General features: G+C 37.1%; 1 protein-coding gene across 1 annotated transcript; it reads right to left on the bottom strand.

Moving 5' to 3' along the window:
• Positions 1-76,580: 76,580 nt before the first annotated feature.
• Positions 76,581-274,120, bottom strand: TUSC3 (tumor suppressor candidate 3). The gene is made up of 10 exons (XM_079726857.1): positions 273,968-274,120; positions 196,275-196,444; positions 181,069-181,186; positions 177,079-177,219; positions 174,823-174,963; positions 153,471-153,560; positions 105,202-105,265; positions 94,246-94,320; positions 90,347-90,437; positions 76,581-77,043 (listed from the first exon to the last, which is right to left on the bottom strand). The coding sequence occupies exons 1-10, from the start codon at positions 274,103-274,105 to the stop codon at positions 77,028-77,030; spliced, it is 1,044 nt and encodes a 347-aa protein (XP_079582983.1). The 5' UTR covers positions 274,106-274,120; the 3' UTR covers positions 76,581-77,027.
• Between the last annotated feature and the right edge of the window lie 14,238 nt (positions 274,121-288,358).

Raw genomic sequence — 288,358 nt, 5'->3', positions numbered from 1 at the left:
CCTGTGCATCAGCTTGAGAGCAAATTCAGAATCTCACATACATGTCTATCTTTCTTCTGTGCATGTGAGGACAGGCTGTGACTTGACCCCCTAATAACCTATGGCATCTGTTTGTCAAATGATGGCCAGGTGAGAGGGCAGAGAGAAGTCAGCTAAAGCATGGGGGAGACATCTCTCCATCAAATCCAATAAGCACCAGCATGGGTCACTGAAGGTCTGTGGTATTTAAAGTTGTTTAATGGGAGAGAAGACTTTGACTTTATTTTTCATAAACTTGTTTGGACCCCAAAGGGCATTTTCTGTAGATGTCTTGTGACATAACAAAAATATTTGGCCCATGAATTTCCTGAAATAAATTTCTAGACAAAAAGTACTAGAAACTCCACCTATCACAGATAAAACATGGAGTGAGGTTTTTTGTTTGTTTGTTTTTAACGGAAGTGGAGCTCTGTTCCCCCAGGCATAATGGTGACTCCCATGGCCTGAGGTGAGGACTCTGATGGGGGGAGGGTATGGGATGGATCCCTCAGAGGATCAAAGAGTGAGAAGTTGTAGAAACACCTGGGAACGTTGCTTGTCCTAGACAGCCTTTTTCTCATAATTCCAGGGATGGACTTGTCTTCCTCCCTTTTTTCTGGTGATTGTAGCATGGAGAGCCATAGCACAGAGGACCAGGGTACTGGCTTTGGGCCAGATTGTCTGAGGTTTTATCGTGTTGTTTAATATGTATGTAATATGAGGCAAGTTTCTTAATCCCTCTATGCCTCAGTTTCTGCATCTATAAAAAAGGAATAATAATAACACCTACTTCAGCAGGTTATTGCAATGATTGAGTTAATACCTATAAATGCTTAGAACATTGTCATATTGTTAGCACTCAGTAAGTGTTATCACCTTCCCATCTTGCCACCTCAATCGATACCAGAAACAAATGTTTACTTCTCTTTGCTTTTTAAAACGGTAGATAAAATCAAGGTCATACGTGGATTTTTAAAAACAATTTCACTGTCCTCTTAGCTATGTCTGTATGCTCTTCTCCCACAAGGCAAGAAAATGAGACTTGGGCTAGAGTACTGGCAGGTTTGGTGCAGTGAATCAGATTTGAGTCAAGCCCGGGATCAGGAGAAGGAGGGAGAGTAGATAGGATGGGTCTGGGGATCATGACAGGAAGTAAAGAAGCAGTGACAGAGTTGCAGGGTAAGCACAGCTTCTTCGGACCAGTGCTAGGGTGAGATGAGAAGTAGGAAAATCAGGTGGTGAGATCCAAGACAAAGTAAGGCAGGGAGCAAGGGGAGGCATAGAGTGTCACTTTTTTTTTTTTTCCTTTGCGGTACGCAGGCCTCTCACTGTTGTGGCCTCTCCGGTTGCGGAGCACAGGCTCCGGACACGCAGGCTCACGGGCCCAGCCGCTCCGCGGCATGTGGGATCTTCCCGGACCGGGGCACGAACCTGTGTCCCCTGCATCAGCAGGCGGACTCTCAACCACTGTGCCACCAGGGAAGCCCAAAGTGTCACATATTTTTTTAAAAAAATGATAGTATAGCGATAAGAAGAGAGTCACTATTCAGAGGCCAAGAAATTTGAAGAGTGTGGTAAAGGGCAAAGAGGACGATGCTATAGCTATCCACTATTCAGGTTGGCCTTTTATTCAGGAGCATCATACCTAAGTCTGGCTTATAAAATTTTGGAACTTATTGCTCCTAAAATGATATCTTACAAATAAGTCACCATGTAAAATGAGTTATGTAATAAACTTTGAGCTGAGAGAGACTGTCAAAGTTAAAGTGAACCAAGATGGTTAAAGTGTTTGTGGAGCAATGGTGCTTAAACTAGGTTTTAAACAAAAGAATTCTATATGTGTGAACCAGACTCAAGAGCTAGGATTTTCGTGTTGTATTTGGGAGAACTGAGAATGGTAAATATTGAGTGGAAATTCCGAATATGGTGAAGATAAGATAGGAAAAATAGACGCAGGTGACATTGAAAAGAACTTTGAACTGCAAGATGAAAGTTTCAAAAGACAATCCGTATACATGGAAAGCTGCTGAAATCTGAAGAAATCATAATCATAAATTAGCAACTGTTCAAATTAGCACTGCCATAGGATATTACTTTCAATGCAATGGGGAGGTTAGATCAGAGGCAGAAGATGCTAGAAATACGTGTATTGAAGGAGCAATCAGGAAGCTAATATTGAAATGCTAACTGTAAAAATGGAGAGCAAGGGTCAACCCAAGGGGTCAGAGAAACATAGAAATGAAGAAGTCAGTTAACCTTGAACTGAGAGGTGGTGAAGAACTATATTTATAGCTCCAGGATTTGAGGTTAGAGTGATCAAGGTTCAATCCTTGGTCAGGCTGCTCACCTGTCCTTTGTCCGTAGAAAATTACTTAAACTTCTCTGAGCGCAGTTTCTTTATCTGTAAAATGAGTCTAGCAACATGCACCTCACAGTTGTTTGTGTGTGTGTGTGTTTGTGTATAAAAGTAATATGTAGAATTAATTCACTATGATCCCTGATTACAGTAAATTGCTCAACAAATATTTATCATCACGTCACTGTAATGTCCACAAAATAATGACCTGTGGTATATTGTCTTTTTTCTCTAGAATGTAAGAGCCACAAGTGCAGGGATTTTTGTCATCAATGCACAAAGCACCCAGCACCTAGAATAGTGTCAAGCACAAAGCAGATACTAAATAAATAATGAGTTGAATGAATTACCTTTATGATATGACGTTGGGAATTGGAAAAATAACAGGACTTTGGTCAAAATAGAGAAGTCGAAAGAGGAAACTACTTTGGAGGTCAGACGATGAAACATATTTTTAGATAATTAATTTTGAGCTGTTGTGAAAGCATTACCTTCCAGTAAGCACCATCCATTGCCTTATAAATGTTACATCTGTTTACCAGGAACAATCAGGGAACCTTCCAGTGTCACCAGAATGTGGGAAAGAATGTGCTTGCCATCTCTCAGAAAGGGCAGAGCTTCCTCAGTGTATGCAGGATTTGATAACAGTGAGAACACAGAACAGGAATTCGAGGGTTTCAGTTCACAGGAGCTAGTTTCATAGAAATAAAGCTGACCTCCTTCTGAAGAGTATCTGCCCCTTTCTGTCACTTACAATTTTTTTTTTGTTTCAATATTATCTCAAGATGTTTGTTTAAAAAATTTTTTTACCATAACCTTTTCAAGTTAGTTGGTTATCACTCCCTCATTTCTTCCTGAATTGCTTCATTCCATTCTTTTAATTAAGGTTGGTTGACAATTCAGGTCAGACAAATAGAATTTTTTAAAAGCCAATAATAATTCGTGGCTATTTAATTGAAATAGTGGGAAAGATTTGATAAGCCTGAACCTTTTCATATAGTGATAAGGCTGAAAACAATATATGAGAAATGAGCAAATCAAAATAATATTTAAGCAATGAGTATGCTAATAGAAAAATATCACTAGTGAGTGAAATAAGTAGGAAATAATTACATAAATATCAGCAAGTAACGTGTGTTATACATTGAATAATATAACTAAACTGAAACAGCCACTTACATAATCAACCGGGGGAGAACAAACCCAAAATGGAGAGATTTACTGAGAACAAATATTCACTTTGAGGTTAAAGGCACTGCGTCAACATTTCTGAGTGAAATAATACATTTTGGATGGATACTAACATTATATTAACAAATTGATTTACTATTTAATTTCATAGTTTCAGAGCACCATAAACCTTACTGAAAGAGGCAGGTTAATTTGGACATTTCAGGGATGGAATGTTTGAAAAACAAGCTATGGCCAAGGATAAACAAGATCTAACAGATGGATAAATCACTGTCACCGCTCCAATAGGACAAAGATAGAAGATGTAGAAGTAGAGGCCCCAAGGAGACAGGGGACACTGAAGATGAATGGTATCAAATGTTACCTTTAATGGAAAACAACCTGGACGGAATGCTTTAAGCACTCTGGTTGCTTTATTGCAACTTCCTTGAAACCCTTGTCTTGCTCTCCTTCACCACTTTCAGACCGATGCACCAGTCTGTACCCCACCGCTCTGGAGCTCAACACGGAGGGAAGCCACACAAAGTCTATTTTCCAAGGTGTTTTGCTTTCTGTTTGAAGGCTTCGACCAAGAGAAGGCTATGGAACAGTTCATTGTTTCAAGGCAGAGGGCAGAGTCACTCAGCTGATGGACACCACGCTGGGCTCTGCAAAGCCCCGTTCATTACAACCCTCTTTGTCCTCATCCTCCGGGCTCTCCAACAGCGTTTGCAAGTGTGACAAGGAGACTCAAAGATGCAGAAGACCCTAGTCAAGGATGCCCAGTTGTAATCACACTTTGTTGCAGGGGAGATTGTACCTCCTCATGGATTTCTGAGGCGTTATATTTTTTATTTTATTGTACTTTATCTCCTACAAACTTAACACAGTTCCTTTTCCCAGAGCCAAGCACATTGAATTGTCAGGTTCACCATGCAGAAACTTTCTTGTTTGGAAACTAACAGACCTTTCAAAGAAAGGTGTATGTCTTTCATAAAATGAATTCCAAGGTGATAAAGTTTATGCTTGTACAAGTCCCCTCTGTGAAACAAATGTTATTCTCAATGTATGATTTTAGAGATAAAATGATATATGCAATATAATCAACCCCAAATATTTTGCTAGAAGTAGAATAAGTTATATTACAGTTTCTAAAATGTCCCAAACTGAATGTTTGATTCTTGACCAAATGGAATATCTTTGATTTTTAAGCCCTGGAGGCTGTTACACAAATCTGAAATATTCTGTATTCCTATTGCTAACTAAAGAATAAAGATTTGACCTGTTACTTCATTAAAGAGTGTTCTGGGCATGGGAGGGATATAGAAATACCTGTCATCATCTCTGCTTATAAGAAGCTTTCCATTTAGGTAAAGAAGTAAGACTTGATATAAAAGAAAATACTATGTGGTACTCTGTGAGGTTAAGTGCTAGGTAAGTTCTAGAATTTAAAACAGGAAGTACCTTAGAGACCAAATATTTCAACCTCCTTGTTTTATGGAATATAAATTTCGTCCCAGAGAAATCGTCTCCGCATGGACATGGAAACCTATTCAAACCGATTTGTCCTAACTCCAGGGTGAGAGCTCCTGACCCCAGCCTTGCTCGATATGTTGGCATCCTCTGGTTCACCAGAGACAGAGAACTTGCACTTCCTTCACTTGTAGAGTAGCTGAGGATGACCTTACAACAGGCCAGTGTCGGCAAGGAAAGTAAGAGGTGTGCTCCCAGCAGCCACCTGCACTGAGTCCTAGAAAGGGAAAGGAAGGAAAAAGCCAGTTTACAAGTATTATCTGTGCTCTGTGACCCACCGTACTCATCCATGGTTTATACTGCAGCCATTACTATTTGCTGAATGAAAGAATCAATGATCTCATGTATTTCTCACAACAATCCTGCGAAGTGTGTTCATTCCTAGCTTCAGTACGGACGTTGAGGCCATTTGCTCAGTCAGCAGCGTTTGCTCGTAGTCTCCGGAGTACCAGAGCTTGTGTGAAACACAGTGGTACAGAGAGACCGAACCACCACCTCAATCCCTACTTGATGAGAAAGCAGACATATTGGAGAGTGAACTTCAAGAGTTGTGTGTACACTCTGCTTCGGAGCTTTATTCTGACAAACTCAGAGAAGTTATGTAACATTTTCAAGGTCACAGAGCTTAAAAGTGGAAGTTAGCTTTCCAAATCAGAGCTTTAACAAAATACTTTAAAATTCCTGCTCCTTCTGTTACTACTCAGAGCGTGCCCTGTGAAAGTGCAGCAGATAGAATCAGTTTGTGTTAGAAAATGCAGTTGAGAAGAACAGAAGTCAGTGGGGACAGGAGCACAGAGGACAGGAAGAAGTAGCCTGTATACATACTGTGTCCAGGACAAGGACATAGGGACAGCTGTTTAAAAGGACTCAGACCTGAGCACCTTCAGTGAGACATCTGTACCCAAAGAGAGAAGGTTGGAAAATGAGAAGCGGCTGGGCGAGCAATGGATACTATTTCTAGCAGCCCCAAAATAAGAGAAGTGAAGCAAGCATACCCAAGGCAACTTTTTCTTTGCTGCAAAATTGATATAAAAACACACTCTCTTCTCCCCTGTCTCATACATATATGCCAGAACCCGGCGATTCACAGTTCTTCCTGTTTCTCCGTCCTACCTTCAATGCCTGGCAAACCTGTCTAGAAATCTCTTTGAAATGCATGGGATAGAATGAGATATGAGGATATACGGACTTTCAAAAATCATGGGCCTTATTCTGCGCTTGGTCTACACTGGGGCTTACACTGGGGAACCCCAGCAGTTCCTCTTAGGGGTCAGGGCCTTCTCCTGTCAGTCTGAGAATTAAGCAGGTCTGTGGACTGTGGAGGAAAAAAGCACATATTACATCATTCCCACCCCCCCAGCCCAGCTTAAATTTGTGAGTGCACAGGCTGTCTGCTGATGTTTCCTATGCTTAGGTGAGGCACTCTTTTTAAAAGCTGAGGCTTGTGAACTTGTGTCGGATGTCAATGCAAGGGTTTCAACTGTTGTGTCTATAAGAACCACCATGAAAAAGGAGTCTTGTCCTGAAGGCAGTTGTGTAACTCTCTCAGATGAGAACTGAAACACTGGCCTATAATGTTCAAATATATGCATTCGTGTAGAGAAAGAAGGAAAATGGAAAAGAGTAGAGGGTTAATGGCTACTGTGTCCACTTTTCCAGACTCCTAGAGCAGAACAAAATACTGCTTCCCACTAAACAATGACAAGTCAAGACTTCAAATGGATCAGTTATTTCAAGGGATCCAGTTTACTCCAAACACGTCCTGTGCCCTGAGAAAATGTGACTAAAATATGAAACTGTAAAAATCACAGAAGCTTCAAGCAGTTTAGACAGAAAGGCAGATTTAGAGATTATCTGCTGCAGTGGTTATTAACCTTGCAGGGGAAGAAGAGAATCTGATAAAAATTGGGAACTCCCTGAGGGAAAAAAAACCCCACAAATGCACATTCATTCAGTTTGCATGCAATTTCGGGGAGCTCAGGGATTTCTTTAGCCCTTGTTACCAGAGGCAGAATTCCTGAGCTAGTGGAACCCTCAGTTAACTTAGAACCCCTCACTTTTCAGAGCTCAAGTGCCTTTCCCAGGGTTACCAGGTAACTGGTGCTGGAGGAGGACAAGGGCAGGGTAACCTAATACTTAGCGCACATCTAATTAGAGCTACCACGCAGATGACGGGAAGGCAGTGTCTGAGGGATGTAAAATTGTCTCATAAATTAACCATCAGACTTTTTCTTCTTCTTGTAATTCAAGACTATGCCCTACTGGCACCATTTTAACCTTCTAGACGAGTTCAAATTTCAAGAGAGTTTTAATTAGTTGCACTGATTTCCATTTTCTAAGTTAGATATTCTGATCTGCTGTTTGCCTTGTATTTTTTATTTTATTTTATTTTTGGTTATTTTGAAATGTCAAGATAATATATCTCCTTAAGGTAATATATCTCTTTAAGACCACTCATGATCACTCCAGGGATAGTTCTCAGGGTTTTCGGTATTCATACTGCTCTGTTATTGCTTTAAAGTAAAATGAGATTCTAGAATAAATAGGCTTCAAACTATCTGAGCTGATATCACTTCTATTGAAATTCATAGGATGCTGATCTAAAGTTGATGTTGTCAGGTTTTCTGATGAGGCAGGTGTGCTTATCTTAACAGACAGAGTTAAGGAATGACTCTCCTAGGACCAGTAGACAACTGGAGGCTATAAAGTTAGAAATCATTTAAATAATGGAGATTATCAATATAATAATATGTAGCCATAATCTCTGCTAGTTTAGCAGCATCAATGAGCAGGAAAAAGAGATAGAGTTCTGAGTTATGGACATGTGGTCTGCCTTCCTCCAACTTCCTTCCTCTCTCATGCTCTTTGTCGGACAACAGCTGGGTTCATCGCACCTCCCCTGTTTTATCCCGATCATGGAGGATTCTGCTAAGTTGGGAAAAAGAAAAAGAAAAAAAAAAAAAAGAGAGAGCATTGCTCCTTTAGAAATAGAATACATTGGGAAGATGAAACATTTACAGATTCCTTGAAATTGATTAGGACATTTGAGAAGATATACTAGAAATTAGATGTCCCTTCTACCCCCCCAATAAAACAAAGAAATTTATTTACTAAACACAAACGACATAAGTAGTGCTTAAGAGAGGATTATCCTGAGACTTTACGCAGTGTTTATGGGAGATTTGAGTAACAGTTTAAGACAGATCTTACGAGTACCTCAGATATTCAAAGGTAAAGCAGTCTCTCATAAGACATTTTGGTATCCTCAATGTTCAGTGTGAAGTCTGGCACCTAATAGGTGAGATATATATATATATAGATAGATAGATATAGATAGATAGATATAGATAGATATAGATAGATAGATATAGTTAGATAGATATATATGTATGTGTATATGGTGTTGAGTTGGTGTTTACCTATGTCAGGTGATTTTGGAGGGGTGCTGAGAAGGCCCTATCTCTTCTACGCAACTGCCCCTCAGAATCTGAGACTCCACTGCTATTCGTTCATTCTTATAAGTTTTGCTTCTTGCACTCATAATGTTTTTTTAATAATTAGTTAAAAAAATAATCCTGAAAAACTTAGCACGTGTAGCATGGTTTTGTCTCGTGACTGTCTAAGAGTGAAGATATGTGCCTTAGCTTTCTCCAGGTTTATTTGACCCAGAATCATTTTTCAAGAAACTTATTTATTTGACTAGTTTGTACAGAATCCCCCTTGGTCATGGATACTATGAACTAATTCACTCTAACGTTTTATGGTTTTATGTCTGTAACAAGGTTGGGACAGGAGAGTGCCTAGTATGTAGAGAAACCACATAATGATGTACTTGAAATAGTGAAAGGAAAGGAAAGGAAAGAAAAATATCATGAGGATAAATGCCATCATTTTGCCGAGGATGGATCATTTCTCCTAAGCCCTCTCTCCTGGGACATATACCAATGTCCCTATGCTGCAGTGACTGCTAATAATGTTAACAAGAATAGCCATTAGAGCTTATGAACAGTGTCAAAAAACAGTATGAATCTTTTCTTGTTTCTGCTTGGTCAGGGCCTTCTGATCACACGTTGCTGGCAACCTGGCTAAAGGGACAAGTAAATGACAAAAGCCCTGAAAATTCAAGACAGTTAAGTCCCCTAGGGAGAGGTACAGGTTTATCTCTCTTGGAGCCATTTGTTTACATTGCAAAGGGTTGTAATCTCTTAAGGACTTTCCCTCTTTTCTTCCTAGAGGGGGTCTGTTTACTTTCTAGAGCACAGGTTTTCTCCGTCTCTTAGGAGGGCATCTAGTTCCTACATAAATTCTGAGATTGATCATTTCGGGGCTTCTCTCCTGTGTGCAAATCCTGCTTTTGCACACACAATATCTGCCCTCATCATGTTGACCTATGGAAGACTGGAGCACAGGAAACCAATGCTAGGATTACCAATAAGTAAATAATCAGCCTGCCTCTGATCCAGGAAGCTTGTGGTTACTGTCAAGATAAAGTAAGTAAATATAGATAATAAAAGGTATCAAACCTTTATTATGTCACAGTACTGGGCTAAGTGATCTATGTATACAATATTGTATTTAATCTTCACAGTAACCATATGAGGTAAGTATTAGGAATGATTTACAGATGAAAAGATTGAGGATCAGAACTAATAAGTAATCAGCCTAAGGTCACTCTGCTCTTAATTAATTGGGATGAACTTAAGTCACACTGACGCTTAATCACTCTGTTAGGATGTAGCTTCTTGAGAGCAGGAGTTTTATCTGTTTTGTTCATACATGTATTGCCAATGCCTAGAAGAGTGCTAGGCACTCAGTGCATACTCAAGAAACATCTGTTGAATGATTGCTCCATTGCTGTCAGGAGTTAGGAATGGGGGTAACATTCTTGAAAAGCGAAATTTCAGGTGGCAATTCGCTTACAGCCATCCTACGGGATAATGATTTAATTTAACTATGCACACTCTTTTACAGTTTTCTAAGAAAAGATTAGGAAAATGTTTAAGACCTTAAAATAAGCCACAGGTAGAAAACACTTAGATTTGGTGTACATGGCTTATGTGTAAACAGAATTCATTCCAAATGGAGTAAAGAAAAAGCATTTGCATTACACACCAAAGAACAATGTTGTCTCATAACAGAGTAAAGATTAATTTCTTTTCATCATAATCAGTATAACAGTTTTCTAAAAGTAATAAAATTTAGTTCAGTTTGGCTGATTATATTAGAATAAAACTTACATGAACAGAATTTACATACAAATAGAATTAAAGGGAGGATTTGGACCTTGGGTAGTAAATTTATTTACTGCATATTTCCATGTAAATCCATTAATTACTACAATGAATTGTGTTAAAATGTGTAATCCAATCCCCAGTCTAGTCAACCTATAGAATCCTGAGTTTGGAACCATATCTCTGGACATATAGAAACTGAAACAAATGGATTTTAAAATTTTTTGAATAATAAGGTATAGCTCCATGCAATTTTAAGATTTACAGCAGCTGAAGAGCAGATGAACAATAAAGTGGGACACTGGCTACATGGCTGTGATAATTAAACTAGGGAACAACTGCAGCTAATGAAAAATATAAACAGAGGTTTTAATTGTACTAAAGGGACTCCTAGCGCTGTTAGTAATGGATCTTGAAACACACAAAATAAATGTCTTCTAGCAACCACTTTCAATAAAACAGTAGACCAAAAAGAATTTTTTTCTTCAACCTAATCCATATATGCCCACTGTATTTGCATTAGTAAACTTACTTCTTGTTAATTACATCCTTAACCAAGCTCAGGGACCTACATACATTTTTAATGATCACTTTAGCATTGGCATCCAGTTGTATGTATGATTAATTTAGAAAGACAGAGCCATTATTGCTTCTTTCAAATAGTGAAAATCATGGGCATGATGGGATTTTCTCTGGATAAACATTCTAAAATTATTATCACATTTATTCTGATTCTATTTGAGCTGGATCTGTTTCTTAATTCCAGATTGTAATTCAATCCAGATTGTAAAGCTATTGAGTGTTAACTAAAAATAACCTTACGAGACTTTAAAAATTAGAAACCTCTTCTACCTTTCTCCTCTTCTGTGCCTTGTTACAATCTTCTGCTTTCACTGTAATTACATTTTTCAATAATTCTGTGTATCAAATTTCTATGCTCGGGCTTCTCTGGTGGCGCAGTGGTTGAGAGTCCGCCTGCCGACGCAGGGGACACGGGCTCGTGCCCCGGTCCGGGAAGGTCCCACATGCCGCGGAGCGGCTGGGCCCGTGAGCCATGGCCGCTGAGCCTGCGCGTCCGGAGCCTGTGCTCCGCAACGGGAGAGGCCACAGCAGTGAGAGGCCCACGTACTGCAAAAAAAAAAAAAAAAAAAAATTCTATGCTCTTTACTACTGAACTTAGAGCTTATCTCTTACCAAATCTCTAACATTTTTCATTCTTTGCTTCTGCTCTCCTGAATTTTGTTTTTAAGTAAAGGTTCCCATTGAACGACATGTCAACTTCCTGAAGCTGTAAATGGGTCAAAATTTGGGTCTGAATGTGGAGGTGACTTTATCACTCAAAAATCTGAAGAGAGGTGATAGAAGGAAGTTGTTCATGGTCATTATATACAGCTGAGTCTGGAAACTGAACTATCTTGGCATTATAATTGTGGCTTTGATTAACATAGAAATCATCTAAAATTCTGAACCACGAAATATCTGAGATGGCTTCAGGTGCTGATAATCTAAATGGGGTTATATGATCAAAGAGAGGACACACTGGTTGTATGTACCTACAAATGCATGAAAGTGTATAAGTCTCAGAGGTAAGTAATGCACTCTGAGGTGCTAAACCAAATTCTTTGTTTATAATAATAGACAAGAGTGCAAAGGCCAACAAAATATTTTCAGAGCACAAACAATGGGTTTTTTTAGACAATCCACATTTGCAGGAGGTAGTCTGTTGATGAGGCAAGAGACAGAGGTAGAGACTTTTCATCATGAACAACTATAGAATTGACTAAATCTATCCACTGGCAAAGAAGTAACACATAAAAGAATAGCAGGTCATGATTAAAATTCCCACTAGTCTGGAACACAACCCTAGACTCTTCTTTTATACAAACTTCTGATAAAGATTTGGCTAAAGAAACACTGATTTTATTCAAAGATGAACAATAAAATGAACCCCAAATAAGATAGCAACCAAGATACTACAGAAAAAGAAGAGGGTTGAAAAAGCAAAAACAAACGGCAGGCAAAGAACACTCACAAAAAAATGGTTTTTACTGAGCAGATAAAAATTGCAATAAAATGTTTCTCATGAATTTAAAAACAATATCTCTGATGCAAAAGTACCAAGTAAAAACAGTAATTCAAGTAAATGATAACAGGACACCAGAAAAAGATTAAATGTAGGCTGGGCTGGCAGATCTCAGAAAAGAAGTAGAAAAGGAAAAAAAAATCACAGAACTAAGGGAGAAATTGGAAGCAACCAAAGGATAATTGACACTGCTGAACACAGTAAGGAGCATGAAGGGAAAAAGGAGAGAATCAGCAAAATTAAGTAGAATTTAATAAAGAATTTAAGAGGGTAAAAGAAAATGATAGATTTGGAAGATAGGCAAATGAAATACAATGTATATATAATTGATCTGATAAAAAGAAATAAGGACAATAATAAAGACTATATATTTAAATATGTAGTACAATAAAACTCTCCAAAAAAAGAAAAAAAGAAGAAGGCTTAAATTTACAGTTTGGAAAAGCCTATTATGCCCTAAGGAAAAAGTGAATGAGAAAAATGACTTCAATAAATATCATAATAAGTTACTTAATTAACAAAAGATATAATCCTTTTTCAAATCTCAGTTAAAATCAAAGTTACTAACAATAAAAAATTGTATTGCCATCCTCAGACTTATCCATCACAGCATTCAATGCTAGAAGGCAAGAGAACAATAGCTCCTAAGTATTTCTCAAGAAAATTCCTCATAGACTCAGAGAAACAATGATAAATGAATGAAAAAAATAAGACCTAAGTTATTGAACATAGAAAAAAAGTTGTTTCTGTGTACCCTTCTTTCTCCCAGAATCAAGAAATGGATGGAGAAACTATGACAAAAGCTAATTGTTAATATTAAATAAATTCAGTTCTAAGATTCGAATAAATGTAGATTACAGTTACATAACAGAATGCATATCTTATAAACTTGTTTGATCTAGAAGTGGTGTAGATAAAAAATGGGGTGGGGAAGAGAGAGAAAGTGAGAGTCAATATAAATATACAAATTTATTAATCTTTTACAACTGGAATGAAAAATAGATTATTTACAGTTAGTAAATCAAGTAATAAAGGTGGAAGTAAATGTGACAATAAAAATGTAAATACTTGGGACTATAAAATGAAATAAAATGTGATTATTTAAATGGTGGAAGGAGAATATAAGTAAATATATTAATATGCCATAAGAAGTCAACTAAAAGAGTTTTAAAACCTTAAAACTTTAATATGCCCTGCAAAGTCAAGCAAAAGAGTCTTCAAAGTTTTCAAGAGGAAATCTGGATTAGTGGTAGTGGGAAAGAGTGGGACAGGACAAGACAGAATAAGTGACAAGTGAGTGGGCCAAGCTTTCTGCCTCTGGTATCACAGTTGAACTGAAAAGTCAGATATCAGATAGTATCTTATGCTTTGTTTTCCTAAATTTTTCTAAGGAAAATATTTCTTGTTTGCTAACGTCTTATTCTTTTTTTGATCCCAAAGCAATGGTAAATGCATGCCTGTGTAATTTAGGTTCTCTAGGAAATAAGTAAAAATATACAGTTCTCATTTGTTCACTATTTAATAAAATGAAAGCTTGGTAGCATAATTCAGCAATTGGAAAAGTTGCAAGAGCAGCATTTGGGGGAAAAAAAAATCTAGTCAGCAGCTCAGGGTCAAATAGCATTCTGTGAAATGGTAAAGGAAACCAGGACTTTAACTAAAAGGTTTAAGAGTCTATGGGCACCTACTGATTTTGAATTGTAGATCCAAAAATGGTATCAAAATCTGTATTCGTTTCCAGGAGGGCTACTCTAACAAAAGATCACAAACTAGGTGGCTTAGGACAACAGAACTTCTGGGGACCAGAAGTCAAATTGACAGCCGGGACCTGCTCCCTCTGAGGCACCAGGGAAGGATCTGCTCCAGGCTTCTTGTCTGGTTTCTAGTAGCCTCGGGTGCTCCTTAACTTGTAGGTGGCTGTCTTCTCCCTGTGTCTCTTCACATCATCCTTCCTGGAGTACCTGTCTGCCTCTGTGTCCAAATTTCCTCCTTTTCTGTAAGGACAACAGTCACACTGGATGAGAGCCTACCCTAAAGACCTCATTTAAACTTGATTAATTCTCTAAAGACCCGGTTTCCAAATTAAGTCTCATTCTGAGGTACTGGGTTCTAGGACTTAACTATATATTTTGGGGGATACCATTCAATCTCTAATAGTCTACCCACCCCACCCCCAAAATTCATGTCCTTCCCATGTGCAAAATACATTTACTCAACTCCAGCATCCTGAAAGTCTCCATCATTCCAGCATCAACTCATATCTAAACTTTATCAACATCATCAGCTCAAAGTCCCAAATTTCATCATCTATATTATCCAAATCAGGTATGGGTGAGAATCAGGGTGTGACTGATCCTGAGGCAAATGATTAAGTTTACTAATAAAACTTATGAAGGACAGTCTGGCTTAGAGAAGAACTAAACCTAAAACCAAATGTACAAATTAGCAAAATCTGGGGGTAAAAAAATATGTTTTAAGTGCTGCAGTGGTGAAGCCATAGCAACAATTTCAAGCCTAAGCTCTTTTCATCAAGATGAAACCTATCATGTTCTAGTTTTCAGAGGCCATTTTTTTACTCATATTAACCTAGAAACAAGGTTTTATCTGTATACTAATCAATGAGATCAATGAGAAAAATGTCATCTGTCTTAGTATCACACAGCAAAACCCACCTTCAACTCTTAGCAATATTCACTGAGCCCCTCTCAATCCACCCCATCCAGGCTGTTTCAAACTTGCACTCAGTGGTCTTCAAGCTTTCTTGTAGAGGAAATTCCCTTCTCCTTTTTAAAAATAGAATATCCGTGAATATCAGGTATCACATTAGAGTTTGGTGGAATATAATTTGATAAATATTTTTCTAATCTGTCTTAAGTAAACACTGTTCTTCCATAAACAGTATTTTTTTTAGTCTTACATAAGTGAGAATTAAAGAATTCAGTATTACACACAAGATCTCATGCTCATTTTACAAATGTTCACCCTAAAGCCCAGTGGTATTCCCTCAGTTATGATCGTACAGAGGGGTGTATTCAGGGTGCCTCATTTGCCTTTGTATCAGGAAGAGACAAGAGACAGTAGCATGCTAGTGTCAGAAGTGTGGGGAGAAATTAAAAGGGAGAGACTGAATAGACAAATGGACGACGGCCAGACCAGGCCATAATAACAACAGGACTCGGACCACAAGCCCTGCAGCTGTCAGCCCAGAATGGTCAGGACCTGATCAAAGACTTGGACTTTTCTATTTTTCACCACTACTTCCTACTCAGGACCAACTAGAGAAAGCCAAGTAGTTCCTCAACCAATCACGTAAGATGTGCCCTTTCTAGTTAGCCCATGTCCAACTTCCCCAGGCCAACAGCTTTCAGTCACAGGGTACCCAAAGCCTTCCCTCTTTTCACCACAAAGCTTTTTCACTGCTCTGCCTGCCTTTGAATCTCTGCCGAATGCAAGTGGTTGACTTCTGTGCTGTGGCAATCTCTGAATACATAGCCCCTGCCTGTTTTCATTTGAGTGGTCTTCACTTATTTCCACAGAACACTTCACCTTATAAGCAGGGGAAAATGGCTCAGATAAAAATCCAGACCTGGGATCCTTTACTCTTGAGAGCAGCAGGACACACCTCCCCTCCCCACACAAATGAGCAGTGTTCTCTAAGCAGCGCCATTATATTTATGTCTTGTGCACAATTACAAAACTAAAAGATCCTTATTTTGTTGTTTGCTTTTTCAGGAAAGAACATACTGAAAAAGCAATGAGAATATTTTAGAAGTATTCACTTGTCACGTATTTACTATTTGGAAGCTGAAGAATGACTGTGGTTGAAGTGTGACGGGTCAAATCCTATTTGTGCTCAAAAAAATCCCAGTGATCTGGAGTGACTCCATAAATTCCAAATGCCCACTGCTGCCAAAAATGTAATCTTACAGAACTACATGCTTAAGTGATCCCTAAAACTTTTCAAAAAGGTACATGAACTCTGTTTAAATTAATCAGAGTCATGCATCATGTTTATGCACTGTAGACTCTGAGCTCCATTCACAAGCCAACGTACCTGGACCTAGAAATACACTGTGAAGTGGAAAACATCACACTGATGACATTTCCTTAGCAGCTAAAACTGGGTCACATTTTCATTTTAATGTGTTCAAGTTTGTAAGTGAATTTTCCCAGGCAAAGAATTCTTTAAATCTGTTCAATCTTTTCTGAAGAGTTAAAAATAAAAACTATTAAATGATTGAGTAATTGATCACTATGAATCATTTCATCAGAATCATTATACATTAAAGACAGTGAGCTTAAGGTAAAATAGCTAGGGTTTTACCAATAAAACAGTTGGGCAAATGATACATAAGAGGTTCTTTCTGCCTTGTAAACTTGATGTGTGTGTATCTCACAGAATCTGTAATACTTCAAGGCACATATCTGTATGCATGTCTTCCTTTTTCTAGTGGACCTTAATTTCCTTAAGAATAAAGACCGTGTCTTATGAGTGCTTGAGTATCCCAGCAATTGGCTGCCAGACTAAACATAGTAGGTTCTTAATAAATGTGGAATGAAAGAGTGAGTGAATGAATGAATGAAATGGTCATTGTCTTTACTCCCCTCCCTTGGTACTGACTATAATTTCTGGCAGTAGATACAAGGGGTGCCTGAGAGAACATAATAGCATGGCTATTTGTTTGGTAAAAGCTGAGTTCCCAGTCCAGTGACTATTAGCCTTGAAACTTTAAGTGAATAAACTGCAAAGAGGTTGAGTTGTGTTTCAAGTTTTTAGTTCATATAGTGAGAGTCAAACTTGTAGTTGAGCGCGGCAGAAATGGCAATCTAAGTGCATTTCACCAACAGGTACTAAAATTTTTCATTTCCATTTAAGAGAGGCAGGAAATGCTACACCTTGGGAGAATTAAGAGATTGGCTTAAAATTGTGTTGGAAATCTTATGATAATTACATAGGAAAGATATAAATAAATAAATAAAATCAGTGAACATCTCCGTAGATTTTTAAAGTGCCCCAGAGCAAAGATTATACCTATGAAGCCTTTTAGTTTACCCTCATGCCTTGTTGACGGATTTACCTTCTTTAGGAAAACATTGCTGCGAGTTAAGTATGTTCGCTTGCACTCACTGTATGAACAGACGTATGGAAAGTACTTTACTCGGGAGACTGTGGGGTGATTCATGTAACAGATAATAGTTGAACACTAATAATAACTAGATATCATTTGCTCCTGTGGTTTATTTAGTTCTATGAGACAACAGATCAATTCTCAATTTCGCTCTGCCATGAGTTAGGGCCACCATGTACTATTGAACCCCATTCTCCCCCTTCTAAAACACAGGGTAACACTAGTTGATTGCAAAAACCTTTTCTTGCTCTATAATTTTAAATTCTTTGAGAACCAAAACTTTATAACTTTAGAAAACATTGCTTCTTACATCTACTTTTTCTTAATCCTGAGTCAGTATGAGAAGGGCACCATATTCAGTTCTAGATTATACTCTCCCTTAATGGAAACCACAATAATAAATAACACGGTACAGAAAAGATTTGTAATAGAAAGATTCTGGTTATTTACTGCTCATATACCAATAACGTGGGGTGGCTTATTCTTTAATGAGCTGAACTTTCCAGTTTCAGTTGGATTTGGCTGTAGGATTAGAAACCTGATTTCTGCACTGTTATTTCAGATCTGATTGTTAATTCTCTCTAAATAATAGAAGTGTTTACATAGAAGTTATTATTCTCTCTAAATAATAGAAGCGTTCCAAGCAGTTTACATTGGAAAAGTCTTCTTTTGTACTCTAGATATATGCCTAAGAATTTTGTAAATTCAGATTTTTATAAAGCATATACTTCAAACACATCATGGTATCTTTTATCTGGAAGAATCTACAATAATAAGTAAGACTTACCCAAAATTCTGACTACAGTACATACAGTGTATGACTCTGCTCATATTATGTGTTTGCTAAATGTATCATATTGTTATCTTTGAGTGTGTACATTTCAAGACTTCGTTTCTTTGTTCTCTGGTTGTGTGGAAACCAAAGTGCTAATGCTGTGGAGAAAGTAGGTGAGCCAGTCACCCAATACCGTGAACAACCTAAATCCTGTTTAATGTTTTCACAGTTGTGCTTATTCCACTACCTCATGCTTCCAAAAAACAAACAGAGAAAAGCCTGACTGAGTTTTTAAAAGAGATAGTCTGCAGCGACTGAGGGTTCCTTTCAGTTAATAACAAGATTATATGGAAATTATAAAACAGTTCCAAATTACTAATTAGTAACTTCAGTTTCTGGTCTTCACCTCTTAGATTTTATTCTCCAGCAAAATAAATGAGAAGAACATTTTGGAGCAACAAAAACAGAAACAAAAAATTTAATTTTTCCTTTTCATATATAACATCAGAGAGCTGGTGCTGCTAGGTACTGTAAATCTCCAGTTCTGCTGGAAGCACAAACTTAGTCTAAACTACGGTTCTAAGTTCCTTATATATCATTCGAATGGCATGGAATTACACACTGAGCATCAAAACATGCAGCTACTCTGTGAGGGCTTTTAGTTAGTGGGAATTGCAAGTGTGTGAATAAGTATGTCATTTTCCAGGCATGAGGGGTTAAAATGCAGATAAAATCCTTCACTTAAAAGAGTTGTACGAGTGAACTGTTTGGGGAAAATCACCCTTGGGATAGAAGAGTCAGCCCTTCCAGTGCTCATTGCCAGTAGCTAGCTATGCCGGGGTGCTCCCCAGATCTATCTTGTCCTATCATATCTCCCTTCTGAATTTATTATCTGAATATTCACTGTGAGAATTATAAGTTATCAGATGACATAAATTGAGGATTTGTTCTCAGGAGAATAGTTAAAATAAAATGTATTGCTATCTTTTCCATGATATTCTCATTATTCGAGTATTCCCAGCCTGTCCTTGAGTGATGGTTGGCCCATATCAAGGATTGAAACTTTCCATTATGCCTCTTAAAACTCATCTTCAATCCTCTCCATGATCTAAATCTGTTGAGATAATTTTGGAATCTGACTCATGAACTAGACAAGTTTATGGAAGCTCTCACAGACCTCCCTCCAGGTTATATTTATCCAAAGATGGCGGCTAACTGGGGAAATGCAGTCATTCTTCCTAACTGCCATTCACGTTGTAAGCTCACCAGATACACTGGGTGAATTGCCTCACTGAAATTTGGGTTCAGTATATCTAGTCCCTCTTTCTCTTTATTGTGACAACTTTGCCAGAAGAGGCAATGAGGTTTGTCCCATGACTTGATATTTATGGGCCAGTGTTGGCACTTAAAGAGCACTTCTTCCACATTAAACACTCTATAAGACCATTTATTCTGGAGTTTTCCCTGTAAACAATGCCAAATTTGCTATTCTATAATTTGTAGTGCTCACCTTTAAAAAACATTTAGCGATACTGTCTGCAAGTTCTTTAATAAGGGGCTGAGATGCAATTTATCTGAACCAAGGGATTTGAACTGTTGTTCAAAGGACAGGGAAAAGAAAGGCAGAATGCCAAAAGAAGTGGGCTTCACTGAACATTAGAAAGATAACTCTAAGGTTTGCTTCGGGGATAGTTACAGATTAACCTGCAGAGATGGCTGACAGATACTGGTTCTACTTGCTCTTCCTATGGCCTTCCTTTTCCCTGCTTGAATTTCTCCTATATTTTGCTATTGGCTTAAGCTTCAAACACAAGTTTTTTAAACTATTGTTCCATTCAAAAGTTTATAATAGTCCCTAATGGTCTACTGTGCTCAGGGAAAGCACACCTACCTCTTTTAAGGCTCTCTGGAATCTGATTCAATCTTTCCTATTAAATATTATTTCTTATTAGTCCCTCCAGAAACTCCATTTGATTCAGGATGCTGACTTTTTTACCATCCCTTCCCCTTCACCTCCAGGAACCCTCCATGATTATGTCTCTGGATTTGGTCCTGCTCTTCCCTTCCCCCATGCGAATTCTCTCTACTATCTCTCGAGTTATTAATATTCTATCCATCCTTCAGATCCACCTCCTGCATGATATCTTGCTTGAAGTTTCACAATCACTTTCCTCCTGAGATTTTTATGTACAAAGCATTTATTGACAGTTTATTATTCAATTAACACTATTTTAGTATACCACATTGTCTCATTATTTATAGCAATAGTTCTTTAATTGTAGCAGCATTTAATTTGTGTTTTTATATACCATTTGTTTCATGATGTACTTTTTTATCAACTAAATGATAATTTGTGGGTAACCAATATGTCTTATATCTCTCTCCTACTCAGTAATCCTTAGCACAGAGCTAACTTTACTGTTATCATTAAGTTTATAGTAAATACGCAATATATATTCAAATTCTGGGCCATTGGGTTTTCAGCACATCTCTAGGTATTCATGAATATTTTTGTGCAATCACTTCTCTGACAAAATTTCCCATTCTTTGTATTTAACACTGTTGAAATTCTAAGTCCAAAGGTCATCTAGAATTGTGGCTTTGCTCAGGGAAAAATTGACTAAGGCAACTCTTCAGATAACTGAAACTAACAGAAAAGACAAATTATGTGGGTGTTCATGTGTAAAATTTTCATTCAGCTTCTGGGCAAATGGATATTTGTGGACTTGAATAAATTCAATCACTTAAAGTCCATCAGCATCAAAATCCCCTGAAAATCGACTAACTTTTGCCTTAAAAAGTATATTTATTAATGATGCATTGCATGGGGGTGGTTAAAAATGAGGCATTGGTATCAACATCTTAGTTGATTGAAAACTGCATCTTATCACTTCTCCAATTTGCTACTCATGTTCAAATGTGAATTTGTTCCTGCAGAGGGTCAGGTAACACAAAAACATTTATTCTGGTGGACTTGTGTCTAAAAGAAAGATGCTTTTATCATGAAACTCAAAAATACCACACACGTACTCTGTCACAGAAAAACTAAACATAACCACAGGTCAGTCAAAAAGTAAATTGAGTTCTTAATCTCAATTCTGGCAAGAGAAACCAACTAATGCTATATTAAACTAAATAAAATTGAAGAGTAAATTCTTTAAAAGAAGTACCAAAGGTACAGATACTATGCACATAGTTTCCTAATATAGGACTAAAATAAAACAAAGGCATCTATGTCCAGGCACTGTTCTAAGTACTTCACGGAAATGACAGCAGTCACAAATCTACCTATTGCTAGCTCTGAGTCTATTTCTTTAACAAAAAATAGATATATTAGAATAAAAAACTATTTTATAAAATTGTGCCACTAGTAGTTATGTCAATGTGTACATTCTCATTTCTTTCAGATTTTGATTTCTATAGACATCGTAAAACAGACATTAAAAAGTCTTCTGAATGTTGCTACTTTCTACAACACCCTCTAAGTGCTTTTGCTGTTTGTGACTCCTTGGAAACTTTTCTTCTATAATCCTCTAGCTGAAGGAACTCAGATAATTTACACTGAGTACTTATTTGTTTATAAGATTTATATTCATGGCAGCAAATACATTTCAACTTAAGATACACTTTAATGCCTGCTGACAATACAATTAAAACTTCTCATCTAAGTTGGATGTCCCCAAAACCTTGACAAGAAAACCAATAAAAGTAGTCTTGCATCTTATGTCCTATTTCTTTGGAGAATAAAAGGAATGCAAATTAAGTCAATGAGAAACCATGGGCAAAATATTTTAATGGATCATCATCAAAGAGAACATAAAATCCTTTGTTCTTCAAATACCTATTGCTGTTTTTTCTCTTTTTATTTTTAATCTTGCTGAAATCAGTAACTGGAGAACAGGTTTGGCCATTTTATGAAGGCTTTTGCTAGACATATGTGACATCCCTCAATGAAACTTGAAAACATAGTTTACCCCAGATAGTTCTTTTAACAACCTTTACAAGATCATCGAAGAACTATATGCTTAAAAAAAAAAAGTTCATTGAGCTGTGTGTTCACTTCCTCCACCCCCCACCTTGTCACTTGCTTTCTTTTCATGCTTAAATTCAAAGGTCAATAATGATATTCACCTGGTGGCTCACACCCTCTACTTCCTTGCCTCACTTACTTTCTTGGGCTTCTCTGCAAACCCCAAGTATTGGTCAAATCCAGCTCTTTGCACATTCTTCACACCATGCAGCTGAATGAATGTATCTGGAGAGAAACACACAACTATGCTGTCTGGTATCACTCTAAATCCATGTCTACAGCCAACACTTTATGTGTTCACCAGATCACAGTTTCCTTTTTCTTTTTCTCCCGGGCACATAGCTTGACCACATCTCCTAATCTCCTTTGCAGCTAGCAGAAGATTTGGGGGTGATTTCTAGCTGGTGGAATGTGAGCACATGTTATGTAAACCACTTACAGGTCTGACTCCTAAAAACCTAGGAATTGCCCAGGTCCTCTTTCTTCTCTCCTCTGCCAGATACATGAAGAAATTTTAGTGAAGGACTTCGAAGTTGGAAGTGGGTTGGGGAGGGGGAGTGGTTGAAGACACAAGCTAGAAAGATCCATAAAACAAAGCACCTCTTTTCCCCCACCCCGCCCCCTGCTCTTTGACCTCTCTGGAATGTGATAAGATAGAGGAAAACAAAAGGCTTTTATTTAGTTCTTAGATTAGGGAGCTGTTTGTTAGAGCCATCTGCTTACCCTTAATACCATTACCACAAACAACAGGTCCTTAATGGCTCAAGACAACCAAGCTACTCTTCCCAGACTGCCTACACTTCCAGTCTTCGAAATGATTCTTTTATACCTTTTCCTCTTTCCTCAAATCTCCAGTACGCCTCTCCCTTCATTCTCTGCTGATGATCTTGCTTCCCATTTGTCTGAGAAAGTAGGAGCGATCAAAGGAGAATTAAGCTCACCCTATCACACTGACCTGCTTACCAGCATCTGTATTCAGCTGCTTTCCCTAGAGTCCGTGCTCACATTTGAGATCTCCCTCCAGTGTGCACTGGCCCCAGTGCCCTGTCACCTGCCCAAGGAGGTGAGAGTCTCCCATCTCTCTCGCAAAATCAATTTCTTTCTATTAGTTTTTTCTTAACCATATAACATGCTATTCTTTCTCTCATATTGACGGGAAAACTCCTAAATGTAGGTACTTATGCTTTCAACGTCCAATTCTTCTTCTTTCAGATTTTCTCAAAGTTTCTCCAGTCACTGTTTTTTCCCCTCTGCTTCACTGAAGCTGCTCTTCTCTGATCCCCACGTTGTAACCTGTGGTTAGTTCTCTCCACTTAACTGGAAAAGGAGCAGCATGTGACATGGTTGGTTGGTTCCTCCTCTTGGCTTCCAGGCCCCTGCAATTTCGTGGTTTTCTCTCTACCTTACTGCCTTCCTTCCTAGATCTGCCTCATCACTCCGATTTCTTATTGTGGGTCACTTGGGGGCACAGTCTTTGATCCTTATCTCTGTCTACACTCACACGCTTGGAAGTCCAATACAGCCATAACTTTACTGACACATCCCAAGTTTACATGCCATCTAGACTTCTATCCTGAACTCTTTTTATCCAACTCCCTACTTGCCATGTTTACTTGAATGCTTTGTAAACATCTTAAACTGAGTACGTGCAAACTGAACTTCATATCTTCCATACCATTAACCTCCTCCACACACAGCCTTTCTCCTCAGTTGATGACACTTCCATCTTTTCCACTCATTCAAGGCAAATTTTGTAGTCATTCTTTTTTTTTTTTTTTTTTGCGGTATGCGGGCCTCTCACTGTTGTGGCCTCTCCCCTTGTGGAGCACAGGCTCCGGATGCGCAGGCTCAGCGGCCATGGCTCACGGGCCCAGCCGCTCCGTGGCATGTGGGATCTTCCCGGACCGGGGCACGAACCCATGTCCCCTGCATCGGCAAGCAGACTCTCAACCACTGCGCCACCAGGGAAGCCCTGTAGCCATTCTTGATGCCTCTCTTTTTCTATTACCTCATGTTCAGTCTCTCAGGAAATCCTGTTGGTTCTTCTTTCTCTGAATTCATTCTGCTTCTCACCCTCCACCTATAACCCTCTGATACCAGTAAGGATCACATCTGCCTGGATTATTTTAATACCCTTAGAGCAGGTTTCCCTACTTTCATCCTTACCTCCCAACCATCTATTCCCCAAATAAGAGCCAGAGTGACCATTTTAATATATAAATAAAATTACCAAATTCTCTTCATTGAACCCTTCATTGTAGGGTTCAAAACTCTAAGATGGCTCTCCATCTCTCTCAGAGTGAGAGGCTGAATATATAAGAGGACAATGGGTAGACCATGTATGATGATGGAACTCTGACCTGAAAACTCTGTAGCAACTGCCCAGGGAGCCCAAACCACAGGCTCTGCAGTAACCCATCCAAGAAGCCATACCACAGCCTCTGTAGCAATTGGATCAGAATAGTCAGGACTTGGTCAAGGACGGAGAAGTTCCCTATTTGTCACCCACCTGCTTCTAACTCAGGACCAACCATATATATGCCATTATATACATAAATTATGTAATATATATTCTATTGTAATTTATGTATTTTATGTCTACCCCCTCTACAATATGATGGTCATGAGGCATTTTTGTCTTTTGGTTACTATCATACCCTAGTGGATGGAAAAACACTTCTTGTGTTCTCTGAATACTCCATTGCTTAGGTACCTTACACAGTTGACTTGAAAAACACAGGTTTGAACTGCGTGGGTCCACTTACACATGGATTTTTTTCAATAGTAAATATTACAGTGCTACACAATCTGCACCGGATTGAATCCAAGGATGCAAAACCACAGATACAGAGGGCTGACTATAAGTCATATGCAGATTTTCTACTGCGCAGAGGGTTGGTGCCTCTAATCCCCGTGTTGTTCAAGGGTCAACTGTACAACCTGTTTGTGTTGAGTGAGATATTCCAGAACATAATGATCTGTTTTCATGACATTGGAGCATAGCTAAATATTCATGTATCAATTCTCCAAGGAGAAAATGAAGATTGCATATTGCTTTTTCATAAACTTATTTATTTGTTTGTTTTTATTTTTGCCTTGTTGGGTCTTTGTTGCTGTGCACAGGCTTTCTCTAGTTGCGGCAAGCAGGGGCTACCCTTCATTGTGGAGCGCGGGCTTCTCATTGTCGGGGCTTCTCCTGCTGGGGAGCACGGGCTCTAGGCACGCGGGCTTCAGTAGCTGTGGCATGTGGGCTCAGTAGTTGTGGCGCACAGGCTTAGTTGCTCCGCAGCATGTGGGATCTTCCTGGATCAGGGATGGAACCCGTGTCCCCTGCACTGGCAGGTGGATTCTTAACCACTGTGCCACCAGGGAAGCCCTGCAGATTACTTTTATCTATTCCACATGGTAGCTTAGTGGTTGAATATGAGGTGTATTTTGGTTTCATGCTCTGCAAAGTAAGTTTTTGCCATGATATTCAACATCTTCTATATAATGACTTGGTATGGGAGAAATATTTCAAAAGATAATACTGTAAGCCAGAGGCCCTCAAACCATAGTGTGCATCAGAATCATCTGGAGAACCTATTAAAACACAGGTTTCTGGGCCCCCTTCCCAGAATTTCTGATTCAGTAGTTCTGAGACCTGACCTGAAAATTTGCATTTCTAACAGGTTCTCAGGTGATGCTACTGCTGCTGGTCCAGGGATCACACCTTGAGAATACTGTTCTAAGGCTTGCTACTAAAAATGTGATCCATGAACCAGCAGTATAGGCATCACCTGGGAGCACGTTAGAAATTCAGAAGCCCGGCCTGTATCCCAGTACCATTTAATAAGGATTTGCATTTTAACTAGATGACTTTAACAAGGTGCATTCTCCAGATGATCCTTATTCATATTAGAGTTTAGAAAAACATTAAAGTTCTAAAGAATAGGAGGGGCATAGGGTTGAATGTTTTCCCGAAGGCTGGGCAAAGTCCAGCACTGCCAGTTGTAAAGAAACCTGAATGGTGCAAATCTCTAAGTTTTATACACACACACATTTTTTTTGTAGTCTACAAAAACATCATTTAAAAAGACAATGTGCTGCAGGTGGGAGGAGCTTCAGCGTCCATGAAAGCACAATCAGCAACCCCTGCGACAGGCAAACCAGAAACAAGGAAGAGATCCTAGGGGCAGTAGCCAGCCAACACCAACACCCACATGCCTAGAAGGTGTTACAAATGAGAAGCTCTGGCAAACTTCCATCTCCATCTCTGGCATTCTATCTCTTGGGGGATTTAAAAGACTTCTGCATGGACTGCTTCTGTTTTCCATGTTCTTAGTTGCATGAAAGAAGTAATAATGGCATGTCTGAAAATGATAAGTTAAAGAATATTTCTCAACAATCTGAACTCAGGCTGGGGGAAGAAATGACCAAGGAAAGGTCTATATAGAAAGATGTTTTCTATCCCTTTGATTTTTCTTTGTCCAATGTCAAAAACTCTTATTTATAGGAATAAACCATAAAAGACTATCAAGAAAGCCTTAAATATCTGAATAAATGTATCCATTTTATCCCCTGCTGCTCATGATACAGCATTTTTTCAAAATGATTATGTTCTTTTTATGATTAATATTTAAAGATAAAATTCAGTATTAAAATGATAATGGGACAAAATTTGTGACAAGAATCCTGTGCAAAGCTATTAAGTTCCTTAGGGGGCATGGTTTACTAGGTAGAGGAAGTTTACACTAAAGATAGTAGATAATTGTTATGTGCTCGCTTCTTTTCTAATGCAGGTCAGAAAATAAAGCATCCTTAATCTCTACAATGAAATATGGGCTAGTACTGTAATAGTATGTGGGTAAGCTAGTGTATGTAGGAGGCTTTAACATGATACTACTCTAAACATTTTTTAAACTTATCTATTTTTTTGTGCTACTGAAATTTCCTGCCAATTTTTATTTCGGTTTTTATTATTTGCTTATATTTAAGCTGCTGGGTTTAATTTTTTTTTAGCATTTGGAAAAGAAATGTACAGTAGCTTGAACACTCAGTCTTTGCCAGCCTCCACTGAGATCAAAGATTTCATTATAAATAAAGGAAAATATATTGTATTGTCATATTTAATTCTTCAGTCCTCATGGCTGAATGTGACCTTTCTTTAATTAGAAATGTTTTACTTGATTTCAGAAGTTACAATGTATGTTGAAAGAAGTCACAGATTTTTACAGTCGTATATAGGCTTATAAAGTTATTTAATAGCCTAGTAACAATAACAGATTTCATAGTCTTTTAAACTGCCTTGTATGTGCCTATATATTAGATACTAATATTCAGTTTACTAAGACATAAATCATTTCAATGAAATATTTCTTATTAGGCTTTACTTCTCTTTCCTGGAAAAGAATGATTAAAAATAGCCACAAAAAGTGCATAGCCTGAAAGAGAAATCTTATTTTTAAAAACGAAGCACTTTTTGCACAATTTGAAAATGACTAATCCCTCATTGTTCACTTGCTGCCATGTTTATGAGGATCTAATGAGCGTAAATTTTGGAAGAAAGGAGTGAACATCAACAGTGACCTTGATCTTTTATTTAATTTTTCTCTGTCTTTTCCCAGCCAATATTTCCATGAGTTGTTTTTAAGGGTCACCTATTTACCTAAAGATAAAGTGAATATTGTTTTTAATCCAGCAATTACTTACAGGTGACATAGTACACACATAATACTTACTTGCGCTTATTAATTTTTTAAAAAAAAAATAATGCTGAATGACTACTGAGCATGACTGTGATTAGCAATTTTCTGCAACGTTTAGCCAAATCCTGGTTATGTGGTTATACAAATAGCTTTTCTTTGGAGAAGCTATGCTTCATTTGAGTTACCTAAGAAGTATATCTGCTATCTGATTAGTGTTTCTCAGACTGACGACAGGGTGGATTATCTGACCAGTGGAGATATATTTCTGGATCAAAAAAAAAAGTGATTAACCCTGTGTTTATTCAATAGATGCAATCATAGCCATGCTTCAAATGAGGAAAAACAGGATTTTCCACATAGGCCTCCAAATAGAGGGAACACCATTTACAAGAATGTCCCATCACTCTCTTCTCATCCAGGGAACCACATGGACTTCAATCTACATGGTGCAGGAAAACCAGCATGTTTCCTGCTGCAGGGCCATGATCTTCCCTTCTTCCCCTCCTCAGCATCTCTAGATGTCCAACTCAGCTTGGGGCTTCTGCTCTATAAAAGTTCACTATTCCTTTAAACAATTCCATTCAAGGAGAGGCCATGTGAGGACACAGCAAGAAGGTGGCCGTCTACAAGTGAGGACGAGAGCTCTCACCAGACCCCATGCATGCTGACTCCCTGGTCTCAGCCTTGCAGCCTCCAGAACAATGAGAAAAAAAATGTCTCTTGTTTAAGGCCCCCTTTCTATGGTATTTTGTTATGGCAGCCCAAGCAGACTAAGACACCATCCAATCCCAACTCTCTTAACAAATTTGAAGTTCAGTGAAGATTCCTAATTCTAAACACTTTCTTTTAACCTCGTTCAAAGCATGAGGGATTAGTTCCTCTTTATAGTCTAACAGAGATAGTAAGTATTCAATAAACAAGTATAATTTCTGGGGAAGGAAAATGTTTTATAGTAATTTCACATTATTCATATTGTTTTCCATATTACAATATGTATAATTCATCTATGAGAAGGGGCACCTGAATCTTAGTGGAATTGGCTTGAGAACCACAGACAAGAAAGAAGAAACGTGTTAAATGCCTGGTGATTTCTGGGGCTCTTCATGAGTAGAGTATGGGGCTTTACCCAGTGTCTCCCATAATTGCATGCCTCTTTCTATTGCAGATTTAAATACGTTTAATGAATGTTGTGCTTAAAATTAAACTGAGGTCGCAGGCATTCCTCATTCTACTCCTATGTGATGTGTCTTCAAAAAACTATGTGGATAGGGCTTTCCTGGTGTCACAGTGGTTGAGAGTCCGCCTGCCGATGCAGGGGACACGGGTTCGTGCCCCGGTCCGGGAAGATCCCACATGCCACGGAGCGGCTGGGCCCGTGAGCCATGGCCGCTGAGCCTGCGCGTCCAGAGCCTGTGCTCCGCAATGGGGGGCCACAACAGTGAGAGGCCCGCGTACCGCAAAAAAACACAAAAAAACAAAAACTATGTGGATGGGTGAGAATCACATTTAATAGCACTGTAGTTTTCAGGCTCTCATACCTTCTCATGCAGACATTATTCAAGATTTTTCCCCAGGGAGAACATTTGATCAGAGCTGAAGGCTTAGGGGACAGATGGGAATTGCTAAGAGACTAAAAGCAAATGTACCTTCAGTTGGCCATGTCTTTCCAGGCTCCTCATGGAGCCACCCCCCTTTTCACCTGGAGGTTCTCTTGTAGCTCTTGACCACTGTGAGGCAGGAAGAGCGTTCACCCTTCACGGACCACTGCACCCAGCCTTCCACACCTCTCTCGGGGCCCTCGTTGTCGTTTTAAGTACTTGACTTTCTCTGGGTTTGTGACCAAGTGGCCTGCCTCCAATTTACCCTGCCATCTACACCTCCCGAGCTGTCATATTTATTAAAAGCTACAAGATCCCAAAATGGACGGGTCATTTTGTTTGGTCTCCTGATGAAGGCGAGTTAAAAGGACTTAACAAGAAATCATAGCAGAGCTCAACAATTCCTACAATAAAACTTGTGAAGCTGTTTCATCACACAACTATTATTTCTTCAGTAAATACGCTTTTGGCCACCACATGCTTTGTGGCATTTTTCTTTAAACTGTTTCTCTCACTCCCCCAAACTCCCTACCACCAGGATTTAGAGCATAAACAACATAGTAAAAGTGTATCCCTGAAAAGTTAAGAAACACCACAGGTATCAGACTCACTGAAGGGTTTAATGGACAGATGGACCTGCTGTCTTCACTAAATGCCTCTTTGCAGCAATGGGGGAGTCTACCACAGCTTTGTGAACCATCAGGAATAACCGTAACTACAATTTTATTAGTAGCTGGGGGTTAGAGCTATATATCCCCCACCTTCATTTTCAGGCAACTTTGCTGTGGACTTTTCTGCATCTTAATCTAGGAAATGAGCTCAGAGCACACATTTGCCATCCTGCACTAATGGTACACACTAGTCTGTTAGGCATTATTTAAGGAAATGCTTCATTCTTGCTCTGTGCTTTCAGGATCTTACCAGCCAGACTTAACAGACTTTTTTTTTAAATTAATTTATTTGTTTTATTTAGAGCAGTGTTGGGTCTTCGTTTCTGTGCGAGGGCTTTCTCTAGTTGTGGCAAGCGGGGGCCACTCTTCATCGCGGTGCGCGGGCCTCTCACTATCGCGGCCTCTCTTGTTATGGAGCACAGGCTCCAGACGCGCAGGCTCAGTAGTTGTGGCTCACGGGCCTAGTTGCTCCGCGGCATGTGGGATCTTCCTGGACCGGGGCACGAACCCGTGTCCCCTGCATTAGCAGGCAGATTCTCAACCACTGCGCCACCAGGGAAGCCCTTAACAGACCTTTTTTAGCCATACCCTTCAATGCAAATATTTACATTTATTTAAGTTTTTTATTCCCTTCATCCAGGAGACGTAACTTGAAAAGACAGAAACATTCTTACTTAGAACGAACACCCGCAAACACCCGCAAAGCTGTGCATTTCAAATTTGTGAATTTGGCAAGTGTGTCTTTGTTGCCATTAACTTCCTCTGTCTTCCTCTTTCCTTACCTGCGAGTCTTCCTCCTTCATCCTGGAGCCTCCAGGTTAGATGGTGAGCATGGGAACGGCATACCTTAAACATCTCTCAAGCACCGGGATTTTTATTTTTATTTTATTTTATTTTATTTTATTTTTTACATCTTTATTGGAGTATAATTGTTTAACAATGGTGTGTTAGTTTCTACTTTATAACAAAATGAATCAGTTATACATACACATATGTTCCCATATCCCCTCCCTCTTGCGTCTCCCTCCCACCCTCCCTATCCCACCCCTCCAGGCGGTCACAAAGCACCGAGCTGATCTCCCTGTGCTATGCGGCTGCTTCCCACTACCTATCTACCTTACGTTTGGTAGTGTATATATGTCCATGCCTCTCTCGCTTTGTCACAGCTTAGCACCGGGATTTTTAAAAGACACCGAAGCCTCATGTGGGAATGGAAGTAAATTTTTAATGTGGGAATGGTGTTTCCTGGCAGAGCAGAAGCAAACTATGTCTTTTCTGTGACACGTAAATGCAACCCCATCTTTATTATCGGGACAACCTGACTGTGAATCAGTACTGAAATCAAACTAGTTGTATATTAGAAGGATGAGATATACCAGACTTAGAGGCTTCTAAAAATAAGCTGTGGCTTAAGTCGAACTTGTTATTGACATTAGTATTTTGGAAGGACTCAAAATTGTTCAAAACAAGATAACAGGCCCAAAATGGAGTCTGCTAAGCCCCATGTCACCAAACGGAGACTTAATTACAGTCTCAGATCTCCGGGAAATGGAATCTTATACCAATCAGGACTGATCTATGCTGATTACCTGATCCGTTCTAGTGAGGCCACCTGCCGGAGAGACCCCTGCCATGTCCTGGAAGGAAAGTAACCTTGCAATAACCGACCTGCTTTTTTGCCTGCTGCTCTCTCCCTATAAAATCTCTTGCCCTGTGTAGCTCTTCGGAGCTCCTTTCTCACTGCTAGGTTGAAGGCTGCTCAATTCATGAATCGTTGAACAAAGCCAATACAATCTTTAAAACTTACTCAAGTTGAATTTTGTTTTTTTAAAAAAGTGTAGCGTTTCAAGCCATAGATTTGAAAGAGAGAGAGCTGGTTGCACAGGTACGACACAGGGTGAGTGGTTTCCCCTTTTCTCCGTGTCGTTTTGGTGGTTGTTTATCTGTTAAATGGAAATGGCAGTACACATGTCCACCTCTCAGGCCTTTGTGGGAATTGAGTTGATGAAAGATGCAGAGTGCTTAGCACCGGCTCACACTGGGGATGGTTTTCCCTGACCCAGGAAAAGGCAGCAGGGTGAGTGCTCCCTTCAAGAGAGGTTGAATTCAGTCTGAGAAGGCCATTAGCATTACTGAGGGGGTAATGGAGCGGGAATTATTTATTCCCAGCAAGGAAGAAACTAAATATTAATACATCAAAACCTGCAGCGCACGGCTTGTTTTCTTTCTCATCTTAGCCCAAGGTCCTGCTGGACTGCTCCCTCAGGCCTTCCCTTGCCTCCCAACATTCTAGATTCCATGGTCCTTTAAAAACATACCCTGAGGGCTTCCCTGGTGGTACAGTGGTTGAGAGTCCGCCTGCCGATGCAGGGGACACGGGTTCGTGCCCCGGTCCGGGAAGATCTCATGTGCCGCGGAGCAGCTGGGCCCGTGAGCCATGGCCGCTGAGCCTGCGCGTCCGGAGCCTGTGCTCCGCAACGGGAGAGGCCACAACAGTGAGAGGCCCGCGTACCGCAAAAAAAAAAAAAAACATACTCTGAAATACACCAAATCAAACCCCCCAATTAGAAATTCTTTGCTTATTCTACTGCACCCTCGCAGCTGGAGTTGGCTGAGCAGACATACACGAGGCCATTCTGAGTGGCATCGATCCAGTTTGTCACCTGCACACTCAGTTGTGCCCACAGCCTATTTGCCTCTTCCCACGATTGTTCCACCCCCCAGGTGACTATTTCACATCTTCTCTTTTCGCCTCTAACCTTCAGCCTTCTCCTTCTGTCCTGTCTCACTCCCTATCTCATGAAGGAAAGCATATCAGTCAGAAGAGAATGCCCCCCACCAGCACCCACCACTAAACATCGTCCCATTTTCACCGCCTTTCCTCATGGGAGGACTGTTCCTCTCTGCTTCTCCCCCAGGCCCACCTCTCCACTCGATCCTGTGCTCTCACCTACGCAGGACATTGTCCCACAATTCTACCTCTCCTGCCTCATCAGTGCCCGAGATATCTCTTGTATCATTCTTTTAAATTAACTAAACTACAGACTTTATTCCAGTTTCACCATGTTCTCCATTAATGTCCTTTTTCTCTTGTACCATTTTTAACATCCACCAAAAATATAATAGAGCACATGCTCTTCTAGGCACCACCTGTTTCTTTGTACAGAAAAAAATGCTCAAGAGTTTAACAGAAAACATGCTCAAGGGTTGTCCAATATCACTGTTTCCAAATACTCTTGCATTGTCTCTGGAACTGATTTCAGTCAAGGTTTCATCCAAGCCACTTGACTGAACTTGCTCTTGTCGAGGTGACCAAGAACCCTCACGTTGGCAAATCCAGTGAGAAGCTCTGAGTCCTTGTCTTCTGGACAAGAGCAGCCTTTGATTCAGCTTATGACTCTCTCCTTTTTGAAACTTTTCTTCCATGTGGCTTGCAGAACACCATCTCTTTGGTTCTCCTGCTTCATCACCCAGCCCCATTCTCAGTCTGCATGGCTGATGGATGATTCCTCGTCTCCTGAAGACTCGGGGTTGAATGCCCTTGGGAGTCTCTGCAAACATCTACACACCTTTACTAGGTGATCTCTTCCATTTTCATGGCTTTTGATACATATGTAAACTGACAGCTCCCAAATTTACATCTCTAGCAGATTTTACCACCCTGAAATATGCCATTTGGGCATATTGATTATTTTGAATTAAAGGTGCTTGAGAAACAGCTGGTGCAAGAAGGACCTTCTGACTCACCCTTTTCTCCCTGAAAGCAGGAGATAAATCTCCCATGTGAAGATACCCTCCTTGTACCAGGAGGGTAGAAGGCATCCTTATCTCCAGAGACAGGGCATCTGGGGCTGGGAAGGCTAGATAAACATACCTTGTTACTTCTTCACCATTTTTTTCTCCTATGAATATGTCTTATGCCAATTTAATTATTAGTCAAAGAACCTAGAAGGGAACAAGTAAAGAGTTTTCTGGCCCGATAACATCTCCTCTGATCTCCAGATTCACACACTCACTGCCTAACGGATGTCCCACTTGAATACCAACTAGGAAAGTTAAAATCAGCATGCCTAAAACCAAGGTCGTGATTCCTCACCCACCCCATCCCACCTGCTTCCAGTTCCGGCAGTCACCCCCAGCTCAGTATATGAAAACTCTTTCCATGCAGTTTATCAGGGGAAATAAAAACCCTCTGCAGTTACCCATGATATCCTCTTCGTCTCTTATCCAAGCCTCAGCAAACCGTCTACCTCTGCACGTCCAGGGCCTCCTTCCCGTTCAAGCCACCATCACCTCCCCGCTAGTTCCATGAAATGCTCTTCACTGGATTCTCTGCTTCTATCCCTCTTATTTCTCCCGTCACCTGCTTAGTCTGTCCCCTTACTCGTTTAAAATATGCCTGATCATGTCAGGATCAAAACCCTCTGTTGACTTTTCTTTTCACTCAGAAGAAAATTCAAAGGCCTTGACAGTGGCTTTCAGGACTGGCTTCTCTGCTCTCCCGCTTCCTCTCAGACTGCACTTCCTACCACTCATCCCACTTCTCATTCTGCTCCCGCCACACTCATCTATCTATTGTGGCTCAAGAACACCAAGCAAGCTCAGGTCCTAAGGTCCTTCACTCCCTGCCTTCCTCTGCCTGGATCACTGTGGGTTACTTTCGGTCTGCACTCAAGCATCACCTCACCCTAGACAGCCGTCCTGACCATCATGTGAAATAGCACCACCACTCCAAGTCAGCACCTCCTGTTTCCCTTATCTTGTCTTATTTTTTTGGTTAGTCCTACGCTTACTTGTTTACTTGTTTATTTGAACCTTTCCCCCCATAGAATATACGCTCCATGAGGGTAAAAGTTTTGCTGGTTTTCATGTTCATCCTCAATGTCTAGACCAGTGCTAGGCATCTAGTAGGAGCTCAATAAATGTTATCTGGATGATTGAATGACAGGGACAGTCCCTGGCCAGATTGTTTGCAGGCTTTAGACCAGGCGTGCAGGAACCCTTGGATGTGGAGGGAGACCAACAGCAGCTAAGGAAAACCGTATCAAATTAAGAACAAGATTTTACATGTTTCTTGTGTTTGAAAAGAATGGTATTACTACTGTGCATGAGCATCATTACTAGCTGTGCATGAATTCTGAGTGCCCATGAATTACCGAGAAGGCACCTTTCCAATTTCTACCTTCTATAGAGCAGGCTGGCAAGGGAGCAGGTAGCACAGGCTGGGGATAAGTAGTCATAAAAGCAGCATTGCTCTGAAGTAGCCTCATCCCCAGGAGAAAGCATTTGTTGTGCAGTTTCCAAGTGGTGTTGTCAGGGAAAAGCTACAAAGCTACAAAGAGCTAATGTGCCATGACTCTTGCATTTCTGTAAGTCTTGTGAGCAAGGCACGGATTGTTTTGTACCATCTATTCAAGGAACAGCCTTAGAGATAGAGGTAGGGTCTGTCTGCAGCAAAGGACGTTTGCTTACAACCTTGGCAGGTAGTGGAGTCTGTCCCTTGGAGCCAAGGGCAGACATGCTTACTGCCCGTTATACAGAATTCGGGTTTGGGGGTCCTCTCCTGTAGTACAACCCACAGCACTTGGAGTGTCATCTGACCCTCTTTGTGTTGCCCTGTGGGAACTGGAAGGGAACTGGCATGAAAATGTAGAGTCTGGCTACAGCTGTTGCTTTGCATAATACATTGTCTTTCATCTCTGGCTGAGAGTTTCAGGGCAACCACCAACCTCTATGACACTGTGGCTGGCTAACTTGTTAACTTGCAAGTAGGGTAACATTTCAGACCCTTCACAGTCCTCGACAGTTCTGGTGATGAGGGGGGGATGCTGAGAAATAGATGCCTTTCTAGCAGATAAAGAGTGAGGACCTCACGGGCTGATTAACAAGATTCAACGGGGGTCTGTGGGAATTGGTAGTGAGATTGTTGACCAAATCTTATGAGTAACTGGACAATAAATGGCCCTTCCCCCATTGTTTATTAATGAGAGATGGTCACAGGATGAGTACCAGAAAGCAGCTTTAACAAGCGCTGGCCGAGGGCTTCCCTGGTGGCGCAGCGGTTGAGAGTCCACCTGCCGACGCAGGGGACACAGGTTCGTGCCCCGTTCCGGGAAGATCCCACATGCCGCAGAGCGGCTGGGCCCGTGAGCCATGGCCGCTGAGCCTGCGCGTCCGGAGCCTGTGCTCCGCAACGGGAGAGGCCACAACAGTGAGAGGCCCGCGTACCACAAACAAACAAAAAAAAACCGCTGCCCGAGTGGTATGTCGTTTTGTAGTTAACTTTCCTGCAGACAGAGGAACTTCCTTGAGAATCTGGTGGTCGGCTTAGGCCCACTGCATTGTAACAAGGGCAGCTAGGAGTCATCCTGGCAGGCCGAGTTTCCTGACCCTTTCGTAAAATAGTTACAGAGGAGTATGACTACGCTGAGTGTGAAAGGAGAGATTTAAGACTACTCGAGAGACTGCTAACTGCTAAAACCTGAGCCGCTTCCCGTGGAACCTGACGGGGTGGAGCTCGTTAAGGCAGAAAGGCAGCAGCTGGGCCTCTTAAAGCTCAATCACCTCTGAAACCCTTCAGGGCAACCGCAGGTCTGCTTGAGCACAACCGTGCGAGGACTCAGAGGTTTGCTTTTTGTCTTTTTGCCGCGGATTCTCGCTGAGATGAGGAAATGTTAGCCACCCCCACCCCGGGCAGATTTCTCTGAGACAATGAAACTTCCTGGGGAAACCGTACAAGCGACGCTGACTAGGATTCTGGATCTTACTGCCCTGGATTGGCTTTCTGATACTGATAAATGAGCCCCGCTGGAGAATGAGAAACTGACCCCAGGAAATTTAGGAAAATTCTTGCGGTCATCTCACCACCAAGGAAAACTTGCCCTTACTTTGAAATGAGGCAAGAGGCCGAGATGTTCGCGTAGCAGCGGGGCCGCAGGTGCCTCGTGTTAAAGCTGGAGCCCTTAAAGGCCGCCGCGGCGGGAAGCAAGCGCGCAGACCGGCGGTCCCGGCTGGAAGGCAGGTTGCCGGCCAGGCTGCGTCCGGGGGTCTCGCCCCCCGATACAGGGCACCGGGCCGGCCGAGGACACCCGAGGTTCACGGTGTCGAAGCAGAGCGGCGGCTGCACTGCTGGGACCTGAAGGTGAGTACGAGGCCTCGAGTAATGGCTCGGGGCCTCTTTCTCTGCTCGCCGTTCCGCCCTGACCTCAGTTCCTTTAAGCAGAAAGAAGGTTAGACGTAGACGTAGACTTGAGGGTCTCCCTGCCCCCAAGGGGGAAGCAAAGACTCTGCCCACCTGAGTGTGCTTGGGGGTGTTGAAAGGGGAGGAATTCAAACTTTTACTAGGTTTTGGATAAAGGTGCCTCAGGTACTGTTCTCCCCAGACCCATGGAAGGAAAAGGTGCTTAGAGTTGGCACATCAGGTCCGGGAAGAGTTCAGGGTGGGAAAGGGAAGCTACTGTGAACTTGCCAGCCTGTTCTGTGCTGTGGATGGTTCTGCGTCTGAATGTCTAGTCACTCATGGGTGAGCACTGTACTTCCTGTCCCGCAGGGCTGGGGGCAAAATGCGCTTGACTGGCAGCTTCACAGGTAGAGGACTGAAAGTGCAACCTAAAAACTGACCCCAGCCTTCATCCTTGTCCTCCCCGGCTCTAGGAGACATAGGATGGCATTTCAGAAAGACAAAGGAAAATCGTAGGCTTGACCCAGGACTTAAAAGCAAACAAGGGTAGAGAGAGATGCAATGGCTCCATACAAGAGCCTTACACTGTCTGCAGAAAGCGAGACAATAATTGGCCAATGATCACCCATTGAATTCAGCTGTTCCTCCTCTAGGCTGGGCAGTTGCTGGCTTTGGGAGAGTAGTTGAATCCTTTACACAGATTGGTAGCTCTTGGTGCATCCTGTCCACTAAATGTCTAGGCCTGGTTTACTGATGGTTTTGCTGAGCTGAAACCCATTAGTATAACTAGGCTGCTGCGGCTGTTTAATCTCAGTAACAATTATGCAGAAAATGGGTGTGGCCACTGTGGTCAGTGGGCATAACTTAAGGCCGTTCTTAGAGCTCTGGCTGCTCTAATACTTAGTGAACTTTGTTATATTTTTACTGACTCTTAGGCTGTTGCCAATGACATAGCCGTTGGGTATGCCACTTGGAAAACTATAGACTAGTAGATTAAAGATAGCCCTTTTGAGCTCAAGAACTGAGGAAATAATTCATAGCTGCTGCTCATCAGACCTTCTGGGTCACTCATACAGAAACACAGTACAGCTTGTTCTCTAATGAGACCAACAGCAATCAAGCACCAGATTGTCACCCTTGCTTCCTAGATCCGTTATGATACCAGGCATGATAACACAGCCATCAGTGTAGACTGGGTATCAGGGAAAGAACACTTTTCTGATGCAGAGGCAAGTAATAGGAGCCAGACTCATGACTTCCAGAACTTAAACAGTTTGTCTCGAGGGAGGTCACATTTTTTTTTTTTTTTTTTTTTTTGCGGTATGTGGGCCTCTCACTATTGTGGCCTCTCCCGCTGCGGAGCACAGGCTCCGGACACGCAGGCTCAGTGGCCACGGCTCACGGGCCCAGCCACTCCGCGGCATGTGGGATCTTCCCGGACTGGGGCACGAACCCACGTCCCCTGCATCGGCAGGCGGACTCCCAACCACTGCGCCACCAGGGAAGCCCGGGAGGTCACATTTTTGGTGTGTTGCTCCAATCCACTCCTGAAAGACTGACTACACTGAACTCTGGACCTCTTGGGACTATGGGTGGTGCTTCAGTACTGCTGATACATTTTCAGGTTGCATTGTTGCTGTTGCAGTCTGTTCTTCTAACCCTGTAGGGTAGAAAGGTGCCACTCAGTTGGTGGTATAAACCTAAGGGACAGGTTTGTTACCTGAAAAAAAAATGCACAACCTAAAAGGTGAGAATTATGTTTTATTTGGTGGACAAAACTGAGGACTTAAGCCGGCGACACAGTTTTTCAGATGGCTCTGAGGGGCTGATCTGAAGAGGTGGGGGGAGCAGGATATATAGGAGTTTTGGCAACGAAGATCAGGTAGTCAGAACTTCAAAGATTACTGGTAAAGAAAACCCGACATCAAGTTAATGAATTTAGTGCTTTTCTATGTATGGGAACATGCAAAAGTCTGGGCTCATTGAAATCATTCCTTTGATAGGCACCTCAGCTCTCTGGGGGCCAGGATCGTGTGTTTTCTCATCCTGAGTGTCCTCAGGGTGCAACGTGTGTGTGCGGGGGGAAGGGGATGCCTGCAGTGGCTGATGGCTTGGTGGGCATCCTGTTTCTATCCTGAGTTCCATCAGGCCTCACAGTTGGGATGGCTGTAATGTGATGGCTTGATGGCTGCAACATCCTTTGTTTATTGATATGGCAGGCAACATTTTTTCACTCAACAGGTTGAACTCACTGTTAAACCCAAGTTCATGTGTCTGACGCATAGTGAGGCCCAACACACCAATACGTCAGAGTTTGGACTAGAGAAAGGTTTATTAATTGAGAGGGCATCGGACCGAGAAGATGGGACACGTAGGTTTGTCTCAGATCCATCTTACAGGCTGGCTGGGGTGTAAGGTTTGTAAAGGCAAAAGGAGTAAAAGGGAGGGGGGGCTTGGGGTGCATGATCAGCTTGTGCACAGTTCTGATTGATGCATGTTTTGGGAGTCACCATCATCAACCTGGTTCCAACCAGACTGGGGTCTAGTGCTTGTGGTCAGCATATAGCCACCATCCGCCATGTGGGTCAAGGTCTTAGTTCCTGCAGAACTCAAAGACTGCCACGTGTATCCCTTGAAGAGGAGCTAGGACTGTGTTTTATAGCCAAACTATGGTTCTTGACTGCTTTTCCTTTCTTCCCACATTCCCTCACTTCCCTAATTAGTAACTGCTTAAATCTGCCCTTTGGAACTCAGGGAAGGTCTAGAAGCCTAAAGGCTTTTTCTACAAACTAGAAATGGAGGACACAGAAAGGCTTTTGTACCCAGGAGGGCCCGCAGGGTCCCACTTGGTTTCATGACCTCAAGCAGTCCCTCCAAAACAAGGATGGTTTGGAAACCCTAGTGTCCACCAGCCAGCTGGGCGTCCCCATTGCGGACCCTGGTAACCTTTGCCCCCAAACTGGAGTCGGTACCACTCAGCAACATTCCGAGTAATGTAACACACTTCCCTTCTAGAGGTACCGTGTCCTCCCAGGTCTATGCTTCTTGGGTGAAGACAAGAATTTCTTACCTCCTTCCTGAAGACACACCTTAGAGGTGGACTCACACCTTAAAAGTGGACATGAGACCTCTCATATGACCTCAGGTCTTGTCAAAATTAGGCTTCTCTTGGTTAATCCAAGGAGCTTCCTGGAGGGGTAACTGACACATTATTTATATGCAACCTGCAGGGAGTTAACTGTACATTGGGGATCTTCCATTTAGTAATAGGAGAATTTGTCTCTGATTTTAGCTGAAGTGACCAGTTTTGCAAACTTGACCCTGGAAGACCCTACGTCAGTTTCAGCTCACTGGCCTGGGTTGTTACAAAAGACCAAATTGCCCTGTACTTTTCTGTTCATAGATCAAAGCAGAGTTTGTGCCAATTCTAATGCAACTCATTGTACTTGGCTTAATGTCTTGGACCAAGTGGAAAGGTCAATACAGAAACTTAGAAAGCTACCTGATGTTCTAATGTAAACCCTGATGGCCTGTGGGATTTGTTCAGATGGTTGGGTCTGGGATTCTGGGGGCCATGGTCAAGGTCATGACTGTCACTTAGAGTTCTGTTGCTAATAGTCTCAGTTAAATGCTGCCTAAGATGCATGAAAGGGGTTGTCCCAGCCTGTCAGTCACATAGCAGAGTGGCTATCAGAGAGGCATATGGAAAATTCATCAGAAGCCAGGGTGGTATAGAAATGAGGGGCAGGTATTGTTGGGAGAGAACTCCTCATCGGTCTGTCTCATTTCTGCACATCTTGTGACTCAGGCACTGACCTCCTTTCATTCTGGATTCTTTAAAGGGTGTTTGTACAGAAAGCAGCTATGGAAGATACAGTTTGTCTCTCTGGAGCAAAGGGCGGGCATATTTCCTGACCAGTATAATAAAGGTGATGATCCCATTTGCAGCAAAGGGCAAACGTGCTTACTGCTTTTTTTTTTTAAAACTGGGTTCCAAAGTTTAGAGTTCTTCTCCTGTAATTTAACCCACTGCATGTACAGGCATCCTCTGGCCATCTTTGTGTTGCTTTCTGGGAATTGAAGCTCAGGAAACCAGCAGCAAAATCCAGCTCTTCTGGCTACTGCTATTGCTTTGATTAATAAACTATCCTTTATCTATGTTGAGGCATCTGACGTCTTCTTCTACATCCCTGACACTGTGGCAGGCTAACTTGTTAGCTTGCAGGCAGGCTAAAATTCCAAATCCTTCACAATTCTTTTTTTTTTTTAAACATCTTTATTGGAGTATAATTGCTTTACAATGATGTGTTAGTTTCTGCTTTATAACAAAGTGAATCAGCTATACATATATCCCCATATCTTCACAGTTCTTAACAGTACATTCCAGTGAACTCAGATTATGTGTTAGACCTATTCCTTTATTTGAGAGGAATCATCAATTTTATATAATAAAAATGTAACCGGATTTTCCAGTTAGAGAGGAAAAATGGAAGACCCAATAGTTAACTCTCTAGAACAGAGTTTGTTAGAAGAAACAAAACTTTTATACTGGCAGTGTTGTTAAATAGAAAAAATTTACTCTCAACAAAAAGGCTGGGTCCTCAGAAAAATGTGATGGGCCAAGATGGGGGGGAAAAAGACCAGAACAAAGGAGAGTGTGATTCTAAAGGACCAAGCCAGTGTTGAGGTGCCACACAGAGTCTGTAAGAGCCTTTATGCAGCAGAAAGAAGAGTGTTTCAGAAGAGCTGCAGTGGAAACACACTGTTCATTGAGTATCTAGCAGAGGGAGAGAAGCATCTGGATATGGCAGGCATCACTCAGGGGCTGGGAAAGACCATTGTCCCTTCTCTGACTCTTACTTCCTCAGGAGGAAGTATCCTGGACCATCCTCCCCCTCCCCCTCGGCTCTAGCCACGCTGGTCTTCTCTGGTTTCCTCTAACACACCAAGCATTTCTTCTTTAGAGGGGCCTTTGTACGAACTATTCCTTCTGCCTGGAATATTCCTTCCCATGACCTTTGTAAAACTAGCTCCTTCTTGCCTGCATTCCGTTCATTCAACCAACATTTAGTGACACTCTGTATGTGCCAGTTTTTTCCCTACATTGTGATGATATAGCAATAATAAAGCCAAACCAAACAGAAAACAGGAAACTGTTTAAAACGGTTCTGTCCTTGTGGAAGTTGTATTCTAGTGGAGTGTGTAAGGGCAGACTATATACTATATAAATAAATGAAATATTTGGTGTTTCAAATGACAAATTTGAAATGAGAAAAATGAAAGTTGCAAGGGAGGTGGTGGGTGACAGAGTTCTAAATAGGGTGTAGGGAACATCTCACAAGAAACATTGGGACAGAGAACTTGGGAAGTGAGAGAGTGAGTCACATAGAGATCTGGAGAAAGCTAGGTCAAGGCAGAAAAAAAAAAGAAGTGCAAAGACCTGGAGGTGGAAGTGTGCTGTGCCGGGTTCAAAGAACAGCAAAGAGGCCGTTGTGGCTGGAGCAGCACGAGAGGGGGATGGAGGAGAAAGAAAGTCATAAAAGTGCCACAGCCAGATCTTGGTGGGCTTTACAGTCAGCGTGAGGACATGGGCTGTTCCTCTGTATGGTGTGAAGCAGCGTTTCCACATGTGGCAGATTGGGATGATGACTGATCAGGGAGAGAAGGAAATGTGGCAGATGGAGCAGAGATGGGGTGGGCTGAAGGCACGTCTTAGGGTAAAGTTGAGGGCAACAGATCTCCTACGGGGGGGTGGAGTAGCCTTACATAGGAGCCCAGAAGTTTCATCCAGAGCAACAGGAGAAAGGACAGCCTGAATGGGTGGACACAGAAGCTGGGGGCCTAGGGAATATCTCTTGTGATAGTTTCTAATTTCTCAGTGAATAAGCAGCAGGGGCCTCAGCAGAGAGTAAGAAAAGGACGTATTGGGGATTTGAAGACACAGTAGGTATGAAATGGAATAGGGAAAGGTCATACGATTGCAGTAATATAAGGGCCCCATAGAGGGCTGTGATCATGAATTTCAAATGAGATGCCTACACATGGTCCTGTCTTGCTCCAGGCTAAATTAAGCTGTAGGTACAGATGTGAAGTAGTCTAGTCATAGTTTTAACCTCAACTTCAATGTTACTTCCTCAGAGAAGTCTCTCTTCCCCACTCGATATTGTCCACTCAGTGATGTCAGCCTATTTGAATTCTCTGCATAGCATGTGCCACTGTGTCTTTTTCTTGTTGATTTAGTTGCTTGGGTGTTACCTATTTCTCATAGGAAAATGTGAAAGCAGACTTATTTTCTTCCTCATTCACTGCCAAGTATTAAACATTACTTGGTATATATCGTGTTCAATAAATATTGAATAAACGGCCACTTGCTTTAAAGGTGTGCATGTGTGTGCGTTAGAGGTTGGCTAATAGCAGATCCACTTGTTTTCTGAATCATAAGTCCAAGCTGGAACGTAGACATCTAGTCCATGACCCACAACTCTCCTCATCCAAACAGGATTGATAACACAAATGGAAAACCTCTATAGCTTTCAAGAAAGGAAAGTCTTGGACAACACAATTCAGTATTTAATATTTTCATTCAGTAGGTGAGTTTTCATACTAGTAAACAAGAGGTTATGAAGGTTGGCCACATAGGTGATGTCATAGAACCAGATTTGTTGTTTAAAGTAGTTTATAGAGTGGTAGAACAGGGTGGATGGATCTTACTTACGGTGAAGGTAAGAAAAAAACATAGCTAAAGAAGACCCATGACTTTATCAAGAGGTCAAACTAGTAAATTTGTTAGACTGTGAATGGTGGGGCTTAAATGAGCTTCCTTGATTTAGTACCTTCATTTTTTTTTTCCTATGTGTAGGACAAGAGGAAAGGGAATGGTGGTATATTTTAGCATTAGCAATGGTGTGAAAGTTATTGGGATAAAATTAGGCCTAATATAAAGGGGAAAGAATTTCTAACAGCTGGTCAACAACGGAACGGTATTTCTCAAAATACTGGGCTTCCCGGTCCTGTTATCCAAACACGAACCAGATGAGGTGATCTTGTCCAGGTTTACAGTTAAATCCTTGCCAGGTATTCAGGTGGGCAGATCTGTATATATATTAATGTAAAAACAACTCAAAAGGTATGTTCTACTACTTTATACATAAATGATAGGATTACCACTACTCACCATTACATATAATCATACATTTAAAGGCAAGTTTGTGTGTGTATGTACATGTGTGTAACAGAGAAAGGGCTAGTTACCCAGTTTGCATGTTTTTATCATTAAATTAGCATCTATACTAGCAAATGGACAAAGAAAAGGGCAAATGGATTTGGTGAAGGTAGTTCTTTTTTTTGTGTGTGTGAAGGTAGTTCTGCTGTTGATTCTCATAAAGTACTGGGTTGGGGGAAGGTTGTGGATCTTTTTTCTAAGATAAACGCACTGTTCTTTGCACCCCCGCTTCCATCACCTTGATTTTAGTTCATATTTTTGCCTTGAGTATTGTAGCTTCCATCATGCCTGCCCCAACCTGATCGATTCTCCACATGGTAGTTAAAGAACTGTTTCTAAAATACACATCTAACTGTGCTACTCTCCTGCTTAAGAACCTCCAGTGATGTGCCAACAGACTCGGTATCAAGTCCTTCCGAAAGGCTTTCAGACTCCCTCATGATATGAACACTACAGATGTCTCCACTCACATCCCTGGCCCCTCCTCTTCTCACCCATGAGATCTCCTCTATGTTCAACTAATTTCATATCCTCAAGTATACCTTGATTCTCCTCAGGTTTGGGTTTCTTCCAGGAGTTCTCATTTATGCCTGGAAAACTCCCACCATCCTTCAGGAATCACAAGGCATTTCACCAGCACCTCTGTCCTTCTACATGCTGGGTGTCCTTCTCATGTACTCACGTAGGCCTATAATTTTCTTTTTCATTGCCATCTGCTTTTCTTTTTCCTTGTCATTTTTAAGCTCATCAAGAGCAGGGACTGTATTTGTCACGTTCCTTATTGTAGCCTCAGTGTCTGTCATAGCAGAGGCTCACGGTAAATGCGCAGTGTACCTTTGTTGAATGAATGCATTTTTGCTCATGGTAATAGATTTGAAATTGATTATGTTTTAATTATATATCTGCATATCTAATATATGATACTGTCACAGGTGATCTTTATTTTCGTTTTGTTAGGATGATTTGCATTTTCAGAATGTTTTTAATTCATAAAATTTCATGGCTTCATTATGTTAATGGCCTTAATTAGGCATCTGCATGAGATTCTCTATCAGCAAACTTGTGAGCTGTCTCTTAAGACTGGCTGATAAATCAAATGAGTCTAGAATTAAAAGGCAAACATAACGTCACCAAAGTGGATAGGTTTAGACAATAGGAAACACTGTGCGTGGAAGTGGTATTTTCTGTTACTTCCTTGTGCAGAGACCTAAGGCTTGGCTGTTCTTGGTCATGTGATCATATAGGGTACCAGGTCCATTTTACAGTGTGCTAAATACTGAAGACAACCCCTGAGACACAGGTACTTTCCTTCTCTGAGCCAGTGACACGAGGCACCTCAGTGAAATCCATGGTGGCAGGTATGAGTGACACATGAAACACAAAGAGGTTTTTGCCGAACACTCTGGGAAGATGGAGGTGATGCTATTCATAGTTCCCGGAGTGCCTGAATGACACCGATTCTGTTTCCTTGAAATGGCAGGAGCTTTATTAGACAAGCATATGTGAAGCTAAGCCTGAGGGTAGGAATTCCTGGCAGCTGAAGAAAAGAGGAGGCTTGGTTTGCCAATGCCATCTACTTAATTTTCCTAATAATCTAACACCTGCCAGTAAGACTCATCTCGTCTCCCCAAATAGCTGAAAATTGTAGAAACACCCAACAACAACTTCTTTCAGGCCTCTCACTCTCTTGTAGGAGACTGACTTTCTAACTTACTTATTTGCTTTAAAATGAGGATGCCTATATCTCAGCGTTTCCTGGGTGCCTACAGCATTCTTGGCACACTCTGAAATCAATTTAATTAAACAACAGGCATCTGAGAGAAATGAACCTTTGACCTGGTAGAAACGTCAGTGAAGATTACTATCCGTTTCCAGATAGGCGGCCTGGGTAAGAGCTGATTTGCTTTTAACCAGCTTTAAAATTTAACTCCTAGGTAAGCATTTGCCTCCCCACGAGAGTGGAAGGAGGCCTGATGTAAAGTCATCATGATTTAGGTTAGCGTCTAGTTTATACGGATTTAGTGGAGTTAGTTTAGACTAAGTTATTTCAAATCAGAATTTTCTCCCACGTATTCTCGGCGGGTTTTCAAAGGTCCCTGCAGCCATGGTCTGTTCAAGTCCTGATCATCCTGTGAAGGCAGGTACTGGGTAGGGCAGAAGGGGACAGGTCAGAGGGTTCAGGGGAGTTTGGAAGCGTTCTCCCGGAAGGTACGTACCCCTCCTGAGTTACGCTTTATAAAAGAGAGAAAAGGAACATTCGAGGAACAGTGATTTACCTGTTGTGACTATATAGCTCCATTCATCTCTCTGAATGGTAAATGGTGACCTTCCTTAACAAATGCTAGGGCTTATGAGTAAAATTCAACCTAGCAAGCATTAATTCTTGGAAGAATGAGAAGGAATTATATGAACTGTGTTTTTAGTATTAAACCTGGGAAGTGGGTTCTATTTTCAGACACTCTCAGTCTGGGATAAAGGGGAATGACCAGTCTAGAGAGTGACATTTTTAGGTCAGATTGATTTTTGTTGTGTGTTAAGATCCAATTCAGGAAGCAGCTCTTACGAGGTGAAAGCATCAAATTCTAATATTTTGGAAAGACATATTACAGGAGAAAGAAGTGATTGGTTATAGAGAGAAAAATACACAGCAGTCACTGATACTGGTCTCATTATTCTAAGAAAGGTTTTCATTGGCAGTATAAAATCCTTTAATGTCTTTTCTCGACAGTTTTTACAAGACTTTGACCCCAATACAACAGGAAGTATAATCAATGATAAATATATAATCTGGCAGGATTTCACACAGAACCAAATCACCATCTACTTTGCCCATTGCCTTTCATATTTCTTGCCTAGCTTCATTGTCAAGGATTGGTTCTAATCCATTATTGACCAGTGCACTGATGTTTCATTATTCTATAATTAGTGTGTATGATGCTGATAATGCAAACTTGCTTATCTTACTTTTAAAACCATGTTGAAAAAATATCTCAGAATTTAACATTACCTGAATTAAAACAATAATTTCTAAGGTAATTTATTTTTCTGAGACATAACTGATAGCCTAATTTTACCTCAGGAAAATAATAAATTAAGCCACAGAAGAATGAAATAAAAATTACATGAAATCTGAAATATCTGGAGAATGCCAAAGTTCTAAATCTTGAGATGCAGTGTGGTGGGGTGACTGGATAAAAAGACAAGCAGAACATAAGAATGCAGCAAATAACAAGAGACCAAAGTCCATTAAGCTTCGTGACTCCTCTTCCACCTTCTTTGAATTCCATAGCATATCATTCTACCCTAGTCTAATCTCTAACTGGTTTCTAGTATATTTTGAGTGTATTTATATGTGTTTGTGTGTGTGAAGACTAGTCTATTCATGATATATATAGAAATATATCATGCTTTTTTCTCTATTTATAAATCAACAAAAGAAAGAAGAAATTGTTACTCTTGGAAATCCTTGTGATGAAACAGGAATCACCTATTTTCTTATCATCCTTCTGAATATCTTCCATCCATGTTTAACTTCTACATTCTATTATCTTTCATCTTAAAGACATTAAAATATTTTTCCCTAAAAGTGGTCTGCACAGGGACATAGTATGCCTTTAAGATAAATGTTTCCAATTCATAAACATTTTGGGGGTAACATTTAGTAACTTACTCTTTCATTAAGATAGTGTCGTAAGGTCTGAGTAAGTTTTGTTTCCAAAGATAGTTCACTTTTATCAGGGCCTACATTGGCTCTTGATAAAACCTGGATCAAAAATATGATATGCATGAAGAAACATTTCAGACATGGTATGAAGACAGAGATGTTTTCAATTTAGGATATAAATGAGATGTTATAAATAGTATGAGAATAACTTGAAGTACCAGATAAATGTGCTGGGTAAATACCAGTCAGGAATTTAAAAATAGAACAGTATCATTTTTCCAAAAAAGTTTCAGGAGTCCAGCAGAGCTAGACTGTGTGCTGTCTTCTCATTCCATTTAATAATGCATTAAAATTTTTTGGAAGCTTATTCTGAATCATATGAGGAAGCAAGTTTAGAGCTAGAATGGACCTTCACTATTACCCAATGAAATCTTTCCTTTTACAGATTAGATCAATGGCTTCTCAAATGTCTATCTGATTTTTTTTCCCAAGGTCACATGTGTCTGGTTATGGTAGAAATATGATTAAAGTGTTTTAACCTCTAGTCTAGAGTTGAATTGGTGGTGGTGGATCTTCTTATTATTACTATTCTAAAGACACTGTCCAGTAAAACACACTTAGCATTTTGGAATTATCTTTATAGGTTCTCTTTGCATAGACGCTTTGTTATTTCTGTTTACTTGGTTGTAATAATTATGCACATATAATTTTTTACTTTAATCCTTTTTCATCTAGCAGAGCTATTGAACATATTTCACATCTTTATATCTTTATGAGGTTTTCTCTTGTTTAATGAAAATCTATTTCTATAAGCATTGTAAAAGTAATATGAATGTACATTCAAAAAAAATCAGGTAGGATACCCACCAAACTATCAACAAGGGTTACCTAGTGAAGGCGAGTAGTAAGCGGGAGAGGATTTCACTCCTCGCTACAAGTTGCTCTGCATTGACGGGACTCTACATGAGAATTTAGTACATTTGCAAATAGAAAGATAGCTAGGTAAACACACAAAAATTATTCTCCTTGTAACAATTTCAGTCAATTCAAAAATGGACGCAACTAACCATTATCAACTACCTGGTAGGTATACACCTTCCCAAACCTTTGAAAAATATATTTAGGTGTAATATTTCACTTATTACTTTAGAGTAGCAAAAGAATTTGGCAAAAACCCATTCAGACAATGAATAGTATTAAAAAATGTAAAATTTCTCCTCCTCTCCTTCCCCTGTCAACCTTCACCCTGTGTCCCAAGTATCATTCCCATTAAATCCTTTAATTATTGCCTGTTGAATTTTTTTTTCCCTGATTACCACCATGTTTCTAAACAAGTTTATTTTTCAGTTACTGATTGGTCATCTTGAGGTAGTATCAAGAGAAAAGCTCCCCCACTTCTGAACTGTCTCTGCTCTTGTTAATCTAGTAAGATCCTGACAACTTTCTGTCTTACTGAAATCAATTTTTAAATATTTCTCTACTGTTGGTGACATCATTTCTGGTTATCAAGCCTGTTTCAGATTTATTTTTTTCTGCATGTAATGAAGTTTCAGGGGTCTTTTGAGAGGTGTGAAAGGCATGTGCTTAGTCCACCATCATAAACTGGAGTACAATATTAATTTTTTAAACTATAACCATTTTATTGTATAAAAAGCTTATTAGTGCTGGTGGCCAGTGTAATTACAGAAATAATTAATACAGAAATAATTATGTGTTAATTAAAATACATATATTAATTTTTTAAAAGCTCAGGAATATGTAAAGAATTAACACTTAATTACCACTGAAATTAGATTGTAATTCATGTAGTAACATTAAATATTTTAGCTACTGGCGTTGGAAATCAGATCTTTACTAGATTAACACAACATTATCGCTTTTTTGGAATGGTATAAACTAGTGCTAATTTGGTGTGAGGTAGTAAAATGAAGAGAATTCAAGGAACGTTGAGGGTTTGGGGTCCCTCCCCCCACCCCAGGGGCAGATGGTGGTGGTGGTAGTTGTTGTTATTGTTGTCTTTAGAAAATCCAAATTTACCCTCTAAAAATAATGTTCCTTAGTTGTTCCATGTTCTCTCCTTAGAAGGTAGAAACTATGCTCTTTATAATGTTAATCACAACAAACATTCACTAAAATTGAAATATTGTAACTCTTTACATTTTTCTATGGAAATAGTACCAGATAAGTTTATTAGTCAGAATTTTCTTTCATCTTGGTTATGCCACTTGAGAATGCAGCTTTCTTTGATAGTAGGATAAAAATGAGTATAATTAAAGGGAAATTCCATAAAATGGTAATTATAATTAAACACTTCTGCTTGTGCAATATTTGGGGTAGAGGAATGGTTGAAGTTCACAGTAAAAATGCCAAGCAGCATTAGTGTCATAAGCAAAATTTTATATTTGAATTAGAAAAATTCCTTATAAAAATTCAGATCCTCATATTTTAGTATCAACTTTTCACCTGTTCTTTTATTCTAATACTAGAATGCCAAAAAAAGATGTAGACAATAAAATTGAACAACCTGAATTCTAGGAGTTGTAATTAATTTAGTCATTAAATGTTGAAGTACCTACTGTATGCCAGGCACATGAGATTTACTGGGTATATACTACAATGATAAATAAAAATATCTGTAGAGAGAGTTAGGGATGGACAATAGTATATAGATTAGGGAGCCATTTATCAGGGACTAGGTGACTGACTGGATGTGGCCGACCCGTCTGCTTTTATACCTGGCAAATGGTGATATTTAGTGAGATATAATCACAAGGGCTCACAGATTAATATATATATTTTAAATACTTCAAGGTATATTATATTTAATATATACAATATTTATATTAACACATATCCTTTTATTTAGAAGAGAATCATTCTAAACTGTGTCAGGATGTTTACTTTCTTGTTAAGCCATGGAGATTATTTTGGGTTTTACATTAAATTTTTGCCATATACTAATTTTGAAGTCAATAATTTAGGTGCCTTTTAGAAACAGCATCTACTAGATCTATTGAAGCACCTTAAAACAGAGGAATTACTACTCTGTAGATCAATGACTATAACAGAACTTTGTTTAAAGAGTTTCTGTAATAAAATGTCTTACTCAGTTGCAACAACAAACCCAGGATCTAAAAGTCACTGTGTCTTTATTTCTTATCCTTCATAGTCATGGCTTTGCTTCTTTCCAAACACATGATCTCTTCCTTGACTGCATTCTCATTTATTCTATTTGCCTCTCTGAGGCATTGTTAAAATCCGCTTTGGGTATGTTGCCTTGCACTCATATGACAGTTGAAGCCTGTGTGGATGAGATGCAGAAGAACACGGTCTTTTCCTTTCAGTAAAACTCAGTGTCATTGGGTCTTCACCAGAGTACTGCTTGCTTTAGCTCTATGTGTCTGTGGCCTTTGACACTTGGCTCTTTTAGTCCCCAGTACATCTGAGCCAAAATAATTCAAGGGCTGATTTTGAGAGACTGTGGTCTAAAAAGTTGTTCTATAAAAATTGGTATTTTGGGGGCTTCCCTGGTGGCACAGTGGTTGAGAGTCTGCCTGCCAATGCAGGGGACACGGGTTCGTGCCCCGGTCTGGGAAGATCCCACATGCCGTGGAGTGGCTGGGCCCGTGAGCCATGGCCGCTGAGCCTGCGTGTCCGGAACCTGTGCTCCGCAATGGGAGAGGCCCCAACAGTGAGAGGCCCGTGTACCGCAAAAAAAAAAATTGGTATTTTGTGGTATGATTGAAGTAATCCTTTTATCATTAAATAGTATTGTGACCTTGAGCATCTTAAAAAAAAAACTAAGTAAAAAATGTATAATAAAAGAGAACAAAAAATCATCCTAATTCCATTACTCTGTGACAATTATTTAACATTTTCATCTATTTCCTTTTTTTGCATATATGCATATGGACAACTCTCTTGTTAAATGCTTTAAAGAAATTCTTAAATATTAATCGAAGTGAATGTTCTATTATCCTTTATATTAAAAATAATCTAATTATAATTTTAGTTGGAATTAGGAATAACTGACTTCTCTATATTGCCTACTCTTCCTAGCCAGGAACAAGGGCTCTCCATTTATTCTCCTATAATTTCTCCTTACAAAGGACCCACATAATTCTGTTTAGGATCAAGTCCAAGTGTTCTTTTAAATTTTAATTTGGCATGGATAAATTTCTTTTATTGAAGTATGGTTGATGTACAATATTATGTAAGTTACAGGTATACAATTTAGTGATTCACAATTTTTAAAGTCTGTACTCCATTTATAGGTATTATAAAATATTGGCTATTTACCCTGTATTGTACAGTATATCCTTGCAGGTTATTTTTTTTTGAATTTTATTTTATTTTTTTATACAGCAGGTTCTTAATAGTCATCAATTTTATACACATCAGTGTATACACGTCAATCCCAATCTCCCAATTCATCACCCCCCCACACGGCTTTTCCCCCCCTTGGTGTCCATACGTTCTCTACATCTGTGTCTCTATTTGTGCCCTGCAAACCAGTTCATCTGTACCATTTTTCTAGGTCCAACGTACATGTGTTAATATATAATATTTGTTTTTCTCTTTCTGACTTACTTCCCTCTGTATGACAGTCTCTAGATCCATCCACATCTCAACAAATGACCGAATTTCATTCCTTTTTATGGCTGAGTAATACTCCATTGCATATATGTACCACCACTTCTTTATCCATTCGTCTGTCGATTGACATTTAGGTTGCTTCCATGACCTGGCTATTGTAAATAGTGCTGCAATGAACATTGGGGTGCATGTGTCTTTTTGAATTATGGTTTTCTCAGGGTATATGCCCAGTAGTGGAATTGCTGGGTTATGTGGTAGTATTTTTAGTTTTTTAAGGAACCTCCATACTGTTCTCCATAGTGGCTGTATCAATTTGCATTCCCACCAACAGTGCAAGGGTGTTCCCTTTTCTCTACACCCTCTCCAGCATTTGTTGTTTGTAGATTTTCTGATGATGCCCATTCTAACTGGTGTGAGGTGATACCTCATTGTAGTTTTGATTTGCATTTCTCTAATAATTAGTGATGTTGAGCAGCTTTTCATGTGCTTCTTGGCCATCTGTATCTCTTTTGTGGAGAAATGTCTATTTAGGTCTTCTGCCCAGTTTTGGATTTGGTTCTTTGTTTTTTTAATATTGAGATGCATGAGCTGTTTATATATTTTGGAGATTAATCCTTTGTCCATTGATTGGTTTGCAAATATTTTCTCCCATTCTGAGGGTTGTCTTTTCGTCTTGTTTGAGGTTTCCGTTGCTTTGCAAAAGCTTTTAAGTTTCATTAGGTCCCATTTGTTTATTTTTGGTTTTATTTCCATTACTCTAGGAGGTGAATCAAAAACGATCTTGCTGTGATTTATGTCAAAGAGTGTTCTTCCTATGTTTCCTCTAAGAGTTTTATAGTGTCCAGTTTTATATTTAGTTCTCTAATCCATTTTGAGTTTATTTTCGGTATAGTGTTAGGGAGTATTCTAATTTCATTCTTTTACATGTGGCTGTCCAGTTTTCCCAGCATCACTTATTGAAGAGACTGTCTTTTCTCCATTGTATATCCTTGCCTCTTTTGCCATAGATTAGTTGACCATAGGTGGGTGGGTTTATCTCTGGGCTTTCTATTCTATTCCATTGATCTATATTTCTGTTTTTGTGCCAGTACCATATTGTCTCGATTACTGTAGCTTTGTAGTATAGTCTGAAGTCAAGGAGTCTGATTTCTCCAGCTTCATTTTTGTCCCTCAAGACTGCTTTGGCTCTTCAGGGTCTTTTGTGTCTCCATACAGATTTTAAGATTTTGTTCTAGTTCTGTAAAAAAAATGCCATTGGTAACTTGATAAGTATTGCATTGAATCTGTATATTGCTTTGGGTAGTATAGTCATTTTCACAATATTGATTCTTCCAATCCAAGAACATGGTATATCTCTCCATCTGTTGGTATCATCTTTAATTTCTTTCATTAGTGTCTTATAATTTTCTGCATACAGGTCTTTTGTTTCCTTAGGCAGGTTTATTCCTAGGTATTTTATTCTTTTTGTTGCAGTGGTAAATGGAAGTGTTTCCTTAATTTCTCTTTCAGATTTTTCATCATTAGTGTATAGGAATGCAAGAGATTTCTGTGCATTAATTTTGAATCCTGCAACTTTACCAAATTCATTGATTAGCTCTAGTAGTTTTCTGATAGCATCTTTAGGATTCTCTGCAAACAGTGAGAATTTTACTTTTTCTTTTCCAATTTGTATTCCTTTTATTTCTTTTTTCTTCTCTGATTGCCATGGCTAGGACTTCCAAAACTATGTTGAATAATAGTGGTGAGAGTGGACATCCTTGTTTTCTTCCTGACGTTAGAGGAAATGCTTTCAGTTTTTCACCATTGAGAATGATGTTTGTTGTGGATTTGTTGATATGGCCTTTATTATGTTGAGGTAGGTTCCCTTTATGCCCACTTTCTGGAGAGTTTTTATCATAAATGGGTGTTGAATTTTGTCAAAAGCTTTTTCTGCATCTCTTGAGATGATCATATGGTTTTTATTCTTCAGTTTGTTAATATGGTGTATCACATTGATTGACTTGTATATACTGAAGAATCCTTGCATCCCTGGGATAAATCCCACTTGATTGTGGTGTATGATCCTTTTAATGTGTTGTTGGATTCTGTTTGCTAGTATTTTGTTGAGGATTTTTGCATTTATATTCATCAGTGATATTGGTCTGTAATTTTCTTCTTTTGTAATATCTTTGTCTGGTTTTGGTATCAGGGTGATGGTGTCCTTATAGAATGAGTTTGGGAGTGTTCCTTCCTCTGCAGTTTTTTGGAAGAGTTTGAGAAGGATGGGTGTTAGCTCTTCTCTAAATGTTTGATAGAATTCACCTGTGAAGCCATCTGGTCCTGGGCTTTTGTTTGTTGGAAGATTTTTAATCACAGTTTCAATTTCATTACTTGTGGTTGGTCTGTTCATATTTTCTGTTTCTTCCTGGTTCAGTATTGGAAGGTTATACCTTTCTAAGAATTTGTCCATTTCTTCCAGGTTGACCATTTTATTGGCATAGAGTTGCTTGTAGTAGTCTCTTAGGATGCTTTGTATTTCTGTGGTGTCTGTTGTTACTTCTCCTTTTTCGTTTTTAATTTTATTACTTTGAGTCCTCTCCTTCTTTTTCTTGATGAGTCTGGCTAATGGTTTATCAATTTTTTGTATCTTTTCGATGAACCAGCTTTTAGTTTTATTTATCTTTGCTATTGTTTTCTTTGTTTCTATTTCATTTATTTCTGCTCTGATCTTTATGATTTCTTTTCTTCTACTAACTTTGGGTTTTGTTTGTTCTTCTTTCTCTACTTCCTTTAGGTATAAGATTAGATTGTTTATTTGAGATTTTTCTTGTTTCTTGAGGTAGGCTTGTATTGCTATAAACTTCCCCGTTAGGATTGCTTTTGCTGCATCTCATAGGTTTTGGATCGTCATGTTTTTTTTTTTTGTCATTTGTCTCTAGGTATTTTTTATATTTTATTTTTTAAAATTTATTTATTTTTGGCTGTGGTGGGTCTTTCTTGCTGCGCATGGGCTTTCTCTAGTTGTGGTGAGTGGGGACTCCTCTTTGTTTTGGTGTGCAGGCTTCTCATTTCTGTGGCTTCTCTTGTTGCAGAGCATGGGCTCTCAGTGCGTGGGCTTTAGTAGGTGTGGCACGTGGGCTCAGAAGTTGTGGCTTACAGGCTCTAGAGCACAGGCTCTGTAGTTGTGGCGCATGGGCTTAGTTGCTGTGCGGCTTGTGGGATCTTCCTGGACCAGGGATCGAACCCATGTCCCTTGCATTGGAAGGCAGATTCTTAACCACTGTGCCACCAGGGAAGTCCTCTAGGTATTTTTAAATTTCCTCTTCGATTTCTTCAGTGATCTCTTGGTTATTTAGTAACATATTGTTTAGCCTCCATGTGTTTGTGTTTTTTACGTTTTTTTTCTGTGTAATTTCTAATCTCATAGCATTTTGGTCAGAAAAGATGCTTGACAGGATTTCTGTTTTCTTAAATTTACTGAGGCTTGATTTGTGACCCACGATGCGATCTGTCCTGGAGAATGTTCCATGTGCACTTGAGGAGAAAGTGTAATCTGCTGTTTTTGGATACAGTGTCCTATAAATATCAATTAAATCTATCTGGTCTATTGTGTCATTTAAAGCTTGTGTTTCCTTATTAATTTTCTGTTTGGATGATCTGTCCATTGGTGTAAATGAGTTGTTAAAGTCCTCCACTATTATTGTGTTACTGTCGATTTCCTCTTTTAGAGCCATTAGCAGTTGCCTTATGTATTGAGGTGCTCCTATGTTGGGTGCGTATATATTTATAAGTGTTATATCATCTTCTTGGATTGATCCCTTGATCATTATATAGTGTCGTTCCTTGTTTCTTGTAACATTCTTTATTTCAAAGTCTATTTTGTCTGATATGAGTATTGCTACTCCAGCTTTCTTTTGATTTCCATTTGCATGGAATATCTTTTTCCATCCCCTCACTTTCAGTCTCTATGTGTCCCTAGGTCTGAAGTGGGTCTCTTTAGACAGCATACATATGGGTGTTGTTTTTGTATCCATTCAGTGAACCTGTGTCTTTTGGTTGGAGTATTTAAACCATTCACGTTTAAGGTAATTATTGATATGTATGTTCCTATTAGTATTTTCTTAATTGCTATGGTTTTGTTTTTGTAGGCCTTTTCTTCTCTTGTGTTTCCCACTTAGAGAAGTTCTTTTAGCATTTGTTGTAGAGCTGGTTTGGTGGTGCTGAATTCTCTTAGCTTTTGCTTGTGTGTAAATGTTTTAATTTCTCCATTGAATCTGAATGAGATATTTGCCAGGTAGAGTAATCTTGGTTGTAGATTCCTCCCTTTCATCAGTTTAACTATATCATGCCACTCCCTTCTGGCTTGCAGAGTTTCTGCTTAAAGATCAACTGTTAACCTTATGGGAGTTCCCTTGTATATTATTGGTCATTTTTCCCTTGCTGCTTTCAATAATTTTTCGTTGTCTTTAATTTTTGCCAATTTGATTACTATGTGTCTTGGCATGTTTCTCCTTGGGTTTATCCTGCCTGGGACTCTCTGTGCTTCCTGCGCTTGGATGGCTATTTCCTTTCCCATGTTAGGGACTTTTTCATCTGTAATCTCTTCTAATATTTTCTCAGGTCCTTTCTCTCTCTCTTCTCCTTCTGGGACCCATATAATGTGAATGTTGTTGTGTTTAATGTTATCCCAGAGGTCTCTTATGCTGTCTTCATTTCTTTTCATTCTTTTCATTCTTTTTTCTTTATTCTGTTCCACAGCAGTGAATTCCACCATCCTGTCTTCCAGGTCACTTACCCGTTCTTCTGCCTCAGTTATTCTGCTATTGATTCCTTCTAGTGTAGTTTTCATTTCAGTTATTGTATTGTTCTAGCCATAGGGGCTAGAACCGGAACCTGTTGCAAGTCAGGGCTTCTGCTTTGATATCATGGTGATCATTGCCCTATTGGGGGTAGTGACAAGGCAACAATCAGGATCTAGCTAGTGTCAGAGTGTAATCTACAACAATATCATGAAAGTTTTTACTACCACTCTTAAATTACAGAAGATCCATCAGCATGTCACTGAAATAATGCATCCCCTATTCAAGAATCTGCACCACTACTTCCATTCTTTATGCCTCTAATCTGTCTCACAATCTGTCTAGGGGATGCTGAGATTCCAGGTTCAGAGTAGTTTATACCTGTTGGTGTACCAAGAAGAGTGGCAAAAGGCCAAGATTGGTGGAAATATATGGAAGGCAAAGATACTTCTTCTGTCTCTTGAAACTCTTCCAGAAATGTTCCTTCCCAACACCTGAGAGAAATTCTTGGACCCATAGAGACTGTGAATTCCAAAGCAAAGATGGTGCTCACTAGACACTTGCATTCAAGTATAAATAGGAATAGGAGACAAAAGACAGAGCATTCTTAACAATTTTTAGCATCTGGAAAGCAAACTTTATTAAGGAAAATTGATTGCACATGGATAAGAAAAGGCTGGAAGGGAATATAATAATTAGAAAGAAATGATTTATTCTCCCTTGCCTTTGAGAACAAGGGTAAATGAAATTGGCTTAGGGAATAAAATGTTTTGTTTAAATATTGCAACATACTTTTTTATGTGTGGCTTTTATTACATCTTTCAAATATAAAAGTGACTCTTCTGAATAACTTTAAAAATAGATGATAGTTGTATGTGTTTGGAATTGCTTATCTAAAGGTGAGTAGTAATACTTTATATAAACTACTACTCCCAGTGTTTCAATATAGCCTTTTCGCTTTTTTGTGATAGTATACTTCTTAATGGACGGTTTTTCCTTGTAAATTTGATGTAATAGTTCTTTCTATGTAACAGAAACTATTCATAGGCTCCATATTATTAAATATTATTAAATTTCTACTGATTTAATAATAGAAATCAAGGTTCTTTATTGGCAGTACATTTTCTAATTAAAGGGTTTTGCTAGGATTGCTACCCTATTCTTCTTCATCCTTTTCACACTCCAAGGATATAGCCTTTATTCAAGGTCCTGGTTTCTCACACTGGAGATATATGGGTTTTTTTTCCTTGATCCCATGGATCATGGTATTTCTTTATGGAAAATCTCAAATAGTATATACCATTACTCTTTTTCTACAAGTATTATGGAAAAAAGATAATGCTAAGGGTGGACTACTCCTAGTAACTTCCCAGGATGCATATGAGCATAACTGAAACAGAATATCCCAACCCCAGCCCTAATCCTGAAACATTATTAAAGGTAGCTTTTTGGAGAGGTAATATTCTAGAGCCCTGGGGTTTTAATATTCAAATAGAAGTAATGTAAACTTAGAAAGACAAAACTTTTAAATGCCTCACTCTGTATTCATTGTTTGATATCTAACAACCCAAAGCAGAATAGCATGCATAAAAAGTTTCTTGCTGTAACTTGCATTCCCAGATAATCACCTTTTTGAGGCCACTTATAGTCCCCTTTCTATAAGGTAAAGGTATATTTTGGGAAAAGTACTTTTGGAAATACACATGTCTCTTATTTAGTATAAAAATCTAGGTAAATAATGATTTTTTAGGAGAATGGCATAGGGTACCTTCTATACTGTGCTCAGTGTGGTAACGATAAATGTTGGTAGCAGAATAAAAGAGAAAAGATGGTTGAATTTATAAAATCTTTGTTCATAGTTTTCTTCTTTGAGTCAGACCTGAATTTAGTCCCTTGGTGTAGTAGATAATTAGTCAGTAACATCTAATACAATATTAGAGCCCAAAGATTTCTGCCTTATCTTTTTGTCTGTTATTTCCAGAACCCTAAAAAGACACCATTATCGAGGAAGATGGTTTGTTACTGGCAACGCTTTCTCTTTCTCACTTAAGGTTGTTACCTTAGCGCTAATTATAGTTTCCAGAATGAATACAATAAACCAACTCTTTTGAATGGAAGTCAGTAGCTTTGGTACCTGAGCAGTGACTCTTAATTGGGTGGGAGCAAGAATTTTGTTAGCCAGTTTTTTTTGCCTTATTGTATTGGGCTCTGAATCTCCGAAGTGAGGACACATTGGGATTGGTGGGTGAAGGAGAAGGAAATGGTGTTCTTCAAATGCTCTTTTTGTTTGAGATTTAAGCACAGACTCCTTGCTGATCATTTCTAATCTGGTCCATCTACACTGAAGTTAGGTGAATTCCTTCAGGAAACTGACAAAACTGTACATCAGTAGCTTTACTTTTTCAGAACTTTCATGAATTTACACTTCCTGTGTCCCTATATATGTGTGTATGTGATACTTTAAAAGGGAATTTCAGAGAGAAGAAAAGAGGATGAATTGGGAACAGTTAGCCAGTAGGCATCACAGCCCATCAATCTTGGAGCATTTATTTTCCTCTGTGCTGTAGGCAACTATCAACACAGAATCTGTAGTTATACTTGCCTTATCAACTATAAGAAGCTGTAAGCCTCAAATAAGATAATATATGTGCAAAAATTTCAGAGTTAGAGTTGCCATATAAAAAGTTAGTATTATTTATTTATTATAAATATATTTATTTATTTTGGGCTGTGTTGGGTCTTCATTGCTGCACACGGGCTTTCTCTAGTTGCGGCGAGTGGGGGCTACTTATCATTGTGGTGTGTGGGCTTCTCATTGTGGTGGCTTCTGTTGCAGAGCACAGGCTCTAGGTGTGCGGGCTTCAATAGTTGCAGCATGTGGGCTCAGTAGTTGTGGCCCACGGCCTTATTTGCTCCGCAGCATGTGGGATCTTCGCGGACCAGGGCTCGAACCTGTGTCCCTGCATTGGCAGGCATATTCTTAGCCACTGTGCCACCAGGGAAGTCCCGAAAGTTAGTATTATTTATATACTTTGAATCTGCTCGAGTTGTGGGATTCTGTGTTTCCTCCTTGACCCACTAACATCTAGCACAGCACAAGACTGAATTTAGATATTCAAGCTTATATTTAAGGAGCATACGTAGAGATATAAGATCTTCTACCCATTAATTTTTGTGCCCTGTCACCAAGATAGGATAAAATTAAATCTCCCTTCATAAGTAATGAGGATTGAAGTAAAGGGAATAGGGACTATGGGAAAGCCATAGGGGCAAGTTATGCCTTTTTTCATGTTGGGAACAGCTTGGTAACACCTCTCACCCCCCAGTAAGGGTGTGATGGTAATCCTGTTACCTTGATTTTTTTCACATAATAAAGGCTTAATCTCACAGAGAGTTATAGAATTCTTTTGGAAGACATCACTTTAAATGATTATAATATCCAAAGAAGGCCTTAAAATAATGTATTTTGCAATGGTAGAGTGTAAGACCATTAAGAAGAAATACTTAAATGATAATGTAGCTCATTGCCAATTAGAGACAATAAGAATGTGGCAAAAAATACTCCTAAAAGGCCCCTGAAGAATGTTAAAAATGGATTTGAATATCTAGCACAGTGACACTAAATGTTAAAATTTCTTAAACACCAAATAATGATAATACAGAGAAGGTTAAAAAGCTGCATTGAACCTTGCAAATATGAATACATTGGCAAATAACAAATCTAAATCCATGCGTTTTGAGTTAGGACTGAAATTTGAAAACAGTATATTGACATACCAAGTATTGCAAAGATGGTTCAGAAATAGTATTCCCTAAGTATCAAGCAACAGCCTTCTCTCCCAGAGGAATGGCAAGCCACATGCTCACACTTTCAGGAATTCGTCCTTTCATAAAGAAATATAAAAACATGTGCTAAATATAGAAGTGCCTTCTTCCTTAGGGGTCATAGAAAAAAGTATAGTTACATGATCATAGGTGAAAATGAGGCACCAGAAATTAAAAAGCTTTATGAGAACTTTCAAGAGCTTCTCTTTATGAGAATGAATTTTTTTCATAATCAGCTGAAAAGATGCTGATATAAAAGCAATCACCAGTAAAGATATTCTTCAAGGCTACTCTCCCTTGCATAGTGATACACTAAATGTGTTGTACAATACAGAAACTACCAGGCATTTGAAAAGCAGCGAATTAGACAGGCACATCTTTTCTATATCTAAAAACTGTATAGTAAAATTTCAGAAGAATTAAAGAAAAAGAATTGAAAAACAATCTCACACCCCTCCCCACCATTTAACTTGATTTCCTTTTTCTACATTGGTTTGATTATCTTGTTTTCTGCCCATTTTTCTCATGTTTTCCACACTGATCAACCTCTTTACTCCTATACAAAGGCACAATACAACAGGGAAAAGAAGATACATTCAGAAGCAATGCCTCTTTTGTATAAAAGAATTTTGCCTTTTTACCATTAAGGATATTTTATTTATATATACGTATGTGTATATCTGTAAATCTACCTTTTTGGTCATTATGTACCTAATTTAGACTCTGAAAGTCCAGATGATGGGACCATGTCTTCTTGAATAGCACTGGTTTTAGGTTGTCAAAAAAAATTTTTTTTTAATAGTTACATGTGTAATTTCTTTGTGGTGGTGAAAAAAAAAACCAATAAAATTTAACCTTTTAACCATTTTAATGAGTATATCCAGTGTATTAATTACATCACAATGTTGTTCAACAATCATCACTATCTAGTTCCAGAATATTTGTCACCCCAAAAGAAAACCCTAAACCCATTATGTAGTCATGCCTCATGTTTCTCCTGCCCTCTGGCTTCTGGCTACCACTAATCTGCTCTCTATCTCTATAGATTTTTCTATTGTTGGCATTTCATATAAATGGAATTGGCTTTTTGTGTCTGGATCCTTTCACTTAACATAATGTTTTCAAGGTTCATATGTTTTAGCATATATCAGCAATTCATTCCTTTTTATGGCTGAGTAATATTTCATTGCATGGATACACCCATTTTGTTTATTCGTTCATCAGCTAATGGCCATTTGGGTTGTTCCATCTGTTGACAGTTATAAATAGTGCTGCTATGTATCTTCATGTACACATTTTTGTTTGAACATCTGTTTTCAATTCTTTGGGGTATATACTTAGGAGTGGAATTGCTGGGTCATATGGTAATTATATGTTTAATTCATTGAGAAACGATTAAATTGTTTCCAAAGCAGCTTATTCATTTGACATTCACACTAGTAATGTGTGAATGTGCGCTCCCACTTTTCCACATGCTTGCTAACACTTGTTCTTTTTCTTTTTAAATTGCAGCCTTTCTGGTAGGTGTGAAATGGTATCTCATTTTGATTTTGATTTAGCATTTGCCTAATAACTAATGACATTGAGCATCTTTTCATGTGTTTGTTGGCTGGTTTTGTATCTTTGTCCTAATGTTTACTCAAGTCTTTGCCTACTGTATTAGATTCTTAGGGCTCTTGCAACAAAGTACCACAAACTGGATGACAAAAAATGACAGAAATTCATGGCCTCCATGTTCTGGAGTTTAGAAGTCTAAAGTGAAGGTGTTGGCAGGGGCATGTTCCCCCCGAAATCTTCAGGGGAATCCATCCTTGTCTCTTCTTAGCTTCTGGTGGTTTGCTGGCAATGCTTAGCATTCTTTGACTTGTAGCTGCATCCTGCCAATCCTCCATATGGAATTCTCCCTTTGTCTTCACATAGTTGCCTTTGTCTAAGGACACCAGTCTTATTGTATTAGGGGTCCACCCTATTACAGTATGACTTCATATTAACAAATTACATCTGCAGAAACTCTATTTCCAAACCAGCCCTTCCAAGGTACTGTTCTTAGGACTTTCATGTATCTTTCTTGGGTGGAACACAGTTCAACCCACAACATCCATTTTTATTTGGGACTTTAACTTTTTGTTATTGACTTGTAAAAGTCTTTATTCTAGATATTAGATCCTTATTAAATTTGATATGCAGATATTTTCTCCAATTCTGTGGATTGTGTCTTCACTCTCTTGAAAATGTCTTTTGCACAAAAGTTTTTAATTTTGCTGAAGTCCAATTTATTTTTCTTGCTTGTGTTTTTGGTCTCATATCCAAGAAACCATTGCCAAATCTAAGATCATGAAGATTTAATGCCTATGCTTTCTTCTAAGAGTTTCAAGTTTTAGCTCTTATATTTAGGTCTTTGATCCATTTTGAGTTAGTTTTTCGTAAATGGCATGAGGTAAGTGTCCAACTTCATTCTTTTGCCTGTAGGAATCCAGCTGTCCCATTATCACTTCTTGAAGAGACTATTCTTTCTTCATTGAAAGATTTTGGCACCCTTGTCAAAAGTTACAAGAACAGAGACTAGAGTTATATTTTGGGGCTCTCAATTTTATTCTGTTCATCTGCATGTTTATCCTTATGCCAGTGCCTATTTTGGGGACCTTGTAGTTGTCAGTACCGATATTTCCATTACTGAAGCATTGAAGTAAGTTTCAAAATTGGGACATGTGAGTCTTCCAACTTTGTTCCTCTTTTTCAACATTGTTTTGGCTATTGAGGACCCCTTGCAATTCCATGTGAATTTTGGAATCAGATTGCTTATTTTTGCAAAAAGGCCACTGGACTTTAATAGGGATTGTATTAAATCTGCAGATTGCTTTGGAGAATATTGCTGTCTTAACAATATTGTTTTCCAATATATGAGCACAGGATGTTTTTCCATTATTTAGGTCTTCTTTAATTTGTTGCAGCAAAGTTTTATATTTTTAGGTCCTTGATTAAAATTTATTCGAAAGTATCTTACTCTCCTTGATACTACCTTAAATGGAACTTTTATTAATTTCCATTTCAGATTGTTCATTGTTAATGTATAGAAATACAGCTGATTTTTGCATGTTGATCATGTATCCTGTAACTCTGAAATCATTTACTTTTTTAAAATTCTTTATGATATTTTTAATATATAAAAATCATGTCATCTGTTAATAGTTTTATGTCTGCATTTCAAATTTTGTTGTCTCATTTCTTTTTCTTGCTGAATTGTTCTGGCTAGAACATCTAGTACATAGAAGTGGTGAAATAGAAGTGGTGAAAGCGGGTATTCTCATGTTCCTTAAGGGGAAAGCTTTAAGTCTTTCACTATTCAGTATGATGCTACTGTATATTTTTCACAAATGTCCTTTATCAAGCTGAAGAAGTTCTCTTCTAACTTGTAGTTTGTTGAGACTTTTTAAGAATGAAAGTGTATTGAATTTTGCCAAATGATTTTTCTTCATCAACTAATAATACTATGTAGCTTTCCTGTCTTCATTCAATTAATGTATTCTATTACACTGAATTTTTTTTTAATCAGTTAAACCACCTTTACATTGCTGGAATAAACCCCACTTGGTCATGCTGTATAAAACTTTTAATATGCTGTTGGATTAGATTTGCTCATATTTTGTTGAGGATTTCTGCATGCAGTCATAAGGGATACTGGTCTATAATTTTATTATAGTGTCTTTTCCTGGTTTTAGTATCAGAGTAAACGCTGGCCACATAAAATTAGTTAGGAAGTATTCCATCATCCATTTTTTGGGGAAGAGTTTAAGAAGGATTAGTGTTCATTCTTCTTCATTGGTGAATTCTACCAAATGTTTGAAGCCACCTGGTATTGCGTTTTTATTTATTGGGAGCTTTTTAAAAACTGATTTGATTTTCTTGTTATAGGTCTGTTCAGATTTTCTGTTATCTTCTTGATTCACTTTTGGTAGTTATGTTTCTACAAATTTATTTATATCATCTAGGTTGTCTAATTTGTAGTTGTACAGTTGTTTATAGTACTCTATAATTTCTGTAGGGTGTTAACACTCCCAATTTCATTTATGATTTTAGTAATTAGAATTGTTTTTTGTTTTGTTTTGTTTTGTTTTTACTTAGTGAGTCTGAAAATGTCATCAAAATTGACAAACCTTTAGCTAAAGAATCAAGCTTTGGTTTCCTTGACTTTTTCCATTGTTTCTCTATTCTCTATTTTGTTTGTTTCTCCTCTAGTTTTTTTAATTATTTCCTTCCTTCTGCTACATTTGGACTTAGATTGCTCTTCTTTCTCTAGTTCCTTAAGATGTAAAGTTACGATACTGATTTGAGATTTTAAAAATATAGGCATTATCGCTATAAATATTCCTCTGAGTATTGTTTTCACTGCATCCCATAAGTTTTGGCATAAAGTGTTTTTTTCTTCTTTTCATCTCCAGGTATTCTCTAATTTCCCTTGTAATATTTTTTTCCTTTGACCCATTGGTTGCTTAACAGTGTGCCGTTTAATTCCACAGAGTTGACCCTTGAACAATGTAGGTTTGAACTGCACAAATCGACTTATACACAGATTTTTCCATAGTAAATAGTAAACAGTGTACTACATGGCCTGTGGTTGGTTGAATCCATGGATGTAGGGGAACCGTGGATACAGAGAGCTAACTATAAGTTATATGCAGATTAACACTGCCTTGTTTAAGTGTCAACTGTACTTGTGAGCTTTCTAGTTTTCCTTCTGTTACTGAATTTTTTTTTTTTAGTTTCATTCCATTGTGGTTGGAGAAGATACTTCGTATTATTTTGATATTTTAAAAGTTACTGAGACTTTCTAAAATAGTCCGTACTGGAGAATGTTAACATGTGAACTGGTGAAGAATGTGTATCATGCTGGTATTGGTGGAGTGTTGTATATATGTTAGAATTTACTGGCTTATAGCATTGATTTTGTCCTCTATTTGCCTTTTACTCTTTGGTTACCATTTGCATGGAATATCTTTTTCAACGTATTCATTTTAGTTTATTTGTGTCTTTGGATATAAAGTAAGTTTCTTATAGACAGCATATAGTTGGATATATTTTTTAAATATTAAAAACATTTTATGGACAAAGGTATACATGAATGAACAACATTTTTATGTCTCTCAAAGCTTTCTGAATATATTGGGTTATATATATAAACTTGGTGCCTCTAAGTAGAAGAATATTAGATATCAGTCTCAGAAAAGTACTTTTCTGCATGTACCATACCTTTTTTTTAAAAAAAAAAAAACAAGGTAACATTGGTTTGTAACATTATATAACGTACACAAGAAACTTATATCAACTTCTATATACACTGCAGCGTGGTTACCACCAAAAGTTTAGTTTCCATCCATCACCATACAGTTGACCCCATTTCACCCTCCCCCACCCTGCTCCCTCTTTTCCTCTGGGAAGCATTAATCTGTTCTCTGTATCTATGTGTTTGTTTTGTTTATACATTTATTTTTTATATTCCACGTATGAGTGAAATTATATGGTATTTGCCTTACTCTGTTGGACTTATTTCACTTAGCATAATAGTCTCAAGCTCCATGTCATAAATGTCAAGATTTTATGCTTTTTATGGTTGATTAGTATTCTATTGTATATAGGCATGTATATATATGTGTGTGTGTATACACACACAAACACACACACACATCTTTATCCATTCATCCATCAGTGGGTACTTGGATTGTGTCCATATCTTTCCATATTTTGGCTGTTGTAAATAATGCTTCAATGAACATAGAGGTGCTTATATCTTTTCAAGTTAGAGGTTTTGTATCTTTGGATAAATACCCAAAAGTTGAATACCTTGATCATATAGTAGTTCTATTCTTACTTTTTTGAGGGACCTCCATAATGTTTTCCATAGCAGCTGCACCAATTTACATTCCCACTAACAGTATGTTTATGAGGGTTCCCTTTTCTCCATGTTCTTGCCAACACTTGTTATTTCTTGCGTTTTTGATAATAGCCACTCTGATGGGTGTGTGGTGATATCTCATTGTGGTTCTGATTTGCATTTTCCTAATACTTAGTGCTGAACATCTTTTCATGTGCCTGTTAGCCATCTGTGTGTTTGGAAAAATGTTTATTCAGATCTTCTGCCCATTTTTTGGATTGAATTATTTTTTGTTATGGGTTCTTTATATATTTGGAATATTAACTCCTTATCAGATATGACTTGTAAATATCTTCTCCCATTTGGTAGATCTTTTAATTTTGTTGATGATTCCCTTTACTGTGCAGAAGTTTTTAATTTGATGTAGTCCATTTGTTTATTTTTGCTTTTGCTTCCCTTGCCTGAGGAGACATATCCAGAAAGATATTGCTGAGACCTAAGTCAAAGAGCATACTGCCTGTTTTCTTCTAGGAATTTTATATGGTTTTAGGTCTTATATTCACCTTTAATCCATTTTGAGTTAATTTTTGTGTATGGTACAAAAAATGTATTTTCCTTCTTTTTCATGTGGCTGTCCAGTTTTTCAACACCATTTATTGAAGAGGTAATCCTTTCTACACTGTATGTTCTTTGTTCTTCTGTTGTAAATTAATTGTCCTGCTGTATGTCTGGGCTTATTTCTGAGCTCTCAATTCTGTTCCATTGATCTTTATGTCTGTTTTTTTTTTTTTTTTTTTTGCTAATACAATGCTGTGTTGATTGCTATAGCTTTGTAGTATAATTTGCAATCAGGGAGTGTGATATCTCCAGCTTTCTTTTTTCTCAGAATTCCTTTAGCTATTCAAGTTCTTTTGTGGTTCCATACAAATTTTAGGATTTTTTTGTTTTAGATCTGTAAAAAAAAAATATGTCATCGGGATTTTGATAGCAATTTCACAGAATTTGTAGATTGCTTCAGGTAATATGGACATTTTAGTAATGTTAATTCTTCCAATCCATGAACACAAAATATTTTCCTGCTTCTTTGTGTCTTCAGTTTCTTTCAACAGTATCTTAGAGTTTTTAGTGGACAGGTCTTTTACCACCTTTGTCCAATTTATTTTATTCTTCTGTGCTGTGACTGTAAATTGGATTGTTTTCTTAGTTTCTCTTCCAGTGAGTTCATTTTTAGTGTATAGAAGAGCAACATCTTTCTGTATATTGATTTTTATACCTTGAAACTTTGTATCCTTTTATTATTTTTATTGGTTTTTTGGTGGCATCTTTATGGTTTTCTATATATAAGATCATGTCATCTTTAGTGACAGTTTTACTACTTTCTTTCCAATTTCAATGTTTATTTCTCTGTCTTGCCTAATTGGCCTGGCTAGTACTTCCAATACTATGTTGAGTAAGAGTGGCAAGAGTGGGCATCCTTGTCTTGTCCCTGATCTTAGAGGGACAGCTTTCAGTTTTTCACTGTTGAGTGTGATAGCTGTGGGTTTGTCCTATATAGCCTTTATTATGTTTAGGTATTCTTCTATACCTATTGTGAGTCTTTTAATCATAAATAAGTGTTGAATCTTGTCAAAAGCTTTTTCTGCATTACTGAGATGATCATACGCTTTTGTTTCATTTTGTGATATATCATGTCGGTTGATTTGCAAATGTTGAACCATTCTTACATCACTGGAATATTTCCCACTTGATCATGGTATATGATCTTTTAAATTTATTGTTGTGTTTTGTTTGCTAATTTTTTTTTGAGTATTTTTGCATCGGTGTTGATGTCTGTGTTGTCCTTGTTTGGTTTTGGTACAAGGTAATGTTGGCCTTGTAAGATGAGTAGGAAGCATTCCCTCCTTTTCAATTTTTTGAAAGCATTTGAGAAGGGTAGGTAGTAAATCTTCTTTGAATGTTTGCTAGAATTCACCTGTGAAGCTGTCTGATCTTGGACTTTAATGTTTGGGGAGGTTTTTTTTTTTTTTTGCAGTACGTGGGCCTCTCACTGTTGTGGCCTCTCACGTTGTGGAGCACAGGCTCCGGATGCGCAGGCTCAGCGGCCATGGCTCACGGACCCAGCCGCTCCACTGCATATGGGATCTTCCCGGACCGGGACACAAACCCGTGTCCCCTGCATCGGCAGGCAGACTCTCAACCACTGCGCCACCAGGGAAGCCCTTGGGGAGGTTTTTGATTACTCTTTCAATCTCTTTAGTAGTAATTGGTCTAGTCAGGTTTTCTATTACTTCTTGATTTAGTTTTGGAAGTTTGTATGATTCTAAGAATTTATCCATTTCTTTCAGGTTGTCCAATTTGTTGGCGTAGAGTTCATAGTATTCCTCATCATCTTTCATGTTACTTTTTTAACCACTATAACTTCTCCTCTACCATTTCTGACTTTTATTTATCTGAGCCTTCTCTCATTTTTTTCTTAGTGAGTCTAGCTAAAACTTTGTCAATTTTATATTTTCAAAGAACCAGCACTTAGTTTCACTGATCTTTTATATTATATGTTTAGTCTCTATTTCATTCTTTTCTGCTTTGATCTTTATTTCCTTCTTCTAGTAACTCTGGGCTTTTTGTTGTTGTTGTTGGTTCTTTTTCTGTTTCCTTTAGGTGTAAGGTTAGATTGTTGAGATCTTCTTGTTTCATGAGGTACGTCTGTATAGCTATAAGTTTCCCTCTTAGTGCCACTTATGCTGTATCTCATAGATTTTGGTACCACATTGTCATTTTCACTTGTCTTCTGGTACTTTTTAAATTCTGCTTTGACTTCTTTGAGCCCATAGTTGTTCAGTAGTGTACTGTTCAGTTTCCACAGATTTGTAATTTTTTCCCAGCTTTCTTTATGCAGTTGATTTCTAGTTTTATTGGAAAAGATGCTTGATATAATTTCAATCATATTAAATTTATTGAGACTTGTTTTGTGTCTCAACATATGGTCTATCCTTGAATGTTCCATGTGCACTTGAGAAGAATGTGTATTCTACTGCATTTGGACAGAATGTTGTGTATAAGTCTATTAAGTCAGTCTGGCCTAATGTTTCGTTTAAGGCCACTGTTTCCTTCTTGACTTTCTGTCTGGATCATCTGTCCATTGATTTAAGTGGGGTGTCAAAGTCCCCTACTATTATTTTGTTGCTGCCAATGTCTCCTTTAAGACTGCTAATAATTGCTTTATATATTTTGATGTGCCTATGTTAGGTGCATATATGGTAATAAATGCTACATTTTCTTGATAAATGGTCCCTTTTATCATTATATAATGTCCATCTTTGTCTATTGTTACTGTTTCTGGCTTGAAGCCTATCTTGTCTGATATGCGTATGGCTACACCTACCTGCTTTCTTTTGGCTGCTATTTGTTCGGAGGATCATCTTCCATCCTTTTACTTTGAGCCAATGTTTGTCTTTAGAGCTAAGATTAGTCTTGTAGAGGCAGCTTATAGTTGGGTCTAATTTTTTTTTAAATCCATAAAGACACCCTGTGTCTTTTGATTGGCAAGTTCAACTCATGTACATTTAGGGTGATTACTGATAAATGAGGACTTAGTACTGTCATTTTACTTTTTATTTTATGTTTGCTCTAAAACTCCATTGTTTTTCATTGTGTTTCTGTGATTTTAGTTTGGTGGTTTTCTGTTTTTTGTCAGTTTCTTCTTTTTTTAATATGTTGTGCCTCTGCTCTAAGTGTGTTTTGTGGTTATTAAGAGGTTTGTATAAAATGATAAACTAGTCCTTTGTCTGCTGATAGCATATTCATTTGCCTATATGACTTCAGTCCTTTTCTTCCCCTTATGTTTTTGTTGTTTCAAATGATCCCTTTTTATTTTGTGAGTTTGTTACCAAATTGAAGTAGCTATTGTTATTTTTATAGCTTTTTTTCTTTAATTTTTATGCTATAACTGTTTAACAGCCTATCCTGATACAGAGTTTCAATTTTCGGAATCTGTCCATCTATGACTTTACTCAAAGTTTTATGTACTTTTGCCTTTTCATTTCAGGTAGAACTGCTTTCAATACTTCTTTATAGGACAGGTCTAGTGGAGATTAACTACTTCAGCTTTTGTTCGTCTGGGAAATCCTCTATTTCCCCTTCACATCTGAAGGATAACTTTGCTGGACAGAGTATTATTGGCTGACGGGTTTTTCTTTCGATACTTCAAGACTGTCATTCCATCCTCTCCTGGCCTGTAGAGTTTCTGCTGGGAAATCAGCTAATAGCCTAATGGGGATTCCTTCATAGGTTACTGTCTTTTTTTCTCTGGCTGCTTTAAAATTTTTTTCTATGTCATTGACTTTTGCCAGTTGTAGTGTGTATCAGAGAAGGTCTTTTTTTGTGTTGAGATAATGAGGTGTTCTCTTAGCTTTTTTTTGTAGCTTGTTTCTTCATGACAGCTATTTTGAATTCTCTCCAGTTGCAGTGTTTTGTGACTTGAAGTTTGGTTTCTGAAGATTTGTCATTTTCTTTTTGTGACTCTGTTACCATGGTTTTTCATGGTGCTTGATGAGTTGTTCCTCTGCTGGCACACTTTGAAGTAGCAAATACCTTTCTTCTTTAGGTAAAGCTTGTCTTTTACCTTGATTCTAACAATTTAACAGGTTGGTAGTTAGAGGCCTTTCTTTGTTTTCCAGTAGGTGGCCCTATAGCACAAGTTACTTGTTTCTTTTACCTGATCTGCCTCTGGCTATATCTGAGAATCAGTACTTTTTACTTCATGATGTCTGACAGGTCTCTTAGGTCTCATAGGCATTGCCCATTTTTCCTTTGTTCTTTTTGTTTTGTTTTTGTTCCTCAGACTGGATCATTTCAATTGATGTAGTTTCAAGTTCACTGATTCTTACATTTGTCTTTTCTGCTGTTGATTCCCACTAATGAATTTTTCAATTCAATTATGGCATTTTTTAGCTTCAGAGTTTGTATTTGATTTCTTTTATAATTTCTATTTCTTTTTTGATGGTCTCTATTTGAGACATTGTTTCAAATAGTTTCCTTTAGTTGTTTATGGTTTTATTTACCTCTTTGAGTATATTAAAGACAGTTATAGTCTTTATCTAGTAAGTCCAGTGTCTATGCTTCCGCAGGGATAGTTTCTGCTAATTTTTTTCTTTCCTGTGAACAGACTATGTTTTCTTGTTGTATGCTTTTATTTTTTGAAACTGGTCATTCTTAATACTACAGTATGGCAACTCTGGAAATTAAATTCTGCTCCCTCTTCAGAGTTTTTGTTGCTTGTTGTGGGTGGTAGTTGTTTGGTGACTTTACAAAATTGTTTTTGTAAAAACTCTATTCTTTATCATGTGTGGCCTATGAAGTTTCTATTTCATTAGCTTATTGGTCAGATAGTGGTGTGACAGCTTTCCTTAAATGCCTAGAGACAAAAGGAAATAAAAGGAAACAAAAGAAAATACTATCCTGGTCTTTGCAGATGGACTCTGTGTTGTGGTGCCCCTTCAACACTTACCTAGGGTGTTTACAGTTCTGCTTTAGCCTTCACTTCCTGCTTGGGCTTGGGTGTAAAGATCAGCAAGAGGTAAAAGCTTAAGGTCTTTCCAGATTTTTTATGAGGATGCATCCTGTCCTGGGTTATTGGCAGGTCCTTTTAGATTCCTTAGAATATGTGGGTGCTTTTCAAAGCCCTTATTCCCCAAAGTATGTCACTCTGCAATTTTCCTCTCAGGCTTTCAGCTCTGTGTCTGTTGTTTGTTTGTCCCAGCTATTATCTTTTGCCCAGGCAGCAGCATGTTCATTTACCTTCAGAGTTTTAGAGAAACACCCTCTGTGTGTATCCTTTTTGCTACCCCGAGTAACTTCTGAGTTGGGTGAAACAAAGGCAAGACCCTTGCATCAGTTCTCCCAGGACCCTCCAGACAGGTCAAAACAAACACTGTTCTTTGGGAACAAGGTCTGTTCTGTTTCCTCCAGAACCAGGCACACACACTAGGAACACAGGCTGCCATTTTTAAGATGCTGACTGAGGAGGAGGGTGGAGGAAGAGTAAGATGAAATGCCATTAAGCTATCCTCCTGGGTTTCAGTTGTTGTTTTACGTTTGTTTGTTTTTTAGCATTTATTTGGTTTCTGTAAGCCTTTAACTATTTTCCAGACTTTGAACAAAACTGACTTGTATCAGTTTTTGCTAGTTTTTTTAGTGTTTCTATGGAGGGGGTAGGTCCCTGGAGTTCTTCATTTTGCCATTTTTGTTGACATATATGCATATTTTTAATGGAAGTAATGCACCAACATTTGGGTGAATGTGACATGATTTTCCTATTATAGTCTGAATATGTGATCTTTATTAAGACTTTGTGTACTTACACTCTAGTTAAGATATAAACGTTTGCATATATTTCAGAAATATAAGTAGATAAAGAATATGGAAAATTTAAAAAATGACAGATGCTCATGAATTATATAAGGGAATTTAGGGGCTATATGTACCTACTTATACCCTTTGAGTGTAACTAGCTACTATGCTCATCCTTTCCCACTATTAGAAAAAGTACTATTAGATTATTGGTCAGACCCGGTATAGCTTCCTGCTGGCATATGAAAAGCATCTTGTTTTAATGTTTTAAACTTAATGTTCCTCAGAGTCCACGGAGTTCATTAAGTTTCCGAGAGGCCACTCAAATATTTTGTCCCTAGGTGCTACAGCTAATGTGTTTGCCCCTGTCACCAGTCCTTCTTAAAACATGATGTTTAACGTCTTTGGTATGTCATGCCTTATTTAGAGTAACCACTCCCTTCATGTACCCTTAGAGAGGTTCTCATGACAGCAAGAAAGGGAATACTTGGCAAGCTCTTTGGTTACAAGATCTCATCTCCCCAAATTACCATGCTTGTTGAATTGTAACTGACAAGGATATTACTTCATGTGCTAAAAAAAAAAAAATTACAGTAAACACACAACACTATTGGGCTTACTCTTGTGAATATTTAATGCAAGGAAGAGTGTGCTAAGGAAAATGGGACACTTTATTCATCAGATGTTATTATAGATGAGATTTTTATATTAAGATTTAAATGGAATTTTACTCCTTTAGATGGAATTTTATATTAAGATTTTTCTCTCCAACTGAATAGGAAAGTTAATTCCTCTTATTCTAACTGGAGATCATTAAGCATATAATACTTGTTTGTTTGTTTTTTTTTTTTTTTGCGGTACACGGGCCTCTCACTGTTGTGGCCTCTCCCGTTGCGGAGCACAGGCTCCGGACGCACAGGCTCAGCGGCCATGGCTCATGGGCCTAGTCGCTCCGCGGCATGTGGGATCTTCCTGGACTGGGGCACGAACCCGTGTCCCCTGCATCGGCAGGCTGACTCTCAACTACTGCACCACCAGGGAAGCCCCCATATAATACATTTTTAAGGGAGTCTTGCATGCAGTGAATCTAGTTGAAGTGACATTGGAGGATATAACAGCACATACAAATTAATTTTTCAGTTTAAAATATTTGGGAAAGGTAAAGATAATATATTTTGTATGTGATTTTCCACATGCTACATTCTGAAAGCAAACTACTTTTGAGCCACTCTCTGTAGCACTTTCCAGTAACAACTCATTTTAAGGCAGATTTTTCCCTTTCCCTAAAGCAATAATTGTCTATAGAGAAGCCACATTTTTTAAAACTGAAATTCTGAAAAAAAACTGTTTTCATAGTTGGCATATTTTTAATATTTGGAGAAAATTACGGAATATAGGCTAGAATTTTTTTTTTTTTTACTAATCTGAGATAGGGAAGTTTTCCTTACCTCAGTCACAGTGTCTGAGAACTCTCTGACTGTGGTCATGATTAAACATTATTAGGCTTTATACAGAGAGATTAGATGTTTGTTGTTAAGAAGCATTTTGAGCTTTAAGGGGACAAACATAAGCAACAGTAATTAATAAACATTTATTCGATGTAAAGCTTGGCCTCAAAGTCCAATTTTGATGTTTGTACTGAATAAACTTTAGAAAACAGAAAAGTACTAAATGGATTAAGATTTATAGGTCAAATGCTACCTAGGTGTAGACATTAAAAAAATTATTATGATCACTTAATGGCTCTTCCATAAATGCCACTGCAATACTGAATTTATCAATCTGTGAACAGGAACTAGGGGAATGAATGTGATTTTTAATAACAGATTTTGGGAATATGTAATAATGTTAACATAGTTCAGAATTTACTTCGTAATTTTTGCTGAATATAATTGTGTTTTGAAAACATAGCTTTCTTCCTGCTAGCACACATACTGCCGTGGGATTTAACTTCATATACCCTTGTAAGCTTTTATATCTCCCATTCTTTACTGAATTTCATAGATACCAAACGGGTAGGGTCACTGGATACACACCTGGGTCCTGGTTTGAGACTACATAGGTGGAACTCTCAACTAACAAAGTTCACCATGGTTATTACTAAGATCTTAATGAAAATTAGATAACAGAGCCTAAAAAAAAAGTTTATTGAGCTGACACAATAACTGTGTTTCTAAATCCTTCTTTAGGAAGCACCACAGAAAATAGAAATTCAGGTTTGAGAGTTTGAAAGCCCAGTTACAAGCTCTATTTTTTCTTTGTGGCTTTCAGCTTCCAGTACTTAAATAAGTCAGATAAAATTTACATTTCCTGTCTAAATTCCTGTCTAATTTACAGGGTTGATGTGAAGAAAAAAATACCGTAACATATGGGAAAGTGCTTTATAAACTAAAATACAATATACAAACATAATAATGGTTACACTCCTATATTTGATTTTCAAGAAAGCATCATTGAGTCCCTCATATTAGGATAACTAATCTATATCTAGGTCTAGGAATAAGGTTTTGATGGCAAGCTTCTTCCATATAACACAAGGGCAAAATGTCCGTAGTGGGTTAGTTTTGTGGTTGTAAGTCTGGATTCTTGGGTGACACTTCTAAAGTTGGAGAAGAATTAATTCCTAGTTGTGGTGTGTTGCTTTCGTTGCCTGATGCCTTGAGGCATGTTGATTTAGTCATGTTGGCTTTACATTTATATTCTGGGCAGGACCTCCATGTCCCAGGGTAGGTATCTGAGTACTATTCATCCAGCTCCCTGTCCTATTTCCTTTATGTAGTTATGATGAATAAGAACAAAACGCTATTTGTAACCATACATGTCCTTTATACTGAAACTGCAGAAAGTATAATTTTTCAGTACATGACATATTTTCATGCATACACCTATGTGTGTACAATCCCAAGAATGAAAATACATTTCATAGTTTTCCTTTACTAACATTGTGGTTTTCTTTACTAGTGAGTGAACAGTTTAAAAGCATGAATTCATAACTGCTTTGTCATTTATTTCCACCTATTGCATACAGTGAACATAATATGCTTGAAAAACACTTCAGTGACGCCTCTGTTCTTTCCATATTAAATTTAACCATCCATGTCTATGAATTCAGTTTACTAGGAAAACTCACGTTTAAAAAAATTGTACAAGAAACAGCTGGATTATCACAATCAGCAAGGAAATGAACTCAAGAATTTGAACTAGTATGTCAGGAACACTTTGTCTTCATGGTAAACATTCACTTTATGCAAATCCCACTCGGCTTCATTTAATTAAAAAGCTGAAAAAGAAAGAAAATTCTGGGCTGAAAATAAGAAAACACCAAGTGCTTTTTATTCCATTCTAAATTAGTACATGTAAATATAAAATAAAAATGTCATAGTTACATACATTATTTCACCTCATTCTAATTTTTATATCAGGGCAATTTCTCTGAACTAGTTCCTGTAATGGGATCAGGCTTGTGGTAAGAATAGGTTAGGGGTGGAAGCAGTTGTTGATAAGAACTTGAACTTGTGGTGTTTAAATTTGAGTAACTTTTTTTTTTTTTAATAGTTGATTAACAATGTTGTGTTAGTTTCAGGTGTACAGCAAGGTGGTTCAATTATACATATACATCTATCTTTTCTTTTTCAAATTCTTTTCCCATTTAGGTTATTACAGAATACTGAGCAGCGTTCCCTGTGCTATACAGTAGATCCTTGTTGGTTATCTATTTTAAATATAGCAGTGTGTACATGTCAATCCTAATCTCCCAATGGGTAGTTTCTGTGAGCCATTCTCATTGTTAGCTAGACCATTAGTTAAATCGGCATTTAAACTGACAATGTAGGGGAAGAAAAGGGAATGGATCGAAACACATATTTGGAGTGGGCCATTTCAACATCCTAAACAAAATAGTTTTTTTCTGGTTATTTAATCTATAATGCATTTCTTAAAATAACTAAAGACTTTTGAGGATTTTATAATTTCATTATATTGAACAGCCAAAAAATAATGTATTATAAATCATAATAAAAATAACATCAGATTCTGATGAAACAACACAAATATGTATTTCTATATGTACATATAGAAATACAAGTAAAAAGTAACTATTTTTCCTTTCTTAACCTCCCTAAGCAAAACTTTAACCTATGAAAAGAAATTTAAGTTTGTAAAATCGTGAGTCAATTTAAATAACATTCTTTAAGCTTTTGTTGCTTATTTGTACCTTTCTGCTAACAGGTAGCAACTTTTTTTTTCTAAAGTCTTCACAACATAACTTTAGGACAACCAGAGATAAACCAATTCTTAACTAAATATTAAAAAAAAAATTAATGGTTACTATGGTTGGAAAGCCATGTAGTTGGGAAAGGGTTCAAACTAGTAAGTTTAATAGTTGAACATTTAAATGATAACATCCTAGGCATACGCTACTTCGTCTTTCTGAACCTCGGTTTCCTCATTAGTGAAAAGAACGGTTGTTTTGGATGATTTCTAAAGTTCTTTCCCGTGCTAATATTTTATAATCCTGGTGATACTATATGCTAATAGTTTATAATCCTGGCGATACTATACGCTAAAAGTAAATATATGTATTATAAAACATTATATGAAACATTTAAACATATTTTAAATATATGTTATCTATATTGGTTTACATTATATAATAAAGTAATTATGCAGTACAAACTAAACTTTTTATTACTCTGTATCTGTTTCTGAGGAATTACTAAATTACAGGACAGAAATCATTGTGCTGATAGCTAGATGCAACAAGACATTGCTTCTCTTTTTTGAGATAACAAGTTATGACTTAAGTACTGCAAGGGTAACCAATGCCATGAAGAGTCGGAAGTAAAATTCCTCAGAACATTAAGATACAGATGCTGTTCAAGCCACATAATCCTTAACAACACTGATGGCAAAGCAGGTATATATGTCATGTGTAGATGAACACTTCGGCTTTCTCTGTCCTCAATTAAAAGACTGCCCTGAAGATAAAGCTGACTGAAGAATAAGGGTTAATGAAAAAAGAAAACCTGATCACAAAATATTTAAAACTATAATTCAAGTTGAAAAACTTATAACTTAAAAGAAACCTGAGAATTTATAGTTTCTTTTTTTTGTGTGAAAAATAGTCCGCACATTTCCAGAGATGGAATACTAAAAATCACCTTTTAGCACTGCTAAAAGTATTACCATCATAAAAGCAAGAATAGTAATATGACCTTTATGGTCATTTTATACTTGCTAACTTTCTGGTGCTGGAAAGGTTAAAAAGGTTCTACAACTTTTAAATGTTGCTACATTCACAGGGTAAAAGGATCTTTGTATTTTCTTAATATTGAAATAGACTAAGAATCCATAGTTACCAAGGTATTTGTTTACGCCAGGGTTTTTTCCAAACTAAAATATTTCTAGAAAACTTAAAATAATCTTTTTTTATATATTATTATGAAATAAGAAATATATATTTAATCTTGAACTGATCATTCTATTGTACTAAAATAAAAGTTTAATCTAGCAGAGTACTACCTAATTTATATTTAAAATAATCTTTTTCATAAAGAGTTATAAGCATTTGTTCAAGACACCGGAAATACCTGAGGCACAAAAGTGTCAAATATTTTGTTAAAATGTTTCTTAGAAAAGTATGAACTATTATTCTCCAGGTAATCATTCAATAGTTCATGTCTGGTTTTATTTTTTTATTATATAAATGTCCTAGTTGTGTTCCAGTATGAATGTTTTATACTGATTTCATCACTCAAGAAATAAGTTCCTTCATTTCTATGTATCAGGGTCTGACATACTTTTTGCTCTTCTCACATTTACCTATCTAGTGTTGATATATCATCTAATGGTTCTCATAGATTCATGCTTCTAATACTGTTTGGATATTAACTTTCCTAATAAGGCTTATTATAAAACATATACAGTGCTTTTGTATCATACTTAAAAACTGCTGAATGCTGAAAACTGAATATATTCCTCTTATTTGGAATGTATTCTTCAGTGTTGCAGTCTGTTTCCTCAGCGGGAGAAGCTGCCTTGGGTGCCACAATCAACTTCTGTCCGGACTTCTGTCTGGACTTCTGTCCCCCCGCTGTCATGAATGAATCTCATGACAATTCATGGTAGTCTATACATGCGTAACACTGACTACCGTGGCTGGCTTATTCTCAAGTGAATACATGCCTGGTCAACCCTAACTCAGGAAGCAGTATAAGATGGATGCTACTTGGCAAGGGTATTGACCTGTACCCAGGAAGAACAGGTAGAGGCTGGGACCAGCAAATATGCCCCAGAAGCTCCCCTTCTCCTAGCCTAAAGGGATGCAAATATTCCCTTCTAGTGTGTAACTTTATTATTACTTAAAGTACATCAGGGATGCCGAGGGGCCTTGTATATACAAAGTCAAAGCACTTCTCCCTTTAAGTCTGGCTCTCTGCTAATGCTCCCTCACAATAGCAAATATTCAGGATTTAGATAAAACTGCAGTCCCTGACTTGCTGGAGAGTGATATTCCACAAGTTCATAAACAAGCTTATTATTTGAAATCAAGTTTTTCTAGAGAAAGATTATTTAAAGTAGTAACTATTTCCTCAAATTCAGGGCCCCCAGAAGTCAGCTTCAGTCAGTATTCAACAGGACTTACTGATCATCTACTGTGTAGAAGAATATTATGAATAGAAGGGTGTTGCAAGAAAAAGAATGATTGAAAGTCATGGCCGTTATGTTTCTTCTCTAGAGGAGAGAGACCTGGATACAATAAAGTATAACACAGTGACACATTTGATAAGATGGCAAAGAAGAATTTAAACAAGCAAACAAAGGAAAAAACTGGGAACAAGTGAAATGAAGGGATAACAGCCTAAGTGAAAGGAGCTGATGGAAGAAAGACAAATTATAAGAACAGATTCCGTGTGTGCCTTACGGCTAAACCAGGAGTCGGCACACTGTGAAAGGCCTGAAAGTCAATATTTTAAGCTATGCGGGCCGTAGGTCTCTCTCGGAACTACTAAACTAAGCTGCTGTAGGGCAAAAGCAGCCTAAGTCAAGGCATAAACAAATGAATCTGGCTGTGTGCCAATAAAACTCTATTCATGGACACTGAAGTTTGAATTTTATATAATTGTCACATCACAATATTCCCTTTTTTCCAGTGATTTAAACCTTTCTTAGTTTACATGGCACACAAAAATTGGCAGTGGGCTAGATTTGGCCCAAAGGCAGTAGTTGCTAACCCTGCTCTAAACCACAAGGTACAGTGAAGACTGTGCTGTAAGATGAAACAGATGGAGCCAAACTTTTAATATAACCCTTCCCTAGGTTCAAAATATATACAAGTCAAACTGCTGACATCCCAACTTGAATGTTGGGATTATAAAAAATTTTATTTTATTCAGTTTCTTGATATTTTCTAGAAGGAACATGTATTAACTTTTCCTTCTTTCTGGTTAGCCATCAATGGATTTTGATGAAGCAGCAGCATAATCTGTGCATATCTTAAAAAAAATTTTGCATTATTCTCGAGTAAGTGATGGCTTATCGATGATAACGACTAAACACGGAGATAAATTAGGAGGCTGGGTGATATTCTGAAAAAGATACTAGGTATATAAATTAAGACAGCAGCAGTGGGAATACAAAGTGATGGGGACCAAACCAACTCCAAGGTTTCTATTTTGTATGATTATGAGAATAACAGTGTTGTAGGGAAAATGGGCAGGGCAGGAGACACAGGTTTGGAGCAGAGATGAGCTTGGCTTTGGGGTTGAGGGTGAGGTGTTAACGTGGTATTAAGGTCTGTTTCTAAATCTCAGGAGAAAGATCAGGATTTAACATGTATATTGGGGACTGAGAAGTAATCTAAAAGGAAAAAGGAAGGTCCAAGCGTGCCATGTTACAAAATCCAGGGCATAACATGACCAAGAGGAGCTAGTTAACTAAAGTCCTAGAAAGGTTACACGGGTTGCAGAATGAGAAGAAACATCTGGATCTGGTTATTGGGTGGCTACTGGAGACCCATATTACATGTAATGTGTAATGTATTTCCTTTTCTCTTCCTGTGAAATATCTGAACAGGCACCAAATAGTGGTTTGCATTTTGTTTTGACTTCTCTTAATTAATTTAACTGTTCCCCAGTGTTTTAAAAAAACATAATGTATGCGGTGCTCTTGAATGAATGAATTCTGTCCAATTGGGAGCAGGTTAAGTTCTCTACCAAGATCTTAAGCTGGATGGAATTTTCTTGTCTAATGTTCTCACTTCCTGTTGTCAAACTGGGAAGGAAGTCAGACCTCATGGTTACATAATGGCACTCGGTCGCACAGAAATCACTTCTGTGGTTAAGGGGCAGCTGCTCTGATTTCATCTTGGAGCCAAAGAAGTGAACTCACTCCTGTTCCCCTGGCCTTGTAGCTACTAGAACTTAATGAGTCACTGTTCTCAGGATTTTCTAACCTTTATATTGACAGGTGTTCTAAGGGGATGCGAGGGAGAAGTAGTTACGGCTGTCAGCCAGGCCTCTTCGGCCAAAAGCCCTGGGGCTCTCTTCTTTGTAACAGAAAATTACCAAGTCCAGAAAAGTCTTCAGGTCTGAAGTACATGATCTAAAATAAAGCCCTAAAGAAATTCAGGACTTTATTAGGAGTTGGGAAAGGGATCTTTGGGAATGGAAACCTTTCTACTGATAAACCTACAGTTACGCACGGTGAGAGCTGTCAAGTTTAACGACTGCCAAGGCCTCTTCTCTGCAGCCTACAGAGCGGGGCACTTCGGAAGAGTCTGGATAACATTACTGTTATTATAACTAGGTGTGGTCAGAGACGTGGATGCTAGGTCTGGGGGGGAAAAGACCAATAAAGCTAGTATGTGGGGTAAGGTTGGGGGACAGGTGAACAACAGAACTTCTAGATCACAGGAGCTTCCTACTCTCCCTCCTTTCGGGGGTTGCTGAATGGTGGAGTTTCTGCCGGCGTAAGAAAGTTGTGTTTGCACAATGGAAATAACCCTCTTGAGCTTCCTTTGCTGTGTGTGTCTCTGCTCAGACCACGTGTTCTGAGGTTTGAGGGACTGCAGTGCAAAATCAAAAAACCTGGACTCTGAGTTTTCTATAAAAATTACTTTGGATTTATATACAGGTTCCTAGTATCTATTTCTGAAATATCAAGTATTGATTAAAAAATCAGTACCTGTTTAGAAGACTTGTATTTTATTATTCTGGATATTAAGGCTTATATTGTTTGTTAGTGGGAAAAGGCATTTGACTATACTTTTCCTCAGCAGAATTAAACGTATTTCTGTCAATTGTTCTGCGTTCCTCCCTCAAGTAATAAAACAGAAGTAACCAAATCGAATTACATTTTGTTTGAAGTGGTGGGCATACGCATGCATATGAATATTATTGTCTAAAAAAACATACTGTGTGTGTCAGTGGTTAATTCCATGGGTCAAAGTCTACTGCTGGAAATTTGTATCTGAGGGTTTGTCCCCGTAGCAGCTAAGTACAACAGTGTAAGGCTGGGATACGAGCTCTCGTAGTTCTAAGTTATCTTGCATTTGTAAAACAATAGTTGGCCACAACTTGTCTTACTTATGAGATAAATATTATGGTGGTTATCCGAAAGATGAGGAAAACTGAGGCTCAGAGAAGATGAAAAGACTTGCCTGAGGTTACAGTTTTAAAGGGCCATGGTCCAAATCACATCTTCTCACTCAAAGTCCAGATCACTTCCCAATACACCACAGTGAGATACAACAATATGGAGAGAATAGTCCTTAAGATTCGATTTCCATTTGTACAAGAGTATTACAAAGATTTAGCACTGTATTCTTTATGTAGCTAAGATAGGACACACAGAGCGGTGCCGCTATAGCACTCCAGCTCTTCTCTGAACCACCTCTAAGTCTTTGGACCTTTACGTCATTCTTCAAAGCTGGAACTCAGCATCAGAAAGGCAATCCCAGTGAAACTCTTATCAATAATACATATTGTGGATTGATCACCACACCATTTCTGTGTTTTATTTTTGTACGGCTCAAATTGTGTTTTATATTTTCCCTACAGATGAAAGATCTACATCTAAGTAAGATGTAGAAAGGAAAGTGATATTGTTACATAGTGTACGTCCTGGGATTTTTTGCCTTGCTGTGCTTGTTCACTAGCATACTTTTCTCAAAATTCATTAGGAATATCTTTCATGTCTACCTATTATTCTGTACTTTCTCTTACTGAATGTCAATCCTTTTTTTGGTTATTCATCATCTCTCAAAGCAACCAAAGCCATCATGAATTACAAGTATCTTGTTAAGACAATGGAATAGTTTCTATGTCCATTGTAAGCTTAATTAATACATATTTTTATATTTACTTTTGATGCCAGCCAGCTCAGGATCATTTTGAGGTTGCAATAAGTATCTTTAGAGCCCAGGTTTCTGGAATAATGTTCACACACTCCACACACCCCTCTGGGTGTGTGGAACAACCCAACAACTCCACGGCGTATCATGTGATGTGAATTCCACCTTCTGGAGTTGTGCAATGTGGCAAACCAATACTCTCCTCTCCACTATGTTTTTATCTTAATGGTTCCTGTTGCAGTTAGATAAGGAATAAATAAAAAATGTTTTTGAATAAACATATTCAATTAACAAGTATATGATGAGCACCTACTATGTGCACAACACTTTGGAGATACAAAAAAGGCATTTCCAAGGACCTTCTCTAAAATACCTTACGATACTCTAGAATGAAAAGAACTGCAACACACAAAAGTTACATATGAATACTTAATGAAAAATGTAACGTGGTAAGGTGCTACTGAATAACCAAGTGCTGAGAACCCACTACCTTTCAGGCACTACAAATTGATTGTATAATTTATCCCCTCAAAATTCTCAGATAGGTATTAATTATTATGCCAAGTTTACAGATGAAGAAACAAGCTTAACAAAGCTGTTATCCAACCCCATAAAAACACTACTTTTAGGGCTTCCCTGGTGGCGCAGTGGTTGAGAGTCCGCCTGCCGATGCAGGGGACACGGGTTCGTGCCCTGATCTGGGAAGATCCCACATGCCGCGGAGCGGCTGGGCCCGTGAGCCATGGCTGCTGAGCCTGTGCGTCCGGAGCCTGTGCTCCGCAACGGGAGAGGCCACAACAGTGAGAGGCCCGCGTATCGCAAAAAAAAAACAAACAAACAAAAAAAACACTACTTTTAGAGGTGATGAAAAATGAGACTCAAAAGTTAAGTAACTCCAAGTCCCAAAGTTAGTGAAGAGAGAATGGAAGATTCAAACTTGGATCCGTGTGACTGCAGAGCCAGAGTTCTTAACTAACATACAAAATTATATACTGAATTTGAACTCAGATCTTGTGATTCTAAACATTATTTTTCCATTATACCATACTGCCTCTCAAAGACAACCAAAGATTCGTAAACAGGAAGCAAAGTGATAGAATTAGTAGAGGATGTTTCATGCTGTTTTCCTACTAAAACAGAGACTTGATATGTCAAATAGTTTTATAGAAATTTTTTGAAGAAAAGTTTGAATCAAAGTGTGTCAGTGGAAAACAGTGGGAAAGTAATTACCCATAATGGAAGACTCTCATGTATGACCACTAGCACTTTACTCTTCTTAGAAAATGGAATAAGCCCTAAAGTTAATCTTTATTTAATACACAAGATGAATTCAGTGCTATCACTAGAATAAAATTCCTTCTTTTTCTGAACTATGGCTCAGATGGTAATTACATCAAATTCTTAATAATCTTTGATATTTCACTGATAATTTCAAGGGATTCGAGAGACCAATTAAGTTCATCAAAAGGTTCAGGGAAAATCTGTTCTTCACCCAACTGAATCATGCAAATAAAAACAACAGTTACCAATCCCAAACTCCCTAACAACAACAAAAAAAACCCAAAAAATAATTGTAAATCACTATATTGTACACCTGTAACTTATATGATATTGTACGTCAACTATACATGAAAAAGAAAGTGGAAAAAAAAAACCCCAAAACAACAGTTGCTTAATCTTTAGTGTAAAAAAATCCTGCTTAGGAAAAATTAAATATAAATGTGTAAAATCTTTATATCAGAACTAATGAGAATAATTAGCATCAAAGACTTATTGAGTAATTAATACTATGTGCCATATACTAAGTACCAGGCAATGTGCTAAGTGATTTATATCATGTAATCTTTACAAATGTCAAAGCATGTAAACATTTCCCATTTACAAATGAGAAAACCAAGGTTTAGAAAAGTTACTTAACTTTCCCAAAGTCACTGAGCTAGTAACAGGTAGATCAGGGGTTTAAATGAGGGAAGTTTGCTTATTGAAACTTAAAGATGATCTGGGAGAATTTAGTGATGGCATGAAACATGTTGATACTGTGGGGAAAAAACCCTTAAGACTAAAATGTGGGGAAGATTTAAGGAAATAGAGTAAACATGTAACAGACTTTTATCCCTTTCAGCAAGTACACAGACCAAAAACAAAAAAAAATAGCAGTGTGAAGTACTCAGAAAATAGGAAGCGCATGAATGTCTAAGGTTTTGTGAGGTTTAAAATTAAAATAAAAATGAAAAGCAAAAAGATCATTCCTTATAGAAGAAATTAAAGGTTGTATATCAGACAATTCAAAATTGTGAGGAAATAAAAAATTAGTTTTAAAATAATTCTGGACATAGTTCTGTGCATCAGAGGCATTTCTTGGTACAAAAGTTATAATTCACAAACCTAAAACACAGATATCAAAGGCTACCAAAGGCTGGGGCATTACACCCAAGAGAGTACTTTGGCACTGGAGCCAAAGCCCCTGGCTAAAGGTGTTTTTCAGTTAGTAGATGGTGTTATGTTCAAATATGCATTTTCAGTAAAGGACATCTCTCGTCTTATCCAAAGTACTGGTATTATCTAAAGTAGGTAGAAGTGGGAGGTTTTCCCATTCTTTTTGAAGAAAACTGTTTATTTGTCCTGGCAGCTCATCTCAAAGTCAAGGAAATGGTCTTGGTTGAGAAAGTTTTTTTTTTTTTGCAAGCCTACTTCAAAGGATTGGACTGATTTAGCTCTTGGTCACCAGGGTTTATGATTCATTATACTAGGCACTAGCTGTCATTGAAGATGGACATCCACAGTGTCTTTTCAGAAGTACCCAGGCCAAGACATACCTCTGGAATATGGAATACCTTTCCTCTTGCTATAATGATGGTGTCGAGTATCTCATTTTCTCATTCCCTACAAACTACCTTTATCCGATAGGAGCAAGATTTGGTTTGTTTTTTATTTATCAAATACTATAATGCTGATGCCACAGACGCGTGCTTCTGAGAATGCAAAGTGTTCCTTCAGAATGTGGTACTATGTTCATAACTGACCGAGCCTCTCCCATAGGATAATTCAGCGGGAAATCGTCTCTTTTTCTTTTTTTATTAACATGTCATCTCTCAACTGTTCCCAGAATTATTTCTCTTGTCCTTTCTTTCATTTATTCCCTCTCTCACTCTGGCTTTTGCTATCACCTTTGCTTTCTCTCCAGTGAACTAGTTGGACAGAAATTGTTTTCACTATACTGCCAGGTTTTTAGAACTTAGCTGAGGATTTATCCAAATCTCTGGTATATATACTCTCTCCAGTCCTTTTGGCAACACTTGCTCTTGAGGTTAATCATCTATTTATTATCATAATCATTTGCAAGAGAACTGATACAATTTCTGAGTAAAACCTTATTCTGAAGGAAAATGATGCAGTGGATTAAAAACAAACCCCAAAGCAATACCTACCCTTACTAAAGTAACTCTGGCATATATCCACGTGTTAGATAATAAGAGAATAAAGCTTTTCAGAGGCAAAGTTGGTATTTTTTGCTCAGAATGCTCCCCTCTACCATATTTTGTTAGCTCAGAGGGATGCGGTAAATGTAATGAAGGGAACACATATAACCTATTCTATCAACCTGACAAGGCAAGAGAATTTGATGATGAATGACTGGAGAGGTATGAAGTAGGAGGGCTAGAAGGATGTATGGAAGCTTGATGAACGATGCATCACTGTATCCATGGAAAAGACAGAATGCAGAAAAGCAGATACAAACAGAAGTTCTCAAGAGGCTGAAGAGAAATATTAGAAAGCTTTGAAGTGATATGGGAAGAGATGAATAAACTAAAAGAATGATTTAAAGTGGGCAGTGGAAGAGCTGGATGGCTAAGTCCTGCAACAGCGCAGCCAACAGTGGAGTTTGCAAGAGTGGAGGCCAAAGCCAGGATCCTGCCTTCACGTCTCTGTAATGACATGTCACAGTTTTTCAGTGCACTGGGTTTCCCAGGCTTTTTTGCTGAGCTCTGTTCTGATTCTGTTTCTTGGCAGCTCCTTTTAGGGGTCTTCATCTAAACTATGTCAAACTTCATATTCACAAACCACTCCTGGGCGTGATTTCCATCTGACTTCTTACATCTCCACTTCCAGCCCCGTGAGGCCAGTTAACAGCAAGCCCAGTCCTTGTTTAGCCTGGTGGGCCCTTGAAAAGGGAGTGTGACTGTGACACAATAAGAATGGTTGATGCCACACTCATAAAGAAATAAGCATATACTCTGGTTCAGAAATGCTTACTATGAGTATCTAGCGTGAGGCCTGGAATATGTATTTTGAAAAGCCTCCCAGGTGATTTACATGTCCACTCCTGGTAAAGAATCAGAGGGTTAGAGACTTATACTTCTAAATGACAATTACTTCTTGGGAAAAAAAGTACAAACTTAAACTCTTCATATCATAACAAAATAGTGCTGTCAAATGTAACATTATTCTATGGAACGAGAAAAACAACTTTTCTCGACTTGTTCTAGCATAGCAATATCATGACTAGGAAAATCTAGATAGGGGATGATATTCTTGTTAGATTTTGATGCTCTGATGTAGAAGGAAAGCTGGAATTTGCTCTTTACCTCCCCCTATTTTCTGACCGTCAACTAAATAGGTTTTAAGAATCACACAACATCCCTTACTGTACTGTACCTTTTATTAAAATAGACACCTTTCATGGACACTGTAAATGCTGTAGGTTGAAATGAATTAATTTAACTGTTTTTGACACCCTGAATAAAAACTTAAGAGAAATAGAAATAGAAATACTCTTCTACAGATTCCATCAACAGAAAACATGCAAGTCAAAACTAAGCCTCCAGTCATACAGAACTGTGATTCTCAATCTTAGGGTAGGGGGAAAAAGAAGAACATAAACTTCATCTTTCTTGGGCGTACTTAATCTGAGATTTGATTAGTCTGATTTCACATTTTCAAAACCAAAATTAGATAGCCAATGTCAAGAATAAAATCAAGAAACTGGAGGCTTTAATTGCCTTTCTTATTACTCTTCTTGCCCTCAGAGCTAATGTTTTTTTAAAAAATTCACTTATGCTGCAGGCAGGATTACAGGTAGACTGCCTCACAGCTCAGATCTGATACTCACATTTCTTCTACGCCTTTAGTACATTTATTTTTAATGGGTGTGAGAAGTGCCTCTGTCTGTATGAGAAAACAGAGGGGGGGTGCTGAAGCGTCTTACTCTACATTGTAAGCCCATAATCAGATCTCTGTCACGGGAATAGTTCTGTGCCCCAGAAAAAGCTATACATTGCTGCCATCACCTATGTAGAAACATTCTCTTAATATAATTGCTCAGTTCACATGCAAAGGGGATGTAAGGTATGAGATTTTATTTTCTATCAATATATCATTAGTTCTACTATCTGAACAGAAAAGAGTTTTCAAAATCTCTGAGAAAGGAAATACAGAACCTTTACTTATTAATTAGAGAGAAGGATGGGTTATTAGAAGGACTCCCTAGAGAAAGAGAAAATGGAATATTTATTCCTTTGAGAGAAGCTGAGGGAGGAATGTGGTCAAGAAATGAATCTGCCTAATTCATGACCTGGACAACTCTAATCTGGCACATCAGTTGTATTCTGCTTTAGTGAAAAGTATAGTTTGGTTATAATAACATCATTTTGGAATGAATTTTCAACATCTTTCCATCCCCAATTATGAAAATGTTGGTAAAAATCTTAGGAGATATTCATTATACAACTTCCAGTGACCAGACATTATTTTATCATTTAGTTTTCCCTTTCAAGTTTGCTTTTATTTGAAAAAAAGCTAAAACTTTGCAGAATTCAAAAGATGATGCAGTTTATTGGACACTGAATAGTAGGTTTTATGAGAAAAAAATTTTGCAAATGAAGTAAAAATCATGATGGACAGGCAAACCAAGACAAGAAGAAATTGTGATAAATTCCACAGAATTTAAAACATTTTGTTATCTGTTTATGTACATATGTAATATGCATATAACATGTATCTCTAAAATAAAACTATACTATGCTAGGCAGCAGGAACCATGCCTTATATCTCCTTCATATGGTCTATGTGGAACACATGGCAGGTGCTCAAAAACTTGCTTAACAGAGTTTAAAGTCATTTGGCAAATAAGTTAGCTACTTTATATTAATCCTTAAATATATATTAACCGTTGAAGTTCTATTTATTCTGTTAGTTAAAAATGAAAGCAGTCACATTAGTTTAATGATATTACCTGTAAGGGTAGCCGTGGTACTTGGAACGAAATATTGAAAGTAGAAAACTGAAGAAGAAGACCACCAGGCCTAATCCCACTAGACAAATGACTAGAAAGAGACAGAAAACTCCGTTGGTCTGGATACACACAACCCAAATGTTTATATTTTTAAAATGCATTCAGTTAATTACAGTATACTTACATGTAACAGTTCATGGCACATACAGGTACAACAAACCAGATAATCATTATTTTCCACATTCTTCTCAATGAAAATGTACTATTTGGGGTATGAAAACAACAAAAGTGATCTAAGTCTTCTGGTGGTTTTCTTCTCTTACAGAATTCCTACAAGTACTAAAATGCCCCCAGAGGGATCAAAACAAAACACAACAAAATATGTGATAAACCGCAAACAAGATTATCAGCCCCTGCATTGTGAAGTACTGGCTATATTAGCAGAGACATTTGCATTATTAGAATGTGCAATATAATTTTATTTTCAGATGCCATGGAATATTTACAGAGAAATGTAATTTTAGGTTATTGGCTAGATTATTGCCTCAGTAAAAGCCTGTTACTTACAAATAACAGTTCGTCCCAGCGCACTGAAGGCTAGGAACAAAAGCTTGGGGAGTGAGAAAATATGAACTCTGTGACAGTCAAAGCAGGATAAAATCCCCCTAAATAGCTGGTAATAGTGTCACGGTATTACTGTTTGTTTGTTTTACAAAGGAACAGATGGTGTATGTTACAGCAGAACGTGCTTAGGCTGTGGTCTAGGTTTTCAGTATCACTTTGTCCAAGGCAAGTTGACAACAGGGAAATTTCTTTTCCTTTCTGTTATGGTTAGGAAGATTTTACTCTAAAGTAGATGACTAATCAAATATATATAATATATATAATAAAAATGTATGCAAATACATATATTGGATTTTAATTAAATAAGATACATTGCTATTAGTAAAATAAACAAAACATAAATGCTTAAAAATCTGAGACAATTAAATGCAGGTATGTTTAGTATAAAAGAAAACATAGGTATATTTAGAGAAATAGCAATTTATTTAAATCTGTTCTGTAAATAAGTAGAAATTAGTTCTCTTAATAAGAAATAGCTAACCATTTCTTAAGAATAAAACATTTGTGCGATACTTGTATCCTTTCGTTAGTTTGAGGGAATTCTTTAAAAACACTGAAATATCTAATACAATTAATTATAAAAGAAAGGGGAAGACAAAAGAGATTAAACACACTAAGAGAGAAGGAAACAAGGAAGATTAAACGGTTCTGTGTGCTGCTATAGTGATGAAATACGATTTTTAAATTATTCTAGCACATAAATTAGATCAGGTTTAATTACAATCCTGGAAATCAGGGAGTAGATAAGGTATGGCATTGTTAAAACATGGTCTCGAAATCTGTCAGTTTTCTTTCAACTCTGTAGGAATACCATTCTCTCAGTTTTGAGAACAAATTGCGAAAAGTCCTAAGTGCTTAGTAGCGTTGAGCTGCAGCCTCTGTGGCATTTCATTTCAGGTAACACTCATGAAGGTGAACTTCAAATGAATATTGGCAGAAAGCAAAGCAAAAACAGTTGGTGAATACCGCAAAAATGAAAAACACCTTTTTTTCCTTAAATTGTGGAATGTCCAAGTCTGAAGACACTAGCCACTAGACATAGCAACTGTGCTTACAATAATCTTAGTAAACCCAGAATTAATGACATGATGCTTTACCTTCTACTTCTACATTTGGCATTACCAAATACTTCTTCCTTTCCTCTGTCTTTTTCTCCAGAAGCTGAGTAAAACACTTTTTCACTCCCTTTGCCGCTTTCAGTAGCCTCATCTGATAGTGTTTGATGGGTAACAAGCCTCAAAATGTGATCAAGTAAGACAGAGTATATTACTTGATTCTATGCAGTGGAACAAAATAATGCTACTCAAGTACTCGCACGTCGGGGAGAGGACCCGAGACAGGAGTCAGTAATGACCCAACAAACCACTGCAGCCCATACGAGATAACGTACTTGTGAGAAGAAAATGCTATGACGACACAGACGCATTCTGACCTGGGCAATAATAATCACAGTACTTGTATTATATCAAAAATAAAAATCACACTGGAATCAAAAGGGATAATTTAAAAATATATTTCCCATCCTCCACCCCTTCTGTCTGTCTCTCGCCCCCCCCACACTCACGCACACACACACGCAATGCACACACACTCACTCACACACACACACACACACACACACACACACAGACACGAATAAATAAACTGGCAGTGGGTGGGGGCTGGAGTGATTATTTATATATATATAATTATAGACCTGCAATTAAAAAATTACGTATTTCTATTTTAATATGAAGGATACATGATAAATATATAAACACATAAGAATTTGTCCTTATAAATATTACTTGCCAGTCCCAAGAACGTCACATTCTTTTTTTTTTTTTTTTTTTTTGCGGTATGCGGGCCTCTCACTGTTGTGGCCTCTCCCGTTGCGGAGTACAGGCTCCGGACGCGCAGGCTCAGCGGCCATGGCTCACGGGCCCAGCCGCTCCGCGGCATGTGGGATCTTCCCGCACCGGGGCACGAACCTGTGTCCCCTGCATCGGCAGGCGGACTCTCAACCACTGCGCCACCAGGGAAGCCCAGAACGTCACATTCTTAATTCAAAACATAAATCATAAAATGATATTCTGAACAATGATTAACTAAAGAAAGTAATGCGTTCGTCGCTTGTGTAGTTTCTTTCTAACAGTGTATAGATGGCATCATGGGAAAAGAGAGGGTAGACTAAAGTGTCTGTTAACGTCCAAAACATTTCAACACTTAAGATACCTAAGAATTATATTTAGAAATCACTATGACTGACTTACATATATGTCACCATAACTAGAATTCCCATTAAAAAATGTCTGGATTTTTATTTTAAACTTCTTAATAAATTATGAGTCTTTTCCAGATGCCTGTGTTCCGCACACATACATTCTGGGTTTTAAAAAGCGTTCAGAAATGCAAAGCATATTGAGAAAAATCTTAATTATAGGTTTCTGGAAGCATAATTGTAAGCTCACATGGGGACTTTATATTAATTAGAGAAAGATCTGTGGTGGGAAATACTGAACGTAAGGCTGAGTGTCCTTTCCTAACCTCTGCTCCGCAGGGCAGAAGATCTTTCCCATGTGTTTTTTCCCTTTTTCTGCCAAAAATATGTTACTTTATAAACATGTATTCTTTTTCTACAACTCCCTGAGAGGAACAGTTCTGTCAAAGGATAGAATGTAGTCACCTTGTTAAGACATAGTGCTGGAACTTGGTAGAGTTGTAAATCTTGGAATATCATTGGAAAAGGCAAAGACACTGGAAAACATGGTATCACGAAATGCCCCCTTTCTAAATGTTGCTAAAAGGTTTTGGAGGTAATCGGAAGTATAATATTTCAGGGTACAAGACCTATGCAAACTCTTCTCTCTCTGAGTCAGTCCTTGAATGCATACCTGATTCTTGTGGCACAGGGAAACATATCATTAGCCAGTAAAACCTCTGAAGACTCTGCCCGCAGAATTTTCCACCTCTTCCTGTAGGGTGGACATGACTACAGAGACTACGGCTTTAGCAGAGATGAGTCAGAGCACCCCAACCAAGGGTGAATAAGAGCTCTTCTTTCTATCCAGTTCCACAGAAAATCACCCAGTCCCATTTTAGAAGAAATGTATTTTTAAGTATTTGCCACACACACATCCAAGAAACAGAAAAAAGTAAGAAACACCACAAGTGTCTTCAAACCAGAACATTTCTTTAGAAGTTCATTTACAAAGGACTTTTATCTATTTCCCATTTGATTTAAATGAAGCTTAAGACTAAAACAAACTTAGAAAAATACCAACACAGAGACTTACTCCGTCTTTTTCCAACATCGCCTTTGGATGTTGCCGCTTCATTTAGAAGAACCATCCCCATGGTGATAGCAGCATCTATAGTAGTTGTCAAGGAAACAGCAGAAATAGATGCAAATAAAATCTATTAATTTTTCTGGATCTGAACACAATGTGTTCTGTCCCAGAATGATTAAATTACAAACGCACAGAGGTAAATGCAATTTATTCTCTTTATATAATATAAGATTACCGCTGTTTGTGTATTTAAATATGCCTTAATTTTTAGACTGTATAACCTGAAGCTTTGAGATTTTAAAGGTCTAATTCTAAATGCCCTTAAATTCCAGAACTTTCATAGTGCATATGAATTATAAACTCTCAAAACCAATAATGGTATTTCACATTATACATAAAGGTATACACCAGTTACAATTAGAATGACAATTTATTGGCAATCATAGAAAATTAGAATATATTCAGCATGGGTCCAACCAACCAACCTCTGTTGGATGCCTAATGCATCCAAGAGAAAAAGCCACTACCAGCCCCATGCAATACCATCTCCCTGCCGGACACACATGTATACCACTAAACTTTTAGGAAATCCACAATAACACAGTTTGAAAACCTCTGAAATTTAGATAATTACTAAGTTCTTTGTGTTTCAATCATGTTGTCATGGCCTGAAAGGACAAGGTAACAGAATGAATGTTTTGCACTAGCAGTATGTTAGTTTGTGGACTTTAAGGATTCATTATTCTTAAGGTGTTTTGGACAATTAACTGATATAAACTCCCTCGAGTCCAGAGTCATAGGAGGTTGCCAATAATAAAATGATCGAAAAATTAAAAGCTTGTATCACTCAAACTGCTGATACACAGGGAATTTCAACTGCTTAACTTAGTTCTCTGGAGCAGACTGATAGGACTGATGTAGATCCTTAATAAGGAATTAAATTAGGGTTCTCCTTTCATCTTTCTTTGGCAACACCCTTTTATATTCATGTAAAATTCTAATCTATACATTTATGTACATATTTGATCTACTGAAAATTCATAGTTCTGGATTATTTTAACTATCACAAAAACATTTTTTATAAATATTCAAAATATAAATGACACTTAAAAATGATTTTATATAGATAATATAAACAAAATGAATATTTCTTTTATGACACCATCTGCTCAGTAGCTTCCAAAATTCCTTTATAAAACTGGGGAAAATCACACTACTTTTATTTCTGGGGAAAACAAGTTTTAAAAACTAAATGCTTTAAAATTTTAATGAGAGTAAAGCCATATATTCAATATTCTCAAGATAAAACTGAATACATGAACACCCATGTGTACATAATAAATGTGTGTGTATTATTAGCACACATAGACATCAATATGCACTTAGCGAGAAGTTATTAAGCAAATGATATTTTATTGGATATTAACTATGGTCACTCAAGTGTAACATATACCTGTTAATATATCTTCATACGTGTTATTTTTACTACTGTCTCTCTGTAAATTGCTGCATTATTATGTTGTAAACTATGTGACCTACATGCTGCTCATCTGATTGCTTTTGAACTTCACACAAATTCAAACAATGTTGTTACAAAATTGTAAGATTTCCATAAGAGTGTACCACATGTTATTGCTTCATCTTATTGATGGGCATTTGTTTCCAAATGTTTGCTATTTCAAATACTCCTACAAAGACTGTCTTTTTACATGTACACGTGCAATATTTTTTCCTAGGGTCTACACCTAGAGGTAGAGTTTTTGAGAGGCTGATATGTGTATTTTCAAATTTACTAGGTATGATCATATTCTGTAAAACAAGTACTGTTAAGAGTTTCCATTTTTCTTACGTTGCCGAAGAAACGTTACGTTGGTATTGCTGAACTATTGATTTTATCAAATTGTTGAGTGGGGATCTGTATCAATAGTGAGTCTGAGTATCTTTCGACATGTTAATTCTTTTTTGTTTAATCGTTTGTATAGTGCTTATTTATTTGTCCATTTTTCCATAAGCATACTTGCCTTATTAACTTAGAAAATGCTTCACTTTTTTTCTGGATATGAATTGATTAAAGTGTTGCATTTAGATTCTTCTACTTGTCTTCTAAATTGTTTAGTTATGCAGGTTTTCATTTTAGTATGGTCAAAATTATTATTCTTTTATGAGCTTTGGTTATTGTTTCTTGCTTATGAAATTAATTCCTACCCCTAAGTCTTAGAAATATTCTCTAGCTTTTCTTAATTGAAATATACAATATTATGTTAGTTTCAGGTATACAACATAGTGTCTGGACATTTAAATACACTAGGAAATGATTGCCACCAGTAAGTCTAGTAACCATCTCTCCCATACAAAGTTACTAGAGTATTATCAACCATACTCCTTATGTTGTGTATTACATCCCCATGACTATTTTAAAACTGTAAGCTTGCACCTCCTAATCTCCTTCACCTGTTTTGCACAACCCATCACCCACCTGCCCTCTGGCAACCACCTTGTTCTCCATATCTATGAGTCTGTTTTTGATTTGTTCTGTTTTGTTCATTTGTTTTTTAGATTCTGCATACAAATGAGATCATAAGGTTTTTGTCTTTCTCTGACTTATTTCACTTAGTGTGATACTCTTCAGATCCATCCATGTTGTTGCAAATGGCAAGATTTCTTTTTATTTAATGGTTGAGTAATATGCCATTGTGTATATATATGTATATATATATATGCGCATATATATATGGTGTGTGTGTGTGTGTATATACACATATCTTTATCCATTCATCGATTGATGGTCACTTTGGTTGCTTCCATATCTTGCTTATTGTAAATAATGCTACAATGAACACAGAGGTGCATATATATTTCAGAATTAGTGTTTTTGTTTTCTTCAGGTAAATAAAATATCCAGAAGTAAAATTGCTGAATCATATGCTGGTTCTATTTTTAATTTTTTTGAGGAACTTCCATACTGTTTTCCATAGTGGCTGTGCCAAATTAGATTCCCACCAGCAGTGCACAAGTGTTCCCTTTTCTCCACATCCTCGCCAACACTTGTTATTTATTAACTTCTTGATGATAGCCATTCTGATGGGTGTGAGGTGATATCTTATTGTGGATTTTATTTGCGGTTTCTTGATGATTAGCGATGTAGAGCATCTTTACATGTGTCTGTTGCCATCATATGTCTTCCTTAGAAAAGAGGAAGTCCTCTTCAAGTCCTCTGCCCATTTTTTAAGTAGTTTGTTTGCTTTTTGATACTGAGTTGTATGAGTTATTATGATATTAACCCCTTATTGGATATATGATTTGCAAATATCTTCTCCTTCTCCCATTCAGTAGGCTACCTTTTCATTTGTTGATGGTTTTTTTCAATGTGCAAAAGATTTTTAGTTTGATGTAGTCCCACTTGTTTGCTTTTGTTTCCCTTGCCTGAGGAGATAGATCCAAAAACTTATCACTAAGACCGATGTCACAGAGCATACTGCCTAGGTTTTCTTCTAGGAGTTTTATAGTTTCAGGTCTTTAATCCATTTTGAATCTATTTTTGTATATCGTGTGAGAAAGTGGTCCAGTTTCATTTTTTTGCATGTAGCTGTCCAGTTTTCCCAACACCATTTATTAAAGGGATAGTCTTTTCCCCATTGTATATTCTTGCCTCCTTTGTAGATTAACTGACCATAAGTGCACAGGTTTATTTCTGGGCTCTCTGTTCCATTGATCTATGTGTCCGTTTTTGTGCTCATACCATACTGTTTTTATAATATTACCAAAGATGTTTAATATAGTTTGAAATCAGGGAGCATGATACCTCCAGCTTTGTTATTCTTTCTCAAGGTCACTTTGGCTAATCAAGGTCTTTTGCAGTTCCATGCAAATTTTAGGATTCTTTGTTCTAGTTCTGTGAAAAAATGCCATTAGTATTTTGAAAGGAATTGCATTGAATCTGTAGATTGCCTTAGGTAGTATGGACTTTCTAATATATCATTAAAGTCAGTCAGGTAATGCCATTCTTCTCCTCAGAGCACTCTAATAGCTTTCCATCTCACTCTGAGTAAAATCTAAAGACCTCAAAATGACACCAAGGCTGTACCTGATTTATATCCTGACCCACTTCCTATACTTCTCTGCCCTTGATTGCTCTGACTCATGTCCTTGGTATTCTTCCAACAAGAGGAACCCCTCTGCCTCAGGATCATTGCAATTGCTTTCCCACTGCTTGAATACTCTTTCCCCACAATGTCCATGTAACTCACTCCCTCACTTCCTTCAGGTTTTTGCTCCAATGACATCAGAGAAGCCTCCCTTGAACTCTGTACTTCTTTATCCTGCTATGTTTTTCTCTATTAACATTGTTTTTTAAAGAAATTTTAGATTCTGTATCTTTTTTATTTACTTATTGTTTCTGTCCTGTCACTACAAATGTTAGCCCCCAAAGGGTAGGAACTTTGTTTTGTTCACTGTCTTACCCAGTACCAACTACTCTTTGAACTACTCTTTGATGTAGATACTGGAATATCATTATTATCCTCAGTTTACAAATAAGGAAACTGAAGGCAGCAGAGAGGTCCAAATAACTTGTGCAAAGCCACAAAGCTAGTGACTAAAATTTGCCAACCAAAAGAACATAGAAGGAATGAAGTAAGGATGATGAGAGGGTTAGATGAAAACGATGAGGGAGAAGCAAAGGAACAAAAGAGCTAAATCTATTTTAACATAATGTGTAAGCATAAAATTTTATGTCAAGTGAAAATGTACAAAAATATAATCTCATCTCTTTAAAAACAAATAATAAGAGAAATGCAGGGAAAGAAAGATAATAAAAAGTTGAAAGCAACTGTCTTGGGGTAATGAGGTTGTTGTGGGTTTTTGTTTTCTACTATTCATATTCTACATAGCAGTAGTTTGCAAACTTTTTATCTAAAGGGCCAGAAAGTAAATATTTTGGGCTATGCAAGCTGTATGGTGTATTGTTACTACTCAACTCTGCTACTGTAGTGCAAAGTAATCATAGACAATACACAAATGAAAAGGTGTGGCTGTGTTCCCATAAAACTTTATTTATAAAAATAGTAGACAGGCTGGATTTGGCCCTTGCTGGTCCTAGTATGCCAACCCTTGCTATAGAGGATCTAAAAGACCATGCCAAAGATACTGTAAACTATTATGTCTGAGAGGAAGTTAGCTTTGCTCTTATGTGAAAATAAAGAAATGAAAAACTTAGTAAACCCTTGTGTTATGATCTTGAAGTAGGAATTTTAAAGCAAAGGGATTACTAGATACAGGTGTTATGTTCAACTCCAAGCTAAAATATTTTATTAGAAAGCAGCAGGGTCAGGAACCAAGTGTGAGTTTGTACTCAGAATGTTTCCTGCAAAAGTGAGTTTTCTAGACTTTAACAAGGAATGAGCTGTGAACCTACTTTAAACTTGATGGCTGTAATTAAGATACAAGAATTAAACTAAAATGGCTTTAAACTTGCCAACCCTCCTCTTTTATTTAAAGATACTTTTAAACTTAAGGACTTAGAGTATTGAGAATTATTTAAGTTCTACTGTATCACTGAAAACAGTTTTGGCTAAAAGAGAGCCTACATAATACTTATCATTTTGGGAAAAAAATCACATTGGTAACATAAACATTCTTAGATAAAGGACTGATTTATAGACAGAGGAAGAAGCTTGAAGATTATCTGTCAGAGTTAATGTGTAGGTCTTCCTTCATTGGGTGGAAGGCTGAATGACTAACGAAAGGTCCTACAGATCTCTAAGGGATTCTGTGTCTGACTCTGGAATAACAGATGCTTTTCTGTCATTAAACTGATGGGTGTAACCATTTGACTATGCCTTATTAAAGAGTCTCAACATTAAAAGAGAATAAAAGAGATGTAAATATACACTAGATAAATTATAATGTTCCTGAGACTTTTTCTGTTGTTCTGAGATTGTTAATGCCTATGCCTACACACACACACACACACACACACACACACACACACACACACACACACACACGCCCTTGTTCTACTTCATGTATTACTTTGCACATTTGCATTGATTAATATCATAGCAATATACACTCAACTACTGTGTACTCTCCAGTTTCTCTCTTTATCCTGTCAATCACCTTCTTACCACGAAAAAAGTCAAACTATTGCTATGATCCTACATAAAACAGAAGCTGCTGTTTGTGTAAATTATATACAAAACCCAGAGGCAATGAGCATCCTACTGAACTGGTAACACATACATTTGCATTACATTATAATCCAATCTCAATTGCACATGATGTTGTGTTTACTGTTGCTCCTAGGAAGAGAATCAGGACTGTCAATTTAAAGATAAATGCAAACAAATGTTGAAAAAAAGTCAGCACATTATAGAAGACTTGGTCTTCTATCTAAATCTAAACTATCAACTTGCATCTGTCATTAATTTTCTTCTATAGTATGTTTCTCCTTGGATATAACACATTAAAATAAAAGAAATATTTGCTCTCTATCATAGATTGAAAACAAATCAGAGTAAAATCATACTCTTTCATAATAAATGGAAAACAAATATTTTTCTCATAGGAAAAGCAAATATGAACCGTGTAAGAATACATATGTTTTTAAATATTTTAAAACTGTTATTATTGCTAGTAAAACCTTTGTCTTTTATCTCAGAACTTTTACTTCCAATTGACACTAATCTCATGTCATATTCTTGAGATTACAGAACTTAGAGGATATGCAGAATTAAGGGACAGGTCAGAATTTGTATACTTGACAATAAAGCCAATCCTGGAACTCATGTGTCTTGTTTCACCTAGCACATATAACATATCTTGGTGATTGAAATTTCTTAGCAAGGTATGGGAAGATATTCATTATCCAGCCAACTAACCTTTCATCAATCTGCCCTTCACAGTTTGAGAATACTCTCTCATTTTATGTTTTTGTACCTGCTGCACCTTCCACTGGAATATTCTCGCTCACTCATTCTCCACCTGGGGAGAAACTCTTTTTCTGCTGTATCAAAACCCAGCTGAAAAGTCTGTTCAACTTCTCCAGGCATCAAGTTGCTCCTTCCAAGCACTGATTATAGGATCTGTCATACCAGATTAAAATTATTTCTCTATCAGTCTACCTTCTTGCAAACAGCAAATACCTTATATTTTCATTATGTAACTAAATTAAAAAAATATTTTACTCGGAAAAATATAAAGGATTATATGAGTTAGTCTTAGTTCGTATATTCCTTATTAAAATGTCATAACATTTTTTATTCCTTTTTAAAATAGTTTTCTCTCAAAGACTACTTAGGACTGTTCTCCCCCCCCCCCATAAGGTACTGAAATAAAACACTACTAAAAGGGAGAAAAATCTTACTTTTACTAAATGTGAATCAATAACCTATGACATCAAATGACCCCATCTGTTCTTTCTCAGGTTTTTTTTCAATAAAATTTTGTATATAGTAATTACATCTAATGATCTCGCTTACTAAATTAGGAAGAGAAAACCTAAAGGCATAAATGTTCTCTAAACAAAAAGCAACCACCTGGAATTTACCTTTTTTGTTTTTGTTTAAAGAGAAAAAATATACATGCAAATTACAAAAAAATTACATGATAAGTTTAAAAAATATCGGTAGACTCTGCCAAAGAAAAGTAAAATCATAAATTATATATAAAAAATTATTAGATACTGGCTTCTACTAAACTTTTACTGATAATTTTAATGAGTCCACCATTTTAAAAGACATTTTCTCTTTTCATAGATATCTGTAAATAAAAATAACAGGAGCGATAAAGTAACAAATAGTTACTAGTAGCAGAAAGAAAATAGGGGCTTTTAATTCTATGTATTACTGTTAAAGCAAGTATACTCCATCCAATAAGGATGTTAAAAAAAAATCTACATGGAAGACTTCATAATGTTTGGGAAATTTCTTTGCATCCTAAATCTCAGCTTGATGTCAATGAGCCAGGAAATGAAACCTTGGGGAATTCCTGCTATACAATGGAATGATGGTCTCAACACACCTTTTCATTCCTTTTACTAGGTACTCCTGATGTATTTATAGGCTAACTGTTTGGAATAAAGTATACTGCTAAAATGCCACATCATGGATTGAAATCAGATAGAAAAGAAAAAAAAGTCCATACAAATAAGTACCAAAAAGTTACCTCCAATACATATTCCCCCTTTTCTGCAGGTTCTCTTCTGTGGTTTCAGTTACCCACAGCCCAAAAGTCCAATAACATAATATGGAAAATGCCAAAATAATTCGTAAGTTTTAAATTGAGATTTAAATGTCATTCTGAGTAGCATGATGCAACCTCACACCTTCCTGCCCTGTCCCACCCAGATGTCAATCATCCCTTTGTCCAGAGTATCCATGCTGTATTCACTACCCATTCACTAGTCACTTAGTAGCCATCTTGTTACCAGATAAACTGTCGTGGGATCACAGTGCTTGTGTTCAAGTGACCCTTTTTACTTAATAATGGCTTCAAAGCACAAGAGTAGTGATGCTGGCAGTTTGGATATTCTCTTACTGTGCCTGATCTATAAATTAACCTTTATCATAGGTATGTATGTATAGGAAAAAATATAGTATATGTAGGGTTTGATACTATCCAGTTTCAGGTATCCACTGGGGGTGGTCTTGGAACGTATTTCCTATGGACTTGGGGGGGGGATTACTGTACTGTGTTTTAACACAAATGTGTTTTACCTCATAAATTAACTTATATAATTAAAAGATAAATTAAGAGCAAATATGGCATTACCCTTAATTTTTTTTAATAAGGATGAGATGTTCCTAGAAATGTATTTGCAAATATTTTATTTTCTCACCTAAATTCCCTCTAAATATGCAGAAAGTATTAATCTCTTATCACATGAAAGCTGGAAAAGAGAAACCAAGTAGTTAACTTATCAAGATCACAAAATTTGAGAATGGAATTGGAAATACCTACATTTAAGTAAACAATCTGAGACAGACTAGAGCAAAAAATACTCATCATAGTACCTTCTTAATGGTGAAGCCACAAAGCTTCATAGGTAATTAAGTAAATGCAAGGAATGGGTTACAGATATGCACAGTTCCATGAAATGCACTCAAGTATGAGTAGCCAAGGATGAAAGGAATAAAAATGTTGAGAACTGATACAGAGGAAGAAGATGGTCGATGTTGTTTGGTGAGTTTCAAAAAGATAGTGTTTAGTTCCCCTCTAATAAAAAATGGAGTCTTATAATCTCATTTAAAGCTTCATTTCCAAGGTCAAATCTTCCAAAGGTACCATTTTACTATCTTGTTAAGTACACATGATTAATGGGCTCAGTGAATCACACTCCAGAAAAATTAATCCATTATGTTCCCAGTGTAACCTTTAGAATTCTGATAAATACCATAGGACTATGTTTTTGTTTTGTTTGTTTTGTTTCTGGTCATCTGCACCTTTGCCAAATGTTAAAAGAATCAGCCAGTAACTGTTTATGCATGGTATCTATGACCAGCAAAGTTTTGAGTGAGAAAGATGGGAAAATACAACAGGAAAACCCGAAGCCTTTAGTGAGTACTAGATGTTTTCTTTGTGCTAGCTATCTCATATTCCACAGAGAAGTGCCATGTGGTTAGTTTACTAACCCTGGTTTTACAAATGAGGAAGTTTGTGAGTTTCTTGAGAATTGGGAGTGCTTTTAAGAACCTCCCACTCCTTTCCTCCACTATAGTTAATACAAGTCTCAGTATATCCTGGCACCTGATGCACTGTCCAGAACATATTATGCAAGTAAAAGAGAACTAAAGGTGGCATATACATATTTGCTAGGTGGATTAAAGAGTGCACTGTTATAGCACAACAAAGTAATAAAATACAAAGCTTTAATGCTATTAAAAGATAGTCTTTTCCATCCAGAATAAAATTTAAAACTTCAAGATGTCATGACTGACACTTATTCATGAAATCCTATAAATAATAATACAATAATATAATATATAAAACCTGTATAACCAGTAGACTGTTAAAAACAAAACAAAACAATTTGAATCCTAGTTCTTCCTCCAAGCTAAGGCAAGTCCATTAAATCTTGTGGGTTTTAGTTTTCCTAGCTATAAAATAAAGTTTTGGCCTAGGTGAGTTCTAAGAATCCTTAAAGGTTTAAATAGTTATGGTTACATCAAATACTGAAAAATTTGGTCTAGATGCTTCATTTGAATATGAATCTCAGTAACCAGGAGAGTAATCAAATTTTATAAATGATATTATAAGGCACACTCTAAATCCCGATAATGACTCAATACTTTCAACACTAAATTTAACATACAAATATCTCCACGGGACTCACACAAATGTCAGTGTTCCCCCAAAGTACAGTTTTTTGCCCCAAAAGTAACCTTACTTCATTCTAGTAAAATTTAGTTTGTTTTTAGATACATGAACCTTACCTCCTTCCTATCCTGCTATCTTCTTTACCCTTCTACCTCTAAACCATAAATTGTACTGTGTTATCTGATTCATAACATTTAGTCTGCCATGTTCCAAAAAGATGTCGAATTATCCTAAATCTCCCTGTTCTCACTTACTATAATATTTAAGGGAACCAGTACTAAGATAATTTTTTTATCCTGCTTTTTATATCATAGGACACTTTTTTCTCCCCATTAAGATCCTAAAGGGGAAAACCATACAAACGTCACAAAAAACTCTAGCCAGAGATAATCAATGCAGAGCAAAAGCTATTCTTCAAAATTCAGCAGTCAGTTCAAAAAAAAAGAGAGAAAATTACAGTCTATTAATGATTCAGAATTTTAAAAATTACAATGCAAGAAAAAATAATCAGCATAGGAATTAGAAAATTAGTCAAATGGTAAAGTTTAAAATTTAATGTCTTGAAAGTCTTGATATTAGAAAAAAATCAATTTGATAGCATGCAGCTTTGCTTTGTCCTTTTCAGTCCATCTGTGTTTTAAAGGATACTTAGTAGCAGAATTATGTGTGACTCTGCCACGAATTGAGCCTGGCTGCTCCCATGGATGTAGCTCTATAAAACAAGACAAAGAAGCGAAAATTACAATCCGGGCAAAAGCAGATGTTGGGTAGTTTTTTTTCTTTGTATTGTATAGTTTTATGCCTTGAAGGTAAACAATGGATGAATCTATGAATTAAGCCCTTATTTATAGTTTTTGAATAAAATAATTATTAGTTAACTAGAAATAACAGATGAAAATGTTGGTGGCTGATGTAACTGTAAACTGTAGAAAGCAACCTAACATCAGAAGTAAACTTAATATAATTTGTTAAAAGGTTTTACCACAAACACATACGCACAATGTAATGATTCTTGCAGAGTTACTGTAAAATGTACTTAATATAAGCATAAGGTACAAATTAGAGCAACTAAGTTTAATGACTCCATCCTTCAAAGTAAGTAGAAAATGACCTATCCAAAGTTATATGACTCTTTTCCACATTATCAAAGTTTTAAAAATAAGGAGATAGCTTTATCAATGCATTCATTTTATTAGAGAATTTCAACTGATTTTTTTCAAAATATAATTACTGTAATCGTTTAACCCCATTGAGAAATGTACAGTGTCCTATACCTAGTAAGAACTCTATTAGTTGATACCAGTCAGTTATAGAAATTTGACAAAAATCTCCATCCAGGATATTTTGCTGATTCCCACAGTATTTCTGCTTTAATGGAAAGAGTATTTAACTAGGAGTCAGAAAGTTATTCCATCTTGTCCTCAACCCTGGGCATGTCACCAAATCTCTCAGATATTCAGTATCCCCTCATCTAGAAAACTAGGAACTGGATTAGATGATTCCTACGGTCTTGTGGAAGCATATACAGCCTTGTGTATATTGTCATCAATTCTGTCCTGGTATTTCCGTGCAAAGGCTGCTCTTGATACTCTGATCTAAACTGTCTTTGTTTCCATCTCTAATTTCTCAGTCATTTGTAGTACAGCTGCCTCATCCAAAGGTGTGTTTGGATATATTTTAAAATCACAGCTTCAAGCAAACTGACTAAAAAATAGCCATTTCTGGTTTATTCACATTATAGCTTCTGAGGAATCCTATTATGTGTTTTTTCTTTTTATTCTATTAAATATTTACCAATGAATGACAGTAGTGTAGCAAGACAAATGCAAATACTATAAGCCATGTGCTTGACATTACTTCATCTGATTAGAAACTAAGATCTTCAGAACTAAGAAATGAAGGTTTTATTATTCTAATAACTGTAACAGCATAGATAATAACAAATACAACCATACCAAGTACTAATAACAACTACCATTTATCAAGCACTCAGTTTGTGTTTAACACAAGCTCTACATGCAATATCTCATTTAATTCTAATAACTGTAACAAAGTAGGTATGCTTTGGCATAAGTTCCTTACAAGAAAAAAAAGTGCTCACACCAATCCCAGAGATGTGATTCTCAATTCTGATCACTGAAAAAAATGTAACTTATTTAAAAAGAAGCATTTATGACACCAAGAAAATGGCAAATGAAAACTAAGGTTTGATAGTGCCTGCTGTTACCCAAATGACAGTTTCAGTTCAAGGTCAAATCCACAAAAGCACTTTTGGTCCCTTCTTTCATTTTTAAAGTACGTGGTTGCAGAATGAACCAAGAGCTTGTCAACAGCTAAAGGAAATGCTGTTGTGATTATAATTTACCATCTACATGAATTCTTTCTGTTCAGTCTTTTCATGCAGTTTGACTCAAATTAGTTATGAAATTTTATTTGCTCATTTTCTTTCCCCCTTCTTGCATACATCATGAAAAATTACCTGTGTGAATCCTTTCAGCTTTTTTCAGTCCCTTATTTACTATACTCCCAGTTACTCCCAGTATTTAAGAAAATATTTAAGTGATAATCTCTCACTTGTCTAGCATATGACTCTCATTCTTTGCAACAGAAGTACTGCAATAGCAAAAAGAAGAAAACATGATGATTTATTATCAACATAAAATCAGAATGTAGGAGGAAAATCTTGTATTGTCTTTGGCAACACTTCCAAGAAGTCAAAAGAGTTGCCTCATTGCTCTTAAATAAACTTACGTCTTTAAGGTTAAGTAATTAATTCTCATCCCTCCCACACAAAAAAAACACTTCTAAATAACAAATGGGTTAAAGAAGAAATCTCAAGAGATATTTTAAAATATTTTGACTAAATGAAAATGAAAAACAACTTATCAAAATTGTGGAATGTAAAAACAGTGCTTGGGGGATATTCATAGCATTGAATGCATATATTAGAAAAGAAGAAAGATCTGAAATCAGTAATCTAAGTTTCCACCCATAGAATGTACGCCACCAAGAGTGAACTCTCAGGTAAACTATACACTTTGGGTGATTATGATGTGTCAGTGTAGGTTTGTCCTTGGTAAAAAAAAAACCAACCAAACAAAAAAACAAAACCATTTTGGTGAGTGATATTGATAATGGGAGAGACTATAAATGTGTGAGGTCAGGGGATATATGAGCAATCTCAGTAACTTCCTCTCAAGTTTGTTGTAAACCTAAAACTGATCTTAAAAAAACAAAGTCTTTTAAAAAGAAAGAAAGAAAAAAAGTTAATCTTGGCTATTTAAGATTTGCCAGTAGAAGAGCCACTGCTTTCCTGATCAAAGCCTATAGACAATGAGGGATCTGTTTTCTATATATGATAGAATCAATCCTTTTTTTCTTTTTTTTAACCATGTAACTCTAAATAAAGAAGATGCTATTTTAAGATATATTAGTTAGTAGGAATGCAGTAATGACACCCTAGGCCTGAGTCTCCTTGGTATGCCCAGGTACCCAGAACTAAAATGAAATCATCTTTATTATTTCCTTCTCAGTTTCTTTCGGAGAATACTAACATCCAGGAAGAGATTCTTTTGAACTATTAAGATATACTATCTTATTTAGTGTTAAATTTAATAGAAGTACTTAAAGGCATTCTATGATCTTCCCACTGTATGATACTACAATCTTGCTTAAGATGGAACCAATTGCTTGAGTCTTATAGTAAAAACAAAGTGTGAGAGCAGGCAGGTAGGCAGACGGGCAGGCAGGTGGGCTTCTGCTGGCAAATGGGAGTATCCGGGTCACCTGCTGGTGCACAAAACAAGTGGAAATCCCGAGGTACTTAGCACTCTGACATCCTAATAAAAGATTTCTCCATTTCTTGACAGTTACATATTCCTAGCCCTTTCCTCAGGGTTCCTCTTTTTATTCATCAAACTACATAAACTTCTCTGAGGTAGCACTAGTTCTTGCTAGGCTGCTACCCCAAATGGCAGATGTGATACAGATCATACAATAGCTAGGCAAAGTCCTCCTGGATTTACCTAAGAGATATAAATAGGTATTATCTATATCCAGGTGGCAAAGAATGCCACTGTGTTTGATTTCCCCAGGCTAGGAAGGGTATGATTGGTCTTAATCACACGCTTCTCTACAAAACGTTGTCAGCCCTGCTAGTACAGTGAAGAACTGGCTGTCCTTATGAGCTTTACCTGAATTACAGTGCCAATAAGACTGGTAGTTCACATACTGTAAAGGGGGGAGGGGAGGGGGAGAAAAAGGAACAAAACAGAGCCACCAAAACCAAAAAGCTCCAGTCAATGCTGAGGAAATCCTCAGCAGAACATGCTGAGATCGTTCATTATAACTGGCCCTCCCTAGGAGGTCAGCCAATGAGAACACAGAGTGCAGGGCTGGAAGACTCTGCAGATACTACAAAACAACCCTAAGCCCCAGACACTAGTAAGACAGCTACTGGGGATAAACTATGTTTGGAGAAGCACCTTTTACTTTTTGAACAAAACTGATAATATGACTGATGAGACAGCTTCTCATATTCACTGTGCTTTCAAAATGCTGAGAGGTAAAAAATGTGACAACGCAGTAAGACTAAGTTTCTTCCAAGTGTACGGCAAAAACTTAAAAGGGCCTATGACTCAGCTTCTAAGCAATTTTAGTAATTAATATTTTCCTGAGAACATATTTCTAGCCTGATTATAGATTTTCTTTTATTCACTAATGAAAGAAAACTTGAAATGCACAGTATAATTACTCTCATAGAAGTTTTTTGGTAACTAAAGTAGTAAGTTCAAAATGAAAAGTTATGTTATATTCTTCATTTTAAAATCCAACAGAACAGCTTTTGATGTGAGGTGAACTGAATATGTAAATCTACAATGCAAAAGTTTTGGTAACTCTGTCATATCAGATATATATGAAAAGTATAATTTAATAAAAATATGTGGGCTTTTTTCCTTTTTATCCTTGGGGAAAAAATCAACCATCAAGGAACATTACTATTCTCATGTCATTATTGTAAATGTAATCTAAAATGCAAGAACAACAACAAAACAACTAATATAGCTTAAAATTTACATGATTCTGTGTTAAAAATAAAATCACTCATTTCATATCACTGAATATTTTGCATCTGTGATTGGTGTAAGAAATGCATTAGGAACAGAGTTTCTTTTGCCCTATTCTAGCTTTGCAAATAAATTAAATGTTTTCCCCCAGGAAAGCCATTTAACCTCTCTTTAATTCATTTCCCTGGTACAGATCTTTTTTGTTACTAATGGGGCTACTAGGTGACAAAAAGATGGTATTATCAAGAAAAATCTATAAAATGCATTTAAACAAAAAATAAACAAGAAAAGGACCACTGTCTTTTGAAGCATAGTCTCTTATATTTTTCCTCTTTTTTGGCTTATCTGTGAAAATGGACATTCACATCTTCACTATCAGGGCTCACATGATAATCTTTGATAATCCTATATATGGAAGCATCTTCACATGGATGAAAGTACCCTGGGTGGCTAGGCATTTTTTCCTTAATTATGAATCTTTTAGCATATCTATTAGATCATCCTTTGATCACTGTACTTGGTATTTTTTCCTGTCACCGCCTCACTGATTGAAACATGAGTAAAACACTGCTCAGTCTGGGTCCCATTACATCATGCTGGACTACCTGCTATGACAGTTTTTCTAGTCCAGTTCTTCAGATAGCTTTAGTCCTTGAAACTTCTCTTATATTGTCTTAAGAATGATACTCTCTCTAAAGTTCACCTAATGCCAACTGCTTTAAAAGTCCAGTGTCATCCATTTTCTCTGAATGTCCAGGATCACTGCATTCTGATGAGCAAGTCTGGAAAATCACTGCCTCTATATCTTTGACATCAGAGACTTTATCTTGACATTTGATGTGAAATATAGCACAATGGTATGATAAATGAAACCTGTCTAAAAAATGAAAATGATGCTGATAAGGATTCAGATATTAGATCCATATAACACTGTTGACAGTACCACGGCTCTGCAGGCCTTCAGATTGGCTTTAACTAATGATGGATGCTACTGGTTGAGCCTGCTAATCTGGCAAATGAGACGTCAAATTCTTGGTGTGATTCTCTATTTCTTTAAGCTTAATATTTGAAGGCTTCAAATTAACGGCATTCATCTGTATATTTAATCAGTATACTAACAATGTGAATCCAGGTATATGAGAAGTATATTGCATGTAGAGGCTAATATACAACTTCTGGTTCTTCCATACAAACTTTATAGCACCAAACACAGCAATCATCTTCAACAGAAGTACCACACTGATGGCTGGGAACTCTGGCTAGAAACCAGGCTGCTAGCGGTGTGAGATGGGGCGTGTTACTTAACCGACCTGTGGTTCAGTTTCCGTATCAGTAAAGCAAGGATGTTGTAATAATTTAAAGCTTTAGAAAAGCTTACATGAAGTAAGCTTTTAGAAAAGCTTACCTGAAGTAAGCCTTAATTAAGTGTTGGCTATTGTTGTTATATTTATTTATTCAACTGGTATTTACTGAATGTCCAGTATGTGATAGGTACATTTCTAGGCACTTGGCATAAGAGTGAACAGAGCAAACATCCCTGGCCTCATGGGGTTTACAGTCTAGTGTTTGTGCACATATGTGTGTGTTGGGGGAGAGAGCCAGAGAAAGACAAAACAACAACATAAGTACATAATACATATATGTATATATAAATAATATAAAATTAATTGTATACAGAGAACAGTATTAGCGATACTGATTTTGAGGGAAGCACACACCAGGCAGGGGGAAATCATGGCCGGCGCGAAGGCCTTAAGGTAGAAATGTGTTCAGGGAACAGAAAGGTCAGTGTATTGGTGAGGCCTTAGATTTTACTCTGAGTCACATGGGAAGCCTTAATAGGTAAGTTTTGAGCAGAAGAGTAATGTGAGCTATGCTGAGAATAGACTATAATGGAGCAAGGATAAAAGCAAAGAGATGAGATGGTGGTTACTGCAGTAATCCAGACAGAAGATGCTGGTAGTTTAAAGCAGGTTGATGGTAGGTGATAACAAGTGATCTGACCCTGGATATATTTTGAAGGAAGAACAACAGCATTTCTTATTTGTTGTGTGTTCTTACGCTAAAGGAGATCAAAACTTTATAACAGATAAATGTGTAGTAAAAATTTAGTTACTTCAAAGTTCAAATTCATAGTAAATATATATATTCCAGTATTTATACTAATATATAGAACATTTACATTCAATTGGGAATACATGAATCTAAAACAAAATCTAGGTATTCATGGGTTTATTAAAATAAAGAGGTCATTAAAAATGGTAACATGTACTTTAATTAGTAAGGACTCTATAATTGAAATATAGAAAAGTTACATTATTTGTCCATGACATTCTGTTCTCTTTTCACATTTTCTCCTTTGGATGATTCATACTCTTAAATTCAATAGCTCTTTGGTATGAAAGACTCCTTCTCAGGTCTATAGTGTCACATTTTATGGATAATTACTAATTGGATATATCTACTTGAATATCCCACTTGAATGTCCTAACACTCTAAAACCAAAATTTTTTCAAACAAATGTCAGTATTCTCCACACAAAATAATTTATCTTTGCCAGACTTGCTAGACTTCTATGCTCCTGTCAATAATGCAACCATTCTTCTAATGACCAAGTTTCAACTTTAGCATTTATGTCTGCATCAATCATAGAGCCATTGAACACTTCCTATTCTACATTTGCCATTTTTCTGTTACCTTGACACAACTGATTGTGTCTGAATGTTTATTATATCATGCTTGGATTACAGATGCTCTAATCTTCACACTCCAATCTCTCACTTCTAGCTAAATCTTCGAAAATCACCACTTTCATCAGTCTACTGCCCACAAACCTTTGAAAATTTAAAATTGCTTAGAGGCCAAAGCCCTTGGCAATTAAGTCAAACACTTTTGAATCAATCAATTAATAAATCAAGCCAGCAACTATCTACTCAGTACTTAAAAGAGATACTGTATTCCATAAAATGAGAAAACAAGTAAATATAAAATGTGGTGTTTTTGCTCAAAAGGACACATAGTAACATTTGCATAAAGAGATCTCTAACCATATAGGTAAAATAAAATGAGGGCAGTGTACTTAAAACACTCTAGAATTAGTAGACCAAGATTTGAGCCTGGGCTTGAGTTGCCTCCTTTGTAAATGGGGATAATAATAGAATCTTTCTTACTGAGGACTGCTATAGGATTTAACAGATCAGACGTTAATAAAATTAGCTACTAAATTACATGGTATTTAGTAAGGACTATAATTTTGGCTATCACTTTAGCTATGTGTTCAGTGAGTCCTAGAGAAATATAAAAGGTGAAATTACTGTAGGGTGAAATGGAAGGAAAAGACTCCAAAGATGGTTAACTGTAAACAGGGTATTTCTATGGAGATTATGTTGAGATAAATTAGTAACACTGGGAGAGGATTTTAATCAGGTTGACTATGACAAGGAAATTAACAGAGGATGGGAAGGAGTTTAATCTTACTGGGAATGGGTATGGAGGTAGACATGATTGGGCTGCCACATTAAGTCCATTTATTCTCACACTATTTCTATTAAAAAAGATTACACCTCAGTGGAAAAAAAAATTATGGCCCCCAAACATCCTATCCTCATTTCCACCTCTATATGGGTTCTTAAGGCTGTTCCATTTTTTTTTATTCCCTGACCCATATCAAGGAATGATCTTTATTCTTACTGGGTAACCAAAATTCAGCTTGATTTAATGCCAACTCAAATTCTACCTCTTGTAATAAAATTTAATAATTAATTAATAAACAGTTAATGCTCTTAAACTATTATAATACTTACTGTCTATAACATTTAATCTGTATCTTAATCACATTTGGATTTAGAATGTTAGGATTCTGGACTTAAAACTCACATGAATAACACTGTATCAGGAAAAAGGATATATCATTTATAGAATCCAGAATATTTGTTATTTTTTAAAAAGAGAACAGGCTTCAAATACTTGCTTCTACATATTTCAAAGTAATTTAAATACAAAACATATTTAAACCCTAAAGTGAAATGTAAAATGATTGCAGAACTCTGTATATGTAGTGTAATTCAGGAATTTTTTAAAAATCTAGAGCATCTATTAATAACTCCATATTTTTTAACATCTTAGATGAAGCTAACATATGAAGTTAAATTCCTCAAAATAGCATAAAGAACAGTTAAACTCTGGAAATTTTATATATAAATCTTAGAGAAAAAGTGATGCTTTAAACAGCTATGTAGCATGAATGTTATTTAAAGTTAATAAAATCAGAGTTTACTCTTTTCACATTGAGACTGAGCTCATTAAATAATAATTTTTTTTAGTAAGCAGTTTTTTGCCAATAAAATTTTTAACAAGTAAATATTGATATTTGGTGGTTATCAGTATGTACTATAAGCATATAATTTAAAAAATCATATTTCTCCAGATATTTCAAAAGTGTATTCCATCATTAGTAATTAATGTATTACAAATGTACTTGTGTATTAGTATTACAAGGGAGTATTTGTATACACTTAATGAATTTTTTACATATAAATTGGTTTTGTTGTATATAATTCCATTTTAAAAACATTGGCTTTTTCTTTATAGATTTTAAAAATCTTACATGAGAGCTTGCAAATATCAAAATATGAACTTACCTTCACATATTGAGAGTTTGTGACACTATAAATATATACATTATATAAAGACTAAAGCTTCTTCTAACTGTGCTTTCTCTCTCTTTTTAAAACTGGCTAATTCATAAGAAATTCTTCAGATTTGTTCTTAATCAGAAATACACCATAGGGGGAAAAAGGCACTCACAAATTTTGTTTGGATATTTAAGGCCAGTCAAAACTCATCTTATAGATTTAAGTATTTTGCACTTTTCTGTCAATTCTAAAGAGGTATATTTTCAAAGAAACATTATCTGGAAAAAACAAGCAGAAACAAATGAGTTTTTCCATCGTATCTGTAATAAAATTCTTCCATGAGTTTTTCACTTATAATCAGGAAGTACTTTTTTTTTTTCAAAAACAGCCAGCACTGCTGGGAGAAATTTGTAAACCACTGTTAACTGTGGAACAAATTTTACAAGCTGAGAGAGGAGTATTAAAAAAGGAGGCTTACATATTTTCTTTTACATAGTTCTGTATTATTTGAATCTTTTACAACATTTACAAAAATATTTGTGGATTATTTGGGGAACAATATGTTCTTTTAAAGGCAAATTTTTTATTCTTGTCATCAAGTAGTTTATAATATTCTAGAACAGTAAGAATTGCTTGCAAATGCTGTGGACAAATCAGATTTTTAAAATGACTGGAAAATGTCCATCTGATTTAAGAACATGGAAAGCCCTGGTGAACTCGGTGTGATTTTGAGGGGAGTGATGGGTGTACAGGAGCCAGACAGAAGGATGCTGGGAGTGACCAGAAATGAAGTGAGTTCATGGGCACAGACAACCTAAGAGAATAGAAGAAACTGAATTCAGTGATACTAATTTCAAGTTTGAGAGCTTGGTTTTGGGAAATGTTACAAGTTTTGATGAGGTTTCAAGTAAACAGTTCCCAAATGAGCAGTTTAAGTGGAATGAATAGGTAGGTTATAGAATTTAAAGAGAAAAAAATGATCATATGAGGCCAGTGCTAAAAGAATCAACGGCATGGGTGTTCTGAACAAAGGGACTGAAAAAAAAAAAGATTTTATCATGTCTGAAGGCAGAAGAATGAATTAGATAAACTTTGAAGTCTTTTAAGACCCTCTAATCTTACTTTTCAATGAAGTTACTACGTGGTTGTCTTCAATATTGTAAAAAATATTTTCCAAAAAGAATATCAATGACACAAAGAATATTCAATCCTAAGAAATAAAAATATAACATCATTTACATAAGTGCTGCAAATCAAGTTACTGGGATTTTTTTCCTCTTGAAAATATTAAGAAAAAATCAAGGACTGCACAGTTCTAATTTATCCTACTTATTTGGAATTAATATATCATCTGGTAGCTATTGCAATGTTTTTTTTTTTTAACAAATCACAACAACATGTATTCATAAAGTTTCTTATTTATGGTTTCCTTTCAGTTCCTAAAAATATAGTGAAAACCTGACTGTATCAAACTGGGGGGAGAAGGAAGGTATAAATTTAAAAACAAATTCTCAAATAGAATAACTCTAACTGTCAAGTAAAATTTTGAAAGAAGAAAACCTACTCAGTAAAAGATAAAATATATTGGCAATTAGCATCATCTTTATGGATATAAACAATCAAGGTACTATTGTCCACTTAAAGATATTTTCTTGAGCAAACTAAACAAAACTCAGTCAAAACTTTTTACAGCTTTAATTTGCTTAGTAAACCAGGCCTGCACCATACAATAGTGTACTTATCTAAAGATAATGTTAAATTATCACAAACTAAAATTGAGTCCTTTTTTTAGTGTAGTTGACTTACAATACTGTGTTAGTTTCAGGTATTCAGCATAACGATTCAGGGTTTTTGCAGATTATATTCCATTATAGGTTATTAAAAGATATTGGGTATAATTCCTTGTGCTATACAGTAAATCCTTGTTGCGTATCTATTTTATGTAGTTTGTATATATGAATTCCATATATATTGAGTCCTTAATTAATGCTTAAAGCAATTAAAAATATATGTACCTTTCTTTTCTTTAAAATGCAGTAAGCTATTTTATAAGATAACCTTTTCGTTTAGAAAAAATAAATTATCAACGGCAAAGTGCTTTGGAATTTTTATCCTTTCAATCTTCCAAATAATGTTTGAGAAAAAAAAAAAAGGCAGAATCTTCTATGCCTAGTGGACTAATTCTGGAACCCTACAATAGAAGGGGGAGGCTCCCAAAATGTGATCTTAGGGCTTAAGGAGTTCAACACCGAGGAGAAACTTACCAGAATTCTTCAGAAGAAAATTTTTATGAATTTTTATTATGAAGGAGAAAGCTGGTATGGAGGGAAGATGACAAGAAAACAAAGGGAGGGAGAAGAAAAAGGAGGAAGTACCTTGGGGAATAATGCTTGTTACATCTGCATGACCAGGAGCAGGCCTGGACTGAGGCAGAAGTTCTGAAACTTCCTGTACATAAAACGCAGGAAACCCTTGACGGGTGGACTGAGGTGGATTAACTAATGAATAAGTGGAGCAGCTTCTGGAATGCAGGCTACACTATATTTCTTGATCTGGTGCTGGTTATGTAGGTGTGTTCTCTTCATGAAAATTAAGCCACACACTTATGATCTGTGTACTTTCTTAAATTTATGTAATGTTTCTATTTAAATAATCTCAGATGAACAAATAAGTAAATAAATTGGGAATCTTGCTACAAGGTACATTTCTGGATACCATTTTCTGGAATCTGCATTTTAACAAGTACCCTGGGGGTCTATGCAGCCATTCCAGAACATAACTGGAAAAACAATAGCTGAGAGGTTCAAAAGTAATTTCTTCCTCCTCTCAGCAACTGCTTTCTCCAGCCACAGGCATTTCTGGGTATTCGAAAAACCTGCTGATTTGAAACCCTTCTACTCTAGTTGGCCAGGAAGCAGCTGGATTACTGACTATAGACTTGGGGTCAGAACTCATTTCCATCCTTACTCTTTACTTATCTAGGCTTAAGATGCACCTGGCCCTGTACTAGCTATCACAAAAATGAGACAAATCATAGTTTCTGCCTTCAATAAGTTTATAATCTAGTTTAAATAACTATACATTACCTAAAATACAAAACAAGCAAAAAATTAAGTGGCGTTAAGTAGCAGCAAACAAAGCACTATAAAAGTAAGAGGAAGGATGGAGAAGCAAACAAGCCCTCTTGGAAGATAGCATCAAAACTAGATAAAACCTAAAGTAAAATGTCCACAGTCAAGAGAAGAAAGAGGAAACGCTCCTGAAAGGGCATGTGGGGAGCACTATGGTAAGGACAGCACGGACTGGATATGGGCTACTGGGAAGAAAGTAGTTAAAGTTGAGGCTAGAAATGCAGGCGGTCCCTACCTTTAGAGGGGTCTTGGATAAAACGCAGAAATAACTATCCCTAATTTTAATTTTATAGGAATAAGAAAGTCACAGAGGACTTTTGAACAGAAAGGAGACGTGATTGTAAGTCACTTCAGGAAGCTGAATCCACAAGCCAAATTTAATGTACCCGCAACAAGATGAAGGTAAGTCAACATGCTGTATCACGGTGACTGTAAATCAAGGCTACACAGAGAGATCTAGGTTCTCTTGCTGCTCTACTTGATTGAGCCGCTTAACCTCTCTGAGTCACAGTTTCCACTTGTAATTACGGGATAATAGTGACTACTTCATATAAGGGTACTGTATACACTGAAGGAGGTAACATGTAAAGTTCCTGACATTAGAGGTCGTTCGTCATTGTGGTCCTCGTTGTCATCCACTTTTTCACATCACTCAAGTTTTTCCTGTGCTCTTAGATACGGTATTTTTAGATGGCTCACATGAGTTTGCCTGGAGCTAAATTCTGATGAGGAAGATAAAGGGTAACATAGAAGGGGGTAAAGTGAAGAAGGTATAAAATACATGCAAGAAGTTCAGTATGCCAAAGAACTAAGATATATGTGAAATAGCCAAAAATATACAAAATACAACTTTTCTAGTAGTACTTGTTCTCATCCTCTCATACTTGGATTTGGGTAAAAGCTTCCAGATTGGCTTTGATCCCTCTAATAAAATAACTGCACTGTATATTGCTGTCAAGATAATACAACTAAAAGAAAACATGTTTCCCCCACCCCCCACCCCCAGTGGTAACCAATCTGCCTAACTGATGTTCCAAGACAGCTTACGTTGGTTTTACATAGCCTAGATTTTTACGTTTGCCTTTCCAAATTTAACCCAGTCTAGTATTTGGTTGCCTTCTCTTTTCTAGTCAGGCTATCTATTCTCTTTTGAACCAACTTAAATATGACTCATCAAATCTAAATTCAGTACCACTTTCTTTTTTTTTTAATTTTATTTATTTTTTTTACACAGCAGGTTCTTATTAGTTATCTATTTTATACATATTAGTGTATATATGTCAATCCCAATCTCCCAATTCATCCCACCACCACCCCCAGTATCACTTTCTAAAGGAGGCTTCTTAGAGCACTCAACATGAAATAGATCCTTTGCTAATCTTAAACTCTGTAGTATGTTCAAGTCAGAACTACTAAGTTTATACCTGATTATATGTTGATTTGAATTATTTTCTGCTTCACTTTTATTAGTCTCACGACTCCAAATGTCTGGTAAAGTTCTTGAAACAGGACCATGGTTGTGCATATTTATCTCCAAAATACCTAGGATAATGTTAGAAAGTGTTCCTAAAAAACTGCTGATTGGGACTTCCCTGGAGGTCCAGTGGTTGGGACTTCGCCTTCCAGTGCAGGGGTTTGGGTTTTTTGTTGTTGTGGTGGTGGTGGTGGTGGTACGCGGGCCTCTCACTGTCGTGGCCTCTCCCGTTGCGGAGCACAGGCTCCGGACGCGCAGGCTCAGTGGCCATGGCTCACGGGCCCAGCCGCTCCACGGCATGTGGGATCTTCCCGGACCGGGGCACGAACCCGTGTCCCCTGCATCGGCAGGTGGACTCTCAACCGCTGCGCCACCAGGGAAGCCCAGGGGTTTGGGTTTGATCCCTGGTCAGGGGGCTGGGAGCCCACATGCCTCCAGGCCAGGAAACCAAAACAGAGAGTAGAAGCAATGTTGTAACAAATTCAATAAAGACTTTAAAAATGGTCCACATCAAAAAAAAAAGTTAAAAAAACCTGATTGACTGCTCAATGAAATTCTCCATCTAAAAATTTAATGTATATCTTTCCTCCCCCATGAACATTCTTAGTTACGTCATTGGCTATCAACTTGCCTCCCAAGCCAATCTCAAAATCACCCCAGTCCTCTCTTCTTAATTCTACTCATTTTACCAGGTATAAGGTTCTGTCATTACCAGTCTAGAGTCACTACCACACTTCTTGTTCAGGAACCCACCATCTGTTACCTCAGTCTTCAAACTAGTCTTCCAACCAACAGTTTTACATATCACTTCCCTAAAAAATACAAATCTACCCCTGGCCACTCAAAGACTTATAGGTTTCTAGCAGCCAAATGCCTACAGAAGACTGTCTAAACATCTTAGTGTAGCACACAAGGCTTTTCCAAATCTGTACAAAATCAAATTTCTTAGAATCACCTGAACAGTACTCAAAATTCACTCCATTTACTCTAAATTGATTAACCTGAGCCACCAATAACTTTTCATGCCTCTGTGCCTTCAGGCATTTTCTTTATTATTGTACTTTGCCCACTGTAGTGGGATGAATAGTGTCCCCACACAATTCCTGGCCACCCAGAAACTCACTACATGACCTTATTTGGAAATAGTGTCCTTGAAGATGTAATTAGCTAGGACTGGGATCACACTGGATTAGGGTGGGCCCTAAATCCAAAAAGAGTATCCTTATAAGAGACAGAGAAACAGAAGGAGGTGATGTGAAGGTGAAGACAGAGATTGAAGTGATGCCTCCACAAGTCATGGAAGGCCAAGCCTTGCCAGGAATCACCAGAAGCAAGGAGAGGGGCATGGGATGGTTTATCTCTCAGAAACTCCAGAAGGGAACCAACTTTGCCAATATCTTGGTTGCAGACTTTTGGTCTCCTGAACTGTGAGAGAACAAATTTCTGTTGTTTTAAGCTACCCAGTTTGTTGTACTTTGTTATGGCAGTTCTAGAAAATGAATTCACTCAGTTATCCACTTGTCAAAATCCTACTTTAAACTTAAAAGATCTGGGCTCTTTCATTTCTCTCTCATCTCCTATAGATTCATCCAAGCAGTAAGCTGTTGCTCCATCTTTGCTCCCACAGAAATATATTGAAGCTTATGTCTGTCACTGAGTTGCAAGGCTGTTGTCTATTTATGTCATTTCTCCTGTGGCTCTGGGAGCATATCGAGATTGATTTCCAGTATTTAGTGGTGCTTGACATAATAGAAACTTTATGCTAACTTTAGCAACCTTATAGGTTGCTAAAAGTATAGGTTTTAAGAAATAACATAAGCCCTACAACTTACAAATTTTATGTTGTATTCAATACTGTCATTACAATGCTTATTACAGAAGTTCAGGGTAGAAAAAGCCCAACACCTTAAAACTAATTTCAGATTTTTTAACATGTAAATATAAAGCTTTTGAGAATAGCTTGGCAAAAGCATTTTTCAGCTGTATATGCATTTACATTAACCTGTTATCTAGGTTCAATTACTCTGTGCACACACTGTGAAAGTAGCTGAATCTCAGAAAATAACACCATCCTATATAAAATTAGGTTAGTCTGACAGACTTTTAGTGTAATAGTAAACAGTGGTGCTAAAGCTTTCAGAGACGTAACCTGAAAACAAAATTAGTATGCAGAAAAAATATGGAGTCTAAAATTCATGAAATATACTTCTCTTATAGTTCACAAATGAGGATTTATAATTCATACGGTTCAATGATCAGGACTAGCGTTCTTCTAGTTGTCACTGTTTAACGTTTGGATGGCTGAATCAATTTTGTGACTTCACCTACGGTTTAATTTCCCAAATTTAAAAGCACAATATAGTGGAATAAAGAGTAGAATAAAGATGATGACAATATATGCTTCTCTAGAAGTACTTTAGTTTCATGAAATGTTGAAATGGTTGTACAGTGCAAGGGTGTTCAGAAGATGTTCATGAACAGATTTTTGCACAATCAAGGGTTCAATGTGGTTTGTGTTGCATCCATGCAAAAGGCGTAATTATGATTTTACTGTCAAGTTGTGAAATATTTATCATTGTATTAACATCTATCATATTACAAACCACATTTTATAATATAAGCAATGTAAAATTGCTTACACTGTAAAAACAATGGTAATAGTGATATCTTTTCTCCACTCCTGCAAACATAATTGCAGAATGGAAGCTTCTTCTACTGACATTTCAAACGCTTTTTAAGTATTCACATGATGATTCTGATATCTGTTTGATAAGTACAATGTCATGAAGAAAGTTTGAAGAATAATTTCTTTATAAGCTTACTTGGGAACCAGTATTTTATTACCTAATTAAATGTTTTTGTTAGAATATATATCATGAGAAAACTTTGTTCCATTTCCTGAGGAAAAAGCACCCCAAAATAGAATGCTGTTCATAAGAAATAACATTTTCTTCTTTTCATTTGCTTCCTTAACTGATCTATTGATAAAATAAATGCAAAGAATAATATACTAAGTTCTAAAATGAAAATAAGCAGCAGATATACAATTATACATCAAAAGATACCATAATATATGGTGTAAGGTATATACATGGTATCTTTTTTAAATTTTTATTTTATACTGGAGTATAGTTCATTAACAATGTTGTGTTAGTTTCAGGTGTACAGCAAAGTGATTCAATTACACATATATATGTATCTATTCTTTTTCATATTTTTTCCCATTTAGGTTATTACAGAATATTGAGCAAAATTCCCTATGTTATACAGTAGGTCCTGGTTGGTTACCTATTTTAAATATAGTAGTGTGTATATGTCAATCTCAAACTCCCAATTTATCCCTCCCCATCACCTTTCCCCTTTGGTAACTGTTAAGTTTTTTTCCGAAGTCTGAGAGTCTGTTTTTGTTTTGAAAATAAGTTCATTTGTGTCTTTTTTTCCCCTTAGATTCCACACATAAGCCATATCATATGATACTTGTCTTTCTCTGTCTGACTTGAAGTTCACCTAGTATGATAATCCCCAGGTCCATCCATGTTGCTGCAAATGCCATTATTTCATTCTTTTTAATGGCTGAGTAATATTCCACAGTATATATGAACCACATCTTCTTTATCCATTCCTCTGTCTGTGGACATTTAGCTTGCTTCCATTTCTTGGCTATTGTAAACAGCACTGCAATGAACACTGGGGTTCATGTATCCTTTCAAACCATGGTTTTCTCCAGATATATGCCCAGGAGTAGGATTTCTGGACCATATGGTAGCTCTACTTTTAGTCTTTTAAGGAACCTCCATACTATTCTCCAGAGTGGTTGTATCAATTTACATTTCCACCAACAGTGTAGGAGGATTCCCTTTTCTCCACACCCTCTCCGGTATTTATTGTTTGTAGACATTTTGATGATGTGATTCTGACTGGTGTGGTAATATCTCATTGTAGTTTTGATGTGCATTTCTCTAATAATTAGCAACATTCAGCATCTCTTTCATGTGCCTTTTGGCCATCTGTATGTCTTCTTTGTAGGAATCTCTGTTTAGGTCTTCTGCCCATTTTTTGAATGTTTGTTTGTTTGTTTGTTTGTTTATAGTGAGCTGCATGAGCTGTTTGTAAAATTTGGAGATTAATCCCTAGTTGGTCACATCATTTGCAAATATTTGCTCCCATTCTGTGGGGATGTCTTTTCATTTTGTTTATGGTTTCCTTTGCTGTGCAAAAGCTTTTAAGTTTAATTAGGTCCCATTTATTTATTTTTGTTTTTATTTCCATTATTCTGGGACATGGATTGAAAAAGATATTGGTGTGATTTATGTCAAAGAGTGTTTTCCTATGTTTTCCTCTAAGAGTTTTATAGTATCAGGTTTTACATTCAGGTCTTTAATCCATTTTGAGTTTACTGTTGTGTATGGTGTTAAAGAATGTAGTTTCATTTTTTTACATGTGGCTGTCCAGTTTTCCCAGCACCGTTTACTGAAGAGAGTGTCTTTTCTCCATTGTATAGTCTTGCCTCCTTTGTCATAGATTAATTGACCATAGATGCGTGGGTTTATTTCTGGGCTTCCTATCCTGTTCCACTGATCTATATTTCTGTTTTTGTGCCAGTACCATACTGTTTTGATGACTGTAGCTTTGTAGTATGCTCTCAACTCAGGGAGTCTGATTCCTCCAACTCCGTTTTTCTTTTTTAATATTACTTTGGCTATTCAGGGACTTTTCTGTTTCCATACAAATTTTAAGATTCTTTTGTTCTAAATCTGCAAAACATTGCCATTGGTAATTTGATAGGGATTGCACTGAATCTGTAGATTGCCTTGGGTAGTACAGTCATTTTGACAGTATTGATTCTTCTGATGCAAGAACATGGTATATTGTGCCAGCTGTTTGCATCATCTTTGATTTCTTTCATTAGTGTCTTATAGTTTTTGGAGTACAGGTCTTTTGCCTCCCTAGGTAGGTTTATTCCTAGGTATTTTATTCTTTTTGATACGATGGTCAGTGGGATTGTTTCCTTAATTTCTTTCTGATCTTTTGTTGTTAAGTGTATAGAAATGCAACAGATTTTGGTGTATTAATTTTGTATCCGGAAACTTTACTGAATTCATTGATGAGCTCTGGTAGCATCTATATTTTCTGTGTATAGTATCATGTCATCTGCAGTGACAGTTTAACTTCTTTTCCAGTTTGGATTCCTTTTATTTCTTTTTCTTCTCTGAATGCCGTAGCTAGGACTTCCAAAACTATGTTGAATAAAAGTGGCTAGAGTGGACATCCTTGTCTTGTTCCTGATCTTAGAGGAAATGCTTTCAGGTTTTCACCACTGAGAATGATGTTTGCTGTGGGTCTGTCATATATGGTCTTTATTATGTTGAAGTATGTTCCCTCTATGCCCACTTTCTGGAGAGTTATCATAAATGGGTGTTGAATTTTGTCAAAAGCTTTGTCTACACCTATTGAGATGATCATATGGTTCTTGTTCTTTAATTTGTTAATATGGTGTATCACATTGATTGATTTGCATATATTGAAGAATCCTTGCATCCCTGGGATAAATCCCACTTGATCATGGTGTATGATCCTTTTAATGTATTGTTGGATTCTGTTTGTTGGTATTTTGTTGAGGAATTTTGCATCTATGTTCATCAGTGATATTGGTTTATAATTTTCCTTTTTTGTGATATCTTTGTCTGGTTTTGGTATGAGGGTGATGGTGGCCTCACAGAATAAGCTTGGGAGTATTCCTTCCTCTGCAATTTTTTGAGAAGGATGGGTGTTAGCTCTTCACTAAATGCTGGATAGAATTCACCTGTGAAGCCATCTGGTCCTGGACTTCTGTTTATTGGAAGATTTTTAATCGCAGTTTCAATGTCATTACTTGTGATTGGTCTGTTTATATTTTCTATTTCTTTCTGGTTCAGTCTTGGAAGGTTGTACCTTTCTTAGAATTTGTGCATTTCTTCCAGGTTGTCCATTTTATTGGCATATAGTTGCTTGTAATAGTCTCATGATCCTTTGTATTTCTGTGGTGTCAGTTCTAACTTCTCCTTTATCATTTCTAATTTTATTGATTTTAGCTCTCTCCCTTTTTTTTTTTTTTTTTTTGCGGTACGCGGGCCTCTCACTGCTGTGGCCTCTCCCATTGCGGAGCACAGGCTCCAGACGCGCAGGCTCAGCAGCCATGGCTCACGGGCCCAGCCGCTCCGCGGCACGTGGGATCTTCCCGGACCGGGGCACGAACCCGTGTCCCCTACATTGGCAGGCGGACTCTCAACCACTGCGCCACCAGGGAAGCCCGCTCTCTCCCTTTTCTTGATGAGACTGGCTAAAGTTTTATCAATTTTGCTTATCTTTTTTTTTAAAAAAAGCTTTAGTTTCATTGTTCTTTTCTATTTTCTTTGTCTCTTTCACTTATTTCTGCTCTGATCCTTATGATTTCTTTCCTTCTACTAACTTTGGATTTTCTTTGTTCTTTCTCTAGTTGCTTTAAGTGTAAGGTTAGGTTGTTTACTTGAGATTTTTCTTATTTCCTGAGGTAAGATTGTATTGCTATAAGCTTCCCTCTTAGAACTGCTTTTGCTGCTTCCCATAGGTTTTGGATCATTGTGCTTTCATTTTCATTCGTCTCTAGGTATTTTTTGATTTCCTCTTTGATTTCTTCAGTGATCCATTGGTTGTTTAGTAGAATACTGTTTAGCCTCCACATGTTTGTTTTTTATAGTTTTTGTTCTTGCAGTTGATTTCTAATCTCATAGCATTGTGGTCAGAAAAAAAGCCTGATATGATTTCAATTTCCGTAAATTTACCGAGGTTCGCTTTGTGGTCCAGCAGGTGATCAATCCTGGAGAATGTTCCATGTGCACTTGAAAAGAATGTGTATTCTGCTTCTTTTGGATGGAATACTCTGTAAATGTCAATTAAGTCCACAGGAGACCCTCCAATAGCAGCAGGTAGTTCTGGCCCAGGCTCTTGTTAGTTCATTGCTTTTTCCCTTGTGTCCTGGTGCACACAAGACCTTGTGTGTGCTCTCCAAGAGTGGAGTTTCTGTTTCCCCCAGCTCTGTGAAATTCCTTCAGTCAAACCCCACTGGACTTCAAAGCCAGATTCTCTGGGGGCTCCTTCCTCCATTGTCAGACCCGCCGGGCTGGGGAGTCTGATGTCAGGCTCAGAATTTTCACTCCAGTGGGAGAACCTCTGTGATGTAATTATTTTCCAGTTTGTGGGTCACCCAGCTGGTGGGTATGTGACTTGATTTTATCGCGATTGTGTCCCTCCTACTGTCTCATTGTGATTCTTTGTCTTTAGATGTAGGATATCTTTTTAGTAGGTTCCAGCATTTTTTGTCAATGGTTGTTTAGCAGTTAGTTGTGATTTTGGTGGGTTTTTTTGTAAGAAGAGGTGAGTTCATGTCCTTCTACTCCACCATCTTGTCCTTATCAGCTATGTGGTATCTTTTAATAGTCATCCCTGATGCCCTGAAAATTCAGAGGCACACTGTGTACTCCTATGCTCAGTCAGGGGAATTGAGACAATAGGAGGGTGGGTAATGCTCCTGTCTCTAGATGAGAATCCAGTTCAATTAGGTACAAAAGATAACTATTTCTGTTAGACTCAGTACTGAAATCTGGGAGAGATTCAACCATGTACAATATGAGCATCTGAAAAAAGTGTACTTAATTGTCATCTAAAATTTAAGTTAATGACATCTAAGAAGACAGATAGTAGGCAATGGAATGCCTTGAAGTTCATCTCTATGGAGTCACAGCACGGGGATTCCAGCTTTATGAGTAAGAAAGGACATATGGAGTTTTATCTGATTATAAATAAGATGTGGAACATGACAAAGGGGATGAAAGCAGAAAGAGAAGCTATAATATCTAAGAAATATGACTGACTGAACATGACCCACCTGCCATCACCACTGGAGTGAAGCAGTACTACACAGAAGAGGCATGAAGACCTTGTTTTTCCTAATCTATCACACGGTCATGCTCAAGGAGGTTAGAGTGCAGTCTTCTGAGAAGGATTTATCAGAACAAGCTATCAACACTTGAAGGCAGTTTGGCAGTTCTATCATATTACCCCAAGAAATGGTTACATGAAGACTTTGTTCAACGTTTATGTAAATTAATATATATGGCAGTAGTGTTAGGTGATCAAATCTAATGTAACAAATATTCATCCTGATTTCTAAAAACAGTTTCACAAAAATGAATAAATTCTGGATTACTTTTCTACAACCATTTAAGAAGACTTCTTAAATATTAATGTTTAGAATATTTAAACATTAATAGTTTGCTTTTGTTGAAAGTAAATCTTTTGTTTTTTAAAACATATACACCGGGCTTCCCTGGTGGCGCAGTGGTTGAGAGTCCACCTGCCGATGCAGGATCTTCCTGGACTGGGTTCGTGCCCTGGTCCAGGAAGATCCCACATGCCGCGGAGCGGCTAGGCCCGTGAGCCATGGCCGCTGAGCCTGTGCATCCGGAACCTGTTGCTCTGCAACGGGAGAGGCCACAACAGTGAGAGGCCCGCGTACTGCAAAAAAAAAAAAACCCAAAAAACCAAAAAAAAAAAAAAAAAAAAAATACACCACCATGAAGCTCTACTCACCATAAAAACCAAAGAAAATATTCCAGCAGTATTGCTTTTTACCATCAAAATACTGTCTCTGCCCTCCTTCTTTGGAATAATTATTTTGATGATTATGGCTCTAATCCCTGCCTCTAAGAAGTAATGCATGATTCTGAGAAAAAAATCATGCAACCAGGGCATTTTAAATGATCTCTGGAGAGATGGGTCATGAAAATATAAAGATGTAAATAATACACTAATGAAATAAAGCCATAAACTGTGAGCTGCCAACTTGCTATGTGGCTTTGGGCAGATTATTTAACGTCTTTGGTTCCCAGATTCTTACCTAAAATTTAAATGACTGGAGTAAGGATTCTTCCCATTACAGAATTCTATGGTAAAAGAGTTAAATCACATAGGAACAATGTTCATTCTCTCTATTCCTAAGCATCATAAATCTGCAAAAGAAAAAGAGAAGGATGGAGGATGAGAGGAAGAGGGACAGACTGGGATAGAGGGTGAGTGTGGTAAGAAAAAGGAAGGAGCAAAGGGGAAGAGGAAGGAAAGGAAAGGAAACTTCCTCTAGCTGGCATTCATGCCTACCTTGGTACTGTTCTTAGAGTGTTTCTGAATGAAGGCACACCATTTGTGATGGGGAAATTGATTGTTGGTGTCCTACATGCTGCAGAACATTTTGCTTTTCTGATCCCTAGTCACTGTGAAACCAAAAATTCCACCCTATACTTCCAAAGTGCACTTCTGTGTGGGGAAGGAGGACACATTTCTGCATGTGTCTTGTGGAGGACCAATATTAGAATCCACTTTATTAGTAGCCCTAAAGTGAATGAAAACTAAGAACCAGTAACGCTGCATGGCTGTCTTTTCAAAAAAAGTGATTCTTTTAAAATGTCAGTTCATCTCACTCCTCTGCTTAATATCCTCCAGTGGCTTCCACCCCACTTAGATGGAAGTCCAAAGTCCTCGCCATGGCTCACATATCCCTACAAGGGTACGTACAAGGTCTGCGAGCCAACCCACACCACCAGCCCTACCCCTGCTATCATGCCAACCTCAGCCATCATGCTCTCCTTCACTCTCATCACTATAACTGCACTGGCTTCCTCGCTAGTCCAGAAAAATGTTAAACATGTTTCCACCCCAGGGCCTTTATATTTGCCGTTCCTCCTTCCAGGTATTAGTATAAATCACTTTCTCACTTCCTTCAGGTCTTTGCTTAAATGACCCCTTTTCAGACAGGCCTTATCAGAATGTTATGTAAAAAAGCATTCCCCCCACACTCCTATTGCTTGGCTTTATTTTTCTCAAAGGGCTTATTACCACCTGACACATTTGCTTTTTACTCTCTGTTTCCCCCAACTACGTGGAAAGCTTTTAGAGGTCAGGAGCTTCATCTATTTTGTTCACCCCTTAACTGTAGTGAGCAGCCAAGATCACTTAGCAGCCTGACTAGAATAGTATTAGTAGACACTCTTTAAACTTCTGTTGAATGAATAAACAAGTGAACAAATGAGGCTGCCAAAAACTTATTTTCAGTATCACTAATATAAAATACACAATGTTAAAAACAAAAATGAAACTTCAAACTCTCCAAGTCAAGTGCAACCCACAGTATGCGAAATTTAAAGAAATTCCCATTTAAAATAGATCAGAAAAAGAATGAGTAGTGTAGGGTAGTTGGAATACATTATTTATTTTAACCTCTATTTCCATTGTACTATATCCTGTACTTAATTAGGCTCCAGTCACATATCTCTTTAAAGTTTACAGCTATACTAGTGTCCCCTGCTATTTCTTCTACAAAGTCCTTGAATTCAAAAAGAGTTTAGAAAGATGCTTCCTTCCCTAATAACAGCAAGCCAAGCAGAGAGTGACATTTTGCCACCATTTGGGGAATCAACAAGCAAGAATCTCAGCAGTTCCTCCCAGTACTAGGGTCTGAATGGAGCAAAAATAACAAGAGCATCAGTGCTCCTGGCTTTGCACAGCTGTTTTCAAAGAAGGACTAGCAGAGTCAGATGTGTGGTATCTCTCCCTGCCTAAGAGTTAATCATCGAAGAACAGAGATTTCTTTAAAAATATAAGAAAACCAAATACCGTCTATTCATTTGGGCTTCTATTGACAATGCTTTCTAATCTCTCTTTCTCAAACCACTAACTCTTTGAGGGGGCATTCCTTCAGAAATACAACTAGATTTTCTCTTTCAACTTGCAGAAGCATGGTTTTTTCTTACACCAACTCATTACAAAAATGTCAATTCACTTTTAGATGGTACAGATCTGAAGCAAAGAGTAGCTATTCTCTTTTCAGTTAGTAACTAGGGACAGTGTACTTCCAAGTATCATGCACATAAGCAGGTAGTTTCAACTCATATCTCTGGAACCCCATTACCTGTCATCCTCAACTGTCGCTAGTAATGGTGAAACCAAATGAGCCGTGAGTTTAAGTGTGATGAAGCTGTTAGAAAGCTCTGAAAAAGTTAGTTTTGTTTTTGTTCTTTGAGTATGTAAGTCTGGTACACAGAAATAAATACTTCTCCTCCTCCCTGTTCAGAACATATCTAAAGAATAATATGCAAACTTGAACACTGCAGTTAAGAGCAGCACTGACAAACGAGAGTAAAACAGAGGACAGTAATTAGGACAGTGAGGACTTACACTCTGCCCCATGGTAACAGTTGAAGGAACTGGAAATAGGTTGCCTAGAAAAGAGTCCAGAATGATAACCCACCTCACATTTGTTCAGCTGATATACAGAACTTAGAAGGCACTTATTCTATGAGATTTCAGCAGGTGGGGTGGTGAGTACTAGTATTAGGTATTTCAAAGGAGCAGTCTTCAAACCAATATAAGAAATACCTTCCCAACAAATAAAGCTAAAATTGGCTGTCTCATGATAAATCTAAGTTCCCTCTCATCTAAATTGTTTAAGAAGAGGCTCAAAAACTATGATTTAATATGGATCTTATAAAAGGGATTCTTAGAGGATTCTGGCCTTGATAAACTTCTAGAATAACTTCCATCTATAAGATCTATAAAAAGTCTGAAAATTAAATGCCAAACTGAAAAGTCTACAAAAATAAGCCCCATCAGCCCCTGAAAACAAAATCCCTTTATTTTCACTCCAAATATACCATATTGATTCCTTATCTAATGGTTCTTCCAGTCTCATCACATCACTATTACTGTGGTTGCAGCCTTAATAACTTGAAATTCATCAACAAACTTTTAACTTATCCCTGAGAACTGAGACCATCTGTGTCAACATGACTTAGTAGTTTGTTCAAAGAAATCTTTGCCTGGCAAAGATAAGACTATAAACCAAAAAAACAACCTCACTGTTTGCTTCAGGTAGTTCTTACAGATCAATTTATCAGAGACAATAGTCTGCACACCTGAATGAACAGCTTAAAGATTTTCACTTCTAATTAATGCACAGGAATCTCTTGCATTCCTATACACTAATAATGAAAAATCTGAAAGAGAAAATAAACACTCCCATTTACCACTGCAACAAAAAGAATAAAATACCTAGGAATAAACCTACCTAAGGAGAGAAAAGACCTGTATTCAGAAAACTATAAGACACTGATGAAAGAAATTAAAGATGATACAAACAGATGAAGGAGATATACCATGTTCTTGGATTGGAAGAATCAACACTGTGAAAATGACTATACTACCCAAAGCAATCTACAGATTCAATGCAATCCCTATCAAACTACCAACGGCATTTTTCACAGAACTAGAACAAAAAATTTCACAATTTGTATGGAAACACAAAAGACCCCGAATAGCCAAAGAAATCCTGAGAAAGAAAAACGGAGCTGGGGGAATCAGGCTCCCTGACTTTAGACTATACTACAAAGCTACAGTAATCAAGACAGTATGGTACTGGCACAAAAACAGAAATATACATCAGTGGAACAGGATAGAAAGCCCAGAGATAAACTCATGCTTGTATGGTCACCTTTGATAAAGGAAGCAAGAATATACAATGGAGAAAAGACAGCCTCTTCAACAAGTGGTGCTGGGAAAACTGGACAGCTACATGTAAAAGAATGAAATTAGAACACTTCCTAACACCATACACAAAAATAAACTCCAAATGGATTAAAGACCTAAATGTAAGGCCAGGCACTATAAAACTCTTAGAGGAAAACATAGGCAGAACACTCTATGGCATAAATCACAGCAAGATCCTTTTTGACCCATCTCCTAGAGAAATGGAAGTAAAAATAAAATCAAAAATGGGAGCTAATGAAACTTAAAAGCTTTTGCACAGCAAAGGAAACCATAAACAAGAGAAAAAGACAACCCTTAGAATGGGATAAAATATTTGCAAATGAAACAACTGACAAAGGATTAATCTCCAAAATTTACAAACAGCTCATGCAGCTCAATATCCAAAAACCAAATAATCAAATGCAAAAATGGGCAGAAGACCTAAATAGACATTTCTCCAAAGAAGATATACAGATTGCCAACAAACATATGAAAGGATGCTCAACATCATTAATCATTAGAGAAATGCAAATCAAAACTACAATGAGGTATCACCTCACACGGGTCAGAATGGCCAACATCAAAAAATCTACAAACAATAAATGCTGAAGAGGGTGTGGAGGAAAGGGAACCCTCTTGCACTGTTGGTGGGAATGTACATTGATACAGCCACTATGGAAAACACTATGGAGGCTCCTTAAAAAACTAAAAATAGAACTACCATATGATCCAGCAATCCCACTCCTGGGCATATACCCTGAGAAAACCGTAATTCAGAAAGAGTCACGTACCACAATGTTCACTGCAGCACTATACAGTAGCCAGGACATGGAAGCAACCTAAATGTCCATTGACAGATGAATGGATAAAGAAGATGTGGTACCTATATACAATGGAATATTACTCAGCCATAAAAAGAAATGAAATTGAGTTATTTGTAGTGAAGGGGGTGGACCTAGAGTCTGTCACACAGAGTGAAGTAAGTCAGAAAGAGAAAACAAACACTGTATGCTAACATATATATATGGAATCTAAAAAAAAAGGTTCTGAAGAACCTAGGGGCAGGACAGGAATAAAGACACAGATATAGAGGAAAGACTTGAGGACATGGGGAGGGGGAAGGGTAAGCTGGGACGAAGTGAGAGCATGGCATTGACACATATACACTACCAAATGTAAAATAGATAGCTAGTGGGAAGTAGCCGCATAGCACAGGGAGATCAGCTCGGTGCTTTGTGACCACCTAGAGGGGTGGTATAGGGAGAGTGGGAGGGAGACGTAAGAGGGAAGGGATATGGGGATATAGAGATATATGTATATGTAGAGCTGATTCACTTTGTTATACAGCAGAAACAGAACATTGTAAAGCAATTATAATCCAATAAAGATGTTAAAAAAATTTAAGATTTTCACCTCTACGTGCCCAAGTAACCTAAACTATTCTGTAAAAAATTTGGCTAATTCAAATCAGCCACCTGCCTGGAAAAGCCCACCCTAAACCATTTGAGTTCATATCGCAAGACCCTATAAATAGCCTACTTGTATTTCCTACTTCCGAGATACTGCAAAGGGATTCTAACTGCAGCAAGTTCTAATACATTTAGCTTTGCTTTATTTAAACGGTTGTCTGATGACACTGTGGGGGGTTATACATTTCCATGCACCAACCATCCCTTCACCCCCAAAACACCTACTGTACAACTAACTTCCTTCTTAAAACATTACTTTTTTTATAAACAATTTATTTATTTTGGCTGTGTTGGGTCTTTGTTGCTGTGTGCAGGCTTTCTCTAGTTGCACTGAGCAGGGGCTACTCTTTGTTGCGGTGCACGGGCTTCTCTTGTTGCGGAGCAGGGGCTCTAGGTGCACGGGCTTCAGTAGTTGTCGCATGCGGGCTCAGTAGTTGTGGCTCGCAGGCTCTAGAGCGCAGGGTCAGTAGTTGTGGCACACAGGCTTAGTTGCTCCACGGCATGTGGGATCTTCCCGGACCAGGGCTCGAACCCGTGTCCCCTGCATTGGCAGGTGGATTCTTAACCACTGTGCCACCAGGGAAGTCCCTAAAACATTACTTTTAATATATTGTTCCATAGCTTAAAAATTTTAATAGTAAATGTATACATACACACACACACACACAGACACTCATAAATCATCTTCAATCTCAAAAACACTGTTAAGTAAAACTATATATATTACAGATATATACTCTGTAATTTTTTTCTTAAATTTTTGAGCACAGGCAAATTAATCTATGGCAATGGAAATCAGAACAGTGGCATCCTATGAGTGGGGTGTAAATGGAAGCAGGCCTGAAGAAACCCATGGGGGGATGCCAATAGTCTATATTTTGATTGTTACCGGAATATATACATGTGTGAAAGCTTATCAAGTTGTACATTTAAGATCTGTAAATTACATTGTACACTTCCATAAAAAATTTGTAAAAGTCAATTTTAAAACTTGTGGTTATGGACAAGATGGAATGGACGTATTTCTCCTCATTCCTCGTGCTAACTACTGCCCCAAACCCTGGATGTTACTTATATATAAAACAAACTTAAGAAGACTCTGAAAGGTAGGGAGAAGAACATATACAGGCTAGGGACCTCAGGAACCAAAGAACAATACACAAGCTCCTTGGGGTTTCTTTGTACTTCTTACGTCCTGGAGTGCATGATACTGGAGAAGCCCAGAAGCAAGAAAATATTAATGGCCCAGACAGAACAAAAGCCTGCTCTTTCTAGACAAACAAAACAAAACAAAACAAAAACCAGGAAAGGGGCAGCCTCACAGTGCAAAGTCATTTAGACAGACATTCTCACGCCATGTTACACCACGCTTTCTGCACATCCTCCCGTGATTTCCTACTGCTCTTATGATTAAGAACAAATAACCACAAGGCTTTTAAGGTCCTTCATGATACAGCACAAAGGTATCTTTATAGCCTCAGTTCTCAACATTCACAGACACTAATCACATCAAATTACTTTCTCTTCTCTGAATAAGGCATATGGCCTTTGTTCACCCTGTCCTCTCTATCTTGAATATATTTTCCACTTGTCCTTTAACTGACAGAATTTTATTTTTCCTACAGTACTCAGCCTGAGGGGAAAGGTCTGTCATTCCTTCTTACTCTCTGCTCACATATCACTTTGCCTTTATCATGATTATAGCTCTTGTCACACTGTATACAAAATGGGCTCTATATTTTCCTGCATCCTTGACTAAACTGTGAAACTCGAGAATGCAAGAATTAAGCCCAGAATATTGTTACAATGCCAGAGCAACAGAGAGTGAAAAGCACACAGTAGTTGTTTGTTGAACTGAACTGAAATGACTGAAATGTAAATATTTCTGTGGTATTGCATGATAACTTCAATTTTTTTCTGGCTCAGTGCCACTGGTTTCCTAGACTTCAAGTTTATTTGGATCTGAGTGGATTTGGATACTTAAAATATCATCACCTAGGCTTACTGCTGGCACTTCAATCTTGTCCTTTTTTTTTTTTTTTTTGATCTCAGGAACATGCAAAGGACAAGGTATTCGATTTCTACAACTGATAATGGATTCTATTAAATTGTACACTATAAGTAGATTGTGATGTAGAATACCCTTTATGCTGACCCAAATCCTGCTTATAAAGAATGAGCTGGGATGATCTTTTATATGGGCTTTGTTGTTTGTGTAACTCTTGCTTCTGTGCTATTTGTTGCAAGGACGGCCATTTGGTAAAGAAAAAACAAAAAACAAACACCTATTTTATAAGTTCTATTTCCCCTCTAAGTGCTTTATAAAACACAGAATTAGCTTTTCCTACTGCATTAGTTACTGCCTAATAGAAAGTCTATATTCTGAAAACCGCACTAAATCTAACAAGCCACAAAGTATTCCAGTGATGTGTCACACTAGTCCAAGACAGGGAAAAAAGCCATGATTATCACTATCTAAAATTCATTAGAAAATCCAACCATAATTAACAAGGAAGTAAGTTTCATTCTGAATTTAATCTTCTTTCTGGAGTAAGTAGCACTTTAAGTATTTTCTCTGCAGTATTTTTTCCAGCTTTACTGAGATACTGACATATAACATTGTATAAGTTTTAAGATGTTCAACCTGTTGATTTGATACACTTATACTGAAAAATGATTAACAGTATAGCATTAGCTAAAACTCCATCACATCACATAATTACCATTTCTTCTCTGTGGTGAGAACATTTATGATCTACTTTCTTCGCAATATTTAATTATATAATACAGTATTGTTAACTATGTTCATTTCACTCTGCTGTAAATCATATCCCCAGGATATAAGATGTTCTTATAAGTTAGACATATAAGATACATACCTTATAACTGAAAGTTTATAACCTCTGACCAATATCTCCGTATTTCTCCCACCTTCAAGCCCTGGTAACCACCACTCTACTCTGTTTCTCTTGGTTTGGCTTTTTTAGATTCCACATATATGTTATACCATACTGTATTTGTCTTTATCTGTCTGGCTTACTGCACTAAGCGTTGTACCCTCAAGGTTAATTCAGGTTTTCAAAAGTGGCAGGATGTTCTCATGGTGGAATACTATTCCATTTATATATATACATATATATATCACATTTTATTTATCCATGCATCCACTGACATACATGCAGGTTGTTTCCCTATCTAGGCTTTTGCAGATGTATACCCAGAAGTGAAGTTGTTGGATCATATGGTAGTTCTGTTTTTCATTTTTTGAGGAAACCCCATACTGTTTTCCATAGTGGCTGCACCAATTTACATCCCCACTGAAAGTACACGAGGATGCCTTTTTCTCCACATACCTTGCCAACAACTTACCTCTTTTATTTCTGATGATAGCTATTCTGACAGGTGTGAGGTAATATCTCATCGTGGTTTTGATTTGCATTCCCCTGATGAGTAGTGAGACTGAGCCATCTGTTCACGTACCTTTAGGTCATTTGCATGCCTTCTTTGGAAAAATGTCTATTCAGTTCCTCTGCTCATTTTTAAATCAGGTTGTTTATGTTTTTGCTGTTAAGTTGTATGAATTCTTTGTACATTTTGGACATTAACACCTTATTGGATATAGAATTTGCAAATATTTTTCCCATTCTGTAGGTTGTCTTTCCATTTTGTTGATGATTTCTTTTGCTGTGCAGAAACTCTTTAGTTTGATGTAGTCCCACTTACTCTGCTTTTTGTTTCTTGTGATTTTGGTATTACATCCAGAAAATCATTGCAAAGATCATTGTCAAGGATCTTTTTCCCAGTGTTTATTCTAGGAGTTTTATGGTTTCAGGCCTTAGGTTTAAGTCTTTAATCTGCTTCAAGTTAATTTTTGTGAGTGGTGTAAGAAAGGGGTCCAGTTTCATTTTTTTGCCTGTGCTTATCTAGTTTTTCCAACACCATTTATTGAAGAGAATATCCGTTCCCCTCTGAGTATTCTGGGGTCCCTTGTCAAATGTTAGCTGCTCGTATTTGCAGGGTTTTATTTATGGGCTCTCAAATTCTATTCTATTGATCTATGTGTCTGTTTTTATGCCAGTATCACACTGGCATAGAATTACTATAGCTCTGTAGTATAGTGTGAAATCAGGAAGTGTGACGTCTCCTGTTTTGTTCTCCTTTCTCAGAATTGCTTTGGCTATTCAGGGTCTTTCACAGTTCCACTTAAGTTTTAGGATTTTTCTATTTTGTAAACAATGACATTGGAATTTTAAAAGGTATTGCATTGACTCTATAGATGGCCTTGGATAGTATGGACATTGTAATATTAATTCTTCTGGTCCATGGCCATGGAACATCTATTTATTATGCTTTCTTCAATTTCTTTCATTAACATCTTCAGTTTTCAGTATACAGTGTATATAGATCTTTCATCTCTTTGGTTAAATTTATTCACAAATGTTTTTGATAGTATTGTTAATAGGATTATTTTCTTTTTTTCTCAGATATTTTATTGTGAATATATAGAAATGCAACTGATTTTTATACGTTGATTTTCTGTCCTGCAGTTATACTGAATTTGTTGATTAGTTATCACAGTTTTTTGGCAGAGTCATTAGTATTTTCTATACATTTTCTATAAATTTTCATACCATTGACAAAGAGTTTTACTTCCTCCTTTCTGATTTGGATGCCTTTATATTTCCCTTTCTTGACTGATTACTCTGGCTAGGCCTTCCAGTACTACACTGAACAGGAGTGATGAGAGTGGGCACCCTCTTCTTGCTCCTGATCTTAGAGAAAAAGCTTTGAATATCTCACTGTTGAGTATAATACTGGTTATTAGTCATATGTGACCTTTTCCAGTTATTGATTAATAGTTTCACAGCACTGTAGTCAGAAAAGATACTTGGTATGATTTCAATATTCTTAAATTTGCAAAGACTAGTTTTGTGACGTATCATATGGTCTCTCCTGGAGAATGTTCCATGTGTGCTTGACAAGAATGTGTATTCTACTGCTGTTGGATGGAATGTTCTATATATGTCTGTTAGGTCCATTTGGTCTAATGTATGGCTCAAGCCCAATGTTCCCTTCTTGATTTTCTGTCTGGATGATCTATCCACTGTTGAAAGTGGGGTACTGAAGTCCCCTACTATTACTGTACTTTTGTCTACTTCTTCCTTCAGATCTGTTTACTAATATACTTCTTCAAATATTAGTAAACTAATGATCCCCTTATCATCATATTGATATAAAGACTTTCTTGTCTCTTGTTACTGTTTTTGGCTTAAAAGTCTATTTTGTCTGATATAACTACCCCTGTTCTCTTTTGCCTTCTAATTTCATGCTATACCTTTTATCCATCCCTTCATGCTTAGCCTGTGTCCTTAAAGCTAAAGTGCATCTTTTGTAGGCTGCATATAGTTGGTGTTTTATTTTAACCATGCAGCCACTCGATGCTTTTTGATTATTCAATACATTTATATTAAAAATAATTATTGATAGGTAAGGACTCACTAATGTCATCTTCCTGTTTTCTGGCTGTTTTGTTGTTTCTTTGTTCTTTTCTTTGTCTTGCTGCCTTCCTTTGTGAATTGATGATTTTCCATAATGATATGCTTTGATTCCCTTCTCTTTATCTTTTGTAAATCTACTGTAGGTTTTTCCATTCTGGTTACCATGAGGCTTATATAAAACATTATATATATATATATATATATATATATATATATAATTATATATATGTCCGTTTTACACTGATGACAATTTTACTTTGATCAAATACAAAAACTCTAATCTTTTACTACTCCTTTTGTTTTTGATGTCACATTTACATCTTTTTATATTATTTATACATTAACAAAGTGTTAAAGCTATAGCTTTTTTTTTTTTTTTTTTTTGGTACGTGGGCCTCTCACTGTTGTGGCCTCTCCCGTTGCGGAGCACAGGCTCCAGACGTGCAGGTTCAGTGGCCATGGCTCATGGGCCCAGCCGCTCTGCGGCATGTGGGATCCTCCCGGACCGGGGCACAAACCTGTGTCCCCTGCATCAGCAGACAGACTCTCAACCACTGGGCCACCAGGGAAGCCCGCTATAGCTATTTTTAATACTCTTGGCCTTTAACCTTTATACTAAAGTATCTAACACATCACCATATTACTGTGTTATTCTGAATCTGACGATATGTTAACTTTTACCAATGTGTTGTACATTTTCATACGTTTTCATGTTACTAATTAGTGTTCTTTTGGCAAAGCTTGATGAACTCCTCTCAGTATTTCTGTAAGGTAGGTCTAGGGATGATCAATGCCCTGAATTGTTTATTAGGAAAAGTCTTTATCTTGCCTTCATTTATGAAAAACAACTTTGGGTGAAGTATTCTTGGTTGGCAGTTTCTTTCTTCTGCACTTTGAATATGTCACTCCTTTCTCTCCTGGACTGCAAGGTCTTTGCTGACAAATCTCTGATAGTCTTCTGGGGCTTACCATGTATAAGAAAAATTATTTTCTTACTACTTTTAAAATTCTTTGTCTCCGATTTCAGATAGTTTTGTTACAATGCATCTTAGAGAAGATCTTTTAAATGGAAATTTTGAGTTTACCTATTAGCTGCAGAACTTGGAAGTCCAAATATCTCCCTATATTTGGGAAGTTCTAAGCCATCCTTTTTTTTGGCCATGCTGCATGGCTTGTGAGAGCTTAGTTCCCCAACCAGGGAACCTGAACCTGGACCCTCAGCAGTGAAAGCATGCAGTCGTTACCACTGGACTGCCAGGGAACTCCCTATTATTTCTTTAAATAAGCTTTCTCTCCCTTTCTTCTCCTTCTGGGACTTCAGTGATGCACATACATCATTTCTCTTCATGGTGTTATGTCAGTCCCATAAGTTCTTTATTCCCTTTCATTCTTTTTTCTTTTTGTTCCTCTGACTTGATAATTAAAATTGATGTGCCTTCTAGCTCACTGATTCTTCTGTTTGGTCAAGTCTACATTTGAAGCTCTCTACTGAATTCTTCAGCATTGTATTCTTCAGCTCAAACCTTTCTGTTTGGTTCTATTTAATGTTTTCTATCTCACTGTTGAACTTCTCATTTTGTTCTTGTATCATTTTCCTGGTATTGTTAAATTCTCTGTGTTCTCTTATAGCTCTTTGAGCATCTTTAGAGCAATTATTCTGAATTCTTTGTTGGCAATTCCTGGATCTCTATTTCTCTGGGGCCAGTTACAAGAGGTTTACTGTATTCTTTGGTGGGGCCATGTTCCCCTGATTCTTTGTGATCCCTGGAGACTTGCATAGGTGTCTAAGTATTTTAAGAAGCAGTCACTCTTCCAGGCTTTATGAACTAAGTTCAGTAAGGGAAGCTTTTCACCTGTGGGTGGGGCATAATAGAGCATGCTGTCATCCTGGGCCTAGTGGTCCAGACCACCAGGTGCGGGGAATGTGGTGGCACCAGGTGCGCATGTGTGTGTGCACATGTGTGTGTGTGTCTGTGATGGGACTCAGGCATAATACTGCTTCTGCTCAGGTTGCCGGACATGGAGGTAGGGGTCAGCAGGGCATCTAGGCTTGCATCTTGCATCACAGAGCCCTGAACTAACTGCCACCATGGCTCCCAGGTTCCTGTGAAGGTGGGGAGGGACTCAGACGGCTGGTGTCTTTCACTTGTGCAGATGCAGACGACTGTGATGGCTGCTGGTGCAGTTCTGGAGCTACAGCAGGGGTGGGGAGGAACTCAGGTGGCTAGTGTCAGCAAACATAAATACCTGTGGAGTGAAAGATGGCAAAATTTGCTGGGGGTCCCTGGTGGCTGTGCTGGCCATTGGCTTCATCAGTGGCAAAATCTGCTGACTCTGTCCTCAGAGCAGGCCTCTGCGAAATGCAATTATTACCACTGCATTTGTGCTAATAATAGTCGCTGCTTGTCCTCCTTGATCCTAGTTGGCTCTGTAAGTCTCAGCTTTGTTGGTGTGGGTGGTGTGAAGCTGAAGTTGCACAGGGCCCCAAAAGGATGAAGAAGCTGTTTTGCTCACCTCACTCTTCCTTTTTAGGCACGGGGAATTCTTTCTAGCTAGGAAGTTCCTTCCCGGTGCTGAACAGTGCCAGCATGGGGGTGGGATGATGCAGGCAAAACGAAGCTGTTTTCCTTCTCTTCTCATGAGATTATTTGCAGGGGTTTTGTTCCACTGTGTTGCTAAAACTTCCTAAGTGGACTTTCTAGGTTTTTATTTGTGGATAGCAGTCCAATAATTGATTTTTATGAGGCGCCTGGGGGACTGGGAGCCTAGGATCTCCTATGGTGCTATTAGCACTTTTAAGTCATTAATTATCTCAGATCATATTACCCCTATTAATGCTAGATTTTATGATAGACTTTGATTACTGACAGCTGGAGACTTAAACACCAAGCAATTGGATTTTTTTTAATAGCATTAATGAAATAGAAAAAGGAGCTATGAAGGTTTGAAACTTTCCAGAACCATGGTGAATGTAGGAAGTGTTTGGAAAAAAATACAAAGGAAAAACTTTCTCTAAGATGAGGATGTCTTGGGACTTCCCTGGCCGTCCAGTGGTTAAGACTTTGCCTTCCAATGCAGGGGGTGTGGGTTCGATCCCTGGTCGGGGAGCTAAGATCCCACATGCCTCGTGGCCAAAAAACCAAAAACATAAAACAGAAGCAATACTGTAACAAATTCAATAAAGACTTTAAAAATGGTCCACATCAAAAAAAAAAAAACACTTTAAAATGAGAATGTCTTTAGTAATGACTTAATAATCAGTAATGAAGTGTAGATTATAACTCAGTGAGGAGTTATTATAGTTGAATGATTGCTAGTTATATTTACAGTGCCTTTTAATAAACCTGTTAGTTTTAAAAAATATGTTGACGATGATCCATGCTTTCAGAACTTAACATATTAACCAATAAGCAAATTTATTGGTTATTAACAGGAATAATGGTTTCTAGTCAACAAAACTAAAATATAAACACTATAAGAATATCATGAAGACATAACACGACGACAGATTTTTGTGAGATTTGATGTAGGACACAATAATTTTGTTTCTTGGCAGAAATAAAATGTGGCTTTTCAGAGTAATTGCTTCTTTGGGAGAGAATGAAAACATCTTTGCATTATTAACACAGCAGCTCTGCTAGTACATCCATTATAAAATTCATTTTAGGCATGAGGCTTATTTAGAATATTATAAATTCAACAGTTTTTTTTTAATGTTACACTCAGGGATAAAGTAAAAGATTAGAAGTTATAGTAGAGGCAAGCAATATTTAAAAATTGTTTCAAAACATTTTATGGTACAGACTTTGTATTTCAATACACAGTTTGGGATAAACCCAAATCAGACAAGTCCAAACTTTTCAAATAGATTAAACTTTATTAAGGTAAGAAATAAACAATTACAACCTGTGTAAGTAAATTATTAATAGACTATTAGATACAATTGTATAGCTAGAAATAATTTCATAAGTAATAATTTCTATACTTGTATATGGTCAATGGTCTCCTAGTTAGCGAGCAGAACAAAATTAATTTAAAGCACTTATTTTCTCCAATTAACCTAAGAACAAGCAAATAAAAAACAAAGCAAAAACTTTGACACTTTACAAATAGCTAGGAGAACACACACAGCATTATCAGCCCAAATACAGAATAAAATGTACATAATCCATCAGGTTTGATCATTTTGTGTGTATGTTCTTTGGCTCGTTTATTCATTCATTCAACAAGTCTGTATAAGTCTTATAAAGAGAATTATACAGATAAGTAATATGCTCATTCTGTGGCCAAGGTAATTTCATTTTATTAGTGGAGATGATTATGCAAAAACTATATAAGACTGAGAAAAATGAATACGACAAATAACTACCACAGCCATTCAGAATTGGAGAACTTTATATTCATCCAGGAGCATAAAGAAATGACTTCATTCAAAAAAGCAGCACTTTTTTGGATGAGAGAGGAAGAGGGTTTTACAAGTATAGAAAAGGAGGAATGTCATTCCACAATTATAATACTTACAATAAAAGGAAATGTATTATGTGTACATTGTTAACAAGAATTAACAGAAAATAAAATACCTCTGGCTCATTTTTCTGAGTCCTATTCTAATACATCCTTTAGGCTATTTTATTATTTAGCTAAAATGACACCAAAAGTTTAATAATATTTAGGTGGAGGGAAGAAATGAGTAAGAGAGAACGTACGGAAGGGGAGAGAGAAAGACATCTACTGTTACTTCAAAATATTCAGCATGACTCCTCCAAGATAATGGGACATTTCTCTAATGCAGACCTATTGTTTCTTCCCCTTGAGGTTATTAAGTATTCATAAACTATAGCATAATTTGGTCTACCGCATGACCAAATCACACTGTGGCATTTTTTTTTTTAATATAAGAGGGACACAGTATATTTGATTCTCTGTTTTGATGAATATATGTGACACACATGATGTGGTGTTTAAGGCTTTATGGGGAAAAAAGGTTACTTAAATATACAGAAGCACTGAAACTTATTTAAATATAACCTAATATGTAAATTTTACACGAATTTTCTCATGGCTCCTAATCTTTATATCTAAAGGTGATGTGATAATATGAATATTGAAATAATTTTTGAATGCTAATTTCATCCAAGTTTATAAAAAATTTATTTAAATAATTGATTAGCATTTTAAAGAATCAAAATATAATGATGTTGGAAAATATGCAATGAATAATATTCTGAGTTACCGAAATTTACATGGTCTTATTTTGAAGTTGTGGAGATATACCTCTAAAATGCTTTTTTTAAATTAGAATGTACATGCTTATTATGTTTAATATAATTGACTCAATTTTATTCATAGTATGAGAATAACTTCCTTGGTTTATAATGACCATAGGGGTCTATTTAGTCCATTATTCTTTGCAGTGTACTAAATAATTTACCAAAATTGGAAAAAACTTAAGTTATTTGCTAACTGGTTTGTATTATTTATCCCTTTCTCTGTGGGCGGGTCAATTCTTCGTGCCTTTGCTTTTTTACTATTTTCTCTGAAATCACATTTATTCTGGATTCTCAGAATGTTTAACTGTAGTAGATTAAATGTGACATCGTAAAACACATTCTCATTTTGTAGTTTTATAATCCCTTTGGGTATGTGCTTCAAGATTTTAATTACAAAGCACAAACAAAGCTCAGGAGGGAAACCACTGTTTTTCAGACATAGTTAACATTTTTGAAAGGCTGAAAATATAACGAGTTCCTATTTGCAAAGAAAGATTTATTCATCTATTCAGCTTTATTTTTATTTAATATCTGCCATGTGTGAAATGTTTTGATAGGTGGTACGGATACAAATCACATGGTCCGTCTTAATTAATTGCCAGGGTTGTTAGTAGCTAAACAGTTGAAAGGAGGTAAAGGAGCAGTTTGGGTTGGCTTCAGAAGGTGGTAAAGATCAGTGAGTTTAGGATCAAGAGTGCATACTGTGATGATGAAAGTCAAAACCACGTGTAGAGAGGGCAGAGAGAAGCAGCAATAGATGCTAGAGATAAAGGCAAAGAGTCATACCAATAGCCAACTAGACACAAAAAATTTAAAAATCAAAAGAAATAAAAAGATAAGGCAAAGCTTGCCAAGAGAGAAGACGCCAGGTCACAGCAACAGAGCAACCATGGTACTGAGGCAAAATTTTTAAAGTTCAGTTTCTAATACCACACAATGCAATAATAAGCAGAGCTTTAATGACTGAGACTTTGGGCAAAGCCAGATCATACTGCATCTCTCTACTAGTCTATCAGCTCCATGATATAGCTGTACTACTAGGGCAGATACAGTACCTGGTATTGAATGGGCTCTCAACAAACATTTATTGGATGGAAAAATAAAGGAATGAATAAATGAAAAGGCAGACTCTCAATTCCAAACTCTACCATAACATTTTTGCATACCTTTACCAATTATTATCTTTCTGGGTTTTTTTGTTTAAAATTTTTCGTTATATGTTGACATTCTCTTTGCTGGTGGTATGAAGATTATTAATAAAACTCCTGAATATCCTAAATAAAATAATTGTATTTAGTTTAAGCCTATACAATTTTCTACTTAGGACTAAAATATGTCCCTCAAAGAGCTAGTATATGCAAAATCCCTGAGGCATTAGAGTGTACAGCACTGGAGAAAGTGTAAGACTATTATGGCTACCTGAGACATAGAAAAAGTGCTACATTAACGATACATTCTAGATTAAGCAGCATGCATTTTTGCAACAAAATGCTTTTGCCTGTGCATGTAGGACACAGCTCTTAGCTACATTCACAACTGAAGTATAATGCAGTGAAAAATTTTGGATTATATGTGGTAAACCCATAGCAACTCTCAGGCAGCAGCTAAAAGCCAAATCTTAAAAAAGAGGACAATATATTTATTTAGTTGGGAGTTATAATCTAAGCACAAGTTTATTTAACTGAATGCATCTCATTCAAGATGTTTTTTTTAACGACAGAAAATGTCTTTATGTCCCATGTAATCATACAGTTATATAGATTCCCTTTAGCTACACAGTAATGACTATTTTTGTGATGACTTTCATGCTGTGAAGTAGACCATTAGTACTTGGCTTGTGCCATTACATAGCAACTTAACAGTAACAAACAAACTTGCAAATCAGCATAGTGACATACTGCCTTCACTATTAATTTTCTTTGCATTCTCTATATTCATTTACATTTAAGTTCAGTGTGGTGAAACTTACTCTGATAACATCTGTAGATCCTTGTAGGCATGTGTTATTTCACAATTAATATGTGAAATGTGAACAGTCACTGATATTACAAATATATATATATTTTTAAAGCTAATAGCTAAGTAAAGACCCAACAACATACTCCACAGTCTTTTAAGCTTGTCTGATCCAATTAGCTCAGTTCAGAGAGAAAATTGAACTACTGAAGCTAGAATCAGAAGTTCAGAGCTGACACAGGCCCACTCTATATCAATTCTGTTGATGGCCACAAACTATGCACTACTCGTGATTATATTTTATCTCACAAACTACAAGGTAAGAAAAGCAGTATTAGTCCCTCTTTTCTTATATTAAATGAGTCTAAGTAACTTCCACCCCTAGCGACACAACTGCTAAGAGGCAGAGCTTGGGAAGAACTCAAGCCCGTTTTCTTCCCGTCTGTTTCTCTGCCTGTTCACTTCAGGACGAGGCATAAACATGACTCCGTGGGCCTAAGAGTCATTTTTACTCTCTCTTATGTAAACATCTCTTTTTAAGCATATATAAAATGTCCAAGATTAAATAGCGTTTACTAAGATAGATTAAAGCAAACAATTATACCCAAAACATTTTCATATCAATTATATTTGGTGATGGCGTTCCATATATACAATCCTCCCAAACATTAAACCACAGGTCAGTGTGATCCGAAGCACTCACTGGTTGCTTCAATTAGAAAAAAAAATTTTTTAAGAAAGTCATCCTTTGGGTACAAATGCTAGATGGGATGGTTTTCTTGGCTACAAAATATATAAGAAAACAAAATTATATGTAAGATTCTCTGGAGCTTCTCATTTTCAACACTGATGTTTGAGCCTGGTGCTTCCTTGTTGTGAGCAGTGCCCTCTGCACTGTAGGATGCTTAGCGGCATCCCCGGCTCCACCACGAGTTGCCAGTAGAGGGCAGATGCCCCCACCGTTGTGACAACCAAAACCGTGTATCCAGAAACTATCAAATGTCCTCTGGGGGTGCCGGGAGGAGGGGGGCGGGGAGCCAAATTCATCCCTCTTGGTGTGATACGCGTTTCACAGCCCAAACAACCCTTCACTACTCCATGAGACAGCCAGTCTATAAGGGCAGTAAGGGTTAATGTGGCGTGGGGACAGAAACCACTTATACCTTGAAATTTTACAAATGAGGAAAAGTTGAAGTCCTGGTAACATTTATCTAACGTTATAGGGTTCCAAAGTTAGCAAGAGTGGAAGAAATTAACAATGGGTGTGAAGCTTATGCTTCTGAAACATTACATAATGCTGTTTCACAGAAAGAAACACGGCTTTTCACGTTTGGGGCCAACAAAGGAATCTGTTATCAGCTTGTCTTTCCCACGAGTAGCTCAATATAGCCCTGACAGCATGAGGCAGAACATGAAACCTCTGGTAAGATGAGAGGAGGACATGGGAAGTAGAACAGTATTTCTGGGGAATAAGTGAAATAAATGTAAGCATACTGATGGCAACTTAAAGAGAACTCTGAGGAAGTTCACAAGCACGAAGAAACTATATGCCAGTGTCCATTTCAATAAATTCACATGTTAACAGAAGTTCTCCCATGCTCTGGGATTTGGGTTTAATTAGCTTTACTTTGTAATTCTGTTGTTGGCTTTGCATTTTGATGAATCCCTATCAGTATCTAACAAGAAGGAAGGCAGAGGTGTATCGTACTGTACTACCATCTTAACCCTGAAAAATCTCTCTTCACTTCTGTTTCACTGTCATCTTTTTATAGCATCATCTTAGGAATGTACATAGACCCATCCCCTTTGTTAAACTGTGCATATGTAGGTTTAAATCTATGGTATTTGCTTGATGCAAGAAAAGGCTAGTCAATTCTCAGTGGCCTTTTAATCGCTCTGCTTATATTTTGAATGACTAGCCTAGCTTTTAATGTTCTGCATCTCATACTTCTCATAACTTTACAGCTTAATGCAACAGCATTCTCTTTAATCTATTACCTATAGGGAGACAGTTTACTTAACTACATAGTGTGTTCTTTCTCCTTGACATGAAACTACAAGGGGTTGCATTTATTGATACCTATTTTTTATAATTTTCTAAATTTCCATAGTGAGCATTTATTAATTTTATGATCAGAAAGTAAACTTTAAAAGTGAAAGTTGAAAGAGGAAGTCAAAGTATCATATTTTAAAGAATAATGAGAGGAACCAGATAATAGAAAAATACAGCCTGGAAGCTAATGACACATTCTAGGATTACACCTGGCCATGTGTATTTTTAAGCCTCTAGGGTCTTATTAGGTCTTAGTCATTTCATTTAAAAGGACTGTGTTTGTCAAGGTTATGGAGGTTTCATGACATTTCACCCATATTTAATTAGTCAATCTCCCTGCAGAAAATAGTAGGTATCATTTCGGATTCATAGAGTGCTCAGGGCCCCTCAGACTTCTTAGAATTTCTGTCAAAAGTTTAAAATAGATTTTAGCATCAAGATCCAAACATTAACCACTGTTACTAACAATATTTATGTCTAAACTTTAAATATGTATTTTAAATATTTAGTCTAATTATTATCAACTTAGTCTTCAAATGACCCTCGGTCATGTTACAAGATCCACCATTCTAATTCTGGCTTCTACTACTTGGACTATTATTTTTCCTCATTTGTAAAATACCTGCTCTCTGACCTCACAGTATTATGCTTAAAAGGTATAAAACTAGATGTTACAAAGCCAAATCCATTAAAAACGCCCATATACAGGAAAAACAGCAAATTAGGCAATTTAAAAAGTTTGACACAAAAGAACTCACCACCATCCAGAATTCTATTTAGAAACCAACTTCAGAAAAAGGGGTGGGGGGGAAACAACCCAACTATTTCTGGAAACCATATAGACCTTCATAGTACAATTTTAAAGTATTTACAAAGTTAAGTTCACTTTAACATTGAAATAATTATTCATAAACAATTTTAATACAAATTTCTTAAACCATCTAACATAAATAGTTGAAGCCAAACATATTTTAAAAATTAATTTAGAAAAAATGAACAAAAATTAGAATTCAATTAGCTGATATTTATGTGTAATAGCTACCTAAAAATAAGTCTTTAAAATTTAAATGGTTATTCAATTATGTTACAAATATGAAAACCACAATAAACTTACTGTTTCATATACCTTACTCCACTAAATGTGCATTGGTCATCAAGAATTAATGCCAAATTATAAAATTGCTTTATAAATATTCATAAGATACTCACTTTGTCATTTTATTCCATACCACTGAAAGAGATAAATAGCCTAATTATAGTTATTCTCAAAACCACAAATCCTACATGGTAATTTCTTTTTAGAAATACAGGTTAAAATATGAAGAAATTACCAAAGAAGGATAGTGCTAATTTTCAAGTTATATCTTGAAATTTAAACACATCTATTATAAAGAAAGCCATTCACTATTATTATTCTAATGGACAGTCATTGTTTAAAGTATAATTCTGTACCAGTAACCACTTGATTTTATAAAGCAAAGTTAATCTTCTATTTTGTTCCAGTAATATGAAAACACATTATTATGCAAATCAATTCATTAAAACAAAAACAATTTTCTCTTTCAGTGTATGTTGACATTATGCATATTATAAAGCAGGAAGGGAAGTTTTGCTAAAATACGTTAAAATGCAAAACAAGAAAAGAGCTATATACTAATGGGCAACATTCTCCTGCCCCTTTAACCTGCTTTTGTCTATACTGCTTAGTAAGTAACATCTTAGTAATTAACATCTCAGATCAGTCCAAAACCATATCCACATCTCTGGCCAAGAGCACACTCAAGCAATTGATTGTGCAGCAAGAAGCTCCTATATTTCCAAGACTTTCGTGATTTTTTTCCTTCAATCCTAATACTTTATTCAGAGGGATTTTTTTTTTTTTTTTTTTTGCGGTACGCGGGCCTCTCACTGTTGTGGCCTCTCCCGTTGCGGAGCACAGGCTCCGGACGCGCAGGCTCAACGGCCATGGCTCACGGGCCCAGCTGCTCCACGGCACGTGGGATCTTCCCAGACCGGGGCACGAACCCGTGTCCCCTGCATCGGCAGGCGGACTCTCAACCACTGCGCCACCAGGGAAGCCCTAATACTTTATTCAAATATAAGAAAAAATATTTTTATAAAATATGAGGGTGAAGAGTTTGGGACAAAATTCATTTCTTTAAACAACTTGGTTATAGGTTTCAGTCTCATCATTTCTGCAACTTTTGATTAAGGTGCTGAAAAGCTAAAATACGTACGCTGAAAGCTAGATGCACGTATGAAGGAAAAGTTTGTTTTCTTTTAAAAATATAGAAAATTCTGTTTTCTTAATGTGTTCCTCTGGGCCATCACAGTACCTTTTCCTAAGGGCCATGCCAATCTCTACCTACAAAATAGTAATACAACAATGTGGAGGGGGCAGATAAAACATTTTCTAAATCAATAGAGAAAATTTCTTTCCAATCTAATCTAAACCTTAAAATAAGTGTTCCTGTCACATTAAGGTTACTAATTGGTTTATGCAGAATTAACAGTGACATGTTGATCCTATTATCCTTCAGACTAGTGACAAAAAATAAATGGAAAGAATTAAGATAATACAATTCAAGAAACCAAAATCTCCTAGTGTGAGTCTTTATAATCATTTAATAAAACATTCATTGAGGACCAGCTGTATGTAAGTGTAAAGATGAAAAACAGCTTAAAAGAAACTCCCTATGTTAAGAATTTGACTAATACATGAAATATTTAAAAATTATTATTATAAAGCAATGCAGAGATACATAAATGGGCTAACTACATATTTATAAATGTGTAAAGGGAAGAAGAATTTCTAACGTAATTAACGAATGCATTTCAGAGGGATGGCAAATTAGGTGGTATTTGAAGGATGGGCATGATTTGATAGAAATTCCGGGAATGGAAGCAGCAAAATAAAGCATATTTAGGGGACAAGGGACAGTACAAATACACTAACACTGAGTTTCTCTGCAAAGGAGTAGAGGTCTTAGGCTGAAAAGGAAAACTACAATGGGCAAGTAATGGAGAGCCACTTAGGATCTCCAATTTAACTGATAACTCTGGTCCACACATATTATCACTATAGTCAAAGTATGCTTTAGGAATATTCACCCAGTGGCCTAAAATACTCATTTGTGAAGTCTAGTGCCTAGCATATATTCAGTGAGCAATAGATGGCACCCACGTTGTCACTGTAATCAGTGCAAATTTTTTTGGCGCTTACTCCAGTAAATGACATGAGGGGATTAGAGTCTCATGATTTAGCAAAGTAATGGTTGAAATGGTAAGAAGATTACAGTGAGAATGAAGAGTGACAGAATACAACACTTTAAAATATGCCACTTTGGCCTAAGAATTATTTTAAGCTGAAGGCACTGAGAAGAAGCAGATACTAGAAAAGTTCTCTGCCTTCCCCAATCTGCCTAAAAGCAGGACATAAATTCACAACAGTGTCCCTCCTCCTTTCTCTACCAACGAGGACATAGGTAGAGACAATCTACAGGTAGAGACAATCCTTGGAGACAACTTTAGATCCTTATCAATGGAGAAGGCAACCATGAACTTAAATCTGCACACTACACCTCACTTTTGCTTATCTTACTTTTCCTGGTCACTTCCACAACTGGCTTTCCCTCAATACCTTTCTTTCTGTCTGTAACTGAAGATGGCACTTAAGCCTGAGCTCTAAGCCACCTCTGAGAGTTATTCATTTTTCCCTATCTCCCATGTATACACGAGGTATACATGTTAATCAATTTGTTTGTTTTTCTCTTGTTATTCCATCTTTTGTTACAGGGGCCTCAGCCAAAGACTCAGAACAGTAGAGGGAAAATTATATTTTCTTCCCCTACATAAGCTAAAACATTTCACAAGAATGTTGATGAATTTTTCATATACTTTAACAAATGTATTTAAGCAAATAATAAAAAGCAATGCTTAATATGTTTATTTGCCTAAGGAATGTTATAAGAATATTAAAAGGCAGTAATAAAAATTTTATCAATTTCCAAAATTTACACTTTTAAGTATCATTAACACAATAGTGATCAAATCTTTGTGTCAGGCCCTCTTTATGAAATAGGAACATATCAGGGACCAAAGTGGATAAAAAGCCATGCTGTCAAGTGCTTATACCCTACTGGGGTCCTGGCAAAAGACAAACAAAAGTAACACAAAATAAGTAAACTATATAATGCGTTATAAGTGCTATGGAGAAAAAATTTAAAAACGAAAGGAAGACAGTGAGTATGGGTATTGGGGAGGAGGATGAGAGAAAAGGACTACACTTTTAAATAGGACGGTCAGGAAGACTTGAAGATAAGGGGACAATTTATTGCTTGACAATTACTTCCAATTATTTTTTCTGTAAAATTAATTTTGAATATTAGACATTCAAATCACTTTTCTAAGTAGTGACAGATTTAAAAAATACAGAGTACACATAAAAAAAGACATGTCTGATTTACTACAGCAGCTGATTATCCAGAGTCTAACTTTGACTCCATATTCTTGACACCTATAGAAGAAATCTGAAAATGTTGACAAAAATATGAGACCAAAATGGTTATTATATAGTATCAGTGACTGTAACTAGCAACCAGCCCTTAAAATCTAGTTGAGCCATCAGGGTACATACAGTAAGTAAAGTGAATTATACCCCTATATTACAGTTCCACAAAGAAGTTCAAAGAAAGTCACAAACAATTTAGGAAGAAGAAATAACTTGTTAGCTTTTTTAATATTAAAGATATTTGAAGTACTGTAAGCAATGAAGAACAAACCTCATAAGCTTACATTATACATTTATATTTATAGAGAAATTATAACATGATTGGCCATGGGATAACTTTAGTCCATTCAGAGCCACAATTTTCAGAAATTAAGAATTTATTACCATTTTAGGTGTGATTCTGGTACTGTGGTTATGATTTTTTAAGAGAACCTCATCTTTTAGAGGTACCTACTGAAATATTTATGTTTGAAATGAAATGATATTGGGCAGTTCTTTCAAAAGAATCCAACAGCAGTAAAGAGAATTGGATGGGAGAATAGATGAAACAAGATTGGTTATGAACTGGTAATTAAGTTTGGTGATGAGTGCACCAGGGGTGTCATTATATTCTTCCCTCAAAATCTGTATAAAGAAAAAGCTAGAGAAAAAAGGCACATTTTAAAACAGTAATCTTCACCAACCTAATACTAAGACTCAAAGACAGTATTCTGCAAAGTTGATCTATGACAATATTTCCCACCCACCAAAAGGAAAGGGAAGGCAGCAAAACAGTAGCAGTTACTAATGTAAATTTTGCTACTGATTTAACTACACACCAATTTCACTTTCAATTTTCTGGCAAACAGTTCCTGGCATCCTAATACAATGACTTCAGGGTTCTTAATGATCTTCTGAACTAAATTAAATTTATCATTGCTTGGACACTGGCTACAAACTGTTCCTATTTCCTCTTTTGGCATTACATGTTCTTGCCATAGCAGTCTACAAAGTTGAAAAAATAATTTATGTGTATATATTTGATAAGTGGTACACTGAATTTTTTTTAATCCACGCTAAAGCAGTCCTCACCCTAAAATATATATATATATATATATGTGCATGTTGTGTGTATGTACATGGTGAAAGTAGTAAATGAGAAGAGAAAGAACATTTATTTAGATTTACAAATAGAATCCTTTCTTACTAAATGCTAAACATAATTTCGGATTCCTATGTAAACAGGATTAAAGTTCATAATACTGATGCACAGAACATGCACTTACCACTTGTCCATTGTGTGGGTTTTTATGAGCATATGGTGGTCCACGGATATGATTCCACATCTGGCCAGAAGTCATAGCAAAGACTATACACTGAAAAAACAGGGTACAATATTATAACATGTAAACTGAAAAATAAGAGAATACTGCATTCTTTAAAAAAAATAGTCATGAAACTATCTTTCAAATATCATGTAACAGCTCATCCATTAAAATCATTTTCATTTACTAACTATCGGACCTTCAGTAAGTTACTTTTCTTCTGCTTCTCAGATTTGATATCTATAAACTGGGGATACCAACTATGCTGATGACATACGTTAATGATTAAACTGGGTAACATATGTAAAGCATCTGGCGTGGTGACTGATAATCTGATATGTCCTAACTAGAGCTAGTCAAAAGTATAGGTAAAACATGATGTTTTAGATATAGCCAGGAATAATTCACAGAAGCCATATTCCTGCTAGATCTAGCAAAAAAGGCTGCATTTTGAAAAACTAATCTTAAAGATCCGAGACATTACAAAGATGGTGGGGGAGGAAGGAGTATGAACCAGAAGTCACAGTCAATCACTGTAACTTATATGTAAGCAGGTCTTGTTTAAATCATACATGCTTACATTTACAAACATGGACATCTTTAGACTGAAATATGTCTTCAGGTTAAAACACTTCCTACTGTCTCAGAACTTGCCCAGCTCACTCTTTATTTGAACTGCCCACCTCTGGTAGGTAGCTATATCAACAAAGATTCAAGGTCAGAATGAGCAATGTGTGACCGGGGATCTAAACATACAAGATTTGCACAATTTTTAAAGGAGAAAAGAGGATACAAAAGGGGAAAAGTAGGATGAGGCAAATTAATGGAGGATTTTTAAACCCAGAGAATAAATCTGAACTCTGTTTCATAACTTCTTGGGAGCCACAATATTTCAAAAGAAAATAAAAGTGATACAACAGGATTATAGAGATTAATCTGAATCCTTTCCACACTTTCTTGAGGATAACTCTGAAATAAACTGAAACTTCTTAAAAGTCAGATTTGACTTGCATATACTTTGCGTAGATTGAGATATTTCCTGAAAGTCAAGATTTTACAAAATATTTGCACTTTAAACTTAGAAGGTACATTAGAATTTAGGCCCGAAGTGAAACAGAGAATGATGCACCACCTAAAAAGTCATTTAAAAATGTGAAATTGTTACATGAGAAAAATAAATTGTATTATCTAATTTATAGGAGTATCATGTCAGTGATTTAGAGAATATATTAAAGTTGATTATTCTGTAGATAGATTATAATATAGTAGTGTGAAAGGCAGAGTATATTTTAAAATCCAGGAAAAGATATATCTAGTGAATAAACACATTTATAGTATAAGCAAGTGACATTTTTGTTTTTAGTAGATGCTCAGTAATACTAGAGTTCTATCATTTTGGGGATCTAACCCTCATAGTCACTAATCAGCACTGAAGCTGTACGTATTTCTGGTTTTACTTTTACCTGTCTGCCTATTCCTTCTCTGCCTTCTACTGCTTCACCTGATATTCCTATTTCCAACTACAGTGGGGAAAAAATGCATGATCACGTCTGTATTTTAGAAGGATGGTACTAGTCACAGTATGGAGAATAGACTGGAGAAAAGTATAACTTGAGGCAGAGAAGTCAGTTTGGAGGCTGATGTATAAAAACACTTGAGAGACTATAGTGGCCAATTCCATGGTAGTGACAGAATTGAGAGATTTGGACAAACAGGATAAATATTTAAGAGATGGAATCAACAGACTTTGGTGAATGACTGATGTGATAGAAAATAGTCAAAATTAACCTCTGGGTTTCTGATTTGAGCAACAGTATGTAGTTAGTGGTGACACCCAATGAGATAGAGAATGAGGCAGAAACATGTTAAGGGTGAAAGGGAAGAAGGTAACAAAGATTTGGAGTTCCCTCTGTTTTAATTATTATTTTTTTTAAAAGTAGGTCCGTGTTTGTTATGTATTTTAAAAATAGCAGTGTGTACATGTCAATCCCAAATTCCCAATCTACCCCCCCCACTCTTCCCCCCTGGTAACCATAAGTTTTTTTTGAAGTCTGCGAGTCTGTTTCTGTTTTGAAAATAAGTTCACTTGTGTTGTTTATTTTTAGATTCCGCACATAAGCGATATCATATGATATTTGTCTTTATCTGACTTACTTAGTATGATAATCTCCAGGTCCACCCATGTTGCCGCAAATGGCATTATTTCATTCTTTTTAATGGCTGAGTAATATTCCATTGTATATATGTACTACATCTTCTTTATCCATTCCTATGTTGATGGACATTTAAGTTGCTTCCACATCTTGGCTATTGTAAATAGTGATGCAATGAACATTGGGTGCATGTATCCTTTTGAACCATGTTTTTCTCTAGATATATGTCCAGGAGTGGGATTACTGGATCACATGGTAGCTCTATTTTTAGTTTTTTAAGGAACCTCCATACTGTTCTCCATAGTGGCTGTACCAATTTACATTCCCATCATCAGTACAAGAGGGTTCCCTTTTCTCCACATCCTCTCCAGCATTTATTGTTTGTAGACCTTTTGATGATGGACATTCTGACCAGTGTGAGGTGATACCTCACTGTAGTTTTGATTTGCATCTCTAATACTTAGTGATGTTGAGCAGTGTTTCATGTGCCTCTTGGCCATCTGTATGTCTTCTTTGGAGAAATGTCTATTTAGGTCTTCTGCCCATTTTTTGATTGGGTTCTTTGCTTTTTGGATATTGAGTCACATGAGCTGTTTGTAAATTTTGGAGACTAATCCCTTTTTGGTTGCATCGTTTGTGAATATTTTCTCCCATTTTGTGGGTTGTCTTTTCATTTTGTGGTTTCTTTGCTGTGAAAAAGCTTTTGAGTTTAATTAGGTCCCATTTGTTTATTTTTGTTTTTATTTCCATTACTCTAGGAGGTGGATCCGAAAAGATATTGCTGTAATTTATGTCGAAGAGTGTTCTGCCTATGTTCTCCTCTTATAGTATCCAGTCTTACATTTAGGTCTTTAATCCATTTTCAGATTTTTTTTGTGTATGGTGTTAAAGAATGTTCTAGTTTCATTTTTTTACATGTAGCTGTCTGGTTTTCCCAGCGCCATTTATTGAAGAGACTGTCTTTTCTCATTGTATAGTCTTGCCTTCTTGTTGTAGATTAACTGACCATAGGTAAATGGGTTTATTTCTGGGCTTTCTATCCTGTTCCACTGATCTATATTTCTGTTTTGTGCCAGTAGCATACTGTTTTGATAACTGTAGATTTGTAGTATAGTCTGAAGTCAGGAAGCCTGATTCCTCCAGCTCCGTTTTTCTTTCTCAAGATTGCTTTGGCAATCGGGGTCTTTTGTGTCTCCATACAAATTTTTTTTTTTTTTTTGCAGTACGCGGGCCTCTCACTGCTGTGGCCTCTCCCGCCGCGGAGCACAGGCTCCGGACGCGCAGGCTCAGCGGCCATGGCTCACGGGCCCAGCCGCTCCGCGGCACGCGGGATCCTCCCGGACCGGGGCACGAACCCGCGCCCCCTGCATTGGCAGGCAGACTCCCAACCACTGTACCACCAGGGAAGCCCTCCATACAAATTTTAAGGTTTTTTTTGATCTAGTTCTGTGAAAAATGTCTTTGGTAATTTGATACGGATTGCATCACATCTGTAAATTGCCTTGGGGAGTTCATTTTTAAATGGGTTAACTCTAATGTACTTGCAAAACATCCATTTCAAAACATCTTTGGAGAGTGAGACATCTAAGAGACATTTACATATATATCTAATGACAGAGGTGTAGGGAAGAAAAACTACAGATTGGGAATTGTCAGCACATAGTTGTTCACAAGTCATGGGAATGGATAAAATTGCTCAAGAAGAGTAAATAGGGTGAGAAAAATAGAAGGCCTAGAGGGCTAGAAAAGAACACTCATGAATACTTGTAAGTTCATAAACTCATAGACAGGAGCCTGCAAAGGAACCTGGGACACAGAAGTAGGAAGAAAATGAAGGTAGGAGATAGAGTGTAACAGAATCCAAGGATAGAATTTTGAAAAAGAAGAATGTGGTGGTCAGAAATGGTCAAATGCTGGGGAATGATCGAATACAAAACAACCTGAAAATACTTATTTTTTCTTGACTATTCATTTGAGACACTGAAATACTTAAAAACTATAACAGTTAAAAAGTTAAAAGACAGTAGTATCTATCCAATGACCTGCAACATTCTTAATATCCACCACTGGTATGTTTAAAGTACTTTGCCCAGCAGTATATCATAGTAGTTAAGGACGGAGGCTCTTAAATTAGAACACTTGAGTTTCAGATCTGTCTTGAGCACTTGGAGAAGTTCATCATTCTGGGCCTATAACATTAGGATTATATTAGCATCAACCTTTTTAAGCTATGGAGGTTTAGTAAGTTATTATTATCCCAATGCCCTCCACAACCTGATCCCACATTCCTAAATAGCACCGTGCCCCACACTCCTTAACTGGCTCTCTATGCTTCATTCAGGTCACTCTTCTTGCTCCACCCTCTGCATCCAGGAAGCAGTGCCTACGTTTACATCTTGTTAATGCCATACCTGCCCAGGACTCCTACCTAACCAACCTCTCTACACTTGGGGTCTATGTATGGTTCTCTCTGAAGCCATTCCAGTTTATTTTACTCATTTGACAATTATTAACTGAGCACACCAAGTTATTTACTGGATACTAGGAACATAGCAATGAAAAAGACAGTCCCTGCCCTTCAGTGAAAATCCTAAATAAGTGACATGTGCTCTGAGTCATAAAAAATAAGTAGGTATTTCTCATTCATTCATTCATTCAACATTTATATACTGAGAACCCACTATATATTCAAGAACTGTGTCAGAAGCCAAGAATAAAACAATGAACAAAAATATAAAGGGGGAAACTCCCCTCATGGAGCTTACATTGTATAGGGAGAAAACAGACAGTAAAAAATTAAATTATATGAGAGACAATGATAAATGAACTGAGGAAAAGTAAAGCAGTGAAGGTGGAAAGAAGTCATGAGAGAAGGGGTTGCAATACTCGTGAGTGGTTGGGAGGGGCTTCTCCAAGGCAGTGGCATTTTTAGCAGAGATCTGATGATGTTTAAAAGCTATGTAAATACTTGGGGAAAGAGGGAAGAGCCAGCGAACCAGGCTCTACTGAAGGACAGTGTCTGGCATATTTTAGGAAGAGTAAAGAAGCCAAGAGGACTGAAGGACAGTTGATGAGGAGAAATGGATAAGGTTGGTGAAGCAGTACAGGGCCAGATCCCAGAGCCTCCTGGGTTGGAATTTTGAAAATTAACCGTATGGTGGGTAAAGATGGAAGCTAGGATATAGTTAAAAGGCTACTGCAATAAGTGGATTAAGAAATAATTAGAGCTCAAACAAGGGTGGTAGGTATGGTGAGAAATCGTTGGAATCTGGACATATTTGGAAGGAAGAGTCAACAGGATTTTCTGAAAGATTAGATGTGGGGTATGGCAGGGAAGAAGCGGTGAAGGAAGACTATGAGGTTTTTGACTTGAATGTGAGAAGTCAAAGGCTATGGGAGAATTAGGTCTGGGGCCTGAGATGGGGAGTCTGTCCTGAACCTGTTCATTTGGAGACACCCAGTAGACTTCCAGGTAGAGGTGCAGCATGATCAAGTTGGATTTATCAGTCTGGAGTTTACAGGGAAGATCTGGCCCCAAGATAAAATTTAGGACTCAATAATAGTTAGACAGTATTTAACCTTTAAAGCTGGACACCAATTAAGTAAATATAAATAGAGATGACCAAGATTTGAACCCCGTTTACACCAAAATAAGTGCAGAAGATAAAAAATGAACGAGCAAAGATGATTAAGAAGTAGCAGTCAGAGAAGTAAGGAAAATCACAAGCGTGGCCTCCTGGAAGACAAGTGATTCTGGATGAAGAGATCAGTTCTGTAGATACAGAGAGAGCAGTAATATGAAGACCCAGAACTAAAAATTGACTTTATTTCCCTGGAAAATATTTGTGCCCTTGACTAGAGCATTTTCAATGGAACAGTGAGGCAAAAGCCTTATGAAAAAATAAGGAAACAATGTAGACAACTGTTTCAAGGAGTTTTGCTCTAAGAGGGATCAGGTAAATAGAACAATATCTGGAAGGGAAAATGGTGTCATGTCCCTTTAGGATGAGTAAGGAGATGTTTGCATTGCTAACAGAATGATTCAGTAATAAAGGAAAAAATTAGGATGACAAAGAAAGGGGCGAGAATTGTTGGAACACTGTCACTGAATAGATGAGATGCGATAAGATCTAGTACACAAGTGGGGGTGTTACACTTAGATAAGAGCAGGAAAGGTTCAAGTAATACAGCAGTACACAGACTCCAAGGGGCTCTGCATAGAATGCAGTGGCGGAAGGAGATCTGGGTACTTAAATGGGATAAAAGCAAATGTTCATTTCCACTATCTTCTAAATATATCATTTCCTTCAACTATGAATGTAGTTGACAGATCACAATAGTTTTAGCGGCACCTGTGATTTTCGTTAGTGAGGGAAATGCAAATATCTTCATACTATAACATTTTCATATTATAACAGTAACTATCTCAAAATATTGTTTATATTCAGACTACTTGAAAACTATGGTAGTTATTAGATTCACACTAGGTTTGGTGATTTAATGCATTAATAGGAAACATATATTCCACTATTATAAATTTTACTTACACATAAGAGAAAATGCTCAAATTTTAAAATGAGATGTTAAAATTAAATAGCAATAGCTATACTATCTGTGGTTTGTTACAGGAGTTTTAAAAAATTCATCTTAATACCTGATTTATTAAAAATTCCAAGAAATGGTTCAATAAAAGAAAAGCCGGCTTAAACATGGTGTTTAAACATGAGTCATTTCAAGTAGTGACAGACGTATTTACAGTATTTATTTATAATTACACACAGAGCTGTGGCACTTGTCACAACATAACAAAATACTAAACAAACATAAACTTCTAAAATGCAAAACGGCCCAGATTTATAGAAACTCTAAGTATGTATAATTGATATTTCCTTTTTTGATTTTAACAACTGAAATGTCCAGTACTTCACTGCTCTCATTAGTTTGGAAATTTAAATTTTTGTAATTAACTACAACTTTATTTTTGTATCTATTTACTAAAATATTCATGCAGAAAAGGACATGATTCATAAGGGTACATACAGTTCAATGAATTTTTACATGAGCATACCCTTGTAACCAACACTGAGATCAGGCAGTAGAATACTATTAGAAAAACAGGAGTCCACTGATGCCTCTCCCTAATCATTACCTGCATAACCCTCCACAGGGGTAAGGATATTTTTTTGAAAATGCTGCATCACAGAGTATGTGTATACCAGGCTTTAGTGGACTAACCAAACATTTCTCAGAACTTTCAACCAAATTTACACTCCAACTAGCAGTGTTTCAGAGTTCTGGTCCATGCACATCCATACCAACAACTGGCATTATCTCTGCATGTGTGTGTGTGTATGTTCATCTTGGCTATTCTGGTAGAGGTGTGGCAGGCCATACTATAGTTAGTTAGTTAGTTAGTTAGTTAATTAGTTAGTTATTGTCGGCTGCATTGGATCTTCGTTGCTGTGCATGGGCTTTCTCTAGTTGTGGCGAGCAGGGGCTCCTCGTTGTGGTGTGTGGCTTCTCACTGCAGTGGCCTCTTGTTGCAGAGCATGGGCTCTCTAGGCATGCGGGCTTCAGTAGTTGCAGCTCGCAGGCTCTAGAGCACAAGCTTAGTAGTTGTGGCGCACGGGCTTAGTCGCTCTGTGGCATGTGGGATCTTCCCGCACCAGGGCTTGAATCCGTGTCCCCTGCATAGGCAGGCGGATTCTTAACCACCAGGGAAGCCGTATACTATAGTTTTATTTCACAATATGCAGATGATTAACAAAGTTGAATATGTTTTCATATGTTTACTGAAATTTGAACGTTTTGGTAAAGTACCCAGCAAGTCTTTACTCCTGTTCAAAATTTGATTATCTGACTTTTGCTTATTGTTTTCTAAAAGTTCTTTATATATATAAAATAAGTAAGTATACACATAGCAAATAATATTTACCAAGCTTGTGACTTGCCTTCCTTTTCATTTTCTTAATGGTATCTTTTGGCAAACAGAAGTTCTTAATTCACTGCAGTTCAGTTTACCAGTTATTTCTTCCATTATGGTCTGTTTCAAGAAATCTTTGCCAATCCAGCAATCATAAAGATAAATACCTATGTTTTCTTCTAAAAGTGTTAATGTTTACATTTCACACTGAGATGCACAACACACTGAGATTCACAATTCACCTTTTATTTTATTTGAGCTGTAACTGACATACAACATTATATTAGTTTCAGGTGTACAACATAATGGTTTGATACCTGTATATATGGGGAAATGATGACCACAGTAAGTCTAGTTTAACATCTGTCATCATACATATTTATAGACTATCTTTCTTGTGATGAGAACATTTAAGATCTACTCTCTTAACAACTTTGAAATATGCAGTACAGTACAGACTATAGTTGCCATGTTGTACATTACATCCCCAATAGTCGTTTACTTTATAACTGAAGTTTGTACCTTTTGATACCCTGTGCCCATTTCACCTACTTGCATCACACACCCCCTCTTCTCTGTATCTCTGGTTTTGTTGGTTTGGGGGGGGGGGGTGCTTTTTTTGTTTTTGTCTTAGATTCCACATGTAAGTCTTTCTTCACTTGGTATTGGGTTGGCCAAAAAATTCGTTTGGTTTTAAGTACACATTCTTCAGTTTCACCAAGAACTTTATTGAACAACGTATTCACTAACTGAATGAACTTTCTGGCCAACCCAATATAATAATGCCTTCAAGGTCCACTTATGTTGTCACAAATGGAAAGATTTAATTTTTTAATGGTTGAATAATATTCATTGTATTTACCACAAAGTCTTTATCCATTCATTGATGGACACTTAGACTCCATATCTTGGCTATTGTAAATAATGCTGCAATGAACATGGAGGTACATATATATCCATTTTTTTGTTTTCTTCTGATAAATATCTAGAAGAATTGCTAGATCATATAGTAGTTCTACTTTAATTTTTTAAGGAACCTCCATATGCTATTCCACAGTGGCTATACCAATTTACATTCTCACCAGTAGTGCATGAGGGTTCCCTTTTCTCCACATCTTCTCCAACACTTGTTATTTCTTGACATTTTAATAATAACTATTCTTACAGGTGTGAAGTGACATTTCATGGTGGTTTTTATTTGCATTTCTCTGATGATCAGTAATACTGAGCATCTTTTCACATGTACCTGCACCATCTGTATCTCTTTAGAAAAATGTCTATTCAGATCCTCTGCCTATTTTTTAATTGACTTGTTTGTTGTTTTTACTACTGAGTGGTATGAGTTCTTTATATATCCTGGATATCAGCCCCTTATCAAATACATGATTGCAAATAGTTTCTTCCATTCAGGTTGCCTTTTCATTTTGTCAACCTTTGCTATGCAGAAGCTTTTTAGTTTGATGTAGTCCCACTTGCTTATTTTTGCTTGTTTTGCCTCGGTTTTTGATGTCAAATACAAAAACTTATCACCAAGAAAAACATCAAAGAGCTTACCACCTAGGTTTTCTCCTGGGAGTTTTATCGTTTCAGGTCTTACAGTCAACTCTTTTATCCATTTTGAGTTAATTTCTGTGTACGGGGTAAGGGTCAAGTTTTATTCCTTTGCATGTGGCTGTCCAGTTTTCCCAATACCATTTATTGAAGACACCGTCCTTCCCCAATGTATATTCTTGGCTACTTTGTCATAAACTAATTGACCACATATGTGTGTGTTTATTTCAGGGCTTTCTATTCTGTTCCATTGATCTGTACGTCCATTTTTATTCCAATACCATTATATTTTGATTACTACGGCTTTGTAATAAAGTTTGAAATCAGGGAGCATGATGCCTCCAACTTTGTTTTTAAGATTGATTTTGCTATTCAGGGTCTTTTATGGATCCATACATACTTCAGGATTTCTTCTATTTCTGTGAAAAATGCCATTGGAATTTTGATAGGGACGGCACTGAATTTGTACATTGCTTTGGGTAGTATAATATTTGGTAGTTAAAGTTAACAATACTAATTCTTCCAATCCATGAGCATGGTATAACTTTCCATTTATTTGTATCATCTTCAATTTCTTTCATCAATATCTTAATAGTTTCTGGTGTACAGGTCTCTCAACTCCTTGGTTAAACTTATTCCTAGATATTTTATTCTTTTTCATGAATTGTAAATGGAATTGGTTTTTTAATTTCTCTTTCTGATAGTTTGATATTAGTATATGGAAATGCCACGTAGTTCTATATATTGATTTTTTTTAGCCTGCAACTTTATTGAATTCAACTTTATTAAGTTCATTTACTAATTGTAGTAGTTTTTTGGTGGAGTCTTCAGGGTTTTCTATATACAGTATTATGTTATCTGAAAATAGTGATGGTTTTACTTCTTCCTTTCTGATTTGGATGTCCTCTGAATATGTCAAATAAAAGTGGCGAGAGTGGACATCCTTGCTTTCTTCCTGATCTTAGAGGAAAAGCATTCAGCTTTTCACCACTGAGTACCATGTCAGCTGTGGGCTTGTCATGTAAGGCCTTTATTATGTTGAGGTATGTTCCCTCTATTGAGAAATCTTATGATAAATGGAGTATAGAAGCTAGGTGGTCACTCCATGTACTGGATCTTCACATTGAGGCTTACTTGTGACTTTATAATAAGCAAAAAACTCAGATAACCACATTCAAATGCAAAAAAAAAAAAAGGGCAGGTCCATCTATCTATGAGTAATTTTAAAATATTCTTCGAGTTTATTAAGAACATTATCCTCCTGAAAGAAAATTAAGTGCTAGATTTATTAAGAAAAATATACCCTAAGAAGATATTAATTCATTTCATTATATTGTTGCCATACTCCTGACCCAAACAAAAATACACAGAAATTACCTATGTCTAAACGGACATAGCTATCTTCAAATGAGCAAATGATTCAATTGCCTGATGGGAACAACGTTTTATTCAAACAGTTACTTCACTGGAAAAAAATATTATCAGCAATTATTTGCTTTTCACTTGGAAAGAGAACAAAATAATATGCCACAGAGATCGTACCTATATGATATTATAAAGTACATAATTTTATTCAAGAAAAATTTGAAAGAAAAAGGAGCTTATTCCACTCTATTTGAAGTCAGAGCTGCCCTGACTTCAGAGCAGTCACAAAAAAATACATTTCTACTGATACACCATAATGTATAGACACCAAAGAACCTTTCAGGAATTGTGAAAATTGTGTAATAATATATATTAATCTTGAGCTTTTAAGTTTTTCATAAAACTAACATAACTAAACTGATATAATTTCTTTGAGACAGAAGAAACATTAAGGTATGTATGTGAATCATCCTAGTATGTATGTGAATCATCCTATAATGCAGAGCATCAGTGTTAAAAGGCAGAAAACAGCTTCTATCCTACTGAGATTTACTGTAATAATAAGGTTTGGGTTATTAGACCTTTTAAATGATGTTTTATCCTTCATGGTTTTACTCGTAGATTCTTAGGATGTTTTTCTTTGTGTTTTTAACGAATGTAACTACTCCTCACACTCATAGTTCTGGTTTGAAATGACAGCCATCTCTGGAGAGCATTAGCCTCCCATGAAGCTCTGCATTTAAGGGCTACAAAACGTAACATTTTAACTCATTTTGATATTCCCAGTCAACATTTCTTCCTGAAGACCATAAACTATATATCTATCCTACACTCCCTGAAGTTATGTACTGGTGTAGTTCAATACTTTACTCAAGCATTCTGCTTTAAACACACCATGAAGCAGGTACTGTGTATGCTTATTGTCCATCATCCTCCATCTTTAGAGGGTGGAGTAAGTTTGGAAAGCCAAGTGAAACCAAAACAGAACCAATGTATATTCAGCTCCATAAACAATCATCAGTACCTATTAAATAGTAGTTAACAAGCACTTTTCCCCTTAGGAAGCATGAGACCAGGAAGCACTTACAAATATTCCTTTACCTATTTTTTTTTTTTTAACTCAAAACCAGGAAGCTTTAATACCTATGTATGTTTCAACATTTGCATGTTACCTCCCCTATGCAAGGAAATTGCAAGCTTTGTCTCTATCCTACACCCTAAAGCACTATGAATAGCCTTCTCTCCCCAGTATACACTTCATTCTTAATCCCGTGAGTCATAAACAATAATATGAATATGATAATGAAAAAAAAAAATTACCAGCCACAGAATACCCAGAACTAAGGACTCATAACACTAACTAATCCCAGAAGTACTTCTGCACAGGTTCAGTGGTAAGACACAACTGCTAATTGTAGGTAGACTTGTTCTTTACTAAGAAGTAAGCATGTGGCTAGAAATTCTCTACCGAATTGTTTTTCTCGTTATTTTCCTCTTGCATATAAATGTTTTCATTACAGAAGTGGTCTGCTGTTGTGTAGTTCATTACTATTTTTATTTTAGGAGCTTTCATTTTACTGTGCAATCCAAGGCTTTCATTGGAGTTTCTACAAATCAGATGACAAGACTTTGCCAAAAATTATTTTAAAATATATTCTCATTGCCAAAGGAAAATGGGATATTAGTTGCTTTTAATAGACAAATGTTTAAGAATCTGAATAAATGGTTCAGCATTTTGGATAGCCTCTTAACTTTGTAAGGATATCCCAAGAATATGATTAAAAAAAAGACTGGAATTGAACAAATCCAGTTTTTCACTTAAAAACAGTTTTTCTTTATAAACAAAAATCAAGTTTGGGGTGGTAATGGTGACTATCAGACAGAAAATGGTAAAGGAGCTTCAAATTATTTATCTGATCTCATTGTTTAAGTGACTTGAATAGTTTCATAAGCCATCAGCAGATAAGAAAAAAAACCCACAAATCAACATTTTATATTCAGAGTAGTTTTCAAATGTATTGTTTGAAAACATGTCTGTTCTCTGCGTCCTGTTACTGACTTCTGAAAGGCTGCCACTGGGGAGCAGATATACCTGCCCAGATTTCCTTCTCAAGTATGTGTTTGTGAATGTTAGAATATCTTCTGGTATGCCAAGCACATTAGCTTTCAAGGATTCAAAGAAAAACAAATCTGCATGATGTAGCAGAGGTGCAAGAAAATTGACTGTTGGAGTACTAACATTTATGCATCACATAAATGTTCTTAGGCATTTATTTACAGTCCTAATGGCTCATTGCATGCCCTGGGTTATACACGCGGCATACGAGACGTGCCCAGATTTAGAGAACCCAGCACTGTGAAAAGAATACAGAACTTGAAGTCAGACACACACACAGAATCAAATCCCAGTTAACCATTTTCTAGCTGTGTGAGCTTCTGCAAATTGAGTTTACTGAATCTTAGTTTCCTTGTTTGTAAAATGAGGATAATACAAATTCCTTTTCATAGTTATTATAGGGAATAAGCATATAAAACATACCCCCAAAAGAAGGAAGAGATGCAGTAAACAGTAATGCCTGTTATTACTAACTTTCAACAATAATTCTGGGGCTCTTCTCAAGGAGAAAGAATAATAAAGGCATGCTAATGTCATCTAAGTCCACTTCAGCCACAGGATTACATCTTAAGTAGACAGTTTTTTAGTAGAATGAAACAGTGACAAAATTTGGTATATTAATGTTGAAATACTAAAGGAGTTTTAACTTTCCAACAACACTTTGAAAGAAGTGCTGTATTTTTACCAAGAAACTGGGTAGCTTTAACTGAATGAAGCAACCTGAGCAAAACCCAAAATGCTTTCAAACTTAATGACTATGGTGACTGAGATCATCCATAGTATCCAGTTATACTAAACAGAGTATAAACTAATCTCTTTTAACTCAATTATCAAAAAGTGAGAAAGTATTAAGACACTTTTCTTAAAAACTCTTATCTTCCTTACTCTAAAAAATCCAAACTTAATCCAAACTTCAAATTCGTACTTCTCTATCTAACACAAAGCCATAGAGGTTCTCTGTGAATTTCTAGACTCCAGCTATTATTGCAGATGATGGGTGCTTTAAGGTGATTTGCTTGGGCTGCTTATCAGTCTATCCTATCACATCCAACTCAGTCATAAACACCACTAATTCTTGGTTGAAAAGAAAAATGGAAGGATGAAGGGCTATTGCAAGAAGGCAAAAGGAACAAACTGACACTTAGCATATACATTTGTATGCATATATATTAAAGTTTCATTTTTGATATTGTTTACAAATATTTTATACATCTTTTGTTACTTTTATTTTTAAGTACCATTACTTTTCTTCTTCCTATTGGGAAAGAGACTATATTTTCAATTATCTATTGAAATTGTTTACTAATGATTTTTGGAGATTGACTTTGAATTCAGAAAACTGTTCAACTCTAGTATTAATTTCATTATTGGTTCTCCATAAATTGTGATGAAATTTCCATATGGACAATCATACCATAGGCAAATCATATCTTAGGTAAATCTCTTTTTTTTACACTTTTTTGTTCCCTGTATTTCTTTTTCTGTTCTTAGGCTTTGACTAAGACCACTAGTAAAATGATGAAAAGCAGGTGATTGTAGGCATCATTTTAAGTTATCACTACTAAGATATTTGCTAGAGATTTTAAGATACCCTTAACCTAATGAAGAAACTTCACTTTCTTAATTCATCATGAATTAGCTAAATTTGGTTGGTAACACATTTTCAAAAAACTTTTTGCTTCTATGTTCATAAGCAGCATTTGCCATATACCATGGCACACCCTGAAGGTGGTGAAAGTAAGCCTTTGTGACACTACTGGCACGTGCAGAAAGCCAGTCAACTCTGCAGGACTAGGAGAAAGGACACAAACTAGAGCATTCAGCACCAGCCTAGGGAAAGTGAGCAAATGGGAGGCTATCAGCACCCAACCTAGCTTTACAAGATTGAGAGAAAGGATACAATCTTGAGTATGCCCACAAGAGGGAACAAGAAGTGTGGAACAGGCTTATCCACAGAAAAGATCTGAGAAAGCCTCAGAGTCCCTAACATGACTGAAGAAAGGAATTTCTCTCCCAAAGCCACCTAATTTTGGAGGAGGTACACTTCTTCAAATATGAAGAAAACAATGTAAGACTTCAGTTTCAAGGAACATGACACCTAATTTTGGAGGAGGTACACTTCTTCAAATATGAAGAAAACAATGTAAGACTTCAATTTCAAGGAACATGACACCATCAAAGGAGAACAATTTTCCAGTGACCAGCGAATAAAGAATTCAAAATAGTTGTTTTAAGGAAGCTCAGTCAATGAGCTACAAGAAAACACACAAAGATAATTCCATAAAATCTGGAAAATAATACATGAAAAAAATGAGAAGTTTAACAGAGAGATAGGAATCATAAAAAAGAACCAAATAGAAACTTGGGAGCTGAAGAATATGACAAATAAAATGAAAAATGCCATAGAGAATATCAACATCAGATTGGATCAACTGGAAGAAAGAATCTGTAGAGATCACTTGAAATTATCCAGTCAGGGGGAACAGAGAAAAGAATAGAAAAGGGCCTCCCTGGTGGCGCAGTGGTTGAGAGTCCGCCTGCCGATGCAGGGGATACGGGTTCGTGCCCCGGTCTGGGAGGATCCCATATACCACGGAGCGGCTGGGCCCGTGAGCCATGGCTGCTGAGCCTGTGCATCCGGAGCCTGTGCTCCGCAACGGGAGAGGCCACAACAGTGAGAGGCCCGCGTACCACAAAAAAAAAAAAAAAAAAAAAAAAAAGAATAGAAAAGAGTGACAAAAACCTACATAAACTATGGGATATCTTTAAAAGGAACTATCTGTGCATTACTGGAGTCCCAGGAGAAAAGAAGAAAGGGGCAGAAAGTTTAAGAAATAATAGCAGATGGAAAGAACCCCCAAAACAGAATTAAATCTGAATTTTCACAATTAGGAAACAAATACAACTGTCACTGAACAATATATTTAAAAAAATATGTATACATATGTATATTTACATAAAGGTCTTTATAAACATAGGAAAAAGTCAAAGGATTGCTTTGCTTATTAGAGGTTATCCCTAGGGAATGTCCCTTCCTGATGTAATTAAAATTGAGGGAAAAAAGATAGTTTTTAACAGCAGTAAAGTTACTAAAAAGGAGACTTATTTTCAAAACTACTCTCTCTAAGCATATTTGCTAAACACAAACATGTGAACAATCTTGCCCTAATTTATTTTCTCCACTTTGCAAAATACTGTTCTCCCAGCATAGTACCACCAAATTTCAACCCTAAATCATCTTCTCCAAGATACACTATAGTAAAACTGTCTAAAATCAAAGACAAAGAGAGAACTTTAAAAGCAGCAAAAGAAAAAAAAAAAGAAAAGAAAGAAAACCCTCATATACAAGGAAACCCCCTTAAGGCTATCAGTGTATTTCTCAGCAGAAAGCTTGCAAGCCAGGAGAGAGTGGAATGAAGCATTAAAAATGCTACAAGAAAAAAAAAATGCCAACCAAGAGAACTTTACCTGGCAAAGTTGTCCTTCAGAGATGAAGGATAGATAAAAACTTTCCCAGACAAACAAAAGGTAATAAGTTCATCACCAATTGATTTGCCTTACAAGGAATACTGAAAAATATCCTTCAGGCTAAACACACTGGTAAAGGCAAGTATATAGTCAAATTCAGAATATTCTAAAACTGTAATATGGTACTGTGTTAATGACTTAAATCTAGAACAAAAATTAAAAACAACAGCTATAAAAAAGTAAAATTGTGACCTCAAAAACATAAAATATGTGTGGGGAGAATAAAAGGTAGTTTTTGTATACAATCAAAGTTGTTAGGAGGGTAAAAGAGACTATTATAAGATGTTTTATGTAAAGCCTCATGGTAACCACTAAGAAAAACTACAGCAGATGCACAAAAGAAAAAGAGAAGGGAATCAAAGCATACCACTACAAAAAATCATCAATTCATAAAGGAAGATAACAAAAGAAGAAAGAAACAAGGGAACTACAAAACAGCCAGAAAACAATAAGATAACATTAGTAAGTCCTTATCTATTAAAAGTTACTTTAAATATAAATGGATTAATTTATCCAAACAAAAGGCACAGAGTGAACGAATGGATAAAAAAGGAAGACATAACTATATGCTGCCCTCAAGAATCTCACTTCAGCTTCAAGGAGACAAATAATTTCAAAAAAAGGGATGGAAAAAGATATTTCACACAAGTGGAAACCAAAAGAAAAAATAGAGTAGCTATGCACCCATCAAACAAAATAGACGTGAAGGAAAAAATGATTGCAAGTGACAAGGTAAATGAATAAAATGAAAGAGGAGACATTAAACTCATACTACAGAAATACAAAGGATTATAAGAGACTACTACAAACAACTGTATGCCAACAAATTGGATAACCTAGAACAGATAAACCCTTGAAACACAAACCTATCATGACTGAATCATGAAGAAATAGAAATTTTGAACAGACCTATAACAAGTAAGGAGATTGAATTAGTAATTAATGACCTCCTAACATAGAAAAGCCCAAGACCAGATGGTTTCCCTGGCAAATACTACCACATATTTAAAGAAGAATTAATACCAATCCTTTTCAAACTCTTCCAAAAAATTAAAGAGGGAACACTCCCAAACTCATTGTATGAGGCCGGCATTACACTGATACGAAAAGATAAAACTACAGATCAATATCCCTGCTGAATACACATGAAAAATTCTCAACAAAATACAGTAAACCAAATTCAACAGCACGTTAAAAGAATCATACACCATTAACAAGTAGGATTTATCCCTGGGATGTAAAGATGATTCAACATCTGCAAATCAATCAATGAGATATATCAATTAACAAAATGCATAAAAATCATATGATCATTAATGTTGATATAGAAAAAGCATTTGACAAAATTCCACATCCTTTCATGATAAAAACTCAATAAGGGTATAGAAAGAATGTACAACAACATGATAAAAGCCAGATACAATAAGCTCCCAATTAACATCATGTTCAACTGCAATAGGCTGGAAGCTTTACCTCTAAGATCAGGAACAAGAAAGGGTGTCCTATCATCAACCTTATTCAACATAGTACTGAAGTACTATCTAGAGCAATTAGGCAAGAAAAAGAAATAGTGGATATTCAAATCAGAAAAGAAGTGAAACTGTCTCTGTTTGCAGATGATATGATCTTATACACAGAAAATCCTAAAGACTGCACCGAAAAAGGGTTCGAACTAATCACTGATTTCTTCACTAAAGTTGCAAGATTCAAAATCAACATACAAGGACTTCCAAGGACTTCCCTGGTGGTGCAGTGGTTAAGAATCTGCCTGCCAATGCAGGGGACATGGGTTTGAGCCCTGGTCCAGGGAGATCCCACATGCCGTGGAGCAACTAAGCCCCTGTGCCACTGCTGGGCCCGCGTGCCACGACTACTGAAGCCCACGCGCCTAGAGCCCGTGATACACAACAAAGAGAAGCCACTGCAATGAGAAGCCCACGCACCGCAACAAGGATTAGTGAAGAAAGCCCACACGCAGCAACGAAGACCCAACACAGCCAAATATAAATAACAAAACAAAATACAAAATCAGCATACAGAACTCAGTTGCATTTCTACACTAATAATAAATTATCCAAAAAAGAAATTTAAAAATCCCATTTACAACAGCATCAAAAACAGTTAAATTCATTCCTAAGCATTTTATTAAGGAGGTGAAAGATCTGTACATGACATTCATGAAAGAAATTAAACAGATGGGAAGTATCTTGTGTCCAACTATAGATATCCAACTACCTAGATTGGAAGAATTAATATTGTTAATATGTCCACACTACCCAAAGCCATCTACAGATTCAATGCAATCACTATCAAAATTCCAATGGCATTTTTCACAGAAATAGAAAAAACAATACAAAAATTCATATGGTACCACAAAATGATCCCAGATAGCCAAAGCAATCCTGAGGGGAAAGAAAACCAAAGTGGGAAGTATCACATTTCCTGAAATCAAACTATATAACATAGCTACAGTATGGTACCACCATAAAAATCACATAAACCAATGGAATAGAATTGAGAGCTCACAAATAACTAATGCATATGCCATCAAGAAATATTTGACAAGAAAGCAAAGAATATACATCAGGGAAAGGACAGTCCCCTCAATAAACAGTGTTGGGAAAAGTGGATATTCACATACAAAATAATGTGAATAACTACTCCCTATCTTATACCACTCACAAAAATCAACTCAAAATGGATTAAAGATTTAAATGTAAGACCTGAAACTGTAAAACTCCTAGAAGAAATATAGGGCAAAAGCTCCTTGACATTAGTCTTCACAGCAGTATTTTGAATATGACACCAAAAGCTTTTCATTTTGTTGATGAGCTTTATAGATTCCCTTTACTGCTCCTTGAGCCAGAACCAGAGATATCTTCTAGGTATCTTTGCTCCACATGGCTCACTTTAAACTTTCAAGCTGAACTGAGTTTAAGTCAAGAAAAACGAAAATAGTAAACAAAAAATTATCAACCCTCAACATCTTTTAATTAGATGTCATTTTGAAAGCTGATGTTCTTACCTGATCTACCTGCTGACACTTACTTTTTAAAAACATCAAATACTTGAGCCTTGCATTCGCTCCAGGTTTTATAGTTATATCACCAGCAGAAAAAGGTTGGCATATGTATAATGCCATCTTACCTATAAACAGAGCGTCATTTTTTAAAACCATGATTTCTGTCTTATAACTGAGTAGCAATAATCCTTTACATATTCTATGTGACAGCACATAGTCTGCTAATGCATTTTGATCCAAACTGACAATTTCTGTCCTTTGATCGAGGTACTAAATCTGTTTATATTTAAAGTACATAAGTATATTGATATGATATGACTGATATGATGGTATTTACGTCTGTCATTTTTTAAATTGTACTGGGTTTCTTGTGTTTTACTCCTCTGTGTTAATTATATATTTTTAGTATTCCATTTTAATCACTATCTTAGCTTTCCAGCTAATCTCTTTGTATTATGTTTTCAATTGTTCCTCTGAGGATTACAATATGTATCTTAAACTCATCCCAGTCAATTTAAAGTTGATATTGAACCACATCAGGTAAAATATAGGAACTTTTCAACAACATAGCTCAATTTATCCTTTAACATGCTATTGTCATGCACACACAACAAACCCACCAATCCATCAATGCAGTGTTATATTTTGCTTTAAACAGTCATGTCTTTAAAATATAAAAAGCAAAGAGAAAAATATTAACCTACTATAATTAGGAAAGCTCCATTTTCTAGTAAGAATTTAAGTCTATTTGCATAATATAGATATTATGCTACCATTTATATTATTTTACACCAATATTTTTAATTAGTATAACTATTAAATATCAGATATATCACTGAATATATTTTATTTATATACTGTTCACATTTCCATTTTATTAGCTAATTATTATTTTTTAATTTAGCACAATCATAAAGGGAAGAAAAATCCTTTTAGTACAAACTGAAATAGGATCATGTTCACCTGGATTCTCCTAATAGTATCCTAACCAAGTTTCCTGATCCCAGACATACCCTTCAATTGATTGCCCACTGCTACCAAAGTGATCATTCTAAAACATAAATGATGTCACACACTCTAGGAAGCCTGTCATGACCTTTGTCACTCAAGGTTAGGTGACCTTCCTATGACCTTCCTACAATATTTTGTGCTTACCTCCATCACAGCATGTGTAACATTACACTGTATTTGTCTTCTGATTAGCTTGTATCCCCACGATGAATTACGTACAGGTAGGGTCTAGTCTTACCTTTATACCTCCAGTACCTAATAAACATCAGAAACATAGTAGAGACACAAGAAAAGAGTTGCTGGAAAAAAACAACTGAATGAGTACATTTCCAACTGCTTCAGTTTGTAAGAGTCTCCAAACTACTAATTCTTAGTATATTTCTAAATGTATTCAACATACATTCCTTTAGCACTTGTAATATGCCAAGTACACAGGGAAAGACATTACATTTTAATAGTGAAACGTAGAAGGAAGATAGCACAGTCTAGACTAACTGAACTTAAATTATATCACCTTAAGTCCTAAAAAGTTAATTCCTCTCATCCAGACTTGATTTCCATTATAGTAATAATCTGGCTCATTTTGTTAATATTATACAACTTATACCATTACACAAAGAAATAGGGTAAATGTGTTAACATACCAGAGATACCATGGCCCAACCAGTCTTGTTATAGATGAACTCCAAGTTGTTCCTTCTTAAATACAGCAAACCACCCACAAGTGACACTAACAAGGCCAAAGCAATGGTGCCTGAGTAGTTGGGTGGTCTGAAGACACGAATCTGCAAGAATACAATGGAAGTTTTTAAAGTTAAAGAAAGATATTTATCTTTTTTGCTGAACCATATTCTAGTCCTTCCAATCTTTTAACACAAGTAATTCAGAAAGGTGTCACCTTACTTTTCGTACCTGGAAATAACATTCCTTTTGCTCTTTATGAGTCAAAAAATACATGCCTTAAAACATCATGGCTATGTAACATGACTTGCTCTTCAGGTGCTTTTAGGTGAATACAGTTAAATATATGCAAAACCTACTTATATTCATGAACAAAACATGACCTCTGTGGTATTGTGGTCAAGAATGCATTAGCAGAATCCAGTCAAAAGCAAACATCAGGCAAATCAAATAAGGATCATTCAGTTCAAAAAGTGGGAGAGGATTATATTCTTCAAGATGTCAAAGTTTTTAAAAGACAAAGATAAGTTATGGAAATGTTCCAGGTTAAACAAGGCTAAAGGACAAGTAAATGTAATACCTAACTCTAGACTGGATCTTGTACTGAAGGTGGGAAAATATTAAAGGATAGTATTAGTTCAACTGAACAAAGCTAGAATATGTACCATAGCTCAAATAGAAATATTATACCAATGTAAATCTGTGAAGGTGATAACCGTACCATCTTCATGTATTTCTTAGGAAATGCAATTCACCTTCTAATGGTTCAGAAAAAGACTGTGTGTGGGTGTGTAAGTATGTGTGGAGAGACAGTGTGGGGGAGAGGTAAGAGAATAAGAATGGCAAAGCAAAAGCTGTAAAAAAAGTCAACACTTTGTGAATCCTGATAAAGGGTATACACAAACTATTTATACTATTTTCATTTGTGGAACTTTTTAATTTGAAATTATTTACAAATAGATCCACATTTGTAAAAAATATATATATCTACTAACAATGCGTAAGTATGATAATAGGTTAGAATCATTTCTGATTAAAATTTGGTATTTCTTATAAAGAATTAATAGTACTTTTCCAAATTACTTTTAATATTTTGTACCAAATAAATGATACATTGTAGAGTTGAATATCTGCCCAAACGTTTCCAAAAAAATGATGAGTTAGGAAGTAAGTTTAGCCACCGAAATATCATTAATACCTATATTATTTATTTACAATGATGGTAGTATAATATGAGAGACGTCTTTCTCAACTGAGAATAAATGTGTTTACACCTTATGGTAAAAATCAATGCTTCTGTATTACTTCTAAGGTAAATATAATTTTAAAGTAGCTGGTTATAATTGTTCACTGTAGAACATTCTGGTGACATTAAGTGCTCCACACAGACATGAACTATCATCAACATTTTTGTTCATTTACTTGCTGAATAAACTGTCTATGCATCTACACTCATATTTATGCTTTTCTGAGTCATACTATAAATACTATTTTTCTAACCTACTTTTTCACTTGTTATACCTTAAGCTTCTTTCTACATCAGATATTCTTGCAAACCACTGTCTAGACTCTGGTACATTTAATTAGTCTCTTATTTTTACACATTTGATTTCTTTACAATTTTTTCCATTAGAATGAACGTTAAAAACTTTTTTCCTATGGTTAATAATTTAAATCATTCCTGATTATATCCTTAAGTTAAATTCCTACAAGTGGAGTTATTAAGTTAAATTCCATAAAATAAAGACATGACACATACCATTAGAATAGTTACACCAATTTATAGACCCAAGCACAGTATATGTCAGTGGCATTTTCTCACATGGCTCATGAAAAAGTGGGTATTATCCCATTTTTATTTGCTCAAAGGATAGATAAAAATTATACATCTGGCTTTTTAATTAGAATTTCTTTGATTACTAAGACCGCTGAGCAACAGTCAGTATATTTTCTAGCCTGTGAAATTACTTTGTGCCTAACTTACGTATTCTTTAATGGTTCCCTGATATTTTAAGAACCATTATTTTAAAAACCATTTAAATTCACCTAACTCAAAGTTTAACTTACAGCTATCAGATGCAGTTTTCTTGAAGCAAGGAGAAATGTTCCATAGAGAAATTGAAAAAAAAAAATCCTGTAGCCTTATTACAAATCCTGTAGCCTTATTACAACCACACTAATTAGCCTATTATTAAAACTGATAGGGAACAAGAACATACATGAACATCCGTTCTGTCAGCAATCCACTTTGCTAGTTGCTCAGCTGCAAATCCAATTCTTTGAAGGTCAAAAGTATCAGCTCTCTTGGGTCTGCCTTTTGGAGGAAAATGCATAAATGTAGGAGCAGAGTTCATGTTGAGCTGTAAAACATAAGATAAAACATACTAAATACAATAGCCCACCACTCTTTATATATCCTTCATCTGACATTTTATGGGGCTTTTCCCTGCATGAAGTTTGGAAAGATAGCATTTATTATGAAAATCCAAGTGGCTTTCCAGAGCTTAATTACTGCTTTTAGTCATCTTAATATATTGTTGAATAGAAAAGAACTTAGGAATTAGGCCAAGCTTGCCGAACCTTCACATTTAACATACGTCATTCACATTCTCAGCTGCATCATCTATTTCATTGGCCATTTCCTTCTTTATTTTCTAGAATTCTACAACTAAAGAATGAAATGATTCAAAGTGCAAAATAGAAACACTGTAATTTGGTGGTACATGGACTGTTTTCACTTCTTTAGCAGTTATTAAAGAAAAAGGACTGGCATTTGATGAAAGATATAAATATATCATGTAATTAATTTCAAGTATATTGACTTCTTTGTTAAAACTTTAAAGACTTTTGTTCAACTCCTCCATTATTTCAACTGTCTCAAAATGGTCATATCTCATAACTATTTTCTAAAGGCAAGCTCCATTTGAAAAGTATACTGAATAAAACACTACTCTAGTATAAATAATATCATATCTAAAAACAAATATGAGGTTACTTTGCATTGAGGAATAAACTGCAAAACATACATACAGATTAAATTCTTGCTGCCCAAGAATTATGAAAAATGTTTCAAATGAAAGGCAAAGTGATTTTTGGCCCTGACTTCCAATATGTAGTTCAGAATTCCCCAATAATGAGAATAAAAAGCAAATTGAAGTAACAACAAACATCAGATCATGCTTGCTGTCATCAAGGTAAAGATACAGCAGTACCAGCTGTGGGCCTGCATGTTACGGACATTTAGTAATTTTTATTAAATTGAACAGAACACAGTCACCAATTCCTCTCTTCCCTGTGATTTCTCCCCCCTCCACACTTTGTTCAGGTGTTTCCTGACAGATGCACAAGAGACAGCTACAGCCAATATGTAAATGTAAGATTCAAGGGAGAGGAAGTCCCTGCATTAGAACAATCAGAAACTCCACGCTAAGACACTTCACATCCTAGAATTTTAGAGTTAAAAAATATAATTCAAAGCTTTAATCTTAATTAAAATGTACAAATTCCCAAGGCTACACAAAGCAGGGTACAACACACTCCTGACTGCTAGTGCAGAGTGCCTTCTAACACATCATTAATTTGTTGGCCTGCTGTCAGACACAGCCTCAGCCATCACACGGGAATCACATATAATTTACTTTCCAAACAAGTCTCCAACAAGCCAGAGATTGTCAAATTTCTTCACTTGTTCTCAATATCATATCCAGACACCACAGTGACAATGCTGACAGTGCTTTCAAACATCAGTTTAGAGAGAGTACTTCAACAAAATGTGACTCAGTAGTTAGCAAGAAAGAAAACATACGCATTAAGAATCTTTTAGTAGTTCCCAAGTAAAACAAAATATACACTTCCCTATTTTTGTAGATTATAGTTCCCCATAAAAATCATTAGCAGCTATACTTTTATGCACTTCTGCATTTTAAAATGAAAACTCTCATTGCTAAGCCAGGGGCTAGGTTTTGGAAAAACAAAGCAGTGCTGTGTTTGGAATTCTGCTGATTCAAAATTAACCTGAGGAAATTTTTCAATTAAAAACAATCTTGACTTCAACTCTTATATCTATGCCAAAGTTAAAAAAAATGTGTAAAGCATATAAAAGAACTCAACAATTATATCTAACAGTATATCTATATGTTTATATACTGGCAGCTTATATAGTCAGTACCTAGCACAAAGGAAGGATTACTTTGTCCCACAATTTTGTTTGGTTTTCTTTAAGTCGAATTAGCTGCCAACATTTTAAGGATAGAGAAATTTCATATAAAAATTCATTATTTGTGTCTCTACTTGAAAAACAGATCTAGCTCCACTGGCCTGCATTTCTTCACTGGAGAGCGAGCTGAGCTGCATCTCCCTCACTGGGTCGGCTGGTCCCGTCCAGTCCGCTGTAGCCCCACCCATGCCAGTGAAACCAACGGTCAGCTGCATGGCATTCTGCTGATTTTATTTCTTACAGCAGTTAGGAAAAAAGTGAAATTTGAGTGTTTCCATTAAATATTTATTTAAAAAAAAAATGACCAAGAAAGATTTTGTTCTAATAAAGATAGGAGGGAACATATTTAAGTATTCAAGTGAAGAACTAATGTTTTTAATATACTAAGTATGTACATAAACAAAGATCCCATAATGAAACTAAACTCATGTAACCGGTTTCCCTCATTCAGCTTCCACGCCTAGCCAGGGTAGACGTTTGGGCTTGAAGCCTCTGCTCTAGCAATCAGACTGGACCTGGGTGACTGTTTTCTAAGATGGCAGAGAGGATTCATGTATATACTGAGTGAACATATATATTCATGTATATACCAAATGCTATATATATAGCACTATCATCTGATGATCTCTAAGGCCAAGTCTCCTGAGATTCTACACAGACCTATAAATTACATGAAAAAATATTTGGATGTTATAGCACTGTAATTTACCTTTACAAGGTTATTTGAAATTACACATTTATGTTTATGTGTTTTTCTTTGTTTTTATATTAGCTCCCTAGTCTGTAAGCTCCTTATGGGGAAGAACTATGTATGTTTTTCTCACCAATTCAATAATACTTCCTGAATAGATGGGCAAAAGGAAACATGCTCAAAAGGTAAAATAAATTTATAAGGAAAAAATAAATGAAGAATACTAACAGGAAAGCCCAAGGGTAAAGGGTATTGAAGGCAAAAAGAGAGAATTTATCCTATTCAACTAGAAACTGTCAAAGAAGAATGAATTATCAATCTGGAAGCAAGTAAGCAGAAACACTCACTAATGGACCATTTACAATTAGCTTGAGTGTTTACAGAACTAAATACTTTTCCATGACATGGTAAAGAACTGCGCCAGAGTGTCACATGTGAGAAAAATAAAATAGACCAAGATACCCAAACTAATCAATGCTGGGTATGGCACTAAGTCTTACATTTGAAAGGCATGATCAAGTAGTGATAAATACAAGAAATTAATAACTGCAGGGTAACAGCAGGGATCAAGAAGCCAGACAGCTGAGCTCAAATTCTATCACCATTTTATTTTATTATCTCCATATACTAACTCTGTAACCTTGGACAAGTGATGTTAACCTCTCCATACCTTAATTTCCTCATCTATGAAATAGAGATAAAAACAACATATTTCTCTTTGGATTGTTATGAAGCTAAATGAAAGAAAACACATGAAGTACTTAGAAGAGTCCTTGGACTTGTAAGGACTCAATGTTAGCGATGATGATGTAATCACAACAAATTCCAATAGGGCTGGTATCCTTATAGGAAGCAGGACATGAGTCCCATTGGGTTAGGGTCCCATCCTTATGACCTAATTTAACCTTAATTACCCCCTTAAAGGCCTTATATCCCCCCAAAACAACATAAAGGTTAAGTACAACTTACACTGAATCTTATATAAAATTTCACAAATTTATGCAAAATACATATTTGCAAAATACCACCCAAACCACATACAGTATATCAGTGGCATGTAAACTGCCACTATATGCTGAAAAAACATACTTCCTCTATAATGGAAAACTCAAAATGTGTTTATTCACTAATGGCAAAAACTATGTACTGATAAAGGTAACATTGACTGTAATTATTGTAATCATATCACATAATTAATAACTACTCATTGTATGCACTGAATTGTATTTTTATCTGGCAAACAAAGATGCAGCAATCATAACTAACTCTATTAAATATGTTATTAAAATAAAACTCTTTTACCTGCTGAAAAACATCTGTTCCCTCATCGTAGTCCACCATACTGAAGAAGAGTTTGTTACAAAAAGCAGAGGAGTAGCGCCAGGAGTTAGCCAGTATTTGATATTCTTCGTTAGCTTGCCTGATAAGGATAATGGGACAGAGGAGAAACATTATCAGTATTGAAACATTAACAAAGCTATTAATAAAACAGGGAATTCTGGGGCAAGAGTTGGCCTGTTTTAGTATGGACTGCAAGCTAAGAGTAGGATTTTATAGTTTAAACGGAGGTAAAAAAATAAAAAGAATATTCCACGACATGTAAAAATTATACAGAATTCAAACTTTATCATTTGTGAATAAAGGGTTACTGCATCACAGCCACACTGATTCCTTTACTTATTGCTGTGTTTGCCATTACGCTACATAAGGGCAGAGTGGAGGAGTTCTAATAGAAAGCGTGTGGGCAAAAAAGCCCATCCTGGGCTTCCCTGGTGGCTCAGTGGTTGAGAGTCCGCCTGCCGAGGGGACACGGGTTTGTTCCCTGGTCCGGGAGGATCCCACATGCCGCAGAGCAGCTGGGCCCGTGAGCCATGGCCGCTGAGCCTGCATGTCTCGGGCCTGTGCTCCGCAACGGGAGAGGCCACAGCAGTGAAAGGCCCGCATACCACAAAAAAAAAAAAAAAAAAAAAAAAAAAAGAACATGCAGGATCATCAGAGCTCATGGCAGGATGATCATACTGTTGCTTTTCCCAACAGTATTCACAAAAAAATAACAATGCCATATACAAAAAAAGAACAAAGAAAGTAAAAGAGCAAGCACTTGTAAATAGAAAATATGATTTCTCAAATTAAACACCAATATTAGTAGATAGAGTTAAATAAAATTCAAAGAAAAGGACACAGGTGGACAATATCGGTGGGAGGAAGGAGAAAGGTACCTAGGCATATAGTCCAATAAGCCCAACCTTCAAATAGGAGCCCCAGAAAGAGAAGAGACTAAGGAAATTTTCTGGAAACATAATACAATTAAAGGAGACTAGGCATTCAAATTAAAATTACTTCCCAGGTTCTGAATAAGAGGAATAAGAAAAGACCAACATATTATGATATTTTAAAACACTATGGATAAAAAGAAGATCCTAAAAACTTTCAGAAAAAAAAAAAGTACTTAACAAAGGCAAACAATGAGATGGGGATTGGACTGGCTATTTGCAGCAGTAGACGCTGGCAGATAACAGAATAACGCCTTCAGAGTTTTGAGGGCATATTATTTTCAATCTAAAATTGTATATCAAGCCAAACAATTGACTAAGTTTGAAATAAACATGTGTGAAGAAATGTAAGTCATATGAAATTACCTTAGGCTATAATTGATAGAAATGGTAAAAATGAGAGTGTGATAGAAGAACTGTAAGGAAGGTAAAGGGGCAACTAGAAATATGATGCAGTAGGAAAGGTGGAAGATGTGTAAGAAAGCTGTGATCCAACTACTACAAATCAGGACAGGAATTTACTTGGACTTCAAGATGAAGAGAACCAATTCTAAGCAACCATTACAATTAGAAAGAGTGGCACGATGTCCAGACTATTGTTAAGGCACATGTGGTCCTGCGACAGGAAAAACAACAACAAAATGAATCTAAAAGGCAAGGTCCAAAGAAGAAGAAAATTAAAATGTATCATAATCTTGATTGCTAGGTGATGGGAAAAGGTAGTCATTTTGAACATTTTCTTTTGCGTCAGGGAGGGGGTCATAAACAACAGCACTGTGGAAAAGGAACCATAATAAAAACCTACTACTTTGCAATTGATGCTATTTCTGTGGAAACAATAAGTTGACCTACAGACAGAGCACAGATGTAATGATGGTTACAGTACAGAATGTAAGAGCTATCAACTATGACAATACAGAAGTACAGGGAACAGGATTTGGTAGGTAAAAGGGAGGAAGAAGGTGTACTTGCTAATCTTCGACTTAGGGAATCAAGAGATATCACTTACACTTATGAACAAGAAATAGAAGAACGCTATTTACTGTTTACAATAATAAAAGAAAACTATAAAAATGATAAGGGGTGAGATGAGTTAAATCCTCACCTATTAGAGCCAGAAATGTAAAGATCAGGTCTACTGCATGAAATATATAAGACTAACATTGAGAGGTATGAAAAAAACACCAGAAGAAAACAACACAAAGGAATAACAGTGATTGCCTGTGGCTAAGTCTGCAAATAAGTGAGTGCAAGGGCTAGGGACATTCTAGGCCCTTTTTTATTAACAAGGAGCACCTAACAGTGCTATGATTAAAATATATTTAAGTGGGCTAAATATGAACAAGGCTATAATCTGAGGTCACTTAGCATAAAGACCTTAAGGGCACATTTTAAGAGAGCACAGTACAAAAACCGACACTGTACAGATCAGCCTGAGACTGCACTGTGCTCACCAGGCAGAAAACTCTATTGTATACATTCTGAATCTGTTCAATGAAATAATTACAAACTTTTAAACCTTTGGTGGTTAAATTAGATTTAACCTGAGCACCTAACAGAAGTGAGCTAATCTCCAAGGTCTCTGCTTTCATGGAGTTGATGTTTTAGTGAGGAGACATATAATAAACAACCAAATAAACAAATCAAAATCATTAAAAGGTAAGATATACACTGAGAAAAAAAATTACATGGAATTGTATTACAGAAAACAATGGAGGATCTACTCAGATGACACGGTCATAAAAGGCTTCTCAGATGAAGGGACACTAATGCCCAAATCTCAAGGATGAGAGAAAGCCATCGCTGAAAAGAGCTAGAGAATAGACATTTCGGGGAGCAGGAACAGCAAGCACGAGGGCTGGGAAGGGAAAGACTTCAAGGTGCTGGAGAAATGAAGCTGTGATATAAATGGGAACATGCTCTCTGTCTCCTGGAGGGATACACGCGGATTACATAGCTCACACCCTCCCTCATCTATTTAAAACAGTGCCTCATGGCTCCTCTTCCAACCCTAAATAAAAGCAGAGTTAGGACCAATATGAGCCCTAAAATCTGATTTGATTTTTGTCTTATGGAATATAATATTACAGGTAGTTATTCATCATTAATTTTCAAAGAAAAAATGTATAGTAATGTCACACCATGAATTGGCACTGACGATTAAGTAGATCTGAACATCTCTGTACTAATGAACCTTAAGGGACCAGTGCGTCCTTAAAAAAATCGTTAAAACGATAGCATAACAATTAAGAAAGCAGTTTATTTTTACATAAAAGAACATCTTACACAAAAGCACATTTTAACTTTTAAAATGAAACTGAGGGAAATGGCACATCTGCAAAAACTGGCATTCTTATGATAATGATGCTCTGAGAAATGAAAATGCTTCATTTTGAAAAATACACAGGAAAAATACTATCAAATTTTAGTATTCAACATCTGTGTATAGTATCTTATGGAATGACATAAGACTGGGATAATCTTGAACTTTTTTCCCTTATAATGTTATAACCTACCCCAGACCTATTAGAATCTACTAAGTATACATTCATTCACTCATTAATTCACTCCACAAATATATATTAGTGCCAACAATGTGTCAGGTAATGAAGGACTGAATAATAAGTTCAAGGGCCCTGACTTCAAGGAGAATACACTCTAGTGAGAAAAAGATGCCTCACACAAGTATACACAAAATGTCAGATAGTTGGAAATACTCTGAAGAAAATAAAACAAGAAAATGTGGTAAGTGGTATTGAGGGGTCAAAGAGGATGAATTCATTTTGCCTTCAAACTCTGTTTTCTACACCATCCACTTCCTCAGTTTAATTTCCTAATAAATAATCAACTGTGGGTTCTCTCCTCTGTTCCAAAGTCCTAAAGAGTTCCCCACTGCCTATATAACGAAGACCATGGGCAGAAGAGAAGAGCCCCTATCCCCTGGCCACAATTTACATCTACAGTCTGTACCCATAGGAACATACCACATGCTCAAAGGGTCTCTCCGTTTTGTGACACCCTGTGTTCATTCTTTAAGCTTTAAATCATTAAATCCTCTGCTTAAAATGTCCTCCCTTCTTTCAAAAGCTTGCTCAAAAATGCCCCTCCTACAGAAGCCACTTCAATTCTCTGTAATACTTCGGGCAACTGTCAGAAGTGGAAATTCTCAGCTGCTGTGCATTGCTGTTTATTTTATGCATATACTGTTCTGCTTATGCATACTATGTTTATGCAGTAATTGTTCGTTGGCTAGGCCTTAGTCCAGAATAGGCATTTAATAAAGGTTTGATGATGAATAATATACTTTCCTAAAGAGTCAATATATTACATATACCCTAAAACTAAATAATACTAAATTAAGAGATTTTGAATTCTGGACAGTCTGAGTAAAAGCCCACTTAGTCAGATTTATGTCACAGGTTAATGTCTCTTTTAAGGCCAATTTGCTTCACGGTATTGGTGGTCTTAGGAAGAAAAAAAGAAACACCTTAAATCTTTGTACCATCACAAATATATGCTATTTTTCAAAGGAATAGTGGTCTTGATTTGAATAATGACTAAATCATCTCCTAACGTCATGTTCCTAAATTAATTTCATATGAAATATAAAATCTAGATCTTAATCATCAGTGATGTTTATTCAACGTTTTAATATATGCTACAATAATAAAAAAGTGTACCTCACAGTCTCCGCCTTTAAGAAGCTTGTCAGAGAACAGAATAGACACACACTAACACACAAGTAAGATACATACATTGAAAAAAGAATGCAGATTGTAGATGCTATACAGCATATAGAAGAGAATGGGATCACAGTGGATTGGAGCAGCTGGACAAAGTGTGAATGGGAAAATATTCAGAAAAGACTGGGAGGACTAAAATTATAATAATCAAGGAAGGACCGGAAGAGAATATGAAGGCAACAGAAGCAGTATAAACAAAGATTACCCAGTCTGAAATGTATTTTATGTAGTCAAATAACAGAACTAAGTTTCATGTTAGAAAATAAGGAAAGAATAGACTGGACGCTCTCTTCCAGGAGAAAGATAAATAAGATCTTGACTTTATTCTGTAAAAAGTGAACAACTACTACAAGTGTTTTGGAAGAAGTAGATTATGCAAAATACTAATTAAGAAAGCTGTATCTGGCAACAGTGTGCATAATGTATTAGAGGAGGAGAAAATAAATGTTCGTAAACCACTCAGAATGTTACTATACTGGTCTAGTTGGGAAAATATATGCCGCTATTAAAATACTATATAAATGAAGATATGACCTATTTCTTACATCTTCTCCTTTAGAATCTAGAGCACCAAAGCAATGAGCAAAATTTTCTACACATCGTGCTTCTAGTTAGGAATCTATCTGTTGGCGTAAAGAATTCCAGGGGAGCTAAGCAAATTACACTTTTTCAACACAAATACAATACTCAGAGAAAATTTACTACTGACAAGGTAAATGGGGGCTTTCTTCTGTTGAAGGTAATTTAGTAGCAATAGGACTAGAGACCAGATCTGTTTGTCACTAGAAATAATTCAATAAGCCTGAGAAAAACATAGTTCAATGTTGATGATATCTATTTAGGGTAAAAAAGACTTGTTAGGAGGAATATGCCCCAATAACATAAACCCTGTCCTCTAAACTTAACTCCATTATCTCTTATCTCTCCATATTCCAACATCTTCATGCTTAACAGGGGATAGAAGAAGCCTAACTAATGACAAAGAAAGTGACTGGCTTCTTGCATATGTTTGTGTCAGCTTAGACTAATGAGCAAAGGTGTCACTAATGCTTACTAGAACCCTTCAAACTTCACTGCCATCTGAAATTGAAAGTTGAAAACCACAAATGCTCCTAGCACTTAAATAAGCACATTTCCAACACTGTTAGCTAAAAAAGTACTTTCTGTTTTAATAGTTCATAGGAACATTAGAGATGTAACTTTATGAATGGAAGGAACACTGTAAATTTTTCTAATCTATTAACATGCAGCCTGAAGAGGGCAGTCAAGTTGCAGCAAAGCATCCAGGAAGGCTTAAGCAGTAACTGCAGGGCACAGTTCTGGTAAAACTCTTCTATTAAATCTTCTCAATTTTTTATTATGGAAACAAGAAAAAAATCAATCCAAATGCTATAGCAGTTTATAATCCTTTATAAAGGGTTATGTAAAACTAAAAAAGATTATTAACTCATCCATAGTTGTATATATTTAATATAGCTCCCGTGATGAATGTAGCTTTTATCTTTTATGCCCTTGAAGGGCATAAAACTGTTTCTCTTTTTAATGTTAATCAAACTTCCTATAATATTCATATTAAAATCTCTATGTATGCCTTTTATTTATTTTTTATGATAAATTATATATAGATATAACTGTATATTGCATGGATATTCCAAAGTGTATCTTCATAAAACCTCAAATTATTCAATCTCTATAGATAGTGATATAGAGAGAGAGATCTGGTGTGAGTGGAACCATCCATTACTTACGGTTCTGATACCCTGAAGAGAAAAAAACTGGTAAGCAACACCCTGCAGAAGGATTTCAACAGTGATTTCTCTCTGGTTGTGCTATAAGTATTCAGGACCCTACTGAATATACTGAAATATATTACATAGACCCAATGTCTCTGAAGAGCTGAAGAATCCACAGTTAACTACCACTTTGTAACTGGCTCTGTATAATTCACTACTTGCCAGATATTGTGTCCATTACGCCTATGTTTTCTGAGCATCTATTTTTTTCTTTGGAAAACAATTCTAACGTGAACATGCGATTCCAACACATATATTACAGCAAAAATGTATATGAACGTAAGAGATATTAAACTGTATATAACATGCATAGTAGCAACTCAGTTTATGAGTCAGCAGAATTTTTGTTCTCTTAAGAAAAATGGTAATACTAACATACAAAAAAGCTTAACAGGTTGTATGCTAAGAAAACTGACACATAGCTAAAAGAAGAAAGGGACTGTGCAGAAATTAGGAAGTCTAGTTCATGATTTGTTTTCAGAGATCATACTGGTGTTGTAATTCTAAAACTATTTTATATGCACTGAAAGGGAGAGCAAATATACCAATACTGCTGGGATCCAGGTTTTCATTTTGGAGAAAGGAGATAAATTATGGAATAGGGAAAATAGAGGAAAAACCCTACAGTGTTAGCTTGGAATAGGAGATATCCAGTTAAAGTCATAATTTATATATGTATGTATGTATGTATGTATATGTGTGTAGGTATACACATACACACATCCTAGCTCTATCTACTAAAAAAGGCTGCAAGCAATGATACTATCCCAGCAGCAAACAGTATAACTTGCCCAGTTCTTGCTTTCTAAATATCATTTCCTACCAAAAAGATGAAGGACTCCTTGAAAGAGGGAAGAGATATGGGAACATATGTATATGTATAACTGATTCACTTTGTTATAAAGCAGAAACTAACACACCATTGTAAAGCAATTATACCCCAATAAAGATGTAAAAAAAAAAAAAAATGCTTCTTACACTTCCATGACAGGGAAAGTATATAAAGTAGGCTTAGAATATTTTGTTGAGCCAGAAAGCAAAGACTAACAGAGGCATGTGAATGACACAGGAGTTGGTTTCCACTGATCAAATTTAGGGCAACTTGAACACTGAAGAAGAATAATCACAGCAACAGATTAGTAAATTAAAAAAAGAATCTTTGCATTGAGATACTCAGAAGGGCAAATGGAGGAAAGAAAAGCTCTCATTTATAGAAGAATACCAACTAATTAATGTTAAAGCAATGACAGAATGTTTAAAAATCACCCCTTCACAACCATCAATGTAATATCAAATTCAGGCAGAGATGATCAATGGATGTTACAATCACTGGGTAAAAAAGTGCCAAGAAACAGGACAGTCGCATTATCTCAAAGTGTCCCCCCTCTTAACACATTCACCTTCCCCAAACACTTACTACAAGGGAAAGATATACTTGTACAACGGAAAGATGTGATGATCACTGCCTTGATCAAGTGATCGATCTCATCACTGGTATTTGAAAGAACTAACATTATGTGCCTCCTGATAGGATGCAATAAGAAGCACACAAATAATTGCTATAGTACTTTTTAAAAAAGCAGATTATGTCATTGAATTAATGCCATTTCACTTAAAAGTAATAATGGTATTCTGATTAGGTAAGGATGTCTTATTAAAATATGCAAACTGAAATATTTAGCAGTGATATTTCATGATGTCTACAAGTTAAAAGTACATTTGCTGGTATGTGACTCATTTTTTACTTATACTTAAAAGAATGTGAACAAAGAAGAACAAAGAGCATCTCTCATCACCCACTTCCACAGGGGTTAAGTCGCAACCATTGCGGTCGCCCACAGACAGTGTACCAAGAGGAGTTCAGGATGAAAAACAGGTGAGGCGCCCTGTGCTTTGGATAAACAGGCCCTTAGATAGTTAGACACATATCTCAGGAAGAATTTCAATGACCCGAGATTCTTGCATCTTCCCAGACATAGCAAAGCACTAAATCATTAACATACACCTGTTCTTTGGAATTATCAGTGATCTTTGACCAAGATGTGTGTCATTGCTTTTAACAAGACTGCATGTTATTTCCAAACCAAAAAAATTTATAAACTGGCCCCTCCCCTACCTCTTCAGAGCAGTTTCCTCAGGACTGAGTGGCTGTCTCCCAGGCTATATACGGTCCCCAGTAAGACCCTGAATAAAATGTAAACTCACAACTCTTATGTGTCTTTCTTTAAGGCAATGAGCAAAATCAAATGTGGCAACATGTTATAATTAGTGAAATCTTGGTAAAGTGTAGACTGGTGTCTTTGTACTACTGTTTCAATTTTCTGTAGGTTTGAAATTATAAGATGGGTGACTAAATCTGGACTTTATATACAAATACTATAGAAAATAGAGCTCAGAGAATGCTACAGTGTCACATAGATAATGAAAGTTCACTGAAAACATCCATTTATTCATTGTAAAAGAGTTGGGATTATCCAATCTGAGGAAGACACACCTAGGAGGAAATTTAATACAGTGAACTTAAATCACACCCCTTCGACCTAAAAAAATAATTAAACTAGACAGCGTTCAGCAATAACCCTAAAACATCATTTATATTAAACTGGTCATGGATTCAGTCAAGTCTGAAACAGTCCTCACGTATTAGCCAAGCCAGGCAAAGAATGCGGGAATGGCATGAGAGTTTGCCAGTCTTTGACAAAGAAGTGAAATACTTTGTCCAGGTAGCCAGACATATTAGAAAAACTTAAGAATTAAGGCCATAGAGAAATATTATCCAAGGACTAAAGGAAATGAGAAGGGTTGTAATCCCAAAACCATTTAGAAAGCACTTACCAGTGCATTAAGAGATGGACAGGGTAATTTTATCTATAAACGATTCTCACATTATGTGCTCACTTTAGAATTGAATCTCCTAAGAGATATGACTTCACTGTCATGAAACAAAAGGCTGATGAGCTCTTCCACATGGTCTTGGCCAGCTATCTCCAACTCAGCAGCCCTTGCTATGAAATACTAATCTGAATGAAAGCTTTTCATGATCTAATGAGTTTAAGGAATGCTGGCTGATGGATCCCTGCACTAAAAGATTAATAATCGTAGTTGGGAATGCAAAATGCAAATTACAGTTCACAGGGTAGAAGCAATAAGGAATATGTACACTTAAGGGAAAGCATTAAACTTACTAGCTCTGCAGTCACAAATCCCAACCCTGACAGGTATTAGCTCTGTGACTTTGGGTAAATTATATAACCTCTCAGCTTTGATGCTGTCATCTAAAACATGGATTTTTTTCAGCCCTACCTTTTAGTGTAGTGAGAATGACATGAGATATTATATATATAAATGACCTAACACAGGACTGCCCAAATAGTTTACACATAATAAACAATCATCTTATTTAGTTAGAGAAGAAAAGATGTTAGCCAGTTAATATCTAATATATCAATGTAATAATTTATTCTCCTTCCTCTTTAAAATACCTTTGTAATTACTAATCATTTTTTCATTTATTTGAAGTCCAACAATATATTAACTTCCAATACATTACCAACCTTTGATTGTATGTGCACCCTGCTTGATTCTACATGTACTTTTTGATTTTCCTTCATCTGGATGTTTTTTTCTTACATCTATTGAATGATAGTAATAACCTTAGAAGAGGTTATTTTGTTCTTAGAATTTTTAGCGAATTCTGGAAGAGATGAGTAAGTTTGTGGTAGAATACATCTAAAAGATTTAGCAATTATGGGGAATATTCCTTATAGTACAATTAGATAAAGGAAGTTTGGAGTTAACACTTACGGGAGGTGCAAACTGTATTGAGTAGTCTTAATTTAACAACTTTTTTTGGCCAAGGAGTTTGATGTGTGCACTGAGGAAGGTGAGAATTGAATTCTGAGATTTGTGAATAAACTGACTTTGTGAAAGAAGAGCAGAATGATTTGCTAAGAGGGCTTACAAGGAAGCCAATAGCTCATTCATCAGCCATTCAGCAAAGAAAAGCAACTGGAGAATCTTTAAGTGTGTCAGCTCTAGAAGAAAGTTTCACTTTTTCTTAAAGAAAAGAAAAAAGCAGAAAAAGTCTCACAAAGGAAAACACTAATCTTTTAAACTTATAGCTATGAATATTTCAGTGACTCTACAGAATTATAAAAAAATTATAGCAGTATTATAGAAATGGTCCCAAATTACACTGACACAGAAGGACCCAGGAGAATTCAAGTTCTTAAACAAAAATGACTGCTGATGATAGAGTGCCTTTCTCAATGAATCTACAGCTCCCTTTGAGGCACTTAATTTATAATACAGAATATAATTTGAATACTTTTTCTTGAAATTTTTTCTTGAAACTCCTCTTTACCTTTCCATCTTGGTTGTCCCCTTGAGATCTCTTTCATTCACTCTGCTCATAACGGTCACATTCAGTACTCTCCTTGGCTCAATGACAGTAGATCTCAGACCACTTTTTGGCCACAATTATTTAACAGATCCTCCTTTTAAATTTATATTACTCTATAATGTAAATCTATCAACCTCATGCAATAAACTCCAAGACATCCCTCTTTCAGCTCACTTAATATTATTCCTCTCCAGTTCCATTAAAATCCTGAGTTATTTCGACATACATGTTTATAATCTAGACGTGACCCCAGCCTTATCATTCCTAAAGCTTCTCTATTATATCCACAATCGTCTACATTATACTTCAGCAATTTACTCATTTATTTAATCAACCCTTTACAACTTCCTAATTTTCAACCCCGTCCTCCTTTCACACAAAACCTCTCCTTCACTCTTGTGAAAATCTAGCTTAATTGTATCACCCCTAGTTTATCAGCTGTCCCCTGGCTTCTTTGACCCCCTAACCAACTTTTAACCCACAGTTATATATTTCAGATATACTCTCGCTAGCATTCTCAGAATATGTGCCGATTAATCCACTTCGTAGAATAAAGCAAACAGGTTAATCCCTATGGAGGGTGTTCTTGCTCCTAAATTGCTGAGTATTGGGGAAGAAATCATTTCATTCTAGAGATTCTTCACTAAAAATCTGAGTATTCTAGTTTCATAAAGGATCCTTGTCAATGCTATATGGTCATCCATCCAATTAACTAATAAGGCTTCATCCATGCCCATTGTTCCTCAACGAAATTAAATTTTAAAAAGCTGTGAATCATGAACCTGCTTCTTAGCTTCCCTGTCTCTATACTGGCTGCACACTAGAATTACCTAGAGCATGTTTTTAAAAATGTCAATGTGTTGACCCCCCCAAAGAAAACCAATTAAACCAGAATGTCTAGGTACGGGAAGCACATATCTGCTCTACACTTTTTATTTGCCTCTAAACCTTCATGGGCCCTTCCCTTCTCCTCTAACAACTTCACCATCATCTTGATCCATGAATTAACTTTTTCTAATAACTTCAATCTTTTTCTCTTGTAAATCTAAAACTACTCTAAAATTTAAAAGTTTATTACAAAAGAGGCTGTAATAAACAAGTAAATAAAGGTTATTTTGAGCTAAGCATCATTAAAAAAATTGAGGGTCCATATTTAACCATTTAACAACATAATGCATTAAGTAAACTATTACTTAAAGGATATACCATTTAACAGTATGCTGTGGTTTATGTTATCAAAACATATACAATTATATGTAACTGTAAAATAAATACTTGGATAATAAAGTCTTTCTAGGTTACAGTTGCAAAAAATATAATAATCAATTAAATAGATTTCTTCATAACAGTGGTGAATACAGGAAATCAATATATTCAACTTTTAGAAGCAAAGAAATGATGTCCCTAAAAAATATAAGGTATTGTAGGATGCCAGAGGACAGTTTATATTTTTGTGGAATCTGAACTGTTACACCAAATGCCAACTAACATGGTATTTTTGCCTCAGGAGGGCTTTTCAGCACCCCTTAGATAAACACAAACATACCCTGTCCTTAATGCTAACCTAATTCAGACAAATGTTAATGTCCACTTAAGTACTGGTCCTCAAATTGATAGGAGGGGAACTCATAATCATCTGAAATGGTGTTTTTCAAAATATTTTGCTTTTTATCTTTTCTACCCACTTTGAGCTATGTCCCAACATATACTCATTATTAGATTGTGATAAAACCTTTCATGAAAATTTCAGAATACTGAAATTACGTTTCTGCAAGCTAGTCAGAGAGAAATTGGTTTATTTTTTTCATTGGCCCATGTTACTAATAATTTTGGTTTCCACTAAAGTTCAAAATGGTTTAGAAATCTAAACTCTACAGATGATTATACAATGTGAAGAGTCTGAATGTGGAGCTACAAGTGTTTGTTCTTGAAAAGAGAAAGTGTTCAGCCAAGAAGAAACAGAAAACCTGAATTGTCCTTAACAATTGAGGAAATGGAATATGTAATTTAAAATCTCCAGGTCAAGAAGATTTCACTGGAGAATTCTATCAAACATTTAAAGAAGAATTAACGTAATTTCTAAAACTGTGTAATTTCACAAATCACTTCCAGAAAATAAATAAGGAGGGAACATTTCCCAATACATTTTCTGAGGTATCAGCGTGATACCAAAATTGGACAAAAACAGTATGAATAATGAAAAATATAGATCAATATCTGATATGAACTTAGATATAAAATACTTCAACAAAATATTAGCAAGTAGAATTCAGCAATACATAAAAAGAATATAATACAATCAAGTGGGATTTATTCCAAAATGCAAAGCTGATTCAGTGACTGAAAATCCATCAATGTAATCTACCATATCAACAACATAAAGAAGAAAACGCCTATCAATTGACTCCCCAAAATCTGACAAAATCCAACACCCATTCATGACAAAAGCTCTCAGTAAACTAGTTCCTCAACCTGATAGAGAACATCTACAAAACTCTTACACCTAGTATCATACTTAGTGATGGAAGACTGAATCCTTTCTCCCAAAGATCAGATCAACAGTAAAACATAAAACTATAAAACTTTCAGAAAAACATAGAAGAGAAGGGCTTCCCTGGTGGCGCAGTGGTTGAGAGTCCGCCTGCCGGTGCAGGGGACACGGGTTCATGCCCCGGTCCGGGAAGATCCCACATGCTGCAGAGCGGCTGGGACCATGAGCCATGGCTGCTGAGCCTACGCGTCCGGAGCCTGTGCTCCCCAACGGGAGAGGCCACAGCAGTGAGAGGCCCACATACCGAAAAAAAAAAAAAAAAACACAGAAGAGAAAAAAATAGAACTTTGTGATCTAGGGCTAGGCAAAGAGTTCAATTTGACAACAAAAGTAAGATCTGTAAAAGGGGAAACTGATAAATTGGACTCACTAAATTAAAATCTGCAAAAGACCTTGTTATGAGAATAAAAACACAAACCATAGACTAGGAGAAAATATTTAAAAACCACATATCTGACAAAGGACTAGTATCTACAATATATAAAGAACTCTCAAAATTCAGTAAAAAGAAATTCAATTAGAAATAGGCAAAAGATATGAAAGATATTTCACTAAAGAGGTGAATGGTCACAGATGACCAAAAAGCAAACGAAAAGATGTTCAACACCATTACACTAGGGAAATGCAAAATAAAACCGCAATTAAAACTATATACCCATGGAATGGCTAAAATAAAACAATGACAACACTGATGCTGCTAAGGATATGGAAAAACTAGGTCCTTCACACACCACTGCTGGGACTGTAAAATGATACAGCCACTCTGGAAAACATTTTAGCAGTTTCTGATAAAGCTAAACATGCAACTACCATTGCAATTCAGCCATCAGACTCTCTGGCCATTTATCTCAGAGAAATGAAAACTTAAGTTCACACAAAGCCTGTACAAGAATGTTCATAACAGCTGTATTTGTAATAGCCAAAAACTGGAAACAATCCAGGTGTCTTTTAACAGATGGATGGTTAAACAAACTGCAGTACATCCATACCATAGGATATTACTCAGTAATAAAAAGAATGAAGTGCTGACAAATACAACAACTTGGATAGATTTTGAAGGAGTTATGATAAGTAAAAAAAGCCAAATCCAAAAGGTCATATACTATATGATTCCACTTACATAACAGTCTCTAAATGATGAAATTACAGAAATAGAGAATAAATTCAGGAGGTGGGGAGATGGGGTGGGCGTGGCTATAAAGGGCAACAGGAGGGATTCTTACTGTGATGGAAACTGTTCTGTATTAAAATACCAATATCCTGTTTGTGAAACTGTGCTACAGGTTTACAAGATGTTAGCATTGGGGGGTGTCACTGAGTAAAAGGTATATGGGATTTCTCTGTATTATTTCCTAGAATTGCATGTGAAACTACAATTATCTCAAACTTTAATCAGAGTATGTTTAAGGGGGCTACTTCATTGCCCCTAAGATATATGTAGGTGACCTACAAGGCAATATTTGAACCAAATTCTATAACATATGTACCTTTATACAGGACATAAAGATAAAAAAATCTGTTTTATGATTACATGTGGATTGGTTAAGTAAATATTTTATATAATATAAAAATATTAGCCTATCAAAGTCATTTCCTAGAAAACGACTTTGAGCTTACATTTAAATGCACTTATAGTTGACTACAATATTGAACAAATGTTTAATTCTATTATATACTTTTATCTTAACTCTAACAAACATATAATCATACAATAATAGTTTTTAATTTTTTAAATACATACATTACCTGCACACAGAACACTGCCGCTGAGGTTGAAGAGCAGTGAACATAACAATCATAGAATAGTTTCGAGGTGGTGTCTTTATAAATTTTCGGAATTTGTCACCATTCATTCGGAAGATTGAGCGCCTGGAGCTCCATTCCATCAGCTGTTCTACTTTCTCAGCTAAAAGATTCTGCAATAAACATAGGAATTTAAATTTACACAGGGTTAAAATTCTTCAGTGTGTACCTCAAGTAAAAAGAATTACATGGGATTATATTTTACCTAAAATTCATTTCTGCTAAAAGTTCTTGTTTTGGTGAACACAGTCATTGTTAACTGACCATATATGCATAAAACATTTCATCTATTTTTCCTAACAATTGTAAAAGTTGATAAAAATAGATATCAAAAGTAAAATAGACTTTCACTTCCAGAAAGATGGAATAGATATGCTTTTCCCTAATCCCCCACTAAATACAGCTAAAAACTCTGGTCATATGAAAGACAAGCATAAGAAGGCTCTGAGTGGGAAGGAGGAGGAAGGCTGGCTGGCGACCCCAAAATGCAGAGCGCCGTGGTGGTGAGTGCCCTGAGTTTTGTTTCAGCCTCACCCATCCCAGACTGGTGGCCAGAGACATTGGCAATCCAAGAACACCAATGGACACAAACAAAAAAAAAACCCCGGCCGGAGGAAGATGGCGGAAGAGTAAGACGCGGAGATCACCTTCCTCCCCACAGATACATCAGAAATTCATCTACACGTGGAACAACTCCAACAGAACACCTACTGAACGCTGACAGAAGACCTCAGACCCCCCAAAAGGCAAGAAACTCCCCACATACCTGGGTAGGTCAAAAGAAAAAAAGAATAAACAGAGACAATAGGATATGGACGGGACCTGCACCAGTGGGAGGGAGCCGTGAAGGAGGGAAGGTTTCTACACACTACAAGCCCCTTCGAGGGCGGAGACTGCAGGTGGCGGAGGGGGGAAGCTTCGGAGTAGCGGAGGAGAGCACAGCAACAGGGGTGTGGAGGGCAAAGCAGAGAGATTTTGGCACAGAGGATCGGTGCCCTCAGGCACACACCAGCCCGAGAGACTTTGCTCGGCCGCCAGGGCGGGCGGGGCTGGGAGCTGAGGCTCGGGTATCGGCTTTCAGTCGGAGCGCAGGGAGAGGTCTGGGGCTGGCGGCAGGAAGAGACCCTGAAGGGGTTAGTGCTAGCCCGGAGGGAGTCCGGGGAAAGGGTCTGGAGCTACCGGAGAGGCAAGAGACTTTTTTCCCTTTTGTTGCCTGGTGCGCGAGGAGAGGGCATTCCCCTCCCTCCCCTCTGCCTGAGTGAGCCAGAGCCCCCGAATCCCGGCTCCTTTAAACCCGTCCTGTCTGAGCGAAGAACGGACGCCCTCCGGCGACCTACGCGCAGAGGCGGGGCCAGGTCCAAGGCTGAGACCCGGGAGCTGTGAGAGCAGAGACAGGGAAATCTCTCTGTGCAGCCTCCGAGGCAGCGGATTAAAGCTCCATGGTCCATTTGATGTGCCCTGCGTCTGTGGAGTGCATGAATGGACAGCGAATCATCCCAAATTGAGGAAGTGGACTTTGAGGACAAGATTTAAGACTTTCCCCCCCTTTTTTTTTCCTCTTTTTACAACGAATTATCTCAAATTAAGGAGGTGGACTTAGCAAGATTTCAGACTTTTCGCCCTTTTCCTCTTTTTACAACGAATTATCCCAAATCGAGGAGGTGGACTTGGAGAGCAAGATTTTTGATTTTTCCCCCTGCTCTCTTTTTGTGAATGTGTATGTGTAATCTTCTGTGTAAGATTCTCTCTGTATAGCTTTGCTTCCACCATATGTCCCAGGGTTCTTTCGGTCCGTGTTTTTTTTCAATAATTACTTTTTAATTTTAATAACGCTACTATATTTCATACTTTATTCTATTTTACTTTACCTGCTCTTTCTTTTTTTCCTCCCTTCCCTTCCTCCCTCCCTCCCTCCGCTCCTCCTTTCCTTCTTTCTTTTTCTTTCCTCCATCCCTCCCTCCCTCCCACCCTTCTTCTTTCCACTTTCTTTTTCTTTCCTTCCTCCCTCCCTCCCTCCTTTCTTTCTTTCTTTCCTTCCTCCCTCCCTCCCTCTCTTCTTCCATTCACTCTTCCTTTTGCTTTCATTCCTCCCTCCCTCCCTCCTTTCTTTCCTTTCTCTCCATCCTTCCTCCCTCCCTCCTTTCTTTCTTTCTTCCTTCCTTCCTTCCTTACTTCCCTTCTTCCTTTCTTTCAATCTCTCTTTCTTTCTTCTACTAATTATTTCTTTCTACTTTTTCTCACTGTTATTCTGAGCCGGGTGGATGAAAGGCTCTTGGTGCTGCAGCCAGGAGTTAGTGCTGTGCCTCTGAAGTGGGAGAGCCAACTTCAGGACACGGGTCCACAAGAGACCTCCCAGCTCCACATAATATCAAGCAGCGAAAATCTCCCAGGGATCTCCATCTCAACACCAGCACCCAGCTTCAGTCAACGACCAGCAAGCTACAGTGCTGGTCACCCTATGCCAAGCAACTAGCAAGGCAGGAACACAACCCCACCCATTAGCAGAGAGGATACCTAAAAACATAATAAGGCCACAGGCACCCCAAAACACACCACCAGACGTGGACCTGTCCACCAGAAAGACAAGATCGAGCTTCAACCACCAGAACACAGGCATTAGTCCCCCGCACCAGGAAGCCTACACAACCTACTGAAACAACCTTAGCCACGGGGGACAGACACCAAAAACAACGGGAACTACGAATCTGCAGCCTGCAAAAAGGAGACCCCAAACACAGTAACATAAGCAAAATGAGAAAGCAGAAAAACACACAGCAGGTGAAGGAGCAAGATAAAAACCTACCAGATCTAACAAATGAAGAGGTAATAGGCAGTCTACCTGAAAAAGAATTCAGAATAATGATAGTAAAGCTGATCCAAGATTCTATTTCCCAGATCCAAAATCTTGGAAATAGAATAGACAATATGCAAGAAACAGTTAACAAGGACCTAGAAGAACTAAAGATGAATCAAGCATCGATTAAAAACACAATAAATGAAATGAAAAATACTCTAGATGGGATCAATAGCAGAATAACTGAGGCAGAAGAACGGATAAGTGAGGTGGAAGATAAAATAGTGGAAATAACTGATGCAGAGAAAAATAAAGAAAAAAGAATGAAAAGAACAGAGGACAGTCTCAGAGACCTCTGGGACAACATTAAATGCACCAACATTCGAATTATAGGGGTTCCAGAAGAAGAAGAGAAAAAGAAAGGGACTGAGAAAATATTTGAAGAGATTCTAGTTGAAAACTTCCCTAATATGGGAAAGGAAATAGTTAATCAAGTCCAGGAGGCACAGAGAGTCCCATACAGAATAAATCCAAGAAGAAATATGCCAAGACACATATTAATCAAACTGTCAAAAATTAAACACAAAGAAATCATATTAAAAGCAGCAAGGGAAAAACAACAAATAACACACAAGGGAATCCCCATCAGGTTAACAGCTGATCTCTCAGCAGAAACTCTACAAGCCAGAAGGGAGTGTCAGGACATAATTAAAGTGATGAAGGAGAGAAACCTGCAACCAAGATTACTCTACCCAGCAAGGATCTCATTCAGATTTGATGGAGAAATTAAAACCTTTACAGACAAGCAAAAGCTGAGAGAGTTCAGCACCACCAAACCAGCTTTACAACAAATGCTAAAGGAACTTCTCTAGGCAAGAAACACAACAGAAGGACTATACCTACAATAACGAACCCAAAGCCATTAAGGAAATGGGAATAGGAACATACATATCAATAATTACCTTAAATGTAAATGGACTAAATGCTCCCACCAAAAGACACAGAGTGGCTGAATGGATACAAAAACAAGACCCATATATATGCTGTCTACAAGAGACCCACTTCAGACCTAGAGACACATACAGATTGAAAGTAAGGGGATGGAAAAAGATATTCCATGCAAATGGAAATCAAAAGAAAGCTGGAGTAGCAATTCTTATATCAGACAAAATAGACTTTAAAATAAAGACTATTAGAAGAGACAAAGAAGGACACTACATAACGATAAAGGGATCGATCCAAGAAGAAGATATAACAATTGTAAATATTTATGCACCCAACATAGGAGCACCTCAATACATAAGGCAAATACTAACAGCCATAAAAGGAGAAATCGACAGTAACACAATCATAGTAGGGGACTTTAACACCCCACTTTCACCAATGGACAGATCATCCAAAATGAAAATAAATAAGGAAACACAAGCTTTAAATGATACATTAAACAAGATGGACTTAATTGATATTTATAGGACATTCCATCCAAAAACAACAGAATACACATTTTTCTCAAGTGCTCATGGAACATTCTCCAGGATAGATCATATCTTGGGTCACAAATCAAGCCTTGGTAAATTTAAGAAAATTGAAATTGTATCAAGTATCTTTTCCGACCACAATGCTATGAGACTAGACATCAATTACAGGAAAAGATCTGTAAAAAATACAAACACATGGAGGCTAAACAATACACTACTCAATAATGAAGTGATCACTGAAGAAATCAAAGAGGAAATTAAGAAATACTTAGAAACAAATGACAATGGAGACACGACGACCCAAAACCTATGGGACGCAGCAAAAGCAGTTCTAAGGGGGAAGTTTATAGCAATACAATCCCACCTTAAGAAACAGGAAACATCTCGAGTAAACAACCTGACCCTGCACCTAAAGCAATTAGAGAAAGAAGAACAAAAAACCCCCAAAGTTAGCAGAAGGAAAGAAATCATAAAGATCAGATCAGAAATAAATGAAAAAGAAATGAAGGAAACGATAGCAAAGATCAACCAAACTAAAAGCTGGTTCTTTGAGAAGATAAACAAAATTGACAAACCATTAGCCAGACTCATCAAGAAAAGAAGGGAGAAGACTCAAATCAGTAGAATTAGAAATGAAAAAGGAGAAGTAACAACTGACACTGCAGAAATACAAAAGATCATGAGAGATTACTATAAGCAACTCTATGCCAATAAAATGGACAACCTGGAAGAAATGGACAAATTCTTAGAAATGCACAACCTACCAAGACTGACTCAGGAAGAAATAGAAAATATGAATAGACCAATCACAAGCACTGAAATTGAAACTGTGATTAAAAATCTTCCATCAAACAAAAGCCCAGGACCAGATGGCTTCACAGGCGAATTCTATCAAACATTTAGAGAAGAGCTAACACCCATCCTTCTCAAACTCTTCCAAACAATATCAGAGGAAGGAACACTCCCAAACTCATTCTACGAGGCCACCATCACCTTGATACCAAAACCAGGCAAGGATGTCACAAAGAAAGAAAACTACAGGCCAATATCACTGATGAACATAGATGCAAAAATCCTCAACAAAATACTAGCAAACAGAATCCAACAGCACATTAAAAAGATCATACACCATGATCAAGTGGGGTTTATTCCAGGAATGCAAGGATTCTTCAATATACGCAAATCAATCAATGTGATACACCATATTAACAAGTTGAAGGAGAAAAACCATATGATCATCTCAATAGATGCAGAGAAAGCTTTCGACAAAATTCAACACCCATTTATGATAAAAACCCTGCAGAAAGTAGGCATAGAGGGAACTTTCCTCAACATAATAAAGGCCATATATGACAAACCCACAGCCAACATTGTCCTCAACGGTGAAAAACTGAAACCATTTCCACTAAGATCAGGAACAAGACAAGGCTGCCCACTCTCACCACTCTTATTCAACATAGTTTTGGAAGTTTTAGCCACAGCAATCAGAGAAGAAAAGGAAATAAAAGGAATCCAAATTGGAAAAGAAGAAGTAAAGCTGTCACTGTTTGCAGATGACATGATACTATACATAGAGAATCCTAAAGATGCTACCGAAAAACTACTAGAGTTAATCAATGAATTTGGTAAAGTAGCAGGATACAAAATTAATGCACAGAAATCTCTGGCATTCCTGTACACTAATGATGAAAAATCTGAAAATGAAATCAAGAAAACACTCCCATTTACCATTGCAACAAAAAGAATAAAATATCTAGGAATAAACCTACCTAAGGAGACAAAAGACCTGTATGCAGAAAATTATAAGACACTGATGAAAGAAATTAAAGATGATATAAATAGATGGAGAGATATACCATGCTCCTGGATTGGAAGAATCAATATTGTGAAAATGACTCTACTACCCAAAGCAATCTACAGATTCAATGCAATCCCTATCAAACTACCACTGGCATTTTTCACAGAAGTAGAACAAAAAATTTCAAAATTTGTTTGGAAAAACAAAAGACCCCGAATAGCCAAAGCAATCTTGAGAACGAAAAACGGAGCTGGAGGAATCAGGCTGCCTGACTTCAGACTATACTACAAAGCTACAGTAATTAAGACAGTGTGGTACTGGCATAAAAACAGAAAGATAGATCAGTGGATCAGGATAGAAAGCCCAGAGATAAACCCACGCACATATGGTCAACTTATCTTTGATAAAGGAGGCAGGAATGTACAGTGGAGAAAGGACAGCCTCTTCAATAAGTGGTGCTGGGAAAACTGGACAGGGACATGTAAAAGTATGAGATTAGATCATTCCCTAACACCATACACAAAAATAAGCTCAAAATGGATTAAAGACCTAAATGTAAGGCCAGAAACTATCAAACTCTTAGAGGAAAACATAGGTAGAACACTCTATGACATAAATCACAGCAAGATCCTTTTGGACCCACCTCCTAGAGAAATGGAAATAAAAACAAAGATAAACAAATGGGACCTAAGGAAACTTCAAAGCTTTTGCACAGCAAAGGAAACCATAAACAAGACCAAAAGACAACCCTCAGAATGGGAGAAAATATTTGCAAATGAAGCAACTGACAAAGGATTAATCTCCAAAATTTATAAACAGCTCATGCAGCTCAATAGCAAAAAAACAAACAACCCAATCCAAAAATGGGCAGAAGACTTAAATAGGCATTTCTCCAAAGAAGATATACAGACTGCCAACAAACACATGAAAGAATGCTCAACATCATTAATCATTAGAGAAATGCAAATCAAAACTACAATGAGATATCATCTCACACCAGTCAGAATGGCCATCATCAAGAAATCTAGAAACAATAAATGCTGGAGAGGGTGTGGAGAAAAGGGAACACTCTTGCACTGCTGGTGGGAATGTGAATTGGTACAGCCACTATGGAGAACAGTATGGAGGTTCCTTAAAAAACTAAAAATAGAACTACCATATGACCCAGCAATCCCACTACTAGGCATATACCCTGAGAAAACCATAATTCAAAAAGAGACATGTACCAAAATGTTCATTGCAGCTCTATTCACAATAGCCCGGAGCTGGAAACAACCTAAGTGTCCATCATCGGATGAATGGATAAAGAAGATGTGGCACATATATACAATGGAATATTACTCAGCCATAAAAAGAAACGAAACTGAGCTATTTGTAATGAGGTGGATAGACCTAGAGTCTGTCATACAGAGTGAAGTAAGTCAGAAAGAGAAAGACAAATACCGTATGCTAACACATATATATGGAATTAAAAAAAAAAAAAAATGTCATGAAGAACCTGGGGGTAAAACGGGAATAAAGACACAGACCTACTTGAGAATGGACTTGAGGATATGGGGAAGGGGAAGGGTAAGCTGTGACAAAGGGAAAGAGAGGCATGGACATATATACACTACCAAACGTAAGGTAGATAGATAGTGGGAAGCAGCCGCAGAGCACAGGGAGATCAGCTCGGTGCTTTGTGACCGCCTGGAGGGGTGGGATGGGGAGGGTGGGAGGGAGGGAGATGCATGAGGGAGGGGATGTGGGAACAGATGTATATGTATGACTGATTCACTTTGTTATAAAGCAGAAACTAATAAAAAAAAAAAAAAAACCCCAAGAAAAGCCTGCTCTCTTTACCCAAAGGACAAAAGAGGGCGACCTAGTAAGACAAAAACTAACTGCTCTGGTCTAGCCAAACACCACAGACGAAACACTGCGCTTCCACCACCTCCCTCGCTAGCAAGGGCGGAATGGGGAGCCTCAATCCGACTCTCAATTCCCCTCCAAGCATCAACATGCAAACAGCTTGGAGGGATCTCACGAAGACAAAACTGAGCGAAAGACACGTATGCACAAAAGAGCCCTGCGTGATTCTACTTACAGTAAGATCAAAAACAGGAAAAAATCTACTGTGCTAAAAGTCACGATAGTGGCTTACTGCAGCAGGCACTGGGATGGGGGGAGGCGTAGTGAGGCGAGACGGTACCATGGAGCTGGGGGCTAAGAAGATTCTCTTCCAGGGCGGGGTGACAGTGAATGTAACACTCTAGCCTCCATACAGTACGCTCTTAATCTTTAGATTGTCCATTTTACCTGAAAAAGTCTGAGAAGTAAAAAAACTCTACAGGGTTGTATTCCTATAAGAAATTTGTTAGCCTTGGAAAATCAAGAAAGAATGAGTGGTCGGAAGAGAAGGGCTTCAACTGTGCCATTTAAGAAGGTCTAAGGACCTAGGCACAGATGAAATCTTAATTGATGAGACGTATGACACCTGAGCACACCAAGCACATTCTAAGAGTCCTGCACGAAAAGAAAAAGGGCTGCGTCCTGGTCACTACACACGAAAGCTTGGACAAGACACTTCATCTCTCAGAACCTAGGGACTCATCTATTAACCTCTGACCTTCCAATACATACCTAGATGATTTACTGAGATGATAGATGAAAACCTTTGTAAATTATGAAGTACTATCAAATACAAGGCAGTATTGGTAGAAGTATTGTTTTCACTATTGTTAGATAACAAAGGGTGATTTTACCACTATAATCCTATATGTAGTCTACAATTCTTTTCCTGTCAAATTTCCTACATATTCTGAATATACATCAAAACACATGAGAACCACAGGTCTAATTCTGGCTATTACCGGAGAACTTGTGAAGAACACTATATTCAGATTAAATATTAGATGACAAAAAGTAATGAGATATTTTCAAATAAAAGTCTATCTTTCTCTAGTTACAGTCTCAGAATATCAAGTGCTTTAGACATGCTAAGCGCCATGCTATGGATATCACATATGCTATCTTATTAAACTCACACAGCAACCATAGCAGCACAGAGGTAATAAGCTTAATCCACAGAGGATGAAGCTGAAGTCTAAAGAACGGTAGCTCTCGCCACTGCCCTACCCTGAAGTGGTTTTACTTGCAACAGACTTTAAAAAGTACACCAGTTACCTTAAACCAGCAGCTGACATCTCTAGTGAGCTCTCACTTTTACTCATCTGACAAGCCTCAAATCCCCCATTATTAAAGGAAAAGGTACTGCTAACCTATTGTTTGAGATAAAACACCTTACCATGGTAAGTGGTATAGAGGTTTATTAGTTTGGGTTTTTGTTGTTGTTGTTGTTGTTTAAAGAAACATTCTAATTTTAAAAAGGTGGTAAGTCAATAATTTCTATATGTGGAGAAAATATTCTTAGTAAACCAAATACATGTCTTTCCATGTGAAAAAAAACCATAAAAACAGCAACAATTTCTGAAGATACTCAACTATATTAACAAATCAGGTCTAGAAACAAAAAAATGAAAAGGGAAAGGTATTGTAAAACATAGCAGTCATGCACCTTAAAGATCTGTAGTAATAACAACAATAGCTAGCACTTATTGTGTGCTTACTATGTGCTAGGCACTGTACGAAATGCTCTTCTTATATAATGAATTCATCAATCCTCATAACAATCCTATGATGGGGGTATCATGGACATTTCAAGTTTAGAGACAAGGAAACAGAGGCACCAAGACATTAAGTAACCTGTCCGAGATTATAAAGCTAGTAAATGGTAGAATTGGAGATTCCCAGTCTTATTCCAAAGTACATACTCTAAACCTCTATACACACTGCAGAATCTTACAGGTTTTAGAGGTTACAGAAAAATTATTGCAACCAATAGCCTAATATTCAAATGAACACATTGCATTCAAAATAAAAATGTTAAGGGAATTCCCCAGTGGTCCAGTGGTTAGGACTGCACTCTCACTGCCAAGGGCCAGGGTTCAATCCCTGGTTAGGAAATTAAGATCCCATAAGCCATGCAGCACAGCCAAAAAAAAAATTAAGTAAGAGTCTACATAATGAAGAATGGACAACACTACTACATAAGGAAAGAGAAACCTCGTCGCATCTTGAACTAGTCACCTTTGCAGAGAAAAAGAAATAAATGGTCTAGGGAGGTAGGTTTTTAGGGCATCATGGTTGATTCAAACTTTCAAGAGCGTTTGTTGTAAAGAAGGCTAAGCTAATTCTCAAAGGAAAATGTTACAAGGTGATGGAGGAGAAATATTCAGTAAGGAACAGAATCTGATTAATGTGAATTCATGCTTTTAAAATCTACTAAGAAAGAATCACAGGTTGAGCTACAGTCCACAAATAGGGTTTGTTCTATGTTGCATTTCTCTGTGACAGGCATGTGATTTTCTTTAAGGAGAAGGTTGGGTGCATCTGTTCCTTCCAAGTATTTCCCTTTTCAGGGCCATTTGTACCCCCTCTTTGTTGGGAATTTTTCTTCATGCTACAGTTACCCTTATCCAGGACTACTTTTAAGACTTCACCACCTTCTCTGTTTGTGTGTCCCTTTTGGTCTCTTGAAGAGAGTGATGCTCATGAATCTCTCTTCCCACTGGAGAATAAAACCTGAAAGAAAATCATGCCCAAGGGAATTTTGTGTAGTGAAGGGAGCATGGAAACATCCGTAATATGGAACATAGTGCAACCTTTAAAAATTGAAAAGGCACCATATGTTCATTTTAAAAATAGAAAAGAATTTAATGGCTCAAGTTTAAATGATGATTCTGTATTTACATGCAGTGTGACTTGACCAAATTATTTCTCTGAATCTCATCTTCATCTATAAAATTGAAATAATATCTCACAAATTGGTAAAATTAAATGAGTTAATGTATGGAAAACTCCTAGCACAGCAACCAGAAAAGTACAGGCACTCAAATTCTGTTCCCTTCTCCTTGGGTTAATTTCTATCAGCCACCTCAATCAGGTTGCTAAAAGAATAACTACAGAGAGAATGTTTTTTTTAATCTTATTAGTACTTCAACCTCAAGAGTTACCAAATGTTTTCTGAGTACTTAGTACATAGCAAACATTGTGCTAAATTTCTAAACATCCATTGTGGATTACTAAATACACGACCAGCACTATGCTAAGTTTATGGAAAATGAAAGTACAACAGATTCTACTCTCAAGGCTTTACAGCAAATAAGCTCTAGCATTAAAAAATATATTTTGCTTATATTGATGTGTTATGGTTGTGGCTTTGCTGTTAAATAAATGGCTTAGTGCCAACTCAGGAAAGGATGGCACACAAGATCTTGTTTCTGTGAACACTGACTGGTAGCAGCTAATTTAAATTCAGTACAAAGCACAGTTTTGAAATCCACACTGATACTATCAGTAAAGAGGGTGTGAGCAGTTGAGTTTTGTCTGCTGCTGGCACAAGGCTGGGAAATAAAGACACAGATGCCATACATCTACGATTTCTAAAAGGAAAAAGAAATCTAAAACTTAGAATCTTCAAGTAAGAAACCCTGTCCTTACTTGTTACCTTGTAAAAATCATGGGCCGGCAGGTCCCACATACTAATGAAGGTAAGATACTCAGTCACACTAACTATAGGTGCCCAGCCCTCTATTTTTATCTTAATGTTTTTATAAAAACTGAATTGTAAGGCAATTCACTATTAATAAACAAACTGGCATAATCGACATATGCCAGTCCCCAACATATGACATTACTCAATTTTTTCTCAATTCATGTTTTTTTTAACCAATTCATAACAAAAATACAAAGAAATGGTACATTTCACTAAACAACATGTAATGAAATTGTTCATTCCAAAGTGAAGCTTAAAGAGGAAAAAAAAAAATCTCACTAATACTTTTATACCCATGTTTTTTTCCAGCATTTTATCCCTAGGTAAATTTTAATGATGACCAGATGCACCAAAACAAAGATATGTATGTGGTCTCTTGTCTTAAAAAACATCTGCCAGAGGGATAGCTATTCATGTGTCTGTTCTAGCCACCTACATAGTATTTACACCTACATAGTATTTGTTCAGCTGCCATATACTATGTATAATATAGATAACTAATGAAAACCTGCTGTATAGCACAGGGAACTATAAAAAAAAGAAAAAGACAAGTATTAGGATATAATGTACATGATAATATAATTAACACTGCTGTATGTTCTCTATGTAAATTATTACGAGAGTAAATCCTAAGAGTTCTCATCACAAGGAAAAAAACTTTTTTTTCTTTTATCTTGTATCTATACGTGATGATGGATGTTCACTACACTTACTGTGGTCATCATTTCATGATGCACATAAGTCAAGTCATCATGCTGTGCACCTTAAACTTATAGAGTGCTATGTGTCAATTATATCTCAATAAAAATGGAAGGAAAAAATAGCCACGCTAACTTGCTTACAATAATTCACAGGACATAAATTTGGAATGAGAATAAGAAGTACATGTTGAAGGTATCTCTTAGTGACACACAGAAACTTCATGACCCTTCTGTCTTTCCCTGTATTTTATAGAAAGTCTCTGAGAGGAAAAGAGAGCTGTACTTTTCACAACTTGAATATCCAAGAGGTTCAATCAAAGCCCACTGACAAGGCAAAGAGAAGCAGCCAGATGCATATTTTTGCATTTGGGAGAAAAGTTAGCTTCAATTTCTACAATTATTTGATCCCCAAAATCCTTACTCATTTTCTTAATATCATGCCATTCTTCTCAGATTTGAATAAAATATAAGGGGCAATGAATGCTTCCAGAAATCAAAATATCAGAGATTATACCACCCCATGTATTGATACATTACAAAGCGTTCACTAAAGATCACCAACAGCCTTAAGGGCACTCAGCCTTAAGACCACAATGAGCTATACAATAAATAGGACAAATATACCATTTTTATCAAAAATAAAAAATGCATACAGTACACATGCCATAAGGAGGGCAAAGATTCAAACAAAGGGTTAGTTAAGAACTCGGCAAATCATCGTACCTCTGCAGGAAATGTAATCTACGCTCTACAGGAAAACCTCAACTATCATTACTTCAAAGGTGAAAAAGTGAGAGATTCAAAAATACATTAAATAAATCATACTGAGGGTTCCTTGATGTATTCAATATCAAGCTCTTTAAAAGTAAAGAAAGAAATACTGGAAAACCCCAGACCAATTCTTCCTTAGTGTAGATCCTAAAGAGAACCTGGCTGTGTAACTACAGAAAAGGGAACCCAGCCGGCTACCTAAGGCCAATACCAGCGCAGCTACAAGTTTATATGGGGGAGAGTGTTACATAAGTTTTTAAGTCCAACATGTTAAAGACAGTATCCAATTCAGAGCTGAATGAGAAATGTAGAAATAAAGTTATTTGTGAAAACATTTTTTCAAACGTTCATGCTTTTTTAGAAAGGAGAGAACTTCAATTGATGGTGCTACAATATTCAATTAAGTGAACTTTTTCTAGAGACTCAGTAAAAATATTTCCAGTGACAGTCTTTTAAGTAGTGACTTTATTAACCTGAACTCTCCCCAGAAAATTTCCCTAGGAAAAGATCCACATTTCCATGATTTTGTATCCTTCAGAGCATCCCGAGAATGGCTAGCTCCTGATTGGCCCTGAAGCTCCCTCTACATACACTGTGTATCTACTGAATGGAATCTGTAAAATGTTTAAGCTATAAACTAAGAATCTATAATTTATTATTCCTATTCAAACGTAACTTTAAAAAAAAGGATTTCTAACTTCAGTTTATCCTAGATTCTTTGCTCTATTTTTTCACTGCTTCGAAAGTGCAAAGAGTATTATAAAAGAAGCAACTGTTTCCTGAACTTACATATTTATAGTATAGATAATCGACATAACCATAAGAACTTAAGTATTACTGTGGTCAAATTTAAAATTAATAATTCAAGAATTTAATATCAATTTTAATTATTCTAGATTTCCTAATTCACAAAAATAAAAGTAGTGCATTTACATAAACACATGAATATGAATTCTACAATGAAAAATATCAAAATGTTTTGTTCCGTGAAAAACTTAACTATCCCACGGCAGTAATAAATTTTAAGATTCCTAATGTTAAATGCCATTATACCTTAACTTTATTAGAGAAAACACACAGAAACTATCACACCGTGTTTTGAAATATTTTGTATTTGATACTAGTAGTAGTAACAACACTAGATTAATGAATGTATGGAATTATATAAATTCAGGTATCCTAGGAAATACATCTTATCCCCAAAAAGTGAGGCCCTACACAAAAACACTGATGCAAAATAAATTATTATCCGTGTGATGTAATTACATCTACTTTAACATACCCTAAAAAATAATTCCAGGGCTTCCCTGGTGGCACAGTGGTTGAGAGTCCGCCTGCCGATGCAGGGGACGTGGGTTCGTGCCCCGGACCGGGAAGATCCCACATGCCGTGGAGCGGCTGGGCCTGTGAGCCATGGCCGCTGAGCCTGCGCGTCCGGAGGCTGTGCTCCTGTAACGGGAGAGGCCACAACAGTAAGAGGCCCGTGTACTGCAAAAAAAAAAAAAAAAAAAAAAAAAAAAAAAAAAAAAATTCCAAAGGAAAAAATCTGAACATAGTTATGTGATTATAACATCAAATAAAATTAAAAAGCCAGGAAATAAAGAGCATATTAAAACAATGAAATATTAGGGACTAGAATAATATATATGGGGTCTGTAACTAGTGAAAAAATTCTATTATAACATTAAGTGGAAAGATAGAAGGCAAAGTTTATACTAACTACAACAAAATAACTATCTACAGATAAATAAATAAAAGTCATGTAAATAGTCAAAAACTGTCTTTTTTAGAATTGGGAGCTATTCTGTTTTATTTTTTACTATAAAGTGAACACAGTTTGGTTTTTGTTTTTTGGTTTTTTTTGGTTTGGGAGGAGGTTTTCTTAAATTCACGTGGTTTGTCTTTGTGACTTTTTCACCGTAAAACTGCTGAGGTACAATACTCTCCTGTCAAGAGAAAACATCATTAGAATGGGGACCATGATGTTTTCACTTGAAGGATCAAAATATGAAGTCATTTTAATATGGAACAATCATGACATGGGCTAAATGAGCATCCCATTTCTATCCCACTATTACATTAGTTTCTGAGACCTTCTTTCCTGAACTCCTTCATATCCTTCTGTTAGACATTTATTCTTGTATAAATATCCCACTGTAAAACAGGTACCAGATACAAAGAATAAGAGTAGCTGTATGAGCAGAGAAGAAAAGCAACTTGAGGCTGTATATAGCCATCGGGCCTTACTGCCTCGAGAGCAAGGATCCAGGCAGGATGGTCACTACCAGCATCAACAAGTATAGTAGATACCCTATTATAATAATGCATTATATCATAAAATAATCTGCACTTTCTAGAAGTGGTTGCATACAACTCTTTAACTATTAAGAGCAACATACTATGTTTTACAGCTGAAGAAAAGTTTTATTACAAGAATATGGAAAAATAAAAACATTATTCCATAAATTGCAAATTGAAGAGACGAATTTTTTCAGCAGGTTTATTCTTGAGTCATATAAATTTTTGATAGTAAAATTTGTGAGGGTAAAATTATTAAAACCAAGAAAAATTAAATAGAATCCAACAGAAAGCAAGCCAAGAGGAAATCAAAGCTTCTAATGTACTTTCAAGCTTTCCAATACCTTTTTCATTAACCTAAGTGGAATTTCATCTACCAAATTACTTGCAAGCCAAGTTTTTGGATAGAACAAAAGATCTGGTTTGGTTATTTCATATAAACGGTATACTATCAAAATTATCACAGCTACCTACTAACCGAAATCTGTATTATTAGCAGAGACCCCAAAACTGGGGGCATTAAAACCTCCAAAGAAACTAATTACATGGGGCTTTACGTAGAAAACACTGAGTAGTATTAGAAACAATATTCTAACCTCACACCGTGCCTCCCTTTCCAGATAAGGGATACCTCTACTATTGTTCCATTTATCCCTATTATTGTAGGGATAATAAAAGAACAATAGCATATTGAAATATATTATTTATTAAAAGTATAAAAATAGTGTAAGGTAACAAAGCAAGTAAAAAGTTAATGAATTCAGTACAAATTAGACCCAGTCACAGAGGTGGGGGCACTACTTGAGGATAAAATCCAACCAAGAGATACATCAAAATAAAGAACTCAGGAAAGGAGAAGTTATGGATAAAATCCAACCAGAGGTGACTCAAAATGAAGAACTCAGCAAATAAACTATGGTAAAAGACTAAATGTTGACTACAGTGTTTAATTTATTAAATGCAAATACACTTAAGTATAAAACTAAGAATAATAAACAACTCCAGCAACTATTGTTATAGACAGTCTGATCATCTTCATTTGCCTAGGAGGACCCAAACTGTACTCGCTGTCCCTGCGTAATCATGAATAGTACCTCCTTTCTCTCTCACAAATATCCTTGTCTGGATAAATTATATGGTCGCTCAAGGTTTATAACACTTGCATTACGTTCCAAAATTAAACAAAGTAATTAATCAAATATTTGGAGACAGGAAAGGGAATTTGGGAAGGAATGTAAGAGTACAAAGTTTCTACATCTTCTATAGCACATAGTTAATCAATATAGACTTTAATTAAAACAGTACTATTTAAAATAGTAGTTAATCTATGCATGTAGAAACAAAGAAGGATACTTATTTCTGCAACTTACTTTAAAAAGGTGGACGATAAATGATAGGATTGGACACATGATAAAGCAAGCACAGTAAAATGCTGATTGTAAAATCTGGGTGGTGGGTATTTTTGAGTATTCACTGTAAAATTCTTTCAACTTTTATAAAGGTTTAAAAGTACTCATAATGTTGGAGGAAAATGAAATTCATCCAACATTAATGACAGTTGTTTTTAGGTGGTTAAATTGTTTTTGCACTCATCTGTGAACATTTCTATTTTGCCTTTTGTTACAGGGTATTATTTTACAAATGTCATTTTATAACCACAATGCTAGTTTTTTAAATAGTTGCCTATTATCAGCTACTTATCAGTTTCTACCACTAAATTATTAAAATAAAGCCCAGAATTTAAAGCCCAGAACTGTGTCTCATTCATCGTGTCCCCCGTGCCCAGCCTGGTGCCTGCCTCATAGATAAATACTTGTATAACTTAAGTAATGGAACAATTTACTGGAAATGCAGAAACAGAATTAACGTAGCTCTCTCATGGCTAACATAGTCGTTGGTCCAGACACTCTTTCTCCATCCCCTTGTGGCAGAAGAATGACTCTTTTAAAAACATTTGCTATTATGATCAGAGACAGCAACCCAAGATGAAAGCTGATCATTAAAACTTGGAAGTGGTATGTACATAAGGTCCCATATGTTTAGTGGTAATATTCATTTGGTAAAAATACTATAAAAACATTTTGTTTCCACTTCACATATGAATATAATATGTTATATTAAAAACACCACTGTAAAATATTAAGGTAAACAATATGGATATACATTGGTACAATCTTTTATGGTCACACTAATAATACATACAAAATTTTAATGTATGTACCGTTCAGTACAGCAATACCATTTCTAGGGATTTATCTTAAAGAAAGAATTAGACAAGGCACACATGTTTATTCAAAAGGATACTCACTGCAGCACTGTTTATAACTGCAAATATTTGGAAATAATATGTGTGCCCATAAAAAGGAGATTGGTTAGATCATAATATGGTATGAAATGGTACATATTATAGTCATTAACAAGATGAGACAAACTTACTAAAGGGACAGTCACAACTTACCTTTAAGTAAATCCAAAAGGATTACTTATCACAACACTACGTAAAGAACTATTTCACATTTTAAAAATAAATGTGTGCTATTCACTCATTAACTTATTTTACACACATGCTAAATATCTTAAAGGATATATAGTGAATTGATAATCGTTTATTTCTAGAGGTGAAGATTACAGGGGTGTATTTATTCTACTTTATTAGTTTCTATGTTATTTGAAATGTTTACCTGTATTACTTTGTAAACAATAAAACAACAGTTATTGCCAACTGGAAAGAGACAGTGAAAGAGATATCCAAAAAAGAATAGTTAAAAGACAAGAAATTCTGATTTCTCTAGGAAGAAATGTGCAACACAGCCAGGGACTGCCTCGGTTACCCTGTGCATCTTTGCAGTTCCTTACTAACCTTCCTACCTATGGACTGAGTTCATGCTCTTGGAAGCTGTGTTCACTTCGCTTTAATCTAATCCTTACTTTTTGGTCAGGTTGGTATTTGAGAAAATGAAGACGTGCAGTTACCACTACATTCATCCTTATTGACGAACACCTTAGTTCATTTCAGTGAAGATGACCTGGAGTATTTATCAAAAGTTCTTCTTCAATAACCAGGATTTTATGTATCTCTTTACTAAGAAAGTGAAGAAAGCAATCCCAGATATTTTGGATCTAATTTAGTGAACCATTAGAGAGAAGAGATACAAGAAACCAATATAAGCCCAACAAATAAAACCATTTTCCTGGGTCTAGTAAGATAAAATTTTGAGCTTTTCTGGTGATAAACATGCCAGAAATGGACAAATTCAGGGCTATTAAGTTATTGCAGAGTAACACAGTCCTAACCACATTAACTGAGTTTCCATTCTGCTACCATAAACATCAACTGCTATTTAAAGGCTTACTTTTACAATCTAAATAGAAAAGCAAAAGCAAACAAATACTTGCATTAGTCACAAAATATCAATAGTACAATTATGTACAGGAATAAGCTATATGTACCTGAAGCAAATGAAAGAAGTTAATCCCCTTTCAACTAATCTATCTCTGTACCACTTCTTTTTTTATTACAATGTTTATTTATAATCACTATTAAAATATCTCATCATAATCATTATTTTAAAATGTTTGAGAACTGTTTTAATTCTGAAAAGTACAAAGAATAACAAAGCAAACACCTATGTACCCGCAATCTGTAACTGATTATTACTGAGTAAATTTGAGATTTTTTTTTAACATAAACATTTAAAACATTGCAGGTATATCTGAACTCTTTATCCCACCTTATTCTCCTCTCTCCCATTTAGGCAAAAGTATTATTTCTTTTAAATCTATCTTTATTATCTACAGAGACACACACAAAAACAGGTACATAAAATCATCAGCAATATGCAATATAGTTTTATATGTTTTTTTAAATTAGCATAATATTATTTTCTAATTTCATACTGAAACTTTTAAGTCGAAGTTTTGTTTTAAAAACCTATGCCTGTTGACCCATACAGGTATAATCTATTTATTTCCATTGCTGGAGAGCATTTATAAGAATTCTAACCATTTATAAGATTTTTAAAAATTCTTATAAACAATGAGCACCGTTCATGGTTTACAGATGCTCTCTGCAAGAGTTCTTAAACTGTGTCTCCACTGCTTCCATGATTAGAATTCAGGGAAACCATGAACTTGGAAAGGACGGAAAACATATCTTCATTTTCACAAATTTCTAACTAAAATTTACCATTTCAATTATAAATGGAGACAACAAACACCACAGAATTAACAGTATCTGTGACTTTGTAACCAATAAAAATCAGGAATATTTTCCTCTTCCATTCTGCTTGTTGCTGATAACTCTACATATTGTTTATACTCCTCACTGCTTTGAACTCAGTTATAAGACCTGTCATTAGATTCTTGTTATAAAATGACTTCACAAAAAAACAAACATTATTGCATCACATTTATATTTTGATAACAGTATTTCAGTGAGGTTATTATCTTTTGTATGTCTATGTATTTTATTCATTTAAAAATTATTCTGCAAAGAAGTACATAGACTTTACCAGACTGTCAAATTCGCCCACAGCACATAAAAAAGTTAGTAACCAATTGTAAGGCATTGCCAAATGGCTTATCCAAACTAATTATGCCAATTTAGACTCCCACCGACAATGTATGAGTTCCTATTTTCCCACATCTTTTTTTTTTTTTTTTTTTGCAGTACGCGGGCCTCTCACTGTTGTGGCCTCTCCCGTTGCGAAGCACAGGCTCCGGAGGCGCAGGCCCAGCGGCCATGGCTCACGGGCCCAGCCGCTCCGCAGCATGTGGGATCTTCCTGGACCGGTGCATGAACCCGCGTCCCTGCATCGGCAGGAGGACTCTCAACCACTGCGCCACCAGGGAAGCCCCTTCCCACATCATTATCAGCCCTACAACTGTCAGACTTCTAAAAATTTCTTCCAGGCTGATGAGTAACAAATAGCATCTCAATATTCTTGTAATTTTCATATCCCTGATGATCAATGATATTATATGCATTTTAATATTTTAATGTTTACTAACCACTCAGGTTTCCTCTACAAACTGCCTGTGTGTGTACTGTTGCAAAGATGAGGCAATCTGCAGGAGACCACAGAGATAGCTACTTGTGCTGACTGACTGCAAACTCTACACTGCGTATCAGAGACACTGCATCACCTCCTCATTCCACCACGGGAAACTGCTTCTAATAAGCTCAACAATACTTTTAACAAGTGAGTGTAAAATGTGAAGCTGTAAAAACTACAATCCATTTGACAAATTGCAGGGAAGTAAAACCTAGTAAATATTTTTCATCATATCTGTATTAAAGTTCATTTAATGGAGATTTTTCTTCCAGAGAAATCAAATTTTATCATGTATTCCACACAGACTCCACAGGAAATAAGTCATTCTGTGTAAACAGCAGGCAACAAAACAATAAAATTACTAGTAAATGAAGTCCCATATAATCCAAATTGTTATGTAAAAGTAAATACTGATACTGCATTTAATTCTGGAAACTAAAAAACAAACCACAATAAAAATAACCTATCATTGAATAAATTCTTACAAAGTATATGCAAACAAAGCAAATATATTCATAAAAACTGGTATGAAGCAAGCCACAAAATGCAATTCCTATAAGGTTACAGGTAGTCACAGTGCATGTAGAAAAACAAATTTTTCAGAGAGAAAAACTGGCCCAAAGCATACATCAATGTAATAAATTGAAAGAATTCCAACATTATGTTCACACGTGTATTAAAATCAAATGTTTCAGTTAGTATAACGTGTATCACAGTTGAAAAAAATATAAACGAATCCTAAAAGAAATTCATACTTTAATGACTGGAACTAGAAATATGAGTATTTTATCTTCAAATCGAGAAAAATCATTCCCAAGGTCTCAAAAGCCATCATTCCTTCAGAAATTCAGGCAATCTCTTCACCAGGAGCCTTAACTCCATTAGAACCATCACCACTACCTTCAAAATACCACTCTGCACCTCTCTACTTCCTTCATAAAGTCTCCTCAGACTTAGCTTGAAGCTAACATTAAAGCAATGTCCCCCACTGCTACAGAACCACAGGTTTTATAAGTGGACAATAATAAATTTAAAGAGAAAGTATTGAATTTAAATCTAAATTGTTACAGAAGCAACCCAAGTTCTAGTTCTGATGAGTTGTGTGGCCTGTGGCTTATTTTTTAAAAAAAACAAAAAATTCTCCATAGAATGGGACCTCAGCCTCGCTCTAAAGTGTTGGGTTACCAGGCTCTACCACTAGGTGGGAGTATCACCACTATGGGCTTTCTTGCTCCACGGGCTAGCATCTCTCCCCAGATCCCTTCAATCTACTAACCTCTTACTTTAAGCACTTAGACCTTCCACCCCTACTATGAGTATACATTGGTCAGAGAATAGTTTGGGGAAACGTTTGTGTGTTGTTTTTTTTGGGGGGATGGGGGGTAATACATGTTATACACTTACAAATATAAAGTAGACAGCCACTATAATTAATGAATAAATACAAATACTGCTTATTAAAATAGTCCTCTGAAATAGATTAAGACCTCATCCTCATAAGAATATTTCAGTTAATGAACCCACTTGAGGCCTGCTACCCATGGATACCATGGGAACAAATTCACTAATGACCTGCAAAGTTAACCTATAATTTAGAATTCTGTAGTGTTACAGACTTGTAATTTTAATTACTTCTCTTGATTTCAGCAAACCTGTTTTTCCTGCTGAAATGGGGGAAGAAAAGTATTTCCACTAAACACATAAGGTATTTAACACAGTGCCACACACATAAACTCTCAATATGAATAATTATTAAGAAATTCAGATTAGTCATTTCTATTGTTGTGAAGCAATTTCACATTGATATTCCATTTATCTAATCTACCAGGGACACAATTCCTTTATTAGCAAGTTCAACAATGCTAACAAACACAAAAAAAATTTCAGAATCTGTAATATATAGCAGGTAGCTGAACCCTCATTGAGAAGGTTCAAGAATGTGATTTCAGTTCTGAAATAGCAAAACAATATCCCATACCTCATATCTCACAACCATTGCTGAGTCACCTCCTCAAATATTCATGTATGTTTTTATCCCTCTCTCTTAACTGCCTATCCAATTCGTTTTAAACTAATCCATTAAGATAAAACAAACAGAAATAAAATAATACCTTCTATATGTTTAACAAACTTAAGAGTAAGAAAAATGATAAAAATTAAGGAAAACAAATTTATACACAAAATAAACTATAAGAATCATTATCCACCTCTAATTCTCCTTAAAGTTAATTATTAATAACATTCTTTTTATATCCTCTAAGGCTACCTAAATCCTAATCAAACTTGCTTATCCTTAAATACAAGGATTTTTTCCCTAATTCAATCATTCAACATTTTTCTTAAATACTATTACTACAGCAATATTACTTTCTTTTACTTTCATTGCAGATGTCCCCCTCCCCCACTGCCAGTTAAATGTTCTTCCATGGACTAACTATAGTTTTCTCTTTTTTTTAATTTAATTTTTATTTCATTTTAAAGTATAGTTGATTTTATTTATTTATTTATTTTAACATCTTTATTGGAGTATAATTGCTTTACAATGGTGTGTTAGTTTCTGCTTTATAACAAAGTGAATCAGCTATACACATACATGTCCCCATATCTCCTCCCTCTTGAGTCTCCCTCCCACCCTCCCTATCCCACCCCTCTAGGTGGTCACAAAGCACTGAGCTGATCTCCCTGTGCTATGCGGCTGCTTCCCACTAGCTATCTATTCTACATTTGGTAGTGTATACATGTCCATGCCACTCTCTCACTCTGCCCCAGCTTAACTATAGTTTTCTAATAGCAAATATATTTAGACAACAAGTTAGAATTTTATAGCTCAAATGCTTAACAAAACAATTTTTAAAACAAACACATTTGCAAGATGTATATATCCTGCATAGATGTGTGAAATCTTGTCCTACCGTACTAAAATTATACATCTTTAAGAGGAAAGTCGGGACAGGGGACATGGGTTTGAGCCCTGGTCCGGGAAGATCCCACATGCTGCGGAGCAAGTAAGCCCGTGCGCCACAACTACTGAGCCCGCATGCTGCAACTACTGAAGCCCGCACGCCTAGAGCCCATGCTCCACAACAAGAGAAGCCACTGCAATGAGAAGCCCCTGAACCGCAACAAAGAGTAGCCCCCACTCCCTGCAACTAGAGAAAGCCCACATGCAGCAACGAAGACCCAACGCAGCCAAAAAAAAAAAAAAAAAAAAAAACGACTCCCCTGGTGGCATAGTGGTTAAGAATCCGCCTGCCAATGCAGGGGACACGGGTTCAAGCCCTGGTCCAAGAAGATCCCACAAAAAGAAAAAATAAGTCATAACAAAAGGAAAAAAAAGTCATAAAAAAAATGAAAAATACTGATTACTTCATCTAACATGATGAGATGTCCTAAATCCTACAGCATAGATTAAATATCAAATCAACAGTAAAATCTTAAATTATATTTGTGTACTGGTTAAGAGTATTTTACTTTAAATTAAATGACTTTGAAAACCTTGCAAACCTATTTTAAAATATGGAAATAAAAGAGGATGGAAAATCTACTTCAGTACTTTTACTTATGGTCCAACGTGCAATGGACCAAAATATGTTAGTTTTGATTTACTATAAAATAGGGCAAAATTTTTAACAAAATATCACATCTCTAGGTTGTAATAAACATAAAGGTCATCTAACTCAATCAAAATTTCAGTAAAAAAGGAATATTATCATGAACCTAAAACGCATACAAGCAAGAAAAGCCAAAAGAAAAGCTTTTTAATTAACATTTGGAGGGTTGGGGGGAGGGGATGAGGTTTTGATTATAATAACAAGAATTACATAAAATCTCAATTTATATTATACTCTCTGAACCCCCTCTTCAACCAGAAACTCTTGAAGTGTGGAAATAGCTAGATGCTCACAGCAATTAATTATCTTAAATGGAGAAAAACCAACAACCTTATATGAAAACTACTTCGAAACTATCAACGATGGGCCCCAGTGTTTCATGCTCACATGTATGTGTGTGTACATATATACATACATAAATGTTGATCAATAAACATTATTGAAATTATATATTATTATTGAAAAACAATGTTCAGTATCAACTAAAGGTTTTTTTCCCACTACCAAACTAAAATGTCAATTGCTTTAAAAATCTAGGTCATACTTATTTCTGGCAAATGATAAAGTATGAAATAGATGGCAAGAAGTTAGGATTTAGACATAAACTTTCAATACATGTCCTTAATTCCAATGTCAGATTTCTGGTCTTCATTTTCCAAGAACACATTCATGAAAGTTTTTCTAACTGCTATCAGTGTAATTTCAATGTTCAATTTCAATTTTATAAGGCTTGACCATTTAAAGAAATAATTAGCAGAGAATTTTATTTAACTCAGAATTCACTGTGCTAAAGAGAATAATTTAAAGAAAAAAAGAAACATGAATTTATCCAGTAATACCAAGCATAGTGACAAACTGAAACTAATCAGGAACCCAGCACCTAAGTGGCTCAAGAACAGTACAGAGTTTACCTTCAAAAAAGTTATCCAGATTATACGCAGACAAACCAAATGATATTGGTTCAGATCTCTTAGGCTCCAAGGGCCCCTGAGCCCCTGATATCAGTATAGACAACTCCTGGGCTGGATGAGAGAGACTTAAGTTACCACCACTAACATCTGCAGCAAATCTCTATTATTGAGTTAGCTCCTCTTCCCACTGTCATAATTCTGACCTTGAGCAAGGTGCTACCTCAACTCCGTATGTCACTTTTCATTATATTTCGGACCTCTTCCTACTGTGCTACCCCTGGTGATATTCTCAGGCAACAATTCTTTTCTTCTGCTAAACTGAACCGAACTGACGCAGTTTCTCCTAGCCTTCCACAACTAATTATTTACTTTCAACTGCTGCTAACTGAGCAAGCTTTTAACTGGACTATCAGCCCTGTCACCTACTGCAGTCTCCATCACAACCTAGGTAGGCCAATTCACTATGTTAAATTTAAAACTATCTTCGATTACTTGAAGTGATAATTGAGTATAATTAGAAGATATTTATTTCATGAAACATTCAGGGACAGGAGAAGAAGATTTATGAATAATAAAACTATGTTCAATCCCAATCATAAAACTATAGGCACTCATTTAAAGTAACGTAAATCCTCCCAATGCCCACACCCTATATCGCACTTTCAAAATCTCTTTACAAGTCAATGAAATTTGGGATTTTATAGGGGAAATATAACTATAACTGATGTATGAAGATATTAGCATAACAGAATACATAAAATTAAGGTTACAATTTATAGGGCATATTAATTGAAGTGTCAATACTTTTTTAGCAAAACACTCTTAAAAACATGGTATATTATTCTTTCTGTAAGCAATTATGCAAATAAAATCAGCTTCTAAAAAGGCATCTATTTTAGAAACTTCATCTCATTATTACAGATAGATTATATAATTCCAGTTAGAACATGTGACTATAAAATGGAAAGGAATACTTAGGTTTTTAAATGCCTTTTGTAAACTCCTTCTGAGAAAAGAAATGTTATATTACCATAGGTGAGAGGTTAGAAAACTGTCGAACTAAGTCTAGAGAATACTGGCTATCATCCTAGAGCTACTTTACACAGAACTTCAATACGAAAGATCTTGAAAAATATATTAAAGATATACCCTTGGGCGCCCCGCCCCACCCCGCCCGCCGAGTCCCGGCTTGCCGTCCAGCGCCCCTGTGCCCGGGAGCGCTGGCTCTGCTGGTCGAGAAATGGACCAGTTTTGACAAGATGTAGTGCTGCAGTGTGCCTGATGGGATATGTTCAGCCATGGCATCTGAACTTTGTAAGACGATCTCTGTGGCAAGGCTGGAAAAGCACAAGAATTTGTTCTTAAATTATAGGAATCTGCAGCATTTCCCATTGGAGTTACTAAAAGATGAGGGACTACAGTACTTGGAGAGACTCTACATGAAAAGGAACTCCCTTACAACCTTGGTACAGTATTATGTTGCATTAAAAAAGAAGTCATTTATAATGTGGTCCTGAGCAAGATACATTTTATATATCTTAAGATATTCAGACCAAGATTTATATCCCCTCTTGTTGTATAAACAGGTAATAAAAGTACACATACAGAGGGTTCTCATTACATGAGAATTCACTATCCAAGTTCTTGCAGTTATGAAGTTTCAAGAGTCGTGTAGGAAAGCAAAATATTCACTAATATACCACTTATGAAATCAGTCCCACACACTACTACATATAAGATAGATAACCAGCAAGGACCTACTGTATAGCACAGGGAATTCTACTCAATATTCTGTGATAAGCTATCTAAGAAAAGAATCTGAAGAAGAATGAATACATGTATCAATATATGTACAACTGAATCACTTTGCTATACACCTGAAACTAACACAACATTGTAAATCAACTATACTCCAATAAAATTTTTTTAAAAATTAAAAAAAAAGATATACCCTTGAAGCCTTTAATATTCAATTGGTCAAATTACAGTCATTCACTAAAATCACTAACTCTTTAAAGCATACCTTGAACTTATAACAGTGTCATTTTAATTCTTACAGCAAAGATAGGTAAAGTACAACTTGTAAGGATAAAAGAATTTAAGTCTACTTTGATTTCCATACACATACTAGAAAAGACCTCTACTTATTTTCGATAACTTTAGGGAACTATAAAGCTAAAATGAGTACAACACTGTATTGCACTCAGCTTAAAAATGACCAGCTCCCTTAAAAAGTTTCTCTTATCAACCTCACCATGCTTTTCAAAAAGCAACAACAAATGTAATACTTCCATCTCTGGCCAAGATAAGCCAACAGGGACTGTATTTACCCACCTACCTGAAACAAACCAAAGGCAAACACATATATGAAACAACAGTTTCTAAGACACTGGACATCAAGAAATAAGACAGTGATACTTATGGGACAGGAAGCAAACAAGGTGAGCCCTATGACTATTCTACCACACTGCCTTGAAAGAGATCCAAGGCTGAGGCACAAAGGTGGAGCTCAGGTGACTCCCTGACTTACGGAGAAGGAGCTGCAAGTGCAGGTAACCAAGGCAGCTAGAATCGCAGACTAGAGTGCTAAAGAGAGCTGCAAAGAGAGAACCCTGGAGATCTACAGGTGCCCCCCCTAAGTATTCAGCTGAGTGCTGATCAAAACTTGCATGTGGGGCTTCCCTGGTGGCACAGTGGTTGGGAGTCCACCTGCCGATGCAGGGGATACGGGTTCATGCCCCGGTCTGGGAAGATCCCACATGAAGCGGAGCGGCTGGGCCCGTAAGCCATGGCCACTGAGCCTGCGCGTCCGGAGCCTGTGCTCCGCAACGGGAGAGGCCACAACAGTGAGAGGCCCACGTACCGCAAAAAAAAAAAACAAAAAAAAACTTGCATGTGAAGAAATTACCTGGAAAAAAGATCTATCTGAAAGGATAATGAAAACAGTATATGCAGCACTCACAAGGGCCCAGAACAGCACCTATTCCCACCAGCCGGACCGAGAAGCTCCTAATTCACAAGGCACTGGGCAGGGTACACAGAAGGTCTTGTCTTAGTAGTGAGGAATAATTATCCCTAAACTGAATGCTGTTCTGGTATTGCCTAATAAAACTTATAATCAAGACCCATAAAGATCAAAAACACTTGCATCCCAGAACAAAGCTCAATGATACTGATAGGAATACAAAAGAAAACAGCATCCAATAAGGTAAAATTTTAAATGTCTAGAATCCAATCAAATATTTCTAGGCATGCAAAAAAGCAGGAAAATACATTCTATAATTGGGAGAGAAATTAATCAAAACTGACCCAGAACTGACACAGATGTTAAAATTAGCACAAAAGCACATTACACTGTATTCAACATGCTCAAAATGTTAGACGTGAAAGACCCAAACTGAACTTCTAGAGATGAAAACTACAATATCTGAGATGAAAAATACAATGTGTGGGATTAATGGCAGATTATACATGCAGAAGAAGATTACTGAACTTAAAGATGAAACAATAAAACTATCTAAAATGAAACAGAGAAAAGAAAATTACAAAGATTGTACAGAAAATCAGTGAGATGTGGGGCAACTTTAAGTGGCCCAATAACTGTATAATAATAGTTTTAAGGATAAAAATATTTTTGAAGAAATAAATGGCTGAAATTTCCCAAGATTTGATGAAATCATGCATTCTAAGAAGTGCAAGATCACGGATGCACATTTAAGGAGTGCAACGGGGCTTCCCTGGTGGTGCGGTGCTTGAGAGTCCGCCTGCCGATGCAGGGGACGCGGGTTCGTGCCCTGGTCCGGGAAGATCCCACATGCCGCGGAGCGGCTGGGCCCGTGAGCTACGGCCGCTGAGCCTGCGCGTCCGGAGCCCTGTGCTCCGCAATGGGAGAGGCCACAATAGTGAGAGGCCCGTGTACTGCAAAAAAAAAAAAAAAAAAAAGAAGTGCAACGAATCCCAAACACAAGAAACCAAGAAAATTACACCAAAGCGCAGCACAAATTTCTCAAAACCAGTATCAGAGAGAAAATCTTGAAAATAGCCAGAGAAAAAGAAAGGCACATTAGATACAGAGGCACAAAGATAAGGATGACAGCAGATTTCTGTTTGGAAATAATGCCAGTGAGAAAACAGCAGAGTGACATCTCTAAAGTACTGACACAGTATATATAATCATCCAAAATGTTTCTTATATAGAGATCTTATAATAAATCCCAAAGTCTTTGTGCCAATTTCCCAAATCAGGAAATTTTATGGCTCTAAAATGAAGCTCACAATTAAAAAAATGTTTTCAGCTTTGTTGCCCTTCCTCCCTCAAACTTATCTTTAACATGTTAGTCAATAGACACACATCAACTCTGATTCTGAAGTAAATACCATTAGCACAAAAATAGCATGTTAACATTCATACCTTTCAAGAATAACGTATCACAAAAGTGTGACCCTGCATACCAGCATAGCTATTTAGGGCTTTGATTTCTTGAGTTTCTCTTACCTGAGTACATGAACGGACTGAAAATAAACAAATGCCTTTATTTTGGGGAATTTAAAAAGGGCTTTCTCATGTCGGGAAACCTGGATTTAGAACATTATATTAAAATATATGTACATGTAACCAATGATTACTGTATTTTCATAAGTCACTTTAACAAAAGTTCTTCAGCGAGTGCCTTCAATGGATACAATACTATACTATGCCAAATTCTGGAAGTTAAAAAATTAGATACAGTTTCTGGCCTCAGGAATCATACAAGTTGGGGAGAAAAAAACATACATGTACAAAACATCTCATAACATAGTACTATTAGCACATGACAAAGTTAGTGATATTGAATAATGAAAAGAAGAAGATCAGTATTGGCTATAATAGTAAGGGACAACTTCACAGAGTAGTTTAATGCTTTCACTACGTCTTCAGAATTGGTACCATTTTGACTGATGGAGAAGAAAAGAAAAAGAGACAGTCATTAAAAGGCAAGGATGAGAACAGAAAAGGAGGGCGTGAATAATGACAACCAGTAGTGCACAGGGCATAAAGAATGAAAGGATGAAAAGGACCTTGGGTACAGAAAGAAGAAAACCAATGAAAAGCAACAGAGTGACTTCAATACAATGGTGGAAACTGAGGAAAGACTGCAAGAAGTTAGGAAGGTATGGATAGTAGAGCTATGGTAAAAAAAAAAAAAATCTAACCATTGGAATTGTAACTGTATTATTAAATTAACCTTTGGGAACAACAGGTGGCAAATCATAAACTCAAGTGGTTTTTGGTTTTAAACAAATAATGAAACTCAAAGAGCAGATGATAATGTATACATAACTATTAATAACTTTAGAAAATATCTCTGTGGAAGTATTTAATAATGCTCTGACCATGCTACTGGCCTGGTGAAAATGTAGTTTACACCATTTTAATAAGTGATAAACATTGTTTAAAAGCACATTAATACATAATGAAGAGTTTCTGTTAATATTATCTATAGGCTAATAAATCCCAAAATGTCCATATCTCCGAGTCTGACCTTTCCTCAAACTCCAAACTCATAAAAATTGAGGCATATTAAAAGTTGAGCTTATTTCAGCAAAACTCAATTTGTTTTTCTCATATTGAGTTGTATGAGCTGTCTATATACTTTGGATATTAACCCTTTAAAGGTCACACCATTTGAAAATATTTTCTCTCATTTCAGAAGGTTACCTTTTCATTTTGTTGACGGTTTCCTTTGCTGTACAAATGCTTTAAATTAAGTCTCATATGTTTGTTTTTGCTTCTGTTTTCTTGCTACAATTTATGTTGAAGAGTGTTCTATGTTTTAGGAGTTTTACGGTTTCTGGTCTTACATTTAGGTCTTTAATCCATATTGAGTTTATTTTTTTTAATATGGTATGAGAAAACGTTCCATTTCATTCTCTCATATGTAGCTGTCCAGTTTTCCCATCACCACGAAGAGCAACTTTCTAAAATCTCATTGTCAGTTAATGGCAAAGCCGTTTTTCAAGCTCAGGCTTCTTAAACAAAATCCAAGATTCTGTCCTGCCTCTATCATTGCCACCATAAAAATAACAAATTCTTCCTCAGCCAAATCAAATCTTATTAGAAATGTGTAATTTCAATTCTCTCAGAATACACATGCAACTAATTCAAAGGGCAAAATGTACTACTCTTTTTAATTTGATATCAGGATAAACACTAATAACGGTGGGGGAAAAAAATCTCAAGCTTCTTCGTTTGATGAATCAATAATAAGACGTATCTTCACAGAGGAGAAAGCAACAGAATAATCTAGAAGTATTTTGGAAGTGGTGAGGGTATGTACTTTTCATACCCCTAATTTACTACCAAAAGACATACAGCAATCAGCCACATATAGTCAAGCAGTAGAGGTCCCCAAAAGAGTGAGTGTGGGACTGTTTCCCATATCAGTATCACCATAACAGCTGAAGAAACAAAATATCAAAGTCTAAAGAAAACAGCTGTGAAAAATAACAAAGAAAACTACCATTGGGGTGATGGAAAGCTGACAAAATTTTTTAAACTACCACCTGGAGGGGAGGTAGCTCTCATTTTCTATCCCATCTAGTACACATAGTTCATATACTAAATTAGTAATTACATAACAAAGTTCTCAAGATTTAGAGAACCACATCTACAAGAACCTGATTATAAGTAATAAAACATTTTTGTATAAATTGAAAAGAAAATCCAGGATGACTAATTTTAAAATTCAAATATCCATAAATGTCATCTATCATCTACTTTATGATGACACAATAATATGTGGCTGCCTAAGTACTAAGAAGCTTTTAACAGAACATTAATAGACTGGGGTCTAATCCAGACTTTAAATGGTAATCAGAAATCAGAGATACATTGAGAAATGAAAGCTATCCCACCAACAAGAGCAAGTTTACCTTAACGAAGGCTTAAGTTTATTAGTTCTTTCCTATTCCTTACTAGAGACAGTGAGATTTTATACTCATTTGCTTCTACATGGAAGTTTCCCCCCAGCTTTTCCACAAGAGGTTCCAGAATCAGAAGAATCTGAATCATTCCTTGGCTCAACCATGAACTAACAGTGGAACAGTAACTACATTACTTAAGTTCTCTAAGGCGATTTGCCTCATTTGTAAGATGATAATAATGATGATGGTGATAAGTGACCTAACAAGAGGCAAATACTCAAATCTGTATTTTTTCTTCTGTTTTTGAGCTAAATTCAAATTTACACATATTGTCCAAGTGATCTAAGGCTGTGAGCTTGGCATTATACACTGAATCTGAATAGGACCTAATAAATATAGGTTGTAATAACATTAAGCTTACTGAACCAGCATACTACTTATGAATCTCAATGAAACAGCAGGCTTATTTTCTATCTCATGGTAAATGTAATATTAATTTAAAATTTAATTTTTAATTACCCACTTTCATCTTATGTTAAATTAACTCTGCTCCAGACTACACTCTTCCTTCCTAAACCTCATCCTATATTTCTAAGTGATCAATTTACTAAAATCAGCCCACATTCCAATCATGTCCTATTCTATTATCTCAAGTTCTTCTCAAACTTTAAGATGCATAAGGTGCTCAGGATCTTGCTAAAATGCAGATTCTGAAAATGTCTGGAATGTGAGCTTCAGATGCTACAGTTAAGCTCCCAGGTGAAGCTGATGTTGCTAATCCATGCAGCACACTTTATTTATTTATTTTTTTTTCCAAGTCTGATGCTCTGGCAAGGATGAGTCACGACACACTTCCCCTTATGAATAGACACCTTGTGATGTACTTGGGGATAGATAGGCAGAGGCAGCCAGGGCCCCCCGAGTCCCCTTTTGGAAGGGAACTGGAGTGACCTCGTCAGGGAGCAGACAGTAGGTGTCTACCCCAAATAGCCAGCAGTGCCCCCACCCCTGGGTGAAGCTCAGATCTCCCCCTCCCTCCTGCAAATTGATGTTTGGATCTATCCTCGGCCACTTCTTTTTTTTTTGTATTTTATTTATTTATTTTTTTTGCTTTATAACAAATTTAATCAGTTATACATATACATATGTTCCCATATCCCCTCCCTTTTGCGTCTCCCTCTCACCCTCCCTATCCCACCCCTCCAGGCGGTCACAAAGCACCGAGCTGATCTCCCTGCATGCAGCACACTTTAAAAGCAAGGGTCAACATACCTGCAGCCACAGAACAATCACCTGGCTTCCAGGAATCTCATCCTCCCAGGACCTTGCCTAATCCGTTAGCCCCCTACCACCCCACCCTCACATCTTCATGTTGTTTTACTGGCTCCTCTAGTCTTCTCCCTACAGACAAGTTCCAGCCTCTCCCATTTAAAATAACAACAACAAAACTCCTCACTCCTTAACCCACGACATTCAATCCCCATACTTACACTTAAAGTTCCCAGCAAACTAAAGATGAATGAGCAAATCTGATGGACGCTCTTCTGGCTTTACCTTATCTGAACACAGTATCTAGCACCGTTCATCATTCCCTCCTTAAGATGTTTTTCCTAGTTTGAGACACCACACCACTCCTAGCTCTCCTCATGCCTCCCCCTCACTACTTCTTCTCAGTCTTCTTCACCGCTGGTTCCCAGCCCCAGAACGCCGCTTCCTCTGGCCACCTGCTTTCTTCATTCTATATGAATTCATCTGGGTGATTCCATCTACGTTCATGGCTTTAACTATCAGCTTAAACATTTATAACACCTATTATGGATCTTAAGTCTATATACTGCTCTCCTCAACCTTAAGTGAAATTGCCAAGGACCTAAACTGCCATGTGTCTAAAGTTGAACCCATGTGGATCCTAACAGTTCCCACACCTGTATTCTTAATGCCAGTGAATTCACCAGTTGCCTAAGCCAGAAACACAGAATTCATGACACAGGCCCCATTCTCCTTCATTCCTTATATCCTGGTAGCCATTCCACCTCCTAAAATGTTTGACTCTTATCTCCTTCTCTCCATTCCTTTTACCGTAACACCAGCGGCCTTTCATTATCTTTTCCAAACTAATATTTTCATAACCTTGATTGGCCTTTATTCCAGAAGTCTTATATTTAAAACATCTCCAACCCCAAATCCCTCCTCCACTACTGTGGGTTATCTTTCTAAAGGTAGATATGTGGTGTCTCACATATCTGTATATTATCCTTCAGTGTCTCCACATCTCCTACAATACAAATTTCAACTGCTTTGAGTAACATTTCAGACCCTTAAAGCCTTGGTTTCCATTCATACTTGTCCAGCCTCAACTATGTTAAATCCCAACAGAACTCTTAACTCTGCAGGTGCAAAAGGCCCCACCATTTGAAATTCCCTGAATTCATTATATTTTCAGATTGTACCTTTATGAATCCTGTTCTCACCACCCGGGATTTTCCATTCACCTCCCGTCACACACACACACACACACACACACACACACACACTCACTCACTCACTCACTCACTCCATATCCAACCTGCAGCCTTCATCAACTTGTCTAGCTCCTCCTTATGGGTCAAGACTAAATTCAATTACCATGCAGAGACATGGACTTATTCTTACGAGGTCATAAAGTGAATCTACCTAGCACTTATCATATTGCTTTTGTTAGTTTTTATATGTCTCCCTCATTAAACAGAGTCTCTGAATAGGAGGTACCTTTAGATTCCCCCTAAACCTGTAAACTCCTGTAAGAGTGCTAGTACACATTTAATGAATGATCAATAAATTAAAACAAATAAAAGAATTATAATATAATTTTATATGTAATTGGAATCTTTTCCCACTTTTACAATATAAAAAGAAAACCACCATTATTTTTGATCAGTTTGCCTTTAAGTCAGTGCTTTTCTGAGATTAACAATTTTACAACTGTTCACTAATACATCAATACATTTGTCCTCTACTCAAATTAACTAGAATATGTTCACGAGGTTCACAGTTAAAAATGTTAAAGAAATATTAAATAAGGTTAGCATCAATTAAGCATCTAAGTATATTTAATTCCCACAAAAATACTAGTTATGCCACAGTGTTTGACCACACTTCCCATGAAGAGCTGTTTTTAACATTTCCTTACAAAATATTGTCGTTAGTAGAGCGCAATCTAGTTACATCATTTAAGATTTAATTCAGCTCACCTGCTTTCTAAGGTAATATTCCCCTTCCTTCATCCCATTCCTGATTTTCCCCCTAAAATTGTATCCTCATTTAAGAGGAGTCTCTCCTCAATTAAGAGGGTTTTTTTTAAATTTTTGGTTTGGAACATATAAATGGTTCGTACTTCACGTACGTACTTTTTAAAGAATTGTCCAAGAAAGATAACAAAAAAAAAATCCATTTTTTTTGAAAATCCATTACCATTCCCCTTCACTAAAGAATATAACTGGCACTGGAGTAGATGTAATTTAATTAAAACTCCCACACAATCAGGCATATACACTATCCTGACAGTTGATCACCACAGGTGAACACTTTGAGTAAAAATTAGATTGTCAATATTGTAAATCAACTATACTTCAATAAAATAAATAAAAAATTAAGCCAAGATTTAAAAAAGAGACAGAGAGAGATGTTACAGAGAAATTCTAAAGCATCTTCAGAAAAAAAATTTGCTCTTCAACTTCCCAGGATGGGATGGTCACAGGAAAAGGGAAACCACATCAGCAGTGACTCTCCTCCTACCAGATGTGATCATTGCTGTTAACCTACTCAATTGACATTACTTAATGATTCCTGACTAGGAAGTCATAAAACCCGTTTTAAGGATGTGAGGAAGCACAGCCCAAGATGTATCTTAACGCAGTATCATCATCAGGCTTTGTTTCATTCATAGCTGTTTGCAACTGGTATATGGAATAATCTTGTTTGGAGGGGTTTGGGGTGGGTAATTTTTTTGAATTTTATTACTGTAAGAATACTTGACATGAGACCTTCACAAATTGTAATTCTATTACTGTTGACTACAGGCACAATGTTATACAGCAGATCTCTAGAGCTTATTCATCTTGCGTAACTGAAACTTTCTGCCCATTGATTAGTAACTCCCCATTCTCCCTCTCTCCCCAGTGCCAGACAACTATCATTTCACTCTGATTCTATGAATTTGACAATTTTAAATACCTCATATAAAAGGAATCATGGAGTAACTGTCTTTCGGTGACCAGAATTTCATTTAGCATGTCCTCAAGGTTCATCCATGTTGTTATATACTCCTTTTTTTAGGCTGACTGTATATACCACACTTTCTTTATCCATTCATCCGTTAATGGACATTTAGGCTGACGCTACACCTTGTCTTTGGGAATAGTGCTGCAATGAACATGGGAGTGCAGATATCTCTTTTGAGATTATGATTTCAATTGTTTTGAAAAATCCCAAAAGTGAGATTGCTGGATCATATGGCAGTTATATTCTTAATTTTTTGAGGAACCTCCATACTGTTTTTCATAGTGTCTGCACCATTTTGCATTCTTGTCAACAATATGCATTTCTATATACTAACAACAAACCATCTGAAAAGGAAATTAGGAAACCAATCCCATTTACAATAACACCAAAAAGAATACTTACAAATAAACTTATCTAAGGAGGTGGAAGACTTGCATAATGGAAACTACAAAACACTGAAGAAAGAAATTAAAGAAGACACAAAAGGAAAGATATCTCTTGTTCACAGATTGGAAGACAATATTGTTAAAATGCCCGTACTACCCAAAGTGATGTATGGATTCAATGCAATCCCTACCAAAATCCCAAATGGCATTTTTTGATAGAAATAGAAAAAACAATTCTACAATGTAAATGAAGCCACAGAAAACCACAAAGAGTCAAATCAATCCTGAGGAAGTAACCTTGATTGTCTTTCAAATATTATTTGAATAATACATTCAATAATCTTGATTGTCTTTCAAATGTTATTACATTGAATTTCAAGAACAGTTAAAATCTTAACTTCAACATATCAACTGTGTATGCTTTAAACTCAAGAAATATTATGTAAAAAAAAGGGCAACTGGGCTTCCCTGGTGGTGCAGTGGTTGAGAGTCTGCCTGCCAATGCAGGGGACATGGGTTCGAGCCCTGGTCTGGGAAGATCCCACATGCGGAGCAGCTAGCCCCGTGAGCCACAATTACTGAGCCTGCGCGTCTGGAGCCTGTGCTCCACAACGGGGGAGGCCGCGATAGTGAGAGGCCCGCGCACCGTGATGAGGAGTGGCCCCCACTTGCCGCAGCTGGAGAAAGCCCTCGCACAGAAACGAAGACCCAACACAGCCATAAATAAATAAATAAATAAATTTTTTTAAAAAAGCAAAAAGAAATCTGAATGAAGTATGGTCTTAAAAAAAAAAAAAAGAAGAAATAGCCTTTAAAAAAAAAAAGGGCAACTGTAAGAGGGTACAGATTATGGATGTTACGGTCCTATTTTTAAATTTTTAATATTGTTATGCCATTTATTAATAAACAATTAAAATAATTTTAATATGTACTACCAGTTTCAGTTGAGCCATTTTAGTGGGCCATACAACTGCCAAAGACCTGACCTCCCTCACCTGGGAGAAAATTCACCTTGGCGCTCCAGATATACATGGAACAGTGAGAGAGGAGGAGAGAGGAGGGCACATCAATCTAGACTATCAAATCAATCCTGGTATTCAGTGGAGAGAAAGATTTCACAGCTATATAAACCACAGCCTAGCTAGTTTGGTTTCAGTATATCCCACACTATCTCAAAGCTGAATTTTGGTATTATGTTAACGATAGTTTGAAAACCACGGGAATTACAGAACGAGTAGAACCTAAAATCAAGAAAAATAAAAAAGGTCAGATTCATCACCAACTAGCTTATGGCATTATTTAGTCACTTAGCCTTCCATGAGTTAATTTCACCATGTGCAGATGCATAAAATATTTCTAAATGCTTTCTAGAATCAAGATTTCCAGAATGGCTGTGAAACGAGCTTGGCAGACTCTCTTCCTCAGCAAAAAAGAAGGAAACCGGTGAAAATTATCAAAAACAATCATTTAAAGTCTCTGGAAATTGACCTAAGGGCATGCAAAATATTGAAAAGCATCTATTCAAGATAATCTACTGAATCCTGGTAAGAACAGCACAGTCTGTGGCATCTGAGCCAGCCATGCTCCCATTCCCATCCCAGCTACGTGTTGCAAAAGTTCTATTCCAGGCAGATGAGTCTGAGAAGAAAAAGGAAGAGGCCCCTTTCCCTTGCCCAGCTCTGTTCACAGGGCATGAGGTGAAGGTTCTACACTAGGAGGGAAAAACTGAGAAGACCAGGGACTACCTTCCCCTACGAATTCCTACTCATGGGTAGAGGGGTTACTCAGGGAGAAACAGGCTCCATCTCCCCAAGCCCAGCTCCAAGACAACAAAACAGAGGCCCAATCAGGAAGAGAAGCCAGATGTGAGAACTGGCAGCTCTGCAGCACAGCCTGAGGTATTATGTAAGATGACAGAGATTATGTTGGCAAGCAATTAGAGAAAAATAATACACTGGTCAGAAATTTAACAGAGGGATTCAAGGAAAGAGGCAGCCAAAAAAAAGCCCTGCAAAGATTATACTCACCTTTTAACCATCTGGAAAGCTGCATGTATACAGGCGGACCTCAGAAATATTGTGCGTTTGGTTCCAGAGCATCGCAATAAAGTATCACAATAAAGGGAGTTGCACAAATTTTCTGGTTTCCCAGTGCACATAAAATTTATGTTTACACTATACTGTAGTCTATTTAGTGTGCAGCAGCATTACATCTAAAAGAACAATGCACATAGCTTAATTTTAAAATATGTTATTGCTAAAAAATGCTAACCATCATCTGAGCTTTTTGCAGGTCATAATCTTTTTGCTAGCGGGTTTAAAATATTACAAGAATTACCAAAATGTGACACAGAGACACAAAAAAAGCAAATGCTGATGGAAAAATCGCACTAATAGACCTATTTGATGCAGCATTGCCACAATGTCATTTAATGGCTCATTGTCAGTTAATGGCTCAATAAAACGAGGAAGGTACGCCTGTACAGTATACTGCACATGCTCAGGAACCATTAGAAAAAGAACTTGCCAGCTGCTAACCCCTGGCTAAATGCAAAGAAGACATGAAAACTCCCTTAACTTTGAACACATTCCTCAAACCACACACAGATCCACTGGCAAAGGATGGGAGACTTACTGGGTCTGGACTCTTAATCACAACCTCTAACCAATCACTGGCAATTCCTAGGTAGCCAAGCTTAAAAATAAAAACAAGGAGGAAAAAAACTAAGCATTAAAATCAGAGGTTGAATACTGCAGGGGAAAGAGACTCCACAGAATTAATCCAGGCAAGCCACTAAATAAATAAGCAAAAAAAATTAAAAGAACAAGAATAAGCTAGGGGACATGGGGGGGTAGTCAGAATCCAGAACTGCTAAAATATCTTATCTAAAATATCCAGTTTTCAATAAGAATATAGAGAAACAGAAAAGTGTGACCCTTGCACAACAGAAAAAAAAAAAAGCAGGTGAGAGAAAAACCACCTCTGAGTGGGAACAGACAAAGGTGTCAAAGTAGCTATGTAAGTATGTTCAAAGCACTAAAAAAACACGTTTGAAGAATTAAAGAAAAAGAGGATGACAATAACTCATCAAATAAAGAAACAAACTCTAAAAGAGAACCAAATGAACATCAGAGTTCAGAGCATGTTTTCTACCTCCAAAAATCTAAGCAGGAGCAAACTGTCCTGACATGATTAACATCAAACAGAACAGTACTTTATTAACTCCAGGATCCACTGTGTACGATGGCAAATTTGCTTTTTAAAAGCGTCTAAACTAAAATATACCACTTAATGTTGTCCTTAAGAAATAACATCATTCAGGCTATTTGCATTAGACATGCTTGGGACAGCCCTGGTTTATTCCTGTTGCCATGGGTAACTACTGTGAGCTTCTCCTTTCATTCCCAAACAAGTTCCAATTCTGATGCTCATTTATATGGTCACCTAGCTATATGTACCTTTACAAGTTATTTACAGCATCTTTAACTTTACTCTGTTTAATCTTTAATTATTTAACTGCCATTTAAAATGTTAATATGAATTTTTAGAAACTTAAGATAGAGTTGTAGATATTTAAAGTGGTCAAAATGCTCTTCCTTATAGCATGAAGATATCCTCAACCAATTTGGGTACTCGGATAACAAAACAGAAATGTGTTAGGATAACAACAAAAAAAGAATTTATAAAAATTGGTTTAAGTCTCATTCTTCAGGAAAAAGAGGGTATTTAATTTAGCTCCATTTTCACACCCTGATAGAAAAAGCAGTGGATTTCTAATTACCTAGCAAAAGGAAGCTGGTCCATCAACAAATGAACTTATACTTTAGTCTTCCACAGTTAAGCAAGCAAGAGTTCTGCACATATCATTCAAAGACTCTGATGGTTGCTTTAATGGCAACTTTTGTGCTAAGTAGGTTCAAATAAATAAAGAACCAAAGTATAATCATAATTTTTAAATTTCAACAGGGAAAAGAAAAACTAAACTCAGTCTCAAAATCTGAAATTTGTAATCTTATTCAGCTATTATATCCATTTATAATTAATATCCATTTAAATATATAAATCATAAATTTCTGATTCACTTTTATAACCCTTTCTTATATTTTAAATTCATTTTAACCTTGGGTGTAAGACTATATTTAAAAAGTCTAAAATATGTATCATTTCCACCAAAAATTATGTATTTGTAAAAGAAGTATATCTCAAAGGAATTTTTGAAATAAAATATCTGTTATTCCCTTATTTGATGAAACAATATATGCACACACACATTAGATATTTAACTTCTTAATATTTCAATTAGTTGCCATGAAAAAATTATTGCCATTAAGAAGATAACAAGTTTGAATAATCGCTGCAAAATAAAATCAAATTATTCCAGTTCAGTAGTTTTTTAATAGCCCACTGGCCACTTACTAGGAAGCCTTAGTCCTTTTTAAAAGTGTTAAGAATCAAATATAAAAAAAGAACGTTAAAAATTCCTTTATTTCCTAATATAGAGTACATGTTTATATACAAAAGATATGTATATATATACACACAAAAATTATTCAGCTGATTCAATCTGTCCCATAAAATGTGCATTTAAAAAGACAATGTAGGGCTTCCCTGGCGGCACAGTGGTTGAGAGTCCGCCTGCCGATGCAGGGGACACAGGTTCGTGCCCCGGTCTGGGAAGATCCCACATGCCGCGGAGCGGCCGGGCCCGTGAGCCATGGCCGCTGAGCCTGCGCGTCCAGAGCCTGTGCTTTGCAACGGGAGAGGCCACAACAGTGAGAGACCCGCGTACCGCTAGCTAGCTAGCTAGCTAGCTAGCTAAATAAATAAATAAATAAATAAATAGACAATGTAGTATATTTTAAAAATCACTAATTGTTTTTGATGAGTAAGCTTACAGTAAATATAAAAATTTTCTAAACAATAAAATTTTTAAAATGTTTAATAAAAAATAAATATTCTGTAGGGAAAAGAACTCCCAAAAGTTAAACTATCTTTTCTACCTCAGAATAACCTTAAAATATAATAACATTAGGAAAGTTAGTTCCAGAGCAAGAAACAATCCTTACAACTAGAAGTATAGACATTTCTCAACTTATTATGGGGTATGTCCCAAAACAACCCATCCTAAAATGAAAATATTATAAGTCGAAAATGCACTTAATACATGCAACCTACCAAACATCATAGCTTCGCCTTGCCTACCCTAAATGTGCTCAGAACACTTACATTAGCCTACAGTAGGGCAAAATCACCTAACACAAAGCCTATTTTACAATGAATTATTGAATATTCCAAGTAATTTACTGAATAGGGTACTGAAAGTGAAAAACAGAATGTTTGTATGGGTACAGAATGGTTGTAAATATATCAGTTGTTTACCCTGGAGATCACGAGTGGCTGCCTGAGAGCTGAGGCTCAAGACCACTGCCCAGCATCATGAGAGAGTATCCTACCATGTAACATTAGATCAGGAAAAGATCAAAATTCAAAGTCCAGTTTCCACCTAGTGCGTATTGCTTTTCCACCATTGTAAAGCCAAAATTTGGAAGTCAAGCCACTGAAAGTTGGGAGCTGTATGAAATCAGACATGCTTATTAGGTTCTAACTGGCTGATCCATCTGTTTCCAAGTAATTTACACCTAGATGAAAACCCATTTGGACAGAAAGTATAACATCTAGCTTAAAATAATATTTGATTGATCTACTTCTCTATGGTGGTTGCAAAGGACTGAATATTTGTGCCACCTGCCCCCAAACTCACACATTGAAATTCTTATGCCCAATGCGATAGTATTAGGAGGCAGAGCCTTTGGGAAGTAATTAGGTCATGAGGGTGGAGCCCTCAGGAACTGGATTAGTGTCTTTACATAAGGGACCTCAGAGAGCTCTCTTACCCTCTTTCTGCCGTGGGAAATACAATGACAAGTCAGCTATCTGCAACCCAGTAGAGGGCTCTCACCAGAACCCCAACCATTCCGGCACCTATTCAGACTTCCAGCCTCCAGAACTGTGAGAATTAAATTTCTGTTGTTTATAATCCACCTAGTCTATGCTACTTTGTTACAGCACCCCAAAACCACTAATGCAGTGGTATAAACCCGCCAAATTCTCAAGGGGAATAAGACAACGTTAGTCACAAAACGAGCTCCAGCTCTTATGGAAAAAACTGTGAATAAAAACTCTAAAGTAAGCTCTGTGAGGCAGTTACCAGAAGAATTATCCACATATAAATTACTCTTGAGGCAGCGGAATGCTGTGCTAAATCACATCTGTTACCCAGGCCCACCTTAACCTACCTGCTAAGTGTAGGAAAGAACCTCCCGTTTTAAGAAAGGGCCTGAGCAAGAGAGACAATCTGATGAACACTAACTACCCTAGGGAAGAAATGAGAGCAGGATGACAATGAAACACAGAAGAAAAGAAGTTGAGTACTAGAGAAAGAACAACGCCTCTTGACGATTTTATAACCTATGCAATTTTCCCATGTTCACCAAATTTATTTATAATCAAAATTGTACACTTTTGGCAGCAACAGTGGGAATGCAGGAGGTTAAATCTCTGTAAACCTTGACGGTGGGGGTGGAGTGTGCACAAGAGCTATCAAGTGAGTGCACAAAAAAACTAACAAGTGACTAGGAAGCGGATTAACAGCTGGAATGCCAGTGAGGCTCTCTTCACAGGAGAATGCTGAACTTTGAGTCCACCTAAGCCAGATAAATGAGTCCAAAAAAAAAAAAAAAAGGACTGGAAAAACTTCCAGAAACAAAATATCACCCCAAAATGGCAATGGAAATAGCTAAAATTACCTAAGGAAAGAACTGGATTAGCCAGCTTCTTCATTCTCTACCTTGTACTGTGAAGATAAGTGGGTTTTAATTTAATCCCTTATATTTAGAATTTCCAAGAAGTTGCAAGATGGCATGCACTTGGGAGAAAGATCTCCAATTTCTGCATATCCTGTCCTGTGACAGCTTTTCTTCTAGACTATCTTTTCAATAACGTTTGTAAAACAAAAAGCCTGGGAAGCTACAGACAGAGCTTCCCTCTGGGTCAGAGGAGAGATTTGCTTCCTAACCAGAATAATAAAGATATTTCTCCTACAGAGCAAAGGCTGGACAGGTTTGCTAGCTCCCCCATTAAGACAGAAGTTTCCTAAACTCAGGGTTCCTCAACTATGACACAGCCCCAGTGAGTACACAGCATCCACCAGGGCCTACCTCTGCATCACCCCATGGGATGTAAGGGGACAGACAGCCCATTCAAACCTGAAGGTCATACTGTCTGCTGTGTCTGGAGTAATAAACTACCTAAATCCATTTGAGCTCCCCGTCTCCTTCCAGAAGAATCTATGGAAGTGTGTGGCAAGCAGCTGTGGCAACCTAGCAGCTGTCACTACACTGTTCTCTAGAAAACATTTAATTGCTTGACATACACAAGCCCTGCATGGCTGAAGCTGTCATTAACTTTGGACGTGGCTGCTATGGAAGGCAGTATAGCTCAGATTCTCTTGGTTCTCAAACAGAATAACCCGAAGCACCCCAGGGGTGACTCGACAGTATGCCAAGAAAAACATGATACACCATCCTGAAGCAGTAGTTATATTCAACTGAGAATACAAAAAAGAGACAATTACATTTTTTAACTAAAAAAATTAATAGATAATGGAATAGAAAGCAAAGTTTGCAGAATGCTTTAATATAAAACATAAGATCACAAAGACAATCTGAAAAATCAGGTGGCTTCATGCTGCACCTATAGATCCCCAGAGGAACGCATCCATTCTTCTGCCTCAGTATGAGGAGCACAGATAGAGTCAGAGTTAATTAAAAGGAACAGCTTGGATGTCAATTCTGAATTTCAATATTGGCACAACTGCTAGCTGCATTATTCAGGGCAAATGACTTCAAGTCTATTAAGCTCATCTGTAAAATAAAATTGTACTAGGTTGTTGTGGTGCTTAAATGAGGTAATATATATAAAAAACACTTAGAACATGGCACATAGTGGGTATTTAATAAACGGTAGTTGTTATTGCTTTATTATAAATTATGTTGAAACATACTAACAAAATGTAAGTATTAGTGTCTGTTTTAAGTAAATCTAAACAATTACGTTTTTAAAATAATTTCCAAATTTCTTCTTCAAGCTCAAAACTACTAGTAGCTGCTGCTCAATGAAAAGTTTGAGATTTCTTCAGATTAATAAAGGAGGGAGAAAAAACATAAGGTTGTATTTGAATTGATGTAGTTTCATATGTTGTAAGTATAGGTGACAGACTGCAAACCAAAGAGTACAATCTTTTAACCAATTTCCGAAAAGCACCATTATGAAGATGAGTAAACATTCAACAGATGTGTTTCAGCACTCAATATAAGTGTGTGTGTGTGTGTGTGTGTGTAAAATATTGTTTTAACACTAGGAAAAGACTAAAACATGTGTTACCATGTTTTGTGAAATAAATTACAGGGAAGACATATAATGTGCAAAATCAGAGTTTCACCATACTAAGAAAATTACCAAGACTTCAGTGTTATTGACAAGCTATAAACAATAAGTGAGTAATGATAATGTGGGTACATTTTTATATCTATGGGCCTTTTTGAGAAAAATTTTCCACCAGTATTTTGTATATATAATCTAAAGTTCATTATTTACAAATACATGGATGCAAATAAACCTCTATTTTTAATGAAAATCAGTTGCTTAACTGATGAAAAGGCAGAACTAGTAGGGTAAAATTTTAAATCTGAGTTTAAAAATTAGAGAAATAGGGCTTCCCTGGTGGCGCAGTGGTTAAGAGTCCGCCTGCCGATGCAGGGGACATGGGTTCGTGCCCCGGTCTGGGAAGATCCCACATACCGCAGAGCGGCTGGGCCCGTGAGCCATGGCGCTGAGCCTGCGCGTCCGGAGCCTGTGCTCCGCAAGGGGAGAGGCCACAACTGTGAGAGGCCCGCCTACCGCAAAAAAAAAAAAAAAAAAAAAAAAAAAAAAAAATTAGAGAAATAAGCAGCACTAAAGCAACCAGATCAACACACAAAATCCTTGTGCAGCACAAAACAGATAATGAATCATACACAGGAGTGTAAACACAGTGTTTAAATACAGAGAGAAAGAGAACTTTTTGATCAAAATTCCTATAAAATAATTCCAATCAATCGATGAAAACATTAACTGTGTATCCACTTTAAAACACTATCCCACTTCTAAGGTGACACATGTCATAGCTAGCCCAGGGACAGTCCCAGTCTACTCCTGTTATCTCACCAAAATTATTAATTGCACCTTTTTTCACAAGTATCCTGGATTGGACAATAAATTATATGATTACCCTACTTCTAAATACCTGGCTCCTTCTGGCCGTAAGCTATTACCTTTGCCCTGGTGCAGATGTCAGGATAATTACACAGATATTCTGAGACAGGTAAACTCAACTTTGTGTGTATGTATAATGTTGTTTCATTATCATTATGCTATAATTTGTTAACTCAAATTCATATGGTGAAATTTCCTGATTCTCACCTCAGTTAGTCTTATTAAGAAGTATATATTTTGTATGAAAATAAATTGCCCATACATTTTCCAATAGGTACCAAGAAAGACTATATAAATGAATGTAAGAAATTGGTGACTGAAAGAATTAAGTTGCTTACCTATCATATAGTACTTGTGCAAAATACAGAGGCATCTAGAACAAAAATATTTCAACAATTGTAACGGTGCAAATACATCTCTGTTTCACTTATTATTAATCATATATAATAGCAATAAAAGAAATTAAATTTAATTTGTATTCCTGGTTCTCAATATTTGCTCATCCAATACATAAGTAATCATACAGTACTCTTCAAAAATGATTTACCAAAAAATTGTGGAGTCTACAGAGTAGACATACAGATTGCCAACAAACACATGAAAAGATGCTCAACATCACTAATCATCAGAGAAATGCAAATCAAAACCAAAATGAGGTATCACCTCACACAGGTGAGAATGGCCATCATCAAAAAATCTACAAACAATAAATGCTGGAGAGGGTGTGGGGAAAAGGGAACCCTCCTGCACTGTTGGTGGGAATGTAAATTGATACAGCCACTATGGAGACCAGTATGGAGGTTCCTTAAAAAACTAAAAATAGAACTACCATATGATCCAGCAATCTCACTCCTGGGCATATACCCTGAGAAAACCATAATTCAAAAAGAGACATGTACCACAATGTTCATTGCAGCACTATGTACAATAGCCAGGACATGGAAGCAACCTAAACGTCCATCGAGAGATGAATGGATAAAGAAGGTGTGGCACATATATACAATGGAATATTACTCAGCCATAAAAAGGAATGAAATTGAGTTATTTGTAATGAGGTGGATGGACCTAGAGTCTGTCATACAGAGTGAAGTAAGTCAGAAAGAGAAAAACAAATACCATATGCTAACACATATATATGGAATCTAAAAGAAATGGTAACTGATGAACCTAGTGGCAGGGCAGGAATAAAGACGCAGATGTAGAGAAAAGACTTGAGGACACAGAGGGGGAAGGGGAGGGATGAAGTGAGAGAGTGGCATGGACATACATACACTACCAAAGGTAAAACAGATAGCTGGTGGGAAGCAGCTGCATAGCACAGGGAGAGCAGCTCGGTGCTTTGCGACGACCTAGAGGGGTGGGATGGGGGTGGGGGTAGGATAGAAAGGGTAGGAGGGAGGCTCAAGAGGGAGGGGATATGGGGACATATGTATACTTATAGCTGATTCTCTTTGCTGTACAGCAGAAACTAACACAACATTGTAAAGCAATTATACTCCAATAAAGATATTAAAAAGAAAACGGTGGAGTCTAAAGCACGTCTACTTGGATATATTTACTAAACAAATAGTTACGTCTTCCTGAATGACTAAAGAAAGTAGTCAACCAGAGTGCTTTACCAGAAAACCATGAGGTTAAAGCCTGGAACGGAATATAAGAAAAAAGTAAAGGATAAGGTAATCTCCGTTTACTGAAAACTGGGGAAAAAATATAAAAATATATGACAGGGCTTCCCTGGTGGCTCAGTGGTTGAGAGTCCACCTGCCGATGCAGGGGACACAGGTTCGTGCCCCGGTCCGGGAGGATCCCACATGCCACAGAGCAGCTGGGCCCATGAACCATGGCCGCTGGGCCTGCACGTCTGGAGCCTGTGCTCTGCAGCAGGAAAGGCCATGACAGTGAGAGGCCCGCGTACCGGAAAAAAAAAAAATTATATATATATACATATATATATATATGACAAAAGTTTACCCAAATTCAGAAATTGGAATTTATTCATATATTTTAAAATCTGTATCATCTTCTTAATGAAAGCTGAAATTATACATGGCTTTCATATTCACCAAAGTGACTTTTATTAAAAATGACATAAACCTAATTCAATCTAGCTTGGACAAAAAGGGACTGTATAAGTACATATAACAAGGAAGGATGGAGATAAATCTGGTTTCAGGAATGACTACACCAAGAGCTTGACTGTGCTGCCGGTACTCCCTCCAGCCACAGGAGGGCAACAATTCTTATATGGTATGTTTATTTCTGTATTGGTGGCATCTAGAACAAAGACCAGCACTGAGTTAGCATTCAAATATTTAGTGAATCTGTGAAAATCTCTTTGTTTATCTGCTTAGCTTCTGTATATCAGCGTTTTTCATGCCAGAAGTGATAGGCAACCTAAAATCCCATCCTTCCAACTTCATACACAATCAGCAAGGCAAGCTACCAGTGCCATTTAGAAAATCTCAGTAAATGACTCTAGGTCACGTGCCCAAGCCTGTGGCAAATACAAGTGGGATGAGTGGTGTGACCATCATGGCCTGGTAATCTACTCACCCCTGTGGGCCTTAAAGACGGGATTGTTAAGATGAAAACAAAGAGGAGGGAAAGGAGTGACAGCCTACAGAGGACAAAAATAAGAGGCACCACACCTTCTTTACGATGTCCTTTCTTCCCAGCAACCCAAAGACAAACGAGCCCTTCATCTCAGCAATTTCACAGCAGTTTTCTGTTCTATGTATGCCACAGGAGCTCCTCCTTACCTAAGTATTCAATATGTGCACACAAAAAATACAAAGTTGCATAGAGAGGCAAAAAAGATCTACGGTATATTCACTAATGAACCATCCGTTTACAAAAGTAATGCCTATGCAGACATCCATCCTCATTTCAACCCAGCACCTATCCCAACACACCATGTCACACTGTTTTTTGGTCATTATTACAATTGACTGCAATCTTATAAATGTCAAAAGATTTCATCAAGTTGATTTTTAAAACTGATGCAGCAGGAGTACTCAGATTATATCCAAAACCACTGACAAATGAGTATCTGTCAGAATTATAATGAGTAACATATAAAAAGAGAAAACCAACTAGGAGGATGACATTAGGTACTTCAAAAGAGAATGATATGAATATCAAAGAACTGAGAGGCACCCCTGAGAAAAGTGGGAAACCTGAAAATATTCTTATGAAAATGACTTCCAGAATCATACTCCAAAAATCAAGCATTAACTGAAGATGTCTGACTATGCTATCATATAATTTTATTGAGAAAACTCACACCAAAAAATATGAGCACTTGTTCATTCCTTGTTCATTCTAATAAATCATGACTACTTTCAATTAAAAGCTAAATTTTAAGCATATGATCAACTGAATAAATTTTTATAATTTTAGATAATTTCACTTCTTTAAAATACTGTTCATCATTTTAACTAGATTAATAAGCTGGCTTCTTTTCAATTACTATTTAATTTCAGTTAAGCAGACCTTGTGTACCTAATGCTTGCTACTACTTAGAGTGTTAAACAAATACTTAAGTAAGCACCTGATCTGAGCAAGATACTGGACTAAGTTCTATGGGAGATTTGAAGGTGAATAATATAAAGGACAGTATGCTAATATTTGAGAAGAATTTAAAAATGTGCTGTGATAGCACTAGGAGAGTGATCAGTGGTGGCTAACTAAAGAAACAATAAGTTAGGAAATATTATTTTTAATTGAAAAAATATTAAATTTAGTGCTCTTTTGAAAATAAAGCTTCCCCTACTGCCCTGAAGTACTCTTCAATTCTTTCATTAAAAGGAATGATAAGATGTGAAAGCTGAAAGGCATATCTGATCTAGCTCAACTCTATTTTTTTTAACTAACAAAAGTACTGTGACCCAGAAAGTCCAAGTGGCTTAACCAAAAGGACAGGGTCAAGAGTTAAAAGAACTATGACCAGGGACTTCCGTGGTGGTGCAGTGGTTAAGAATCCGCCTGCCAATGCAGGGGACACGGGTTTGATCCCTGGTCCTGGAAGATCCCACATGCCGTGGAGCAACTAAGTTCATGCACCACGACTACTGAGCCTGCGCTCTAGAGCCCCAAGCCACAACTACTGAAGCCCGCGCATCTAGAGCCCGTGCTCCGCAGCAAGAGAAGCCCCCACTTGCTACAACTAGAGAAAGCCCATGCACAGCAACGAAGACCCAACGCAGCCAAAAATAAATAAATAAATAAATAAATAAATAAATAAATAAATCTATTAAAAAAAGAAAAAAAAAAAAAGAAGCTTAGAATGCCATTGAGAAGTGCAGGAGAAACTAAGGTAAGAAAAGCAGCTACCAACAATCTCAGAGCATGGGATTCTCAAGAGCTCACCTGGAGCTCTCAGATTTATTTCTTGAAGGCTTCCACCAAGTTTCTTGGTCTATAACAGCTAAGTGAGTAGTTGCGATGGGCTAAGCAGTGTGCTCCCCTCCAATCCCTGCAAGATGTTCACATCCTAATTCCCAGAAACTCAGAGCATGTGACCTTACATGGTAAAAGGAACTGTACAGATGTGATTAAGTAAAGAATCTTGAGATGAACAACAAGGTCCCACGGTATAGCACAGGGAACTATATTCAACATCTTGAGATAAATCATAATGGAAAAGACTATAAAAAAGAATATATATATACATATATATTCAATATGTATAAGTGAATCACTTTGCTCTACAGCAGAAATTAACACATTGCAAATCAACTATACTTCAAATAAAAAAAAATCTTGAAATGGGGAGATTATCCTACATTAGCTGAGTGGGCCCATTATAATCATTAGGGTTATAAAAGAGGGAAGCAAGAGGATCAGTCAATATAAGATGTAAGGATACATGCAAGAGGTTGGAGTGATACAAGTAAGAATCATAAAGAATTCAAGCAGCCTTTATAAGCTGAAAAGCACAAGGAAATCGATTCTCCCCTCAGAGTTTCCAGAAGGAACACAATTCTTATTACCACACCTTGACTTTAGCCCAGTGAGACTGACTTCAGACTTCTGATCTCCGGAACTATAAGATAATATATCTGTATTGTAAGCCAGTAAGTTTGTGATAATTTGTTACAGTAACAATAGGAAATGAACACAGTGGTGTCCAGGACATTCCTGGCTGATGCTGCAAACATCTGCCCATGAATCTGCCTCAACTACTTCTGAAAAACGGTGGCCTCTCTCCCTTTCTACCTTTCAAATCGCAGAGGCAGACTAACACAGACCCTCAGAGGGAAGCTTGTGATACAATCCTGATGACTCTTCCAAACAGGGTAGTGGATGATCAGCACAAGCCAAGGGGCAATCTTTAAGGCCAGGCTAGAGATGACAGACATCACTTCTATTCACATTCCATTCACCATGACTTCATCACATGGCCCTAAATAAATGTAGAGGAGGCTGGGAAATGTAGTCTAGCTTGTGTCTATGAAGAAGAAAAAACTGATATGGTAAACAGTTCTGGCACAACAAACAATTTAGAAAAAATGTAATAAAATCTGATAAAAATCTGAAAGCCACAGCAAGAAAGCAAGATGAGAAGTAGCTCTCTAAAAGCTGTTGACAACTATGCTTAGGTATATGCACAAACACAAGTCACTATTAAAAAGATATATATATATCTCAAAACAGTATAGGATAATACCATATAAATTGTCAATTTTATTAAGGCATTATCTTGATATTCTACACTATTCTGACTTAGTAATAATAAAGTCGACAATGGATTCCGTAGTATTACTTTTTTATAATACCAGTCTGTTAGCAGCTGAATGAAGGTAAGGTGCTAGTATGAATATTTCAAATGAGACAAGAAATCACTTTTATTTTATGTTTTAGCAGATAGTTAAATCAAAACAACAGGACTATCCCAATTTAGGTATCTTCCCAATATTCTCTATAATATTAATAAGTGCAATTTGTAAATGCAGGGTCCCTTGCTATGAGGCTAACAAAGATATATAAAGTAACAGCCATAAAAGTGGAAAAAACATCTGAACTTAATAATTTTTCTATTTTGAAACCTTGAGTAAATACCTGAGAGAGGAACAGTGATTTATCCTATAAGTGAGTGGGAGGGAAACATTTATTTATCCTATAAGTGAGTGGGAGGGAAACATTTCTATAAAGCAGTTAATGGAAGAAAATTTATTTTAAAAATATATTCCACTAAACAATTAAGTTTTAGGCAGATTGAAAATTTCTTTTTAATTTTTAATTGTAAGTTTCCCATGTGAAAAATAAAATAAAATGTCTGTTACTCTTTGAACTTATTTATCAGTTTAACTGGTATCCTGGGGCTGCAAGATGAGCGAGCTGTTTAAAGTAATTCTCATCATTTCCACCTACTTATTTTTGTGAATAACCATTTTCTCCTCACTATGCAATTTCAGAACTATGAGCTTTAAAAATCACTGAGGATGGTTTCACTCCATCCTCAGAGGTTCAGCTTGTTCTTATTCGTCCCACCGTGCAGCATCCTCCCTTCCCAATTGCTCTTGGACCACAGACTCCAGCAGCAAACATGCAAACGATATCCTTACTTCACCAGCCTCCACCATTACATAAAGTCGGATTCCTGTAACAAATCCAGATATGGATACATGCACATACATACATGCATGCTCATCTTCTTGAGCTCCTGCTTTTCTGATTGAACTCTGATACTTCCATTTTATTATCACTTCAATTTTATCATTCAACTTTATAGCCTTACCAGAGTCTTATATTAAATAATGTTGTCCTATACACTGACTATCATAACTGTTTATATTGATTTTATAAGCCACCACTTAAAAATACGGAAAAATCTAAAAGTGCAAGCTCACCTACTTTACTAGGTAGAATTCTAAAAATATCTCCAGAGACCCATAACCCTCATATAATTCCCTCCTCATGAGAATGGACAAGACTTGTGAACGTGATGGAACAGCACTTCTATAAGTATGTCACCTTATACGGCAAAGATGTGCAAATGTAGTCAGTTAACTTTTAGTTACTCACAAGGGAGATTATACTGAGTGGGCCCAACCAAATTAGATGAGCATTTCCAAAGTAAGTGAAGAGTCAGAGACACGAGCCTACTGGCCTGGAAGAAAGCAAACAGCCATGTTTTAAACTGACCATGGAGAGAGCCACACGGCTAGGACCTGAGAGTGGCCTTAAAGAGCCGAGAGAACACAACCGGCAAGAAAATATGCAACTGGGTCCTTAAAACTGCCAGGAACTGAATTCTGCCAACAACCTGAGTGAGCTAAAAAGAGGATCTAGAGCTCCAGGTGAGAATGCAGCCCAGCCACACCTGAACTTCAGCCACACCTGTGAGCCCCTAACAGAGAACCCAGACTTCTGACCTGTAGAAACTATGAGATTTAAAAAAATGAGTGTTATTTTTAGTCACTAAATTTGCAATCATTTACTATACATTAATAGAAAACTAATACATTCACAAACCACCTTTGTATTTATAATAACAGTGCCTCTGTGTTTTCTGAGTAAAATTACCTATTCTAGCTATTTAAAATGGGTAATTCTAGGTAAATTACCTAATACCTCTTCTAGCTATTTAAGACTGTATTCACTGTTCTAGACCTCCCCGCCCTACCAGTTTATTCCTCCTTCTTAGTTTACCTTCCATTTCACAGAGAAAACATCAATCCCTGCCAACAAAAGAACAAATGTGCCTGCAACTGCATCCGCTTCTTTTATCCATTTCTCCCACTGAAAGGTAAGAGGTCAATACTCCTTGGAACAATCCAGAGCTTAAATTACAGAGCGCTAACAGCTCCAGATCTCAGTATTTACAAAAATAAAGGCGGATTTCTCCACCTTATGGGTTGGCAGGGAGACTCTGCGCATCCTGTTCACTCGAGGACCCAGGCTGGTACAGCACCCACCGCGTCAAACATTCCCAGTCACTGTGCCAGAGGGAAAAAGACAACGGCAAGGCATGTAACGGCCCTCGGAGCTTCTGCCTAGAACTGACACGTGACACATCTGCTCACCACTCACAGGCCAAAGTCAGTCTTGGGGCCATAAGTTCACAAGAGTGGGAAAGTGCAATCCCATCACAGGCATGGAAGAAAACCCAAAACTACCTGTGAACAGCGCTGAGAACTACCACCACATTCGTGTATGAAGCTAATTCCACCTGCTGGTCTCCGCTTCCCACTCCTTGCTCCCATGCTCTCAGCCACCTGGCCCTACTTCAGTTACCTTCCCTCTCCATGTCCACCTCTTCTCCAGCTACCACTCACTTAACTCGCCACCCGTTCACAGCAAAAGTACTTCATAAGAAGAGGTGGCTGTGTCCACTTCCTCACGACCCACTCATTCACTAACCCACTCACCCCCTTCTAGTTTCCATCCCAGCGCTAGAGTTAAACTGCTCTGCCTAAATCCAAAGGACTCTTTACAGTTTTAGTTTAGCCTGTCACCATTCGTCTCTGTTGACCTCTGTCTTGTTGAAACATTCCCCTCCTGTGACATCCACAATCTGCTGGGTTTCTTCCTAGCTCTCCAGCAGCGCAGTCTTGGTCCCTTTTGCAAACTTGCCTTCTGAAGGACAGTGAAATACTGCCATCCCTGAGGGTCTGCATTTGCTCTTCCTTTTCACTCTGTATACTCTGGCACGGGGATTTTGAACCACCAGCAAAAACTCAATTCCCATGGATGCTAATGATTTCCAAATCCATTTCATCTTCAGCCCAGATCATAGGTCCGTATCCAGACATTCCACTGCCTCTCAAACACCTGTTTAGCTTTCACACGGGCATCGCGCACATCCTTAAAAGTGAACGTGTTATCTTCCTTCCAAAATCTCTTCCTTCTCCTGTTTCCCATTTCAGTAAGCAGAATTTCCCTTTTACCAAGAAATGTGGTCGTTACTCTTACCTCCTTTTCCCTCATCCCACACGCAATCAACCACCAAGAACTGCCTCATCTGGCTCCCAGAACTCAAAAATCCAGTGATCGTTCCGCATTCTCACTGCCACAACCTTGGACAAGTCATCACTGCCTCTCACGTCCAGTTCTGCTGGAGCCTCTTGAGCAGACTGCTGTCCTTCCTCCAACTTCGCATCCCCACCTAAGCCAGTTTCCGCAGCAGGCCCAGAGCAACCCTCCTAAATATAAACCTCATCCTCACCTCCAAGATAAATCCCTTCAGTTCCTCCCGCAGACTTCAAGGTCAAGTCTAGACTCTAACATGGCTTGCAAGGTCCTTTGGGATTTGACTCTGGCTTCCATTCCAGCCTCAACCCTGCCACTCCCCCACCCTGTGCATTCTAAGCCGAGCCATGTCGAACTACTTTGAGTTTCCTGAATTTGTTGTGTTTTTTCATACTTCTTGATCTTTACTAGTACTATTTCTTCTTCTTAGAATACTTCTCCCTTCATTAAGCCATTTCCTATGTGTATCTTCAGTTTCCAGCTGACCCCAATGTGCTAACATAACACCACGGCACCCAACAGTTCCCAGTTTATGCATTTCTCACACCATACTATAATTGCCTATTTTCCTGCCTGAATCTCCTACAGGACTATGAGCTATAGGATACATCAGGACAGTGGCTGTCTTGTTCACCACTTTACCTCCAAAATCCAGTATAGTGTCTGACATGTAGTATTCATCAACAAATATTTGTTGGAAAAAAGGAATGGTAGATCACATTTTAGAGAAATGTCAGTGATATGGCCCTTTATTCAGTAACGTGCTGTATTTTAGGAAGATGACACTCAAATATACTTATTTTCTACCATTTATGTCAATACTATTATTTCTATTTAAAACAATCAAAATGGACGTAATATGAAAAACATTTACAACATATTTAAGAAACCAATAAGCAGACAATCATAAAACATAAAAGACTCATCTACTTTGGGCTTCTGTTATGATTATGATGACACAGACAAGTAAGACTAGGAACTTCCCACACTAAAGAAGTTTAGATTTTAGTAACAAATCAGGAAAATAATACAGAAAGGTCCCTGGGATCATCTACTTACCACGACATGATGGAATCCTGTGAAAATACATAAACCAAAGGACTGCAATCTGTGTAGAAAATGCCATAGGGCTAAATTAACCTAATTTTACAAAAGTAGCTTTACAAAGAAAAGGGATACGAAGAAAAGGAAAACAACACCTTATTTCCCTCACCAATTCCTTTTTTAGATAATGAAATAGGTTCCTTTTATTCTGCTAATATGTATCTTGGACATTAGAGGCCAGTGCTAATGATTGTACTCAGACAAATTACTACTTTTCTAAGTTTTCTTATCTATATGAATTACTGCAGATATAGCACCTATGCTGTATTTTCAATACTACAGCAATGTACAAAAATAGCTTATTGTTTTAATTTGTGGCTTTGTAGATTACATATTTGAAACAGGCAAATATAAGGCAAGTATAAATCTAATTGCTATCTGATAGGCAAATAAAAAGAACTGAAATAGCTCTGCCACAATTAGTTTTAGTTATCCTCTGTGGATCATACAACTCAAATTGTTGAAAACGAGTATTAGTTAAGCTCCTTTACGATAAAGACATTGTAATCAAATAAGAGCAGAACTATTACTAAGATTCAACCTCTAAGACATAAAATTACCTTTGATATATAGAGAAACTACCATAAATCATTCTATTACCATATTTCATATAATCATACCATCTAGAAAGGATCTAAGCAAACGTTTAATCCAATAGTTTTTAACTTTTTAAAAATCTAATATACGTTACAGATGCTCATGCCAGAAAAATCCATTTATGCCGTAAATGAAAAACGTTTATAATTTCAGACAACCAATGGGAAACTTTCCCTATTTTCCCCAGATTCAGACATCATGATCTTGTTCAATGTTCTCATTTTTACAGTTGAACAAACTGATGCTTCAAAAGGTTAAGTGCCTTGCCCAAGAGCCCAGAGTTTATATCAAAGAAACTGGAACCCACATATCATTTTTCAGAACTAACTTTCATAAAACCCTTAACATTTTGTAAAGTTCGCATTTTATTTCGTTTCGTCTTCAAAACAACCCCATGCGAGGAATTATCTCTAGTTTATAAAGAAGGAAATTGCGGTCCAAACAGATAATTTGTAAAGATAAACAATGGGGCTAGAATTCACATTACCTGCTTTTCTCATTCCAATTCCATTCTGTAAGACTACCAAACAGTAAAATAAGAAAAAAGACAATGAGAAAGCAAATGACCAAACCAAATTATACAGAGTGTCACAGGCTTCATTAAACGCCAAGGAAGAGTGACAACTGAAGTCAATAGCAAAGGGCTTCCCTGGTGGCGCAGTGGTTAAGAATCTGCCTGCCAGTGCAGGGGACAAGGGTTCAAGCCCTGGTCTTGGAAGATCCCACATGCTGCGGGGCAACTAAGCCCACGCACCACAGCTACAGAGCCTGTGCTCTAGAGCCTGCGTGCCTACAGCCTGTGCTCTGCGACAAGAGAAGCCACTGCAATGAGAAGCCCACGCACCACAAAGAAGATCCAGTGCAGCCAAAAATAAATAAATAAAACAAATAAATTTTAAAATAAAATAAAATAAAATCAATAGCAAAAAAAATAGTAGAGGTGATAGCGGTGTTCTAATAATCTATGCTATCCATCATTCTGGTATAAAGCCATGTAAGGGTCAAGTCACAAAAGTCAAGGGTGGTGAGCTTTTGAAAAAAAGGAAATAGGAGTGATGTGAGCAACATGTCAGCATAAGTCGGCCCTTCCCTCCCCTCCCCTCAACAACAAAAATTCAGCATCCATCCAAAAGCAAAAGTACCTCTGTAGGAGTTGTGGGATCCAGAAATCCAAACTGAGCTGACTGGTGAAGTACTATATCTGTCAAAGCAAACGTGCAAAGTCTGGAAAAGGAGACCACTTACTCAAATGTGCAGATACCAATGTAGGGAATCAAGGATCACGAAAAATCAGGTAAATATGACACCACCAAAGGAAACTAAGAAAGCTCTAATAATGGATACTAAAATAATGCAGATCTATGAACTGTCAGACAAACCTCTTAAAGAAGTTTAGTGACCTACAAGAACATGCAGACAGACAACTAAATGAAATTAGGAGCACAATGCATCAACAAAACAAGAAGTAGAATAAACAGAAATTAAAAAAAAAAACCCAAACAGAAATCCTAAAGTACAAAAATACAATAAATGATCAGAAGAATTCAACAGAGAGTTTCAAAACCAGACTCAACAATGGAAAAGAAAGAATCAGTGACCTGGAAGATAGGACAATTGAAATTATCCAGTCAGAAAAACAAAAAGAAAAAAGAATGAAAAAGAGTGAAGAAAGCTTATAGGAATTATGGGACACAATGAAAGGAACAATGTTTGCATTATGGGAATTCCAGAAGGAGAAGAGAAAGAAAAAGAGACAGAAAGTATATTTAATGCAATAATAGCTGGAAACTTCACAAACCTGGGGAGAGAAATAGACCTCTAGTTCCAAGAGGTCCAAAGGACTGCAAATAGGTTAAACCCAAACAGGGCTACACTGAGCACCTGTCAAATGCTGTAAGAAGTCAAATAGGAAAAGTAACCATGATCAAATGGTTACTGCCAAATCTTTCATCATTTGAAGAAAGGAACGATGACATTTTCTCAAGAGCCAATTTAGTAGCAGAATCTGTCACAAAGGAAAATTAAGTATTCATGAAAAATTATGCATATCAACTGCCTTTAAAAGTTTCTTTTGTAATGCCAAATCAACTTATGCTACTCATGAAAATTCACTTTGGAAACATAAAACAAACCACAGGACGTCCTGCAGTCATTATTCACCAATATCAGCACCAAAGCTAATGTTCATTAAGCACTTACTATGTTCCAGGCACTATGCTAAGTATACTTTAGAGGATTATCTCATGTAAGGCTCACAACTCTATAGTAGGGACTAACAAACTATCTCCACTTAACAGATAAGGAAACTGAAGCTCAGAGAGATTAAGTATCTCGACCAAAGTAACTTTACTAAGCATTTACCAAGTACAAGGCACTATGCTTGAATATGTTAATACAGATACAAAAATAAACCCACAACCCTTCTCCTCAAAGGGCTTGTAGAACGACAGTTACGACAGACAATAGGCAATAATTCACTTAAGTGCCATAAAGAATAAGCACAGACATCTATCTATCTGAGCACAGGGAGGGTAGGAATTCCTGATCCAAAACGGGGAAGAAGGGGTACCCTGCTTAAGTTAACACTGGAAGGAAGCATGTAACAGTGGTGAGATAGAAACCAGGAGAGTCAGACAAGGGCTCACTCAGGAAAAGCACTCAAGAGCAGGCAAAGAACACTGGAAGGAAGCATGTAACAGTGGTGAGATAGAAACCAGGAGAGTCAGACAAGGGCTCACTCAGGAAAAGCACTCAAGAGCAGGCAAAGAACACTGGATTGCATCCTAGAGCCACGTAAAGAGTACCCCCAAGACAGCACTGGCTAGGAAGTCCCAGGGGACGTCTTCAGCTGGGGTGAAGGAAGGGGTGTTGAAGAAGGTCACGACTGAGTAAACGTTTGAAACTAAGTGAATGTGCCCGGATTTCTGGCTCTGGCAAAGAGATGTACGACAAGGCTTTCCTTAGCATTAGGGACTGTAGGAGGCGCTATTTGGGGAAGACAGATGGAGCAGAAACTTACATACTTTCGTCATCCATGTAGGTTACAGAGTTCTGACTCTTGTGACTTAGGCTTCCCTTAGACTAATTTCATTTATTTAAACAGCTTCATGAAGAAACAGATGGCCTAATTTTATAAATTATGTTCTCAAAGGGGTCAAGTCTAAGCAGTATTACTAGGTTTGTTTTAGAGCTGCCAAACCGGTAATCATTTTGAACCTTGCAAAACAAGTACCCATGAAGAAGTTCAGAAAAGATCAGCCATGAAAACACAGAGGAAATGATAGTATACTTAAAGTCATAAAGATGGGAGAGGCAGAGACAAGACAGCATAACTGAGCACGGGGATGCAGAAATAGCAACTCTGGAGGCAGGAAAACTCCCTCCTAGTCCCAGCTTTGTTATTTAGCCTGAAATCTGACTTTCCTGCTCTATCATTCTATAACGCAGTGTTTAAACACCACACACACACACACACACACACACACACACACACACGACAGTTACTGTTCGCTTTATGATTTGGAATAGGCTCCAACATCAAAGCCTGTGATTCAGGCTGCTCTCCGTAGGAAGCTATGCTGAATGAGTGCCATGACGATGGTGTTACACCTTGACTCAGCCGCTCTTTCTCCCCATAAAGGCTCCAAGAGGAAAAATGCACAGGAAACAAGAGCAAGACACAGCAAAGCCACTCCACTTTCATGAGTATGAGAAAAATATTTTATTCCCTTTGAAAGCTTCCACTCTAAAAAAACATGAACCAACCAAGCATTGCACAAAGCCTGATCTTTGAGGAAGGTCCCAGTTTTTCTTTTGCTTAATCTTAACTCAGATGTTAACTAAAAGAACATTATTAAAACATGATCATTTTAAAAATAAAATTAAGTATCTTCCTGAATTTTATTTCGCATGTCTTTAAAATGAAACTACATATCAATCTATTACATACACAAAAGCAAAAGGAATAAGTATTTCTTAAAAACATTCAAATAGAAAACAGCATACAGCAAATATATCTTGGGCATACTTACTCTCTTCCACTCTGTTATTGGGCTCATAGTTTTTAAAGCACATAATAAATTTATGCCCAATTTCTTTCCTACAACCTTTTGGACATAACTTTTGAGTAGAGAATTTCAATTCATACAATAAAAACAAAGTTGTTTTAATAAGAGGAACATGAAAATTCACTTCAATGACAGCGAAACATACACCAACTTCTTCTAATACTGACAACTGATATTCAAAGACTGGGGACAGCTATACATACTTAAATGGTCCTCCACTAATATTTAATAACTAATTCACAAAGAGGGTCCGGTTACTAAAACATAATGTAGAAAGAGTTCTTTGGGGTAAGGCTGTAAACTTACAAGTTGTACAGTCATGGGTAAAACCCTTAATCCAAGAGAACCTTCCTCAGTAGAACGCTTTCAAATACAAAAAATCAGAAATTCAATTTGAAGTGTCTTAAACAATAAGAAAGCTTATTAACTCATATAACAAGGAGTCCAGAGGTGAAGCATTTACAAGGCTAGTTAAGTCATGCCATCAAGTACCCATGTTCTTCCCAATTTTCTACTCTGCCAGCATAAACTTACTGGTTTTGCCCTCAGGCTTGTACTTTTTGTGATTACAAGATGGGTTCAACAATGCATCACATTCTCATACACATATCCAAAGACAGGAAGAAAGAATTACCCCACTTTGGGTCCTTTATGAAGAAGGAGGAAACTTCCAAAAGCCCCACATAATTGTATCATGTGCTCACTCCTAAACCAATAATTTGCAGGGTACTGGATAATCATGATAATCTTTGACTAATAAAAATGATTGCTTGGGGCTTGGGATAGTCCCAATTCCTCCTCCTACTTAAATAAAACCAAGGTATACTGTTAACAAAGACAAAGGTAAGGCAAACAAAACTCTGTCATAATCACCAAGATACTGTGATGATTATAAACAATTTAGGTGAAATACCTGGCATTCTATCTTCTATCGACTCTCCTGTTATGTTTTTTTTCATTTCCTGAAATAAGCCTTATTTCCAACTCCCAAGTTTGTTAAATTCACTAAATTACAGGACGGTATCTCATTAAATTTAGTATTTAATATGAATAGTAAGCAGATCTTACAATTTGTAATCAATCTTGTACCTTAAGTTTTACCACAAAAATCATATGAACTAACTTTCCAATGGTTTGCTTTGTTTCTAAGCAGAGAAGACACTGAACCACAATATTTCTGCAAAAGTTGAGTCAAATCATATTGACAGCAATATTAAGCCATCTCTAAAAATACACATCTAAAATAAACAGTTCCATTTAATAAAATCAGTACCACGATTTATCTAACCTATACTCAAGTGCCCCTTTTCATTAGAGATGGTTGAGTTCTCATAGTAACATACAGGGGAAGGAAATTTTCCTTCTCACTTCCAAACGTCAAACTAGTTAGGTATCTTCATATGAGCAACCAAAAATGTAATAACAATAAATGTTAGTAAAGGCTTCCTTTTATTCTTAACTTTTTTCAATTCATTAATGGCTTCAGGATGCTACACTTCTAAGTTAGGACTTTTATCACAGATTGTGAAACACTCTGTAACATAAGTTCACTGTTGACACTGACCTTTTTCCTTCTGACATTAAACAGACAATCAGGCAAGCAGGTAGAGAGATAAGACAGATATCAATTACTATGAAAAAAATACTGTCTATTTTTCTGAATAATATATTTGAAACTTTACTATTCAAACTAAATATTTGTTTTACATATCTATGTATAATAGAGGAATCATATTTTTGCAAGATGCTCTCCTTAAATCTATGTACGACTCTGCAAGAAATTATGTGAAGTCAGCCTCTCTGTGTACAACGTGCAAAACAGAAGAGCTACAAAGATATAGTATTATATATGGCAAGTGCTTAAAAAAAAAATAAGGTTAAAATTTGTTCCCCAAAAAACAGCACTGTTGACAGCAATGAGAAAACAGATGGGTCAGATGGGCAGAGGAAAGGATTGAGAGTTCCCTTTTAGGTATGCTCAACTTTTTTTCTTTTTTGAATTTTATTTTATTTATTTTTTTATACAGCAGGTTCTTACGCTCAATTTGAGAAGCTGCAGAAATCTTGCCAACAGATAGAATAAAAACTGGATAGAGACTGACGTAAATACTACCTATTTGGTCCACATATATGCATGCACACAGTGTTACATTTGTTCATGATCTAGCAGGAGAAGAGTTACTCCTATACTTAGCCAAAGGTAAATCTTCTATCTTGGTGAAATTAGCATGATGCTCCAGGTGGGGGTCTTATGGAAAGAAGCAATCATTACATGGTCTAATACACCAAACCAACCTGGAGACTACTAAGGTAGTCACAGGCGTACTGATCACACTCACATCCAAACTCACTGACTATTTAAGGCTAAGGAGAATATGCACAAGTAAATGCAGCCCAAAACAGTTAACAAATAGCTGATGAATCTGTGGCTCGTTTCATGTTTCTGCCCTTTCCCTTTCTCTGTGTCTTCCACGTAGAACACGTATAGAAGGGGCTGAACATGCTGGTGTTTTGTGTATGTAGAGGAAAATATCCTGAAGTGTTCCCTTTTGACCCAGGTTAGATCCCTTGCGTAGGCAGACGGTTCATCACAGTTTCTACATAACTTGCAAGGGTAAGTACTGACAGACTTTGTTCTAGGCTATCTTTTCAAGGATGTTTGTATAGCACACAGCTCTGCTAGACACTGTCCCTTCTAGAACAAAGATCAGGTTTACTTCCCAATTTAATAAAGATAGTGACTCCCTCTAAGGCTGAAGTCAAATACGTTTACTGCCCATCATGAAAGATTTGGGTTCCATAAGCTCAAGGTCCTCTCCTGGTCTGAAATTCACTATATTTGCAGGTGTCAGCTGGCCTGCATCACGAGCACAAACGCTGATACTCTGGCAATTCTATTACTGTAATAACCTGTCCACCTGTGACCCAGGAATCCCATACCTTCTGCCATTATCCATGAAACTGTGGCAGGCTAAGCCTCAAAGTTATTGACAAGCAGTTTTGGCCATTTTACGTAAGATCTGTCATTTCCAATTACTCTTCAAGGAGTTACTGTACACAAAATCTAACTTAGCTGACACAACTGCCTGACATCAGCATGACAGGTGTATATGTGTATACATATCAAAGTATAATTACTATGCATTTCTTAAAGTTGTGCTCGTATGTTTACAAACTATTTCTTCCACCTAAGTTCTCTGCTTAAAGGTAAAATCAAAATCCATCTCTTACCTCCATCCTCTCCCTATCATTTGCTAAGACACTAAAGTCTCTATTTCACGGCTGTGCCACTAAAGAGTAACTGGATGTATACATCTCAGTGTAAAGTGTGCTTATAGAAGTTATCTCAGAGGCAACTAATAACACTACTTCTCTCTTAAAAAATATTTATAAGCCGCTACCTACATGTTGTAGCCTATTCGCTAATCATTTTCTTTGCAGAAAGTATAAATTATTATATTATAGTTGTCCTTCCATATCCAAGGGGGATTGCTTCCAGGACCCCAGCAGATACCAAAATCTGAAACTGCTCGAGTCCCACATGCTACAAAATGGTGTGGTACAGTCGGCCCTCTCTGTCTGCAGGTACAAGACCCCCGGATTTGAAGAGCTGACGGTAGCTGCTTTTGATGATGGTAAAGTCATTAAGTCCACCGGAAATCATTACAGAATTTGAGCTCTTTTTATACTATTATAAGAGGTCATTAGAGATTAAAACAATTCTAAATGAAGCTGATTAACTGATGTTAACAATATAAGAAATAGAGAAACTGTCAAAATAATGGAAACCCATGATGCATCAGAAATGCAAATGATATACTACTAAAAAGCTAAAGTCTCCCACAAATCCGTATCACTTAACATGAGAATTCAAAAATCACTTAACATGACTGTATTCAATGTAATTAAGGAAACTGACCATAAACATCTCCCATCAATTATCTGTGCCTATTTAACTATTTCTCTTGACTATATTCTTAAATAAAGAATATGACAAAACTATTTTTTGATGAATGAAAATGTCTTCATTTAGAAACAGATATATACCTATATATGTAGACACACATACACAAATCCATGAATACTACCAAGTCTTCCATGATGTAAAATCTCCTCTTGGGAAGTTCTCAAGCAATGTTAGAGTTTGGAATTCTTAGTGTTTCATAATAAAATAAGTAATGAACATTTTATTCCATAAACTATATAATTTACAATTATTATAAAGTCAGTTTATTTAGCAAAAAAATTAATTTGAAAAAAAATTTTATCACATTTTAGAATCTCATTATCATGTCTATCTTTCATTTAAATGAAGAATACATAATAGCAGCTACCAAATTACTGATCATTTGTTATGTTCTAGGCATTGCACTAAACACTTTAAATACAGCCTTATTTAATCCCAATGACAACACTGAGATGTAAGTATTAGACCTGTATTTTTACTTTTTTTTTTTTTTTTTTTTTGGTGGTACACAGGCCTCTCACTGTTGTGGCCTCTCCTGTTGCAGAGCACAGGCTCCGGACGTGCAGGCTCAGCGGCCATGGCTCACGGGCCCAGCCGCTCCGCGGCATGCGAGATCTTCCCGGACCGGGGCACGAACCCGCGTCCCCTGCATCAGCAGGCGGACTCTCAACCACTGTGCCACCAGGGAAGCCCTATACCTGTATTTTTAAACAAAAGAACTAAAATTCAGGGAAGTTAAGTGGTTTGATGTCAATTAGATAGGATATGAATTGTAACTGGACCATCAGTTCCATTCAAAAATCTATGGTGGTAACTATTACTGTCATAAATGTTACTTCCTTAAAAGCAACTATCATCCAATTCCTGATTCCAGGTTCAACTTTAGATTTCCGTTTGGGTTCCCCAGAACAAAAGAATACACAATCCATGCCAAGTCAACTATTCCAGTACTTATGTTTGTAATATTTATTGTAGTAAATTAAGTTCCAGCTATTATATTTTCTGGCTCAATGGTGTCAAATCTCATACTGGGCAACAGGTTCTAAACTAAGCGAAAAAAAAAAAAAAAGCAGCAGCAGCCGCCACACATGATCAAAACAACTCTGGAATATCCCTAGAAAAGTAACACACTTGTGACCAATATTTCCAAGAAAGAATGTTTTTCTTCCGGTATTGGAAGAGATAATAGTTCTTTTTTGTTTGTTTGTTTTTTTAAAGAAGATGTTGGGGGTAGGAGTTTATTAATTAATTAATTAATTTTTTCTGTGTTGGGTCTTAAGTTTCTGTGCGAGGGCTTTCTCTAGTTGTGGCAAGCGGGGGCCACTCTTCATCACGGTGCGAGGGCCTCTCACTATCGCGGCCTCTCTTGTTGCGGAGCACAGGCTCCAGACGCGCAGGCTCAGTAGTTGTGGCTCACGGGCCTAGTTGCTCCGTGGCATGTGGGATCCTCCCAAAACCCGTGTCCCCTGCATTAGCAGGCAGATGCTCAACCACTGCACCACCAGGGAAGCCCAAGATCATGGTTTTTGAACTGAGTACCAGATACCGAACTAGACTGCATTTCAGAGACATGCATGCTCATTTAGTAAAGTATTAAAACTTCAACTATATGTTATTTTGCTCTTTTCCTTAAATAAAATATGTGTATTCTACAATATCACCAAGTAGTACCATTAGACTCTCCTATTTAACAGAAATAAAAGTTTTGGAAGACATCCTTTTTTAAATCCTCAACAATTTTCTCCCTAATTTTGCATTTTTAAAATAACCTTTATAAAAAATATTTAATGGAAATAGATGTTATCACAATTTATAATTACACTAAGTTAACAAATGTCACATGTTAAAGTAGTCTTACAATTGGAGATGCTAAGATGCTTTGAAGATGTACACTTTTTAAACTTCTTTTGGGGGCTTTTTTCTTTTTCCTCCCAACTGAAAGTTACCATGGTTACAATGATCTCTCTAGGAGATAAATCATCAGAATTTGCTGGAGTTGCTCATTGTTTTTAATGCCCTCTTCTCTGGTAATCTACACACAAAAAAACTACTTTTCAAATCTCCCTTTCTCAAGAAAAACTATGCCCACAGCAAACATCATTCTCAATGGTGAAAAACTGAAAGCATTTCCTCTAAGATGAGAAAGAACACAACGATGTCCACTCTCGCCACTATTATTCAACATAGTTTTGGAAGTCCTAGCCATGGAAATCAGAGAAGAAAAAGAAATAAAAGGAATATAAATTGTAAAAGAATAAGTAAAATTGTCACTGTTTGCAGATGACATGATACTATACATAGAGAATCCTAAGAATGCCACCAGAAAACTACTGGAGCTAATCAACGAATTTGGTAAAGTTACAGGATACAAAATTAATGCACAGAAATTTCTTGCATTCCTATACACTAACAACGAAAGATCAGAAAGAGAAATTAAGGAAACAATCCCATTCACCATTGCAACAAAAAGAATAAAATACCTAGGAATAAACCTACCTCAGGAGGTAAAAGACCTGTACTCAGAAAACTATAAGACACTGATGAAAGAAATCAAAGATGACACAAACAGATGGAGAGATATACCATGTCCTTGTATTGGAAGAATCAATATTGTGAAAATGACTATACTACCCAAGCAATCTACAGATTCAATGCAATCCCTATCAAATTACCAATGGCAGTTTTTTACAGAACAAGAACAAAAAAATCTTAAAATTTGTATGGAGACACAAAAGACCCTGAATAGCCAAAGCAATCTTGAGGGGAAAAAACGGAGCTGGAGGAATCAGACTCCCTGACTTCAGACTATACTACAAAGCTAAAGTAGAGTCGTTTCCCACGGGGAACTCCGGGCTGGAGGGCTGCGTGCGAGCTCTGTGCACGCGGCCCGCTGTGAGCGAGAGAGACTGGACTCAGCACAGAGGAAAAGAAAGACCTGCTCAGTAGATGTACAGAGAGGACAGTAGCAGAAAGGAGTCAACAGAAAGAATCTCCCGTGAGAGAGTCGTCTTCGCATGCGACTGGGGCTAGAGTGGCGTGGAGCTTCAGGATGCAGAAGTACTCCCCAGTGTGACCTATGAGACCAATAAAGGCTCCCTATTGTGACATCTGAAGAAGACTCTGACACTTGCTGATGCAGCCTGGAATGAGGGTCAAAGACACTACCAGGCTGTAGGGAGATAAGAACCACACACCAGGACTCCAGATACATCAGAAATTCATCTACACGTGGAACAACTCCAACAGAACACCTACTGAACGCTGACAGAAGACCTCAGACCCCCCAAAAGGCAAGAAACTCCCCACATACCTGGGTAGGTCAAAAGAAAAAAAAGAATAAACAGAGACAATAGGATATGGACGGGACCTGCACCAGTGGGAGGGAGCCGTGAAGGAGGGAAGGTTTCTACACACTACAAGCCCCTTCGAGGGCGGAGACTGCAGGTGGCGGAGGGGGAAAGCTTCGGAGTAGCGGAGGAGAGCACAGCAACAGGGGTGTGGAGGGCAAAGCAGAGAGATTTTGGCACAGAGGATCGGTGCCCTCAGGCACACACCAGCCCGAGAGACTTGTCTGCTCGGCCGCCAGGGCGGGCGGGGCTGGGAGCTGAGGCTCGGGTATCGGCTTTCAGTCGGAGCGCAGGGAGAGGTCTGGGGCTGGAGGCAGGAAGAGACCCTGAAGGGGTTAGTGCTAGCCCGGAGGGAGTCCGGGGAAAGGGTCTGGAGCTACCGGAGAGGCAAGAGACTTTTTTCCCTTTTGTTGCCTGGTGCGCGAGGAGAGGGCATTCCCCTCCCTCCCCTCTGCCTGAGTGAGCCAGAGCCCCCGAATCAGCGGCTCCTTTAAACCCGTCCTGTCTGAGCGAAGAACGGACGCCCTCCGGCGACCTACGCGCAGAGGCGGGGCCAGGTCCAAGGCTGAGACCCGGGAGCTGTGAGAGCAGAGACAGGGAAATCTCTCTGTGCAGCCTCCGAGGCAGCGGATTAAAGCTCCACGGTCCATTTGATGTGCCCTGCGTCTGTGGAGTGCATGAATGGACAGCGAATCATCCCAAATTGAGGAAGTGGACCTTGAGGACAAGATTTAAGACTTTCCCCCCCTTTTTTTCCCTCTTTTTACAACGAACTATCTCAAATTAAGGAGGTGGACTTAGCAAGATTTCAGACTTTTCGCCCTTTTCCTCTTTTTACAACGAATTATCCCAAATCGAGGAGGTGGGCTTGGAGAGCAAGATTTTTGATTTTTCCCCCTGCTCTCTTTTTGTGAATGTGTATGTGTAATCTTCTGTGTAAGATTCTCTCTGTATAGCTTTGCTTCCACCATATGTCCCAGGGTTCTTTCGGTCCGTGTTTTTTTTCAATAATTACTTTTTAATTTTAATAACGCTACTATATTTCATACTTTATTCTATTTTACTTTACCTGCTCTTTCTTTTTTCCTCCCTTCCCTTCCTCCCTCCCTCCCTCCGCTCCTCCTTTCCTTCTTTCTTTTTCTTTCCTCCATCCCTCCCTCCCTCCCACCCTTCTTCTTTCCACTTTCTTTTTCTTTCCTTCCTCCCTCCCTCCCTCCTGTCTTTCTTTCTTTCTTTCCTTCCTCCCTCCCTCCCTCTCTTCTTCCATTCACTCTTCCTTTTGCTTTCATTCCTCCCTCCCTCCCTCCTTTCTTTCCTTTCTTTCCATCCTTCCTCCCTCCCTCCTTTCTTTCTTTCTTCCTTCCTTCCTTACTTCCCTTCTTCCTTTCTTTCAATCTCTCTTTCTTTCTTCTACTAATTATTTCTTTCTACTTTTTCTCACTGTTATTCTGAGCCGGGTGGATGAAAGGCTCTTGGTGCTGCAGCCAGGAGTTAGTGCTGTGCCTCTGAAGTGGGAGAGCCAACTTCAGGACACGGGTCCACAAGAGACCTCCCAGCTCCACATAATATCAAGCAGCGAAAATCTCCCAGGGATCTCCATCTCAACACCAGCACCCAGCTTCAGTCAACGACCAGCAAGCTACAGTGCTGGTCACCCTATGCCAAGCAACTAGCAAGGCAGGAACACAACCCCACCCATTAGCAGAGAGGATACCTAAAAACATAATAAGGCCACAGGCACCCCAAAACACACCACCAGACGTGGACCTGTCCACCAGAAAGACAAGATCGAGCTTCAATCACCAGAACACAGGCATTAGTCCCCCCCACCAGGAAGCCTACACAACCTTCTGAAACAACCTTAGCCACGGGGGACAGACACCAAAAACAACGGGAACTACGAATCTGCAGCCTGCAAAAAGGAGACCCCAAACACAGTAACATAAGCAAAATGAGAAAGCAGAAAAACACACAGCAGGTGAAGGAGCAAGATAAAAACCTACCAGACCTAACAAATGAAGAGGTAATAGGCAGTCTACCTGAAAAAGAATTCAGAATAATGATAGTAAAGCTGATCCAAGATTCTATTTCCCAGATCCAAAATCTTGGAAATAGAATAGACAATATGCAAGAAACAGTTAACAAGGACCTAGAAGAACTAAAGGTGAATCAAGCATCGATTAAAAACACAATAAATGAAATGAAAAATACTCTAGATGGGATCAATAGCAGAATAACTGAGGCAGAAGAACGGATAAGTGAGGTGGAAGATAAAATAGTGGAAATAACTGATGCAGAGAAAAATAAAGAAAAAAGAATGAAAAGAACAGAGGACAGTCTCAGAGACCTCTGGGACAACATTAAACGCACCAACATTCGAATTATAGGGGTTCCAGAAGAAGAAGAGAAAAAGAAAGGGACTGAGAAAATATTTGAAGAGATTATAGTTGAAAACTTCCCTAATATAGGAAAGGAAATAGTTAATCAAGTCCAGGAGGCACAGAGAGTCCCATACAGAATAAATCCAAGAAGAAATACGCCAAGACACATATTAATCAAACTGTCAAAAATTAAACACAAAGAAATCATATTAAAAGCAGCAAGGGAAAAACAACAAATAACACACAAGGGAATCCCCATCAGGTTAACAGCTGATCTCTCAGCAGAAACTCTACAAGCCAGAAGGGAGTGGCAGGACATAATTAAAGTGATGAAGGAGAGAAACCTGCAACCAAGATTACTCTACCCAGCAAGGATCTCATTCAGATTTGATGGAGAAATTAAAACCTTTACAGACAAGCAAAAGCTGAGAGAGTTCAGCACCACCAAACCAGCTTTACAACAAATGCTAAAGGAACTTCTCTAGGCAAGAAACACAACAGAAGGACTATACCTACAATAACGAACCCAAAGCCATTAAGGAAATGGGAATAGGAACATACATATCAATAATTACCTTAAATGTAAATGGACTAAATGCTCCCACCAAAAGACACAGATTGGCTGAATGGATACAAAAACAAGACCCATATATATGCTGTCTACAAGAGACCCACTTCAGACCTAGAGACACATACAGATTGAAAGTAAGGGGCTGGAAAAAGATATTCCATGCAAATGGAAATCAAAAGAAAGCTGGAGTAGCAATTCTTATATCAGACAAAATAGACTTTAAAATAAAGACTATTAGAAGAGACAAAGAAGGACACTACATAACGATAAAGGGATCGATCCAAGAAGAAGATATAACAATTGTAAATATTTATGCACCCAACATAGGAGCACCTCAATACATAAGGCAAATACTAACAGCCATAAAAGGAGAAATCGACAGTAACACAATCATAGTAGGGGACTTTAACACCCCACTTTCACCAATGGACAGATCATCCAAAATGAAAATAAATAAGGAAACACAAGCTTTAAATGATACATTAAACAAGATGGACTTAATTGATATTTATAGGACATTCCACCCAAAAACAACAGAATACACATTTTTCTCAAGTGCTCATGGAACATTCTCCAGGATAGATCATATCTTGGGTCACAAATCAAGCCTTGGTAAATTTAAGAAAATTGAAATTGTATCAAGTATCTTTTCCGACCACAATGCTATGAGACTAGACATCAATTACAGGAAAAGATCTGTAAAAAATACAAACACATGGAGGCTAAACAATACACTACTCAATAACGAAGTGATCACTGAAGAAATCAAAGAGGAAATTAAAAAATACTTAGAAACAAATGACAATGGAGACACGACGACCCAAAACCTATGGGACGCAGCAAAAGCAGTTCTAAGGGGGAAGTTTATAGCAATACAATCCCACCTTAAGAAACAGGAAACATTTCGAGTAAACAACCTGACCCTGCACCTAAAGCAATTAGAGAAAGAAGAACAAAAAACCCCCAAAGTTAGCAGAAGGAAAGAAATCATAAAGATCAGATCAGAAATAAATGAAAAAGAAATGAAGGAAACGATAGCAAAGATCAACCAAACTAAAAGCTGGTTCTTTGAGAAGATAAACAAAATTGACAAACCATTAGCCAGACTCATCAAGAAAAGAAGGGAGAAGACTCAAATCAGTAGAATTAGAAATGAAAAAGGAGAAGTAACAACTGACACTGCAGAAATACAAAAGATCATGAGAGATTACTATAAGCAACTCTATGCCAATAAAATGGACAACCTGGAAGAAATGGACAAATTCTTAGAAATGCACAACCTACCAAGACTGACTCAGGAAGAAATAGAACATATGAATAGACCAATCACAAGCACTGAAATTGAAACTGTGATTAAAAATCTTCCATCAAACAAAAGCCCAGGACCAGATGGCTTCACAGGCGAATTCTATCAAACATTTAGAGAAGAGCTGACACCCATCCTTCTCAAACTCTTCCAAACAATATCAGAGGAAGGAACACTCCCAAACTCATTCTACGAGGCCACCATCACCTTGATACCAAAACCAGGCAAGGATGTCACAAAGAAAGAAAACTACAGGCCAATATCACTGATGAACATAGATGCAAAAATCCTCAACAAAATACTAGCAAACAGAATCCAACAGCACATTAAAAGGATCATACACCATGATCAAGTGGGGTTTATTCCAGGAATGCAAGGATTCTTCAATATACGCAAATCAATCAATGTGATACACCATATTAACAAGTTGAAGGAGAAAAACCATATGATCATCTCAATAGATGCAGAGAAAGCTTTCGACAAAATTCAACACCCATTTATGATAAAAACCCTGCAGAAAGTAGGCATAGAGGGAACTTTCCTCAACATAATAAAGGCCATATATGACAAACCCACAGCCAACATTGTCCTCAATGGTGAAAAACTGAAACCATTTCCACTAAGATCAGGAACAAGACAAGGCTGCCCACTCTCACCACTCTTATTCAACATAGTTTTGGAAGTTTTAGCCACAGCAATCAGAGAAGAAAAGGAAATAAAAGGAATCCAAATTGGAAAAGAAGAAGTAAAGCTGTCACTGTTTGCAGATGACATGATACTATACATAGAGAATCCTAAAGATGCTACCGAAAAACTACTAGAGCTAATCAATGAATTTGGTAAAGTAGCAGGATACAAAATTAATGCACAGAAATCTCTGGCATTCCTGTACACTAATGATGAAAAATCTCAAAATGAAATCAAGAAAACACTCCCATTTACCATTGCAACAAAAAGAATAAAATATCTAGGAATAAACCTACCTAAGGAGACAAAAGACCTGTATGCAGAAAATTATAAGACACTGATGAAAGAAATTAAAGATGATATAAATAGATGGAGAGATATACCATGCTCCTGGATTGGAAGAATCAATATTGTGAAAATGACTCTACTACCCAAAGCAATCTACAGATTCAATGCAATCCCTATCAAACTACCACTGGCATTTTTCACAGAAGTAGAACAAAAAATTTCAAAATTTGTTTGGAAAAACAAAAGACCCCGAATAGCCAAAGCAATCTTGAGAACGAAAAACGGAGCTGGAGGAATCAGGCTGCCTGACTTCAGACTATACTACAAAGCTACAGTAATTAAGACAGTGTGGTACTGGCATAAAAACAGAAAGATAGATCAGTGGATCAGGATAGAAAGCCCAGAGATAAACCCACGCACATATGGCCAACTTATCTTTGATAAAGGAGGCAGGAATGTACAGTGGAGAAAGGACAGCCTCTTCAATAAGTGGTGCTGGGAAAACTGGACAGGGACATGTAAAAGTATGAGATTAGATCATTCCCTAACACCATACACAAAAATAAGCTCAAAATGGATTAAAGACCTAAATGTAAGGCCAGAAACTATCAAACTCTTAGAGGAAAACATAGGTAGAACACTCTATGACATAAATCACAGCAAGATCCTTTTGGACCCACCTCCTAGAGAAATGGAAATAAAAACAAAGATAAACAAATGGGACCTAATGAAACTTCAAAGCTTTTGCACAGCAAAGGAAACCATAAACAAGACCAAAAGACAACCCTCAGAATGGGAGAAAATATTTGCAAATGAAGCAACTGACAAAGGATTAATCTCCAAAATTTATAAACAGCTCATGCAGCTCAATAGCAAAAAAACAAACAACCCAATCCAAAAATGGGCAGAAGACTTAAATAGACATTTCTGCAAAGAAGATATACAGACTGCCAACAAACACATGAAAGAATGCTCAACATCATTAATCATTAGAGAAATGCAAATCAAAACTACAATGAGATATCATCTCACACCAGTCAGAATGGCCATCATCAAGAAATCTAGAAACAATAAATGCTGGAGAGGGTGTGGAGAAAAGGGAACACTCTTGCACTGCTGGTGGGAATGTGAATTGGTACAGCCACTATGGAGAACAGTATGGAGGTTCCTTAAAAAACTAAAAATAGAACTACCATATGACCCAGCAATCCCACTACTAGGCATATACCCTGAGAAAACCATAATTCAAAAAGAGACATGTACCAAAATGTTCATTGCAGCTCTACTCACAATAGCCCGGAGCTGGAAACAACCTAAGTGTCCATCATCGGATGAATGGATAAAGAAGATGTGGCACATATATACAATGGAATATTACTCAGCCATAAAAAGAAACGAAACTGAGCTATTTGTAATGAGGTGGATAGACCTAGAGTCTGTCATACAGAGTGAAGTAAGTCAGAAAGAGAAAGACAAATACCGTATGCTAACACATATATATGGAATTTAAAAAAAAAAAAAAAAATGTCATGAAGAACCTAGGGGTAAAACAGGAATAAAGACACAGACCTACTTGAGAATGGACTTGAGGATATGGGGAAGGGGAAGGGTAAGCTGTGACAAAGGGAAAGAGAGGCATGGACATGTATACACTACCAAACGTAAGGTAGATAGATAGTGGGAAGCAGCCGCAGAGCACAGGGAGATCAGCTCGGTGCTTTGTGACCGCCTGGAGGGGTGGGATGGGGAGGGTGGGAGGGAGGGAGATGCATGAGGGAGGGGATGTGGGAACAGATGTATATGTATGACTGATTCACTTTGTTATAAAGCAGAAACTAATAAAAAAAAAAATTAGAAAAAAAAAAAAGGGAAAAAAAAAAAAAAAAAGCTAAAGTAATCAAGACAATACAGTACTGACACAAAAACAGAAATATAGATCAATGGAACAGGATAGAAGGCCCAGAGATAAACCCACACACCTATGGTCAACTAATCTATGACAAAAGATGCAAGGATATACAATGGAGAAAAGACAGTCTCTTCAATAAGTGGTGCTGGGAAAACTGGAGAGCTACATGTAAAAGAATGAAATTAGAACACTCCCTAACACCATACATAAAAATAAACTCAAAATGGATTAAAGACCTAAATATAAGACCGGACGCTATAAAACTCTTAGAGGAAAAGAGAGGAACAACACTCTTCAATATAAATCACCGCAAGATCTTTTTTGACCCACCTCCTAGAGTAATGGAAATAAAAACAAAAATAAACAAATAGTACCTAATGAAACTTAAAAGCTTTTGCACAGCAAAGGAAACTATAAACAAGACGAAAAGACAACCCTCAGAATGGGAGAAAATATTTGCAAATGAATCAACGGACAAAGGATTAATCTCCAAAATATATAAACAGCTCATGCACCTCAATATTAAAAAAACAACCCAATCCAAAAATGGGCAGAAGACCTAAATAGGTATTTCTCCAAAGAAGACATACAGATGGCCAAGAGGCACATGAAAAGCTGATCAATATCACTAATTATTAGAGAAATGCAAATCAAAACTACAATGAGGTATCACCTCACACTGGTCAGAATGGCCATCATCAGAAAATCTACAAACAACAAATGTTGGAGAGGATGTGGAGAAAAGGGAACACTCTTGCAGTGCTGGTGGGAATGCAAATTGATACAGCCACTATGGAGAACAGTATGGAGGTTCCTTAAAAAACTAAAAATAGAATTACCATATGACCCAGCAATCCCACTACTGGGCATATACCCACAGAAAACCATAATTCAAAAAGACACATGCACCCCAGTGTTCACTGCAGCACTATTTACAAAGCCAGATCATGGAAGCAACCTAAATGTCCATCGACAGACGAATGGATAAAGAAGATGTGGTACATATGTACAATGGAATATTATTCAGCCATAAAAAGGAATGAAATTGGGTCATTTGTAGAGACGTGGATGGACCTAGAGACTGTCATACAGAGTGAAATAAGTCAGAAAGAGAAAAACAAATATCGCATATTAACTCATATATGTGGAACCTAGAAAAATGGTACAGATGAACCGGTTTGCAGGGCAGAAACTGAGACACAGATGTAGAGAACAAACGTATGGACACCAAGGGGGGAAAGCAGAGGGGGGCTGGGGATGGTGGTGGGATGAACTGGGAGATTGGGATTGACATGTATACACTGATGTGTATAAAATTGATGGCTAATAAGGACCTGCTGTATAAAAATAAAATTAAATTTAAAAATAAATAAATTTTAAATATGTTGGCAAGATTATAAGATAAAAAAAATTTTTAAGAGAAAAACTATGAAATCTAAGAAATGTATATAAATACCAAATGCTAGGCAAAAAAATCGTTATATTTGTAAATACAGTCTTAATTTAACAGTGGTTCTTCACCAAACCTCTTACTATGACACCACCAAGAATTTCACTAAGGCCTATTTTTATGTTAAAGTAAAAAAAAAAAGTTAAAATAAAGAAGTTAAAGGCAAAATACTGAGTTCAGAGTTGTTTCAGGCAAGGAGTAAAGAGAGAGAGAATCAGAGTTACTTGTGTGTGAGTCTGTTTTTTCACTCTTTCCACCCAGCTGTCAAGAAAGTTGCGGTAATATTTGAAACCCGAATTAGAGCCACGTGTATGTAAATAAAACTTCACCAGGAAAAACTACTTGTAATTAATATGGAGAGACTCTCACTAAAATGACGTACAATTAGAAACCTTACATTTCCAAAATAATATTTTTTTCTAATCCCACTAGATCAACCATCCAAGGTAGAGATGGATAACTGAAATTCACAAATAACTCTACAACTACTTTAAATACGGTCAGTTACTTCAATCCGCGTCCTCATCAGTTACTATAGGACTAAGATTGAAATCAGGTGATCTGAATTTCACAAATTTGCGCAACCTAAATGTGGTTATTCGCACAATTATACCTTGAGTTTAACATAAAGGAAAATATACAGCTTTAAAAATGTATATAAAATACAGAATAACTTTAAACACGGTCTCAGTATGCTCTGTTGCCTCCTGAAACGGATAACGAAGGGAGCAGGGTAATGAACACAAGGGACAACTCGTTCCTATAGGTTTGAAATACTCCTACACATCCAACACACTCTTTTTTACTGACTCGACGGCCCCGACACTCTGCCTTCAGGTAAGGGTCAAAAACCCTCCATGTCTTAAAGGTGTGAGGTGCTTGGCGCACAAAAGACGATGCTTCGTTGTTTTTTGAGAAAGCACTGGGCAACCCCACTTTTGAAACTGTGGAGCCCAAAGGACTTGAGCAAAGGCCTCCCAACCGCTCCCCAAAACAGCCATCGCCCACACCCGGCGGCCCGGCTGCCTAGCAACGCGAGAAGGCTGCCTAGGAACGCGGCCCGCCGGCCCAGACCCGTCCTGGCCCTCCCAGGAATGCCCAGAGGATTCATTCTACCTCCTTTTTCTTCTGTCCTCCACCGAGCTGGATGCAGAGAAGCAGCAGGAGGAGGAGAAAGGGAAAGCTCCCGGTGGGCAGATACCGCGGTCGCCGCCCCGCCTGCCTCCGGCGTGAAGGAGCGCCCCTGGCACCCATCGCCGCAGGGACGTGTCTCCTCCACGCTCGGTAACCGTGTGCGCCCAGCTCCTACCGGCGCCCTACACCTGCCAGGCCAGCCGCCGGGAGCCCCCTGACCGTCCCCCCGTGGATGCCTGCGGCCTTGCCAGGGAGCCGGGAAGCACCGGAGGACGCCGAGGAGGAAACTGACGAAGCATCCGGTTCACTGGAAGAGGAGACCTGGAAAGGCCCGGGATGGGGCAGGAAGTGGGCGTGGCGAGGGAGCGGAGCTTCCGTGCACGCCGCGCTGCGCTCTCGGCGGGACTCCATCCCGAGACCCCGGCAGCGGAGGGCATGGTTTTTCACCTTGCTGATCTGAACCGTAGGCTGTCCTGCCACTGAAACCAACACCGGGTCTCGGGAATATGCGAGAGTCCTGTTTATCCAACACTTTACCTGGAACCAGAGACAGACATAATTGCCTTCTTCGATGATGGAGAAGAGCTTTGAGGAATTAGTAAGGATCTGGCCCTTCTAGCTAATGGCAATCTCTGATCCCATTGGGACATTTTTACTCAACAGTAGTTCAAAGAAATGAGTGATATTGTGATGATAGACATCTTCTACTCCTGTCTACTTATTGTGAACAGAGTTTCTTAGCACTTAACATAAACAAAAATCTAAAATAAGAAGAAAGTGATGCCGAATATTCTCATTCTAGAAATAATTTTTATCCACATAAACTAATTTTTAAAAACTTTATTATTTCTACAAGTAATGTTTTCCCAATACAGTTTTGCTTTTCCTGTTTATTACTATTTTCTCAATTTCATAACATGTTGTTTTGATCAATTGGGTACTACTAATAACTAATGATAACTCAGTGCAAAACAAATTTTAATATAGCCTCATGGTCACAGAAGTTTGTTTATATCAAATTTCAATTTATACAACTCTTTGCATAGAAGAATGACTCTGAAGCATAAAAAAAATCAATAAAAGACTTCCAAGCATAAAAATATATATATTAGGATAAAATTCTATCAGATTATACTGCCTGTGGGAGAGTAAATTGGTTTAACCACCTTGAAAAACTGTTTGGCAGTACGTGCTAAAGCTAAATACACCTACCCAAGACCCAAAAGTTCCACATAAACATATAGTCAGCACGTGATATGTACCAATTTGTATAGCAGCTTTATTCCTAAAAGCCCCAAGCTGGAAAAAGACCAAATATCCATCACAGTAAAATAGAGAAATAATTTGTGATACAGTAACACTATATATCAATAAAAACAAACTAATGACACTCATACATAATATGAATGAATTTTACAGCATAAAGATCTAGACACAAAACTAATATATTGGGACTTGTAGAAATAAAGATCAACCAAATGAGAACAGGCAAAGGCAATTTATTCAGAGCTTGCAATAGCAAGTAAGTCAGCTGCCATCACCTGAGTTTGGGCAAAGACTCAAAGGCAGGCAGAAAAGTAGGAAACATTAGTAGTAGAAAAAGAGGAAGGCTTCAGGTGTGCTATGACTGGAGGCTGTGGACATGTGGGAAGCTGTAGGTGGGCTAATCAGAAGGGGGCACCTATGTGACTGTCTAGGGGTACATATTTAGCTTTCTCTAGTTGGTCTTAAGCTGGACACAGGGACAAAAATTAGGAAAGCTGTCAGTTATTAATCAAGCCCTGGCCATTCAGGATCAATTATTACAGAAGTTATTGTTTGGTTTCCTAGATTGTTATTAAAGCTAGCAATCTAACTTCCTACTAGTCCAACTTACAGCAGCCTGGCTTATTGGGTTATGATAGATAAGGGGTTGGTTTCCTGAGTAGGCTGCTGCAGGTTGTGGATCCAAGCTCTATTTTTATATATGATCTGGCTGTTGTTGGTTATTATATTTATTATCCCAGATCAGAAGTCAGGACAGTGGAAGAGGACCCAAGAGAGAACCCTGGGGTGCTAAAAATATTTTACAACCTATTTCTTGATCTGAATGCTGGCCATTACATGAGTGTATATTCTTCGTAAAAATGTATTGAGCCAGAAACTTATGATGTATTTATGTGTGTTATATTTCAATACAAAATTTACTTTTTAATAAAGAATTTTATGAAAAGCACATATTTAAAATCCTTGGAGGCAATAAAATGGAAATACAAGTTCAGGAGGGTAAAAATGTAATATAAAATATTCAACTGTTAAAAAGAAGAGCTCCTTCTTGTTTGTTAGTTTTGTAATGGATAATGATGACCATCATTTCCATACTTTGGGAATATTTAAAAGAATGCTGTGACTTATTTTTTAAGTGTCAGTATTTATAACTTGTTGAAAATTTTATTCTTTGCAGCTATTTAAACTTATGATGAGAATTTTTAGATATTTGCTTTAAAATGCACAAAAGGGGATCTAGTCTTCCATACTCTTTTACAGGGATGTTATCAAAGCATTTTGAAGACCATATTTGTCCTGTTTCTGGCACAGAGCTCCCCAAACCCTTGGAATTTCCTAAGTGATGAGAGTGATAAAAGTGTCTTTTGTAACATTGATCAGGTGAGATTTGGAAAGCACCTAAGGATGGTGCTAGTTGCCTGGAGAACTAACGAGGTGATGAAAGGGTTAAAGCTTTCAGTCTCAACACCTGACCTCTGGGGAGGGGAGAGTAGGGAATGGGGCTGAATCAATCGCAAATGGTCAATGATTTAATCAATCATGCCTATGTAAAGAAGGCTTGAGTTCAGAGAGCGTCTGAGTTGGTGAACAGGTGGAGGTCTGGGGTGGGGGGAGAATGATGCACTGGGAGATAGCACGGAAGCTCTGCACCACTTATCTCATACATTTCTCTAGGCATCTCTTCTATGTGGCTGATCCTGAGTTACATCCTTTTATAACAAACCAATAGCCTAATAAGTAAAATGTTTCCCTGATTCTCTGAACCACTCTAGCAAATTAATAGAACCCAGGTCATTGGAACTTCCAATTTATGGACTATCAGTCAGAAGCACAGGTGTTAACCTGGGTTTGTGTCTGGAGTCTAAGGAGGGGTGGGGGGGTGAGGAGAGAGGAAGGGAGGTGTGTAGTCTTGTAGGGCTGAGGACTTAACTTGTGAGATCTGAGGCTATCTCCTATCTCTGGGGTAAATAGTGCCAAAATTGAGTTCAACTGTAGGACACCCAGGCGGTGTTTGAGAATTCCTGGTGCTATGGAAAAATCCTGCCACACATTGGAATTGGGTGCAGAATGTTTTCAGTGATCAGTGTTGCTTTATCTTTCTTACTTAAAAATACCCAGTGCCCAAAGATTATTTTCTAAGTAGCTTAATCATATGTCTAAGTCTGCTATTAATGCAACTCTCTGATTATGGAAATGTTCTATATTTGTACTGTCTAATATGGTAGCCACTGGCCATATGTGACTACTGAGCACTTGAACTGTGGTTAGTGCAACTGAGGAACTGAATGTTTAATTTATTTAATTTTAAGCAATTGAAATTTCAGTAGCTACAGTGGCTATTATCATAGTCACTACTGTCCTGAACAGTCCAAGGTCTTGAAGTTAGTTAAGAACCTGGAATATAATCTTAGTTAATACATTAAGTCCTCATGATTGGCAACATTGTAAGAATTGCATAAAATTAAACATTTAAAAAGATGTCCACTGTTTTCATTATGTATATATACATATATGTATACACACACATATATATGTTTTCATATATTTTTAATTAAAAAAATAATAATCTACTTAAATCATAAATCATTTTAGAGAATTTAAACCGTGTGAAATTTAACCCTGATTTGTATAAATCTAAATATTGTGCTAATATTATTTTTATATGGTAAACTAAATCTAACAGACTCTTTAAATAATGCCAAAAGTTATTTCACATATTAGAGCTAATATCTCCTTTTTTAATCTCATAATTGAGTAATGAAGGCTAGTAAGTGCACACTGAAGCCTCTACAATTTTTAAAACAAATGTAACACAATAATGTTTTTCTTTTTTTTAACAACTTTTAGTGTTTGCACTAGATATCCCCAAAGTGCATGTATACAAGCAAAATGATTTTTCTAATCTGTTACTCTTTAAGATTTCCCAAGCACAAGAAAAAGAGAGGGAGAATAACAGAAAATAGAAAAATAAGAAGTGAGAAGAAGCCAACTTCCAACAAATATTAAGTTATCACTGAAAAGAGCTAATTGTCTCCTCATTTGCAAGGAGAGGAGACAAAGTTTAGATGCAGGAAAACACATTTTGGCATATATACACAAAAAAGAGAAAGAGCGTTTGACAATTTTATCAAGCCATTTAGTTTAAAAGCCAGGGATTATTGTACCCTGAAGAAATGAAATGAAAGAGGAGTCTTCTACATTGAATAAAATAATCTCTTTGTTGTAGACAAGACAATCTCCCCATGAGAGTTTCTTCCTCTTTTGTTCCAAGGGAGCTATCAAATGAACATCTTGCTAATGTCAAAAGTTCCCCCAGCAGTCATTGCAGTTTCACATCATCTCTGGGAAATTTCACCAGTCAGAGAGTAAGTCTATCTTATATTTAGAGAACATAAAGGAAAGAGGGGTTTGGCTTGAAAGAGTTGCAGAGTTAGATCAAGATGGCCCCATGAGAACTCCAGTGGTCAGTAACGTTGGTATTTGTGCAAACTTGTATCTCTAAAACTTGCCCTGATCAGGAGCCAGATAACCACCCCCGACTCTGGGGATGAAACTACATAAATTATTTCTCACAAGACCGAGACTCCTTACAAGTTTTTGAAATGGTGACCTAATGCATTTTTACTCAAAGAACATTAGTCTGTTGACACCTTCTGAACTCCTTCTTCAGCACTGGCTGAAAGATGGACTTATCAGGTCTATGTCCATCCCCTCCTTACATACTTTTCTTCTTATAGAATAAACAAGCAGACCGTAGAAGTGAATATGACAAGGCCAGAAAACAATTCACCGAGAAACAACATAAATCTGATCATATGACCAAAAAAGTCCCAAGAGAACTTGTTCTTAAGTACACAAAAAACCCAATGCTGAAGAATCACAATGTAATAATAATCAGAGCTTAGTTCAGAGTGAAATTAACCTCCCATAAGTGGCCAGGGTGACACCTTGAACACTTGAGCAGGTAGAGATTTCAAAGGGGCCCAATGTGCACCTTATTACTGAGTCTAGTGTCCTGGTCCAACAGTGAGGGTCTCGGCCCAACCTTAGTGGAACCTGAGTGTCTGTTAATACCCTCCAGCCAAAGAACACATCTGAAGTGGAAGTAAGTTGAGTTTATTGGCTCATTGCAAACAAAGAATATAGCTCATCATGAGGAACTGGGGGAATCTCAGTAAGACAGTGTTAGAAGAAACTGCTGTAGGATTTAGGCTTGTTTTTAAAAATTTTGGAAGGATTTTTAAAAATATGGTTCTGCGCTGGATTAGGAACTGTCACAAACAGGGGCAAGTCCATGATGGTGTCTTAATAGTTTCTGTCTAGAAGGTTAGAGGAACAAAGTAGAGTTAAAGATAAAATTGATCAGAAAAGACGAGTCATTTACATCAGCTGAGATAGGGAATGTTTGGTCATTTTTGTGGTTTGTAACGTGCTCTTCTTTTTTGTCTATGTTCTGACAAGATTATAACGGGACTCATTTTTGTCTTTCTCTGTCACTGTCACAGAGTGACCTTGTCCAAGGTTGGTGTGTTCTGTGAAGTTTTTTATAATTCAACAGAGGAAAACTAAGACCTGTTAGAACCAGAGGAATCCAAGCTGACTGGAGTCAGGAGCTAATTTGTTGTTCTCATCTTGAGCAAAATTTTCTTAATTTCCTAATCAAAAAATCTATAGGATTCTTCTGAGGCTAAATTAACAATATATATAAGGGAATTATTACAAAGCTCAGAATATATAAATTCTTAATAAATATTTGCTAGTGTCATGATTATCTTTTACCATTACGTTGAAAATATGTTTCCCTCCTGCTGAATAGTAAATACTCTGAGGACAAGGACTGTGTTTAATTTATCTTTGTACTCCCTGCACCTATTACAGTGGAGTCCCTGGGAGCATGGGTGCTGGAGCTAGACTCCTTCCTCTTCTTCTTAACTAGCTGTGTGATCTTAGGCAGATTACATCACCTCTCTGTGTCTCAGCTTCTTTATTTGTAAAATGAGGATAAGAATAAGACAATGAAGATGAAAGAAGTGAATGCATGCCAATAATTTAGTACCTAAAACATTGTAAATTCTACATTATCTCCCACTGTGGCCCTAGGTGCTCAATAAATATTTAACTGAATCCAGACATGAACTCTACTAGATACTATAGGCATAGTCCTTGCCTAAGAAACATGGCTAGATATCCAGCAGGTTTCCACTGGAGAGAGGAGCTGATCAGTGTGGTGTCAAAGCATCCTTCTAGCTGCTGTGTGGATAGACTACCAGGGAGCAAGAATGTGAGCAGAGACTTCAGCCCCATATTCCTAACACTGTCTGTGATGCAATACAGGAGAATAAAAACCTTTTCCCCCAGATCTGTTATACAGATGCCGCTATGTTACACAGAGGACAATGTAAAGAGAAAACACCTAGAACTCCAAGAAACACAGTTTGAAAACCACAGTTTGGAAACATTAGGCATTAATATTTAATCCTAGCATTTTCCTAAACATACTTGTTTGTTAGATAGTATATCTAAGTAATTTTAGTATTTCTCAAACACTTGGCTATTTAAAACAAGTTTTCTATGCTGAGTGTTTCTTAGAAATATTCTAAAATAAAAATAATTTTTATGTTATGATAAATTATACTCAATTATTTTTAAACTCTATCTTAGTAACTGAAATCTTGAAGTACTATGTCTACATAATCAACAAGAATTAGATTATTTTTATAGGTATTGTTAAACCTCAACCTAGTGCTACTTCCCACAGCATTAAAATATTCCCTTTTATTAATATAATTTAGTAGCATTTATAAAAATCCTTTGCATATGATCTTTTCATTGTTGTTAGATTTCTGCCCTAGAGTATCTATCAGATTCAATATAAATTCATATTTAAAACACAGTATTAAGGAATAGTCGAGTACAAGACCCACCAAATGGAATTATAGTACTAAAGAGCTTGCCCCTGTACAGTTACATTTTAGAACCTAATGTTCCTGTTTGGGATGTTTTCAGAAACATCCCCCAGCACATGATTTAATTATGTTGAATGTCTGGTTATCTCGAGCAGCATTTCACTTATTTGTTCAGCATGTTTCATGTATCAGGAGGGGCCAGTGGAGCATATGGTAGGGTCAAGAAATATAATTTCAAAGAACTGTGCATTGGTTAGTAACTGGGGGGCCACTGTGAGGACCACTGGGGAGGGCATCACTTTCTTAAATTCTTATAAATCAGATGCCCTGAGGTCAAAGTCCAAAGTCTGGCTGTTTTTTGGCAGAATGCTTCCAGAGTGTTCTAGACTCACTAAGACAATGCAATTCATCTTAATGAAATTATATACAAGGAAGGTAGGGATATGGACAAATGATTGAAGCTATTTAATTCATGCAATCTGTAGCAATTTTCTTTTAAAGAGAAAAGAATCCAAGAGGGTCACAGGAGTGCATGGAGAGTATCTCAGAGATTCTGAAATAATTGAAGAAGTGTTCTACAGAGCCAGGAAAACATTGGAAAGGAAACTATGAAGCCAGGTGAGCAGAAGAGATAATTTCACTCTCCTTATTATGGCAAATATATTGTCTGAGCTTGGACAGATGTGAGTTTGCTGCTGAATACTTAACAGAATTATTTTGATTTGTAGTTTTCATGGTTTAAAAATGCTGTAATTTGTTAGGATACAAGTGGCCAATTTAACTTATTTTTACCTCTTTTCAATTATCTCTTCTTTTGAATTATATATAAAAGGTTAAATTGAACTTTAAAATGTAATGAGTAGGGCTTCCCTGGTGGCGCAGTGGTTGAGAGTACGCCTGCCGATGCAGGGGACATGGGTTCGTGCCCGGGTCTGGGAAGATCCCACATGCCGGGGAGCGGCTGGGCCCGTGAGCCATGGCCACTGAGCCTACGCGTCTGGAGCCTGTGCTCCACAACGGGAGAGGCCACAACAGTGAGAGGCCCGCGTACCGCAAAAAAAAAAAAAAAAAAAATGTAATGAGTAAACTATATACTGAATCTTCAGGTACATGGCTTTCTTCCTAATTTATTTCCTAAACTCACCAAATAAGGTACCTTATATGTCAATATTCATATGCCAATAATTTTATTTCGCTGAATAAATGTTCATTTTTAACCCTGTCATTTTTCAAGGAAAGAAATAACAGGTAGCTTTTTTTAAAATATCATGAATGCTGAGCTAAGTATAATTTTTTTCATATTGGCAAAATTAAGTATTTAACTGAAATTATAATCAGTCATTAAGTTTTATTTGTAGAATATTATGACAAATTCAGTTGATTTCCTGCAAGAGTTAATCAACTATTCTAGGGGCTAAATTAGTTATTAAGAAGTATGTCAAAGGATATTTCCTGGACTAAAACCAGGACTAATCAAAAAGCTCAAAATGTAAATACCCCAATTTATTAGTTAATGGGGTTTAATCCACACTGGTTTTATTACTAAAAGTCTTTTTACTCATTAAAATTATATGTAAATGAATATAGGGTAGGATGAGGGGAATGCATATGGAGCTTTTAAAGAAGGAGACAAAAAGCACTGTAACGCAGGGATTTATTTTGTGCAATGATATTGAAGCTGTAGCTCAGGAGCAAGCTGCAGGGACATTCATGCTTCGCACACAAAGGGGCTGATAATACGTGAACTAACAATTTTAAATCAACAAGAAATATATTTTCTTGATTATGAAGTAAAACAGACCAATAGTTGATATCAATGGGGAAATTGCAGTAAACTTTCAGTGACCTCGCATGATTAAAATGGAGAATCATCAGTTATTCAAAATAATTTTTTTAATTTATTTATTATTTATTTTTGGCCGTGTTGGGTCTTCGTTGCTGTGCGCAAGCCCGCAAGCTCTCTGCTTGCGGCGAGCGGGGGCTACTCTCGTTGCAGAGCACGGGCTCTAGGCGCGCGGGCTTCAGTAGTTGCAGCACACAGGCTCAGTAGTTGTGGTGCACGGGCTTAGTTGCTCCGCAACATGTGGGATCTTCCCGGACCAGGGCTCGAAGTCGTGTCCCCTGCATTGGCAGGTAGATTCTTAACCACTGCGCCACCAGGGAAGTCCCTCAAATTAATTTTTTTTTTTAGAAGGTGTTGGGGGTAGGAGTTTATTAATTAATTTATTTATTTTTGCTGTGTTTTGTCTTCGTTTCTGTGCGATGGCTTTCTCTAGTTGTGGCAAGCGGGGGCCACTCTTCATCGCGGTGCGCGGGCCTCTCACTATCGCGGCCTCTCTTGTTGCGGAGCACAGGCTCCAGACGCGCAGGCTCAGTAGTTGTGGCTCACGGGCCAAGTTGCTCCGCAGCACGTGGGATCCTCCCAGACCAGGACTCGAACCCGTGTCCCCTGCATTAGCAGGCAGATTCTCAACCACTGCGCCACCAGGGAAGCCCCCTTCAAATTAATTTTTAAATGCTTCACACACTTTGCTTATGAATTCGCACAGTTAAAAATTCCAATATGGGGGGCTTCCCTGGTGGCGCAGTGGTTGAGAGTCCGCCTGCTGATGCAGGGGACACGGGTTCGTGCCCCGGTCTGGGAGGATCCCACATGCCGCGGAGCGGATTGGCCCATGAGCCATGGCCATTGAGCCTGCGTGTCCGGAGCCTGTGCTCCGCAACGGGAGAGGCCACAACAGTGAGAGGCCCACATACCGAAAAAAAAAAAAAAAAAAAAAAAAAAAAAAAAAAAAAAAATTCCAATATGGGGCTTCCCTGGTGGCGCAGTGGTTGAGAGTCCGCCTGCCGATGCAGGGGACACGGGTTCGTGCCCCGGTCTGGGAAGAGCCCACATGCCGCGGAGCGGCTAGGCCCGTGAGCCATGGCCGCTGAGCCTGCGCGTCCGGAGCCTGTGCTCCACAACAGGAGAGGCCACAACAGTGGGAGGCCCGCGTACCTCAAAAAAAAAAAAAAAAAAAAAAAAAAAAAAAAAAAAAAATTCCAATATGATAAAAAATAGACTTAATATGTAAATTCTATCAAACATCATTTAGTAGTTATGATCCAGACGCGTCTTCAACATCAAATGGTGGATTTATCATCATTATCAATATTTTATCTTTCCTTCCAATCCCTGCCGTGTGCTCTGTTTTCCTTAATGCTACTCCATTCTCACCCATCACTCAGGCTTCAGACCCTGAAACTCTAGCACTGGTCCTTATCATTTTATACAGGGACCCCTAAGATTACATTTTGACCAGTTTCCCTCCATGTAGAATCTAATACACCACCAAAATGAATTTCCCCCAAGCAAAATTATATTTGTCACCCTTCTGCTTGGAAACCTTCATTGGCTCCCTAAAGCCAATATGATTAAATTTAAATTCCCCTAGTCCCGTGTTCTAGCCTTTGTCTTTCCTACCTGTCTCTTGCTACTTGTCTCATTACTTTGCTACCACTTGCTTTCCCCTTACAGCCAAACACATCTAATTCCTCTACCCCCGCCCACTCCATGGTTTGCACCTCCATCTTTGGCTCCCCGACTTTGGGGGCCCTTTCTATTCTACAATGCTCAAATTCCCCTTTATCATTTAAGACCAAGTGCAAGTCCCTATTTCCCCAAAAAGCCTTCACAGAATCTTCTAGTCCACATTGAACTCACTTTCTGAATTCTCTGCCTAGTCCTATCATTGGACAATTATTGATACACTGCAGTAGTTCTCAGACTTTCTGAACTCGGGATACCTTTACCCTCTTGAAAATGATTGCAGACCCAAAGAACTTTTGATTATATGGGCTGTATTGATCAATGTTTGCCATGTTCTAAATTAAAGCTGAGAAAAAATTTAAACAATTTATTTAACAATAAAAGTAAGTCAAGGGCTTCCCTGGTGGCGCAGTGGTTGAGAGTCCGCCTGCCGATGCAGGGGACATGGGTTCATGCCCCGGGCTGGGATGATCCCACATGCCGCGGAGCAGCTGGGCCCGTGAGCCATGGCCACTGAGCCTGCGCGTTCGGAGCCTGTGCTCTGCAACGGGAGAGGCCACAACAGTGAGAGGCCCGCGTACTGCAAAAAAACAAAGACAAACAAACAAAAGTAAGTCAATCTCTTGTTAACATAAATAACGTTTTTATTTTAAAAAGCAGTATTGAAAAGGGTGACACTGTTTTATATTTTTGCCAATCTTACTGTCTGGCTTAATAAAAAAGAGCTGTATTCTCATATTGATTCTACATTTAATCTGCTGTGATATCACAAATCACATATATGATGTGATATCATATAACTTCTAGAAAACTCCACTGCACACTCATGAGAGAATGATAGTGAAAAGAGTTTCACTATGGAATGATGGGGACAGAGTAAAGGGACAGTAGGTGATTAAAGAGTTAATCCCACTAGGGAATTGTAAGTAGAGAAAAAAGTATGGGAGACCCCTGTAAGTTAAGAATCACTCAAGAAAGCAGGTTTGCTTGCCCACAAAACCAAGCAGGCTTGCTTAGCAACAAAACCATGCATAGAAGCATGTGACATGCCCCCAAACAATAAAACAGTGGTGGCATGAGACCCACATCCTGCCCAGTGAGCTCAGTAAGTTAATGATTCCCAGGACACGGTCCTCCGTGCACACGAAAAACAAAAATATAAGGAAGAGGTGACATTATACTGAAACCTGAGATGATTTACCAAATTTTAGTATATGTTACCTCCTTTTTGCTCATTTCCATTGCACCAATCACAGTCCCAGTTTGACCATGTAGGGACAAGAAATCTCCTCCACCCAACATAGAGGAGGAACTGATGATGGAAGCATGACTTCTACTCAAGAATGAGGAAGAAGGTGGTCTTCTCCCCCTCCCCACTTTTCCTTTGATTAAGTGATTCCTTTAAGTGATTAAAACTGGAGCCCACTAAGTTCTCAGGGCAGCACTCCCTTGCCCACCCAGTTGTATCTCTCACAAGCAGCCTATCCTAATAAACTCTTTGCTTACCTGTCGCTCTGCCGCTCTCTGAATTCTTTCTGTGCCAAGACAGAAGAACCTACACTCTGCTAAGTCCCAAGATGCATTCTGTCGGTTTCAGAATTAAGCATAAGTTTGGGTATCTAAAAATGAGTCCTTCATTAGGTCTGTCTATATCTATATCTACTTGCAAAAAAGTAAAAGCAAAAGAGAAGTCATATATGGTCACAATTATTTAAACACAGATTACCCTCTTTGTGGCTTTAAATCTCAAATAAACTTCCTTCCAATACTAATGCTGGGTATAACTTCCACAAAGTCTATTCTTAATTTAAGGAAAAAATTTTTAATATAAGTTGAAGCAAAAGCCACTGATTTTACATAAATCTAAGACATTATTTTTGTTATAAGTCCATAATATATTCCAAATTCAAAGGTAAATGATCTTAAAAATTAAGTCACAACTTGGGGCTTCCCTGGTGGCGCAGTGGTTGAGAGTCCACCTGCCGATGCAGGGGACACAGACTCGTGCCCCGGTCCGGGAAGATCCCACATGCCGCGGAGCGGCTGGGCCCGTGAGCCATGGCCGCTGAGCCTGCGCGTCCAGAGCCTGTGCTCCGCAACAGGAGAAGCCACAACAGTGAGAGGCCCGCGTACAACCCCCCCCCCAAAAAAAATTAAGTCACAACTTACTCCTTTCCATTACATATGGTAACTGAGAATCAAGTCTATTAATTATCTCACAGTGTTCACTATTATTATGGCTGGATGGTTATAAATTTATTGAAAGGGATTATTTATAGTAAATAGGCTTATTATTATTTTAAATGCTAATTAACTCCTATTTAATATTTCTACTTTCAAGAGCATAATACTAAGTATGTGGTATGATCACAGCAGTTAATACAGGCAAAGAAAAAAGGTTTTTATTGAAGTGTTAGGATTATGGGTTATTTTACTAGGAAATACACTTAAAAAACAGCTTTTTAAAGTCAATTATCTGAGAAGCAAAATATTTGAGAAGCAGGAAATACATTTACTATTTAATTGACAATTATTTAATATGCTACTCTAGTGAACATGGCACATTGATGGGTGATCTTAAATTTAAAGTAAATGAAATAAGTCTTGTCTCTCAGAGAGCTTACATATTTTTTGGAAGACAGAGCAAGCACTCATGAAAGTTATATAAGGAATAAGTAATAATACCAGTGATACTGCCAAATGTATATCGTGTAGTGGGAAATGGTAAATGTGAGCCCATGCCTTTATTATAGGACACTCAGACACCTCTGTGGGCCACTGCATTTCTTCACACCCTCCCCCACTCAGCCACGCGTTTAGGGATTACTTACTCCAGGTTTACACAGATGCACTGGGCAATGCTTCAACTCAGACTGTCTCACATAATTCTCACTTCCTGACTCAGGGTTTGCCTGATACTGTGGTAGAGACACCCACAGATGCAGGAGGATTAGTAGCATGGCATAACCCTTGACAACTAGGAGATGAGAGACAATGGAGAGATGGTTCCCTATTACATCAACCTGGCAGATAGTTCTGAGTCTTTCATAAAAGTCATAAGGATTGAGGATTGAGCATCAGTCTCTCAGGTGATGCATCTTTGTATTACTTTGCACCCTTTCCCTTTGCACTTCCACTGTCCCTCTCTCCTGCTACTTGAAATAATTTCCCAAATAAACTGCCTGCACATAAGCCCTGAAATAGGGCATTTGTGTGGATGAGCTTGAGGATCTTAAGCCATCAGAAGAACCCTTGAGTTTAGCAGATGTCATCCTCTTGCTAAAGGAAAGCAGCTTTCCGTTACCTGGAAACATTGCAAAAACGCTGCCTGAAGCCAGAGCTTCACAAGATGATGCTTTCTTCCTCACTGCCTCCAGCCCTATATCCTGGATCAGAGCTAAGCATAACTAGAATAGGAAATAGCCCCTGCTTTGGGAGGAAATAGCTTGCACACCAAAAGTATTCACCCTCTGGTTAGTATTTAGCCAGGAATAAGTGGAACGCATGTGAGAGATGTGCAAAATGCACATCTAGATTATCAATCTCCCTTAAACTAGTCCATTATCCAGAGGTCTTATTTTCATTCCTCAGTGGAGCCAGTTAGGGGGGAAAAAAATGTAAGTATGTTTAACTATTTCACTGAGGATTGCCAGCTGACAGAGCTGGATTTTA

Source organism: Hyperoodon ampullatus (genome assembly GCF_949752795.1).
Source record: "Hyperoodon ampullatus genome assembly, chromosome: 20".
In the NCBI taxonomy this organism is placed as follows: domain Eukaryota; kingdom Metazoa; phylum Chordata; class Mammalia; order Artiodactyla; family Ziphiidae; genus Hyperoodon; species Hyperoodon ampullatus.
This window is presented reverse-complemented; position numbering and strand designations above follow the sequence as displayed.

Excerpts from the sequence above, each read along its gene's own strand:
- TUSC3 (XM_079726857.1), bottom strand. The coding sequence starts at position 274,105 with ATGGGTGCCAGGGGCGCTCCTTCACGCCGGAGGCAGGCGGGGCGGCGA. Across the intron at positions 196,445-273,967 it reads GAGGACAGAAGAAAAAGGAG|AATCTTTTAGCTGAGAAAGT; the intron begins GTAGAATGAATC and ends TGTTTATTGCAG. Across the intron at positions 174,964-177,078 it reads CTGACAGAACGGATGTTCAT|ATTCGTGTCTTCAGACCACC; the intron begins GTATGTTCTTGT and ends GTATTCTTGCAG.